General features: G+C 46.3%; 2 protein-coding genes, 3 long non-coding RNA genes and 1 other non-coding gene across 29 annotated transcripts; 2 read left to right on the top strand and 4 right to left on the bottom strand.

Moving 5' to 3' along the window:
- Window positions 1-6,703: 6,703 nt before the first annotated feature.
- On the bottom strand, window positions 6,704-6,844 carry LOC123568555 (U4 spliceosomal RNA). The gene has a single exon (XR_006691918.2). It is a non-coding gene; the product is annotated as a U4 spliceosomal RNA (small nuclear RNA).
- Window positions 6,845-14,567: 7,723 nt separating this feature from the next.
- Window positions 14,568-23,634, bottom strand: LOC102115386 (uncharacterized). Its single transcript, XR_283574.5, has 3 exons — window positions 23,559-23,634; window positions 16,969-17,117; window positions 14,568-14,971 (listed from the first exon to the last, which is right to left on the bottom strand). It is a non-coding gene; the product is annotated as an uncharacterized lncRNA (long non-coding RNA).
- A 17,066-nt stretch (window positions 23,635-40,700) lies between these two features.
- On the bottom strand, window positions 40,701-46,054 carry LOC135966883 (uncharacterized). The gene is made up of 2 exons (XR_010580589.2): window positions 45,476-46,054; window positions 40,701-41,254 (listed from the first exon to the last, which is right to left on the bottom strand). It is a non-coding gene; the product is annotated as an uncharacterized lncRNA (long non-coding RNA).
- Window positions 46,055-73,533: 27,479 nt separating this feature from the next.
- Window positions 73,534-111,218, bottom strand: LOC107127174 (uncharacterized). Of its 11 annotated transcripts, XR_012422687.1 has the most exons (6): window positions 110,791-111,218; window positions 110,172-110,275; window positions 105,340-105,461; window positions 90,436-90,562; window positions 81,546-81,810; window positions 80,863-80,930 (listed from the first exon to the last, which is right to left on the bottom strand). It is a non-coding gene; the product is annotated as an uncharacterized lncRNA (long non-coding RNA). The 11 variants fall into 11 exon arrangements; XR_010580586.2 differs by lacking the exons at window positions 80,863-80,930; window positions 81,546-81,810 and adding an exon at window positions 73,534-73,837; XR_010580587.2 differs by lacking the exon at window positions 105,340-105,461.
- TAF1B (TATA-box binding protein associated factor, RNA polymerase I subunit B) lies at window positions 110,982-194,746 on the top strand. 6 transcript variants are annotated; one of them, XM_045369814.2, is made up of 15 exons: window positions 110,982-111,106; window positions 112,787-112,885; window positions 116,903-116,990; window positions 119,080-119,177; window positions 122,179-122,274; window positions 127,879-128,032; window positions 135,937-136,090; window positions 143,462-143,561; window positions 166,574-166,721; window positions 172,931-173,108; window positions 173,709-173,755; window positions 175,796-175,886; window positions 181,369-181,439; window positions 181,921-182,143; window positions 194,296-194,746. In XM_045369814.2, exons 1-15 carry the CDS (start codon window positions 111,089-111,091, stop codon window positions 194,495-194,497), a joined length of 1,767 nt encoding a protein of 588 aa, XP_045225749.2. In that variant the 5' UTR covers window positions 110,982-111,088; the 3' UTR covers window positions 194,498-194,746. The 6 variants fall into 6 exon arrangements, with proteins under 6 accessions (XP_045225749.2, XP_065383512.1, XP_073868476.1 ...); XM_065527441.2 differs by having other exon boundaries at window positions 111,042-111,191; XM_065527442.2 differs by having other exon boundaries at window positions 111,042-111,286.
- Window positions 194,747-213,084: 18,338 nt separating this feature from the next.
- GRHL1 (grainyhead like transcription factor 1) lies at window positions 213,085-260,126 on the top strand. Of its 9 annotated transcripts, none has more exons than XM_005576580.3 (16): window positions 213,085-213,242; window positions 216,282-216,468; window positions 220,214-220,284; window positions 222,469-222,859; window positions 223,894-223,970; window positions 225,335-225,491; window positions 225,684-225,795; window positions 227,055-227,149; window positions 244,326-244,484; window positions 248,799-248,850; window positions 250,421-250,560; window positions 251,634-251,671; window positions 254,385-254,476; window positions 254,820-254,905; window positions 256,834-256,898; window positions 258,441-260,126. In XM_005576580.3, the coding sequence occupies exons 1-16, from the start codon at window positions 213,223-213,225 to the stop codon at window positions 258,553-258,555; spliced, it is 1,857 nt and encodes a 618-aa protein (XP_005576637.3). In that variant the 5' UTR covers window positions 213,085-213,222; the 3' UTR covers window positions 258,556-260,126. The 9 variants fall into 9 exon arrangements, with proteins under 9 accessions (XP_005576637.3, XP_005576636.3, XP_045225745.2 ...); XM_005576579.4 differs by having other exon boundaries at window positions 248,799-248,886; XM_045369810.2 differs by having other exon boundaries at window positions 214,288-216,468; window positions 248,799-248,886.
- Window positions 260,127-285,777: the final 25,651 nt, after the last annotated feature.

The raw sequence follows: 285,777 nt of genomic DNA, 5'->3' as shown, positions 1-285,777 counted from the left end.
AAGAAAAAAATTGCCATTATTCACATATTACATAATTGTCTTCAAAGAAAATTCAAAATATACTACAAACCTACTCACATGGTAAAAATTTAAATGAGTATTGAGTGAAAATTAACTTCCCTGTTATCCCGGTCACCAGCTCTCCTTCCCAGCAGCAACTACTGTTACTGATTTTCTAGAGTACCCTTTCAAAGATATTCTATCTACCTATCTTCAGACTTAATGATTTTACTCCAAGACCCCCTGTGTGATTCTTTTACAATCACACCCCCAGCAGCATTCTCAAAGGGCTTGTCTCCCATATTGTGTGTCTGGGGGAGCTGCATTCAATGTGTCGGCAAGGTTTCACTGAGCACCCACTATGTACCAGGTACTGTGCTGGGGACTAAAAGATGAAGAAAACATTATCCTTCCCTGAAGGTTCTCAGGATCAAGTGAGGAGAGACAGGGAACCAACTAAGCCTCATATGGCAGATCAAATGATAGATGTCAGATGTCATAATGGAGGTAGAGAGAGGTAAAGAAAGCCTGGGGAAGCCCAGAGGAGAGAGGAATGGACTTGGCATCAAAACAGGACTACAGAGGAGGAACTTGAAGAACAAGTAGGGTTTTCAGGTGTAAAGAAGGTGGGGAAAAGCACTCTAAGCTAAAGGAATAATGTGATGAAGTGCAGAGACACAGAAGAGCTTAGTGTGTTTCCCAAAGTGGGGAAGTGATCTGATGGGGCTTTGTGGTTTGGGGCAGGGTGGTGCTGGAATGGAGAGGCCAAAACGAGTCAGATGGTGAAGAACCTCAAATGCTAGGCCAAGGGTTTATGACTCAGGCACAGGCACAGGGGAGAGAAGAGAGGGGGGATGTGAGCAGGTCCATGTTTCCAGAAGCTTACTCTGCCTTGTTTAGGGGCCCCACATCCCTGTCCATTCCCTCTTCCTAGGCCTCCCCTCCACCAAGGTGGTCTTTGTTTTCTGGGTGCACTGGCAAGTAGTGTGGGATGGATTTGCTCTAATGCTGAGCAGTTCCCTGCAATTTCAGAAACACCTATCATCAAGCTTGAGGGGCAAAACTGCAGGAGAAGTTTAGGGGAAGAAGCCTGACCCCTATATAGGGGATGTTGTATCATAATTTTATCCCACGTGACTGTCATATTTCAAGGCCTTGGGCAAATGGCACCTCTTCCAAGAAACTACAATGTCACTATTATCTTTTCTGGAGAAACTTTCTTTACCTTCCTTATGCTCATCTAGCACGTCCCCTACTGACTTTATTGGAACACTTGCTGGGCCAGCCCTTGTATGAATTTAGTTGGATTATATGAATCCATCAAGTAACTGCAGAGGTCCACCCATGCCAGGACCTGAACCCAGCTCTGAGGATGTAGAAATGAAAACATTGAGTCCTTGTCTTCAAGGAAGGAAGCTCACCCCAGAGATCACCTGGGGATCTTTATCTGCGTAGTAAAACAACATTTGTTCCTGTGCAGCTCTGCCTCTCACCTTCCTGTAACTTGTCCCATCTAGCGCTGAAAGAGAATCAATTACCAACCATCGTCTGAGCATCGGGCCTAGTCATTTCCCCACACCCCTCTCTGTTATGAAGAGGGCATTAAGCCTCAACCATCTGGTCCCTCTTTGAGTTCATGTTTTGTAAACACTGTTGCACATGTGTGCACATAATACCTTTGTTAAGATTTTCTCTTGTTAACCTGTTTTTTGTCATAGGGGTGTTGGCTGTGACCCTTTATGATGGGGAGAAAGGGGATCACCCCTTTCTGTCCCTACATTTTCAAGGTTTATTTACATTCTAGCATGTGTCAGAATTCCATGCCTTTTTATGGCTGAATAATATTCCATCACGTGAATATGCCACATTTCGTGTATCCATTCATCTGTTGAAGGATGTTCGGGTTGTTTTGCTATGGTCAATAATGCTGCTATGAACGTGAGTGTACAAGTACCTGTGTGGGTCCCCGATGTTTTGGGTAGATACTTGGGAGTGGAATTGCTAGGTCACACAGCAGTTACTGTGCTGAACTGTGTGAGGAGATTCCTCCCTCTCAGCAGTTCTTATGCTCACCTTCCTTTCTGTGTCTACTGCTGCCTTCTGCCTTCAGAAGCCCCCTCCTTCTTTCTGCACCTGGGCTAAGACAGCAGCTTCCTATTTGGTGTCTACTTCCCACACCCACCTCCAGAGCTCATCCCAAAGAGTGATGGTGCTGTGGACCAAACTGTCTCCCAAATGCACGCATCGAAGATCTTACCCAGCTGTGACTGTATTTGGAGATAGGGCCTTTGTGGAGGTAACAAAGGTTAATGGAGATTATAAGGGTGACCTCAGTTACCTAATCCAATAGGACTGGTTTGGAAATAGATTTCTGTTGTCTAAGCTCCCAGCCTGTGGTATTGTATCATGGCAGCCCGAGCACATGAACGCAGGTGGTGAGCTGCTCTTCCCCTGAGCCACACTGCCAAGGCTGCCCTGCTGGAAATCTTTGGTGTTGCTGCCCTGCAAGACAGAATCCTAACGCTTCATCATTCGAGGCCGGCCATTCGCAGCCTTGCCTGCACTTCTGGGACTGTCTCTCCTTGCTCTTCCACCCCCAAGCTCTTCTTCAGCTGAGTCAGTGTATTGGCTCTTTCTGGAATAGGTGTTATGCATTCAGCCTCTGTCCAAATGTCCCCCTACTCCCCCGAGTGCCCTACTCTCCCTAGTACCCCCTACTTCCTCTAGTACCCCCCACTCGCCCGATGCCCTACTCCCTTTAGTACTCCCCACTCCTTCTAGTAATCCCCACTCCCCCAGTACCCCTCACTTCCTCTAGTACCCCTGACTCCCCCAGTATCCCCCACTCCCCCTAGTGCTCTACTCACTCTAGTCCCCCTGCTTCCTCTAGTACTCCCCACTCCCCCTAGTGCCCCCAAGTCCCTCTAGTACCCCCACTCCTCCTAGTACCCCCACTCCCTCTAGTACCCCCAACTCCTCCTAGTACCCCCACTCCCCCTAGTGCCCCCATTCCTCCTAGTGCCCCCCACTTCCTCTAGTACCCCCACTCCCTCTAGTGCCCCCCACTCCCTCTAGTACCCCTGACTCCCCCAGTACCCCCCACTCCCCCTAGTGCCCCCCACTTCCTCTAGTACCCCCCCAGTACCCCTCACTCCCCCGTTACATCCCACTCCCCCAAACCCCCCACTTCCTCTAGTACCCCCTACTTCCCCAGTACCTCCCACTCTCCCAGTGCCCCCACCCCATCTAGTACCCCCCACACTCCCACTCCCTCTAGTACGCCCCACACCCCCTAGTCCCCCCCAGTCACTTTGGAATGCCTTCTCCTGCTTTCTGCTTATTCCCCTCCTACAGGAGCTGCCCTTGGGGGTGGGGTGCAGGAGTGCAGTGATGTCCACTCGAGAAGCTCCTTGGGACATTTGCATTAGTGCCATCTCTGTGCACATACAGTGGCGCACACAGTCGTTCAGCCCAGAAACTTGTGAACACACAGCTACTACTGACCGAGCACCTTCCATGCAGACTTTAAGAGGATACTTTGAGATATAAATAAGAGAAAAAGCTCAAAATGGCTTGTAATAGTCATAGCTGACCCTTACATAATACAACATGCCAGATGCGATTTGAATACTTTCTACACATTAACCCCTTCAATCCTCACGATGATCTCATAAACCAGATACAGTTATTATCACCATCCCCATTTCACAGATGAGGAAACTGAGAAGAGAGAGCAAATAAACAAGCCAAAAGTCCTTGGTGGTAGTGGTGGTGGATTGGGCCGTCAAGCTCCATAGTCTTTGCCCCTGGCCCCCACTATCCCATGTCTCTGACCTTGGGACAGCTTTCTCTCACTTAATGAGATGTCTCAAGGTGGGGACAGCCCATGGGAAATTAATTCAACCGCTCAAGGCTGTCACCAAGGGCTTGGCTTCTTTTCATCTCGACACTCTGCCGCCGTTAGCCTCTTGGCTTTTATGTTGGTTATTATCCCTTTATGTCACAATATGGCTGCAGCAGTTCTGAGTATCATGTTCTCACCCAGCCACACCCAAAGGTCAGAAAGAGAGAAAGCCCCTTCTTTCTGGCTCTTTTTTTAAGAGTAAGGGAAACTTTCCCCAAATTCACCCAGAGATTTCCCCTCGTGTCCTGTTAGTCAGAATGAAGTTACACGCCTGTTCATAAACTAATCACCGGGTCACACTGACTGACTTAGACCAATCAAGACACTCTACTAGGCTCCCAGGGAGTCCTGCTTCTCCTGAAGCATGTGGCTGCCCGAAAACCTGAATAAAACAGGTGTCTGGCTTGCTGGTGAAGGAGAGGAACTGGAAGGGTTGCAGGCCTGTCACACACCATCGCTATTTCTGGCTGTCACATCAGCCTTGTGAGATCAGGACTTTTATCGTTTTATAAATAAGGAAACCAAGAATCAGAGACAAGGAGGTGCTTGGCCAAGGTCAGCGGCTGGTGAGTGAGAGAGTCCGCATGCTCAGCCCATCCCCAGGAGTCTGGCAAGGCTGGAAATTGGTCTTTCTTTTCCCATCCTAGACTGATTGCGTTGGAAAGATTCATGCTCTGTCAGCTGGCTCTTGCTGTCCCTTCCTGACGGCTGTGACTCTGAGAACAGTTTAATTTCAGAAACCCTCACAGGGTGGCTCCTCTCCCTGCCAGGCATCAGGAGGCCCCAGAGGAGCAGCAGAGACAACACTCGCTGTCCAGACTCCCTTCTGGAGGGACTGCGGTCAGGGAGCCCAGGCTGACCCTCGTGTTCTCATGCCTCGGTCCTGTTGATAAGACGGAAGTCTGTGCTGGGTTCCTATCCACAAAGCCCTTGCGGGGAGTGGGTCCCACGCGCTGCTTCTGCAGACCCAGCTCGTCCTGTTTCCGGTTTCTTTTTCTTTTTTTTGAGACGGAGTCTCGCTCTGTTGCGATCCGACCCCCTCAGCCTCCGGAGGTGCTGGGATTACAGGCGTGAGCTACCGCGCCCGGCCCTGTTTCTGGTTTCTAATTCTCTTAGGACGTCATTGCCTTTGATCCTCTGAGCCCCCGGAAGGGCTCATCCCTCTCACATCTGCCTTCCTCCTAGAGGTGTGGCGCCTGCTCTTCCGCCGCGCAAGGGAGGGGAGTGACTGGGCGCCCAAGTCCTGTTGCCCGTCCCCTCTCCCTTGCCTGTGCTCGGAGCCAGGGACTCTGCTATTTGTAGGCCCTGCAGGCTCTGTCTGGGGTCTTTCCCCAGGTGAGGCTGTGCGTCCGGGAAGCAGAGGCAGCCTGGAGTTCCTTCTGGATGCCGGCCAGGGCTGCGCTGTTTGCCTGGAGAGGCCATCGGCACCACTGAGAAGGTCCCTGGGACTCGCTGCTCAGACACAAATGTGGCAGCCAGTCAGGAGCTACGTTCTTCTTTGCTGGAAACAAGCAAGGATAGACTGTGATTTTCCTCTCCCTCTGTTGTGTATTTTTCACTCCTGTCTCTCCACCCACCCATCCATCCGTCCATCCACTCATCCATGCACCCACCCACCCACCCATCCATCCATCCATCCATCCACTCATCCATCCACCCACCCACCCATCTATCCACCCATCCATCCACCCATCCATCCATCCATCCACCCATCCACCCATCCACCCACCCATCGAACCATCCACCCACCCATTGAACCATCCACACACCCATTGAACCATCCATCCACCCACCCACCCATCTATCCACCCATCCATCCACCCATCCATCCATCTATCCATCCACCCACCCATCCATCCATCCATCCATTCATCCATCCACCCATCCATCCATCCATCCACCCATCCACCCATCCACCCATCCACCCACCCATCGAACCATCCACCCACCCATCAAACCATCCACCCACCCACCCATCCATCCATCCATCCACCCACCCACCCATTGAACCATCCACCCACCCACCCATCCATCCACCCATCCATCCATCCATTCACCCACCCACCCATCCACCCACCCATCGAACCATCCACCCACCCATTGAACCATCCACCCACCCATTGAACCATCCATCCACCCACCCACCCATCTATCCACCCATCCATCCACCCATCCATCCATCTATCCATCCACCCACCCATCCATCCATCCATCCATTCATCCATCCACCCATCCATCCATCCATCCACCCATCCACCCATCCACCCATCCACCCACCCATCGAACCATCCACCCACCCATCAAACCATCCACCCACCCACCCATCCATCCATCCATCCACCCACCCACCCATTGAACCATCCACCCACCCACCCATCCATCCACCCATCCATCCATCCATTCACCCACCCACCCATCCACCCATCCACCCATCTATCCACCTACCCACCCATTGAACCATCCACCCACCCACCCATCCATCCACCCATCCATCCATCCATTCACCCACCCACCCATCCACCCATCCACCCATCTATCCATCCACCCACCTGTCACATAGCATAGCAAATACAACAAAGACTCACGTATGGTTCCTGCCCCTACACCCTCAACACTCACATCCTGGTGGGGAACTCCTACAACCAACGAATGCAGAAGGTTTTAGCTCCCTGATGGGCATTTGTATTTGAAGTTGGGGGTGGGGAGCTGCACAAATGTGCACAACTTAATAGAGGTCTCTGGCATTGTGCCAAAGTGAAGCTGAGAAGGAGTTAAATTTTTGTTTTTTTGGTTGTTCAGCCTCTGTAGAGAGTCTCAAAAATTCTCGATGCCAACTATATTTCAAGTTGTCATGGCAAGGTATTGGGAAAAGTTTTCAATTAGCAATAATCACGCCTCAGGCAAACCTCATTGGCTATGGTACCGCCACTGCAGAAAGCTGAGGAGTTATTTTTAAGCAAGGGCGCTGCCTTCCCAGCATGTCTTAAATTTCTCCAGGGTGAGTCAGATCACCCCTGTTCTTGGGGACCTCTTACACTGGCTTCTGGTCACCAGGTCTAGGGGAGGTTAGTGACCTTAGCCCTGGAAGGGGAGCCTCAAAGTCACTGGTGAGCCTCAAAAGAGGCTGGCAGGGCTGCCTGCCCAGACCCATCTGCTACAGTTACAATGGGGAGTGTCCTTGGGTAATGAACTGCTATGTAGAGCTCATGATTAAGCACTAATTAATTATTAATGCACTGTGTCATAATTTTGCCTGGCCCTTTCTATGCCAAAGAATTGTATCCCGCAGTTCCATTTCTGATCCCACATTTTCTGATTTGTGGCCATGGTGGCCCCTTTTCAAGCTCACCTGTCTCTGCAGTGGCCGGATGGAGCATTGATGGTACCTGCGCCACGAGGTCATTGTCCACTGGTAGTAGGTGGCATGAATGATGACTCGTGGGTGTAACGTGTGTAAACAACAACAGATACACCAGCTGGGGTCAGCCACACCTGGAATTCTGGCTGTAATGCTGCTGTGGTTTGGATATTTGTCTCCTGAAACCTCATGTTGAAATTTGATCCCAGATGTTGGAGGTGGGGGCTTATGGGAGGTGTTTGCATCATGGGGACAAATCCCTCATGAAGGTCTTGGTACTGTCCTTGTCCTTGTTATAATGAGTAGCTTCTCACTCTATTAGTTCCCTCAAAAGCTGGTTGTTTAAAGAGCCTGGCATATCCCCCTCCTCTCTCTGGCTTTCCCTCTCCGCATGTGATCCTTACACATACCAGCTTCCCTTTGCCTTCTGCTGTGAGTGGAAGCAGCCTGAAGCCCTCACCAGAGGCAGATGCTGGCACCGTGCTTGTTGTACAGTCTGCAGAACCATGAGCCAAAGAAACCTCTTTTGTTTGTAAGTTACCCAGTCTCAGGTATATCCTTTATGGCAATGCAAATGGACTAAGGCAAATGTACTCACCTTGGTGTTACCTCAATCATGTTACTTAACCCTTTGAGCCCTTCTCATCCATACAGGAAGGAGAAGAGTAGCACCTGCCTCACATGTTTTACCAGAAAGAGGACCTCAGGCTCCAGTGATGGATTGGGACATGTCTTGTCCTGAGGTTTCCTTTGCTGTACTTCACTTGGGGCCATCTCAGGAACCTCTGAGACACCACTTGGAGGAGGCACTCAGCTCTGCCTCTGGCCTGCACCTGTCCTTGGTTTATGGGTGGGGTCAGTTGTTGGGACTATTTTAGTTACAGGTTCCAGAAATCCATCTTCAAGCTGCAAAGGGGAATTCTTGTAAGGATTTGGGGGTATCTCCCAGAATCTGAGGGTAAGAACTGAGCTGGTTTTCAGGAGCGATGGGAAATCGTGGTTCGGCTCCACCTATGTCTCGTCCTGGCTCCTCTTTGTGAATATGCATTTTTCTTTTCCTGGAGATGAGATTTTCCTCCTTCTCTGTCTATGTGGCATGACATGTAGTCACAAATGCTCCCAAAATTTAGCTTCTCGTAATCCCAATGCTTTGGGAGGCTGAGGCGGGTGGATCACCTGACTTCAGGAGTTCAAGACCAGCCTGGCCAACATGGTGAAACCCTGTCTCTACTAAAAACACAAAAAATTAGCCGGGCCTGGTGGCAGGCGCCTGTAGTCCCAGCTGCTCGGGAGGCTGAGGCAGGGGAATCACCTGAATGTGGGAGGTGGAGCTTGCAGTGAGCCGAGATCTCACCACTGCACTCCAGTCTGGGTGACTAGAGCAAAGCTCTGTCTCAAAAAAAAAAAAAAAAGAAAAGAAAAGAAAAGAAATGCAGCTTCTCTACTCAAGTTATTAGTTAAGACTGAGCTGACATGTCTTGGTCCTAAGTTCCAGATGTCCAGCTGGGGCCAGGGGTCTGTGACTGGCACATCACCTGCAGCCACAGATGGGGTCTGAGAGACCGTCGTTCGCTGGCAACACGCGAACAGTGAGAAAGCCGGGCCAGCAGTCCTCAATGAGGTGGGGTGGTGTTGGGACGAGCAGGGTCCCAGGAAAAGGGGTTGTGGAAACTGCTCTACTACCACCTGCCTGGGGCTGCTTACTGAGAGGACACAGTTTCCTGGAGTGTCATCATTCCCCCATGATGGCTTCCAAGAGGCTGAGTGAGCATGCACTTAGGGCCCCAGCAAGGCCAGCAACAACACTGAAAACATTTTTTTTTTCCTGGTAAAAATTGTTTGGGTTTTTTTTTAGATGGAGTTCTGTCACCTAGACTGGAGTGTATTTGCTAGATCCCGGCTCACTGCATCCTCTGCCTCCTGGGTTCAAGGGATTGTCCTGTCTCAGCCTCCCAAGTAGCTGGTTCACACCAGCTACAGGTTCACACCACCATGCCCAGCTATTTTTTCTATTTTCAGTAGAGACATGGTTTTGCCATGTTGCCCCAGCTAGTCTCAAACTCCTGGCCTCAAATGATCCTCCTGCCTCAGCCTCCCAAATGCTGAGATTACAGGCATGAACCACCGCACCCAGCCAAAAATTGTTTTTAAAAATCAAAGTCATCATAAGAAAAAAATTAGAAGCCTTCTGGACTTTTCTTACGCTTCTTATAAAGTTGATGATTGTTTTTATCTTGAATGATATTATTGGGTGCATTGGATTGCAGAGTGTCCCCCCAAAATTCATGTTCTTCCCAGAAGCTCAGAGTGTGACCTTATTTGGAAATAGGGTCATTGCAGATGTGATTACTTAAGATGGAGTCATACTGGAGTAGAGCAGGCCCTAACTCCAAAAAAGATTGATGTCATATGAAGAGGAGAAGAGACAGAGACAACACACACAGGGAGAGAGCCACACAGGGAGGCAGGGACTGGAGGGAGGCACCTGCAAGCCAGGGAACGCCATGGCTGCTGATGACACCAGAAGTTACAAAAGTCAGGAAGGGTCCTCCCCTGGAGCCTTCAGCAGGATCACAGCCGTGTGGACGTTTGTATGTCAGGTTTCTAGCCTCCAGTGTGTGAGGGGACACGTTTGTGTTGCTCTGAGCCACTCAGTTTGTGGTTCTTCCTCACAGCAGCCACGGGTTGGGTTGGGGAGGTTTATGCTTTTCAATACTTGCAGCATAAAACGCCCCAAAGTTCTTAGTTTATTCCTGGATAGAGGTGAACAGCACAGGCTGGAGAGTTATCTGTGTCTGAATAAGAACCTTATCTCTGCTATTTACTAGTTATATTGCCTTGGCAGGTAATGTAACCTCTTTGTGCCTCAGTTTCCACATTGGTAAAATGAGGTGAATAATCCTACCCAGGTAACGGAGGTGTAAATCAGCTACTGCATGCAAAGGCTTGAAAAGGTGCCTGGCATGTGACAAGGCCTCAGTGTAAAACACGTGTTCTCATCACATCCCTCAGCAGGTCAGATGATGGCGGGGGTGGCCAGTCCAGGGGCTGTGGGCTCCCTTTCTAGGTGTGCAGGCTGAGAGGGGTCATCTGCAGGGACCTGGCTTTGTTGGGGGCCACCTGGGAACCATGAACTTCCTGCAGGAAGAGCTCTTTTCCTGGGGCAGGCTGCTGTAGGAGGGGTCCTCTGGCACCGGGACAGGAACTGAAGCTGGTCTGGATCTGCTCAGGGACTCAGCAGAGCTGCCGCCCCGAGCCGCCTGGCTGCTGGTCTAGTGGGGGACGTGTTTACCACCAGACCCTTTGCCCCGTGATTCTCTGCCCGACGGAGAATTGGCCCCATCCAAGCCTTGCCCTGTACTTATGACCATTTTAAACACATCTGCAGATGCTGTCATATTCAATAAAATATATCCTTGGAAAGGCAATGTGAAATTTATAGTGGCTTTTCATTCTTGCACATTTTCTCAATTACGGATACTAAAAGCCTAATCATGATCGTGTGAGGCTTTGTAATAAAATGGTTTCATAAAATCTTGAGAAAGTGTCTGAAAAACGTTGGAAGCCTGTCCCACTGGAGGGTGACCCCTCCGCAATCCCGACAGGAGGTTGTGCAAGCTGGAGTCCACACCCGCCACAGGAACTCCTGCCTCCAGGGGAGCCTGTCTACAGGCAGCTCTGATTTTCAGAAAGCTGACAGCTACGCTGCCTGTGACCCTGCCTTTAAGCCGGCGACTACGCTGCCTGCAACCCTGCCTTCCTGTCACTGCACCCCACGGTCCTGTTATCCCTCCTGGAGCACCTGAGAACAAGGGTCCCTCTTTTCCCCACCACAGTCCTCCCCATCCCCCGCTTCTGCTGACTGCCATCTTCAAGGTCACTCCCTGGGCCACCTCACCAGGGCCTTTAGCCCAGCTCAGCCCCTTCTGCAGGCAGCACCATTGGCGCTGGTGGCTGCCCTGACTCTCGGTCCCCTGTGAGTGTCCTGTCTTTATTTGGCAGCAGAAGGGGAAGGATCCAAGGAGAAAGCCAATAGGTGTCCTCACAAATCCAGAAACGTCTCTCCCTTCCCACCACCTTGGAGAAGTGGTGCCTCCCCCTGCTACTGCCATCCCCTTTCCTCCCCACACACACTGCGGGAAGCAGCACGGTGCCATGGAAAGGCCTAGAACTGGGAATCAGGGCACGTTGGGTGTGCATTCCTTTTGTACCACTCACTAGCTTTGCAACCCAGGCAACTTCCTTGACCTCTGCCTTCAGTTTCTTCATCCAAAAATGAGATTGGCAATTCCACCTCCCAGGGCTTTTATAAGGATTAGGTGCATGGTACTTAGTAGGTGCTTTGTAAATATTAGATAAGCCTCGACCTCCTGGGCTCAAGCAATCCTCCCACCTCAGCCTCCAGAGTAGCTGGGATTATAGGTGCACACCATCACACCCACCTAATTTTAAAATTTTTTATAGTGACAGGGTCTCGTTCAAGTGATCCTGCCACCTTGGCCTTCCAAAATGTTGAGATTACAGGCATGAGCCAAAATTCTTGAACAGGGGCCACAGGATCATATTACAACTTCATAAGATTTACTTGGAGAGAATTAAACTGATAAGTGGATATAACAGGTGTCAGATTCATCTTTTCCCTGGCCAGAGCATCTCAAGAAGAAAAGAGTGATCCCAATCACCATTACTGAAGCAAATCCTATCCTCTGGTTCTATCTTCACCTGGAGGCCTCTAGCATCCTTCAAAGATGCTTCTCCGCAATTCCTTCCGGAAGTCTCTGCAGATGCTTGCCTGTGCTTGGCCATGCTGGAGTGACCACGTGGATCATGTCCTGGCTCTTCTTCTAGGTGCTCAGGACCGCTGGGGGTGGGGGTGGGGAAGTGAGAAATTGGAGGTTGATGCATTACCTATGGATCCTTAATAAGTACCCCAAAACCTAGCAGCTTACAACAGCTTTATGATCTTACACAGTTTCCGAGGGTTGGAAGCCCAGCTTAGCTGGGTGCCTCTGGCTCGGGGCCTCCTGGGAGGCTGTAGCCAAGTTGTTGGCTAGATCTGCATCACTGAAATCCCGGAAGGCTGGAGGATCCATTTCTAAAATGGGGAACTCCCATGGCTGGTGGCTGGTGTCCTCAGTTCCAGGATGGCTGTTGTCTGGGGCCCCCAGGGAACCCCCAGCCACCTCCAGACTCCATAGAGCTGTCTCCAGGGCAGTTGACTCCACAGAGTAAGTGATTTGGGAGTAGCAAGTGACAGTGCCACCAAAGCAGAAGCTGCAGTGTCCTTTATAACCTAACCTCAGAAGTGACATGCCCTCCCTGTGGCTGTGTTTACTGAGTTGAGTCCACACTCCAGGAGCAGGCTGTGAGGGCCAGGAAATGGGATCACTGGGCGCCCCCCTGGAGCCTGGCTCCCATGGCTGCTAAGCATAGCATCCAAGCAGAGAGGCCTGGGCACTCTTAAGTGACATTTCCCTCAGTCTGGGCAGCCTGAGGAGTTGTCGTCTACTCTGAGCCGGGGTGGGGGAGCCATCTGCTCCCAAGCTTTTCCCGGGGCAGTGCCAGATAATCCAGGCAACCCCCCTTTTCTATAATGTTTTTCCTACGAGCCATTACATTCCTCCTCTTTGATCTAGAAATCACCTTACTGTTGCCCTTACCATGAGCTTTCCAAACCAACAACCTCAAATTAATAATCAGCACAGCTCTCGTACTAATTACCATTTTAGTCCTAGTCCTAGTCCTAGGTCCTTGGTGCGGAACTCCCACCTGGGGAGGCTCAGCCAGTGACCCAAAGGACCCGTCCTCATGCTAATCTGCCCCCCCCCCCGTCTCAGGGGTTCCAGAAGGCAGAGCGTTCCTCGTGTGACCCACAGGGCAAACCTCCTGTCATGGCATCAGGACCAGGCTACATAGTTTGGGACGCCCAGTGCCAAATGAAATGTGTGGACCCTTGTTCAAAAATTATTAGGAATTTTGGCAGGGCTCAGTGGCTCATGCCTGTAATCTCAGTGCTTTGGGAGGCTAAGGTGGGAGGATCACTTGAGTCCAGGAGTTTGAGACCAGCCTGGGCAATGTAGTGAGTGAGACTCCATTTCTACAAAAAATTTAAAAATTAGCTGGGTGTGTTGGCATGCACTTGTAGTCCCAGCTACCTGGGAGGCTGAGAAGGGAGGGTTGCTTGAGCTGGGAAGGTAGAGGCTGCAGTGAGCCATGATTGCACCTCTGCACTCCAGCCTGGGCAACAGCGAGATCCCATCTCAAAAAAAAAAATAAATAAATGTTTTAACATGATGACAACATCAAAGCAATTGCAGGAACCTTGTAAGTGCGGGGCTCTGTGCACCTCTGTGGGTCACATGGCCATGAATAGCATGCAGCAGGTCTGTTGGAGTGAAAGGTGTCACAGTGGGTTTGTGTCTCTGTCCCAGGGCCTGGCACTGGGATGTACTCCCTTGGCCAAGGCTGCTTATGTCCCTAGCCCTGGTGAAGATGTGGCTAATGGTCACAGCATCTTCACAGACCCCTCCCCTACCCCCACAGAGTCAATTCACTTCACTTCAAGGGTCATGGGAGTCTGAAATATTTATGAAGCTGCCTGTTAATTCCTCCTTAGTTTTAAATGTGGCCCCTTTTTCTACAACTCAGATAGAAGTCACATCAGGCTTGAGGATAAACCCTGCCTACTTAATTTCAATTCTCTCAGACTCCTCAGCGTTTCAGAAATATATTTTATATATGTATGTATGTATGTACGGAGATAGGGTCTCACTTTGTTTTCAGCTGGAGTGCAGTGTGATCACAGCTCACTGCAACCTTGAATTCCTGGGATTAAGTGATCCTCCCGCCTCAGGTTCCCAAAGTGCTGGGATTAAGGGCATGAGCCACTGTCTTTCAATATATAGTAGCTGGTTTATTTCATAATTGCTATGTTTTGAATGTGTCCCCCAGAAGTTAGGGCTTTAGAAACCTAATCCCTTTGCCCTCTTGAATGGATTAATGGATTCATGAGGGCTTTACCTTTACGAATGGGTCAATGTCACTATCACAGGAGTAGTTTCATTATCACAGGAGTGATTTTGTTATAACATGGAGCTCTCTCTGGCTCTCTCGCTCTTGCTCTCTCACCATGTCCCATGCTGGGATGCATCATCATGCAGCACAAAGGCCCTCGCCAGAGGCTGGTGCCATGCTCTTGGACTTCTCAGCCTCCAGAACTGTGAGCTAAATAACCTTTCTTTAAAAAAATAAATTACCCAGTCTGTGATATTCTGTTATAGCAACGGAAAACAGATTAAGACAGTAATTCTATGTATTATTTTATTTGATTTGTTATTGGCAGTCACCAAACTACCAAAGGGGTTCATGGCACAAAAAGGGTAAGACTGTTAGGAGCAGATGACCTGGCAAATGCAGATGTGGAAAAGGAATAGGCTTGGAGCAAATGCAAGGTTTAATCGTTCTTTCAGGGTTTTATGCTCCTTGCCTCTATTAATTTAGTAAATGGCTTTGTCACGGGTGTGTTATTGTTTGCTTTTCTTTGATGGCATCCCTCATGTCTGAGGGATGTGCAGGTGAGCAGTCTGAGGCTGAGCAGGTGACTAAGCACTTGGGACTTGATGGGCTGAAGATGGGACATCCCCAGGCTCTCTGTTCTTGGAGAAACAGCTGCAGCAGGTTCCTTGAATATGTGTCAGGATCTAATTTTCCTAGGAGGAAAAAAAACCCCCTGTGAAACTATATATGCAAATGTGAAAGAACAGAGGGGAGGTTATCTCCCTTGGGCATTCCCTTCTCCTCCTAGTCATTTGTTGAGCATTTACATGCATCGCCCCCATTTAATTCTCATAGAGCCTGGGAAGTAGTTTTCTATTTCTACCTAACAGAAGAGGAAACGTTACAGGAGATATTTCAAGACTTACTCCAGGTAAAGCTGTTTGCAAGTGACAGAGCTAGAACTTGGTGGTCTCAAAGCCTGTGTCACACTGTTCTCACTGCCTCTGTGCCCAGCCTATGCAGGGCAGGGAGAAGAGCACCAGGGTGGCCTTAGGCAACTCATGGGTATCTGGGGAATCAAACAAGGCAGCATATACCTGATGAAAGGAGCCTCAGAAATTCAAAGCAAGTGATTGCTTTCATCTAGGGTGGTCCGAGAAGTCTTTCTTGAGCTGGATCATAACAGATTCAGACATGGAGAGGTGGAGAGAAAGCTGTGGGGCTGATCGTGGGGGGCAGAGGCAGCAAGGGGATGGGTAAGCACACATCAAAGGAGGTGCAGGGGATCAGTAAGAGAGGAGGCTGGTGGCCTGGGATGGATGAATGCAAGCCTGATTCCCAAGTTGAGCAGTTTATACTTACTTCAGCAGGATATTGGGGAGCCACCAAAGGTTCTTGAGAGGGGAAGTCATACAATAAAGCTTCATTTTAAGAAATGAATTGGGAGTTGGAAGATGGTTTAGGGGGTGGCAGGCCTGGAGACTGTGAAACTGGTTAGGAAGTTATTGCAACTGCTTGGGTGAGAAATGCTGAGGACCTGAAATAAGGTGATGGAGGGGAGACAGGAAGGTCAGCAGGAGCTGGATGCCTGATTGCATGGCAGGGCACGGGTGGCTGGGAGGACCCAGTGGGGCATGTGGACAAGAGAGAAGTCAAGGGAGGCTGAGAGGACCAGCCATATGGCTCTTAGCATTGGAGTGACCGTGGGGAGTTTTAGCTCATTCATCCTGCAGTATCCCATAGGTCCTGCAAGGGAAGTCCAATTGGCCTGTGATAGAGACCTGTCTGGAGCCCAGGCTCTCCAAGCTGTCTCCTGGTTTTCAGGAGAGATCAGCCCTTGCCCCAGGCCTGCTACATTGGCTTTCACTTTTCCCACAATTTAGCCCCAGAAGTGGTGGGAGCAGAAGCTTTGACCACAAACTGGAGCCATGAAGCCAGTTGTGGTGGCATGAAATGAACGGCCTCAGACCTGCGGAAGTATTGCACCTGTTCATAGATGATCAAAGGAGCGGCAGGTGCATTTCCTTCCTCCTTTGCAAATGGCCAATTGCCCTGAGTTTTCCATGAAAGAAGGGCCATGGAGAGTAATAGTGCAGCTCTCAGACTCTGGAGCCCAACTATTACAGGTGGGCCCAAATCCCAGCTCTGCCGGGTACTTGCCGTGAGACTTTGGGCCAGTTACTTAATCTCTCTGTCCATCAGTTGCTTCATCTGTAAAATGGGAATAATATTGGTATGCCCCTCCATGGACTACGGAAGATAAGTGAGTTAAAACACATAATGCTAATCGTGCCTGGTATGTAGTTGGTGCTTAATAAATAAATGTTGAATGAATTCGTTTTTTAGAATGAAACATCCCACGGAGAAGAATCAGAGGTGATTTTTTTTTTCCCCTTTTGCATGTGAAATGGAAAAATCTAGATAAGAAAGGGCCTAGCTTTGTTCTGGCCACTTCACAATAGTCCACTTGAGTTGGGGGAGAGGAGAGTTACTGGAGGGAGTACGCTAAAAACTCATGAAAAATGATTTCCTTTCTCTGCTTGTTGAAATTCTGCCTTCAAGGCCCAGTTTAAGTGTCACCTCCTCAGAGGAGCCCTCCTTGGTTTCCACCCTTCCTCACCCCTGTCAGACTCGTGGCTTCCTTCTCTATTCTCCCCAGTGTTCAGCATGTAGGTTGATGGTAGCACTCACTAATTCTGCTTTGTTTTACCTGTACTCAAGTTCATGGCTGTCTCCTCTCTGTGGCGGAGCTTTGCGTTGGATGGGTCTGGGAAGTCCCACCTACAGCTGACAAGCTGGGCTGGGCTCCAGGCCATCACAGGTCCTCCATCAGCAGCTCTGTCCACCCTGGCCTTGTTCCTTCAGACAAATGTGGCCAATGCGTTGAATTAACAGCACTTTTAGGATCAAATCACAAAGCAACTCCCGATTTAGTCGGTGGAATCACCTCTTCCCTGGCCACTGCTGCAAACTCAGGCAATCCTATAACTTTTCTGGTTGCTCTTAGTTAATAAAAACTGTCTCACTGCAGGAAGGTGAAATGTCCCGTCCAGAATCTGAGTTAAAATGAAGGCTTCTTGCCTCTGCCGTCCTGAGCTTGCTGCAGGTAGGAAGCCTGCAGCTGGGAAGGGGCTTAGCTTTTCCCTCCTTCCTCACCCAGCTCACTGTCCACATGCTACTCAGACTTCCCGGCATTTGACCCAGCGGACGGCTCCTGCAGGTGTCTCCCCTGGCTCCTGTGAGGCCCACTGGCCTTGGTTCCGCTCTTTCTGAGGCTGTGACATTGGAGTTGTCTCTTTGGCTCTTCTCTGTCCACACTCTGTCCCTGGAAAGCCGCACCCCAGCAACATTCCCATCTCTCCCTTCAACCCAGACCCTCCCTGAGCTCCAGACTCTGGTTTCCAGTACTGGATTCCAGCGTTCAACCTGACAACAGCCGCTGGCGCCAAGGCTTCCTGAACTCAGTAACTGCCCCCGCTTAATTGCTGAGATGAGAAACCCCTGGCAGTGCTTGTTTTCTCCCTTTCACTCCAAATCCATGCACAATCTAGCCCTAAGTTCTGCAGGCTCTGCAGCAATGGTTCTCAGCCCAGAGTGACTGTGGCCCCCAGGGGACATTTGGCAATGTCTGAAGACATGTTTTATTGTCTTAACTGGGGGTGGGTGGTGCTATGGGTGTCTAGTGGACTCAGGCCAGGGATGCTTCTAAACACCCTACAGTGCACAGGCCAGATCCCACAGTGAAGTGTCTTCCAGTCCAAAATGTCAGTAGCAGCACCCCAAGAAACCCGCTCTGCAGCCAGAATGCATCCTGCACCCCACGCTCCTCCCGCCTCCACTGCCGTGGCCCGGCCAGAGCAACATCTCGTCTGGCCTGACTGACTGCAATGGCCTCTTCCACTCTTGCCCTCCCGCAGACTGGTTTCCACTGCACAGCCAGCAGTGCCTTTCTTTCTTTCTTTTTTTTTTTTTTGTTTTGAGACGGAGTTTTGCTCTGTCACCCAGGCTGGAGTGTAGTGGTGTGATCTCAGCTCACTGTAACCTCTGCCTCCTGGGTTCAAGCAATTCTCGTGCCTCAGCCTCTTGAGTAGCTGGGATTACAGGCACGTGCCACCACACCCAGCTAATTTTTTGGGTATTTTTAGTAGAGATGGGTTTTCACCATGTTGGTGAGGCTGGTCTCGAACTCCTAACCTCCTCGGCCTCCCAAAGTGCTGGGATTACAGGCATGAGCCACGGCGCTTGGCCAGCAGTGCCGTTCTAAAACAGGAAGATCCTGCCCTTCCCCAGCCTAAAACCTTCCGGTGGTTTTCCGTGGCTCTTAGAACCAAACTCATCTCTGGTCAGCAAAGCTCTGGACAGTCCCTGCTGCCCATCATCCTCCAGGCTCAGTCTCAGGCATGGCTGCCCTGGCCTGTCTCTTGTCCCTTGTTGTCCCTTGCTGGGGGACTTTGCTCTTGCCATCCCACGGGCTTAGCATGCTCCTCCCAGACCTCAGTGCCCCTCCTCATCTCTCAGGTCTCTGCTCCCACGAGCCAATCTCAGGAAGCTGGGGGGGCGGTGGGCGGGCTGTGGCCCAGGGCAGGTTTGGGGCTGTGCTTTGTGACTCAGCGCCAGTTCACTCCTCTGCACTGGGGTGTGGTGGGGGTGATGCTGCTTTGAGTCAAGGCAGCTACAAAACTCCGAGCGCAAGTCAGCTGTTTTCTACATCTGGAAGCGGGCCGGGCTCCTTCTCAGATTTATCGAAGGCAGGCAGCCGCTGACCCCTCCCTTTGCTGTTGGAGGTGAGGAGAAGGAAGGGGACACAGGCCCTGGGAACTCGCCTCTGCTGAGTTAGTCTACCTTTGGCAGCCTGAAGTTCGGGCTCCTGGCCCAGCATTGCAGGTCCCCCGCTGTCGGGATGGACCCCAGGCTCAGAACCCTCATCTGGTCAGGGCTCTCCCCCTGCCTGGAACCAACCCACAGACCTTCCATTCCCTCCCTTGACTCAGGACTCAGGCCAGGGCAAAAGTAAGGGGCACAAGTGGGGAGAAAACCTGTGGAGGTGCCTGCTTGGTGCAAGTTCAGGCAGAGGCGCTTGACGTGACACTTCCCCTTTAACTGACTCATCACTCCCAGCGTCCAGGCTGCGTCATGGCCGTTATGCAGTGAAGTCAACCAAAGCGCAGAGAGTTCATTGACGGGACAGAGCCTTGCAGGGGAACAGATTCAATCGCAGAACTCAGGCCCAAATGACTCCGCACCATGCGTGCAAGTGCAGACACACACACACACACACAGCCTGCCTGTGCTGCTGAGGGTGCAATAAGGACCAAGACCAAGAGAAAGAGTAGCCAAGGGAAGAGGGACAGGCCTTTGTTGGGACAGTCCTGGTGGCAAAGGGCATTTTGGCTGAGAAACCCCTAAAGTTAGATTTGACCCCATGACTGGGGTGGGGGGCACAAGCTTATCTCAGAGCTGTCAACTCCCCTGCTCTGGGGTCTGGTTGATCCGTGCAGGGACACAGCCCTGTGTGCTGAGAGGAAAGCTGGCCCTGTGGGGGGGGCGGGACAGGCACCCAAGGGCCCCGTGGCCCTCCCTTTTCTTCCCCAGGTGGCTGCCCCGCCCCAGAGGCGCTCCTGCCACTCGCCCCTGAGGGGGATGCCTCCAGCCACTTGTCCCAGCCTCGGGAGTCTCCACAGCAGAGACAGAGGTGGGAGGGTGAGTTCTGAGGAGATTCGGAGTTCTGAGGAGATTGGGATCCTCTCCAGAGATGAGGGAGCCGGGCTAGAGGGGCTCGTGGGGAGCAGGGGGCCTCTGCTCCTTCTGATAGAAGAGGAGCGCGCTGTGGGCATCTAGTGAACTGAGGCTGATGGAAAAGAAGGGGCCCCTGGCCAGGCTCCGTGCTGAGGGCCAGGCGCCTTTGTTGCTTTTGAAGAGAGAGAGTCTTGGGGGAGCAAGCCCGCGGCTGCCTCTTCCTCCCTCAGATGATCCCTTTGCCCTAATTGGACACCCGGTGGGGCTCAGAGTTGATGGGGTCACAGGGGATCTGCCAGCTCAGGAAAGAAGAAGGTGAGCAACAGGGACAACTTCGGTTCTCCCATTCAGGGATGGGGTGGCCTCGGGCAGGTTACCCCATGGATCTGCTCCTAAGCCTCCTCCCTGGGAAACTGGGCCAACACCTCCTACCTCACGGGCAGGCCGTGAGAACCAAACCTTGGGGTCATTCGCCACCAGGAAATGCAAACGAAAGCCACAGTGAGATGCCACCACACGCCCACGGCTACAGTGACCATCAGTAATGGCGGTGGGGGGGTGGGGGGCGGGGGGCAGACGCCCCCCCACCTCCCCACTCCTCTCTGGCGGGAACAGAAAACAGCCTAGCCCCCTTGGAAAACAGTTTGACCATTTCTTAGAAAGTTCCACATCACCTCCTTATACTAGATGGAAGAAGAGTGTGTGCTGCATGATTCCATTCAGATAAGTTTCTAGAAAATGCACACTCGTCACAGTGACAGAGGCAGATCACAGTCTGCCTGGAGAGGGAGGGTACGCAGGGGCAGGAGGGACAGGCGACAGAGGGGCACATGGCTTCTGGAGGCGGTTTCACAGGTGTAGACATGTCAAACTCATCAAATTGTACTGCTTCATTAAATATCAGTTACACCTGGGTAAAGCTGTAGAAAATAGCTTTTTGGAGGCAATAAAGGGCGGATTTATGCTGCAAAAAAATGGCAAGGCAAGTGAGGCGCCTGGCACAGGACTGTTTAGTCAATGCCGGCCGCTGGACATGTGAGCCCAGACTAGTTTCTCACAACTTCCATTCATTCTTTCCTCCCCGAACACAGAAACGGAGCAAGGGGAGGGATGGGAGCTCCGAGCCCTGCCTGCAGGAGCGCTCAGAGACACGCACCACAGAACTGGGTCACGGTGCTGGGGATCCAGGACAGGAGGGCCTCACAGACGCCCGGAAGGTTCGGAGGAAGCGGCTGGAGAGCAGGCAGAGAAGAGGGTGAAGGAAGATTGCAGAGAGGAAATGGCATATGGGGTTGTGAGGGACTCTCCTCGAGGCCACTGCTTAGGGCTGTCTGGGCTGGTGAGTGGGGCCTAAGGGATCCTCTCCTCCACGTGGTGGGGTATGGAACACGGGACATGGGACAGGAGAGCTCAGTCCAGGAGTGGTCCCAGAGCCCCTGGGAGCAGAGCAGCCACAAGCAGATGAGGGGCCCGGAAGCAAGAGGGGCTGAAGGGCCAAGTCTTTGGTGGGGTATCAGTTTCCCAGGGCTCCGTAACGACCAGGTCAGGAAAGGCACCGGGTGGCACTGCTTTGGGAGAAAGAGCCTCCCGTGCCCCTAATCCCTAACCCTTACCCGGGGGCAGGGAAGCCACTGGGATTCCGGGACGAGGCCTTCGCAGGCTTCTTTCGGGAAGTGGCTCCCGTTTGAGAATGAGGGTGGAACACAGGGAGATGGAGGCGGCACAGCGTGGAGCACCGGCTCCAGGGTCTGATGAAGTAGCTTCGTATTTGCCTTTGCCACATCCTAGCAGGGTGACTTTGGGCGCAGTACTTTGCCTTTCTGGCCCTCTGCGTGATTGGTTGTTACTTTTATTTTGTTCTGAACTCTCGGCAACATCTAGCATGTATATGAGCCTGACTAATGGTTCACTTCGTTCGTTCATTCAGACACTCATTGATCAAATCTGACCAGCTCACACTCTCCTGGGTTAGCCGTTAAATCCCAGCACCTGTAGCCAGGTGGACGTCATTCCCCACAGCTGGGCCCTGCTGGGGACTCATCTCCCTGTGCTCTTGCCACACACCTACCTGCAGTTTCCAGAATGTGCCAGGCTCCCTGGTGCTGCTGAGCCTCTGCAAGTGTGGCTCCCCTGCCTGAAACGCCCCCACCCGCCCCCACCCTCCTGCTGGTCTGGCTGCCTCCCAGTCAGCCTTGTCCAGTTACATTTTCCTGCCTCACTTCCCCGCTGAGTGAGTGTGGCCCCTCTCAGCTCTCCCAGCCCCTTACCCTTGGGCCTCTAGTTTGGCAGCTGTCACACAAGCTACAGTCACAACTGGTCTGCCACCCATTGCAGACGGGGCTCCTGGAAGGGTGATGCTACGGCTCCCCCCACCTCTAGCACGGTGCCCAGCACAGAATGGGAGCTGAGGAAATGTTTGTAGCAAGAGGTAAAACTGCTTCACAGTGTGTGTTATGAGTTGAACTGTTTCCCCCAAAAAGGTATGTTGAAGTCTTATGACCTGAATTGTGTTTCTCCAAAATCCATATGTTGAAGCCCTAACCCCTGTACCTCAGAATGTGACTGCATTTGGAGAAAGGGCCTTTAAAAAGTAGTGTAATTAAGTTAAAATGAGGTCATGTGGGTGGGCTGTAATCCCATCTGCCTGGAGTGCTTACGAGAAGGGAAGATATGGACATAGCCACACCTGGAGGAAAGGCCAGGTGAAGACACGGGGAGGAGACGTTCCTCTGCAAGCCAAGGAGAGAAACCTTGGAAGAAACCAGCCCTGCGAACCCCTTGGTCATGGACTTCCAGCCTCCAGAACTGGGAGAAATCCATTTCTATTGTTTAAGCCCCTGGGTCTGCAGTACTTTGTTATGGCAGTCCCAGCAAACAAATACAAAGTCCTAAGCCCCGGTGCCTCCAAAGGACCCTTATTTGGAATTAGGGTGATTGCAGATGTGATAAGTTAAGATGATGTCATACTGGAGTAGGGTGGGCCCTGATCCAATATGAATGTATCCTGATAAAAAGGGGAAATGTGGACACAGACACGCACACAGGGAGACTGCCATGTAGACACGAAGGCAGAGATTGAGGTGACACATGTAGAAGCCCAGGAATGCCAAAGGTGGCCAGAAAACCATCCAGAGCTGGGGAGGCCTGGAATAGAGTCTCCGTCACAGCCCCAGCAGGACCCATCCCTGCTCGCACCTCGATCAGAGACTTTTGGCCTGCAGAACTGCAAGGCAGTGAATTTCTATTGCTTCAAGCCACCTAGTTTGTGGTACTTTGTTAGGGCAGCTCTGGCAAACTAACAGAATATGGGAGATTAAAATATCACCCCACTACAAGTTCATCCAAACAAGGGGTTCTGCTGGCAGCAGCACAAAGCTACCATGAAAACACCTAATTATGAGAAATGAGCTCCCAGACCCTCCTGCCCGTCACTCCCTGATCTTATCAACTTCTGCCCCCTCCACTCACACAGACAACTGTTTACATGTCTGTGTTGCCCCCAAGCCAGCCACCCCCAGAACCATGCTCTGCCCATTGCTGGGCTCAGTAAATACTCTCACTTACGGCTAGGTCACTCATCCAGAGTCGTCCTCTGCTCCCTGAAATCCCATCTCCAGGAAATCCAGACCCAGGCAGCACTGAGCCCTCCCACGTGGGTACAAGAGCACATGTAGACCAAATTTCAGTCGGTCCAGGGAGGCCCTGGATGCCAAACTTTTGCACCTTCTGGTGCTTCCCGACATGCCACCCGTGGCTGACTTGCGTTCTACCTTGGCTGCTGCCTGTCCACCTGCACACCTGTCCACACCCCAGCTCCAAATAAGGAGAGGAACTAAACCCAGCACTGCCCCATGGCAAGCTGTGGAGAAGGAATGGGAGTGGGTGGAGATGTACCTCCCTGCTCCGTGGACGTGTGGTTAGGAAACGCCATTCCTGGCTAGGAGCAGAAGCTGAACTGGGGTGAGCCGAAATCTCGGCCAAGACTCGACCTTCAGGGAGTGCCTGAGACGCTGCACAGCCAACAAACTGCGGGGCCAAGGACACTTGCAGAATGAGGATTGGCCTACTTTAGCCCCCTGCCCAAGGCTTCAATCCCCTCTGCAGTCTCCCTGCTGAGGGGACACCGCTGTTTGAACACCTCAGCTGACGTGGGACAGCTGGCATCTTTCCTGCCTAGACCTGAGAATGGCTGGCCGAGGCTGAGGCTTGGGGGGACTCATTCCCTTCCAAACTTGCTCATATCCGTGCAGTGGGCCACAGTTCCTGTCTGGGAGCCCCCCACTCCTACAGGTCTTCCTCAACAGCCTTCCCCATGGCTCCATGTAAAATTTCACCCCCATTTTTCCTGCCATGTTTCTCTTCTTGTCACTTTCCACCCTCTAAATCCTGTTTGTGTATTTAACTGATTGCTTTTGGTCACTGTCTGTCTCCTCCCCGTAGAGAGAGGCCGCCTGGGAGGGAGGGTTTATTTGAGGGCTTGGGGTTGCTATGGCAGGCACAAAGTCTGCAGCTGTGGCCTGCCCGAATAGAAGAGAGGCTGGAGCGCTAAGTGGGAGACATTTCTGCAGTGGGTCCACAGCCATGCAGGGCTGGCTGGAGGGGGCTAGGCGGGGGTCCCACAGGGAGGCAATGGGTCCTAGTAGCTGCTCCGGGTCTCCTGCAGAAGAGGTTGCAATTTCAGATCCGTGAGCTTCTCCTCATTCCAAACACTGGCTTCCTCCACTTCTTTTTCCTCTCCTGGGAATAATTGGAAAAATGATTCCTAAGCTGTCAGGAGAAAATAAAGAAACCATAGCGACCGATTTGCAGCCTCTCCTAAACCAGCCAAATGAGAAATGGATTTGGAACCACCTCTGGAGGGGGCGGCTAACATCTCCAGGAAGGCGATAACCATAGGTTGTGTTTCAGCAGGCGAGGAGGGGCAGGGCTGGGGTGGAGCTGCCGAAAGCCTCCCTCAGCCACCCCCTGCGCTTCTAGTCCCTTCCCTGGCTCAGGGCTGGCCAGAAAGACAGCGACGTTTCATGCAGGGCTCCGCAGACGGCAGGCGTTCCACACCCATTCCCTCCCTTCTCTGGAAATAGCCCTGGGAAGTAGGCAGTGTTACTGACTCCAGGTCACAGACCAGGACACACAGACCTGCCTGTGGCCGCAGAGCTGGTTCATGGGAGGAGGCTGGAGCCACTGCTCATGCTGACATTGGCCTGGTCCCCACAACTGTGCCTTTTCTGTCGTGTCCCCAGAATTTTAACATTCTCCAGCCAGACACAGGCCAAGACCAACAACGCTTCACTTGGTGAAGACCATTTCGTGTTCCTCCAGCAGCCTCTGTGACCTCGGGTGAGCCATTCTGTCAAGTAATCCTGAATTTACCTCCCAGTGACATTGTGTCTCTGGGTCATCATCAGACTTCTCAGGGCAGACCCACGGGACTGTGGAGAAAAGGGCTTGAAGGAAGGAGGAGATTTGTGCCAGAGCCCCTGGTGCTGTCAAAGTCAAATAAAATATACAGACGAATCTCTAAGTTTAAAATGTTTTATTTGGGAAGCAAGAATTTCAGTTTGGGACATACACACAGACTGGGCGGTCTTCAGTATGTCCAAAGAGCAAAGAGAAGGTTGGAGGTTTCATAAAAATGAGAAATGTTAACGGATCGTTAGGAAAGCAAGTTCGTTAGCGCTGGAAACGTTTTGGGGATCCAGCAAGCTCTGATTGGTGGGTGGGTGAAACTGGTCTTAGATTTCCGCAGGTCGTTTCAGTAGCTATTAGATCAAACTGGTTTCAGGTTGCAACACTTGTTCCAGCAGCCAGGGTTGGAGACAGTTATATTCTTGGAGCAATGTTACATGCTTTTTCCCCTGGTCTCCTAACTCTGCTGGCCTATGACAACAGTGACCTTTGTATGATCAGCTTTCACAGTGGCAACAGGAGGAACCAGATCTGAGCCCACACCCATGCCTTCTGGCCGGCTTTCTCTCTCTTGCTCCTAGCAGGGAAATGCAGGGTGAGTGACAGAAGTGGACTCAGCTGCAGGCAACAATGAGTGATCTAGGTTCCAGGTTCAGCACTTTGACCATTGTCTTATCAACATAAAGAATTGGTGCTTTGAAATTTTGTCAAGTTCAGGTTTGAGCAGCCTGATGCAGAAGTTCCCAGGTCAGGGACTCCAGGGCAGGGAGTTGGAGGGGTGAGCTGGCTGCAAAGTCTCTGGTCAATGTAGGTTCTGGAAAGAAAGAAAGAAGGAAGGGAGTCTCCTCACTTTACCTCTCTGGTCTCTGAAACAGTGTCCGCCGTTCTGAGTCCTCAGCTGCCTGTAGCTCTTTACAGAACAGACCCTACCCTGCTGTCCTTACAAAAGGCCAACTTACTATCCAGCATCTCAGATGTTGCCACAAGGGGCAACACCAGAGGTTGGGTGACTCCCTAGCCAGAACTCCAAGGCTACACACAGCTATTTAGACAAAAGAAGTGTGCTTGTTTATTTGCTTTAGAATGCAATTTCATGAGTGACATTTAGCATTTGTTGAGCCCCTATGTTTACAAAGTGCTTCCACCCACATGGTCTCACCGGACCACCTGTGAGGGAGCACAATGTGATCTCCACCTTAAGGACTGAGGATGGGACTCAGCCAGGAGCCCAGGACTGTCCACCTCCTATTCTAGGGGGTTCTTTACATCCACAGAGGTTTCGAAACCAAGGAGCGTGCCTTACGGAGCATTTCAATTGCATTTGATGTTTAATGACTCTTATTTACTTATCACAAATACGATTTTTTTTTTTCTGGAGACAGAGTTTTGCTCTTTTCGCCCAGGCTGGAGTGCAGTGGCACGATCTCGGCTCACTGCAAGCTCCACCTCCCAGGTTCATGCCATTCTCCTGCCTCAGCCTCTTGAGTAGCTGGGACTACAGGTGCCCACCACCACACCCAGCTAATTTTTTTTCTTTGTATTTTTTAGTAGAGACGGGGTTTCACTATGTTAACCAGGATGGTCTCGATCTCCTGACCTCGTGATCCACCCGCCTCAGCCTCCCACAAATACGATTTTTAGTGATATGAGAGCCAAGTCGCAAAGACGAGATTAAACATGTCCTCTCTTCTGTTGCACTGGCTTCTCTACATCATGGTAACGGGTTGTCAGGTTCAACTGCAGCATTGCTGTTAGAGGCAAAGGTAGTCAGGAAGCTCATTCTTGCAATCTCTGGAACTTTAGTAAAAACTCAAGGATATCTATTTTTTCCTTTCCCTAAAATTTTCTCAGCATTCTCACTAACCAGATAATGTTAGCTTTATTTTGCATCCATTCATTTACTGAAGCCTACATGTGTTTCAGTAACTATGCTAAAAGATTCTGTTTGTCCCTATTTGAGGGCATTCTCAGTTCAGTGGGAGTTGGTGGCAGTGGCAGATATGTACAGTTACAAGGTGATGCAATGACAGTGGCAGGCAGAGGGAGGTCTGGGAGCACAGAGGGGAGGCACCTAATCCAGACTGGTAATATCAGGGAGGGCTTCTTGGAGGAGGTGACATCTGAGTTTCCCAAAGGAGAAGGTAGCCAAGGGAAGGAAAAGAAGTTGCAGGAAGTAGAGAGGGGCTGTTGAAGGAACTGGGGCACGGGAGCATTGGGTACTCAAACAAGGAGTGGTCTGGGGAGACGGACCTTAGGGAACACAGTGGAAGTGGGAAAAGCTCAGCCCAGCCCTCTGCCATGGGTTTTGTATGCTGAGTCACTGGGAGACTTAAAACAAAGAAGACCTTTCTTAAAGAGCAGTTTTAGGTTCACAGCAAAACTGAGCAAAAGGTACAGAGAGTTCCCACAGAGCCCCTGCCCCCAGCAGAGTTGTACGTTTGTTACAATAAGAAGCCTGCATCAACACATCATTATCATCCCACTGGAAGATTCTGAGCGGGGGAAAACATTTTCACATTACCTTTTACAAAGTCTTCTTCCTGGCACTGAGTCACAGTCGTTTTTAAAGAATTAATGGTGTAGGTTGTTACTTAGCATTTCCCCGGAGCAAATGTTTCTATGATCCCCAAAAGCCAGAGGCTACGATGTCTTCTTGTCCCACGCTGTAGATCTGTAAACCTAGAACAATGCCTGATCTAGCAGATGCTTAGAAAGTAGAGGAGGGTAGAGGCGGGAGGAAAGCAGGGGTAGAGGGAGGGAGGGAGGGAGGGAGGAAAGGGAGGGAGGGAGGAAGATAGTAACAAGGTCTGTTGTGTATTTCCGAAACATCATTCTGGCAGCAAATAGAGGAAAGACGGCAGAGGGTGTGGCTTGTGGTCAGGGACAGTTAGGAGGCTACTGTCATGTTCCAGGTGCAAAGGGCAAGTGGTCTGAGTAGGTAGCTGTGGTGGAGAGGAGGGGACATTGAAAAGGTGGGCTCTACCCCATCAGGTGCCTGAGGACGTGAGTGCAGTAGAAAACCACCAGGAAGCTTTCGAGACCCAGGCCCAGCTCTCAGTCTTCTCTGAACCATCGAAGTAGAGGGAGAGTTTGTAAGGACTCCAAAGGGAAAGAGAACACGGGAGGGAAGGCGGGTTGGGGAGGGTCAGGTAGGGTACTTAAGTTGGATTGAGTTTGAAATATACAAACTAAGGAAAATGTCAGATGGTTCTTGTTTATTGTCTAAAGAGTAGAGGGGAGAAGAACAGAAAACAGACGTTTACGTTGGTTGGGTGTTAGATAAAAGGCCCCGAGTCCTCTGCTTCTGAGTGAGAATGACGATGCGCCATGGGATGATAGGGCCCTTTGGAGGTTCTGTCTGCAAGGTAATGTGTTTGCAGATGAGCTCAGGCACGGGGAAGGTGCATGGTGTGAGTGTGGCTTGCTGAACTCACAGCGAGCCATTTCAGGGATGCTGGGACGGAAGCCGCCCTCCCTTTCCTGCCTCTGCTTCCAAGTTCTTTCTCTGCAGCCCTGTCAACGCGCTGCCTTTGCTTCATAGCACATTTCCTAATGGGCTCTGGCGGCACTGAGGCAGCCTTCATATTCCATTTGTTCCTTGGATAATAAGCTTAGCCTCGAAGCCAAAAAGAGAAAGCTCTGATGATTGTTAAATACACATGCACGGGGCTGACTGCTCCCCAAAACCTCCAGTCAGACATTGCACCAGCTCAGCAAGGCCATTTGCATCCGGGCAAATGGCCCTCAATGACTAATAGAAATCCAACTCTATCTTGGCAAGGAAGGCCTTCAGTATTCAGCATTAATTTGGTTTGCACAGTGGAATGGAACACATCTTTAGTTCCTTTTAGGGAACCTGACTTACGCTTTCTCCAAAGGGTGCTTCCTGGGGGCTCCCAGGCATTGGAAATGCCGGCTGTAACTCATCTCAGGGGCTCCCTAGTCCCAAGCACAATCTGCCTTATTTTTTTTCCAGTTTTATAGCTCAGAGAGGATTGCGATGACGAGGTCACCTGAATCCTAATCACGCTTCGAGTCATCATCAGGACTTGATGCATTTGTTCTGGCACGGACAGCACCGCTGCAGCTCATAGCCAGAATGATTCTGTCTGGCTTCCCACTCCACACCAGAAGTCTGGAAATGCAGGCTGTTCTTTTCCATTTGGAGTCCTGGGATCTGGGTTATTATTGCCAAAGGCAAAGGAATGAGTTTCTAGAATTATCACTTGGAGGAGCAATGCACCAGGAGTAAACCTAGGAAGTTTCCAGAAAACTAGAACGTGATGATCTCCACAGTATACTCTGAATGTGAAAACCCAACTAATAGAACATTCGGAGGTCAGTGCAGGACTCCTCAGCCTGTCTCCACCAGGCCTTTTAGTCAATCTAGGAGGGTGAGAAAAATCACTTCGATTTTAGGCTCTTACTGTGCTCTCAGGGCAAAAATAAGCCTGTGGCCTTCAGGGGTCTCCAAGACACCTGCTCAGTAAGGAAGTTTAGTCTCAACCTCCAGAATGAACTAGGCTCAATTCAAACAAAATTGGTGAGGACCCACTAGTGCCAGGTGGGAGGTGACTAAGGTGGGCATAGGGGAAGGGATACCCTCAGTCCTGTGGTCACAGACTTGCTAGCTGGGCCCTCACCCCAGAGAGCAGCCGCCCAAGGGCTGCAGCAACAGAAAGCCTTCCCCACTGTTAAAGCCTAAGGCCTTGGCCAGGGAAGACTAAGGCCTGGAGGAAATTACCTGGGGAAGAACTGGGACTAAAGGGCTGTGCTTTGTGCCAGGATCAGGCATACGGTTGTGCGTGTTGTCCACTGTGCAAGGACATCCAGCTGAAAGGTGAGCAAGGGCTAGATTCCAGCATGCCTGCCACACACCACACTGTGTGCCCATGGTGTTGCATCTGTCCAGAAGGGGCATCCTTCTCTAAGTCACACAGACAGACCCTGTGGGCTCACTAGGGCCCTGGACATGAGGAGAATGAAACAGCTTCGGGAAGGGGTCAGTGAAATTTGGCCGAGCAGCACAGGGCTGCAGACAGGACGGAAAATACTCCCTTTACCACACTGGCTGCCTTGCCTTTGGTGCTTTGGAAGGGAATTGAGGAATTAACAACCAAACTCACTCTATTCCATTCCTAGCACCTTGTACACATCCATGGCCATGTTAACTCTACCTATGCCTCCTCCTGGACTTGCGAGCAGTTATTCCCAGCAAATCCCTGCAGGTGCTGTACGAGACAGATCTCTGCATGGGCAGCTCATCCTGCCAGCTGGAGTCAAGGTTATCTCATCCAGGCTGGCTGAAACCCGTAAGCAGTCCTCTTTCGGAATTCTGCCTGCTGTGCTAACCAAATGTAGTTCATGTTACCTGTCTTTTAAAAATATTTCTAGCCTTTTTTCCCCTGTATATTCATAATTTAATTTTGTATGCCACTTTTGTCAGTTGCTACACGCTAAGCATTTTCCATAGTGCCACGTCATTTCCACACTGCCATGTGTCAGTATGGCCGTATTATCGCCAGTTAAGCAGGGCTCTGTAGTCTGACTAATCATTATCAAATGGTTTACTTAGCAAACACATGTGCCCCTGGCAGGAAACATTGAGTGGTGGGTAGAAGATCTCTCCTCAACTCTGTTCTGTTCAACATTTTTGCTGATAGCCAAGATGAAGGTGTAGCATGCAGACCACTCAACAAATTGGCAAAAGACACAACTAGAAAGGGTGATACATTGTTTGGACAAGGTAGTCAAGATTCAAGATTGCCCAGCAATGCTTCCCTGGAAACTTTTTCTTACCTACCCCTGTCTGCATAGGGTTTTGTCAGAAAACATTTTAAATGGTCCATTTTCAAGGCATGATAAATCTAAGCACTGGCAGCCAGCCTGTGAATGTAACAAACAGCACAGCTCACGCTCCTAGAAGGTCACGATACACGAACAGAATGTAGAAGAGGGGTCAGCCCATAAAAGGGAAGAAACTTCCATTATTGGGAAATTGAAACTTAAGAGGGGGAAGAGGACAGGGTATAACCTTATAAGGGGGATAATGACACTTAGGCAACGTCCAGGAAGATTGTCACCCCACAGTACTCAGCCATGAGGAACTGGGGGAGGGACTTGCATGCTGGGAGATAAATTACCTGCTGTAGCTGCCCCAGGTGTGCCTACCAGCCACCCAATCTGGCAAGACCTCTATTAAAAGTCTCACTTTCGCTATTCTTTGTGCCTGAGTCCGTTTCTTTGGGTCTGGACAGGTGAGCGTGTTTCTCACAGTTTTGCTCAGCAGCCGCAACCACAGCAGGTGGCTCATCGGTGCAAGGTGGGCGAGAGACCCGAACTGGGCCAGAGAAACTTCCTGATGATTTTGGAATTGGGGCTTACAGATTCCAGGCGTCTCCAGGTGGCTTGAGCATAGCACATCAGCTAGGGAGACACTGTGGCTGTGTTTTGTCTTGTGGCCCCGAAGCGGAGGAGGCTGGTTGGGAGAGAGACTCAGCGAGAAGGTGCAGAGAGAAGCAAGAGAAAAGAGAGGCAACTAGAACCCTGCTTCATTCGTTCTTGAAGCCCAGTCACATTTCTGCCCCCTTATTCAGAGAGTCCATATCATGAGAATACAATCCCCTCGGCCTGGGTTGGCATCTATGTTCATTGCAGCTGAGAAGGTCCCAGTGAAGCCAGCCGGCAGATCTGCAGTCTTGGTCTCCAGTTGACAAAGTTCAACAGAGTCAATAGGCTGCAGAAGAATCAAGCCCCAAACTAGGGGGAAGACCACATTTGGAGGGTGACAGTTTTGGTGTGACCTTGGCAAACAGTAGGATGCCTAAGGAAGTCCCCTGGACAGTGAAATCAGGCTCTACACTCAATGGCTGAAAGAATCAGAGACATTTTGGCAGAGGAAGGGAAGAAGATTTGGCAGAAAAACACATTTGTCATATGGGGTGTGGAGAACCAAGGTCAGAACTAGGACAAACAAATGAAAGATGCCTGAATGCAAATTTTGGCAAGCTTTTTCTAGCAGGTATCTGCTAGTGGGCGGGGTTTCCTGGGAAGAGGCAGCCAATGGGCGGGAGTTTTAGCAGAGGCTGGACGACCGCATTGTGGGTAGGTGAACTTCCTGAACAGAGGTGGTTGGACGCATCCTTCCAGCCCATGGTTCTGGGGTTGGCGTGAAGTGGGCATTTTCCCTATCCCCTGTAGACTGAGGAGTGACCCTCTACAGATGTTTCATAAGTCCCAGGAGTAGAACGTTTGGCTTGAACTCCTCCTCCCAAGCAGTCCCTCATTTAGGAAATCATTCGAGGGACTGGGGAGGTCCTGGGCGGTGAAGGACCTCACCCCAATGGAAGCAGCAAAAGAAGCATTCTCTGAGTGAAGGACAGTGCCCACAGTGGCCCGCCAAGAGTACGTGGCCCTCCCTGACTGTCCCTACCTCTGTTGGGAACCTAGAGGGGGCAGGAGGACATATGAGTAAGTGCACCCCCTGAAGAAGGACACGGGGGCTGTTGCCTTGCAGAGGGTCGCATGCTGGGCTTGTCTGGTGAACTGGAATCTCTCAATTCGAAGTCCACAGGCAGACGGGGAAGTAATTTCCTAGAAATTAAGTCTGAACACTCCACAGCCTCTCCTCAAAGAGTGAATATGGGCTGGCAGCTGGGGCGCACGGGGGCCTTGTGTGTGCACGTGTAAGGGTGTGTACTGTTATGTGTGTGCACATCCTCACACACATACACACCCTCACACATGTACATCTACACACATGTACCTGCCTCTACACACCCACATGTGCACACGCTCACACACCTGCCTCTACACACCCACATGTGCACACGCTCACACACCAGTGCACATCAGGGGAAGCTTTCTTCTCTCTTGAGGAAGTCCAGGAAGCTCCTGGCAGGAGAGTTGAGCTGGACCAACCTGAGGCCTGCAGGCCAAGGAGGCTGAGGACTGGGAAATGGTGCAGGGCCCAGCATAGCTGCAGAAATCTGACCCCAGGCTGAGCATGTCAGCACAGTGACCATGAAGCAGCAGCCCAGCAGGTGGGGGCTCCCTCCCCAGCGCAGAAGGTTCGCTATAGGGTGCAGAGCGGCCGGCCAGCCTCAGGCCCACTCCAGTTAGAGCTGAGCTGGCAGCGTCTGTCCTCCACCAGCCCTGCCCCAGTGGCCCAGGCTTGCCGTTTCCTCCTGCTCCTGCAGCAGGGCCCTGACTCATTCATACCTCTCAGGCCTGTCCCCCATCTCCCACTCGGTTCCCAGCACTGCCCACAGTCATTCTTTTAAAGGAGACTTTGCTTGCCTCACTCCCCTCCTTAAAACTCAACAGTGACCCATTCCTCAGCAAAAAAGCAGGCATTTTTCAGCCTAGCATTGCCTAGCGTTTTAGAATAATAACACACTTCTCAAGCCCGATCTGAGTGCTTTTACATACACAATTGACCCTTGAACAATACGGGTCCACTTATGCACAGATTTTTCTCCATCAAAGTTATACCATATGCCCGCCCTTCCTGCCTCCCCTCCCACCTCCTCTACCTCTTCTGCCTCTGCACCCCTGAGACAGCAAGACCAACCCCTCCTCTTCCTCCCCAGCCTACTCAATATGAAGACAACAAAGATGAATGTACTTCCCCTTAATGAAGGGTGAGCATGTTTTCTCTTCCTGATGTTCTTAATAACATTTTCTCCTCTCCAGCTTACTGTATTGTTAGAATATGGTGTGTATAATATATATATACTGTATAAAATATGTATTAATCAACTGTTTATGTTATCAGTAAGGCTTATAGTCAACAGTAGGCTATTAGTAGTTAACTTTGGGGGGAGCCTAAGGTTATATATGTATTTTCTTTTTTTTTTTTTTTTGAGACAGGGTCTCCCTCTGTCACCTAGGCTGTAGTGCAGTAGCATAATCATGGCCCCCTGTAGCCTCAACCTCCCAGGCTCAAGCAATTCTCTCACCTCGACCTCCTGAGAAGCTGGAACTCCAGGCGCAGGCCACCATACCAGAGTGGTTTTATTCTAATGTTTGTAGAGACAGGTCTTCCTGTGTTGCCCAGGCTGGCCTTCAACTCCTGGGCTCAAGTGATCCTCTCACCTTGGCCATCCAAAGTGCTGGGATTACAGGTGTGAGCCACTGCACCGGCCTTTACATGGATATTCAACTCCATGGTGGGGGGGCAGTGTCCCCTAACCCCCCTGTTGTTCAAAGGTCAACCGTATTTGCCTCTTCGTCCTCACAATCACCCCCTTGAAGGAGGCATTATTATGACGATTATCCCCATATTATAAGTGAGGGAAATCAGGCAGGGGGAGGAGCTCATCACTTGCCCACTAGCACAGACAATAGGGGACAGATCCAAGTTCAAACTCAGTCTGACATCTCAGCCCACACCCTTGCAGCTCAAAGTGTGGTCCCTGGACCAGTGCATCAGCATCACCCGAGAGCTTGTTAGAAATGCAGAGGCTCAGGCCCCCAAACCTGCTGAGTCAAGAAGGTCCCTGAGATCTGAGAAGCTCTGCTTGGGCTTCAGAGCCAGGTCCCCTCTCACCCACCTGACTCAGCCCTGTCAGCCCCATGCCTTTGCTTGTGCCGTCCTTCAGCCTGGAGCTCTCTGCCCTGGTGTGGGGACCCTCCAGGCCCCCCACCACATCCACAAGTAGCTCGCGTGCTCCCTCCTCTTCTGACCTCCCTGGTCCATGGCTCCTCCATCCCCTAGGGAAGGATCGGTCCCTCCCACCTTGAGCTCTTGATGTGAGGTCGTGCCTCAGTTATTGTTCTGACATTGCAGAGGGTATTTGTGAGTGAGTTGGACTTGGACGAATTCCCCTTTTTGTGTGTACACATGCATGAGTGCACACATCTCGTGTTCCTCGTGGAACCGGACAGCTGGCCTCTGAACCCCAGTCCCTGTACCTGTCAGCCGGGGCTTCCCTCCTCTTTCCCTCCTCCTTGAATCCAGCTCTGAGGACCTTGATCCTCCATGCCTGGCCTGATCCCTAGTGAAGCCCTTGATCTCAGAACTCAGTGCATCATTCCCCACCAGCCAGGAGGAGCCGGACAGCTTTGCCTGCCTTTTGCCTTTCCCTTCTGATACTTTCCTCCTTGATCTCGAGCCCTGTCGGTAGCAAAGGGCAAGGAGGGGCCTCCCAGCAGAGCAGCTGGTGCCCTTCGCCACGGGTCACACCTCCCTGCCCCAACACCTGGCCTTGGTGGCTAAGGGCGATTGGGAGGGGTTGGCTGGGCAGTGGCAGCCAGCACAGAGGGCCCAATCTGGCCCGAGAGCCAGGTGGGCAGAGTGTTGGAGGGAGCAGGCAGGAGAAGAGCAAAGGCTTGGGAGCTGAATCCTGTCTCCACAGCATCTGCTGCGGCCTCACTCCTCAGCACTTCGGCTCCCTCCTTCTCAGCTGGGGAGAATGAGACAGCCCACGAGGCTGAGGCATTATGAAGATGAGAGGAAGCGCCTCGTGTCAAGAGAACTGAGTATTTAGCCAGTTGCCATTTGATGGACTTCTGGACAGTCAGAACTGGAGTTCATAAGGAATCACTACCAGGCAGGGAAGCTGTGTCCTGCGCAAGGGGGCACGGCCAGCTGTTAACAGAATGAGACGACGCTTCCCCCATCCTGGCGTCCTGCCCGTGGCCCTCTGTGGCTCCCCTTCGTTGATTAGGAAAATGGAATCAGGGTGGCGCCTCGGGAGAAAATGCTGTGGATCCCAGGGTCAAAGCTCATTGTGCCCTTGGTGAGCTGTTTGCCCTGAGAAGAACCCAGCGAAGATGGCTCCTGCGTTGTCTCCCTTGACCACTGCTGGGTCTGGACGTCCCTAGAGAGTGGGCTGAAGCCAGGTCATGTTCCCGTCACTGGAGAAGTGGAAAAAAAGGGGCTGCCATCCCGCCTCTCTGACAAACACAGGGAGGTGCCCCTGCGCCTCTGCCACTCTGCCAGGGATACAGACACTCAGGCAGCACCACAGGCCCCAAGAGGCACAGGCACACCGACAGAAGCAAACCCATACCAGGGACACAGACACCACACACATTTAGTCATTGCTGGCGGTCCCCAGGTCCCAGAGACCCTCACAGAAGCTCAAGGACTCGAATGAGGTGTTGGTATGTTCAACACCCAGGCCCCCCACACACACCTGTGTACGCCCACATGCTGCCACGCTGACCTGTGGGTGGGGGCAGGCACATGAGTGGGCACTGAGCCTTGGCCTGAGCAGGTGCGTGGGTGTCCCCCCACACTCAAATGGGCAGCTGGAAAGCAGGGTCAGGCCTCAGGTGCAGAGCACAGCGGCCATGAGTGGGGGTGGTGGGCGTTGCCATGGAGATGAGAGCCGGAGAGGCAGCACTGCAGGCGAGCTCCGTGTGGGCGGGTGAGCCCGCAGATCCACAGATCAGCTCCGTGTGGGCGGGTGAGCCCGCAGATCCACAGATCTCGGGAGGGACTGGGCAGTGCTGGAGGCTCCGGGACGGGAGGAGGCTCTTGAGGTGGGGGTGGGGCTGAGGGGCTCTGGAATGACGGGAGCAGCTGCTTGTGTTGCAGGCCTGGGTGCGGGGTCATGAACTTGTGGTCTTGGCTGGGAGCAGGGACAGACTATGGGGCCTCTGCCTCCCCCAATCAGTGCCACTCACTCCCACTCCTGTCCCCCACCGGCAACTGTGCCGAGCTCACAGCCAAGGCAAAGCTATCAGGGAGGGCGAGCAGAGGCGGGGAGCTAAGGATCACGGCTGGTTTGGGGAAAACAGCTGAGGAGGGTCTGGGTGATTCTCCCCACCTCCTGGCATCACCTGACCTGCTCTTTCTTTTCCACTGTCCCTCCTTTGCAGTCTAGTGGAATGGGAATCACACAGGATTGGGAGTTAAACAGTAAATCAGGATGCCGGTCCCTGTCGACCACCTCTGGGACGGTGAGCAACCTGCCCAGTGAATGTCAACCTGGGTCTTCACATCTGTAAAATGGGATGAGGAACCCTGATCAACCTACCTCCAGAGCTGCTAAGAAGGTCCAGTGACTCTCAGGAAATTCAACTAGACAGACATGGACAGACGCCTACTATGCACCAGCACGCTGCGGCGCTCCAGGGACGGAGAGGAGCACACTCTCGCAGAGCTCACCAGCGAGTGGGTGGGAGAGGAGTGCGTACAAACAGGACAGCTCGGACAAGCGCCAGGACTCAGCCTGTTGCCGCAGCTCCTGGGAGTGCCTGCTGAGGGCCAAGTACTGGGGTACAAGGAGGCAAGAGTGGCGGCAGAGGAGCCCAGGGACTGCGTGGGAGTCAAATCACAGAAGAGCGGCGGCTTCCCCCAGAGCGGCCTCACGTGCATCCGACTCGTTCATCCTCATAACCCGCCAGGTGGAGCCACTGAATGCTCTCCCCATTTTACACGTGAGAAAGCTGTGATCAGAAAGAATAAACAGCTGTCCCAAGTGCAAATCCCAGGTGTGGAGCTGGGATTTGACCCCCATCTGGCAGGTCCCAGAGTCCCTGCTTTGGGCCACTGAGCTCAGCTGCTTCTCCTGGCCTCACCCTTCCATGTGCCTATGGCCTCTGGGAAGAGTTGCCCGGTGTCAAAGGCCCTCCCCTGCTCCCTGCCCCGACCCTGGCCTGGGCTGCGGTTCCACCAGCCACTCACCCCTCCGCCTGCCCCGTTCCCTTCTCCTTGCCTGCCTTCAATAAGACAGTCCAGGGGCGCGGACAGATAGCACAGTGTCACAGAGCCCGACAGCACTGACATCGGCGTCCTGCGCCACCACTTGCGAGCTGTGGCAAGGCCATGGAGGCTCTCTGAGTGCTGTTCCCGCACTGCAGTCCACACACGGGCAGTGCGGGGCATGAGCCAGGCCCTCAACACCTTCAGTGCTCACGAGGCACTCTGCACCCCCCTGTGCTTCCAGAAGAAGGGGCCATCTGTCCCCTGTTTCCAGGCAGTGGAAGGTGGAGTCTAGCCTGGCAGGACAGGAGGCAGACGCTGGGCCTTGTCTCCAGAGAAACCTGCCTCCTCCCTCACTCGCTGTGTGTCCTGGGGAAAATCACAAGGCCTCTCTGAGTTTTGTTCCTGGGGCCTTCCACCCCAGGGTCCCAGACGGGATCCAGCAGGACCCGAGGGCCATGGGTCTGAGCTGGCAGGATCTGAGCTTGGAGATCTTGCCCCTCTCCAGAGGACCAGCACCTCTCCCAGCTCCTCCAAGTGGCCCCCTGGTAGCCTCCCTGGGCCCTGTGAATGGGAGAGGGGGAAGAAGCAGCTGTCACCTGGGTTGGAGGGGGCACTGGCGGATGGCAGAGGAAGCCTGCCTGGGCTGGTAGTGGGCACCCTACGGCTCCCCTCTCTGGGCCTGGCTCCCCCACCGCTGACAGCCTGGGCTGTGAACAGGCCTGTGGGAGGGCCTGCACGTGGGGATGCCCCCACCTCCCCAGGGAGGATGTGAGGCCGAGGCTGACCCCGGTCTCAGGCACAGCCTTACAGTGGGCAGCTTTGAGAAACCCTGTGAGAAGGGCCAGCTCTGGGCTCAGAGGCCAGGGAGGGTGTGGGAGAAAGAGGCAGTGCCCCCGCACTGGCTGGCATCTCTTGAGGTTTCTGTAGAAATGTTTGCTCTGGCAGGAAAAAAAAATCTGTTGCCATGGTAACCTATGTCTTCTCTCCCCAGCTGAGTCCTCAGAGGGCAAATCGTCTCAGAATTACCAGGGATGCATGGCCGGCTACACTTAGGGGAAGCTTCCCGAACCCAGGCCTCCCTGCAGGGTGAAGGAGCCACATTCGCTCAAACACTGGAGCCTCATTCATTCATTCATTCAACAATCACTGAGACTGTATGCGCCACCCTGTGCTGGCCCTGCGGATGTGGAAATTCATCCAATTCAGTCCCAGAACTCAAGGAGCTCGGAGTCTGGTGGGAAGATGGGTGTGTAAACGTGAATCCACGGAGGTGGTGAGATCTTTGACAGGGGATGGCGGAATGCTGCAGAAGCACAAAGGGAAGGTGGGAGGGCTTCCTGGAGGAGGCCTGCTTTGGCTGGGTCTTTGGGCTGCTCTAGACCCTGGAAGCCCTTAGAGCCCGACCCCCTGCCTGGTGCTGCACCCATTTTACAGAGGAGAGCACTGAGGTCCAGATAGGGTGAATGACTTGCCAGGGTCATAAAAGGAAAGGCAGCTTCGTATCCGACCTGAATAAATAATGTATTCTGGATTTTAATTATTTAAAAAGCTTCCATTTCACTGAGTCTCATCAAAAATAGAAACTCTCTTCCTTTCACTCTAGATTTCTCTTGAAGGTGGCAGGTGGGCGCAGAGGCGGGGCCCGGGCCTCTGAAGTGTCCTGCTTGTGGCAGCGGCTGTGATGCAGAGGCCACGAGCCCCCAGCCTCTGCCGGAGAAATGACAAGTGACCATCATCCTGGAGCCTCCCCCTTGCCTTAGGCCACTCCATACCTGGTCCTCAGATGGGTGGTCAGCGCCCCGCTGTTCCCGCAGGACTTGGGTGGTCCCCCAAGTCCACCAGCCTCTCTTTCCTCCCGGGCACACGGGGGTCATGACAGCACCTCTTGGAGATGTTGAAAGAATCTTGCGTTGGGTGTCTGTGGGGGGAGGGGGTCCCATCTCTGTCCCCAGACCTGACACACCGTAGACCCCCAACCTATGGACATTTCCATCCTTCAAGGACAGGCCTTAGAGAAAGGAAGAAAACCAAATCGCCAAGAGGTGTGAGAAGAAAGGGCTGGGGAGGGAAAGCGAGGACACACCGGCCTACTGTTGGCCATTGGGGTGATCTTGTGGCTTTGAAAATCCAGATCAGTTCCCCAAAACTCAGCCAGTCAGGGGCTCCCGCTCGCCACTGTGCTCTGTAGCATTCCCGCCCCTTGTTCCTCGGTATCTTACCAAGCCCACATCACACAGATCAGCTTCTTTTCCATGGGAAGCAGCCAACGACAGCTCCAACCCAGCACCAGACAGACTCTCACTGAGGCTTCCAAGCGCCACCACCCCCATCTGTCTTCCTTGTCGTGTGCCCCTGGGGCTTAGCTCTGAACACAGACATCACCCAAACAGGGTAGGCCACCACAAGTCAAGGTCTCACTTCCAAACCAGAGCACACTCAACTCCAGTCCACCTCTCCCTGCTTCGCTGTCCCCAGACCCCATCTGTAACATTTGCATCTCTGTTGGAGAAGGTCGAAGGCCAACCACCAAACCCCAAGCCCCCTCCAGCTCCTGCCCCCGCCACACTGCCCTTGACATTCCTCCCTCACGCTGGGACCCTCCGCTGGGCTCTGTGATGAACAAGCACTGCAAAACTCTGGGGGGCACTGCAGCTCTCCAGGTGATTTCTATTGAATAAACACTGCCAGGTCCCTAACCGTCTGGGAGGTAAATACTATTACTAAGTAACGGGCAAGTGGTCATGAGCTTTGGCGTGGCAGAAGCAGGGCAGAAATGGAGGTCAGCGTCTCTGCCTCCAATTCCCGCCCTTCCCCTCTCTCCAGCCTTCTTTATCTCATTTGATCTGGACAGCTGTGGAGAGCTACCACTCCCCACTTTACAGGCTAGGGAGCCTCAAAAAGCAAAGCGACTTGCCCAGAGCTCTGGAACAAATCCCTCAACCTCCACAGGGGCTGCATGAATGTCGCTGGTGGCTTAAACCACCAAAACGTGTTGTCTCCCAGTTCTGGAGGCCAGAAGTCCAACAGCAACGTGCAAGCAGGGTTGGTTCCTGCTGGGGCTGTAAGGGAGACTGCTCCAGGCCTCTCCCTCCGTGTCTGGCGGTTTGCTGGCCATCTTCCACGTTCCTTGGCTTCTAGATGCATCTCCCAGTCTCTGCCTTCGTGCTCACATGGCCTGTGTCTGTGTCCAAATGTCCTATAAAAATAAGGACACTGGTCATCGTGGGTTAGGGCCCACCCTACTCCAGAGTGGCCTCATCTTCACAAATCACATCTGCAATGACCCTGTTTCCAAATACAGTCACATTCTGAGTTCCGTGGGGTTAATGTCAATGTGGGAATTGGGAGACACAATTCAGCCGTAAGGGAGGCTCAGGGGTCATCCCCGGAGGTCATCCCCAAAGGCAGGGTGTGCTCATCCCATCCTGACCCACAGAAGCCACTGTGCTCATCCCATCCCTACCCGCAGAAGCCACTGCAGAGGCAACTGGCCTGGCCCCAAGAAAGCTTCTCGAGGACCCCGACTTCTACCAAAAGGCTGAGGAGCACTTGGAGCGGGAAGGAAGGAGCTCATGTGGAGGCCGTCCCACTTCCCCCGGGAGTCCCACTTCCATCCTGAGAGCCTGGACCTGGACTGAGGGCAGAGTCTGCAGTTCCAGTCCCCGAGATCCACTCTCCTGCCTGTGACTCCGGTCCCAGGGCTCATCTCTGTGGTCCTTAAAGGCAGTGGCTGCAGCAGCAGGAGTGGGGATGGCAGAAGGACGTCTACACAGGACTGCTTGGGATCCCAGTTCCCACGTGTTAGCTGTGTATCTTCAGATAACTGACTTTTCCCTTCTGAACTTGAGTTTTCTCCTCCAGGAAAAATGAGGCTTTGCAGGGTTGCTGTGGGGACAGCGCCTGAGCTCACCTAGGCAGGGACAGCAAGTTCCCACCTGGCCCCCGAAGAGACCAAGCTTGCTTTTCTAGTGTCCAAAAAGCCCCCAAACCAAGATGCCAACCCCACACCCAGCATGCCCCCATACCTGGCTCCAGGCACAATCTTCTTCACTGGGTTAAAAAGAAAAATCTCTTGGGACCCCAAGGCAGATGGATTGCCTGAGCTCAGGAGTTCAAGACCAGCCTGGCCAAGATGGTGAAACCCAGTCTCTACTAAAATACAAAAACATTAGCCGGGTGTGGTGGCATGCGCCTGTAGTCCCAGCTACTTGGGAAGCTGAGGCAGGAGGATTGCAGTGAGCCGAGTGAGCAGAGGTTGCAGTGAGGCGAGATTGCACCACGGTACTCCAGCTTGGGTGACAGGGCAAGACTCTGTCTCAAAAAAAAAAAGGAAAAAAAGAAAAGTGTCTCCCGAAAATGAGGTCAGATTGTAAGTCACGCTCCGTGTTCTTCCCCAGTGCCAGACAGAGTGGACCTGAGGGCTGGCTTCAGCCACTTCTGCCCAGAAGCCTTCAGACTGCCTCTGAGTGAGTTGGCCCAACCAGGAAGGTGGGGTTTAGATAAGAGAAAGGGGGATATTTCCAATGTATTCTGGGGGTGTCCTTTTTCCTTTCTCTTCCTTGGCCAGAATGAGTCCCTCTGGGAGGGGGGCACAAGAGGACCTCAGAGATTGGCCCTGGTCGGGGACTCAGGAAACAGAACATGTCGCCATTCTGCCTGCTCTCCGCTGTGGGACGAGTCCTCACTGCCATGGGACAAGTGAGGGTTCCAGACAGGGACCTGCCACGGACCAACCCAGCCACTTGGGGCAATGACTTTCTCTCCCTCAAACCTCCGTTTCCTCACCTGAGGTAGGGAGCTCTCTAACCTCACCCAGCCCCTTTCACGGAGCCATTGAGGCGATCAGAGGACCGGTGTCAAATGTGAAAAATGCCTCGGATGCTGTGAAATGCCACAGAGGTGTGAGCTTTGGGCGGGGCCACTAGAGTTCTCTGGCAACAAAGGGCTGCAGAAGCCATGCCAATGATGCACAGGGACTCTGAGCTCCAGGGAGAGAAGGGGGAAAGTTCAGTCTACATGGCAGGTAGGATAGAGCAAGCGGGGAGCCCAGACCTGCCGACCCCCAGGCCTGGCTGAACCAGCCCTTCCTCTGGGCCTGCGGGGGGGGGGGCTCCCCTTTCACAGTAGAGGTGTTCCTGGGCGCAGCAGCCTGGCATAAAGCATTTTAAGCCCAGGGTGTTTGGGGACAGGTCTTACTGTTGGTTATTTTCACAGGGACAAGTCAGAGTCTGCATAACAGTGGGGACTGAGGAAGCTCCTGGCTGGCAGGGCTTGGCTGGATCTTGCACTGCCTCCCACCTCCCTCCTGGAGGCCAGGTACACCATCCTGCCCCAGAGGCCTTGGCCAGAGATGTCCCCTCAGCCTGGCTGTCCTTCCCACTCCTTCCCAGCTGGGGAGCAGCACCCTTCAACCACCTGCCCATGGCCCCTGCGCCGGGAAGCCCCCCTCACAGCCAGCCGGAGGTGACTCTGCCTTCCCAGCCCTGGCCATGAAGTGTGGAGCGGTGGAAAGGGTGAGGCCCGGCTCTGGAAACCTGGCTTTTCCTCCCACTGCACCATGACTGTGAGACGTGAGCAAGCACTTTGCCTCTCCGAGCCTGGTTCGTTATCTATAATTGAGTCTAATTCCCAGGAGTGCTGGGGGGAGGAGGGTTAAATTTGTACATGGAAGAAATACTTTTGAGCATCTATTAAATACCAGGCTTAAAAATGCACACTTATGTGTTAGTCATAAAAAAAAAAAGCCAGGCCTGACTTTAGGCATTTATCAAAAAAGACAAAGCCTGTATGAGTGAATATTCTAATGGGGGACACAGTGGACAGATGAACCACGACTCAAACAAGAATAACAGAGCAGGGCAAGGGTGTAGAGTCATCCACGGAGGGTGCTGTGCTGTCTATAGACACCACAGGCATTAATAAATGCTGAATGCATGGATGGATGGATGGATGGATGGATGGATGGATGGATCGATGGAGGCTGCCTCATACCCCCACCTCTCATAACCAACAATCGTCATGGTTGTCACCCACAGTATCTCCTTCTCAGAAGAGCTTGCCAAAGCCCCAAGTTGGGCCAAGGAGCAGCCAGAAGGGGGCTCTGAGTGGAGGTGGGCCTGGCGCCCCTCCCACACTGCCTCCTCCTCTCCTAGGACCATCTCGGAAGTAGCCTCCCCTTGCAAGGAGGCTGGCAGGGCAGAGAGGGTCACCCAAGGCCTGGAAAGAGCCCCAGCAGCTGACAGCAAGTGTCCCAGGCACAGGGCGAAGGCTCTGCCTGTTTCCTGTCTGGACGTCACAATGCCCTGGTGCAGCAGGCCTTCCTCCCAGGAGCTGGTGCTGAGAGGGTGGTGGAGGAGAGGAGGAAATCCCACCTCGGGGGATCGGGGGCCAGAAGAGTCAGCAGGGCCTTCAGAAGTCCCCTGATTCAGCTTTCTCAATTCTGGGTGGGGACATGGAGCCCGACAGAGGGTGAGGACTGCCAGAGGTAACACAGAGTCAGGGATGGGGCAGAATTAAGCCAGGTCTACCTGAGTCCCTTTACAATTCACCTTCAAAAGCCCCCAGGTGCTGCTGAATGTTTCCTCCCCTTTTAAATGCACGCTGCCCTTGGTCTTGTCCTTGATTAGGCCCTTGGTCCTGTCCTTGGCTTTGCCTTTGGTCCTGTCCCTGCCCTTGGCTCTGTCCCTGCCCTTGACTATGTCCTTGGCTCTGCCCTTGGCCCTGTCCTTGGCCTTGCCTTTGGCCCTGTCCCTGCCCTCGGCTCTGTCCTTAGTGGCCCTGCTCCCTGGCATGCCCCCTCCCTCACCCACCGCTCCCTGTCTTACTAATCCAAGGCCACCCTGCTTGCCTCTCATGTCCCTCAGGCCTTTTGTCAACTGTGGAGATGATGACACTCAGTGAGTAACTATGGCTTATGGCTTGTGGCTTAAGGAAAGGCACTCCAAGTTTCCACCCCACGTGCTCGGTCTCTAGCGGGTCCTAATGTGAGACCACAGTCTCAGGCAAACCATTCCAGGGCATGAGGCTGAAGAAGTGGCTGACAGCCCCAGGCCAGGCAGCACTGCCAGCTCGTCTCCTCAAGGTGGAGCTCTCCTCTCCGCCTCCGCAGGAGTCAGCAGTTCACTCAGCACGCGGGTGCACAGGCACATGTGGGCACACATGGGCACACACAGGCACATGTGGGCACATGCAGGCACACACAGGCTCACATGGGCACACACACAGGAATACACAGGCACACATGGGCACACTCGGGGCACACACAGGCTCACGTGGGCACAACATGGGCATACACAGGCACATGTGGGCACATTCGGGGCACACATGGGCCCATGCAAGCACACATGGACACGCACAGGTGCACATGGACACACACGGTCACCCACACGGGCAAACACTCCCAGTTACTCCAACCTACCTCCAGACCTTCCCGACCTGGATCCTCCCCATCTGGGCATCCTGGGTGGAAGGCAGGGCTCCCCCAACACCTGCCTGACTGAATAGAAAAAGAAAATAAATAAAAATGGAGCCTTTCCTCAGCTTCTTGGGGAAGTCGTGGGCCGGCCAGGGGTTGGCAGGAACCAAATGGGCTGGTTCAGCACCACATGAATCAGGGGATTTGAGAATTGCTGGGCGAGAGGTTCTGCAAATCACCAGATCACAGCACTGTGGAGACATGGTGTTTAACTTCACAGAATTTAGAATTGCAGACTCTCGGGAACACGCACAGCTGTCCCCAGCCTCCTCCCTACAGACGTCTCCAAATCCCGGGCAGCACCCCCTGAAGCCCCTGCTGGCTTCCCTGCTGCTGTCGGCTTCACTCCCTTCCTGTCCACACAGCCTACCCTCCCCAGCGACCTTCTGCCCAGCCACAGCCATTAGCTTCCTGCTGCTCAGAAGCCATAGCAGGCTCATTTTAGTGAGGAGGACAGAGTTCATTAGCTTACCCTCTGCCGACTCCCTCACTACCAAGCTTCTTTCCCTTCCAGTCTCCCCTAGAGAGGCCACATGATGCATGCACAGGAAAAAACGTCCGGGCACGAGCCCTGATACACATCTATTGTGTGTTTGAAAATGATGTCCCTGACAGTGCAAGATGACTGGCCTCCTCCTGGGGTGGCTCAGGGCTCCCAGAGAGCATGAGAGGGGCTAGTGGAAGCTGCTGGCCTCCCGAGGCCCAGCCCGGCCACCACCCACCTTCCTTGGCTGCCTCTCACTGACCAGAGCGACCAGAGAATTTGGCCGGATTCGGGAAGTGGCATGGGGTAGGGTGGGGTGGGGGGGTGACGATGGCTCTAAGAAACAGCTTTGAAGATGCAGGGAGGGCCATGAGCTAAGGACCAGGGCAACCTCAGGAGTGGGAAAAGGCAAGGAACCAGCTTCCCCACAGAGTCTCCGGAAGGAAGATGGCCTGCTGATGCCCCCATTGCTGCCCAGGGAGACCTGCTACAGACTTCTGACCTCCAGAACTATAAGATAGTCAATGTGTCTTGCAAAATCACAAATTGGTGGCTTAAAACCACGAAATTTGTGGTAACTTGTGACAGCAGCAATAGGAAATTGATACAAGTATGTATCCAACTGTTATTGTATGTGTTAGTGTTGTCAGAGTGGCGAGAAACAGACATCAGCTTTAGCTACCTTTAGCAAAAAAAGCCCACAAAAAACCCAGAAAATGTATGAGAAGATACTGTCCCAGCTCACAGGGCCAAAGTGCTGAGCAGCGACTCACAGGAAGCAGGAAACACAGAGGCTCTGTGTGGATCAGCAGAGCAAGAACTTCCTGCCCTTCTCTCAAGGCACCCGCCTGGTGGGGGCTCCACGCAAGTTCCAGGCTCCATGAACCTGGATCCCAACTTCACTGGAAGGGGAAATCCAGACCCAGCCTGCCTCCACCTATGATGGCTAGGAGGGGGAACTGCTGGGCCAGGAAGCCACCCCCATGGGTACCTGCTGGAGCCCAAAGCCCCATTCTAGTTAGTAAGCTGCAGCGGGTGCAGAACTTAAACCTGCATCCCCAAGGCCACGCCTCTCTCCAGGCTACAGTTGCTCTCAAAGGCAGGCCGGTCAGGCGGCTTGTGTGGCCTGAGCAGGATGCTAGACAGCCGGGGAAGGGGAGGCAGGAAGAGGCATTGGCTCCAGCTGGCAGAACCCTGGGGTCAGGAGGAGAAGACGGAGAAGCTCACGAAGTCCAGAGTCCACATGCTAGAGACTTGCGAGCCGCATTTGGCCACAGACAGTTTTATTCAGCTTGCGTGGTTTTTGTTTGCCTGTCTGTATAATGGCTACAATATACTCAAGACATTAACAAGATGGATTTGCAATTTCCTTTCAAATCACGTTTCTTTGCAGCCTCCCATCTCCAAAGTGAGGAATGAGTTTATGGCTTCAGAGAAGGAGCTGAGGTTTCTACCCAGTGCCAAATAAAAAGTCTTCACTTTGAGACTGAAAGTTCACTTTTTAGAGCACAGAGAATTTTTAGCACATGTTTCTGCTGAGGGCTGAGTAGGAAATCTTTTAGGTCAGTGGGTTTGTGGTTGGCAGGTTTGTGGTCTCGGTTGCAGTTCCTCAACGCTGCTGTTGAAACACGAAAGTGAGCGGACATGGCAGTGATTCAATAAAACTTTATCGGTCGCAGACATGGCAGTGATTCAATAAAACTTTATCGGTCCTGGAATTTACACTTCATATAATTTTCACATGTTATGAAACATTATACTTGTTTTGAATTTTTTCAACTATTTAAAAATGTAGCAACCATTTTTAGGCAGCTGGCTATACAAAAGACATGGCAGGCTGGCTTTTGGTCCCTGAACTACTGTTTACATGTCTTTATTCTAAGACTAGAGTTAGAGTGACCACTTATCCAGGCTTGCCTGGGACCTTCTGCTTTAGCATGAGAGTGCTCTGCTCTGTTGGTGACTAGATGGAGGGATGACCCAGGTTTGTCCGCCTCGGGTCTTCCCTGACTCCCAGGTGACCCCACCTGCAGTTAGGAGGTTCTGAGGGGACAGGGGCTATGCCCTTGTAACAGAGGCTGCTGGACAGATGGACCAGGCCCAGGATGGGTTGGGAGGCACAGCCAGACCTCAGGGGGTTCCTATAGCACTGGTGAAAGTGAAGGAGGTTCCTGTAAGAAGGAAGGACCTCGAACCTGACGGGCTAAGAGACAGTAGATCTCAAACCTCAGACCTCTAGCCTCAGGCATCGCACAGGCTAAGCAAGGACAGGCAGACATGGGGCATGGGCCTAGTGGCTAGAGGAACGAGCTCGACAGTCCCCAGCCAGTCCATGTCACTTGGTTTTGTCCCCTGCCTGACCCCTGCAGACTCCAGATTTCCAACACCTGGTAGGCGGCTGGGAGGTGTGGAAAGTGAGTACTGGGCACCAGGAAAATGGGGTTCCCGGAAGATGACTCAGGCAGCCCCAGAATATGTCTCCATCACTAATAAAGTCCAGAAGCAAGCCTGTGCCCATCCACTGCGATGATGGTTTCTATGTGATGTTACTGTCATGAAGCCAAACCTGCAGTAACACCAACCCCTAAAGGCAACCAGGACTTCAGCCAAGTCCAAGTCCTGCATTCCGTGGACTTTGAGCAAGTCAGTTCTCCTCTCTAAGTTTTACTATCCTTGTCCATATGATGAGGTGGGGTGGGTTTCCCACTGGATCTGAACATCTGTTTGTTTGTTTTTTTCTTTTCTTTTCCTTTTTTGAGACAGAGTCTCGCTCTGTTGCACAGGCTGGAGTGCAGTGGCGCGATCTTGGCTCACTGCAACCTCCAGCTCCCGGGTTCAAGCGATTCTCCTGCCTCAGCCTCTGGAGTAGCTGGGACTACAGGCATGTGACACCATGCCTAGCTAATTTTTGTATTTTTAGTAGAGACGAGGTTTCACCATGTTGGCCAGGCTGGTGTCCTGACCTCAGGTGATCCACCTGCCTTGGCCTCCCAAAGTGCTGGGATTATAGGCATGAGCCACCTCACCCGGCCAACATCTCAGTTTTAAAATCTCAAGCTAGTACTGACTGGTAAGAAAGAAAAGCAACCTCTTCAAATGGCAAAAGCCTCTCTACTAACCCCTGTAGAATATAAAAAGAAAATCAGCTAGGTGAGCACGGAAATCCTGTTTTTAGGGCAAATTTCCTTTGGGTTATAAATAAGTGGTTCTTAGCGGAAGGTCCCCCACACTGGACCTGGGAGGCCCACACCACTTTACCCTTGACCCAGGCACGCTGATGTTGGCAATAAAGGATGTGACATGCCAGAGGGAGCTGAGGCTCCTGGTGACAGCTGTTGCCAAGGTAACAGCAGGCCAGTCTGCAAACAGGTAGAAACAACGGGCTCTTCTCACCTTGGAAATTGCCAGGAGGCTGATTAAGTGTTTTAGAATCACAGATGGGAGCCGAGAAGCCTTCTTCTCTGGAAACTCACAGCGCAGAGCCACCCTTGCGGGGCTGGGAGTAAGAAGCCTGGGTTCTCAGTCTGTGCCGCGATCACAGGCACTCCTTACTTTGTTGGACCTCGGATACTGTGCAGTTTTTACAAACTGAAGGTGTGTGGCAATGCTGTGTCAAGCAGGCCTATCGGTACCATCCTTCCAACAGCACCTGCTAACCCTGTGTCTCGTGCCACATTTTGGTAATTCTCGCAATATTTCAAACTTTTCCCTTATTATTCTATCTGCTATGTTGATCTGTGATCAGCAACCTTTGCTGTTATTTGGTGTTACTACTGTAATTGTTTTGGGGCACCATGAACCGTGCCCACGTAAGATGGTGAATTTAATCAATAAATGGCATGTGTTCTCACTGCTCCACTGACCAGCCATTCCCGTCTCTCTCTCCCTCTTCTCTTTCTCCCTCTCCTCGGTTCTTCTTATTCCCTCAGATACGACAAATATTGAAATTAGGCAAATTAACAACCTTACAATGGCCTCTGAGTGTTCAAGTGAAAGGAAAAGTCAGTCTCTCACTTTACTTCAACAGCTAGACGTGATGAAGCTAGTGAGGAAGGCATACTGAAAGCTGAGAATGGCTGGAAGTTTGGCCTCTTATGCCATCCAGCCCAGTTGTGAAGGCAGAGGAAAAGAAGTTCTTGAAGGAATTTAAAAGTGTTACTCCAGTGAACACATGAATAATAAGAAAGCAAAGCAGACTTATTGCCAAAAGGGAGCAAGTTTTAGTAGCCTGGATAGAAGCTCAAACCAGCCGCAACCTTCCCTTAAGCCACAGCCTAATCCAGAGCAAGGTCCTAACTCTCTATGAAGGCTGAGAGGGGTGAGGAAGCTGCAGAAGAAAAGCTTGAAGCTAGTAGAGGTTGGTTCATAAGGTTTGTATTAGTCCGTTTTCACACTACTGTAAAGAACTACCTGAGGCAGGGTAATTTATGAAGAAAAGAGGTTTGATTGACTCACAGTTCCACAGGATTAACAGAGAGCATGGCTGGGAGGCCTCAGGAAACTGACAATCATGGCAGAAAGCGAACTGGAAACAAGGGCCTTCTTCACATGGTGACAGGAGAGAGAGAGCCGGGGGGAAGTGCCACACACTTTTAAACCATCAGGTCTCATGAGAACTCACTATCATGAGAACAGCAGGGGGAAAATCTGCCCCCATGATCCAATCACCTCCCACCAGGCCCCTCCTCCAATTCGACCTGAGATTTGAGTGGGGACACAAATCCACACCCTATCAAGGTTGAAGGAAAGAAGCCAGAACATGAAAGTGCAAGGGGAAGCCGCAAGTGCTGGTGAAGAAGCTGCAGCAAGTCATCCAGAAGATCCAGCTAACATCCTTGATGAAGGCGGCTCCACCAAACAACAGGTTTTCTTTTTTTTTTTTTTTTTTGAGACGGAGTCTTGCTCTGTCTCCCAGGCTGGACTGCAGTGGCCGGATCTCAGCTCACTGCAAGCTCCGCCTCCCAGGTTTACGCCATTCTCCTGCCTCAGCCTCCCGAGTAGCTGGGACTACAAGCGCCCGCCACCGCGCCTGGCTAGGTTTTTTTTTTGTATTTTTTAGTAGAGACGGGGTTTCACCGTGTTAGCCAGGATGGTCTCGATCTCCTGACCTTGTGATCCGCCCGTCTCAGCCTCCCAAAGTGTTGGGATTACAGGCTTGAGCCACTGGGCCCGGCCCAAAAAACAGGTTTTCAATGTAAATGAAACAGCCTTCTATTAGAAGAAGATACCATCTAGGACTTTCATAGCGAAAAAGGGCAAGTCAATGCCTGGCTGCAAAACTTTGGAGGACAGGCTGCCTGCCTTGTTAGGGGATAATGCAGCTGGTAACTTTAAGTTGAAGCCAGCGTTCGTTTACCATTCCAAAAATGCTAGGGTCGTTAAGAAGTGTGCTGAATCTACTCATCTGTGCTCTGTGAATGAAACACTCAAGCCTGGATGACAGCACCTCTCTTTACAGCATAGTTTATTAACTATTTTAAGTCCACTGTTAAGACCTACTGCTCAGAAAAAAAGATTCCTTTCAAAACATTACTGCTCATTGACAATGTACCTAGTCTTTGATGGAAATGCTCCAAGAGCTTTGATGGAGATGTACAGGAGATTAGTGTTGTTTTCCTATCTGCTAACACAACATCCATTCTACAGCCCAAGATCAAGGAGTAATTTCAACTTTCAAGTGGAATTATTTAAGAAATCTTTTTCATAGACTGTAGTTGTCATAGCTGCCATAGATAGTGAATTCTCTGATGGATCTGGGCAAAATACATTGGAAACCTTCTGGAAAGGATTCACCATTCTAGATGCTATTAGGAACATTCATGATTTATGGGAGGAGGTCAAAATATCAACATTAACAAGAGTTTGGAAAAAGTTAATTCCTCCTCTCATGGATGACTGTGAGGGACTCAGTGGATGAAGTAACTGCAGATGTGGTGGAAACAGCAAGAGAACTAGATCCTAAGCAAATAAATGTGGGAACAGAAAACCGAATACCGCACGTTCTCACTTACAAGTGGGAGCTAACTGTCGGGTACTCATGGACATAAAGATAGTAATGGACACTGGGAACTACTAGACGGGGAAAAGAGGGAAGGGGACAAGGGTTGAAAAATGTTGGGTACTATGCTCAGTGCCAGGGTGACAGGATCAGTCATGCCCCAAACCTCAGCATCATGCAACGTACCCAAGTAGCAAACCTGCACATGTGGCCCCTAAATCTAAAATAAAAGTTGAAAAAGATAAAAAGAGAGAGAACTAGAATGAGAATTGGAGCCTAAAGCCATGAGTGATCTCATGATAAAACTTGAATGGATGAGGCGTTGCTTCTTACGGATGAGCAGAGAAAGTGGTTTCTTGAGACAAAATCTCCCCCTGGTGAAAACGCCATGGACATTGTTGAAATGACAACAAAGGATTTGGAATATTCCATAAACTTAGCTGATAAAGCAGTGGCAGGGTTTGAGAGGAGTGACTGTACATTTGAAAGCAGTTCTACCATGGGTAAAATGCTACCAAACGGCACGGCATACTACAGGGAAACCTTCCATGAAAGGAAGCACCAATCGATGCAGCAAGCCTCACTGCTGTCTTACTTTAAACATTGCCACAGCCTCCCCAACCTTCAGCAGTCACCACCCTGATCAGTCAGCAGCCATCAGCATCAAGGCAAGACCCTCCACCAGTAAGATTAGGACTCACTGAAGGCTCAGATGATCATTAGCATTTTTTAGCAATAACGTATTTTTATTTTTTGTTTTGAGACAGAGTCTTGCTCTGTCACCCAGGTTGGAGTTCAGTGGCACGATCTCAGCTCACTGCAACCTCCGCCTGCTGGGTTCAAGCGATTCTCCTGCTTCAGCCTCCCAAGTAGCTGGGACTACAGGCGTACACCACCACACCTTGTTAATTTTTGTATTTTTAGTAGAGATGGGGTTTCATCATGTTGGCCAGGCTAGTCTCCATCTCCTGACCTCAGCGATCTGCCTACCTCGGCCTCCCAAAGTGTTGGGATTATAGGCATGAACCATTGCGCCCAGCCACATATGTTTAAATTAATGTACATTAGATTTTTTAGACACAATGTGATCAATACTCTTGTACACTTAATAGACTATGATACACTGTAAACATAACTATTCTATGCATTGGGAAACTAAAAACATTGTGTGCCTTGCTTTAGTGCTGTAGTCTGGAACTGAATCTGGAATATATCCAAGGTATGCTTGTATTTGCTATGTTGCTCCAGGAAATTACTTTTTCTCTGTTTCTCCAACTGGAAGGATTATATTAAACCTGGGGAAAGGCCCTTGAAGAATTTCATGGCACCCTCGGGGACACTGTGGGCCTGAAAATGATATTGATTTATTTTTTTCAAGGGAATTCTTTTATTTTTATTGTATAAAATTTTGAAGCATTTAAGTGACAAAGAATACTATAAGCAGAATAATTTTTTTTAAAAAAAAATGTAAAACAAGAAAGTAATGGTAGGAAAATGTTAAGTCCTTTAGCCTATGAATTTGTTGCAAAATGAATAAAACTACTGATAGGTTCAGTTAGGAGTATCTTTTGGGGTTTTTTGGTAGGGTTTGCAAAACTCTTTTGAGGTAAGTATTAGGGTGCTTTTGTGTAGTTCTGATAACAGTGCATAGCGTATAGAAATGTTCTTTGTGGTTTCTCCTGTCTCCATCTGGGCATGTCAAAGTTCAATTATGGTTTAAGTCATAGAGGACTTTTTATCACTCCTCGGCCTTTTGGCTAAGATTAAGTATAACAGTGGATCTTTTGTCTCAATCAAATTACCATACTTGCGTATCTCATTCGAGGGCCAATGAAAAAAAAGAATGTATTTACAAGGATTATATTAAAATCATCAAGTACATGGGCCAGGCGCAGTGGCTCATGACTGTAATCCCAGCACTTTGGGATTCTGAGGCAGCCAGAAGGATTGCTTGCGCACAGGAGTTCGAAACCAGCCTGGGCAACATAACAAGACCCTGTCTCTATAAAAAATAAAAAAAAAAATTAGCTGGGTATGGTGGCACATGCCTGCAGTTCCAGATACTCAGGAGGCTAAGGCGAGAGGTTCGCTTGAGCCCAGGAGTTTGAGGTTACAGTGAGCTATGATGGCACCACTGCACTTCAGCCTAAGCGACAGTCAGACCTCCTCTCTTTTTCAAAAAGTTATCAAATATATAAAGAACACTATTTTAGGAAATAAGTTTTGTTTTTTTGAGACAGAGTCTTGCTCTGTCACCCAGGCTGGAGTGCAGTAGTGCGATCTTGCCTTGCTGCAACCTCTGACTCCCAGGTTCAAACGATTCTTGTGCCTCGGCTTCCCAAGTAGCTGGGATTACAGGTGCCCGCCACCATGGCCAGCTAATTTTTGTATTTTTAGTAGAAATGGAGTTTCACCATGTTGACCAGACTGGTCTCGAACTCCTGACCTCAGGTGATCTGCCCGCCTCGGCCTCCCAAAGTGCTGGGATTACAGGCGTGAACCACCGCGCCTGGCTCAAAATTACTTTAAAGAGAAAAAACAGGCAAACATCCTCTGCCGTGGGGCCAGCTGCTGTAAGCGCTGAGTTATGCCTGCATGTGGCTCTGGGTCTGAGAACCCCCATAGCTTGACCCACCTCCTCCCTGGGGACCTGATGACACCCAGATCCCCGGTGATCCAGGGCTGTGCAGGGACAAAGGGCCCTTCAGGAAATGCTAGAATTTAAACTCTGCTTCCCCCAACTTCTCTCTGCTGTCGTCACTTTCATTTCTTAGTTTAATGAGCTTTCTCTCCATGGAAAGAGCTGCCAGCCACCTTTCTTGAGTGGTTTGCGTAGGAGGAGGGGTTCCCTCCAGGTCCTTCCCAAGGTCTTGGGCATCTTCCTGCAGAATTGCGCTTCTCGGGTGTGTGGCTGAAGCTTTCAGGCGCACTGGAAAATGTCTTCTCCATTTCTTAGCAGTAAATTTCTTCCTCGATGACTTTTCTGCGAGTTTCTCCTGATGTTCTTATTGTAGGGCAGGCAGGATGGGGAGTTTCGCCTGAAGCCTCTGAGTCTCACTTGCAAGCTGTGGCCTTGCAGACTGCAAAGATGCTGGCTCAATTGGCAGACTCTTCATTTCAGCTGGAAGCGCTTCATTTGTTTGATTTTCTTCACGTGGCTTTTATCTGGCTTTTCTCCCTCAAGTCTCCTTAAAGAATCGTCTAAGCTAACAGCATTGATTGTTTCTTCAAATCATTTTCTGACAGATTGTCTTGGTCTCCATTTTCCAGTGCCCTCTTTCTGTCTGCTTCCAAGCTGCAATCTTCTCTAAAGCGAGCACGAAAGCTTATCTCCAGCATGGTTCAGTCAGAGGTCTCTGCGGGCTGTCACCACATCCTGTCCCACGCACATGTTCTGGTTTCCAAGACTTCTCTCCATGCCTTCGTTCCTTCGTTCCTGCCCTCTCCCCTTCTGTGCCATAGGTGCTGGGGAGAGCAGTTGGTATGATCTGGATGTTTTATGGTGTTTTTTTGTTTTGTTTTGATATGGAATTTTGCTCTGTCACCCAGGCTGGAGTGCAGTGGCGTGATCTCGGCTCACTGCAACCTCTGCCTCCTGGGTTCAAGTGATTCTCCTGCCTCAGCCTCCTGAGTAGCTGGGATTACAGGCGCCAGCTACCACACCCGGCTAGTTTTTGTGTTTTCAGTAGAGACAGGGCTTCACCATGTTGGCCAGGCTGGTCTTGAACTCCCAACCTCAGGTGATCCACCCACCTCAGCCTCCCAAAATACTGGGATTACAGGTGTGAGCCACCGTGCCCAGCCTGATCTGGATGTTTGCTCCCCGCACATCTCATGTTGAAATGTGATCCCCGGTGTTAAAGGTGGGCCTGGAGGGAGGGGTTCGGGTCTTGGAGGCGGATCCCTCATGAATGGCTCGGTGCTGTCCTTGCAGTAATGAGTGAGTTCTCACTCCATGAGTTCATGCCAGATCTGATTGTTTTTGTTTTTGTTTTTGTTTTTGAGACGGAGTCTCGCTCTGTCGCCCAGGCTGGAGCGCAGTGGCCGGATCTCAGCTCACTGCAAGCTCCGCCTCCCAGGTTTACGCTATTCTCCTGCCTCAGCCTCCCGAGTAGCTGGGACTACAGGCGCCCGCCACCTCACCCGGCTAGTTTTTTGTATTTTTTAGTAGAGACGGGGTTTCACTGTGTTAGCCAGGATGGTCTCGATCTCCTGATCTAGTGATCCGCCCGTCTCGCCCTCCCAAAGTGCTGGGATTACAGGCTTGAGCCACCGCGCCCGGCCTAGATCTGATTGTTTAAAAGAGCCTGACCTCTCCCCTCTCTCTCTCGCGTCTGCTCTTGCCATGTGACATGCTAGCTCCTTCTTCACCTTCCGCCATGACTGAAAACTTCCTGAAGCCTCACCGGCAGCAGATGCTGGCATTGTGCTTCCTGTTCAGCCTGCAGAACTGTCAGCCAAATAAACCTCTTTTCTTTTTTTTTTTTTTGACAGAGTCCTGCTCTGTCACCCAGGCTGGAGTGCAGTGGTGAGATGGCGGCTTACTGCAACCTCTGCCTCCCAGTTCAAGCCTCAGCCTCCCAACTAGCTGAGATTACAGGTGCCTGCCACCATGCCTGGCTAATTTTTTTTTTGTTTTCTTTTTTCAGTACAGACAGGGTTTCACCATGTTGGCCAGGCTGGTCTCAAAATCCTGACCTCATGATCCGCCTGCTTCAGCCTCCCAACCTCTTTTCTTTATAAATTACCCAACCTCAGGTATTCCTTTATAGCAATGCAAAATGGGCTAATTCAGCAGTTTCAGGTTTTCCTGAAGAAGAGTGAAGATGAAGGTTTTTAGCCAAACCATCGGTATCTCCTCTAGAAGTCATTCCGTATTATTCGGAGATGCTTTCAGGATGTGTCTGGCATCAGTCACTTGGGATTGGTGGGATTCTGATGCATCATTCAGGGGCCCTGTCTGTGCACCAAGGTGAGTCCACGTCACCACATGGAATGAAGGTTTGGGGGTTGTTATCTATTTTTTTTCTAAAGGGTCTCCCTCATCGTCAAGTGAAGAGGCAGACCCGCCACATCTTCATCAAGTGCTGCCAGCTGGTTGTATCTTCAGGGGCCTGACCTCCACAGCAGGGCATCGTGGGCTCCCCACCTGTGGCATCACTCCAAGCTGCTCCCTGACGTGACTCTTCAACTCAGGCGGAAAGTCTCTTGGCTAGTTCTTTTTCTCTTTTTAAAGGATGTCGGGTCTTTACATAAAGTCAATGATAGCAGCATTTACCAGAATCTTCCAAGCAAACCTAGAGCCTTGGGTCTTGTCTTTCAGACCACGCCAGCAGAACACAGTGCAGCTGCCCCAGGCCCAGCTGGAAGGACACACGCTGGCCATCAGCAGGTCCTCCTCAGCAACGAGGGGCCCCGCAGTTCTGCCCGTGTTTGCCAGTGTCCTGTTGACTACAACTGACCACACGGAAGCCCAAACAAGTGCCCAGCCACCAGGGCAGCCCGCCATGGGCTGGAGAGCAGAGGCCAGGCTCCTTCTGGTCGCTGCTCTGGCCACTGCTCAAATGGACTGTGATCCCATGTCCAGCACACTGGGGAAGTGGGAAAGGCCGAGGCAGCACAGGCCCTCCAGGAAACCTAAAGGAACAAAGCAGGGCCCAGCCAGGACCCCTTGTGTGCTCAAAAGCTCATGAGGGCACATGGAGGGTGCGGAGGCCGCCTAGGGGACTTGAGTGCCATGTCCCCAGGTGAGGCTCCACCTTCTCATCTTAGCCGTCTCCTGCAGCTGGAAGCCTAACCTGCCTACAAGGTCACAGGGCCCTCTTTAAAGTCCCCTCTCTCCCTGCCCCCTCTCCTTGTTCCTGAAGGCCCCTCCCTCATTTGTGTCTGCTTATCTGCTGGGCAGGGGCCAAGGACCAAAGGGCTTCATGAAAGGCCTACTTTTCACTCATGAGAAACAGGGAGAAATTCATGGAACAGGCCATGTCTTAAGGTTTTACGGGTGTTCAGTGGCACTGCTTTGTCCCCATTCAATCTAAGCATTCCTGGAAGGGGAGAGGAAATTCTCCTGGGTGTAACCACAACCAGACCCCACCAGGTTTTGAGCATGCAGTCCCCCGGTTGCCTGGGGTCCACAAGGGCGCCAAGTCTTCAGAAGTGTGCTCTGTGGAGTGGCTGTCCCAGCAGTGGGGCCTTCCTTCCACTGAACTTGTCACCTCGTCTGTCTTTCTTTTGTCCTTTCTCTTTCTTTCCTTTCTTTTGTTTATTTCTTTTTTTCCTTCTTTCTTTCCTTTCTTTGAGACAGAGTCTCACACTGTCACCCAGCCTGGAGTACAGTGGCATGATCTCAGCTCACTGCAACTTCCACCTCCTGGGTTCCAGCGATTCTCGTGCCGCAGCCTCCCAACTAGCTGGGATTACAGGCACGCACCACCACACCCAGCTAATTTTTGTATTTTTAGTAAAGACGGTGTTTTGCCATGTTGACCAGGCTGATCTCCAACTCCTGACCTCAGTGTTCCACCTACCTCGGCCTCCCAAAGTGCTGGGATTACAGGTGTGAGCCCGGCCCACCTCTTATTTCTTTAAACAACATCTCCCTCTCTAGGCCTCTCTGGCAGACTCAGATCAGAACCCCCTTGCCGATCACCCGCCCATCTGCAGTGATTTCCTCTTGGGTCTGGGGGACCGGATAGGCACCTAGAAGCAGGACACAGGTCCCCTGGGATGTCGGGGACTGGCCTGGAGGGGAAGAATGAGGGCACCAAATGCCTGATGAGGAGCCAAGAGGTCTCGGAAGCCGGGTGAGGGCTGCAGGGAGGACAGCCCACAGCCCCCGCTCCCTGCACCTGCACTCTGCAGCCCTGCTGCCAGCCTCTGGTGGAGGAGCTGGCCTTTGCTCCGGCTGTGGTTCCAGGGCTGGCAGTATGGTGCTCAGTTTTATATCAGGCTTCTGCTCAAGATTTCATCTGAACAAACGTTTCCTCAGCTACAAAAATCAGTCACCACTGAACAGGACACTTGTAAACGGTTAAACTGGTAAATCCTGTGTGTGTGTGTGTGTGTGTCTGTGTATATATATACACACACACACACATATATATATACACACATACATATATATATAAATACACACACATATATTTTCCCACAATAAAAAAAATCAATCAATCAAACATCAGACGTCATCTCTAAGACTCTAAGGTACTCAGATTCTACACTGTAAAGTCTAAGATGTCACCTTTGGCCAAGCACAGTGGCTCACGACTGTGATCCTCCACTTTGGGAGGCCGAGGAGGGAGGATTACTTGAGGTCAGGAGTTTGAGACCAGCCTTGCCAACATGGCGAAACTCCATCTCTACTAAGAAAAATACAAAATTTAGCTGGGAGTGGTGGCAGGCGCCTCCCAGTTACTCAGGAGGCTGAGGCAGGAGGATCACTTGAACCTGGGAAATGGAGGTTGCAGTGAGCAGAAATGGCACCACTGCACTTCAGCCTGGGTGACAGAGTGAGACTGTCTCAAAAAAAAAAAAAAAATCCATAAACAGAGGTGGGAGAGACATTTTGGCAACAGCAGCCAAAAATCAGAGAACAGCCCTTATCTTATGTTTTGTTGTCTCCAAATGCAGTCTCCCAAATAGGATGAGAAGTCAAAGGACTAAATATATACAAAGGTGAAATCCAAGTACTTATATAACAAGGTGAGAAGGATTTTTTAAAAAACATCTCTTTAGCAATTGGCACCAGATTTCCTCTTGGCGAGGGGCAGAGGACTGTCTTTGTCCAGAAAATACTATGAGTGGCGCCTGGTGTGGGTGACAGGCCAAGGCTCTGGGCCTCCAGGAGGGTGGGGGCTGTTCTGCATAAGACCAAGGGGACAATCTGCTATTTTTGTTCCTAAGCAGGGCAGGGGTAGAGGAGGCCCCTGAGATGGGGGAGGAGGGGTAAGAGGGGGAGACGGAGCACCGGATGATGGAGAAGGCTGGCAGTGTGGAGGAGCAGCAACCTCAGTGCTGGGAACCGTGCCCACTGCACAGTGTGGAGGGGGTCAGTGCTGCCCAGGGAGGTCTTCTCGTCAGGATAGAGGCACTGAGAGGGGCTGAAATTTCCACCTGGGCAGAATTCCTGAGAGAACAAAGCCCAGAGGCTGCAGCAGTCCTGGGAACTTGGCAAACTTGGGCAAGACCTTGAACCTCCTCCAGCCATGGAGCGCAGAGGGTGGAGTGGACACGACCCAGGTTTCCAGGGTCCAGGTATCTGAGTGACACCTAAAGAAGGTAGGGACAGCCCAGGCACAGTGGCTCACGCCTGTAAACCCAACACTCTGGGAGGCTGAGGCGGGTGGATCACTTGAGGTCAGGAGTTCGAGGCCAGCCTGACCAACATGGTGAAACCCATCTCTAATAAAATACAAAAATTAGTTGAGTGTGGGGGCAGGCGCCTGTAGTCCTAGCTACACGGGAGGCTGAGGCAGGAGAATCACTTGAACCCAGGAGGCAGAGGTTGCAGTGAACCGAGATTGTGCCACTGCACTCCAGGCTGCGTGACAGAGCGAGACTCCGTGGCAAAAAAAAAAAAAAAAGGAGGTGGTGGGGACACAGCACCCTGGCATTCCCGTGGAAGATGATCTTCCTCTGCCTAAGCAGCCCCCAGACAGACCTGTGAACCTGGCTTCAGGATATACAAACCCTTGGGGGAAGTGAGGGCCCCTCCCCAAGAGGGGAAATCCTGCCTCACCTTGACCACACTCAGATGACTTTGTTGTTTCCACAGTGGAGAAGGGGGGACCCTCTGGACATAGGGGGTTTCCCAGGCCTTTCCGTACTGAGGACTTGCTTCCTCCTCAAAAACATCCGGTCAGCCCAGTACAGCCACAGCTGTGCTCAAAATAACCTCACAGCAAGGGCTGATGGAGCCTCCTCAGTTAAAAATAACCTGCAGTGGCCGGGCGCGGTGGCTCACGCCTGTAATCCCAGCACTTTGGGAGGCCAAGGTGGGCAGATCACGAGGTCAGGAGATTGAGACCATCCTAGCTAACACGATGAAACCCTGTCTCCACTAAAAATACAAAAACTTAGCCAGATGTGGTGGCACGCACCTGTAGTCCCAGCTACTCAGGAGGCTGAGGCAGGAGAATTGCTTGAACTGGGAGGTGGAGGCTGCAGTGAGCCAAGATGGTGCCACTGCACTTCAGCCTGGGTGACAGAGCGAGACTCTGTCTCAAAAAATAAATAAGTAACCTGCAGCTGCTGCATCCGGACAGAGCTCGGGGCTCCCACGGGACTCACACTCTCCATGAGGGAAAGGCCTCCCCATCCCCTGAGGCTAAGGGACAGATAGCACACGCGGGGCTTCCTAGGTGCCAGCTGCTGCTCTCCATTAAACTCCGCATCAGCCCTGTGAGGTGGGCACTGGCCTGGCTTGGCTCTATGTCCTCACCCAAACCTCATCTTGAATTGTAATCCCCACGTGGGGAGGTTGGGGGATGATTGGATCATGGGGACGGTTTCCCCCTGCTGTTCTCGTGATAGCAAGTGAGTTCTCACGAGACTTGATGGTTTTATAGGGCAGTTTTCCCTGTTCTTGCTTACTGTCCCTCTCTCCTGCTGCCCTGTGAAGAAGGTGTTGGTTCCTCCTTCCACCAAGGTTCTATGTTTCCTGAGGCCTCCCCAGCCATGCAGAACTCTGAGTCAATTAAACCTCTTTCCTTTACTGGTCTCGGTTATTTCTTTATCGCAGTATGAGAAGAGACCGACACAGGCACCACTGTCATCATTGCACAAAAGAGGACGCATATGCACAGAGATGTTAATGAACCAGCCCAAAGTGCCACCGCTCCGGAGTGGCAGAGCCAGGCTCAAGCCCAGCAGTGTGGCCAAGTCTGTGGCCCTGTGTGTTGCCTGTTTCTCCTTCTTTTTTTTTTTTTTTTTTGAGACGGAGTCTCACTCTGCCGCCCAGGCTGGAGTGCAGTGGCGCGATCTCGGCTCACTGCAAGCTCCGCCTCCCAAGTAGCTGGGACTACAGGCGCCCGCCACCGCGCCCGGCTAGTTTTTTTGCATTTTTTAGTAGAGATGGGGTTTCACTGTGTTAGCCAGGATGATCTCGATCTCCTGACCTCGTGATCCGCCCGTCTCGGCCTCCCAGAGTGCTGGGATTACAGGCTTGAGCCACCGCGACCGACCGCCTGTTCCTCCTCCTGAGCCAGGAAATAGTGAGGGGCTGAGCCTACTCCCTCTACTTGAGTAAGTCTCTGCCCCTCAGCCTTACTCTCCTCACAGGCAAAGTCAGGTAAGCAGCCCATTCACAGCTGGGGATGTGAGGTCAGGTGCAGCCAACAAGGAGACCTGGTCCAGGCGGGGTGCCTCTGAGCGGTAGCCACGCCAGTTCCAGAGATGGGAACGCTGAGGTCCACAGGGAGGGGTGGGGTGCGTCTGAGCAGAGAACCAGCTCCCCGGACCCCCAGCCCGCACCCTCCACTGACATCTGTCCCTCATACCACTCACATCTTATATTTGTATTCTGTTTTGTACTTTTCAAAGCAATTTCTCATCTACCTTCTGAATTGACCTTGATCACCCACAGGACAGTCAGGAGCACAAACCTACCCTGGTCGCCCCTGGCCTAAAGCTCTTCAATGGCTTCTTGTTTTCCCTAAGCTCAAGGCCCAAGCCCTCACCAGGGCACCCCCCTCCCCACCCACCGCACTGCTGGGCCCTCTGCTCTGCCTGCCACCCTCCCCCACATCTCGGATCTCCCCTCTGTGTGTGTTGGACTGGTCACCAGTCTTCCTCCATCCCTCACTGCGTTTGAGCTCCCTCTTCCCCTGGCCTAGGACACTCTCTGCCCTCTACCCAGTAGCCCTGCTCCCCTTTCTCAGCTCAGCCCAGCCCACCCTGACACCCTCACCCCCGCAGCCGCAGGTTGAGGCCCCTGTGATGGACTCACAGCCCACAGATTGCCCTTCCTTCCCAACCTTCTCAGAGCTGCCAATGGTGGCGTTATTTGCATTTTGTCTACTTCTTAAAAAACTTGTGTTTTAGGTTTAGGAGTACGTGTTCAGGTTTGTTCTATAGGCAAATTGCATGTCATGGGGGCTTGGTGTATGGATTATTTTGCCACCCAGGTAATAAGCACAGTAGGTGGTTTTCTTATTCTTGCCGCCCCCCCTCCCTCCACCCTCGAGTAGGCCCCAGTGTCTTGCTGTCTTCTTTGGCGTCTCCATGTGTACTTACATTTTACCTGTTTAACCTCAGTCCATCTCACACGGCCATAAGCTCTAGGGGGAGGGTTTGCATCTGTTTTTCTCCAAGCTCTGGCCCCCCAGTGCCCTGGGCCTAGCTCAGTGCCCACCATGCCGTCAGCCTCTGTGATATTAACGTGGACAGGCCTTCCCCACTAATAGACAGGGGCTGAACCCAGAACAATGAGGAGAGACTTGCCAGAGGTGGAGCTGGGCCCGGGGTGCCTGTCTATCCAGCCGTGGCCACAACAGCCAGCTGCGGAGTTGGGGACACAACCCTAGCGCCTCCCACCAGGCAGGAGGGGAGCCTGCAAGTGCCCAGAGGACAAAGGTCAACACTCCTGTCTGTGGTTTCTGATGTGTGAGATGATCTGTGTGATCACAGACCATCACAGACGTCACAGTTCCCTCCAGTCACGTAACACATGGCCCTGTTCTATTCAGTCTCACGACGTTGTGGGTTAGGAATTCAGTGGGGCTGGACTGAGCAATTTTCTGCTCCTTGTGGCATTGACTGGGGTCACTAAGTGGTGTGCAGCTGGTGGAGGGGCTGGCCTGAAAGGTCTCAGACAGCGGCCCTCATGCTGGGCACTCAGCAGGGCGAGGAAATGACCGGGTCCTTGTCCCTCTCCATGGACTCTCAGGGCCTCTCCACACCTGGGGGTTGAGCTTGCTTCAAGAGACCAAGGTGGAAACCACCAATCCTTGTAAAGTCCAGGCCCAGTCTAGGCTGGCACAGTCACCTCTGCTGTACCCTACACAGGCCAGCCTAGGCTCAGAGGACCAGACCTCACCTCTCAAGGCAGATGTTATTGTCTCTGTCTTACAGATAGGTAGGTTGAGGCTCAGAGACGTGAAGTATCCAAGGTCACAGAACTTACCTGGGACTCACACCTGGAGATTCACACGTGGGACTGCAGCCTGGAGTGTAAGCCTAAAGTCCGGGCTCTGGGCTGGGCACAGTGGCTGATGCCTGTAATCCCAGTGCTTTGGGAGGCCAAGGCGGGAGCATCACTTGAGGCCAGGAGTTTGAGACCAACCTGGGAAACAGCAAGACCCTGTCTCTACAAAAATGAAAAATAAAATTAGCCAGGAGCGGTAGTGCATGCTTGTGGTCCCAGCACCTTGAAAGGTTGAGGCAGGAGGATTGCCTGATCCCAGGAGCCTGAGGCTGCAGTGAGCCGTGACTGAGCCACTGCCCTCCAGCCTGAGCGACAGAAACCTAGACTCTAAACAGATAAAGCCTGAACTCCCCTCCCAGGCCGCCCTCCCTTCCTCAATGCTTGCTACAGTGGCGTGGGTGGGTCAGAACTGACTGAGCCAACGCCCACATCTCACCTGTGGTTCCCAGCCTGGCTGCTCACTTAGCTAAACAACTTGTATCATCACAGGTCCCTTGGCCCTGCCTGTAGGGGGTTGACTTGAATTGGTCTGAGGTGGAGTCTGGACATTGGTATTTTTTGAAGTGCTCAGGTGATTTCCATTAAAGCCGAGGCTGAGAACTCCTGGTTACAACCAGAGGCTCCCCTCCCTTGCCTGCTCCTGCCTGGAGGGCCCCCCTGAGCATCCAGCCGCTCCCTCCAATCGTTGGGGAAGGGAGACTGGGACCTACTCAGCAGTCGTCTCTGGTGGAGAGGGACACATATAGCAGGGGCTAGAACCAGTGACCCTCACCAAAGCCAGGCCGGGCCCGGCTCTGCCAGGGAGCTGAGGATGAGGGCTCCAGTCCCAGCACTGCCACTTGCTAGTTGAGGTTTCTTAACCTCTCTGACCTTCTACATATTGTGGTTAATAATGACCGCCATGCTGCCTTCACAGAGGGTTTTCAAGATGCAAAAGGGGGAACAAACATAAAAACGCTTAGCAAAACAATGCAAGGCTTTTACATGGAAATTACAAAACCTCATTGAAAGAAATTAAAGAACTAAATAAATGGAAAGACACCCTATGTCTGTGGTTTGCAAGATTTAACACGGGGAAGATTTTTAATTGTTCCTATTATTAATACTACCCAAATTGATGTACAGATTCAATGAAACATTAGGTTTAAACAAATTCTTTTGGTCAGAGAACCAGAAGGCTTTCAGACAGCAACTAGAGCACATGTGTCTCTAAATTGTGTCTTATAATTGAGGGTGTGTCACACTTTAAGTGTCACAGAGCCTCTTCAGCTGGGGTCCTCTCATGAGGTCAAGGGGTACGCCCTCCCAGAGCCCATGCTCCTCCCCGCATTTCCAGGGCCTTCTTGAACTTCTTTCCAGGGTCTGCCCTCCTGAGGCTGACCTGGTTTGCACAGGGCAGCTGTTCGTGGGACAAGGGGGTGTGGACGATGGCAGGCTGGGACACCGCACGTATGCATGAATGTGTGCATATTTGGGGTACAGAGCAGAAGGGGGCAGATGGGGCTGGTCCACCCCACACCATCGCGTTGTAGTGCCGAACTCCCAGGAGTCCAAAAATACTCAATTTAAAGCTGGCCTTCTAGATCCTTGTGAAGGCATATTTATAAGAGGCTGGAGTACATTTTATTTAATAGTTTGTCAGCTATATGACTTTTAAATATTTAGACTCAGAGTAGGTGGGCCTCCAATTCTACCTGTGCCTCAGTGCCTAGAAGTATTAGGGTAAAGTCTGCAAAGTACCCAATTCTCTAAAAACACCCAGCTCAGGCATTGGTACAAGCAGCCCCCTTTCTAGAGGCCCTCCCCCACGTCTGCCTGGCTGATCTGGTTCTTCCCTCAAGTTTCAGCCCAGATTCTCACTCTCCTGAGCAGACAGGCCCCCATGGCCTTTGTTCCTTCCCTCCCAGCACTCTCTGGCCAGCTTGTGCGGTTGCATGAAGACCTACTAACAGCAGGAGCTGGGGACTCCTTGAAGACTCTGACCTTGGGCGACTCCCCCAAGAATTCTCAGACCCTGGCATGCATGCCAGCACAAGTGTTGCCCAGGGCAGGTTCGGTGGACACATCTACAGTTCATTCGCCCACTTTAGTCCATTTGCTTAAGATACCCTTCCCTGGCAATCTGTAAGGGGCACACATACTGCCTGGGGCTCTCAAACTGCAGATTCCAGTTCTGTAGGTCTGGGAGGGGCCTAAGATTTCTGCGGTTCTAACCAGCTCCCAGGTGAGGCCAATGCTGCCGGCTCAGGGACCACACTTTGCGTAGTGAGGCTTTAGAGCTCATTATCTTCCAGAAAGACAAATGCAACACAGGTGTTGCCTGTAGCCAATCCTTCAGCAAATGCTATGGATGCTGCGACTCTGAAATCGGGCTGCACCTGTGCAGCAGTCCCGTGAGAGAGTCTATTAATAAGTAGCAAAGTGGACTCCTCACTGAGGAGGGCAATTCAGGGACTTAGGAAGTCAGGGATGCCCAGAAGGTACACAAGGGGGCTGGGAATCCAGGCTGCCACCTCTGGGCCCAGAGGCCCGGGTGCCAGGCTCAACACAATTGCTGCTCGCCCAGTGACCTCGCGTGAGACACCTCCTCTCTCTGGGCCTCTGCACCTCGCGGGTACTATCTGCCATGAGAGTGAGATGGGAAACTCTTCCAAAGAAAGGAGGGCTGAACGCTGGTGAGCTGGCATTACTGGCAAGAGCAGGTGTGATCAGCTCTGACCACGAGCCAAACACCATTCTGCCCACTTTCTCTGTATCCTTGTCTTTAACCCTCAGGGCGACCCCCAGAGGTGGGAACTGTTCTTATTACCTTTTCACCAGGAGAAAACTGAAGCCCAGAGAACGCAATTGCTGTTAAGACCCCAGGCCGTCTGGCTCCCAGCCCTCTACTGAACCCTCTTGTCACTCTGCCTCTCCAGCCGGAAGCTGTGGAACCGTAATAGGTTCATTGCCTGACATGGGCAGGAAGTCAACACGCGAGATGCCGCATTGCAACAGAGACAGGTTTAATCAGTGTAGGGCCACCAAGTGAGGAGATGGGAGGAAACCCCCAATCCATCATCTGCCCAAGCAGTTCGGGGCTCGAATTTTTAAGGGTTTTGAAGTGGGTCAAAGTGTGGAGGTTCTTGATTGGTGGAAGAGTGCAGTTACAGGACAGGGAGATGAAGAAACAGTACTCTCACGCGGATTCCGTTCCTCTGTGGGGGTCTTCAGGCTGGTTGGCATCGGCTATTCTGATGGAATTCAGGATCTGCTTAAGCAACTCTTAAACAAAATTCCTATGATTCTAAGGTCAGAGATCCTATCAATTGGAACCATGGGGATGTGAACTGTCCGTACCTAGGGCTACGTGACGTTAGGTTACAAGGAAGTAGGTCAAAGCACAGCCCGATGAATGCTTAATTATAGCTACATGACTGTCCACAATTCTTGTTAACCCTGTGAGAATGGCTTCAGCTGGGGCTGCACTAGGTTAAAGAGAGAAGAAGGGTGGGGACCTCAGCCCTTCCTTCCTGCCCAGACCACAGCCTGCAAACCTCCTCGGGTCCCCTCTGTCCAGGGCTCTGGCTGCAGACAGATCAGAAAGGACCCGGGGTCTGTCCCACCCCAGCCAGGCAGCCTAGAGCCCTCAGAGCAGGTGCTGCCCAAATGTTCCTGGACGTGGTGGGACCTTCTGCTAGGCAGGCTCTTACTCATAGATTTGGGGGCTGCTTGTTTTAAAACACCCTGTTAGGTTTAAAACAACCTGAGCTTCCCCCAGCCAGGTCCCTATCTCATTGTGTTGTCTGTTTGCTTGTCTGTCTTGTCCTCTAAACTTTGCACTCTCAGAAACGGCGCGGTGTTCCCTCCTCCCTAGGTCTCCAGCTCAGCGTCCGGCACACAGTGGGTACTGAACTGACTTGCTCCTAGTTTCCCCTTTAGAAGTGCTGGGATGCAGTGACAACGCGCTTCCGGATTTTGCCACCAGAGGGCAGGCGCGCACAGCAGCCGAGTGTGAGCAGCGCGGAAGAGAGCAGGTGGGGCTGGGAGGGTCCCTGGACATCCAGCAGGCAGGGCAGGGAAGGGCCAGGCGCAGAGGGTAAATGAGGACAGGGCCTTAGGGGAGTCTCTTCAATTCTCGTGCCGATTCCAGAGACTCCTTTTCTCTTCCTTCCCCTCCATTCCCCTGCCATCTCTTTTCCACTCCCTCCCTCCCCTTCAATGTTGACCAGGGTCCAGTTTTGACTTTGTGTGACTCTGGGCCAGAAATCTCTGCTAAGTTGTAGTTTCCTCATCTGTAAAATGAGGAAGTAGTGCTAATACCCAATTCGGTGCATTTCCCTATCTTTCCTTCCTCGGGCTTTGGGACCCTTTGTAGGGCCACGTTTCTCAGCTCTCCGTGGGGAGCTCCAAGACTGTGACCCAGGCAAAGCCAGGGGCCCTTTGGAGTGAGCTGCCTCCTCCTTAAGTCTCCTCTGCCCCCCGCCTGGGAGAGGACACCTGCAGGCCCGGCCCGGTGGGGCTGAGTGGGGCTGGCAGGGTGGATGGGCTGGGAGCTGTGACAGCCATGCTGGGTACACGCAGGACATCAGCTGGGCCTGTTCCACTCAAGCATAAATGAGCAGGCAGGCATGAATGAATGAATGAATGAATGAGAGAAACTCTGGCTTCAGAGTACTTGTAGCAAAGGGATTTTCATACCCACTGCCAGTGGAACCCGGAAACCTCCTAAGCCTCTTGGAGCTCAGCTCGAGTGGAGTCCACTGAGGGCTTGTCCTCTTTTTGAAGCCTCGTGTCCCTTTTGGACTCCTCACCGGCAAAGGCCTGAGAGGACCCTTGGTCTAAGCTTTCTGGGGGTGAGGGGAGGAGTCTGCTAACTGGGAGGGTTTACCCAACGTCATGTATTTATTCCTCATCAAACAAACACAACCTAGCCACCCCTCCGGGACTGTGCTGTGTCTGGGCTGTGAGCATCCCGAGGGACTGTGCAGCGGGAGGGGGTGGAGGAGCCGGAGTGCTCTGAGGGGAGCCGGGGAAGGCCTCTCCGAGGAGGGGGCTTTTGAGCAGGAGGCCTGTGCTTTGAGCAGAGATCCCACAGAGGGTCCCAGGTCAGCTGGACCGGCACTTCGGAGAAGTCACTGACCAAGGAATCAGAGGCAGGGGGCCTCATGAGCTGAGCCAGTCCCGGCCCTAGGGAATGAGGGCAAAGCGGCAGCCTGTGGTCGGACAGCAGTGCTGGGTCCAGGGGCTTCTAGCTCCCACGCCCACTCACAGCGCACTGTCTCCAGGGGAAGGGTTTCTGGGCGGGCCCAGGAAATGGGGATGTGTCATCGAGTGGGTGCTCAGTCCCCAGCAGAGCTCACGGCTGACAGCCAGGCCCAGTCTCTCCTGTCACTGGATCCCACCTGCAGGGACTTGCCCGGAGCTGACCTAAATTTCCCGGCCACTCTGTCGACACCTCCAGGGCGGGGCAAGGCATGGCTTCGCAGAAGCCCAAACAGAATTCGTGACCAACAGCGCAGAGACTCAACCACCACCTGGCCTGGGGAGCCCAGCTCCACCTGGGGCTCAAAGGGCTGCTGCGGTGGCTTCCTGGGCCCTGCCTGACCCTGACCTCTCCCGGAAGCTGGCCTCGCAGTGGGTGGGGGCAGACGGCACCGGGGAGGATTTAGAAACGTGGCGGGCGTGGGGATCCAGGGCAGGGGGCACCGTGTGTGTTCCAGGCTCGCTTCCTCTTTGTGAGTCTTCCAGTTTGCTTTTCAGGGAAGTAGACTCATTTCAGACCCAGGAGAAACGGTGGGCTTCGGCAGGGCCGCCCCGGGCCCACCTCCCGGAGTCTCGCTCCCTGCTCCATCCAGGCTCCCGGCTCTCCGGCTGCTCTGGGGAAGTCAGAGCCTCCCATCTTGGCAGCAGCGCCCACCCCCAACCTCCGCACACTCAGTTCTCTTGCCACACAGCCTAGAAAATTCTCCCTCTGGCTTGGGGCTCCATTTGCTGAGCCAAGATGAGGCATGAATCACAGGGTTGCGAACTGCCTGAGGCTGTCTGGAACCTGCAGACCTCAGAGCCTGCAGAACTGCAGCCCCTTCCCCCACCGCGTCCCTGGGCCCTGTCGTCGCTGGCTTCTCAGCTCTTCTCTCACTGAGCCTGCCGTAGTTAAAACAGTTCCAACCTCGAGGCAGGTCAGGTCTTGGGAGCCCAGACGGCTCCTGGGCACAGGGGTTTGTCGGCCTGATCAGAATAAGCAAATAGTATTCTTTTTAGATTCTTTTTTCTTGGATTACAAACTCACAATTAAGTCTTTCTAGGCTGGGCGCGGTGACTCATGCCTGTAATCCCAGCACTTTGGGAGGCCAAGGCGGGCGGATCACTTGGGGTCAGGAGTTGGAAAGCAGCCTGGCCAACATAGTGAAACCCTGTCTCACTGAAAATACAAAAATTAGCTGGGCATGCCTCTAATCCCAGCTACTCGGGAGGCTGAGGCAGGAGAATTACATGAATCCAGGAGGCAGAGGTTGCAGTGAGCCGAGATCACACCACTGCACTCCAGGCTGGGTGACAGAGCGACTTCGTCTCAAAAAAAAAAAGGCTTTCTAAATAATTCTGGACTCCCAAATGCCCCCCAAACAGATCCAGGGCGACTCCAGTTTGAGCCCTGTTGAGAGAACAGGGAGTTGGTGTGGGATCAGCCTGGGGCTGGCTGTGCAGCATTTGAGGGGCCACCTTCTCTGAGCCAGCTATCTGAGGAGCTGCCTTCTCTGAGCCTTGGTTCTGAATCCAAGGCTCCTCATGCTCTGGCATCCTTGCCTCTGATTTCTCGGAAATGCCCTGGGCCCTGTGGCTGGTCAGACGCTGGGCTCCAGGCAAGGCTGTGGCTGAGTCCAGAGGGGCTGTGGGCCCGCCTCTTGGCATTGGTAGTTCAGCAGCCCAGGAAAGCTCCGTGTTGCCCATCAGGGAGGGGACAGGGGTCTGGGCAGCACAGGGTGCTGTCCCTAGGAGGAATGCCAGCCACCTCCTCTAGGGCCCTGGGAGAGAAATCCTGAGAGCCCAGTACTTCCTCCTCCATGGCCCACCTGAAACCTGGCCTCAGTTCTTCTCCTGAAGCTAGGAAAGGGTGCTGCCTTAGTTTCTTACAAGAGGATTGGGAAAAAGAAATGTGAGAGCTGGAGAAACGGCTCCAGGGACCAAGCCCAGAGCTTTCTCTGCACACACAGCCACTGTAGACATTTGTACCGGAAGGTCTTCAGCGCACACTTGGCCGATTGCTCCACATAAGAGGGCGGGCCCAGGTTCAAGGTGCACTGTCAGGGACACCTGGGCTTCTTGGCTCCCAGCCAGACGTTGGGCAACAGCTCCAATACCTGTGTGCCTCAGCATCCACATCTGCTGGTGCTCTCGGAGAATTAGGCCATGGAATCAACACCTAAGCATCCAGGCAGAGGTGGGAGAGTCGCTTGAGAAGCAGGGCTGGCCACATTGGCTACCTGCCTCCATTTCCTCTTCCTAACAGTATCCCAGGGTGCAAAATTGGAATGACCTCTTCCACACAGGAGAACATCTGGTGGGACCAGCATTCAAGGCCCTCCGTCCCCACCTGCCCACTGCCCCTGCCGCCCTCTTGCAGGTAAGGGACAGGCTCCTGCACAGCCTGGTCAGTCACTGCTCCCTTCTGCAGTCTGGCTCTTGAAAAGAGGGACAAAGAAACTGGCTGGGGTGCCTCACTCCTCTTGAGGGGCTAAGAGATAGCTGCCTGCCCTGATTGCTGGGCTCTGAGTCAGAGGTGGTGATTCCTGCTCCAAAGCCTCTGGAAATGTCCTGGGTGTTGGCCATGCCCAAGCCTGAGTTCCACCCTCCTCTGAACTTGGTTTCTGTTATTATTTGAATTATGTTCCGTTATGGTTTTTTGTTTTTTGTTTTTTGTTTTTTTTGAGATGGAGTTTCGCTCTTTTTGTCCAGGCTGGAGTGCAATGGCGTGATCTCAGCTCACTGCAAACTCTGCCTCCTGGGTTCAAGTGATTCTTCTGCCTCAGCCTTCTGAGTAGCTGGGATTACAGGTGCGCACCACCACACCCAGCTAATTTTTTTTTTTTTTTAGACGGAGTTTTGCTCTTGTCATCCAGGCTGGAGTGCAATGGTGCGATCTCGGCTCACTGCAACCTCCACCTCCCGAGTTCAAGCAATTCTCCTGTCTCAGCCTCCCAAGTAGCTGGGATGACAGGCGCCTGCCACTATGCCCAGATACTTTTTGTATTTTTAGTAGAGACAGAGTTTCACCATATTGGCCCGGCTGGTCCCGAACTCCTGATCTCTGATGATCTGCCTGCCTTGGTCTCCCAAAGTGCAGGGTTACAGGCGTGAACCACCACACCTGGGCCCGTTATGGTTTAATTTGTCTTGCTGTGCTCTGAATGTTTATGTCCCCCCAAAATTAATATGTTGAAATCTTATCCTCCAATGTGATGGTATTAGGGGGTGGGGCCTTCAGGAGGTGATTAGGTCAAGAGGGTGGAGCCCTTGTGAATGGGGTTAGTGCCCTTATCAAAGAGGGCCAAGGGAGCTCCTCCATGCCCCCTTCCGCTAAGTGTGGACACAGGTAGAAGGTGCCACGTATGAGCCAGAAAGCAGACCCTCACCAGCCATATCCGCCAGCACCTTGTTCTTGGACTTCCCAGCCTCCGGAACTGCAAGAAATAATTGTCTGCTATTTATAAGCTACTCAATTTATGATGTCTTATTATAGCAGCCTGAACAAACTAAGATGGTTCCCTCGAAACTCATATGTGGAAGTTCTAACCCCAGTACCTCAGAATGTGACCTTGTTTAGAACTAGGATCATTGCAGATGTAATTAGTTAACAGTAAGTGGGCTCCTGATCCAATATGGCCGGTGTTCTTATAGAAAGGGGAAATGTGGACACACGCACATATACAGGGAAAATGCCACATAAAGGTGAAGATTGCCGTCTGCAAGCCAAGGAGAGGGGGCCTGGAACAGACCCTTCCCTCAGAGCCCTTGGAAGGAACCAACCCTGTTGACACCTTGATTTCAGACTTCCAGCCTCCAGGACTTAAATTGGAGAGGAAATAGATAAATCGAAGAAGGAATTCTTGAAACTGCAACACAGAAGTCCTGCCTGAGTTTCCAACCTGCCGTCCTGTGGAGTTTGGACTCAAGCTGCAACATCAGCTCGCCTGAATGTTCAGCCTGCTGGCCAAATTTCAGACTTGCCAGCCCCCACAATTGTGTGAGATCATTGTTAAAGTTGGTCTCTCTCTCTGCCTCAGTCTCTGTTTCTCTTGAGAACCCTAGTACAATCTCCCACATATCCTTCCAATAAATTATTTTTTGCTTAAGTTCATTTAAGTTTTATTGGTTTGCAATTAAAAAGAACCCCGATATGACAGAATGAGAGATTCTTCTATTTTAATTGAACTTATTAACACAGCTTTTAAAAATGCTAATCAGAACAGCCAAGTGCTTATTTAAGCTTGGAAATAGAAAAAGGAGACCCACAAGGCTGGAGCTGGCAAGCTCCCTCCCACACAGAGCAAGGAGCTCGGTCAGCAACACTTCACACATCTGTCCAGTTGGCAGAGCCCCTCTGTCCAGGAGTATCAGCTACACCGGTCTGACGCCATTGAATATCCCAGTGGCCCAATTCCCAGGTTCCGATTCCAAGTTTACCAAGCAAACTTCTGCTTCCTAGAAAGAAAAATGCTCTGATCACGCCTATGCAAAAAGTCAGTTATTCTAACATTCATGCCTCAGCATAAATTGTCTACATTACTCACAAACGCTTATTCTGTGTGGGCCTCTCCCAAGAGACAGACAGATTCATCTTGGCAAGCTGACAATTCTGGTTCTGAGCCTGAAAGACTCTGAGCATCTGGAGGCTGTGTTGGGTAAACCTTTTAAGGTTCAGAGTGCTGAGCCCTGCAGCAGCCTTTCTGGGAGGGAGCGTGCCATCCGTTCCCCGCTGGGCATAGCCCCTCCCTGACCTGCCTGTGTTGGCCCCAAGCTGGGCGCTCCTTCCCACCATAGGCTATGGTTAAGAATGGCCACGCAATTAGGCGGGCGCGGTGGTGGGCGCTGGTAATCCCAGCTACTCTGGAGGCTGAGGCAGAAGAATCACTTGAATTCGGGAGGTGGAGGTTGCAGTGAGCTGAGATTGCACTACTGCGCTCCAGCCTGAGCGACAGAGTGAGACCCTGTCTCAAAAATAAAAATAAAGAACGGGGCATGATATGTTTGAATGGCTCCCCTCCGACATTCAGGTGTGGCCAATGTGATGGCTTGAAGAGCATGGCCTCTAACAGGTGATTAGGCCAAAAGGGTCTCTCCCTTGTTAATGAGATCAATCAAGGCCCTAGTAGAAGTGACTTCACATGGCCTCTGGCTCATTTGCCTCCCAGCCTCCCACTCTCCACCAAATGAGGACACAGTGCTCCTCCACTCTGGAGGGTGCAGCCCTCTCTGGATGACTGAGCCTACTGGAGCCTTGATTTTGGACTTCCCAACCCCCAGCACTGTGAGAAGTAAATTTCTCTTCTTTATAAGTCACCCAGCATCAGGTATTCTAAATGGCAGCATGAAACAGACTAAGGCCATGATGTTGCCCTTGAGTGCTTTGTAAAGGGTAAAGCATCATCCAGGCACGGGCTGTGCCTTCACCCCCGTGGGGCAGTCACAGGTGAATTTTTATTTTTAATTTTTTTTTTTTTAGACAGAGTCTTGCCCTGTTGCCCAGGCTGGAGAGTAATGGCACGATCTCGGCTCACTGCAACCTCCACCTCCTCGATTCAAGCGATTCTCCTGCCTCAGCCTCCCGAGTAGCTGGGATTACAGGCACGTGCTACCACACCCAGCTAACTTTTTGTATCTTTAGCAGAAACAGGGTTTCACCATGTTGGCCAGGCTGGTCTCAAACTCCTGACCTTGTGATCAGCCCGTCTCGGGCTCCAAAGTGCTGAGATTACAGGCATGAGCCACTGCACCCGGCCCAGAGATGATATTAATGGAAGTCTGAATACATCAGCTCTCCTCCTCTGAGAGCCTCCCACAAGTGGCAGAGCCCCCTTGTCTCTGGGCTTCCCCAGGAAAGGCTACCATGTTATTACTCCATTTACCATTGAGTGGCTTCCTTCAGAGTGACACTCAAGTCCTTGCAGTGTCTGTCTTCGTTTTTCTCTCATTCTGTGACTCTGCCCACAGGCCTTGCCTCCCCACAGGCCTCAGTGCTAATGGCCCACCTTGACCTGGTGCCATGATGGAAGGCCCAGGACAAACCAGCTCTGCTTGAAAGCAGAGTTCACCCTCAGCCCCAATCACAGGAGGTGCTGCTTCTAAACACCTGCTCACTGGCCTTCCCTGACCACCAGGTCCTGCACACCTCCCTCTCCTATCTTCTCTGCCTCCCAGCATTTAGCTCCTGGGCTGCTGGCTCTTCACAGTTTACCATCTCCCTCAGCCTCCTTAGGGCCCACCCACCTCGGACACCTGCTGGTGCTGCAGTCAAGTTCTTGCCTTTGAGGCCAGCCTGGACTGGTCACCCTGCCCTTGTCAAAGCCCCAGCCTCTGTGCACTCCACTCTGGACAGCCTGACACACCCACTTCTGAGGTGAGCCTGGCAGAGACCTGGAGCCTCTGCCCTCCACCTTGACTTATTCTCCCAATCCCTGTCTCTGCGTGAGTCAGAACCCAACTCCAGTCCTGCCTCTGACCCCGGAGCTGACCTCAGTCCTAGGCAGGCAGATGGGAAAACAGAAAGAGCATTGGTTTCAGTGGAGATGGCAGACTGGCTTATGTGTTTATTACCTATGGTTTCCCAAGCCCTGCAGGAGGACAGGGCACAGAGACGAGGAGACAAGAGTGGGTGAGAGTTCACCCACTCTGCAAGACGGGAAACCAAGGGAACCACGGCAGCCCATTCAGCAGCACATGGTCAGGGCCAGCTTTGCCCTGCAGAACCACTGAGATTCCCAAAGCACCTGCAGCAGAGGGGACCCCAGAAGCCTGGCATGGAAAAGAGAGGTGTGGTGGCAAGTCTTTAAGAGAGAGCCCATCCCTCGGTCGGCATCCCATTCCAGGCAGCAGGAAGGCTGTCCTGTCCCCACCCTATGGGAGGCCATCGGTAGTCTCTAGCGAAACTGAACCCAAAAGGCTTTAGGCATGGTGACAGGCTCAGAAATGGGATAAAGTCAGCGTGGGAGTAAGCCGAAGTCTCCACATCCACTGGAAGGCCCTCGGCGCCTGCCTCAGCTTTGCCCCCTGGAGTAGACGCTGTCCAGGCTCCACCCAGATGGCCTTGGATCCCTGGACTCTCTTGGGGTGCCCGTCCCTCAGCGTCTGCCTCTGGGGCTTCCCACGGCTTGCCCCTCAGCTCACCCTGGAAACTGGCCGTGGGCCCTGCATCCACTTGGCCTGCACTAGCTCCACCCCCTAGGGTGGTCCTCAGACAATGACTGGGGGTTGTGCCGCCTTCGTTATCCATCTAGAAGCTTCCATTTGAGCAACCTACCTGGAGCGAGTGCAGTGCTGTCACTGCAGCTTGGATCTCACCATGCTGGTGTGGCTGCCTTCTCCCCACTAGTTTAAGAGCTGTGGCCACCAAGGCCATTGTCCCTGCCCTCACATCCCTACCTCTTTATAAATGTCGTTTCCTTTTCTAAGAAGTTCACCTTCTTTTTAAAACTTTGGTTGTTTACAACTGCAGCCAGAGCCTAGCACCAGGTTATCTGTGCCCCCTGCCCCAGCAAAGCCGTCTCCACCCCTTCTGGTGCTGGGGACTCTTCTCATCTCCTCCCTCCGCATGTCCAGAGGGCACTTCTTCTTCGCTCTGCCTATTCTGGAAAGCCCGGAGTGGATGCCCCTGTGCCTTCCTTTGCCCCAGCCTGGGCTCCCCAGCAAGAGGGGCCTAGAGACAAGCTGGTGGTGCTTGGCCAAGCAGCTGTTCCGGAAACGGGTGTCAGGTGCACAGATAGGTGGATGTCTGGAGGAAACGGGTGTCAGGTGCACAGATAGGTGGATGTCTGGAGGAAATGGGTGTCAGGTGCACAGATAGGTGGATGTCTGGAGATACATCTGAGGTTCTGTGAGAGCCACATCTTGTGCTCAGTGCCCTCACAGCCATTGCCCAGGTCAGGGCTGAGGTGGCACAGTCACTAAGGTCGCTCTGATGGCAAACCTCCCCAGGGCCACCCAAGGGACCACTAGGGTCCCTCTCTCCACGTGGGCCAGCTCCATGTACTCCTCTCCCCCCATAGCCCCTTCCTTCTCCTCTACTCTCACTCATAAGGGACGGCTCAGCCCCCTTTTGGGGTTTTGGTTGTTAGGACGGAGTGACTGGGGGAGTGGCAGCTCCATGCAAGGGGACCCACATCTATTTCTGGCCTGGCACTGCCACCCCTCACTGCTGCCTCCAGTACAACCTCCTCCCCATACAGATAATTGCATTTCAAAGCACAAGTTTCCAATCACACAGCAACCTTCTAGACAGCCAGTGGTGCTACTGAAAAGCCTTGGAGCCCAGGAGGAAGGCTCTAGCTCTCCCCACCCACCCGGAACTCTCTGGGCCTCGGTTCCTGCATGCCCAGTGCTGGACACAGCCGCCGCATGAAGGGGTCCTTGGGAGTGGCCATGGGTATTCATGGTGCTACGTCTGCTTGCCATGAAGAGATGCCATGATCTTGCAGGGACCTTCCTGGATGTGGACAACCAACCCCAGGCTTGGCATGCCAGGGTATCTCCTTTTCTGCAGCCCTCTCATCACCCTGTGTCCACTTCAACATCACCTCTTTCCCTTCGGTGTGACCCTGGGCAATTCCGGGTGTCCTTGGGGCCTCGGTTTCTCCTCTGGAACATGGAGGATGTAGTAGTGAGGACACCAAGACGCCCTGAGACACTGTTTACACCCCGCACAGGCCTGGCCACCGTGGGGGTCTCTGTTCTGCCGGTGCTGGAGGGCAATGGGTAGACTTCCCTAGGACACAGGCAGAGTGAGTGATGCAGCCCCCCTGTCCCCCACCGGGAAGACACCCAGGTCGAACAGGTTCGGGCGCCCGGCAAGACAGCGGGAGAGTTTCAGGCCTGTGGCCCTCCAGTTTCCTCCTGGCCTTTCTCACCGACACAGCACTGGCTGATTCCAGGAGACCCCTCTGCCCTTCGTGCTGAGACCCTCTCCCAGACAGGGACTGAAAGGCCGAGATTGACGAGAGACCACTGGGTGCAGCCCGCAGCCCTGCTCCACTTCAGCCTGGCTGTGTGATGCTGGCCAAGAAACTCAACCTGTGCGCGAGAAAACAGGCAAATCCTGCCAGGCCCTTCCCGCTGAGAGGATGCACTCTCGTGTCTGTGATGAGCCCACACGGTGCAGAGCACAGAGATGCCCCGACAGAGTGGCCGACGTGCCCTCCCCCTCAGAGAGGGCCGAGCTGAATGCCTAAAGCCTCCCAAGCAGACCTGGGATTCACTCTCGTCCAACCAACATGGGTGTTAGGCGCCCTAATTGTCTCTTTCCTCTGCCTTGAGAACCCTTGGAATCTGTGGGTGAAAACCAGCGGGCCTCACATAGCCCCCAAGCGGGACGCACCCAGCCCCCAAGCGGGATGCACCCAGCCTCTGGAGCAAACAGAGATACAGGCTGCCTGGGCCCAGCCCAGCTAAGGGAGATGGGACTCGCTGCCCTGACCCCTGGGGCAGGGGCTAGGGGGTCTCGGGTGTCCCAATACGATGTTCCTGAGTCATGGCCTGGATTACCCCAGGGGGTGGGCTTGGAACATGCACAGGACACGGCGCAGCAACCAGGCAGGTGCTCGCAGCTGGCAACAGGTGTCCTGGCTTCACCCAGCCCGGGAGGGGGGTCACAGGGCGTGGCCAGGTGACAGGCGAAACTCTGAGCAGACAGGTGGGGCTGATGGGCGGGTGTATGTGCTTACACCCGCTTGCACTCTCAGTCTCTGTCTCTCTCGCACACACACACACGCTGCACACCCACACAAGCAAACACACACGCAAACACACAGACATGCACCCAAGAACATGCATGCACGCTGTGGACAGGGCGGTTTCCGCAGCCTTCCCTTGTTCTCCAAGTGTTCTCTAGGACCCAGGTCATCTGCTGTGGCCACTGCTTCTCCCTGTATGAGCTTCTGATGGGCAGTGACCGTCTCCTGGCACAGGTGCCCAGTAAGGTCTGCAGTAAGGATGGGTGGATGGGTGAAAAGATGATGTGGGGGTGGATGAAGGCAGTCATGGGTGCCCCTCTCCTTAGTCCTCATGATTTCATTTAGGTGGGCTCATAGCAGTGGCTGGAAACAACTGTTAACAACAACAACAAAAAAACCCACTTAAATGACCTTTAAAATAACTTCCAAATAACAAGCAGAACTAAAATGTAAAAGTGCTTCCTTCCCTTCTGCATGGAAGCACTGAAGGGCATTTCTGACACGGGCGTGTGGGTAGACAGACAGCACTTGAGTATGGTTAGCCTGAGTGGGTTTACGTTACCACTCCGTGGGAAACTGTCCAACTGTGTTTTTATTTCAGAATTCCCATCCCTGCTTTTCACAACAGGCATACAAATCTCTCTCCCAGGCTAGGGGGTGGTCACAATACTCTCTCTCTCCCCCCGTTTTCTCATCTCCCTCATCATGCACTTAAGGTAAAAAACAAAACAGGCGGGGCGCGGTGGCTCACGCCTGTAATCCCAGCACTTTGGGAGGCCAAGGCGGGCAAATCACAAGGTCAGGAGACCATCCTGGCCAACATGATGAAACCCCGTCTCTACTAAAAATACAAAAATTAGCTGTGCGTGGTGGCGGGCGCCTGTAATCCCAGCTACTCGGGAGGCTGAGGCAGGAGAATCGCTTGAACCCAGAAGACGGGGGTTGCAGTGAGTTGAGATTGTGCCACTGCATTCCAGCCTCGGCGACAGAGCAAGACTCCGTCAAAAAATAATAAATAAATAAATAAATACCTAAACTGACCAAGAAGCCGAAAAAGAACTGAATTCTTACCTGGACCTCTCTACTATACCTATGAGGTATGACCTTAGCAGATTAACCCCTCAGTTTCCTCTTCTGTTAACTATGCATACCTCCCTGGGTTGTTCTGTTTGTGTTTGTTTGTTTGTTTTTATGAGATGGGGTCTCAGTCTGTTGCAGTGGTCTCCGCTGGGGTTTCACTGTGTTGACCAAGCTGCTCTGGAACTCCTGACCTCAGGTGATCCGCCCGCCTCAGCCTCCCAAAGTGCTAGGATTACAGGCCTGGCCTCCCTAATCCCATCCTGTCCAGGCTCTGCTAAGAGGCAGCCAGGGAGGCTCACGGGTGAATGTGCGGCTATGAGCAGGTGTTGTGCATGCAGACAGCCCTGCTTGGTGACGCTGAGCATTTTAACAGGAGCCCTTGGCAATCAATCTCTTAGTCAAGGGAGTGACCCCTAGTGACATTTCAAGCTTTGGGGGTGACCAAATCTGGAAGTCTTCTGAAGTCCCTGAAATCAGAGAAATGGGATCATTCTAATAACCAGAAAAATCAGCTTCCTTTGACCCTAGGCGTCTTCTCGGGTCCCCAAGGACCTCTCCTGCTTAATGCACATGACATCATGTTGACCCTCTGGCCCAGGGTTAGCCTTCAGCTCTGCCCCACCCTGGATCCCTACTGTAGCTGGAAGGTGGCAACCATTTGAACCTGGGGCAAGGGACCATTTCTCCCCAGCAAGATGAAGTCACTTACTCAAGCCTTTGTGACAAGTCTGCATCAGAGCCAGCCCAGAGCTGCATCTCTTCCAGCGCTAAGACTGATGAGATAGATAGAGAGATATTTGCCTTCAGAAAAGGAAGCCTTTTTGTTAATGACTTGCCATAATAGTTTCAGGGAGAGGAGCAGAGGAGCTCAGTCCAGTATGATTGGCATTTGGTGAAACCTAGTGGCGCAAGTGTTCTGACTGGGATGTAACTAACACTCAGCCATCTAACCCCTCTCATGTAATCCAGAGGCAATGCACCGTCTCGAGTCTCCCTCTGTCTTCAACACCCCACCTACCTCGCGTCAATATGGAAATACCTTCATTAAGGATAATTACCGAAGGAACAAGTGCCCTGAAGAGTACAACCATGAGGATAACATGCAAAAAGGAAAGCTTAAAACTCTCTATGAAAATTTACTAAGCTAAGGCAACAGAACCTTCTAACGGGTCCAGGTGCGGGCACCATGAGGTCTGTATGAGGAAGTCTGGTGACCCCTAAAAAGGGCAGCTGTGGAAGAGGCTCAGGCAGGAATGGCGGATCCACTCTCAGCCTTGCCCAGGAATCCGTTTTCATCTTGTCCCTTCTCATGAAGCTGTCTGTTGCCAGGCTGGCTGTGGGGCTGCCTTATCCACACAGGAAGCTCACTTTTTGAGAAGGCAACTGACCTCCTGAGCCACGTGATGTCAGACGCAGCAGGGACTTCTGTTTTTCAGTGTCAACCGCCTGGGAGCCAAAGCTGTTTCCACAACCACAAGAACCGGTTGAGATATTTAACTTGGATCTCTGGGTATTGCACACATCTGCGTTCCAGCAAGTGACCTCCATGCATGGAGGCAGCAGAGAGGGAGGGAGTCGGCTCCAGGAACCACAAAGCTCAGCACATTGACCACGACACAGCCAGCTAATGACTCTAACGCCAAGAAGGGAACTCTAGAAGGGAGGAGATCGTGGTTTATGACTCTCTGTGTCCTCCACACAGACAGCAAAGCACCAACAAAGCCTAAAAAACAAAAACACCAAAGAGGCCGGGCGTGGTAGCTCACGCCTGTAATACCAGCACTTTGGGAGGCCAAGGCTAACATGGTGAAACCCTGTCTCTACTAAAAATACCAAAAAAAATGAGCCAGGCGTGGTGGCGGGCACCTGTAGTCCCAGCTACTTGGGAGGCTGAGGCAGGAGAATGGCATGAATCCGGGAGGCGGAGCTTGCAGTGAGCCAAGATCGAGCCACTGCACTCCAGCCTGGGTGACAGAGTGAGACTCTGTCTCACAAAAAAAAAAAAAAAAAAAAGAAAGAAAGAAAAGAAAAATATAACATTGATGAATTACAACTCCTTAACATACTCTGTATCCTGTGAGAGAAGTTAGTATTCTCCCATTCTCACCGATGAAAATCAGAGGCAGGAGGAGGCCCGGAGGTTTAACCACCCTGGAATGTTTTTGTGTATGTGTATGTGTGTGAGACAGAGTCTCGCTCTGTCACTCGGCTCACTGCAACCTCTGCCTCCTGGGTTCAAGCAATTCTCCTGCCTCAGCCTCTCAAGTACCTGGGATTACAGGCATATGCCACCATACCTGGCTATTTTTTTTTTTTTTTTTTTGCATTTTTAGTAGAGATGGGGTTTCACCATGTTGGCCAGGCTGGTCTCCAACTCCTGACCTCAAGTGATGTGCTTACCTCGGCCGCCCAAAGTGCTGGGATTACAGGCCTGAGTCACCGTGCCTGGCCAGATGTTTCTTAAGGACAGCTTGCTGATGTCCAATCTGCAGGGGCCTACAGTCCCGCACACTAGTCTGGACTATTCCGAAAATCCACCAGGCACTTTCTGGCCTGCAGATCTTGCCCGTGGACTCCCTCTCCCCGGCATTTCTTTTCCTTTTCTCCCCCAGTACAGTCCTGGTCCTGATCATTGTTTATAGGTTTTTATTTTTATTTTTGAAACGGGGTCTCACTCTGTTGCCCAGGCTGCAATGCAGTGGCGCAGTCACAACTCACTGTACCTCCTGGACTCAAGCAATCCTCCCACCTCAGCCTCCCAAGTAGCTAGGACTACAGGCAAACGTCGTCGTGCCTGGCTAATTTTTAAATGTTTTATGTAGCTGGGGATCTCACTAGGTTGCCCAGGCTGGTCTTGAACTCCTGACCTGAAGTGATTCTCTTGCCTCGGCCTCCCAAAGTGCTGGGATTATAAGCATGAGCCACTGTGCCTGGCCTATGTATGGTCTTTTTAAGGGCACCTTCTCAAGAACCTTCTGTAATTCCTCTGGTCAGAGTTAAAAAAAATGATAGCCAAGCATGGTGGTTCACGCCTGTAATCCCAGCACTTTGGGAGGCCGAGGTAGGCAGATCACCTGAGGTCAGGAGTTCGAGACCAGCCTGGCCAACATGGTGAAACCCCATCTCTACTAAAAAATCAAAAACATTAGCCAGGCATAGTGGTGGGCGCCTGTAATCCCAGCTACTCAGGAGGCTGAGAAAGGAGAATTGCTTGAACCTGGGAGGCAGAGGTTGCAGTGAGGCGAGATTGTGCCATTACACTCTAGCCTGGGCAACAAGATCAAAACTCCGTCTCAAAAAAAAAAAAAAGATTGGCAGTGTCTACTAAATTGAATATCTGCATACCCTATGAGCCAGCAAGTCCAATTCTAGGTTTATAGCCAACAGAAATGCATGCAGATATGCCAAGAAACAAGTACAGTACTCAGCAGCCATTGCTCTTCCTATATGTCCATCAACAAGAGAATAGATAAATATATGTTTATAAAATGGAGTGCTATATGACCAGGAAGGGAAGCAAACTATTAATACCACTATGCACAATGACATGAACCTGGAGTCCAAGAAACCAGACCCGAGTGTGTATAAACTGTGACGACATTTATATAAAGTTCAAATGCAAACAAAACTAATGTATGGTAGTCAGGAGACTGGCTACCTTCAGCAGGTAAGGACTGGATGATGATAATATTATAATGTGCTGTTACTTAACATGGGTAGTGATTTACATGATGCATTCACTTTGTTAAAGTTTAACAAGTTATATACTTATGACTTGTGCACTTTTTTTATTTTTATTTATTTATTTTTTTTTCGAGACAGAGTGTGGCTCTGTCGCCCAGGCTGGAGTGCAGTGGTGCTATCTCGGCTCACTGCAAGCTCCGCCTCCGGGGTTTACGCCATTCTCCTGCCTCAGCCTCCCGAGTAGCTGGGACTACAGGCGCCCACCACATCGCCCGGCTAGTTTTTTATATTTTTTTTGAGTAGAGATGGGGTTTCAACGTGTTAGCCAGGATGGTCTCGATCTCCTGACCTCGTGATCCGCCCATCTCGGCCTCCCAAAGTGCTGGGATTACAGGCTTGAGCCACCGCGCCCGGCCGACTTGTGCACTTTTTGTATATGATTTGTACACTTTGACTTTTTTAGCTAGAAAGTAAGGTGTGAGTGTGCTTTCTTCACAAACCCTCTTCTCCCAGCTGCTTGCAGATGATGATGAGACCATAGGGGATGGTGGAGCAAGAGGCTGGGAGAACTTCAATCCTTGAGTCACTCGGTGGAGGGAAGCTGCCCATACCCAGGAATAGCCACCTTGACCAAGACCTGGCAAGTAGTAGACTTCTATCTACTATGTGTGTTTAAGCTAGAAAAAAAAAGGAAGGAAAGGAAAGGAAGGGAAAGGAAGGGAAAGGAAGGGAAAGGAAGGGAAAGGAAGGGAAAGGAAAGGAAAGGAAAGGAAAGGAGGGAAAGAGACAGTGCTTAATATTTCAATAACAATGATTAGGAAAAGAAGAACATTAGGGTTTTGTTGTTACAAAGGTGGCAAACTCGCACTGACTTTCTGCCTCCATTACCCTAAAGCAACCCTAGTGAATTAAGAAGGCAGCTGAAAAAGGAATAAGAGCTCTATAAATTGTTATGGAATTATTTTCAGAATATGTTAGTAGGTAGAAAAAGTAAAATCCACATGTGGTACATTACTTTTTGTGTAAGAAAGAGAAATACACAAATCTGTTTATTTTTCAAAAACACAAGAAAGGTAAACTAGACACTAATGAAATTAATTAGTTTACAGAGGTGGGAAGGAATGGAGTAGAAGAGAAAAGGGGAAAGAAGGATATTTCTCTCACTATACCTTTTTTGCATAGTTTCAACAAACTTTTGTAACATTGTTAACATGTTACATATTCAATAAATAAAATTCAGTCAGATGGTATGGGGAGGGGTGATCCCTAAAACAGAGTAAAACCAAAACAAAGAAACTGAACTAAACATCAACCATAGGGGAAAAAAGAAAGCATCCCCTGCATCTGTGTTTATCTTCACATGGCATTTTCCTGTGTGTTTCTATGTCCAAATTGCATGCCCCCCACCCCTGATTTTTTTTTTTTTTTAAAGAGACAAGGTCTCACTCTGGCACCCAGGCTGGAGTGCAGTGGTGTGATTATAGCTCACTGCAGCCTCGATCTCCTGGGTTCAAGCTGTCTACCTGCCTTAGCCTCCCAAGTGTGAGAAATATTGAAAAGGGCTTCCTGGAGGTGGGGAAAGAGGATGTTTGCCTTTCAGGACCCGAGGCCCCTAGGTGGTTCCTGCCTTCAGAGAACTCCCTGCTCGGAGTCCCTGTTCCACAGGAACCATCCTGGGAGCTGCCATACTCGGCAATGTGTCATCCGTTGGGTGGCTGGGGCACAGAGCCAGGGAATTGAGTGATGTCAGAACCAGGCTTGACCATACCTCGGTGCAGCCATGGGTCCCCAGGCCTCCTCTGCAGCAACGCTGGGCCCACTAAAGATCCCAGGGTCCCTCCAGCGTTCTCGGCTCAAGCGTTTGGCATTCATGGTGAGGAGACATTAATGCTCTGCTGGTATGTGCGGATCTGGGGTTGTATATGCTTCTAGAACACAGGCCTGTGGGTTCCCAAGGGCCTGCTTGACACAGGGCCAACCTGGAGCCTGCTCTTCACACAGGGTTTGGTCTCAGGGAGACCCACAAACCCACACAGGAGCCCTGGATATCAACCTGCCAGGTGTCAGCAGCCATCGTGGGCCTCTCTTCTCCCTTCATACACCAGGAACCAACCCAGTGAGATTAAAGGACTTGCCCAAGGTCATGCAGAGGAGAGCCGGTTGGTGCCAAGTGGTTAGGAGAGAAAGGGTGAGATCATGAGAGCAAACCTAAGAGGGCTGCTACCGACTCCCAGGATGAAATCACAGATGAAGTCACAGAACAGGAATGCTGGCTTTGGGAGAGACCGCCCTGCTCCTTCAGGAAGCTGGGGGTGGAGGTGGGGGTGGGGAGCAGGTGCAGGGGAAGGGCTAAGAGCTCAGACTCTGGACTTAGAAGGATCCGATTAATGATTCCAGATCCCAGTGGCTTCATGAATATGGTTGAGTTACACAACTTCTCTGTCTCTTGGTTTTCTCCTTAGTAAAACAGCCCATGCCCCGTGGAGGTGCCGTAAAGACCGAATGACTCTGCAGACAGCGTTAAGCACGATGCCAGGCACCTTAGAGGTGCACAGTAAATACGGTTCATGGCATTTCAGGGAGAGGCCGGGCCAGTTGCTGCCACCCCGCCCGATGACTATGTCTGAGGTGGGATCTGGAAACCTCTCTGAGCCTCCATCTCCCCCACTGTCCCCTCGGGGTGGGGGAGCCCACTCTATAAGGAGACGATGCGTGTGGAAGCACCTTGGAAAGTGCGCATGGGCCGGGACCTAGGGCAGTGGCCCTCCTTATCCATGGATTCAACGAACTGCAGATGGAAAACATTTGAAAAAGATGTTTGAAAATAAAAAAATAACAATTTATTAACTTTTCTTTTTTCTTTTTTTTTTTTGAGATGGAGTTTCGCTCTTGTTGCCTAGGTTGGAGTGCAATGGTGCGATCTTGGCTCAGTGCAACCTCTGCCTCCCGGGTTCAAGGGATTCTCCTGCCTCAGCCTCCCGAGTAGCTGGGATTACAGGTGCCCCACCACCATGCCCGGCTAATTTTTTGTATTTTTAGTAGAGACAGGGTTTCACCATGTTGGCCATGCTGGTCTCAAACTCCTGACTTCAGGTAATCCACCTGCCTCAGCCTCCCAAAGGGCTAGGATTGCAGGTGTGAGCCACCGCACAATTTAACAATTAAAAAAAATATATAAATGGCTGAGTGCGGTGGCTCAGGCCTGTAATCCCAGCTTTTTGGGAGGCCGAGGTGGGCGGATCACTTGAGGCCAAGAGGATAGCACGAGACCAGCCTGGCCAACATGGCAAAACCCCATCTCTATTTAAAATACAAAAAATTAGCCAGAAGTGGGGCATGTGCCCATAATCCCAGCTTTTTGGGGTGAGGTCCAAGAATCGCTTGAACCCAGGAGGCAGAGGTTGCAGTGAGCCGAGATCAAGCCAATGCAATCCTGCCTGGGTGACAGAAGGAGACTCTATCTCAAAACGAACAAACAACCCAAAAAGACATGGATACAGGATAACAGCAATTTACACAGCGCTTACATTGTACTAGGTATCATAAGTCATCTTGAGAAGATTTAAAGTATACAGAAGACATGAGTAGGTTGTATGCAAATGCTACACCATTTCCTATTGGTGACTTGAGCATCCTTGGATGTTGGTATCCACAGAAGGTCCTGGGACCAATCCCCCGTGGACAGTGAGGAATGACTTTTCGGTGATTACTCCTATGGGTGATCTGGTTCTAAGTACAGACCTGGGTGGCTGTGATTTGTACGTTTGTCCCTTCTGAAACTCATGTTGAAACTTAATCCCCATTGTTAACGTATTAAGAGGTGGGGCCTTTAAGAGGTGATTGAGTGAGGGATCCGCCCTCCTGAGTGGGTGAAAGGATTAATGGATTATCCCGGGAGTGGGTTGGTTACCTGGAGAGCGAGCTCTCTCGTGCGTCCTTGCCCTGTGATGCCTCCTGCTGTGTTAGGAGGCAGCACGAGGCCCTCACCAGCAGCCCATCTGTCTGACTTTAATCTGAGAAGTCAATTCTAGCCCAAGGCAGCCCATGTCTGCACTGAGCCCCCACCCCAACTCCTTCAAAGAGTCCCATCACTGGGTCACCTGTGCTTGGGGACAAGGCAGAGGCCTTGGCTGTGATGTGACAGCACCAGCTCATGAGGGCCTGGCTGCCGTGCCAGCCGTCCGTGCAGGCAGAGCCCAGGGCAGGGCACAGGCCGGGCACTGTGAAGAAGCTGAGCTGGTGTGAGTCAGGGCGTGGAAGATTCCAGGCCTTCAGGTTCCTTTCTCTCCTGCCTGCCAGAAATGCCGGAATGGGACCCCGGAGGAGCCCATCTGCATCTGCTGCGTTGGCCCTTTTTAAACAGGGCTGACATGGAGGCTAACATCTGAGAACTTTGGAGCTGGAAGGAGGCTGGTTCAACCGTGTATATTCTTGATGAGAAACTGAGGCCCAGAGAGAGAAGAAAGAACTTACTCTGAGACACATGGCCCTGTGGTGGCAACACTGCGTTCTCTCTCTTCCACATGGTGTCCTTTGTATGAAAATTCTGATATGTGGAGACTGCAATGTGGATGTGGTTCATTCTGAACTCACAAATGCTTATCCCCCCAAAATAGTCTTGTTTTTGTTTTTGTTTTTTTGAGATGGAGTCTCTGGGCTCTGTCACCTAGGCTGGATGGAGTGCAGTGGCGCGATCTTGGTTCATTGCAAACTCCGCTTCCCGGGTTCAAGCGAGTCTCCTGCCTCAGCCTCTCGAGTAGCTGGGATTACAGGCACACGCCCCCATGCCAGGCTAATTTTTGTACTTTTAGTAGAGACAGGGTTTCACCATGTTGGCCAGGCTGGTCTTGAACTCCTGACCTCAAGTGATCCGCCCATCTCGGCCTCCGGAAGCTCTGGGATTATAGGCTTAAGCCACGGCACCCAGCCAGGGTTGTGGATCTTTTTTTTTTTTTGAGACGGAGTCTCGCTCTGTCGCCCAGGCTGGAGTGCTGTGGCCGGATCTCAGCTCACTGCAAGCTCCGTCTCCCGGGTTCCCGCCATTCTCCTGCCTCAGCCTCCCGAGTAGCTGGGACTACAGGCGCCCGCCACCTCGCCTGGCTAGTTTTTTGTATTTTTTAGTAGAGACGGGGTTTCACCGTGTTAGCCAGGATGGTCTCGATCTCCTGACCTCGTGATCCACCCGTCTCGGCCTCCCAAAGTGCTGGGATTACAGGCTTGAGCCACCGTGCCCGGCCTTTTTTTTTTTAATTTATTTATTTTTTTTGAGACAGAGTCTCGCTCTGTCACCCAGGCTGGAGTGCAGTGGCGCGATCTCGGCTCACTGCAAGCTCCGCCTCCCGAGTTCACGCCATTCTCCTGCCTCAGCCTCCTGAGTAGCTGGGACTACAGGCACCCACCACCGCGCCTGGCTAATTTTTTGTATTTTTAGTAGAGACGGGGTTTCACCGTGGTCTCGATCTCCTGACCTTGTGATCCGCCCGCCTCGGCCTCCCAAAGTGCTGGGATTACAGGCGTGAGCCACCGCGCCCGGCCGGGTTGTGGATCTTAAACCCAGAATCATCTAAACTTAGTGGTTTAAAGATATTACATATTGACATTATTATTTGTATATTAACACTCGGTACATTATTTTACAGTTTCCCCTACATCACCTTGTTTAACCCTCCCAACAGCCCTACAGGGTAGATATTATGGTTTTTGTCTTGCAAATGAGGAGCCTGAGGCTTACGCAGATGAAGCGGGTCCCTCTGTCGGCAGCAATCATTCCCCCACACCCCAGAGGTTTTGCCTCAGTAGTTGGGTGTCAAGAGCCTAGACTCGGCTGCCATCAGTCAGACGGATGTCCATCCTGGAGGTGGCAGACTACTGGACACCATGGTCAGACTTATTTTATTTGGCCTCATACTGTTCTAAAGCATCCTGAAACAGCATGTAAAAGTCCAAGGATGGCTGGGTGCAGTGGCTCACACCTGTAATCCCAGAACCTTGGGAGGCCGAGGCAGGCGGATCACCTGAGGTCAGGAGTTCAAGAACAACCTGGCCAATATGATGAAATCCTGTCTCTACTAAAAATACAAAAATTAGCCAGGCGTGGTGGTGGGTGCCTGTAATCCCAGCTATTCAGGAGGCTTAGGCAGGAGAATCACTTGAACCTGGGAGGCAAAGGTTGCAGTGAGCCGAGATTATGCCGTTGCACTCCAGCCTGGGCAACAGAGTAAGACTCCTTCTCAAAAAAAAGAAGTCCAAGGATGTCTTCAAAAGTAAGGACTTCTGTCTTTAAAAGCCTACCCGGGGCCAGGTGGGGTGACTCACACCTGTAATCCCAACAAGGCAGGTGGATCACCTGAGGTCAGGAGTTCGAGAGCAACCTGGCTAATATGATGAAATCCTGTCTCTACTAAAAATACAAAAATTAGCCAGGTGTGGCGGTGGGCCCCTGTAATCCCAGCTACTCAGGAGGCTGAAGCAAGAGAATTGCTTGAACCCCAGAAGGGGAGGTTGCAGTGAGCCGAGATCGCGCCACTGCACTCCAGCCTGGGCGACAAGAGCGAAACTCCGTCTCAAAAAAGATAAGATAAAATAAAAACCAACCTGGGAGCTCCGGCCACGTGGAGTCCAGCCCGGGCTTTCCCTCCCTCTGCTGGGCAGAGTCGTCCTTGTCCTTCAGTCCATCTGCTTTGCTTGATCTCACCGTCGTGATTTTCACTGTTGCTTCTACCTGTAATAGACCATGGTAGCCAATGTTTGTAAATCACTTCATGGCTTACTGAGCCCCACTGCTGGATAGGCAGTGGGGTCTTTCTTAGCCTGGAAAGAATCTCTTCTGGGGGCAGTAGTTGGGTGTCAAGGAAAGTGACATGCTGATGTCTCCTCATGCACAGTTGTGTCCAGCAAAGATTCAGGGGGACCAGCTGTGGTGCTGAGGGTATCAAGCAGAATGGAATCCCTGCTTCCCTAAAGCAATCTCAGCTGAAATGAACAACACTTGGGTAGGCTCTGGTTCCAGTGCCAGTTAGCTGCACTAATTAGCATATGCATTTGGTAAGCTGCTTCCCCACTTGTGGCTTCAGTGCCCCCTCTGAGGAATGGGAGGTGGTGGCCGGCCATCCTCTCGGTGCTCCTGGAGTCTGTTCAGTTGATGAGGGTCATGGGCAGGTGGACTTGCACACAGGTTGTTCTGGGCATCATCTTGCTTAGAGAGGTGGGGAGTGAGTGACTCTGCCCGGGGCTCCAGAGCCATCTTCAGTATACGTGTTTCTCTGGCCTAGAGTTTTCTTTTTTTTTTTTTTTTGAGACTGAGTCTGGCTCTGTCGCCCAGGCTGGAGTGCAGTGGCCGGATCTCAGCTCACTGCAAGCTCCGCCTCCCGGGTTTACGCCATTCTCCTGCCTCAGCCTCCCGAGTAGCTGGGACCACAGGCGCCCGCCACTTCGCCCGGCTAGTTAGAGTTTTCTATCTTTAATAAGACTGAAGTGCACCCCTGGGCTGTACCAGAGCCCATGGATTACTGGCCTGGGGACTGGATGGCTTATGAAGGCCACAAGTCCTGGGAACAGCAGAGGCAAATCCAATCTTGATGAAAATCCTAGGTCCTCTGGAACACAGACCTTTGTGAAATCCCAGGTCTACCGTGAACATTTCAGGAGGCAAAGGGATTTTTGCTCTATTTTCAGAATTGGTGTAAGATTCAAATCAGCAGCCATGGTTGAGTGGGGCATCGTAGACAATGTGGGGTGACAGAGCCTCAGCCTCAAAGGGGACAGCTTCACACAGCTCACATTTCAAACGTGCAGCTCACATTCCAACATCCTTTTACAGTTTACAGAGCACATTCATGTTCTCTCATTTAATCCTGCAAGGAATCAAAAACTCAGAGGGTAAAGTGATTTACCAAGCCAGATAAATAACCAGAAACCTTATAATCCCAGTATGCAGGGGCCACCACTATACATTATTTACAGCGCTCCTTCCAGTTTTCTCTTTGCATTTTTTTCTTTAACTGGTTAAAGCTATACTCTCTGTGTAGTATACTTGAATATTGTTTACTGCTTTAACTTATTTTATTATATATATTTTGAATGGTTGAATTCCTATAGGAAGTGGTAGTGCGTGATTAGGGAATTCTGGACTAAGAACACAGCCCTTGAAAAGGTGTGGACCAGGGAACACAGGGTGTATTCAGGAAACAGTGAGTAATTCTTTGAGGCCAGAACTCGTGACCCTGATGAATTGAGGCTTAGCAAACTACTCAGCTACTCAGGTCTAGAAAGTCTAGAAAGACATTTTATGTCAGATGATGGAGAGTTTGAGTAACATACTAAGGAATTTTAATTTATTCTGTTTTCATTAGAGAATAATAATACATGCTACATTATACATATTTGGAAAAATACAAATGAGGGCAAACATCTAGAAATAATCCATAAGCCAATTGCACAGAAATAATTGTTATAAATATTTTGATATATGTGTAGCCTTCTGATTGTTTTCTTTTCTTTTTCTTCCTTTTTTTTTTATTTTTTATTTTTTTATTTGAGACGGAGTCTTGCTCTGTCACCCAGGCTGAAGTGCAGTGGCGCGATCTTGGCTCACTGCAACCTCCGCCTCCCAGATTCAAGTGATTCTCCTGCCTCAGCCTCCCGAGTAGCTGGGACTACAGGTACCCACCACCACGCCTAGCTAATTTTTGTATTTTTAGTAGAGATGAGGTTTCACCATATTGGCCAGGCTGGTCTCGAACTCCTGACCTCGTGATCCACCCGCCTCGGCCTCCCAAAGTGCTGGGATTACAGGCGTGAGCCACTGGGCCCAGCCCTGATTGTTTTCTGTACACATATTTCTTCTTTTTTTCCCCCAAAAGGGACATAAAACACATTCTTTTGTAATCTGCTTATAATTCTATTATCATCTTTCTCAGTCATTAAAAATTCTTTTTCAATAATGATCTTTAAAAATTTTCTTCATTGGCGCTCTGTTTGAAATAACATTTTACTAGGGACCTCAAAAGCCAAAATGGGTAAAACTAGAGCTCCTGGGATCAGGGCAGATGCAGGAGCCGTGACGCCTGCCTGACCCGGTGAGACACCCTGACTCCATCTGAAAATCATTGTTGCATAACGTGATTTGTATGACTGCACTGCAAGAATAGAGCATTGCTTAGTTAATCAGCCCGTTCAGTTGTTTCCAATTAGTCCCTTTGTAAATTGATTTTTCCCATTAAAGGTTTTTGAACATGGGGTGTGATATAATTTGAAGGTATTATTGTGAGTACCAAATATGGTAAAATCTTACCTAACTGGAATTCAGCTAACAGCAATCCTTAATTAACCAATTTTCTTTTGCTCAACTTTCAGAACATAAAGGAACCTCTCTCTCTCTCTCTCACACACACACACACACACACACACACACACAGAGTTATGAAATAGGAATAAATTTAACAAATATGTGTAATAGGTATACTCTGAAAACTATGAAACATTACTGAGAGAAATGAAGGAAGGTGAGTGTAAATGGTTATATCACACTCATGGATTGAAAGACTCAATATTCTTTAAATGCCAGGTCTCCCTAAAATTGATTCTCTAGATTCAATACAATAGTATGCAAAATCATATCAGGTCTTAAAAAAAAAAAATTTAGTAAGCAGACCAGGTGTGGTGGCTCACACTTGTAATCCCAGCAACTTTAAGAGGCCAAGATGGAAGGTTGCTTGAGCCCAGAGGTTTGGGACCAGCCTGGCCAACGCAGCAAGACCCCATCTCAATTTTAATAAAAGAAAGAAAGAAATTTAATAAGCAATTTAAAAATTTTTATGCATAGAATAGGCCGGACTTGGTGGCTCACACCTGTAATCCCAGCACTTTGGGAGGCCGAGGTGGGTGGATCACGAGGTCAGGAGATTGAGACCATCCTGGCTAACAAGGTGAAACCCCAACTCTACAAAAAATACAAAAAATTAACCGGGTGTGGTGGCGGGCGCCTGTAGTTCCAGCTACTCTGGAGGCTGAGGCAGGAGAATGGCGTGAACCCGGGAGGCGGCGGAGCTTGCAGCGAGCCAAAATTATGCCACTGCACTCCAGCCTGGGCAACAGAGCGAGACTCCGTCTCAAAAAAAAAAAAAAAAATTTACACATAGAATAGCCAAAACAATTGTGAAGAGGAACAAAATTGGAGGACTTATGCTCTCTGGTTTCAAAACTTACTATGAAGCTAATAGTAATCAAGATAGTTTGGTATTCAAGTAAACTTTGACATACAGATCAATAAAACAGAATAGAAAGTTCAGAAATAGACCTACACATATGGTCAACTGATTTTCAGCAAAGGTGTCAAGACAATTAAATGGGGGGAAGGACAATCTTTTCAATAAAAGATAATGAAATAGTTGGTTGACTCCGTGTACAAAAATGAATCTTAACCTTACGTCATACCAATTCAAAAATTAACTTGAAGTGGATCATAAACTGTATGTAAGAGCTAAAAATTATAAATCTTCTTTAAAAGAAAAACAGAAGAAAATGTTAGTGATCCCGGGCAAGGCAAATATTTTAAAAATAGGCCACAAAAAGCAAAAACTACAAAAGAATACAAAACTACATCAAATTTGGACTTCATCAAAAATTAAAATGTCTGCTCTTTGAAAGCACCATTAGGAAAATGAAAAGGCGAGTCTCATTGGCTTGTACCAGACTATATACATGACTCGTACCAGAACATATAAAGAATTCTCATGGCTGGGCGCGGTGGCTCACACCCATAATCCCAGCACTTTGGGAGGCTGAGGCGGGCAGATCACCTGCGGTTAGGAGTTTGAGACCAGCCTAGCCAACATGGTGAAACCCCGTCTCTACTAAAAATACAAAAATTAGCTGGGTGTGGTGGTGCGTGCCTGTAGTCCCAGCTATTTGAGAGGCTGAGGCGGGAGAATCACTTGAACCCAGGAGGCAGAGGTTGCAGTGAGCCAAGATCACACCACTGCACTCCAGCCTAGGCAACAAAGTGACACTGTCTCAAAAAAAAAAAAAAAAAAAAAAAGAATTCTCACAACGCAGTAATGATAAAAGACAATTAAAATTGTGTAGAAGATTTGAGCAGATATTTTATTTAAAAAACCACAGATGTCAAATAAGCACATGAAAAAGATGCTGAACATCATTAGTCATTAGGGAAATATAAATTTAAACCAAAAGGAGATACCACTACATACACACTGAAATGGATAAAATTTAAAAGATTGATAATGCCAAGCATTAGAATGGAACAACTTGAACTCTCATACACTGCTGAAGAAAACTGTACAATCATTTTAGAAAGCAGTTTAGCCTAGGCTGGCACAAGGCTCATGCCTAAAATCTCAGCATTTGGGAGGCTGAGGCAGGAGGATCGCTTGAGCCCAGGAGTTCAAGACCAGCATAGGCAACATAGGGAGACCCTGTCTCTACAAAAAAAAGTTAAAAAATTAGCTGGGCATGATGGCACATGCCTGTAGTCTTAGCTACTCAGGAGGCTGAGGTAGGAGGATTGCTTGAGGCCAGGAGGTCTAGGCTGCAATGAGCCGTGATTGCACCACTGCACTCCAGCCTGGGTGGACAGAGTGAGACCCTGTCTCAAAAAAAAAAAAAAAAAAGAAAGAAAAAAAAAGAAGAAAAAGAAAAGGAAAGGAGCGGAGGGGAGGGGAGGGGAAGGGAGAGGGGAGGTGAAGTGAGAGGGGAGGGGAGGGGAGGGGGGAGGGGAAGGGAGGGGAGGGGAAGGGAGGAGAGGAGAGAAGTTTAACATTCACTTATAAACTTAACTATTCACTTACCGTATGACTTAGAAATTCTATTCTTAAATATTTGCTCAAGTGTAGTGAAAACATGTCTACACAAAGATTTGTGCCTGAGTTTTCAGAGCAGCTTTGTTCAGAGTAGCCGCTGGAAGTGATCCAAATGTCCATCAGTTGGTAAATAGATAAAGAAAAGTTACTAAATGGAATACTACTCAGCAATTAATATGTATGAGCTGACACATGCAGCAAAATAGATGAATTGCAAAGCATTACTAAGGCAAAAAAGGCAACTCCCTGTATGCACCCCTATATGAAGTTCTAGAAAAGGCAAACCTATAGTGATAGCAGATCAGTAATTGCTAGCAGTGAGGGGATTTGGGATAGAATTTAAAATTACATTTTTGGTACTGGTTGCACTGCTGTATACAGATGTCAAAACTCATCATTGTACACTTAACATCGGTCAATGTTGTTGTGTATAAATTCTTCTGCTGACATTTGAATTCCTCTTTGTCTACTTTTTTGTCATTCTTCTAGCCACTTAGTCGCTTCACATTTAATGGTTCAGGACTGCCATGTCTGCTGTTTCAAGGATAGAGTTTGTGTTTCTGTTTAGCTACTTTTCTTATTTTGGGGTAATTTTTCAGAGAAAAAATAAGTGGGAAGTTTTTTCCCTCACCATCTCAAACTTGGAAGTCCTATAGATGTCAGTTAAAGTCATGGGGCTGGAGTTATCCCTATTCCTTTGTGTATTAATGTACATTTTGAGACACTACGAACGAGTTCCCAAAATGATGAATAAGGTCTCCAATCTCCCATATCTCCCCACTTCCTCTGCACCATCCCCCCAATATAGTTATAAAACAGTGTTAGTTATATCAGTAGTTAGGATATACTTTATTATGACTGTGCAAATGTCATTCACTAGAAAACCAGTAACTTAATGCCCATGACACTTTTTTTTTCAGTTCTTCATTTTTACTAGAGTTGTTCATTCCCCACCTTTTTTTTCGTTTGTCTGATTTTCTACACACCCACCACTAATTTTTCCTAATGCCCCAACAAGTCAGCCTCAACTCCATTGGTAATGTTTTCCGTAATCTCAAACATCGCATATTCCTCTAATTCCTGGAGACCTCTTTCTCAGAATCAGCCTTCCTTCCATGGATTCCGTTGAGACTGGATGCTGGGTGGATGTCATCCTGGTTTCTAGTCCCCATCATCCTGAGGGTTCACATTGCCTTGTACATTTTGGATCCCTTGCTTCCTGATATCTTGTTCCATGTGTTCTTTTCTTGGTTACTCCCTTGTTTTTGGTTTGCTTTTTGTTTCATTTGTTTGTTTGTTTGTTTGAGATGGAGTCGTGCTCTGTTACCAGACTGGAGTACAGAGGCGCGATCTTGGCTCACTGCACCCTCCGCCTCCTAGGTTCAAGCAATTCTCCTGCCTCAGCCTCCTGAGTAGCTGGGACTACAGGCATGCACCACCACGCCCAGCTAATTTTTTTGTATTTTTAGTAGAGATGGGGTTTCACCATGTTGGCCAGGATGATCTCGATCTCTTGACCTCATGATCCGCCCACCTCAGCCTCCCAAAGTGCTGTGATTACAGGCGTGAGCCACCACACCCTGCCAGTTACTCCCTTGTTTTGTTGGATCATTACCTCCAGTAGGTCACTAGGTAAGGGAACAAGAGAAGTAGATTATTTCAATTATTGCATGCCTGAAAATACCTTATGCTACCTGATTGGACTGATGGCTTGGCTAAATATAAAAGTGTAGCATGTAAATTAGAGTATTGAAGGAATTGGTCCCTTATCTACTAGATTCCAGGGTTGTTAAGAGGCCTGTTGACTTCTGATTTTCTTCTTTTCTCTCTGCAAATTTATAGCCTCTTTTCTGTATCTTGGATATTTTAAAATTTCCCAGTGGTGTACCTGACACTGGATCTTTTTCATTCCCTGTGCTAACCCTTTTGATTTGGAAAATCATGCTTTAGTTCTGGGAAATTTCCTTTGCTCTCCTTCTAGCTTTTTAGTTGTTGGCTTTCAACTTTCCAGACTTACCCTCTTGCTTTACTTTATCTCTTTGCTGCTATTTTTCATCTTTTGGTCTTTTTGCTCTGTCTTCTGGAAGTTTCTCTGGATTAATTTTTTATACTAAGTTTTAATTTTGGTTCTTATATCTTTAACTGTGTAGAAATTTCCCTTGTTTTTAGGATTGTTTTTAAGCTTTCTGGTTCTTGTTTCATGGATACAATATCATCTCTACCCGTTTTGTGGAAATTATTAGTTTGAAGTCGTTTCCGGTTTCTCCTGATTATTTTCCGTATTCTTTTGTTTGTTGTGTTTTCTGTCTTTCAAGTCAGAAGCTCTTCCTGGGTATCTGCAGGTGCTCAGCCATCTGCTCTCATTTTTTACTTGAGCCTAGAAGCTCTTTGCACGTCGCCAGTCTTGGGCCCTAGTGGGCTTTAGCCTCATAGGAAGAAGGAGCTTCAAACAGGCTTGTCATTGTGAAGAATCCCAAATGGCAGTCTCTGCCATCTACTTTAGAGAAGAGTAACTTCCTGCCTGGGGGGATGTAAAACTTGCTACAGGGATTCTAGAAAGGTAGATGGGGCAGCATTCAGATTTCCACTCAATTCCCATTTTCAATCCGGGGTGTCTCCTTCAGCACCTGCTGCCACTGCAAACTCCTCTACGATGACCATGCCTCCTCTTCCATTGTTTTGGTCCTTGTGGACATAATCCTCCTTATTTTACTGCTATTTTAGTGGGGGTGGGGAGAAAAAAAGAAAGAATGCATCTATCCAGCCTGGCCTCCCCTGTTTCTGTCATAAGGAGCTTGAATGGGATTCAGAGAAGGTTGGCTTCTCCAGGACTCCCCCCCTACTCCTAAGTCACCACTTCAATCTGGGTCTCGATTTCCTCATCCATAAAATGGAAGAATAGTGCCGCAAACACACTTCAGAGATACTGCAGGTTCCTTTCCAGATCACCGCAATAAAATAAATAATGCAATAAATGCGAGTCACACAAATATTTTGGTTTCTCAGCACATACAAAAATTATCTTTACACTATGCTATCGTCTATTATTTGTGCGATAGCATTATGTCTAAAAAATACGTATCTTAATTTTAAAACACTGTACTACTAAAAAATGCCAACGATCCAATCAACAATCCAACCAGCAGGCTCCAATCCTTTTGCTGGTGGAGGGTCTTGCCTCAGTTTTGATGGCTGCCGACTGGTCAGGGTGGTGGCTGCTGAAGGTTGCAGAGGCTGTGGCAATGTCATAAAATAAGACAACAATGAAGCTTGCTGCATTGACTGGTGCTTCCTTTCATGAAAGATTTCCCTGTATATGCCATGCCGTTTGGTAGCATTTTACCCACAGTAGAACGCTTTCGAATTTAGAGTCACTCCTCTCAAACCCTGCCACTGCTTTATCAACTAAGCTTACGGAATATTCCAAATCCTTTGTTGTCATTTCAACAATGTTCACGGCACCTTCACTAGGAGCAGGCTCCATCTCAAGAAACCACTTTCTCTGCTCATCCATAAGAAGCAACGCCTCATCCATTTACCATGAGATTACAGCAAATCAGTCACATCTGCAGGCTCCACTTCTAATTCTAGTTCTCTTGTTGTTGCCATCACATCTGCAGTTACTTCCTCCACTGAGTCGCTGAGTCTTGAACCCCTCAAAGTCATCCATGGGAGGAGGAATCAGTTTCTTCCAAACTCCTGTTAAAATGGATGTTTTGTCCTCCTCCCATGAATCACAAATGTTCTTAATGGCATTTAGAATGGTGACACCCTTCCAGCAAGTTTTCCATTTACTTTGCCCAGATCCATCAGAGGAATCACTATCTATGGCAGCTATAGCTTTACAGAGTGAATTTCTTAAATAATAAGACTTGAAATTTGAAATTACTCCTTGATCCATGGGCTGCAGAATGGATGTTGTATTAATAGGTAGGAAAACAGCACTAATCTTGTACATCTCCATCAGAGCTCTCAGGTGACCAGGTGCTGCATTGTCAATGAGCAGTTATTGTTTGAAAGACATCTTTTTTTTTTTTTTTTTTTTTTCCTGAGCAGTAGATCTCAACAATAGGCCTTAAATATTCAGTAAATCATGGCATAAACAAAGGTGCTGTCATCCAGGCTTGGTCGTTCCATTTAGACAGCCCGGGCAGAATAGATTAAGCCTAATTCTTAAGGACCCTGGGATTTTCAAAATAGCAAATGAACATTGGCTTCAACTTAAAGTCACCAGCTTGTCTTAGCCTATAACAAGAGAGACAGTCTGTCCATTGAAGCTTTAAAACCAGACATTGACTTCTCTTTAACTATGAGAGTCAGAGATGGCATCTTCTTCCAATATAAGGCTGTTTCATCTACATAGAAAATCTGCTGCTGTTTTGTTTTTGTTTTTGAGACAGGTCTCACTCTGTCACCTGGCTGGAGTGCAGTGGTGTGATCTCGGCTCACTGCAAACTCCACCTCCCAGATTCGAGCGATTCTCCCACCTCAGCCTCCCAAGTAGCTGGGACTATAGGTACTCACCACCACGCCCAGCTAATTTTGTGTGTGTGTGTGGTAGAGATGAGGTTTCACCCTGTTGGCCAGGCTCATCTCAAACTCCTGACCTCAAACGATCCACTTGCCTTGACCTCCCAAAGTGCTGGGATTATAGGCGTGCGCCACCATGCCTGATCAACATAGAAAAACTGTTGTTTCGTGTAGCCACCTTCATCCATGATCTTAGCTGGATCTTCTAGACGACTTGCTGCAGCTTCTCCACCAGCACTTGCTGCTTCTCTTTGTACTTTATGTTCTGGAGGTGACTTCTTTCTTTCAACCTCATAAACCAACCTCTGCTAGCTTCAGGCTTTTCTTCTGCAGCTTCCTCACCTCTCTCAGCCTTCATAAAACTGAGAGTTAAAGCCCTGCTCTGGATGAGACTTTAGTTTAAGGGAATGTTGTGGCTGCTCCGATCTATCCAGACCACCAAAAGTTTTCTCCACATCAGCAATAAAACTGTTTTGTTTTCTTAAAATTTGTGTGTTCACTGAAGTAGTACTTTCAATTTCCTTCAAGAACTTTCTCTTTGCATTCATAACTTCTGTGTTTGATGCAAGAGGGCTAGCTTTTGGGTTAGCTCAGCTTTCAACATGCCCTTCTCACTAAGCTTGATCATTTCTAGCTTTTTATTTTATTTATTTTTTAATTTAATTTTTTTTCCTGAGGCGGGGTCTTGCTCTGTTGCCCAGGCTGGAGTGCAGTGGTGCAATCTCAGCTCAATGCCACCTCTGCCTCCCGGATTCAAGCAATTCTCCTGCCTCAGCCTCCCAAGTAGCTGGGATTACAGGTTTGTGCCACCACGCGCAGCTAATTTTTGTATTTTTATTAGAGATGGGGTTTCACCACGTTGGCCAGGCTGGTCTCAAACTTCTGTGATCCACCCACCTCCATCTCCCAAAGTGCTGGGATTACAGGTGTGAGATTTTATGTTCTGGAGGTGGCGTCAGCCCTAGATTTTTATTTAAAATGAGAGACCTGCAACTCTTCCTTTCACTTGAACACTTAAAGGCCATTGTAGGGTTATTAATTGGCTTAATTTCAATATTCTTGTGTCTCAAGAGATAGGGAGGCCTGAGGAGAGGGAGAGACATAAGGGAATAGCCGGCTGGTGGAGCTGTCAGAACATGCATCACATTTATCCATGACGTTTGCCATCTTACATGGGTGGGGTTTGTGGCACCCTCAAAAGTTACAGCAGTGACATCAAAGATCACTGATCACCATAACAGATATAATAACAATGGAAATGGCTGAAATAGTGTGAGAATTATTAACATGTGACACAGACACGGAGCGAGCACGTGTTATCAGGAACGCGGCGCTGGAAAACCTGCTCAGCACGGTCGCCACAAACCTTCGAGTTTTGTTTTTTTTAATGTAGTATCTCTGAAGTTCAATAAAGTGAAGCACAATACAACGAGGTATGTCTATAGATAAATTTTATTTTATTTTATTTTACTATTGTTATTTTTTGACACGGAATCTCACTCTGTCACCCAGGCTGGAGTGCAATGGCAAGATCTCATCTCACTGCAACCTCCGCCCCCAGGTTGAAGCAATTCTCCTGCCTCAGCCTCCTGAGTAGGTGGGACTACAGGTGCCTGCCACCACACCTGGCTAATTTTTGTGTTTTTAGTAGAGATGGGGTTTTGCCATGTTGGCCAGGCTGGTCTCCAACTCCTAGCCTCAAGTTATCCGCCTGCCTCAGCCTCCCAAAGCACTGGGATTACAGGTGTGAGCCACCAGGCCTGGCCGATACATTTTATTTTATTTTATTTTTTAGAGATGAGGGAGGGGGTCTCACTATGCTTTCCAGGCTGGTCTTGAACTCCTGGCTCAAGCAATCTTCCCATCTCAGCCTACTAAATTGTTGGGATTATAGGCGAGAGCCACTGCACCCAGCCAAATTTCAGGAACTCTTTCTATTCTGAAATTGCATGCTTCAGGAAACCAGACCTGGTCTCCATGGGTATTTTATTTGTTTGTCATATTTTTGGTGTTCCCAAAATGTGCCGCCAGCCTCCTTTTCTGGATTTCTTCTACCTTTCTCCAGAATCAATGGATCCTTGAGCAGAGCTGGCTCCATGGGTTTTGTAAAGGCTACAGAGTCCCAGGACCTCGTATTCAGGAGGGCCTCGTGCTTGGTTTAATCTTCCGCTCTCACTGTCTTGAAATTCTTACTAACTTTTGAGCAACGGGCTACATATTTTCATCTTGTGTTGGTTCCCACAAATTAGGTAGCCAGTCCTGGCCACGGGACAGTCACAAGCCAGAAGTCACCTTTCAAAGATCTTAACGCTCATGGCCAGAGACAGAACTTCTGTGGCTCTGTTACCCTGCTTCCTGGAAGGGAGGGAGGAGCAAGACCGGTTTGCCCCAAGCCTATAAATGGATAAACCAGTCCCCAACAGGTTCTGCAACTTGCCTGAGATCTTATCGCTCATGAGTTTGGGAAACTCTTGAGTTATTTAAGCCACACTCTTAGAAGGTTGTTTTGCTTCTGTTTAACTGGTGCTGTGCCTTCTGGCTATTGAGCTCCTATGACAAAGTGATTTTGCATCCAGAGTACTTTATTCATTCATCCATTCATTCACTAAAGAAACCTTTATTAAGCACTTGGTCTGTTAGCAGAAAAAGTAGGCTCTTTGGAACAGGCAGAATGGAGTTAAGTTCCCTCTTGGCCTCTTGCTGGTTGGGTGACCTGATTACACCTCCTGAGCCTCAGTTTCCTTTACTGTTTAATGACAACAGTTAAGAGATCATTTGGGTAATGGGCCTGGTACAATGCCTGACAGAGTCTGTGCCTAGCAAATACCCACTCCTTAGCCTTCCTCAGGGCTATGCAACCTGCAGGTGGTTGCAGTTTTAGTTATGGGCAGACCAGGCTACCAGCAGGCCTTGGAGCTCCTGGAGGAGCCATTCAGAGGGCAAGTGCTGGATACTCTCTTCTCTCTAGCAGGAACATGGAGGGTGGATGAGAAGCAGCAAGGATGATGTTTGCCTTCTGGATCATGCCTGTGTCTTGTGATTAGCATTTAATAGGCTCCCAGAAAGCTTTGAAGATAATCATATGTCTACCCCTCCCTTTTGACTGATGATCTTGACGTGATATACACTTATGTCAGTGAGGAAATTGGGACGCCCTTGCAATGAGCCAAGAGTTGCTCTTTAGCTTTCAAAAACTTAAAGTCTAGTGAAAATTCAGCCCACAATAGAGTGGCACAGGAATTTGTCTTCAGAAATGCCTCCTCCACAAAGCTGTTTTGTGGGATGAATGGGGGACGATATGGTAAAATAAGCTTAATGACAATTTATGGTATTCGTACCTCACTTTTCCGTGTACAAAGTTTTGACAAAGTCCTTGTATATCCATCATCCCATTCGTGCCTTCAAGCCCCATAAGGTGGTCTGATAAAGTTATCACTCCCAGACTGCAGATGAGAAAACTGAGACTCATTGAAGTGATTCGTCCAGGCCATATAGCTAGCAGGGAAGTAGCAGGGCCAGGACTTAAATCTACTACTCTCTTGAGTCCAGAGACCCTCCTCTGTTGCCTCAAGGTAGTATTTAGCGATTGCCACACCTCTTTAGCTAAACTTTTAGCTGACTTGTTCTGAGTTCTAAGCCCTGGGATGTTGGCAGTATCAGGGGGTGAGGAGGAGGCGGTGGGACCAGCTCCAATGGGGCCACACCCTGAATATCAGGGCTGCAGCCCAGTTGAGTTGTGGCCACATTCCTTGAATTCCCATGACCTGGTCACATAAGAATAAAGCAGCCCCTGGGGTGGTCTCATCAGAGCCAGATCTGTCCCTCTCACCACTCAAGGGCTCACTCCTGTAATTCTGCCTCTCTCCTATGTAACCCACGCTTGATTTCCATTAGCATACAAAATGCTGCAGTCCTTCAAATTCTCTTCAACTCCCTTCAGCTCTTGCCCAAGTCTTGCTCCCCCTTTCAGGGAGTTGTCACCACTTGTGTCCCCTTTCCCTCCTCTCATTCTGCCTTAAACCTGCTCCAATTAAACTTTCATCCTTATCACTTTCCTGAAATCACCGTGTCAATGCTGTGTATCTTGCTAAGTCCTATGCTGAACTCACTCAAACTCTTAATAGCATTTGACATTTCTTTCTTCTTGAAACTTGCTTCATGTAGCTTACGGTCACCACACTCCTCTGGTTCTCCTCCTTCTCCATCATCTTTGCTGGATGTTTCTGCTGTCCCTGACTTCTAATGCTATGGTGTCCTGCGACTTAGCCCTGGGCTCTCCTCTCCCACCTGCCATCTACCCTCACTTCCTAGGTGTCTTCACTTTGTCCATGGCTTTATAGCCCCCATAGACACTGATGACTTCCAAATTCATATCTCCAGCCAGAATATCTCCTTGGAATTCCAAACTCATGTGTTGACTTCCTCCTCAATATTTTCTCTTGTATTACCGATAGACATGTCAAATTTTGTCCCAAATCTTGAGTTTTCACCCCAACATCTGCTCACAATCATCTCGTAGTCTCCTCCACTCACTACAGTATGGCATCCTTGATTCCTCTCTTTTGCTCACAACTACATCCAGTCCATTGTTGGCTCCACCTTCAAAACACACCTGTTTCTCATTGCCCTTCTCTAGTGCCCTACACCAGGCACCACATACATCTTTAGGCTGGATTCCTGGTATAGCCTCCCAATTAGTCATCTCCATTGTGCCCTTATCCTTTATAGTCAGCCTGAGTAAGACTTCAAGGCATAAATCAGACTGCATCATTCCTCTGTTCAAAATCCTTCAATGACTTCTCCACTGACTTAGAATTAGATCAAAATACCTAACCATGGTCCCAGACAGAATATTCAAAATACCCATATTTAACATCTGGTAGAGGAATGCATAGTCATATATAAGTTTCTATATAAATCAAACATTTTAAATATATTATCTTCTATTTTCCAAATGAACCAAACTATATTTATCTATATAATAAAACTGCTGGCTGGGTGTGGTGGCTCACACCTGTAATCCCAGCACCGTGGGAAGCCGAGGTGGGAGGATCACTTGAGGTCAGGAGATCAAGGCCAGCCTGGCCAACATGGGGAAACCCCATCTCTACCAAAAATACAAAAATTAACTGGGCATGGTGGCACAAACCTGTAATCCCAGCTACTTGGGAGGCTGAGGCAGAAGAATCGTTGGAACTCAGGAGGCAGAGGTTGCAGCAAGCCGAGATTGTGCCACTGCACTCTAGCATGGGCGACAGAGTGAGACTCCATCTCAAAAAAAAAAAAAAAAAAGCTTAAAAAATGATATTAATATAACACAGAGCATGCATCAAATCAGCCTAATACTCTAAGTCATTTATTGGTTTTCAGAAATAATTGGTGTGAACAGTGAACAATCTGAAAAAGAAATTAAAAAACTAATCCCATTTACAATAGCCAAAGAAAATGAAATACCTAGGAATTAACCAAAGAAGTAAAAGATCTCTATAATGTAAACTACAAAACAGTGATGAAAGGAATTGAAGAGGACACCAAAAAATGGAGAGATATTCTATGTCCATGGATTGGAATAATCAATGTTGTTAAAATGTCCATACTACCCAAAGCAATCTACAGATTCAATGGATTCCCTATCAAAATACCGATGACATTCTTCACAGAAAGGCAAATAACTGCCGTAAAATTTATGTGGAACCACAAAAGACCCCGAATGCCAAAGTTATCCTAAGCAAAAAGAACAAAGCTGGAGGTATCACATTAACTGACTTCAAATTATACTCAGAGCTATAGTAATCAAAATAGTATGCTATTAGCATAAAAACAGACACATAGCCCAACAGAACAGAATAGAGAACACAGAAACAAATCCACACACTTACAGTAAACTAATTTTTGACAAAGGGGCCAAGAACATACACTGAGGAAAAGAGTCTCTTCAATAAATGGTGCTGGGAAAACTAAATATCCATAAGCAAAATACAAAACTAGACCTCTATATCTCACCACATACAAAAATCAAATTGAAATGGATTAAAGACTTAAATCTAAGACCTCAAAATATGAAACTACTAAAAGAAAACATTGGGGAAATTCTCCAGGACATTGGTCTGGGCAAAAATTTCTTGATTAATACCCCACAAGCACAGGCAACCAAAGCAAAAATGGACAAATTAGATCACATCAAATTAAAAAGCTTCTGCACAGCAGAGGAAACAATCAACAAAGTGAAGAGACAACCCGCAGAATGGGAGAAAATATTTGCTAGCTATCCATCTGACAAGTGATTATTAGCCAGAATATATAAGGAGCTCAAACAAGTCTACAGGAAAAAAATTCTAATAATCCAATAAAGAAATCAGCAAAATATTTTAATAGACATTTCTCAAAAGAAGACATACAAATGGCAAACAGGTATATGAAAAGGTGCTCAACATCATCGATCATCAGAGAAATGAAAATCAAAACTACAATCTCGGCTGGGCATGGTGGCTCACACCTGTAATCTCAGCACTTTGGTAGGCCGAGGCAGGTGAATCACGAGGTCAAGAGATAGAGACCATCTTGGCCAACATGGTGAAACCCCGTCTCTACTAAAAAAATACAAAAATTAGCTGGGTGTGGTGGCACGTGCCTATAGTCCCAGCTACTCGGGAGGCTGAGGCATGAGAATCGCTTGAACCTGGGGGGCGGAGGTTGTAGTGAGCTGAGATTGTGTCACTGCGCTCCAGCCTGGGCAAGAGCAAGACTCTGTTTCAAAACAAACAAACAACAACAACAACAACAACAAAACCCTACAATCTCATCCCAGTTAAAATAGTTTATATCCAAAAGACAGGCAATAACAAACACTGGTGAGGATGTAGAGAAATCAGAACCCTCAAACACTGTTGGTGGGGATGCAAATTAGTACAAGCATTAGGGAGAACAGTTTGGAGGTTCCTCAAAAAACTAAAAATAGAGTTACCATATGATCCAGCAATCCCACTGCTGGATATATACTCAAAGGAAAGGAAATCAATATATTGAAGAGATACCTGCACTCCCATGTTTATTGCAGCACTGTTTACAATAGCCAAGGTTCAGAAGCCACCTAAGTGTCTGTCACAAGATGAATGGATAAAGAAAGTGTGGTACATATTCACAATGGAGTACTATTCAGCCATGCAAAAGAGTGAAATCCTGTCATTTGTAATAACATGAATGGAACTGGAAGTCATTATGTTAAGTGAAGTAAGCCAGGCACAGAAAGACAAACGTCACATGTTCTCACTTATTTGTGGGATCTAAAAATCAAAACAATTCACTTTATGGAGATAGAGAGTAGAAGATTGGTTATCAAGAGGCTGGGCCAGGTAGTTGGTCAGGGGCAGGGAATGGTGAAGAGGGAGGTGGGGATGGTTAATGAATACAAAAGTAATAGAAAGAATGAATAAGACCTAGTATTTGCTAGCACAACAGGGCGACTATAGTCAATAATAATTTACTTGTGCTTTTAAAAATAACTAAGAGCGTATATGGCCAGGCGCGGTGGCTCACACCTGTAATCTCAGCACTTTGGGAGGCCGAGGCGGGCAGATCATGAGGTCAGGAGATTGAGACCATCCTGGCTAACACGGTGAAACCCCATCTCTACTAAAAATACAAAAAAAGTTAGCCAGGCATGGTGGCGGGCGCCTGTAGTCCCAGCTACTTGGGAAGCTGAGGCAGGAGAATGGCATGAATCCAGGAGCGGAGGTTGCAGTGAGCCAAGATCTTGCCACTGCACTCCAGCCTCGATTACTGTATGATTTATTTTTTCTCTTTTATTTATTTTTTAAATCTTTATTCTTTTTTCTCTACTTTTTCTTTTAACATTTTTTAATTTTGAGAAAAGGTCTTGCTTTGTCACCTAGGCTAGAATGCAGTGGCATGACCACAGCTCACTGCAGCCTTAACCGATCCTCCCACCTCAGTCTCCCTAGTACCTGAGAGTATGGGACTGTGCCACCACACCCAGCTAATTTTTTTAATTTTTTGCAGAAATGAGGTCTCATTATATTGCCCAGGCTGATCTCAAACTCCTGGGCTTAAGTGTTCTGTCCACCATGGCCTCCCAAAATGCTGAGATTACAGGCTTGATGTTAAACTAACCTTGCATTCCTAGAATAAACCTAACTTGGCTATGATTTATTATCCTATTTATATATTGCTGAATACAACAGGATGTACATTCAATTTACTGATGTTTTGTTTGGAACTTTTGCATGTATGTTTATAAGAGGAATTGATCTTTAATTTTGACTTTTCTTGAAATATCCTTGTCAAGTTTTGGTGTCAACGTCATGCTTGTCTCCTAAAATGTGTTGGTAAATGCTCCTCTTTTTTCATTATTTGGAAGCATCTGTATAAGATGGGTGTTCTTTCTTTCTTTTTACAATTATTATTATTATTGAGACAGAGTCTCACTCTGTCAACCAGGCTGGAGTGCAATGGCACGATCTTGGCCCACTGCAACCTCCGCCTCCCAGGTTCAAGCAATTCTTGTGCCTCAGCCTCCCAAGTAGCTGGGATTACAGGCATGCAACACCACGCCCGGATAATTTTTGTACTTTTAATACAGATGAGGTTTTGTCATGTTGGTCAGGTTGGTCTCGAACTCCTGGCCTCAAATGTTCTCCTGCCCCAGCCTCCTAAAGTTCTAGATTACAGGCACGAGCCACCATGACTGGCCTATTTCTTTCTTAAAAATTTGGTAGAATTTGGCCAGGCGTGGTGGCTCATGCCTGCCAGTACTTTGGGAGGCCGAGGTGGGCAGATCACAAGGTCAGGAGTTCGAGATCAGCCTGGCCAGTATGGTGAAACTCCATCTCTACTAAAAATACAAAAATTAGCCAGGCATGGTGGCAGGTGCCTGTAGTCCCAGCTATTCAGGAGGCTGAGGCAGGAGAATTGCTTGAATCCGGGAAGCAGAGGTTGCAGTGAGCTGAGACTGCACCACTGCACTCCAGCCTGGGCAAATGAGCGAGACTCTGTCTTTAAAAAAAAAAAAAAATTGGTTGAATTTTCACATTTATTGGCCTAGAGTTGTTCAGAATATCCCCTTATGATCTTTTTAATGTCTGTGGTATTTGTAGTGATGCCCCTACATATTGGTTAGTGATGCCACCGTTATCAGTTACTTTGATTTTCTTTGCTCCATTGCTCAGACTGAAGCACAGTGGCCTGATTATAGCTCACGGCAGCCTTGAGCTCCTGGGCTCAAGCAAACCTCCTGTCTCATCCTCCCAAGTAGCTAGGACTGCAGGTGTGCACCACCAAGCTGGGCTCTTCTTTTCTTTTCGATCAATCTTTCCAGAGTTTATCGAATGTATTAGTCTTTTCAAAGAGTTAATGTTAGTTTGTCGAGACTCTTTTCTTAAAAAATATCTTTTAAGCTGGGCGCGGTGGCTCACGCCTGTAATCCTAGCACTTCGGAAGGCCGAGGCGGGCAGATCACTTGAGGTGAGGAGTTCGATATCAGCCTGGACAACATGGTGAAACCCCGTCTCTACTAAAAATACAAAAATTAGCTGGGCGTGGTGGCACGTGCCTGTAATCCCAGGTACTTGGGATGCTGAGGCAGAAAAGAGAATTGCTTGAACCTGGGAGGTGGAGGTTGCAGTGAGCTGAGTTGGTGCCATTGAACTCCAGCCTATAGAGATGAGGACTCAATATGTTGGGCAGGCTGGTCTCCAACTCCTGCCCTCCAGCAATCCTCTGGCCTTCACCTCCCAAAGTGATGGGATTACAGGCACCAGCCACCACAGCCTCTGTGGAGCCTCTCTATCGAAGCTTGCTTTCTCTTTTTTAAACATTTCCTTCATCCCATTATTTTTCAGTTTAACCTTTTTTCTAACTTCTTGAGATATATGATTATATCAAAAGATCTTTCTTGAACATCCCATTTCAGACTGAAACCACTCTCCTCTTTTTCTCCTTGGCACTCACCACCATTTAACATACCACATATTTTCCTCATTTATTTTTGTCTCTCCCCATCAGAATGGAATCTCCACGAAGGCAAGGACTTTTGTTTACTGCTGAATCCCCCGGACCGAAACCAGTTCCTGTTTAATAAATAAAACAAGGAATGAATGTGTTAAATGAAGAAACAATAAGAGCTAAATTTATTGAGCAGTTACTGAGACTCAATTATATTCACTCATGCATTTATTTATTCAGTTATTTACTTATTTAGAGAAGGGGTCTCGCTTTGTTGCCCAACTCCTGGCCTCAAGCAATCCTCCCAGCTCAGCCTCCCCAGGATTACAGGCGTGAACCACCACGCCTGGCGGAGACTCAATTATAAGGGGCTCACAGATAACATCTAATTCTTACAGAGGAGGAAACTGAGGCACAAGTAAGCAGGAGAGCCGTGATTGGAAACCTAGGTCTAACTCACGGCCCGTGAGCTTTCCTCCAAGTCCCGAGGCTTCCCCTTAAAAAAGCCAGCGAGGGATGAGACCCGGAGGGCAGAACCCACAGAGGGCGGAGCCCACGGAGGACAGAAACCGCGCTCGCGAGCTCGGCCTTGCGCGGCCCCTAGCAGCCAGACGAGCAAGCCGGCCTTGGAATGAATGACCTTCGGAACGGAGCTTGATCGAATCACTCAGCAGTAGGCGTCGCCCACTTTCTTATTGGTTGGTTTTGGTTCTCAAGAGTAGGAAACGAAGATAGTCCGCGAGGGGGCTGCGGACTTCGCGGAGCCTCGCCCCCGGGCGCGCTGGTTCCCGGGGGCGCTGGTTCCCTGCCGCGCAGGCGCACGGAATCCTCGGCTCGGATCTCGCGTTTCCGGCCGTAGGGCTTCTCCCGCCTCTCCCGGAAGCTGCGCTCGCTACCCGGGTAACGGGTCCCGGCTGTGAAGCTTCCGCGGCGCCCCGATGGACCTCGAGGAGGCGGTAAGGAGGCGGTGCGCCTGGCGGGCCCCTACTGCCGGGGCCGGAGGGGAGAAAAGCTGAGGAGGAGCGGCGGAGAACGCCTCGGGTTGGGGCGGCCACCGGTTGGAGGAAGGCGGGGCGGAGGGCTGCGGGGCGGGGTGACGACTGGGCGCTGGCCGGCCGCATGCGCGGGCGGCGTTGGTAAAGAGGCTGGAGTTTCTGGCTCGGCGAGGTTGTGGGCGAGGGAGGGTGTGGGGTTTGTCGTTATGGATGTTTGTGTTTAAGGATGAAGTTGTGGGTTTTGTGGGGTGGCCACCCACAGGGCTCATCCTCTAGACTGGACCACCCACAAGTTCCCTTTAATGCTGGGGTGGGTGAAGGGGGAGCAGGGTTTGGAACCTGAGATGCCCCCGGGTAACCCCTGTCGGTCTCTCCGGGAATCCTCGCCGCTGTCTCCTGCAGGGATTCTGAATTCGGGTTTGGGAACTCCCCCAATTTTCCAGCTGTCATTTATCGTAGTGTTAGTACGGGGTCATTGAACACTTTACCAAGTTGCCAAAATTAATTTGGCATGCACTTTTTTTTTGTTTTAGGTGCTACGTAAAATGGCACATTTTTGTTTTTTTCTTTTTGAGACAAGGTCTCACTTTGTCCCCCAGGCTGGAATGCAGTGGCACATCACGATCACGGTTCACTGCAGCCTCGACCTCCTGGGCTCGAGAGATCCTCCCGCCTCAGCCTTCCAATTAGCTAGTACTGCAGAGGTGCGCCACCACTCCCGGCTAATTTTTTTTTTTTTTTTTTTTTGGTAGGGGCAGGGGTCTCGCTATGTTGTCCAGACTGGTATTGAACTCCTGGGCTCAGGCGATCTTCCTGCCTCAGCCTTTGCAAAGTGCTGGGATTACAGGGATGAGCCCCCGCACCCGGCCAAATGGCAAATGGCACACACTTTGATGGTATTAAATGGTACTTGATAATTAGATCAACGCTAACAACAAGTCAAACTCCAAAGAGTTGGGAATCAGAGAATTAGGCCTGTATATACGGAAGCAGTACGGCCTTATAATACGGGCTTAAAAAATGTTTATTGAATGATGGTTGGCTAACTTCTGTAGATGCTAGGCTGATGAAATTAATCATTGTAACTCACCATTAGCTAGTGTATCCCCAGACTAGGGACCATGTCTGGTCTGTTCTGCTCACCATTGAATCCCCAGCACTTAGTAAAAAGCCTAGTACACCCAGAGTTGATACTCTTTATGCTCCCCAGTGGATAAATCGAAACTGGAAACCAGTACAAATCTAGTTCCTCTGTGGTATGCGCTTTTAGTGTCCTGGAGGAGTTCCAAATGGTATTTGCATTTTTAAAGTCTTCTCTATACTTATTTGTCATCTTCTTTCTCACAGAATTTTCAAGGAGCTTTGTTTACTCATCTTTGGTTCCAGTTTACCCCTACTACCTCCTTTTCTTTATTTTTCCTCTCACATTGCATATTTCAATAAATTTTCTCCAGCAGTTTAATTCGATTTCATACCGCTCCTCTCCTTGTTTGCAGATAATCTCTCTGATATATTTTCTATTGTGTATGATTTTTTGTTTATAAAGTTGCAAGGAACACACTAAGTAGAACTGCAGGGTTTAGGTACGATGTATTGAATGTGGCTTGATGGGAACACCTTTTCTGTCCTCTTCTCCCATAGGAAGAGTTTAAAGAACGCTGCAGTCAGTGTGCTGCTGTCTCATGGGGCCTTACTGATGAAGGCAAATATTATTGCACTTCTTGCCACAATGTTACAGAGGTAAGTAACAAATACCATTTATGAGTTTGCTTATGTTTTAAAAATTACTATTTCAACCTGCTATGTAGTCTAAGTCCCAAAGAATTTGGTTAATTTTTGTCACTCGTGCAATGCCAACATTCCAAGGATGTGAGTGGTCTTGGGTACTTACACATAGGTTAAGGGATTTGTGAATTAGATTGAGGATGAGTTTTTGAAATTATGTTGGGCCACATTTATAAATGATTTCTTATTCAGAGTATATGGTTGAGGGAAATAATTAAAATTGTACTTAGAAGATGATGCATTTCTTTTTATTAGTACTTATTTACATTTTTAAAATGTGTCATGGTGGCTTAGAGGTTTGGAAGATGGAATGTTAGAAAACTTGAGGACTGGGCTGGGCGCGGTGGCTTATGCCTATAATCCCAGCACTTTGGGAGGCTGAGGCAGGTGGATCACCTGAGGTCAGGAGTTCGAGACCAGCCTGGCCAACATGGGAAAACCCCGTCTCCACTAAAAATACAAAAATTAGTCGGGCGTGGTAGCATGCGCCTGTAGTCCCAGCTACTCAGGAGGCTGAGGCAGGAGAATTGCTTGAACCTGGGGGCAGAGGTTGCAGTGAGATGAGATCACGCCACTGTACTTCAGCCTGGGCAACAGAGCAAGACTCCATCTAAAAAAAAAAAAGCTTAAGGACTGTTGGGAATGTTGGAACTACACTTCATTATCCTTTTATCTTTGTATAGTACCGTACAGATTACAAAGTGTTTTTGGATTCATTATCTCATTTCCTCCTCATCACCAATGTGAGAGCCTATTGATAGGGCTCACAATTTGAGTGAGTTTGCCAAAGTTACCCAAGTTCCAGGACTTGAATATGAGTCTTCTGACTTCAGCGTTCATTTTACCCATCTTGTCATACTGTCCTGTGTAACCTTGGTAAAGGAGGCTACCTTCACGTTGTGAGGGCTAGGTCCTATTGTGGTGAACACACCTGCAGGCCAGCATCACCAAAATAATCAAGGGTGTAGAGAGTCTGCTAGTAGACGGGCTAAATGTGGCCAGGACTCTCCTCTGTGGAAAAGGATTTCCTCAAATCTACAGAGCCAGGAAGGGACAAATGTTACCTTCACCGTACGGGCTTAAGAAAGGCAAATTTGGGACGATAAAAGTAACTGTAGACTTCTGCTTCTGGCTGAGATGGAGTAGCAGAGACCAGACTTAACTTTGTCCGCTAAACAACGAAAAACCTGGACAAAATATATGAAACGAGTAAAAGGAAAAAAATTTTCCCTTGAAAAAACTGGTGAATTGAGCTTGCAAGTCTGTCACACAAGTGCTTTTCCTTGAGACAGTGTTCTTGAGTCTGCAGCTGGAATGCTTATCTCTGCTTCCTATTTAGTCACACAGAATATTAAAAAGATATGTGCTCACTTGATGAAATTGTTGGGGTGATGGAGATATTTATTATCTTGATTATAGTGATGGTTTCGTGGAGATATATTTTGTGTGTGTGTCTGTATGTCAGATTGTGCACCTGACAGATATGCACTTTGGTCCTCACCCTCAGTGTGTATTAAGGAGCTAGCAGTTTTACTTACTGTTGCTTTTGTACTATAGTGCAGGTGTAAACACAGTGAAGAAAGATTGTGTCTAATGGAGTATTTGCCGTTAGTAGATGAAGTCCACATACTATTTTTATAGGAGTTGAACTACATTAACTAATTGCTTTTCTATTTCTGGTTTTGATAGTTTCCGTTTGATTCTGTTTGATCAAATCTGCTGCAGTCATTTTTTAGTTTGAAAGATCCTAATACCACTACCTAGCTCCACATTTGAAAGACTGTCAACTCCTGTGAAGTAATTTGTCAAGAATGTAGAGTTCATGAAGATGGACAACATCTTTATAAAGACCAAAAACCTAGCTCAGTGCCTTCCTTTCAGACAACAGGCTTAAAGGAAAAAAAAGTTATGCGTTGCACAACTTCAGTAGTTATTCTCGGCTTTATGGTGATCCAGGCATGTTCTTCACATGGACTGTGAGAATATGATGTGGTTGGGGCTCCCTGGAGCTGAGCAGTGTGGTGATGGTGATGCTGAAATACAGTGGGCGGAGAATGACGAGTGAGACAGTTACAGCTAGAAGAATGGAAGTCATGGTGCAACTTGCCTTATTTTTCTGCCCCTTTTACTGCCCCCTCTTCCTCAGCATGTAACTCTCAAGTTCCAGACACGCTCTGCAATCTGGGAAAGGACTTCCGAATTGATAAAGGAACCAAAATGTTATCCTGATATATTTTATCCAGGAAAAAAAATATATAAGGTCATAAATCTGTTCAATTTAGACAATAGATATTTTTGCAAGAGTTTCACGGATATTTAAAAAGATATAGGCTAGACTTGTGTGAGTTTAATAGATTTTTATGATTATAAGAGCAATGCATGTTTACTATAGAAAATTTGGAAATTATGAAGATGAAAGCTAAAATCACCAGTAATCTCTACATTTGTCTCTTTTTTCCTGTGTATGAAATGGAGAAAGGGATGTGTGAGTACTGTTCAATCTGTTGCCATAACAATTTGGAAAACTACTTTATCTAAACATTTGCAGACATTTTTTATAGACTGTAAATATTCTGTAATAGCCATTTGGTAATTTAATTAATTATAGCTCTAGTTTTGGATGTTTTACTTTTTCACGTTTTTTGCTCCTTCACATTTTGTCTAGTACAGATTTTAAGTCTTTTTTTCCTGGCTACCCTTCGTAAGTTTTATTGTCTTTGCTAGATAATGGCTTTTGTATTTATTTTGACGTGTCTTACGTTCTCAGTGTGGCCAACCCAGTATACCAAAATTGCTTTGAATATGGTTTCTGTGATTAGAGAGGTTACAATTCAGAACTCCTGTTGATAGAGACATATCTTTTATTCTTATGGAGAGTTAAAGATAAATTTCATTCCAAATCTCTACATTTAGAAAAGCAGTATTGTCCTCTGTTGGTTAAAAATCCTCACCTTTCTTCTGGCATTAAGACTCAATAATGGGGGCTGGGCACGGTGGCTCACTCCTATAAGCCCAGCACTTTGGGAGACCGATGTGGGTGGATCACCTGAGGTCGGGAGTTTGAGACCAGCCTGACCAACATGGAGAAACCCCGTCTCTACTAAAAATACAAAATTAGCCAGGCATGGTGGCGCATGCCTGTGATCCCAGCTACTCGGGAGGCTGAGGCAGGAGAATTGCTTGAACCTGGGAGGCAGAGGTTGCAGTGAGCTGAGATAGTGTCATTGCACTCCAGCCTGGGCGACAAGAGCGAAATTCCCTCTCAAAAAAAAAAAAAACAAAAAAACCTCTATAATGGGAACATTTATTCTACTTTATGGAATAAAGTGTGGCCTCATTTTAAAAAAAAGACTCAACACTTTATTTTTAGTTGTGGGAGAGCCAGAATCTTTGATACTTGCCCTTGAGAGCAGTTAGGATTGAAGACTCTGGTATGAATTATACCAACCATTTTAGTCATTCTAAAATTCTGTAAGTTTGATTAAAAATAAAAGGTAATATGTACTTTTATAATTTCAGAAATGAAAGCAGTTTTAGAGTATTATTCAAAGACATGGAAAAGTAGGCCAGAAGTAATCTGTCTGTAGTTTAGGCATTACCACTTACAATAAATACATAAACTGTTTTAATACCAAAGTGTATTTTGCGTGGAGAAAAAAGTGAGTAAATTTAACTTTTGGTTTGGCTTGGTTTGTAAAAGTTAAAAAGTGATTTAAAATAAAAGTTTATTCATTTTACAAACACTTTATGGTTGCTGTATTCCAGGCACTGTTTTAGTTACTGAGAAATTTTGAATGAAAAAACAACATCAACATTAACTAGAATGTTAAATGTTTATAATTTTCCCAAGATTTTACCATCCTTCATCCTGGTACTCACAATTTGGTTCATTATACATTCCAGAAAATACCTGGAAATATGCTTGGGGGGATGTAAAACTATCTTTTTAATGGTCTTTTTCTGTTCCTGCAGAGATCTCAGGAAGTTATAAACACTGATCTTATTCCTAATACCCAAATAAAAGCCCTCAACCGGGGGCTTAAAAAAAAAAACAACTCTGGTAAGTTCTTTCTTCACATGTGCTTAACATTCTTTATTCACATCTTCACCTTCATGGTGAGGACATGGAATGGAATTTTAAGTAGATTCTAGAGAAAATGCCAGATTTTATCTACTGGCATACGTTCTTCTGGCCTATGTTTGTTATTCATTGTGGTGAATATGATTTCCTGTACTTTTATAGAAAAAATGCTTATTTTCTGAAATAATTCAACCGTGGAATTGTTAGGTGAGTTAAATATAATATTCAACTTCTAGAAATCCATTTCTCGTATTGAATTTTGAACACATCCTTTTAAAAGTTGGGAAAATTATTTTCCCTTAAAATGGCCTCAGCATGAGTGTGCTTTGAAAGGTAAAGTCTTTCATTAATCCAGTGAGTACATATAATTAACCATTATTGAGAAGGATCGTAGGTAAAGTCTAACTGATGGTTTTTATTTTTGACTAAGTACCGAGGACCAAATCCCCAAGTTTGAAACCCGGGTAATGATAATGGGGACTCTTCTACATGAGATAGCTTTAAGGATACACACACATTTTAAAAAATGTGTATATTTATTTGTGTGTGTGTGTTTATGAAATATATGAAATACGTTAACATTCTTAGATGAATAACAGTGAATGCCTAAATGCTATCTCATGTTTCTGTTTAGCCTTTAGTAGTGACTTTTTATTAGGCTAAAACCTGATTAACTTTTGTTAAATTTTATTGGAGTGAAACCCGATTAATTTTGCCTTGACCTACTTAAATAGTTAAAATGTGTAGTTTAAACATGCATTTCTTAAGGAACTTCAGGTGCTTTATATTAGGTGTTAGGTGTCTTATAATCAACCTTGTCACCCTTAGTTTCTTCATTGGTAAAATGAGAATAAAATGCCATCTGTTATGGAAAACAGGAACACAGACTGAAAATTTAAAATACAACTTTATCAGTTTCTAAGAACAGTATGCAAGAAGAAGAGGGAGTATATATGCATGTAGCTTGAAGAGTTTAAACTTCCTCAGCTTATGGACCATTCAGAATTATTGGGTTTTCTGTTTTACTCTTACAACTTGAGACCCTTTCTGGGAAGGAATTGGGTTAGTCAGCAGAGGTGGGGAGACTTTGTGACATTTAGGTAAAGGAGAAGAGTTGAAGTCGTCTGGCATTCTGCGGAGAAGAGATCTTGAAGTCAGTAACTGACCTCAAGCTCTGTGTAAAAAGTACGGATAACAAGCTTTTGGAAGAGTTACAGTATTTGTCCAGCGGTGAGGGGCAAAACGTAAGGGTCTTCATAGACTTTTCCTTCAGCTCGTAGTTGTCATTAAACACGTAGCTCTGTCTATTGTGGTGGCAGATTTCTTCACAGTCTCTTAGGGTGGTTTTGAGTATTCAAGAAAATAACCCACTTAAAATACCCAGCACACACTTGGCACCTAGGTTGAAATCAGTATTAGTACCTTGCTTTCATTTTCTCCCTATAACCTAGAACCATTTCAGGAAAAGCAGAATGCCATTGAGCATTTTATTTTCTTTGAATGTTCTTACTGCCCTTTTCTGTACTCCTGTATCACAAGATCTTGACATTCGTCTATTCATTCACTAGAAGTTCACCGTTCCCTTGTGAGTTGGAACAGAAAAGCGGTGGAAGCGGTAACTTAGTACTTTCATTTAGGATTCCGCTGGGCATCGTTGGTCATTTAGGATTCTGCCGGGCATCGTTCGGGAAAACAGACATTTTAAAAACTTGTTTCACTTTTTTTTTTAACGTGGTGACTATTCATTTTTCTGCCTCTTAGGTTAGTATTTTCAGAAAAATACAGATAATGGAAAACATTTGAAATCTGAAATTATACAAAATATTTGGTTTCAGCATTTGTATACACATTTGCCAGGTTGGAAACAAGAATATAAGAATGGAAACCCTCTTCAGTGGTACAAAAACATTCAAGTTGCTAAGCTGCTAAGTTCTGGGTTAATTTAAAAAAAAAAAAAAAAAAAAGAAAACTTCAAGTCGCAATATGTAAAACACAAATTGTAACCGTAGTAGCATTAAAGTTTGTAAATTAGAAATGTAAATGCTAAAACATGCTATTTGTCATTTAGAAAAAGGCTGGGATTGGTATGTGTGTGAAGGTTTCCAGAACATTCTTTGTCAACAAGCAGAAGCCTTAAAGAACCTTGGAATAGGCCCAGAGTTAAAGGTGAGTACATTTGTGACTAGATGTTAGCTTTACATATTGTTGTTTAAAGAACAGTAAGACTTAAGAGTGGAACTAAGGAGAAATCAGTAATAACACTAGGGCTACTGGAAGAATAATTTTTCTGATGTTTTTGCTTTAACCTTTTAGTAGGTTAGCAGTTCTGGAAGTGTATTCTACAGGATGTAAATAAGCAATACATCCAAAAGAAAAATTTAAAGGTTTTAGTCTTCAGATACTTTGGAAACAACAGGTTAAACAAAGTAAAACTCAAGTAACTTTGGGAGTTTATTAGTACCATTTATGTGTTAATGTGCTTGTTTAATTTCCAGGGAATGTCCTGTGTGGTATTCACAATTTGAGAACAGAGTCATTTGGTGTATGTACATAACGTCTTTCAGGACTTGAGTTCCACAGAATGCATTTTGGACAGTGATATGCTCAACCAGTCGTTCACCTGAGTGTGCATCAGAATCACCTGGAGGGCTTGATAAAACACCAATCACCGGACCTTAACCCCTGAATTTCTGAGTTAGTATGTCTGAGTAGGGCCCAAGAATGTGCATTTCTAACAAGTTCTTATGGGACACCGATGCTTCTGGTCCGGGGACCACACTTTGACTTTCCTGCCTTCCTGGAGCAACGTAGTATTTCTGCAATTATTTGAATTTCACATTCGTTCATCTAGTAAAAGCCATTTAAAGAATCCTTTAAAAAGCCAGTTATGGCTGGGCACGGTGGCTCAAGCCTGTAATCCCAGCACTTTGGGAGGCCGAGACAGGCGGATCACAAGGTCAGGAGATCGAGACCATCCTGGCGAACACGGTGAAACCCCGTCTCTAAAAAAATACAAAAAACTAGCCGGGCGAGGTGGCGGGCGCCTGTAGTCCCAGCTACTCGTGAGGCTGAGGCAGGAGAATGGTGTAAACCCGGGAGGCAGAGCTTGCAGTGAGCTGAGATCTGGCCACTGCACTCCAGCCTGGGCAACAGAGCGAGACTCCATCTCAAAAAAAAAAAAAAAGCGAGTTATTTAGCAACAAGTTGTTCCCTTGCTTCATATGCTTCATTGGAAACCAAGTGTTGAGAGGTCCAGCCTAGTTGGGGAGAGGCATTTGGGCGTATGTGAAATGAATAGACATGAATTTATATGGTGATATACTCATAAGGGAATTTTTTTTTTTTTTAAGAGAGGTAGTCTTGCTCTCGTTGCCTAGGCTGGAGTGCAGTGGCACAATCTTGGCTCGCTGCAACCTCCACCTCCCGTGTTCAAGCAATTCTCCTGTCTCAGCCTCCCGAGTAGTTGGGACTACGGGCGCACGCTGCTACACCTGGCTAATTTTTTATGTTTTAGTAGGGATGGGGTTTCACCATGTTGCGCAGGGTGGGCTCAAACTCCTGAGCTCAGGCAATCCACCCACCTCGGCCTGTCAAAGTGCTAGGATTACAGGCGTGAGCCACTGCACCTGACCCTCATAAGTGATATTAAAGGCAAAAAGAGAACAGATAAAGATCAACGTGGGCTGCAGTCACCAAGGAAAGATTTGTAGAGGAGCCTTTGCTGTTCAAACTGGTGGCTGGGGCAAGCCCAAACAGAACAACTACACTTCCAATGCATGGCCTAAATGGATGCTGGGCCTACCCTGAAAGGCGTTAAGTATTAAAAATTCAGAAGCATGAAGCAACAGAGGCTTACCCATAATAGTGTTTGCATTAGGTATGATAGCTGATAGTGGGGGTTTGTGATCTGGTTTCTGCTCACGTAGTCATTCTGTGTATACATGTTTAGAAACAATTTTATATAATTACACTGTATAGCTGTAGCAGGGTTTATTCCTATGTAACTTTATGCTCAACCTCATTAGGGGTTAATTCTGAAAACAATTTTTCTGAAATTAGCCAATGAGCATAACTGTTCAGACCTCATCAGTTGAGTGGCATTATGCCATGTACGCAGGCTCCAGAATCAAAACTGACTCCACATCCTATTGATAGTTTTTCTACTTACCGGCTGGGTAATCTTGGACAAGTTACTCATTTTCTTCAATGGTAAAATGAAGCTAATAGCTGTCTTACAGTATTGTGTTGGAGCTAAGGGATGCCTGGTACCTAGTAGATGATGAATAAATGGAAGAGTCTTTTTGTTTGTTTTTTTTTTCTTTGTGAGACAGGGTCTTGCTCTGTTGCCCAGACTGGAGTGCAGTGACCTGATCATGGGTCACTGCAGCCCCAACCTCCCAGACTCGAGTGATCCTCCCACCTCAGCCTCCCAAGTAGCTGGGACTACAGGTGTGTGCCACCATACCTGGCTAACTTTTTGATTTTTTGTAGCGATGAGGTCTCACCATGTTGCCCAGGCTGGTTTTGAACTCCTGGGCTCAAGCAGTTTCTCCTGCCTCAGCCTCCCAAAGTCTGGGGATTACAGTAGTGAGCCACTGCCCGGCCGGAAAAGTTTTTTGTTTAGTTTTACTTTCACCTGGGACTGGTTAGTAAACCTGGTAACAACTTTGCCCCTAACTAAAAGTGTAGTCATGTATCAGTTGCTTTCCTACTCTGATCCTTAATTTACTAATATGCAAAAGAAAAGGACTCAACTAGGTTATTTTAATGTCTTTCTCTAAAATCTAAAATTAAGAAGGATTTTTTCAACATTTCTCATGTACCTGATACTATGATGATATTATAATTCTTTTTAAGGAAAAGCAGGTAAGAATACGTGTAGATGGAAGACTTAACCAGCCCTCCAGGTGATTCTGATGCACACTTAAGCTTGAGAACCACTGGTTCAACATATTAATCCCCAATGTGCATTTTGTGGAACTCATGTTCTGATAGATGCTACATACAGACACCAAAGATTTTGTTCTCAAATTGTGAATACCACGTAAAACATATACTGGAAATTTATATGTAATATGTAAAATACAAGAGAGCTGTGGTATAGATGTGCCTGTACATTTGTCGTCATAACCTGAATCACCCCCCACTCATTTCCCTTCCTCCTTAGAATGACGTTTTACATAATTTTTGGAAGCGCTACCTTCAGAAGAGCAAGCAGGCATATTGTAAGAACCCAGTTTATACCACTGGAAGGAAACCTACAGTAAGTCACAAGTCTGAAAGTTGGATTAAAAAACATGTCTGTTGAGATGTAGAGATGAAGATGGGTTCCTGACCAGTTTGAGTATCTGAGATTATGATGCTTGTCAGAGGATTTTCAGTTAAGAGGCTTCTGTTACAGTCCAGAAGGACAGGGTCACTGACATATAAATATTTTGGGGTTAACTTAAGATTTTTTTTAAAAAAGGTTTTGCTAGAGTTGAGTAATTTCTTGTGTAAAGCAATATTAGCATCTCGCTAAAATCTTAGTGAATAAGTAAGCAATAAGTAAAATATTAAGCTGATACGTGAATTGGTAAGATAATTTCTACTTCAATTTTGAAAGGAAATGGGAACAATTACTTTTAATTAGAAGCATAGTTTTCTCAGGTATATCCATTAAATATTTCCTTAGTGCTTTGGATATAACTGTTTTGAGAACAGTAAGAGGCCTGCTTCTGAATCCTGGTCCCTACTTTTGAGCTGTATCATCTTTCGTGAGGTAAATTACTGAAAATATGCAGAAGCAGCAAATTAACAAGCAAACATAGAGAGCGGGACAGTGGGGAAGGGTGCTATTTAATAAAAGGTGGTCATGGAGGCTCTTGCTGATGAGGGAGCTGAAGTGATGAAGAAAGTGAGAGAGTAAACCATGGGATATCTAGAGTAAGAAATGCAGAATTTCAGGTCTTACCAAGACCAGTTGAATGCAGGTATGCATTTTAAGAAGTCCCTGGGTGCTTCCTATACACTACACTGAAGTTTGAGAAGCACTGGTGTAGATGAGAAGTGATGGTGGCTGGGACCAGGAGGTAGAACTGGAGGTGTTAAGTGATAGGATTCTATATAAAGTCTGAAGATAGAGCCAACAGAATTTCCTGATGGATTGGATGTGGGGTGTGGGAGAAAGAGAGGAATAGGAGTCAATGATGACTCTAAGGTTTTTGACCTGAGCAGCTGGAAGGAAGGAGTTGCCATCAACTGAAGGGTAAGTGGGCCAGGAACATCAAGGGTTCCGTTTTAGACATGTTAAGTTTGAGACAGCTGTTAGCATCTGTGTTAGTCCATTTTCACACTGCTATAAAAATACTACCTGAGACAGGGCAATTTCTAAACAAAAGAAGTTTAATTGACTCACAGTTCCACATGGTTGGGGAGGCCCTAGAAAACATGTAATCATGGCCCAAGGATAGGGGAAGTAAGGCATGTCTTACATGGCAGCAGGAGAGAGAGAGGGAGAGAGACAGAGAATGCGTGTGTGTGAGAAAGCGCATGCAGAGGGAAACTGCCACTTTTAAAACCATTAGATTGCATGAGAACTCCCTCACTATCATGAGAACAGCATGGGGGAAACCACCCCCGTGATCCAGTCGCCTCTCACCAGGTCCCTCTCACAACATGTGGAGATTACAATTCGAGATGAGAAATTTGGTTGGGGACAGAGCCAAACCATATCATTCCATCCCTGGCCCCTGCCAAATCTCATGTCCTTCTCACATTGCAAAATCAATCTTGCCTTCCCAACAGTCTACCAAAGTCTTAACTTGTTCCAGCATATTAACTCATTAACTCAAAAGTTCAAGTCCAAAGTCTCATCTGAGACAAGGCAAGTCCTTTCCACCTATAAGCCTATAAAATCAAAAACAAGTTAGTTACTTCCAAGATGAAATGAGGTTACAGGCATTGCGTAAATGTTCCCAATCCCCATGGAATAAATTGGCCAAAACAAAGGGACCACAGGCCCCATACAAGTCTGAAACCCAGCAGGGCATTCACTAAACCTTAAAGCTCCAAAATAAGCTTTGACTCCATGTCTCACATCCAGGCATGCTGATGCAAGCAGTGGTCTCACAAGGTCTTGGGCAGCTCTGCTCCTTTGGCTCTGCAGGGGCCACGTGGTCCAGAGTTTCATGGACTAGAGTTGACCGTCTGCGGCTTTCCAAGCGCATGGTGCAAGATGTCAGTGGATCTACCATTCTGGGGTCTGCAGGACGGTGGCCCTCTTCTCACAGCTCCACTAGGCAGAGCCCCAGTGGGGACTCTGTGTTGGGGCTCCAATCCCACATTTCCCTAGAAGAGGTTCCCCATAAGGGCTCTGCCCCTGCAGCAGTCTTCTGCCTGGACATCCAGGCATTTCCCTTCATCCTCTGTAATCTAGGCAGAGGTTCCCAAACCTCAGCTCTTGTCTTCTATGCACCCACAGGCCCATCACCACATGGAAGCTGCCAAAGCCTGAGGCTTGCGCCCTCTGAAGCCATGGCCTGAGCTATACTTTGGTGCCTTTTAGCCATGGCTGGAGCTGGAGTGGCTGGGATGCAGGGTGCCATATCCTGAGGCTACACAAAGTAGCTGCGCCCTGGACCTGGCCTGCAAAACCATTTTTCCCTCTTAGGCCTCTGGGCCTGTGATGGGAGGGGCTGTCTCAAAGATCTCTGACATGTCCTGGAGACATTTTCCCCATTGTCTTGAGTGTTAACATTCACTCCTCATTACTTACGCAAATTTCTATAGCCGGCTTGAATTTTCTCCCCAGAAAATGGGTTTTTCTTTTCTACCTTGTGGTCTGGCTGCAAATATTCCAAACTTTTATGCTCTGCTTCCCTTTTAAATAAAAGTTCCAGTTTCAGATAATCTCTTTGTGAATGCACATGACTGAATGCTTTCAGAATCAGCCAGGTCACCTCTTGAATGCTTTGCTGCTCAGAAATTTCTTCCGCCAGATACCCTGAATCATCTTTCTCAGCTTCAAAGTTCTACAGATCTTTAGGGCAGGGGCAAAATGCCACCAGTCTCTTTGCTAAAGCGTAGCAAGAGTAACCTTTACTCCAGTTCCCAATAAGTTCCTCATCTCCATCTGAAACCACCTCAGCCTGGACTTCATTGTCCATATCACTATCAGCATTTTTTTTTTTTTTTTTTTGAGATGGAGTGTTGCTTTGTTGCCCAGGCTGGAGTGCAGTGGCACCACCTTGGCTCACTGCAACCTCCGCCTTCTGGGTTCAAGTGATTTTTGTGGCTTAGCCTCCTGAGTAGCTGGGACTGCAGACGCATGCCACCATGTCCAGCTACTTTTTTGTGTTTTTAGTAGAGATGGGGTTTCACCATGTTGGTCAGGCTGGTCTTGAACTCCTGACCTCAGGTCAGGCCCACCTCCACCTCTCAAAGTGCTGAGATTACAGGCGTGAGCCATCACACCTGGCCACTAACAGCATTTTGATCACAATCATTCAACAAGTTTCTAGGAAGTTTCAAACCTTCTTTGATCTTCCTGTCTTCTTCTGAGCCCTCCAAACTGTTCCAACCCCTGCTTGTTACCCAGTTCCAAAGTTGCTTCCACATTTTCAAGTATCTTTATGGTGGTATTCCACTTCTGGTACCAATTTCCTGTATTAGTCTGTTTCCACACTCCTATAAAGATACTACCTGAGACTGGGTAATTTATAAACAAAAGAGGTTTAATGGGCTCAGAGTTCTGCATGGCAGGGGCCTCAGGAAACTTTTTAAATCATGGTGGAAAGCAAAGGTGAAGCAAGGCATGTCTTCCAGCAGGGGAGAGAGAGCGTGCAGGGGAAACTGCCACTTTTAAAATGATCAGATCTCATGAGAACTCCCTCACTATCACAAGAACAGCCTGGGGGAACCTTCCCCCATGATCCAGTCACTTCCCTCTAGGTCCCTCCCTCCAGACGTGGGGATTACAATTCAAGAGATTTGGGTGGGAACACAGAGCCAAACCATAGCAGCATCCAAGAGGAAATTTCAAGTATGCAGTTAGATATAAAAGTCTGCAGTTCGGGAGAGAGGTCTGGGCTGGAGACATAAATTTTGAAGCTGTTAGTTTATATTATAATCATGAAATCTTAACATGCCATTGTTTGTAAGATACACCATTATTTTAAGTACTGCTAAGAAAGAAAAGAGTGCTGCAAATTCAGTTGTGACATGCCAGTGATTGTAAGATAAATCTCAATTTCTAGGATGTTAAAATGTGGTATGGGGGGTACATTTTACGATTTGAAGATAGTAGCTAGTATTTAAAACCATAAGACCAGATGACATCACCAAGGTGTGAAGACAGAGAGAGGACCAATAACTTAGCTCTAGGTTATTCTAGGGTTAAGATGTTTGGGATAAAAAAGGAACCGGCAAAAAAATTCTTAGGAACAATGTGAAGTAAGAGGACAGCTGAGAGAATGAGCACTCTGGAGACCAAGGGAACAAAGTGTTTCAAGAAGAGAACAGTGATCCAGCTGTGATAAATGCTGTCACTAGGTCAAGAAGGAAGAGGGCTGCAAAGTGGTTAGTGGAGCAGTGGGATCAAAACCTTAATTGGAATGGAATATAAGGTAGACTGAAAGGAGAGAAATTGGAGACAACAAATCTGGACTTTTTCAAGGCATTTTGCTGCAACAAGTACAAAGAAATTCCATGGTTGCTAGGGTCAAGGGAGAGCTTTTAAAAAGTGGGATAAATGGTAGCATATTTGTGTAGTGATAGGAATGATGCAGGAGAGAAGAAAAATTTGCGATGGAGAGAAAGAGTTGATGTGAATCTTTGAACAGATATCTTTGAATATACAGAGAGGTGGGATCATGTGTGCAAATAGAGAAACTGGCTTTAGACAGGAGTTTGAATCATCCAGAAGAATCAGGCGGAGGCAGAGTATGTGGTAGAGTTGCTGGCAGTAGTTACCTGTGGGAACCTGTGGAAGTTTTCTCAGTGTGTTCATGCTCATCAGCCAGCTTCCTGGTGTAGCCTCCTTCTCATGGGTCTTCCCTGTGGGGAGGGGATATGTTTGCCAGAGGACACAAGCATCTTATTTCATTCTGAGTGTTTTTTTTTTTTTTTTTTTTTTTGCTTCATTGTCTTGTGAGCCTCTTTACCAGGAGTCTTATCTTCCTGTAATAAGATCAAGTTTATTGGCCTGCAGGGTTGAAAATCATGGCTTTTTGACTGCGATCGGTTTACCTAGGTAATGTCAGCTGATGAGGTATTTAGGTAGCTGACCTTTTTAGGGACACTCATTTCAACAGTACATGTGTGAACAGTTAAACAGTAGTATAAGATAGTATATCCTTGTTGATTACATGTTACAAATCATATGTGCTATAGAAGTTCAAGGAAAGGAGAAATCACTGAAGAGTGGGTTGGAAAGATGGCATGATGAGTAAGTAATGAGTTAGAGGGAGGAAAAGGGATGATAGTTCAGGCGGGAGAACCAGAGTTAACAAAGATACCAAGCAAAAATTTCCCAGGTAGGTTTGGTAAAAAGGAGCCAGCCAGCGTGTGTGGAGTCATTGATGTGCAGTGTTTTCAGTGGTGAAGATACTAGTGCTGTAGGAGAGATGTTCATGGAAGAAGGAGACCTGATGGCAGGGCTGGCAGCGGTTTCCTTGCCCATCCTTGTCTGTGACTCTTCTCCAAGAAGCACTGCTGGGAGCTGTCAGGAACATGTTTCAGAAGTAAAGGGACTTGGCAGACAGTTGCACTTCTCTAGGAGTGGTTTCTTTTAGGGTGTTTGTGATAGTCTGGAGTTGTTTTAAGTTCACAGAAATTAACTGTTTAAAACTGTTATGCAATGATTTTATTTATATTATTTTGCAAACAGGTATTAGAAGATAATCTAAGTCATTCAGACTGGGCTAGTGAGCCTGAGCTGCTAAGCGATGTCAGCTGTCCTCCTTTTCTTGAAAGTGGAGCGGAGTCTCAGTCTGACATCCACACTCGAAAACCTTTCCCCGTCAGCAAAGCATCACAATCAGGTAAAAATGAGAACCAAACCATTTAGAATTTTAAAACTGGTATGCTCCTTAAAAATAATTTAGTCTGATCTTCTGATAATCCAAGGAAAGGGAACTTGGTCTAGCAAGGAAGAATGACTTGCTGAATCATGTGGCTAAGACAAACTAAGTGAAATCTTAGTGCAGTTTTTTAAAAGACACATTGTCTCCATGTGAGTTTTTTGTGTGTGACTTTAAAGGGACATAAAGTTCAAGTGGATCCAGAAAGAAAGAGGCTACTTCAAAAAGATCATATATGTGTGGGCTCAGAGTTTTCAAAGAAAAGTTGTAGCAGAAGAATTTTATCATGTATCTGTATAGTAAAATAGACAAAGATGATATGTCCGATTTCTAAGCATAGACTAAAGCAAGCTGAGTAAAATTTACCTTGCTACATGTGTGTTTTACTTTCTGATGTAATCCCATAACTTGAAATAAATAAGGAATATATTTAGGATTAAAATATTAGGCCTTCTTCCTAAAGAATTCATTCATTTTAGTTTTTCCTTCACTACATTTTTTTTTTTAGATGATGGAAAACAGACCAGGCTTTCCAAACCCTCTGGTATTAGGAATTGTTTATTGCTATCTGGGTTAAGTGTAGTTATATAAAATTTTCAACAAACATTCCTTGCCCTTCAAAGATTAAGAATTCCTTTATCAGTTTATCTACATCTCTTGCTGGACTGCACAGTGACATGGATATCAAGTAAGTTACTTTTTGTGTAAAGTGTTAGGATCATCGACTAATTGGGCAACAAGGAATTTCTAGAGTTTTCTTCACCTTTTCAGAGAGGCCTGAGCTCAAATAGTCCCAGAAGACCGTGACTGTAAAACGATCGAACTTTTTTTAAAAAAGATATCATCTCCCTTTAAAGCATCATGATTGTTTTGTTTACCTGTGTTTAACGGTTTTGTTTGCTTATTTGTTTCTGGTTTTGTTTTTGGTTTCTGGAGACAGAGTCTGGTTCTGTCACCCAGGCTGGAGTGCAGTGGTGCAATTTTGACTCACTGCAACCTCCGCCTCCCAGTTTCACGCAATTCTCCTGCCTCAGCCTCCTGAGTAGCTGGGATTACAAGCGTGCGCCACAACACCTGGCTAATTTTTGTATTTTTAGTAGAGACGGGGGTTTCACCATGTTGGTCAGGTTGGTCTCGAGCTCCTGACCTCGTGATCGGCCCACCTCGGCCTCCCAAAGTACTAGGATTACAGGCGTGAGCCACCACGCCTGGCCTGCTTATTTGTTTTTTTGTAAATGATGATCCCTAGAGCTTTCTTTTAGTTTTTACTTTAAAAGTAATCATTGACCAGGCGCGATGGCTCACACCTATAATCCCAGGACTGTGGGAGGCTGAGGTGAGCAGATCACTTGAGGTCAGGAGTTCAAGACCAGCCTGGCCAACATGGTGAAACCCCATCTCTACTAAAAATACAAAAATTAACTAGGCATGGTGGTGCGCACCTGTAGTCCCAGCTTCTTGGGAGGCTGAGGCAGAATTGCTTGAACAGGGAGGCAGAGGTTTTAGTGAGCCAAGATTACACCACTGCACTCCAGTGTAGGCAACAGAGCAAGACTCCATCTCAAAAAAAAAAAAAAGTAATTATTAATGAAACTCAATATAAAACTGTAAAATGCAGATAGTCACAAAGAAAATAAAATCACCAGTTATTGTACCCGCCAGAAATTACTGCTACTGCTATTGTAGATCATTCCAGAAAGTTTTTCTTCATGTATGTATAGGGAGTTTATTTGGTTTTTGTAAAAATTTGATTTCTTCATTCTTTAAATTTTTAAATCAAAATTCTACAAATCATTCTGTAAATCTTGTTATAAAAAATTGCAAAAATAAAAAATTGGTTAAAGTTTTAGTCCACTAGTCATGGCCATGGACTACACCTATCGTAATCCCAGCATTTTGGGAGACCAAAGAGGAAGGATCAGTTGAACCCAGGAGTTCAAGACCAGCCTGGGCAACATAGTGAGACCTCCATCCCTCAAAAAATAAAAAAATTAGCTAGGCATGGTGGTGCATGCCTATGGTCCCAGCTACTCAGGTAGCTGAGGTTGCAGGAGTGCTTGAGCCAGGAGGTCGAGGCTGCAGTGCGCCATGATCATGCCACTGCACTCTAGCCTGGCCAACAGAGCAAGACCCTGTCTTAAAAAATAATAATAAAATTTGTAGTCTACCTTCAGCTAATGTCCTATTCCCAAGAGGCATTCATTTTCAACTCTTTTGTAACTTCCATATTTCTGTATCACACGCTTCTAGTATTACATCTTGATTTCTGGTTTGGGGCATTAGCTATTGGATTCCATTTTAGCTCTTTCACACATTCCTCACTGTCCCTTATCTTCACATAGTCACCAGTACATGAGTGTACATTTCTCATTCTCTCTCTTCCCAATATAATTACTGTAATCTTTTACTAGATCAGTATTTACTGCTTAAATTATTATAAATGTATAAACATTATTTAGACTGAGCCATATAGCTTACTATGATTACTTTTTCTGTATATCCTGTGGTTTTCTTAGAGTTGATCATTGTTATTTACTTAGTTTTCTGTTTATCACTAATCTATAATTTATTACTAATGTATCTCCACACTTCCTCCCAGTTCTTATAATCTCTTAATACCTTATGTATTCTATCAATTTCATCTTCTGGAAGAAGTCTGCCTGGAGCCTCTGATCTGCTCTGATCTAGAGTGATGTCTCTAGACCTGTGGCCTGGCTGACTCAGGATCTCTCTGGTTTTTTTTGTTTTGTATTGTTTTTTTGAGATGACATCTTGCTCTGTTGCCCAGGCTGGAGTGCAGTGGTGTGATCTTGGCTCACTGCAAGCTCCGCCTCCCAGGTTCACACCATTCTCCTATCTCAGCCTCCTGAGTAGCTGGGACTACAGGCACCCACTACCACGCCCAGCTAATTTTTTTTGTATTTTTAGTAGAGACGGGCTTTCACCGTGTTAGTCAGGATGGTCTTGATCTCCGGACCTTGTGATACGCCCGCCTTGGTCTCCCCAAGGGCTGGGATTATAGGCATGAGCTACCGCCGCCCAGCCAGGATCTCTCTTTACCACCATCCTGAGATTCTATCATTTTTCTTTTGTTGGAATTTTTTATTTTCCACATCCCATTTCTTCTTTCCTGGATTACCCTCTCATTTTTGTGGAACATGTTTTATTTCACAGAGAATATTAATGATATTTCACCCCTGACTTGATTGTTTTGGCCTCTGCTTTTTGTGTGAAAGGCTTTAAATGTTTAGTGAGCCTAAGATAGCTATTCTTACTCAACCATGGAGACTAAAAAGTTGATAGAAGGCTTTGTTTCCACGGTGAGACTTGTCAGCTCTGCTCTGTATGCAAGGTTATTTTCTCAGTGAACCCCAGCATTATCATCTTTAAATCTTTTCCCCCCGGAGCTGATCAGATTCCTCAGAGAAATCTCTTTGAGTCTTCTGTTTGGCAGGTTTGTAATCCTGGCTGTCACTGTTCTGGGAACTGGTTAGGAAGAAGAAGGCCTGAGGGGAATGGAGGATTGTTTTAGTATTCAGTATGTAAACTTTCACTTAAGCCTCCTGTTTTCACTTCTCAACGGTGCATGTGACTGGCATGCCTTATTCTAGAGACCCTTCTCTCTGGAGAAGAAATTTCCAGTTTTTGGCCAAGACTAGGGAGGGGCATCACTTGGCTGCATGGGTTTGGGATAAGAATCTGGATGTCTGGCTGGGCGTGGTGGCTCACGCCTATAATCCCAGCACTTTGGGAGGCCGAGGCAGGTGAATCACGAGGGCAGGAGATTGAGACCATCCTGGCCAACATGGTGAAACTCCGTCTCTACTAAAATACAAAAAATTATAGATGGGCATGGTGGCGCCTGCCTGTAGTCCCAGCTACTCAGGAGGCTGAGGCAGGAGAGTGGCTTGAACCCGGGAGTTGGAGGTTGTGGTGAGCTGAGATCACACCACTGCACTCCAGCCTGGGCAACAGCGAGACTCCGTCTAAAAAAAAGAGAGAATCTGGATGTCTTAACTGCTTCTTAATTTGGATTTTAAGCAGTCATCCTGGTGTTAGGCCTGGCTTCATCCAGTTTCTAGGGGTATGAGCGTCTCCAATTCCTGAGCCTTCTTTAGGGGTCCCCAGTGAAAACTGCTTTGTGGCATTCCCTACTGCTGGCTTTGGATCTAGCTTTCTCAGGACTGCTAAGCCAGTAACACCTATCTGTATGCTTTCTGACTTCTAAAATTTTATTGTTCTTGTCACCTTTTTCATGTTGTCCTCAGGTTTACGTGTTTAAAAAATTCTCTTTATAGTTGTTGTAGCGGGAGAGAGCAGAGGCTAACATGTGTTTTCAATTTGCCACCTTAACTGGAAGTCCTTACATATTATAAGGAATATACAAAAAATTGTGTATGTGTACGCACACACATTTGTTTTATGGAAATCTGTGACTTTATATATTCATTTAAAACTGATAGTCCTTAAACTTCAGCATCCATTGGAATCAACGGAAGAGCTTGTTAAACCTCAGTAATTTGCATTTCCATTAGGTTCTCAGGTGATATTAATACTGCTGGTCCAGGAGTATACTTTGAGAACCACTGATCTAAAAGTATTATGGACATTGTTTTGTAGTATACCATTGCATGGAATTATTTAATTAAACTTCTATTCCTGGCATTTAGGTTGTTCTAAATTTTTTTTATATTATAAACAGTGCTGCGACAACATTTCTTGATCCTAAACCTTTGCATGGCTTTCAAATCATTTCACTGGGATGAAATCTTCAAAGTAGAACTGTTGGGCCTATTTGCACATCGGGTTTCTACTCTGTGCTAGAGACTGTTCTGGGCACTGGGACGTAATATGGTGGCAAGACCGTCCGCCTTCAAGGTGTTTAGGAGAAGATAGGCAATAAATGACCAAATAAAGAACATTTTAGTTGCTGATAAGTGCCGTGAAGCAAGGACTTACAGAATTTGGAGAAAGAGGTTTTGAGGAGTGATTTTGAGAGTTTATGTTTAAGAAAGCGTAGATTCTCAGGGTCATTCCTAGTCCTGCTTCTTTATCTACCCTTACACCTTATGTGACTTCACCTAATACCGTAGCTTCAACCAACCACCAACTATATGCTGAAACTAAAATTCGTATCTTTAGTCCCACCTCTCCTCCGAAGTATAGATTCTTACATTCAGCTGCTGACTCAACATTTCTATTGATGTATTTAATAAGATTCATACTTAACACATGTAATTCTTTTTTTTTTGTTTGTTTGTTTGTTTTTTTGTTGTTGAGAGGGAGTCTCGCTCTTTTGCCCAGGCTGGACTGCAGTGGTGCTGTCTCACCTCACTGCAAGCTCCGCCTCTTGGGTTCACGCCGTTCTCCTGCCTCAGCCTCCCAAGTAGCTGGGACTACAGGCACCTGCCACCACGTCTGGCTAATTTTTTATATTTTTAGTAGAGACGGGGTTTCACCGTGTTAGCCAGGATGGTCTCGATCTCCTGACCTCGTGATCTGCCCACCTCGGCCTCCCAAAGTGCTGGGATTACAGGCATAAGCCACCGCGCCTGGCCAGCACATATAATTCTGACATTGTGATTTTGCTCATCAAACCTGATTTTGTTTTTTTGTTTTTTTTGCCATCTTCCTTGTCGTGGTAAATGACAGTGCATGCTACTTGTTGCTCAGGCCAACAACCTCAGAATCATACTTGTTTTCTCCTTTTCTCTCATGCTTCACATCCAATCTAGGAGCAAATCCTTTGACTCAGCCTTTAAAATCTGTCTAGAATCCAACCATTTCTCACTAGCTGCAATGCTACCACTCCAGTCCAAGTACCAGTCATGGGTTTCCTGGAAGAGTGGTCTTGCATTTCTACTCCTGTCCTCCCATAACTCCATTCTTCCCACAGCAGCTAGAATGACCTCATACATAAATGAGGTCCTGTTGCTTCCATGTTTTAAAACTCTCCCGAAATTTCTTATACTTAGAATAAAATCCAAAGTACAAATCATGACCTACAAAATTCTACATAATATAGTTCTTACTCTCTCTTCAGTATCATTCCTGCTACTTTCTCTCAGAAATTTCTGTTCTTATAAAGAAAAAGAGGTTTAATGGACTCACAGTTCCACATGGCTGGGGAAGCCACACAATCGTGGCAGATTTATGTAGAAACTGTATTTTGTAGCATCCCATGATGCTGTCACTACACTGGCCTTTTTCTGTTCCTGCAGTTCACTCCTGCTAATATACTTGGTATTCTTCCCAACATCCTTAAGACTTACTTTCTGAATTAATTCAGGTCTCTCCTCAAATGTCACCTTCTCAATGAGGTTTCTCTGACACCCATGTAAAATAGCACATCTCTCTTCCCTTCCCATCACTTTATATGACTCTACATTGCTATCTTTCTATGTAGCATCACTATCTGTCAATTGTAATTTTTTTTTTTTTTTTTTGAGTTAGGGTCTCTCTGTGTTGCCCAGGCTAGTCTCGCATTCTTGGGCTCAAGTGATCCTCCTGTCTCATCTTCCCTAGTAGCTGGGATTACAGGATTACAGATGCACACCATGGCACTTGGCTCTGCCAGTTTTATTTCTTGTTTGTTTGTTTATTGGTCTGTCTCCCATTACTAGAATATAGGTTCTAAGAGAGATGAGACATGGTTCACTTGTCATTTCCTGAGACATAGAAGAGTGGCACAAAGAATGAGATGAATAAGCATCCGGTGAATGAATGAAGATACCATAATGTCATATGGTAGAGGATACCTGGAGGATGGGGATAGGAGGAGGTGCTGCTCTAGCTAAGTTTTGGAGTTTTGGAGAGGCCTTGTAGAGAAGGGGACATGGGAGTTGAGGCAGTTACACATCTGTTGCTGTGCATTGTAATTGCATATCCTTTCCTTTATTTAAAAAATTGTTTATGTTCACTATTAAAAAGATCAAACAGTTCAAATCCTTTATTTTTTATTTTTTTATTTTTTTTATTTTTGAGACGGGAGTCTCGCTCCGTTACCCAGGCTGGAGTGCAATGGTGCGATCTCGACTCACTGCAACCTCCACCTCCCGGATTCAAGCGGTTCTCCTGTCTCAGCCTCCTGAGTAGCTGGGATTATAGGCATCCACCACCACACCCGGCTAATTTTTTGTATTTTTAGTAGAGACGAGGTTTCATCATGTTGACCAGGCTGGTTTCGAACTCCTGACCTCAAGTGATCTGCCCACCTTGGCCTCCCAAAGTGCCAGGATTACAGGTGTGAGCCACTGTGCCTGGCTCAAATCCCTCTTTAGAATCCTGTCCCATCCCACTCCCACAGATATCCCATGATTACATTTTTGGCTGATTTTATTCTAGTCCTTCATTACTCTTTATTGCCAAATTGCTCTTTGTAAAGGTTTTATAACTAGTTTTAAGATATTTGTATTACTCTGTTTTCTTACTGCTATGAAGAAATACCCGAGACTGGGTCGTTTATACAGAAAAATAAGTTTAACGGACTCACAGTTCCACATGACTGGAGGTGCCTCACAATCATGGTAGAAGGTGAAGAAGGAGCAAAGGCACATCTTACATGGTGGCAGGAAAGATGAGCGTGTGCAGGGGAACTACCCTGTATAAAACTATCAGATTTCGTGAGATTTATTCACTCTGATGAGAACAGCGTGGAAAAAACCCGCCCCCGTGATTCAGTTACTTCCCACCGGGTCCCTCCCATGACGTGGGAATTATGAGGACTACAGTTCAAGATGAGATTTGGGTGGGGACACAGCCAAACCATGTCAATATTTAAAATGTCTGTTTAGATTTTTTGTTGTTTTTCTTTTGTTATCCAAATAGTTACGTGGATTTTTTAAAATCTCCATTTATCTCCTAAGAAACGTCTGTCTGCTCTGGATCTCTGGATGGAGTTGAATACTCACAACGAAAGGAGAAAGGAATTGTGAAGATGACCGTGCCACAGACACTCGCCTTCTGTTACTTGTCCTTACTTTGGCAGAGAGAAGCAATAACACTTTCAGATCTTTTGAGGTTAGCTAGACCTCTTGTGTGATAATATTTTTGCTGGTTACTACATGAACTAAGTACACAAACTTTGGATATTTTGATTTTTATAAGAAGGCCTAACTTGAGGAAGGAACTGGAAAGGTGGAGTAGCCTGAATTCTAATTTGGAAGTGTAATCCCCCCGGGCTAGTAATTCATCTTCTTGATTTTCTTATTTATGTAGTAGAAATTATAGTACTTATAACACATGGGCTATTGAAAAATTAAGTATCTAATCTTTTGAAGAGAAAAGTGACATTTAAGTACTTGAGTAATATTAGTCAATATTTTTCATTTCTAAGAAAAGATAAACAGGTGATCTTTACATTAGCAAAATGGTTATTCATAGTTACACAAAACCATATGTTGGCGTTAAGAGCTAAAATATAGGTGGTCTGTGTTTATAAGGAAAAGTTGAAGACAAAACTGTTGAAAGGATGTGTTATCCAGATAGTAAGCGTTTATATTTTTCAGGGTAATCTACAGAGTGTTTTGGTTAATGTAAGAATTTCTTATGTAATAGATGTGCCAAACTTGTTAATGTGCTGATTTTTTTCCTCCTTGCTTTATATGTGTTCTGAATAGTAACATTTGGGTTTAATCAACGTGTAGAGTGCCTTTAAGAGCACAAATTATGAACCGAACTGCTGGGTTTGAATCCTGGCTCTGCCACTTATTTATTATATGACCTTGAGTAAGTCATTTAATTTCTCTCTGCTTTTGTTTCCTCATTGATAAAATGGGGCTAATAATAATAACTACCTCATAGGGTTGTAACTACTTTCAATAATTAGTGCTACATGGAAAGCACTTAGAGCAGTGTCTGGCACATAATAAGAGCTCAATGCTAGTCATTATTGTTTTTGTTTTCATCATCATCACCATCATCATGATTATTGGCACAACCCCTTTGATTAAATATAATGCCTCCAGTAAATGATGATAGTGCCTTTGAATTTGGCCACATCAACCAAATAAAAATGCTTTCCTCAGGTCTGATTAACTCTGCAAGCAGATAGCCCATGATTCAGTGAATTTTACTATTAATTTAAAAACCTGGTCTTGCTTTGTATGCCCCCATTGGGTGATCTCATCTTTTCCCAAGGCTTTAATTACCACTATATGCTGATGACTCTCAAATTTATATCTCTAGCCCAGACTTGTCTACTGAGGGCCAGACCCGTAGATTCATATATACAGCTGCCTGCTGGACATGGCTACTTAGATGTCTTTATGGTATCTCAGAATCAGCATGACTAGAGGTTCATCATCTGTCTCCTTGATCCAGCTCCTTCTCCAGTGTTCTCTTTCTTAGTAAATGCCATCCACCCTGTTGCATCCTATCCAGAAGCCTAGGGATCATCCTTGACTCTTTCCCTTCTATGTACACTGTTGGTCTTTATGTCCACTCAATTATACGTCCAAAAACTCAAAAAACCATTCTTCTCTGCATTCCCTCTCTCTCTGTCCTCTCTACCCTCATTTGGATTGCTTAACAGTCTGCCAGCTGAGCTCTGTGTCTGTAATCTTGTGTCATTTCTATCCATTTTCCTCCTGATAACCAGAAGGATCTTACAAAAACATAAATCTAATGATGTCATTAGAGCTGGATAAAGGGGCTAGCCATCCTACCCAGGACAATCTGTAAGGGGCTAACAGAACTCTCCTAGAAATCTAACAAGATGGAGAAAGTCATATTTACCTGGAATTCTTCTCAGGGAGAATATTATATGTGGTTGAAAGAATAGGGGTAAGATGCTACCCACCCGTCTTCTCTCCCTCCCTCTTTTCTCTTCTCTCTCTCTTTCCATCTCCTCCCTCACCAGGGGGAATTCTGAAATGCCTTCAAGGAGATTAAATCTAGTTAGCTTGAGGGCTTTTGTTTTGCCCTGTGGAATATACAAGTTTGGGAACAGAGCTTAGTTGCTTGGGGCAATAGGAGAAGAGACTGTCACCATATTCTTTCTTTGCTTTTCTCCCAGAAAGAGCTCTAAGTCATAAGGTCTCAAAATGTGGCCTTCTGACTTACAGCTTCAGTATCATCTGGGAACTGGTTAGAAATGTGAATTCTTAGACCTATCCTACACCTTCTGAATCAGGAACCCTGGGGTAGGACCTGGTTATCTCTGCTTTAAAATAAGCCCTTCAGAGGATTTTTTTTTAATTGTTTATTTTTATTTTTTTGTAGAGATGGGGTTTTGTGATGTTGCCCAAGTTGGTCTCGAACTTCTGGCCTCAAGCAAGCCTCCTACCTTGGCCTCCCAAAATGTTGGGATTGTGGCGTGAGCCACCGTGCCTGGCCCAGGGGATTCTTATGGATGGTAAAGTTTAAGAACCACTGCCAAACTTTGAAAAAATATTTAAAGAACACTGGTTTTAAGGGAGTACATTATTAGCCTGGCCAAAATACCCACATACCTTAACACTGTGCTTGTCACTCCTTTTTTAAGTACTCTAGCAGCATCCATAGTCCTTAGCATAAATTCATTACCCTGCAAATAGCCTGTAAAGGACCCTGCCTACCTAGCAATAATGGCATTAATAAATAAAAATAGCCAGCATTTATTCATTCTGTGAATTTGTGTTGAATATCTACTATATGCAGGTGGTTTTCTGGCATCTAGACCCTTGTGATACAGTTGTGAATCATGTAGGTCCAGTCCTTGCTCTCATGAATTTCAAGACCAGAGGAGGACACAGATAAACAAACACATAAGTATGGTTGGTGCAAAGATCATTGAGGTTAATGGCAAAAACCACAATTGCTTTTGCATCAACCTGATAAGTAAGAAAAGGATCAGACAGGGAAAGGCTATTCAGGAAATTGAAATAGGATGGTATGATAGAAAATGACTAGATGGCTACTCTAGATTGGTCATTTGGGAAGGCCTCACCAAGAAGGTGGCATTTACTCTGCACCTTAAATGAAAATAGAGCCAGTGTGAATATCAAGAGTACGATAGACCTCACTTACCACAGAGGATATATTCCAAGACATTGGATGCCTGAGAATGTAGATAGCACGGAACCCTATATACACTGTGTTTTTTCCTGTGCATACATTCCTGTGATAAAGTTTAATTTGTAAGTTAGGCATAGTAAGAGATTAATAATAAAATAGAATAATTATTACGGTGTACTGGTACTCCTACTCTTGAGCTTTGAGTCTGTTATTAAGTAAAATATAAGGGGTACTTGAACACAAGCACTGCAACACTCTGACAGTAGATCTGAGAATGAGCCAACAAACTACGAGTAACTCATGGCTGGGTGGCGCCTACAGCTTGGCTGTGCTGAACAAAGAGAAGATTCGCGTCTCACACGGGTCAGAGAGAGATGGCGTGATATTTCATCATGCTCTTTAGAATGGCGTACAGTTTAACACTTATGAAACCATGCAGCACAAAAAAGAGGATGAGTGGGGACTGCTGTACTGGCATTCCAGGTAGAGGGAGGTTGCTTTTGCCAAGCCCTAAAGCAAGAGCTGTGTGATGAAGGAGCAGAGGAGAGCTAGTGTGACTGGAGTCAGAATTATAAGGCAGAGTAGGAGGATGAGAGTGAACAGATCATCAGGGGCAGATATCTGTCTTTGTAAAACAAGTTAGGAATTTAGATTTTTAAAAATTGAGGCATCATTTATATATAATAAAATTCACTGTTTAACAATATACAGTTCAGGCCGGGCACGGTGGCTCACGCCTGTAATCCCAGCACTTTCGGAGGCCGAGGCGGGCGGATCACGAGGTCAGGAGATCGAGACCATCCTGGCAAACACGGTGAAACCCCATCTCTACTAAAAATACAAAAAAAAAATTAGCCGGGCGTGGTGGTGGGCGCCTGTAGTCCCAGCTTCTCGGGAGGCTGAGGCAGGAGAATGGCGTGAACCCAGGAGGCGAAGCTTGCAGTGAGTGGATCGCGCCACTGCACTCCAGCCTGGGCAACAGAGCGAGACTCCGTCTCAAAAAAATATATATATATATATATATACACACACACACAATTCAGTGGTTTTCAATACGTTTTCAAAGTTTACAAAGCTGTGCAGTCTGCTGTTTTCAGGACACATCACTCCGGAAGGAAACCTCATAACCAGGTGGACTCCGGGTTTTAAGTGTGAGAGTAAGCCCCTGGAAGGTTGCAGCAGGAGAGATACAATCCGATTGATGTTTTTTAAAGATCATTCAGGCAGCTGTGGAAAATGAGTACTAGGAAGGGAAGAGTGGAAGCATGGAGACCAGGTGGTCTTTTGCTATCCTCCAGGCAAGAGATGGTAACTTGGATTATGGCAGTGATAATGGTGACTGGGTTCAGGATCTGTTTTACAGGTAGACACGACTTAACTCTAATTCAGTGCTTTTTCAGTGATCTTAGATGAAGAATGAGTTTATTAAATTTCTAACCCTTCATAGGTTGAAACTTGGGAAAATTACATAATTATAAGTAAGGACAGTGTTTCCAGGGGACAGGGCTAAAGTCTGTTCGTCAGGAGAGGCATATGAGATGCTTTTAGTCTATGCCAATTTTTCTATCAACTTCCTGGACTGATCTAGAGAACCAGTTGTTAACACCTAGGAAGGGAAATAGATTGTTCAGAACTTTGAGTAAGCAGCTTTTTTTTGTTTTGTTTTTGTTTTTGTTTTTGTTTGGGGGGGAGGGAAATAAATACTTTTCTAAAAGGAAATTCAAAGTTAAAAAGAAAAAAAACTTTGAATGAGGCTAAGAGCAGAACTGTTTATAAATGGTGAAAAAAACTGTTAGAACTCCAGATGCCAAAGACCTGCTCTTTGTGGACATTTCTGCTTCCCCTAGGCAGGTCTCATTTCTTCTGCTCCTATGGATCTGACTGTTCCTCTGTTGTGCTGCTTGAGACAGTACCTCTGCTGACTCATGTGCAGGCTGTTTGTCCGACCTATTAGGGTGGGAGTGCGGAGGACCCTTCATCTCTTACTTCTCTCTGCAGACTCCTAACACTCCACACAGTCCTGGCATGTGTTATCACATAGTGAAGACTACATAAATAATGAGCACATTAACATAGTAGAGTACTAGGTAGTTTAAAAAGTGACAGGTACACATTACATCTTGTATATAAAATGATATTAAACCAAAAATATAATTGCAAAATAATACAAATACTGATTACTGCACATAAATACTTTTATATAAACTGAATATACTAATAAAAACTTACCTGGGGAAGCTTTAACACCATTTTTATATAAATATTTAATTCTCAACTTTCAGTAGACTAAAAATTAAAGCACATTTTTAATTTGAAATTAAAGTTGAGGCTGGGACTGGTGGCCCACTTCTGTAATTCCAGCACTATGGGAGGCTTATCAGGCAGATCACCAACCTGGTGAAACCATGTCTCTACTAAAAATACAAAAATTAGCCAGGCATGGTGGTGGGTGCCTATAACTAATTCTAGCTAATCGAGAGGATGAGGCAGGAAAATCACTTGAACCCGGGAGGTGGAGGCTGCAGTGAGCTGAGATCATGCCACCGCATTCCAGCCTGGGCGACAGAGTGAGACTCCGTCTTAAAAAAAAAAAAAAAAAAAGTTGAGTCAGTTTTATCCTTTAAGTGCTACAAAGCTGAAAGCCAAATGTCAGCCCAGCTCTAGCAACAGCAAAGTCCTCAAGGCAATGCAGTTTGTATACTTATTCCTGTCTTTAGCTCACTTTCCTTAATTTTCTTATTTTAAATATCTTGTATATAGATATATGTATATATTTGACATGGTCGCAAGACCCCCATTTCTCATTCTCAGTTCTCCTTGTTTTTCTCCTTAACATTTCACTCTACCTAACATACTATAGATTTTACTTATCTGTTTTGTATCTTTCTTTTCTCACTAGAATGTAAACTCCATAGGAACAAGAATGTTTTTCTGTTTTGTTCACTGCCATTTCTCTGCAGTCTAGAATAGTACTGGATATGTAGTATTCAATAAATTGTTGTTAAATTAATGAATTGTAAATAAATATATTTGTGTATTTATGTATATGTGTTATTTTCTTCAAACTCAATAATCGACTCAAAATACTTGATCCACTGTGTACCAGGCATTGGGGTGGAGTGGTGAGCAAACAGGCAAGGTCCCTACGCTTAATGGTTCTTTCAGCAACAAACATCTAACATGCACTATTGTAGGTATTGGAGACAGAAGGGTAGACAAGGGAGGTAGGCTTTCACAGAAAATGGGGATCAAGGTAAACCTCCTTGCAGGAGTGATTTATGAGTAGGAGCCTGTCATGTGAGGGGAGCTAGGGATACACGGAATGCCATGTTGGAAAGCCTGGTGGTGAACTAACAAGTAGGATACACACTTCTTGCACACTTTTTTTATTTTGAGACTGAGTCTCGCTCTGTCACCCAGGCTGGAGTCCAGTAGTGTTATCTTAGCTCACTGCAACCTCCGCCTCCCGGTTTCAAGCGATTCTTCTGCCTCAGCCTCCGGAGTAGCTGGGACTACAGGCATACGCCACCACACCTAGCTAATTTTTGTATTTTTAATAGAGACGAGGTTTCACCATATTGGCCAGGCTGGTCTTGAACTCCTGACTTTGTGATCCACCTGCCTTGGCCTCCCAAAGTGCTGGGATTACAGGCATGAGCCACTGCGCCTGGCCGGACACTTTTTTTTTTTAATTTTTTTTTTTTTTGAGACGGAGTCTCGCTCTATCACCCAGGCTGGAGTGCTGTGGCCCGACCTCAGCTCACTGCAATCTCCGCCTCCCGGGTTTAAGCCATTCTCCTGCCTCAGCCTCCCGAGTAGCTGGGACTACAGACGCCCGCCACCTCACCCGGCTAATTTTTTGTATTTTTTAGTAGAGACGGGGTTTCACTGGGTTAGCCAGGATGGTCTCGATCTCCTGACGTCGTGATCCGCCCGTCTCGGCCTCCCAAAGTGCTGGGATTACAGGCTTGAGCCACCGCGCCCGGCCCTTTTTTTAAAATTTTTAACACAGGATCTCACTCTTGCCCAGGCTGGAGTGCGGTGGTGTGATCATGGCTCACTGTAGCCTCAAACTCCAGGGCTCAAGCAGTCTTACTGCTACCCCTCCCAAATAGCTGGGGGTAGAAGCATGTGCCACTGTGCCCAGTCCTTCTTAGACATATTTATTTAGTCAGGAACTTAAGAGAATCATTCAGTAATTGGCTGAATAGGCCAACATATGGGTAAAGAGAATAATAGATATGATCAGATTTATTATCCTTAAAAACGTGGGAAATAGAATATGCTTAACTAATTCTTACCATGTCTGTGAATTTTAAGAGATTTTCTTAAAGCATTTACTTTGCTATATCAGTATGTAGCTCTCGTTAAACCTTTTTCTTTTTAAAAATACAGATTTGTTGAAGAAGACCATATTCCTTACATAAATGCTTTTCAGCATTTTCCAGAACAGATGAAATTGTATGGGCGTGACAGAGGAATCTTTGGTATAGAGGTAAGTTATTTCCTTTTTGACTTTCTAGTCTGTGATAAAGACAAAAGAGTGATATGATAATTTCTATTTCTTGCTTGACTTGTTATTTGTTGTTCTGTGTTCTATCCAAATATGGAACATAAGTCATAATTTAATGAAGAGTAGAGTTTTTATTTTTTATTTTGCTTATGTGGATTCCTCTAATCCTTTAGGTTATCCTCAAAATATAGCTGTAATGTGATGTGTGTGCATGGCAGATAGGTATATTGTTGAGACTAAACTTGAGAACTTTTATCTAGAGACCTTCAGGTAATTTCAATTTTTTTTTTAAATAAAAGATGTGTTTTGTTGTTGTTATTTGCACACTATATTGCTGTGGAGGAAAGAGAAGAAAGTTATTGTCATGTTTCTAAAGGTACTATTTTAAGTTCTTCACTTACGTTAGTTTATCTTTTTCTAGATCTGTTTTCAGATGTCTCCAATGGAAGGGTTTCTGTCCTTTGATTATGAGTTTGTGTCACTATTGGTGGTACTCAAAGGTTATTTCCCCTTGGTTCTCATCAGAAGTTTTTTTTGGTGTACTAAATGTTAAATATTTTCCTCCATTCACCTATTTAAGGAATTATTTTCATAGAACTTCATGAGCCTGACATTGTTGGCGGTGTAAGAGTCATTTGTTGAGTGCTGTTTAATAGTGGCCTGACTTTGATGCAAGGTAACCTCTTTTCAGATATCCTTTGATGTTCAACTTAATGTTGAGGTTTATCCCCTTCCAGCCTGTCAGTGTTAATATAATGCAGACATAAAGTGAAATTGCAAATTTTATGGAAGTTTCAGCATTTCATGTTATCTTTGAAATTAATGCAGGAGAATTGCTAGCAAATCGGTTGACAAACACAGAGCTGACAGAATTAGATAATTTAAAATTGAAAAAGAGAAAATCAATAATGAGGATGGCACGATAGTGCTTCCAAAGGGAAAATTCGAATGTCAAAGGATTAAGAATACTCCTGGCAAAGCTGATAGAGCCCCTGAATATTTTGTAAAATAATTCTCTTTGTAGTTATGCTATAATATCAAAGGCAATAGGAAGGATGTCATATTGTTGCAGGATCTTTGGGGTGCCGTTTTTCTGGCTGGAAACCTTTGTGGCCAGTGGCATCTTTGCCTGAGTTTTGCACTAGGCTTATTTCACCCACTCCACTTGGCAGACTGTGCTTGGCTCACGCTACTGGCCTGGGTCTCATGCCAGCCAAGGGCAAGTCGGGCATGGAATGGTGATGGGTGTGTGAGCAAGCATGGGGTCTGGCCACTGCACACAGTCAGATATGCCACCTGCTGCAGCGGGGCAGACAGCTCCAGGTGCCAGCATGATTGCCAGCTCTCTGCAAGGCTGCAGCCGGACCAGTCACGCTGCAAGCAGTTTCCACAGCTGGCACTGGGGAACATGGTGGTGCCTGGGAGCTTGGAGATGCCAGGAGCCACAGGGCCTCAAAGAGGGAGTCACAGCCCTGGCTCGGGGAGCTCCCACATCTGGACTCCCCGAAGGGCTTCGGCTCTTCTTTCCTTCTCTTTGCCCACAACATGGCGAGCAAGGGGCATGTCTCAACCCTGTTTATGTTACGGATGTTTTAGCCTTGCCATTCTGTGGGTCCTGAGTTCATGGCCTGCAACCAGGAAGAATGGGGTACACAGATAAGTGGAGGGTGAGCGAGATGAAGAGGAGCTTTATCGAGTGATGGAATAGCTCAGTCTCCCACAGCGGGCGGCTCCTTTCCGCAGCCAGGGTGTCCTGATGAGTGTTCAGCTCCTAGCAGAAAGGAGACTCTGGAATGGGAAGCGCCTTTCTGCAGGCAGGTCGTCCTATTATCTCTGCAGCTCTCCCAGCAGAGAGGAGGCCCTGAGTGGGTTATTCCCCTCTACATCCCATCGTCTTCCCAGCTCCCAGCAGAGAGGAGGCCCTGAGTGGGTTATTCCCCTCTACATCCCATCGTCTTCCCAGCTCTCAGCAGAGAGGAGGCCCTGAGTGGGTTATTCCCCTCTACATCCCATCGTCTTCCCAGCTCTCAGCAGAGAGGAGGCCCTGAGTGGGTTATTCCCCTCTACATCCCATCGTCTTCCCAGCTCCCAGCAGAGAGGAGGCCCTGAGTGGGTTATTCCCCTCTACATCCCATCGTCTTCCCAGCTCCCAGCAGAGAGGAGGCCCTGAGTGGGTTATTCCCCTCTACATCCCATCGTCTTCCCAGCTCTCAGCAGAGAGGAGGCCCTGAGTGGGTTATTCCCCTCTACATCCCATCGTCTTCCCAGCTCTCAGCAGAGAGGAGGCCCTGGAGTGGGTTGCTTCTCTCTAAGGTTGGTCATCCCTTCTCAGTTGAGGTGGGCGCTCCCTGGGTGCTGCTGCAGCCACCCAAGCCACAGCTATGGACCTGCGCTTCCTTGTGCTCTCAGGACGACCTGCCCACAGAGGAGCTTCCCACTCTGAATCACTCATAATGACCCACATTCTAACTCAATGCAAATTCTGCCAATATTTAATAACCTGAGATATAAAATGGTATGGTGTGTTCCATGCATATTCAGCTGTATTTCTAGTCATCCATTTCCTTCTGGCTCAATGCTCCAGAATTAGTACTTTATAGAAGTATAGTGTAACAAATCCTTACTATATCTTCATAGAACCTGTTTAAGTGTTTTGAAGAACAAGGATAGTGACAAGGACAGAAAAGTAGGCAAACAGGCTGAAAGATGGTACAATGAATAAAAAGCCTAAATACTGTAGTTCCAAGTCAGACTACCATCTGTGTGACCTTGGCGAGGCATTCTGTCTTTCCGAGATGTCTGCTTTGTATGTAAAATTGGGATATCAGCTGAACTATTTATCTTACAGAGGTTTAGCAGGGATCACATGAGATCACAGGTGTGAAAGAACTTTGTAAACTATACATGACACAAATAGAAGGTGACACTGGTATAGAAAGAATAATTGATCCTCCACATGAAAAACATTATATAAATGTAATTAATTCATGGTTTATTTTGAATGTGGGTCATTATGAGTGATTTGCAGAAACATTAGATTTTTAAAGCAAAACTGGTTTCACCCTTAGAACAACTTGAGTGGGAGCAATTCCAATAGATTTGGAGAGCAGAAAGCAAGCTTGGGCGTTTGGGTCCCTCATTCTAGGTGTGTATCTTTATGTCTTCATAGTTCCTCAGTTTTCCTAGAGTGACGAGTGGAACTAAGTTATTACTTTTGCATTAGCTATAAGCTTTGTCTTGGTGAATAAAAATGTCTGCTGTATGTCTCCCTTCTTTCTCCCCACCCTCCTTCCTTCCCTCCACTTTCTCCTTCTCTCCCTTAATCTCCAACAATTCTCAGAGCTATTCACTACTCAAGTTATATTGATAGTTTTTGCTTAGTTAAGGTTATTTGAATGTTTTGCTAGTGCCTGAAATCATCATGTTGTTATCTTTAACTCACTAACCAAATTATAAGCTTCTCAGGAACAGACACCAGAATATTTTATGTAGAATCATGGATTATTAAAGCTGGAGGGAAATTTGGAAATCATTTAGTCCACTTTTCTTATTTTTCCAATAAGGAAACAAACCTAAGAAGAAATATGACTTGGGAATAAGTAAACCTATTCTTCATTAGGATTTTTCATGAGGATTATTTGAGACAGTATATTCAAAATGCAGACATATTGCAGATATTCAAATGGCAGTAGGCTCCCTTCCAGACTGGAAAAACTTTTCTCCCAAGATAGGGATTAAGAGGGTAATTAAGCTGTTTGGATAAAAAAATATATATATACCATTTTGGAAAATAACGTTTCCATTTTAAGATTCTGTTAATTTTTTACTGTGTTCATTTCTAGGTTTTCTCTTGATCTGCCGTCCAATGCTCTACTTCTGAGCTATACCCCCTCCTTCATTTCTAGGTTTTCTCAAATTAGGTTCCAGGAAGCCCATGGATATGGGAAAGGATAATGTATCTTGTTTCTCATGATGGTATTTTATAATTTCAGTTACCATATATTCAACTTTTTGCAGAGGATATTGCTTCCTGTGCTGAGTTTGTATGCTTGGAAATGGTATCTAACCAGGAATTTCCTTTTTAAGAAGTTTAGTTTCATTTTAAATATACTCACATAGACACTCAAATTTCACTATTTAAAAGTAATTATTTTCAAAAATTTATTCTATGTGTTCTTTCAAATAGTAATAGATCCCATTATTACTAAATGTTTAGGGGACTGTGAGAGAGAGATATAATACACCAAATTAAGAGACTGTTTCTGTGATAGCCATCGTGGCTTACATTTCCCAGAAGCCTAGCTCACGCCTTTAGTTAAGATTTACATTGCCGGCCAGGCGCAGTGGCTTATGCCTGTAATCCCAGCACTTTGGGAGGCTGAGGCATATCACGAGGTCAGGAGATCGAGACCATCCTTGCCAACATAGTGAAACCCTGTCTCTACTTAAAGTACAAAAATTAGCTGGGTATGGTGGCGCACACCTTTAGTCCCAGCTACTGGGGAGGCTGAGGCAGGAGAATCGCTTGAACCTGGGAGGCGGAGGTTGCAGTGAGCCGAGATCGTGCCACTGCACTCCAACCAGGCAACAAAAAAAAAGATTTACATTGCCCACCTATGGGCACTGTGGTCAGAAGTACCTACAACTGTAATAGCTGCACTTATTTCTGACAGCAATTCACAGTTTCAACCTAAAATATTGTTTTCTCAGTATTGTATCACATCTAAACTGTTTCCTTCCTCTTCTAAGTTTTAACAATTTGCAACAAGTTTTGTAAATTAAGAGGTTAAATGAGTTATGTTTACTTGCTGTTTGATCTGAAACCATTCAAATACTAATTTTTACTCATCTGTTACTGAGAGAAGAGTTTTGAAATCTCCAACTATGATTGCACCTTTTTTTTCACATCCTATCAGTTTTTGCTTCTGTTACTGGAACTCTGTTACTAGGTGTGTAACATTTGTAGTATTTTGTCTTCTAGATGAATTGACTCCTTTATCATTATCTAATGTCATTTTTTTCTCCTGGTGCTATTTCTACTTGTCTGATATTAATATAGCCACTCCAGGTTTTTTTTAATTGATGTTTGCACAGCATATCTTTTTCCAATCTTTTATTTTTGACCTATCTGTGTCTTTATATTTAAAGTGGTTTTCTGTAGTTAGTATGTCATTGGGTGTTGATTTTTAAACATCTAAGTGATAATCTCTGCCTTTTAATTTGTGTGTTTAAGCCATTTACATTTGATGAAATTATCAATATAGTTGGGTTTGAATCCACCATTTTGCTATTACTTGTCTCATCTCTTTTTTTCTTTTTTTCTTCTTTTCCTGCCTTTTTTTGGATTAAGAATTTTTTTGTTTTGTTTTTTGTTTTATGTTTTGTTTTTTTTTTTTTTTTTTTTAAGGGATAGGGTCTTATTCTGTCACCCAGGCTGGAGTACAGTGGCATGATCATAGCTTACTGTAACCTCAAACTCCTGGGCTTAAGCAGTCCTTTTGCCTCAGCCTCCCTAGTAGCTAGGACTACAAGCACATACCACCATGGCCAACTAATTAAAAAAAATTTTTTTAGAGACATGGTCTTGCAATGATGCCCAGGCTTAATTAAGAATTTTTTTAATAATTTCATTTTATCTCCACTGTTAATGTATTAACTATACCTCTTTTTTTTTTTTTTTTTTTTAATGTGGTTGCTCTAGGGTTACAGTGTTCATCTTTACCTTTTCTCAGTCTACCTCAACTAATAACATACCATTACTTGTATAGGGTAAGACCTTACAACAGAATACTTCCACTTCCCTCCTCCCGTCCTTGAGTGTCAAACATTTCACTTCTACCTTACTGTAAGTCCCATAATGCATTGGGATTTTTTTTTTTTTTTTCTGTAAGCAATCATTTATCTTTTCAAGAGATTTAAAATGAGAAAAATTGTTTTATGTTTACCTGTGTATTTGCCATTTCTGGTAATCTTTTTATTTAGATTCCAATTTCTGTCTAAAAAACATCGTTTAACATTTCTTGAGTACAAGTCTGCTGGCAGTGAATTATTGTGGCTTTTCTTGTTCTAAAAAAGTCCTAACTTTGCCTTAATTTTTGAAAGACATTTTCAGTAGGTATAGATCTGGTCTCATACCTTTTTTTCAGTACTTTAAAGATATCATTCCATTATCTTCAGACCTGCCTAATTTCTTATGTCAATCTGCTATAATTCTTATCTTTACTGTTCTCTATATAATGTGCCTTTTATCCTTTAGCTGCTTTTTAAGATTTTCTCTTTATCATTGGATTTCACCAATTGGATTATTATGTCCCTTGTCACAGTTTTCTTTATTTTATGTTTCTTCTGCTTGGGTTTGTTTTTTTATTTTTTTATTTTTTTTAAGACAGAGTTTTGCTCTTGTCACCCAGGCTGGAGTGCAGTGGCATGATCTCGGCTCACTGCAACCTTCGCCTCCTGGGTTCAAGTGATTCTCTTACCTCAGCCTCCCGAGTACCTGGGATTACAGGCATGCGCCACCACACCCGGCTAATTTGGTATTGTTAGTAGAGATGGGGTTTCACCATGTGGGCCAGGCTGGTCTTGAACTCCTGACCTCAGGTGATCCTGAGGGATTACAGGTGGGAGCCACTGCACCCAGCCTTCTGCTTGGGTTTTATTTACCTTAGATTTATGGGTGTGCAGTTTTCATCAAACTTGGATGTTTTTCATCCATTATTTGTTTAAATTTTTTGGCCTCCACTTGCATTTTTCTGGGACACTAATTACATGCTAGACCACTTGATATGGTACCATAGCTCCCTGAGCTTTTCCTTCTTTTTATTTTTCCAGCCTTTCTGCTTAGTATGTTTTGTTTTGATAATTTCTATTGTTATGTCTCCAAATTCAGTGATCTTTACTTGAGTATCTTCTAATGTGTCGTTAAACCCATTCAATATGTTTTTCATTTCAGATACTACATTTTTCATTTCTGGAACTTCCATTTTAGTCTTATTTCTTCTCTTTCTCTTCTCATTATGTTGTTTTCTTTTATATTCTTGACTATATTGACAATATTTGTAATAGATGTTTTAAAACCCTTGTCTACCAATTCCATTGTCTTTGTTATGTCTGGGTCTGTTTTTTTGTTTGTTTTTTTTTTGAGATGGAGTCTCACTCTGTTGCCCAGGCTAGAGTGCAGTGGTGCGATCTCTGCTCACTGCAAGCTCCGCCTCCTGGGTTCACGCCATTCTCCTGGCTCAGCCTCCCAAGTAGCTGGGACTACAGGTGCCCACCACCACACCTGGCTAATTTTTTGTATTTTTAATAGAGACGGGGTTTCACCGTGTTTTGCCAGGATGGTCCTGACCTCGTGATCCGCCCGCCTCAGCCTCCCAAAGTGCTGGGATTACAGGCATGAGCCACTGCGCCCGGCCTGTTTTTATTGATTGGTTATGTATCATATTTTCCTGCCTCTTTGCATGACTGGTAATTTTTTATTAGATGCAGTCATTGTAATTTTTACGTTGTTGAGTGCTAGATTTTTTTGTTCTGGTATATAATTAAGTAACCTGAAGAACAGTTTAATCCTTTAGAAGCTTGTTTTTAAGTTTTTTGTGGTTTGTTATTAATAGTCCCTTTTTTCTGGGACTATTTTAGCCTTACTACTAAGGTATATCCATACTAAAGACTCTACCCAGTGCCCCTGATATTACGAGGTCTCTGCAGTTTGACTGTTTGCCTTCTGTGAGCTTTGGAAATTGTTTGCTCTACTGCTTTTCTGTTATTTTTTTTGCTGGCCTCAGATATTTTCTCATACATGCACATATTGATACCCAGCCAAACATGTGAGAGGGCTCCTTTGCAGGTCTCTGGATCTCTGTCTATGCAATTTTGTCCTTTCTGGTACTAAGCTTGCAAATTTTAGCCACCTCAGCTTCCAGAAACTCCAGTCTCTGTCTCCTCAGCCCATCAAGACCACCTAGCTCTGTTTCACTTCCCACCCTTGCACTGCACTGCAGTTTGGAAACTGCCTCCAGGCAGTAAGCTGGGGCCATTTGTTTCTCTTCTCTTAGGATTAGTGTCCCATGCTGTCTGTTGTCCAATGCTTGAACCTGTTCTTTCATATATATTTTCCAGTTCTCTGTTGGATACGGTGGAAGGTCAATTCCCATAGTCGGTAATCCTTCATGGGCAGAAACAGAAGTGTTCCAAATACTGATTTTTAGACATTTAGAAATAGAGTCAGTATTCAGATGCTTTTTAGGTATTACCCAAACAGTTCTTTCTCAAATGCCTAAAAGCATCTTGTTGCTCATTCATTCTTAGATTTTTTTAAATTGTAGTCTCTATTCATGAATATTGTCACTAATCTGATCTTTACTTAAATCTTTTCCTCTAAATATCTGCCCTAGTAATAATCCCTTTTGTTGATCTATTTTTTTCTTTTTTGAAGTAATATTGTTTTTAATTGACAAATTATAATTATATACATGTACGGGGTACAGTGATATTTTGAGATATATATACCATGTGAAACGATTACATCAAGCTAATTAACATATCTGTCACCTCACCTATCATTTTTATGGTGACACGTTTGAAATTTACTCTCTTATTTTATTTTTTATTTTATTTTTTTTCGAGATGGAGTTTTACTCTTGTTGCCCAGGCTGGAGTGCAATGGCACGATCTGTGTTCACCACAACCTCCACCTCCCAGGTTCAAGCGTTATCTCCTGCCTCAGCCTCCTGAGTACCTGGGATTACAGGCATGCACCACCACGGCGGACTAATTTTTTGTAGTTTTAGTAGAGACAGGGTTTCTCCATGTTGGTCAGGCTGGTCTCGAACTCCCAACCTCAGGTGATCCGCCCACCTCGGCCTCCCCAGGTGCTGGGATTACAAGCGTGAGCTACTGCACCTGGCCTACTCTCTTACTTTAAATTATACAATACAGTCATGTGCTGTATAACTGTTTCAGTCAACAATGGATCACATATACAGCGGTGCGATCTACAATCTAATAAGATTGTAATGGAGCTGAAAAATTCCTGTCACCTAATGATGTTGTAGACTTCATAACGTCTTAGCACAACACATTACTTGTGTGTTTGTGGTGATGCTGCTATAAACAGACCTATACTGCCAGTGGTAGAAAAGTATAGCATATATAATTATGTATGATACAGAATACCTTTTTAAAATTACTGTCCTGTTTCTTTTATTCCCCAACTTTCTTTCCTTCTAAGGTGTAAGAATTTTTTTTGGTATGCTTAATTTTCTTAATTAAAGATTAAAAATGATGCCTGGGCCGGGCGCGGTGGCTCAAGCCTGTAATCCCAGCACTTTGGGAGGCCGAGATGGGTGGATCACGAGGTCAGGAGATCGAGACCATCCTGGCTAACACGGTGAAACCCCGTCTCTACTAAAAAAAATACAAAAAAATAGCCGGGCGAGGTGGTGGGCGCCTGTAGTCCCAGCTACTCGGGAGGCTGAGGCAGGAGAATGGCGTGAACCCGGGAGGCGGAGCTTGCAGTGAGCTGAGATCCGGCCACTGCACTCCAGCCTGGGCGACAGAGCGAGACTCCGTCTCAAAAAAAAAAAAAAAAAATGATGCCTGATGTATCTCCCTGTTTCTGCGGTACATGTGATAATTTAATACATTTATATAATTTGGAGTACATAATACTTGATAATAACTGTGTTACTGTTACTGGTTTATGTATTTACTGTACTTGTAATCATTACTTTAGAGTGTACTACTTCTACTTATTAAAAAAAAAGTTAACAGCCTCAGGCAGGTTCCTTAGGAGATATTCCAGAAGAAGGCATTGTTACCACAGGAGATGACAGCTCCATGCGTGTTACTGCCCCTAACCCCATATAGGCCTGGGCTCATGTGTGTGTTTGTGTTTTAGTTTTTAACAAAAAAGTTTAAAGAGTAAAAAATAAAAATAAAAATTTTTTAAATAGAAAAAAGTTTATTACGGAATAAGGATATAAAGAAAAAAACATTTTTGTATAGCTGTACAGGATGTCTGTGTTTTAAACTAAGTTTTATTACAAGAGTCAAAAAGTTAAACTTTTTTTTAAGTTTATATGGAAAAGATACAGTAAGCTAAGATTCATTTATTACTGAAGAAAGAAGCATATTTTTTATAAATTTTGTGTAGCCTAAGTATACAGCATTTATGTAGTGTGCAATAATATTGTAAGTCTTCACATTCACTCACCACTCACTCTCTGGCTCACCCAGAGCAACTTTCAGTCTTAAAGGCTTCATTCGTGGTTAGTGCCCTGTAGAAGTGTACAGTTTGTTTATGCTGTATTTTTACTGTACCTTTTCTATGTGTAGATACATAAATACTTACCATTGTGTTACAGTTTCCTACAGCATTCAGCAGTATATAACATGCAATACATGTTTGTAGCCTGGGAGTAATAGGCTATCTCATATAGCCTAGGTGTATAGTGGGCTGTACCATAAGCACACTCTTCACACAATGAAATTGCCAATGATGCATTTCTCAGAAAGTATCTCTGTCATTAAGCTACGCATGACTATACATTATTATTGACTGTAGTCACTCTGCTGTGCAGTAGATCTCAAAACTTGTTCCTTCTGTCTTCTGAAACTTTGTACCCTTTGACCAGCAACTCCCCATTCCCTCCCTCCTCAGCTTCACCCAGGCCTGGATTCTTCATATAAGTGAGATCGTGCGGTATTTGCCTTTCTATGCCTGGCTAATTTTACTTATGGGCCTTCCAGGTTCACCCATGTTGTCGCAAATGACAGAATTTCCCTCTGAATTTAAGGCTGAATAGTTTCCCATTCAATATCAGTACTATGTTTTCTTACATTCATCCATCGATGGACACTTAGGTTGAGTCCATATCTTGGCTTTTGTTAATTATGCTGCAGTGAACCCCTTCAACATACTGATTTTGATTTTTTTGGATATATATCCAGCAGTAGGATTGCTGGGTCATATGGTGGTTCTGTTTTACGTTTTTCCGTGATGGCTACAGTAATTTACATTCCCACCAACAACGTACAAGAGTTCTCTTTTCTTCGCATCCTTACCAGCGGTTACCTTTCATCTTCTTAAATTCATTTTGAGTGAAGGGACAGGGTAAAAAGGTAGAGAGACTTCTTAGAGATTTTGGTGGAAGATACAAGCAAAGAAAATAATACGAGATTATGTGTTGGTAGCAACCATTGCACTTTGCTTTTTTCCGCTTACATCTTGGAGAGCACTTTAAAAACATTATTTTGGAATAATTTTAGATTTATAGAAAAGTTGCAAAACTAAGAATAGTACAAAGAATACCCATGTATCCTGTACCCAGATTTAACTGTTGTTAGCATTTTATACCATTGTTTGATCATTTGTGCCATTTTCCCTGTCTACTTACCTACGTGTGTACCTGTGTAATTTTATTTCTGAATCATTGATTATAAGTTATATCCATCCTGACCTGATTATAAGTTATAATCATTGATTATGTTATATTACTCCTGAGTACTTTAAAAGACTAAAACAAGGTAGCTAAGTAATGAAAAAATAAGCCAAACCAGAAACAATCTTAATGTCTATCAACAGGAAAATGGATAAAATGTGATATAGTCATATAATGATACATTAAACCACTATGAAAATTAATGAACTGCAACTACAAGCAAAGTGAATGAACCTAAGAAACATTATATAGAGTGTGAAAGGCAAAGCTCAGGCTGGACGTGGTGGCTCTCCCTGTTGTCTCAGCTACTAGGGAGGCTGAAGTGGGAAGATTGGTTGAGCCTTGGGAGGTCAAGGCTGCAGTGAGCTATGATCATGCCACTGCACTCCAGCCTGGACGACAGAGCAAGACCCTGTCTCAAATAATAATCATAACTTAAAAAAAAAGGCAAAGCTCAGAAAACTACATACTATGGTATAATACTGTCTTTTTAAAAGGCAAGTTAACAATGAGCAAAATTCAGTAAAGTAGTTACCTCTGGAGGGGGAGACAGAGGGATGGGACAGGGAAGAAGTACGCTGATAGATACAACAATATTGATAATGTTTTAGTTCTTAAGTTGGGTAGTGGATTCATAGGCGTTTATTATTATCATGCTTCGTAGCTTACAGATATTGTGTATGTATTATTTTGCATTTTTCAAAATTTCAAAGGCAGCAAAGGATGTTGTCTAAATAGAATTTATAAAAGAGAGGAGTAAAAGAGAGCATGTCATGCATGGTTTGATTGTGTATGTCTTACATCCCTAACTAAAAGTGTAAATTAATTGAGCATAAAGACCATATTTAATGCTTCTATTTTATTATCGATATTATAGATTCTATAAAACCTGTAATTCCGTCTACAAAATAAGGATAGTCTGTGTTTATTGATTACGTGATTTGAAATAGCTATAAAACAGTAAGTTTAAACACTTTATTTTCAGTAAAATTCACATTGTTCTGTTGGGGAGTTTTTCTCACACAGGTAGGAAATTTCCAAACTGCTTCTGATGTATTTATTACACAATATATCAGAAGGCCACTAAATAGTAGCATTTGGTTAAGAAAAATTTAAAGAAAAAACATTCTGTTAAATTTTAGTAGTAAATATATAAGGGATATAACTTCTGCTTGTAAGCAAGGACATTTAAAAATAAGAGTTATGGGTGTGTCAGTATCATTCATATGAAAAAGTTACCAGTTCAGATTCTTACCGATATGCTGAAACTAATAGTGAGTTACTCAGGCTAGAAAATATATCTGAGACTACATTTATATTTCTTTTAGAATCATACCTCATTGTTTGCTAAGTGAAGCTGATGATTTTGTATGGATTACCTGTGATTTTGTTTCATCCTGGGCCAGTATGCCCCAGTACCCAGTATGCCTGGGGTGCCCTCACCTCTCCCTCCCAGGAGGAGAGAATGGGAACTTGGTTTCACACTAGCCTAAACTAAACCGAGTAATGGCAGAGGTAAATCTGCTGCAACAGTAATCATATAACCCTTCCAAAATCAAATAGAAATTATTTTGAGATTATCTACTCTTCTTGATACCATCTTTTAAACTTCATTGCTACAGATATGTGAAATTGGAACATGGCTGTGCAACAATCAGCAGAGTGTTTGGAGAACAGACACATATTAAGGAGGACTCCAGTAGGTTTTTACCAGCTCTGATCCTGGGGCCAAAACAAATTATTATCTCCTGTTCAGTTGGCAAATCCTCATTGGTCAGCAGTTCATAATTTTGTATTTGTTTATAAGGTTTGTGTTTGCCTGTGCAAGTTGACAACACGTTTCTAAAAAGGCCTCGTCCTCAGGGCCAAGACTATATTTCACATAAAGCAATATGTTCACCACAAATCCCCAGAAGACTAGATTTTGAACATAAAAAAAATATTTTTTGTGGTTGGGCATGGTGGCTTACGCCTGTAATCCCAGCACTTTGGGAGGGTGAGGTGGGAGTATCCGTTAAGCCCTGGAGTTTGAGACCAGCCTGGGCAACATGGTGAAACCCTGGCTCTACAAAAAATACAAACATTAGCTGGATGTGGCGGCACCTGCCTGTGGTCCCAGCTACTCAGGAGGCTGAGGTGAGAGGATCACCTGAGCCCAGAAAGTGGAGGCTGCAGTGAGCTGTGATTGTGCCACTGCACTACAGCCTAGGCAACAGAGTGAGACCCTGTCTCAAAAAAAAAAAAAAAAAAAACGTATTTTTTTCTACTACATAGTAGGTTTACTGTCCTTAAGAAAAGTCTAGCAGATTAAAAATGCAGGGTGAACTATTTATGCATCATGATACATGTGGAATTCATTTTATTCTTTTTCCATAAATATAGTGCTTTGTCATTACTTCTGGTAGTTTTATTCCTCGTTAATTTTCCTTTGTTATGGAGAGTCTTGATATCTGTTTGGATTAACAGGTGCACTTAGCATTAGCTTTTTCTCTGCTGAATCTTTGCCTCAAAACAACAATAAGAGTAAGTAAGGGTGAGGCACTGCACTCTTTTTTTTTTTTTTTTTTTTAAATAGCTGAGCAGGAAGTTTGCCTCTGACAGGGTATTGTAATCAGGTTTATCACAGGAGCCTGCTGTTGTGTAACAGAAACTCTAGCCTGTCCTTACCTGTCTTAAAGTATTGCTTCATGAAGGAAAATAAACTCGCTGTAAATTTGTGAAATTCAATAAAATGCTTTCCCAAGCACTCTGTTTTTAATGCGTGCTGGAACAATTTATTGTAGCTTTGTGGTCTTTTAAAAAAAGTATTAAACTTGTAATTTCTTACTATTGTAATGAAATGGACCTGTATCACTCTAGAAGCCCTGTATGTCACATTTATTATACCTTTTAGACACATCCTCAGCCAAGTGTAGTAAATGTCCACACTCCCTCCCTTCTTCCCTCCCTTCGTTCCCTCTTTTTTCAAGAAGAGGTGGTTTGTGTTGCCTTCAGATGACTGTTGATTTAATTGACAGGCAGCTTTTCTTCATTGTGTGCTTTTTGCTTTTGCTCACAAAAGTGCATTCACTATTCTATAGTATGTTGAAACTTTTAAATGGAAACGGCTTTTCATTAACAAAGGACGCCTTTTCTTCCCTGCTTCCATGCCTTAGCTTTCTCCACTAAGTCTTGGCTTCTTCAGCAGCTGTACCTCCACCAGAAATGACAAAAGGTGCAATTGTGCTAGGAGATGGCGATGAAGATATGCCAGTGGAGTTTTGTGTGTGGGCTGCTGGGGACTGTTTTCCTTCTGTGTTTGGTTTTGTTTTATTTTTGTTATTCCAGAAAGTTGAGAGCACATCTAAAAACCAAAAAAAAAAAAAAAACAACAAAAAACAAAAAAACCCTTTTCAAACCTTTATCCCAGGTGAGCTGTTTCTTTCCATTAAGTTGTTGTGTTAGTATTTCAGTGGCCCCTCTGTCTTAATTACAACAAAATCTGGCAAACCTCACTTAAAGCAGAGGGACATGGCATACAGAGAGAGTTGATGTGGTTTGTTTTCTTTTTCCAAGCAGCGTGAGAGTCTCAGTCTTCCTGCCATTACCCTGACTTAGGAGCAGAGCTCAGGAGAGGTGTGCAAATTAAATTTTAGTCTTTCCAGCCATCTCCTTTTTCTTAGTTGTGATTCGTGAGCCCAGGTAGATAGCCAGTTCATTTCATTTACTTAAATTAATTTGGAGATAACCCTCTTCTCCTTTTTCTGCCTCTGCCTCTTCTGCTGCTCCATTTGTGACTCAACTTTCTGGAGTGTGGTGCTGACTTGAAGCCCTATTTACTTCTAGCAAAAATCTTTCAGTTTACCTCGTAGAATAAACTGAAAATCTAGTTATCTTTCAGGGGCACCATCTCTTCACAGCATACCAAATAATCAGATCATTGATTGAACCGAAGTATTTGGTCTAGACATACTTGTCTGTATTAGATACAATTTATTCTGTCAGTGACTTACAATAGGTCTACTTCTATCTTTTCAGCCTTGATTTTCTTTATATATTTTAAACCTACAGATGAGTTTAAAAATAGATAATATGTAACATAGATACTGTTCTACCACAGTCCTTGGCAGTGTTTCTCAATCCTCTCAAGAGTTAGTCATTTCATCATCCCTCGCTAGACTCAGCAAGAAGGGATAAAGAGGAAACTGGAAATTTATTCTGAAGTACATCTCCAATATTTTGAATGTTGATCAACAGCATTCTGATCTTCTCCCTGAATGAGTAAAAAGAAAAGATGTAATACTGGGTCAGCCAAACCCACTGCGTGGCACTTAGCCAGGATGATTCATTTTGCCTTGGAGCAATCTTACACCCTTTGTGAAACTGGGTTTCTTTTGGTGGAAGGAAGAAAAAGTCTCCTCCAGAGCTGTCAGTCACTTCTTAAGCACCTTCAAATGAAGGCCTTATTGGATTGTTTTGATCTGCCCGGAGTCTTCAAACCTGACTCTGGATTTATTCACCTTCTTACTCTGCAGGCCACATGTAGTGCTTGGGATTGTTTGTGCAATCTTTATTAGCATAATAATCTGACAGGTTTCAAGTCTACTTGAGGGAAATTGAGGTGAGCATGATGATCGGGTTCCCTCATTTCTACTCTTCCCTCCCAGACAGCATGAGGGAGACAAGCCAGCTGGTGTTTTCTTGTGTTCCTGGCCCACTTCCCCGTGCCCCCGCCCCCCACCCCCCTGCCGCCCCTGGCTACCATCATCTCGGCCTCACTGGAATGTGTATATGTGCCTCTCTTTCCAAACTTGGAGAGTTAAACTAGCTGAGCACTCCCTCCTGTCTACAAGAAAAATAGCCTCTGCATTTTATTTTTTGTTTCCTGAAACTGGCATATTCTGTTTTCTGGGGATCCATAGCAATTTCATTAATCTCTGGACGCTCTCAGGCTTTAGTGTGCTTAAGAATATCCTGGAGAGCTTGTTTAAACTGCAGATTCTTAGACCCAGTGTCAGAAATGGATTCAGTAAGTATAGTGTGGGCTCTAAGAAGATGTTTTTTGGAAGCATCTTGCAAGGGATTCTGATGGAGATTGTGCTTTGAGCAGTGCACATAAGCCTTATCTGTATCTCTGTCTGTCTTTTGTTATTTCACCTTGTCCCACAGAAGAGTTGAGGTAGAATTAGCAGATAACCAACGGGTCAGTATAAAACAAAATGCTGTTATACCTTATTAAGTATGTGTTGTTTTAAACAGGATTCTGTTTAAAACTGTTTGGGAACTATGTCTATGTAGAGACTGGTCTATGAGTTTAACATATATGAAAATAGTGAAAATCAAGGCTAAAAAGATAGCAGTATCCCTACTCTCTGTGTAAGTCATTGACAGAGTACATTGTATCTGATGGATAAGATTCTGGCAGGCTTCTTATTCTGGGAAATGCAGACACATCTCTTGGTGTTACATTTTTAATAATTATAGTTTAATAACTCCGTATTTCCCCCAAAGGTATATTTCTATTTCTAAGAGGTTTTGTGTAAGATAAAAGTAGATATTAGCAAATGGTATAAATTTTGAATGTCTGTATATTTCATATATGCTGAATTTTTAAAATTTTTCAGCTTTATTACACTTCTAATTATGACCTCTTTAACATGTTGTGTGTGTGTGTTTTTCCTTTAGACAGACATTACTTAGATTCCTTTTTTCTTTTTTTTTCTCCTGCCACCTTGTCTGAGAACTTAGGTTCCATTTTATACTTTTTTTGGTGGCAATATATACGTAAAAGTTACCATTTTAGCCATTTGTAAGTGTGCAGCTCAGTGGTATTGAGTGTATTTACATTTTTGTGCATCCATCACCACCATCCATCTCTAGAATTTTTTCATCTTCCCACATTGAAACTCATAGGCATTAGACACCAACTTCCCATTCCCCACTTGTTCCATCCTCTGGTAACCCCCGTTCTGCTTTCTGTTTCTAGGAATTTGACTTCTTTAGGTATCTCATAAATGTGGACTCATACAACATTTGTCCGTTTGTGTCTGGCGTCTGGCTTATTTCACTTAGCATAATATCTTTAAGGATCACCTATAGTGTAGCTCGTGTTGGAATTTCATTCCTTTTCAGGCTGGATAATATTCTGTGATATATATAAAACATTCAAAATCTATACTACTTGCTAATATCCAGCTTTATCTTATATAAAATATATATACATTTATGTACATACATACCACATTTTGTTCATCCATTCATTGGTGTACATTTGGGTCATTTCTACCTTTTGGCTATTGTGAGCAATGCCAACAGGAACATTGGTATACAAATATTTGTTCGCGTCCCTGCTTTCAATTCCAGAAGTGCTATTATTGGATCATATAGTAAGGCTATGTTTAATTTTTTAGACAACCATAATATATTTTTGAATGTTATTTTTTTCTTATTATAAAAGTAATGTATTCAGAATTAGAAGAAATGTAGAAAATAATGAGAAGTATAAAGAAGGAGATGAAAATTACAGTCTGATTTCTCATGAATGCCATTAACATTTGCTATTTTTGATTGTCTTATTTAATGTGCATAAACATATTTGCAAAATTAGGATTGAAGCGTATATACAAATTTGTCTCCTGCATTTTAAAAATTGAGTATTGTACTATGAATATTTTCCTAAGTCATGAAACAGCCTATCAAAGCACGTTTTCTTAGCTGCTTAATATGATGCATGATATGTATATCTAACATAAATATCCAGTAATAAGGAAATGATGGATTCATAAAGAAGAATATTTTACAGTCACTCAAAATGATGTTCTCACAGGTTATCTCGTGGCATTAGAAAATTCTCACAAAACATAATGTTAGGTCATAATTCAGGAGATGAAACTATATTCTTAATCTAGTTTGTACAAAAGCTCTCAAACAGGCAGGAGCTTGGCCTAAGAGCAATGTAAACTATTAGAGGGATTTTAGTATGGGAAAGACATACCCGATTTTCATTTTATAATCTTACCCTGGGCTGGGTGCAGTGGCTCATGCCTGTAATCCCAACACTTTGGGAGGCCAAGGCAGGCGGATTGCATGACCCTAGGAGTTCAAGACCAGCCTGGGCAACATGACAAAACTCCATCTCTACAAAAAATAGAAAAAAATTAGCTGGGTGTGGTGGCGCATGCCTGTAGTCGCAGCCTACCCAGATGGCTGAGGCAGGAGGATCACTTGAGCCCAGGAGGTCAAGGCTGTAGTGAGTGTGATCATGCCACAGCACTCCAGCCTGGGCAATAGAGTGAGACCCTGTCTCAAAAAAATAAAATAATAAAATAAAATAAAATCTTACCTTGGCTCCCAATTGCAAAGAGGTAGAAGCAGATATAGGGCTGTCAGGAGGTTTTTGATAGTTTGGGTCTGGGGTAGAGTTGTGATGAGAAGGACTATCACTGAAGACCAAGCTTGCAGGTGGAGTGAAGTCTGTGGAATGGAATGAATGTGGTGTGTGAGGGAAGGGAGGTGTCAAGGATGTTCCTAAATGTTTGCTTTTTGTGACTGGGTAAGGAACACTGCTGGAGGGATTAAAATTTAGGGATGTGGAAGATGTTGGGATATATAAGTTTGACATACTAGAGAGATAATCCAAGTAGAGATGTCAAATAGGCTGTTGAATTTAAATCCCAATGTTATAAATATGGATGTGCCCAAATGAACTGAGAGGAAAGTCCACCCAGATCCTAACAGAGGGTTTCTCCAAGTTGTCAGAGATTTTTATTATCTTTTAGTATAGAATTTTATATTTCCTAAATTTTCTATAATGTTGATGTGTTATTTTTATAATCAAATTTAAATGTTGCTAACATACATTCATCATGGCTTTATTTATACTGGTTTAAAAATGGGAAATAACCTAAATGCATAACAATGAGACAAGATTGGTTAAAAGAAAATGGGATGGGATTGAAAACCCTTTAGCCACCTTTAAAAAAATATTTTCAGTGTTACTCAAAAAGGAAAAGTTAGTTCTGTTTAAAAATAAAAGAAATTTTTAAAAATGAAATCTATAATACTGAATTGAGACTAGTAGAATGTGGAATCTAATCTATAGGATAAATAGATAAGCACACTTGATAATTATTTTCTCCTCAATTCATATTGGAAAGAATAGTGGCCTCTTTGTCACCAGATGTTGAGTTTGATGTATCAGCTTTTAGTGTGGAAGTTCTGAAAATATGCTAAATCCTTTTAACCTACCAGGTTGCTTTTCATTAATGACCTTACACATACTTGTCATGAATTTATCATCCATTAAATCATTTTTTAGATGATTTTTTTTCTAAGGGGAACATTTACCGCTCTAGTGTTTTGTTTGCAGATAAAAGTACTTAATTGCATCTCTTACCTGCATTATTTAAAAGGATTAAGATTGCCATAAATCTTATTAGTAATGTTAAATTGTCTCAGCTTGAAAAGATGTTTCAAATTCTGTGCAGAATGAACCAGAGGTCTAAATTAATTAATTTTATAAATAAAAAAGAGGTCACGTTCTTTTCAAAGGTCACTGAGAACTTATTTTTCTTTTCTCTTTTTAAAATTCACAGATTAAAATACAATCAATAGTATTTTAGTGTACAAGTAGATTAACTGTATCCCAACGTTAAAGAAAATCTTAAAATGCCACATTGCTACTTTGGATTAACAGAAAATTACTCTGTATTCTTTAGCTACAGATCAATCATATGTTGATAATATAACATAAACTGAAGGCATTTTTCCTAAGGAAATGTAAGAGTTTAGCTATTGAAGTAGTTGTACCAAAATAAATATAATACAGAGAAGATTTTAACTTCAGACAAAGGGAAATCACGCATAGTTATAAATTCTAAAAACTCACAGTATGCTTGTTTCTGTATAAGCACATACCCCTGCACCATTAAGGTCTTTCCACCTTTGTATTTGAACGATGATTTCTCCCACAAAGGTGATGCATGAAGCTTTTTTTTTTTTTTTTTTACTTTTTATTGAGGTAAAATAGACACATAGGAAAGTCTACACATCATAAATGTATATACAGTGTGATGAATTTTCACAACCTGAACACAGTCACATCCCCAGCACCCAGCTTCATGGAGAAGCATTACTAGCACCCCAGGAGCTCTGCTGCGTGCTCCCTTCCAGTCCTGTCCTACCCACCCTTAGAGTAATCAGATCCTGACTTCTAACAGTACAGAAGCTGGGGACAGAGTTACTGAGTTTTATACTTTATATAAATGGAATTGTTCTCTTTTGCATCTGGCTTTTTTCTTTGAACATTATGTTTTGAAGATTGACTCATTGTTGCATGTAGCACATTCACTTACTGAATACTGTTCCATTGTGAGATTATATCACAATTTACTGATCTATTGTAGATAAGTAATTTACGGACATTTGAGTAATTTCCAGCCTAGAATTGTCACAAATAGTGTTGTTATGAACATCCTAGTACATGTCTTTTATGGTCATGCATACACATTTCTGCTGGGTATACATAGCTAGGAGTAGAATTCCCTTGACTTAGGGGGTACATATGCTCAACTTTAATAGATACTGCAAAATGGATTTTCAAAATTTTTATATTAGACTCAATTTTAATAGTGTTCTACCATATCAGAAATGTTAGTTTTTTGAAATCTCGCAAGCACATGTGTGTTATAACCCGATAATTTCTATTTTGTACTATAGTTATTTATCCAAGCCTTATCTCCTTTCTCGATTGTCAACTCTTTAAAGAAATTGTCTTATTCATCTTTTTATTTCTGATATTATCTTATTCATGTTTTTATTTCCCAAAGTACTTTGCACAATTCCTTGCATATAATAGGCTCTAAACTAATTTTTTTTTTTTTTTTTTTTTTTTTTTTTTGAGACAGAGTCTCGCTCTGTGCCCAGGCTGGAGTGCAGTGGTACAATCTCGGCGTACTGCAAGCTCCGCCTCCCGGGTTTACGACATTCTCCTGCCTCAGCCTCCCGAGTAACTAGGACTACAGGTGCCCGCCACCACACCTGGCTAATTTTTTGTATTTTTAGTAGAGATGGGGTTTCACCGTGTTAGCCGGGATGGTCTTGATCTCTGACCTCGTGATCCACCCACCTCGGCCTCCCAAAGTGCTGGGATTACAGGCATGAGCCACCACGCCCAGCTGCTCTAAACTAAATTTTTTATGAGAATAGATGAGTAAATGAAAAATTACATGCAGTATTAATATTAGGAATGTTTATAAATTGCAAAAATACAAATGGTATATGCAAAAAACTGAGTTCTTAAAGTAAGTGCTAGACAGAATTAATATATTAATATTTGTTCATAGCTTTCCTGAACTTTTATATACTTTTTATATGCTTTTATGTGGGCCAGTTTAGTATAAAGTTGAATTGTGGATTTTTAACTACTAGACTTAAAGCCTGGCGTTACTCCCATATAGAAAAGCACGTGAATATTATGTAACAGTGATCTGCATTTGTTAGCTCTGAATTTGAAGAGCAATGAGAGAGTGCAGGTGAGAAAGGTGAGAGGGAAGTTGTGTATCAGAGCAGTCATGAAAACATTTTAACTGTGATCGGGTTGTATGAGCCAAATGGAATTTTAGTGGCTTTTAACATTTAGTATGTATCATTTAAAATTGCTGAGTTAAAATATTAAGGATTTATGGGGGTTTTCTCCCTTCATACTTTTCTCCAAATTCCAGATTTTTTTCCGTGAATGCATGTTAGTTTTATCTGTTCCTTTTTCTTTTCTTAAGCATTCTAAATACTCTGGCTTGGAACATATTACTTGCTAAATCAGAAAATTTTTTTTTTCTTTCTGACTTTGAGTTTAGGTTCAAGGGGCACATGTGCAGGTTTGTTACATGGGTAAATTGCATGTCCTGGGGGTTTGATGTATAGATTATTTTGTCACCCAGGTAATAAGCGCAGTAAAGGTAGTTTTTTGATCCTCACCCTCCACCCTCAAGTAGGCCCTTGTGTCTGCTGTTCCCTTCTTTGTGTCCATGTGTACTCAATGTTTAGCTCCCACTTATAAGTGAGAAATGCAGTATTTGGGTTTTTGTTACTGAATTAATTTGCTTAGGATAATGGCCTCCAGCTCCATCCATGTCGCTGCAAAGGACATGATCTTGTTCTTAGGGCTGTGTAGTATTCCATGGTGTATGTGGATCATAATTTCTTCATCTGGTCTGCTGTTGGTAGGCATTTAGGTTGATATTATGTCTTTGCTATTGTAAATAGTGCTGTGATGAACACACATGTGCATATATCAATGACTTATATTCCTTTGGGTATATATCCAGTAATGGGATTGCTAGCTTGAATAGCAGGTCTGTTTTAAGTTCTTTGAGAAATCTCCAAATTGCTTTCTACAGTGGCTGAACTAATTCACATTCCCACCAACAGTGCATAAGTGTTCCTTTTTATGCACAACTTCACCAGCATCTGTTATTTTTTGACTTTTTAATAATAGCCATTCTAAATCAGAACATATTTTTTAAAATAATTTTTGTTGCAAAAATTGCGACTATGATGATCTCTCTTTTATTTCAGTCTTGGCCTGACTACGAGGATATCTATAAAAAAACAATTGAAGTTGGCACATTTTTAGATTTGCCTCGTTTTCCAGACATAACTGAAGACTGCTATCTTCATCCCAACATACTGTGTATGAAATACTTGATGGAAGTCAACCTCCCTGGTAAGTGTGTGGCATATATTGTGGGGACACTTTAACTATTCGAGTTACGGTAAGCAGACTTTTCAAATCACAGAGTATTAGAACCACCTGAAAAGGTCCATGGTAACATGAAACTTAATTTCAAAATTCTTACTTAAAATAATTCAGACCCTTTAAAATCGTTAAAGGGACAATATTCAGAAATAGAGTTTTCAGAAATAGAGTTTTGTTTTGGTGTGAGGGATTTATGCTTGAAAGAAGATGTTTGATTTTTATAGTAAGTTTGCTAAGTGCAAGTAAAGTACCAAATGTTTCAGTGTATGTTTTTAATGACCTGTCCCCCATCCCAAAATGGTACTTTTTAATTTGCATGAAGCATTATTATTACGTAATGAATTCTAATTTTTAAAAAATCCTAGAAGCTAATCTCTGTAACATTTTTATTGTTTGATAATATATTCAGTCCATAAAACAAATGGAGATCAAAGTCTGGTCAGATCATATTGAGCTCTTTAAGGCAGTGAAACATAAAATGTAAAAAGAGCCTCACTATACCTGGTTCATAGTATACCAACACACAGGTAACCTCAATGGAATCTGCTGGTGGAATCCAGTCCTGAATTTCTTGTTAGACTAGAAATATGAGAAATTTTGGACTTATATTCTTAAGAGAAAATAAACATGGTGTGACTATACCATTGCTGAAGCAATGTAAAAAATGTAATTGAATGTGTTGTTAATAGGAGAGTAAAATACGTGTGTTATGTGGAAAAAGCAATATACAAAATTGTATGCACAGTAACTATAAATATGAATATAAATATGTAGTAACATGTATATAAATGTAAGTATTGTAATAATTTAAAATTTTTTTAAAAACAGGAGCAAAAATAATTTAAATTTTTCAAATGTAACATTTCTAAAGCTGAGGAATATGGCTCTTATTGACATTCCAGAAATCAGTAATTATTTAAGATTCTAGAATTTAGAAGATTTTATTTCTGCATTTGGACATGTTGTATATCAGAATTACTATTTTGGATTTTTTTTTTCTTTCTGCTGCTTTGATGGGTCTCTCAAGTACGGAAAGTTCTTGTATGCTGTCTTATATTCTAAATCCTGAGTTTATAGAGCGAATACTGGTCTATGGAAGGAACACCAGGGATTATCAAAATATAACTGATGCAGCCTGGTTAATAGCAAACAAGCATCTATCTCAAGTGTTTGTTGTTGGACAGAGAGGGGATGGTAGGTTTTCTGGCTGATATCTATAGTTTAACTATTTTTCTTGCCTAACGTTTCCTGTAAGGAGTAGAAATAAATCCATTATAATATGCAGAGAGACGTTATTGTCATTTGATATTTATTAAGTGACTTTTTGGAGGCAGTATTATAAAAAATGGAGGTAGAAAAATTTCACTTCTCACAGTCTGTTCAATAGAAATAATTTGAAATATAGAAAAAAATTACACATAAATGTTATTAGTCTCTTTATAATATTGAAAAATCAGAAACAACTTAAATATCCAAAAGAAAGGGAAGGGTTATGTAAACAGTGGTGTGTGCATTCAGTGGAACATTAGGTATGTAGCTTTTAAAATAATGTTTATGAAGAGTTCATAAAAGCATGGAAAATGTTTATGTTATAATAAAAAGTCAAGCCAAATTACAAAATTAATGTATAACATAACCACAGCTACATAAAATGAAGACATTCATGAAAAGATTAGAAGTAAATATACCAAAATGTTAAAGTGGCTGTTTCTAAGTTAGGGTAACACATGTTATTTTTTTTTCTCCTACCTTTTTGTGTCTTATAAATATCCTATATTGAGTTGTATTACTTATTAGTGGGCACGGGGAGTGCAATAAGCTTTTTCTTTTTTTTTAAAGACAAAGTCTTTCTCGGTTGACCAGGCTGAAGTGCAGTGGCGTGATGGTAGCTTATTACAACCTTGAACTCCTGGGCTCCAGTGATCCTCCCACCTCAGCCTCCCGAGTAGCTGAGACTACAGGCACGCACCACCATACCTGGCTAGCTTTTTTTGTTATTATTTTTAGTAGAGACGAGGTCTTGCCATGTTCCCCAGGCTGGTCTTGAACCTCCAGGCTCAAGCCATCTTGCTGCCTTGACCTCCCGAAGTGCTGGGATTACAGGCATACGCCACCAAGCCTGGCCTATTTTTTTTTAAACAAAAAATAGATCTACAAATTAAGTTATGATACTCCCTATATCTTAGGATTTAGATTCTAAAATGTTTACAGTTGGTATGCAAACCACCCATACATAAGATTATAAGAGTATTGGCCGGGCGCGGTTGCTCAAGCCTGTAATCCCAGCACTTTGGGAGGCTGAGATGGGTGGATCACGAGGTCAGGAGATCGAGACCATCCTGGCGAACGTGGTGAAACCCCGTCTCTACTAAAAAATACAAAAAACTAGCCAGGCGATGTGGCGGGCACCTGTAGTCCCAGCTACTCGGGAGGCTGAGGCAGGAGAATGGCGTAAACCCGGGAGGTGGAGCTTGCAGTGAGCTGAGATCCAGCCACTGCACTCCAGCCTGGGCGACAGAGCCAGACTCTGTCTCAAAAAAAAAAAAAAAAATTATAAGAGTATTTCCAGAATGTGCCATTTGTAATTACAAATATTGCTCTCGGTAATGCCATCAGTTGTGCGGTGCCATTGATCAAAAAGAAAAGATCTGTGTATGTGGTACTTTTACAAAGATAGGGTTTAGTGTTCCCAGAAAGCTAAAAGTGGTTTTAAACATGCTGGGGCAATAGCCGCCTCTCCTCAATGCCTTTAAAGGTGACCAGGTAGCCTCTGGGGCTCGGGGAAAGGTTTCGGCAAGTATGTCACACACGCCCTGCCTGAGTAAGCGCTACCCCTTTGATGGCCATCAGTGAGCTCAGATGCACTCTCCACCCTCTGGTATAGTTCCTCCCATTGTCACCCACAAGCCTGCTGGAGAGAGTTTCTGACGGTGTTCGTGATCATTTATGTAATTTCTGTTTCACGTATGTAATTTCTGAAGTTTCCAAAGTGCCCATGTATAAATTCTCTCCTTTGTGAAGGTGGGAAGGGAGGACAGGCAGGCTTCCCCTTGACAGATGAGCCTTAGGGCGGTTCAGGGACACCCAGCTGGTAGATGGCAGAGTAGATTCCTACAACCCAGTCTTACCCTTCCAAGGCCTGTGCTCTTCCCATGCTCTGCTCCCTTCCAAGACCCTATACTGTCCTTGCTACCATTCTCATCATTTCTTCCAGTTGCTTTTTAGTTAGTCTGTACTTTTGGCATAAGGGGAGCAGTTCAAGATCTTAATTCTTTTTTTTTTTTTTTTGAGACAAAGTCTCACTCTGTCACCCAGGCTGGGGTGCAGTGGCATGATCTCGACTCACTGCAACCTCCACCTCCCGGGTTCAAGTGATTCTCCTGCCTTAGCCTCCCAAGTAGCTGGAATTACAGGTGCCCATCACCATGCCCACCTAATTTTTGTAATTTTTTTTTTTTTTCTGGGACGGAGTCTTGCTCTATCGCCTAGGCTGGAGTGCAGTGGCATGATGTCCACTCACTGCATGCTCTGCCTCCCGGTTCATGCCATTTTCCTGCCTCAGCCTCCCGAGTAGCTGGGACTACAGGCGCCCGCCGCCACACTCAGCTAATTTTTTGTGTCTTTAGTAGAGACGGGGTTTCACTGTGTTAGCCAGGATGGTCTCGATCTCCTGACCTTAGGTGATCTGCCCACCTTGGCCTCCCAAAGTGCTGGGATTACAGGCGTGAGCCACCACACCTGGCCAAGATATTAATTTTAAAAGAAGAGAAATATTTCAAGAAATGTCATTTTTTAGAATAACAATACTAATATGGTTTTGATTTTTAAATTATCTGAGAAGAGACTATAGCTTCTACAACCCAATATAAATAATGTTTAAAATTTTAGTACATGTATTTTAAAATTAATTCTTTCCCATGTTTGAAGTGTGCATGTTTGAGTGTAAGAGTCCTGTCTATCACTCATTTCTCTAATTTCCTTCATTATATTAATGCACAGTGTCTTGTACCTAGTAGACACTCAGTAAATGCTTGTTGAATTGAGCTTTATTTTCTACCTCCTCATCTTTTTGCATCTGAATGAAGCCCGGGAGTAAATTCAGGTGAAGCCTGTAAATTGAAATTATCTTGATAGTATAATAGTCCAAATTCTCTGCCTCACAAAGACCTGTACTGTCTGGCCCTGCCAACCTCTTCACATTCAGTACTAAAGCCTTGTTGGACTGTTCGCATTTCCTGAAAGCACCTTCCCATCTTTGTCATAGCCTGTACCGTACTGCATTCTCATTAGGAAAAGGACTTGAGGAAAAGGACTGTGTCTGTATCTTAAGTACCCAGAACACAGTAGTTGCTCAGTAAATGGTTGCTGGAAGAATAAAAGCCAAGTGAAAACTTTAGCCAAGCTATCAGAATCTGGTAGACATAAAAATTCTTTGATGCTGTATTTTGAATTATCATTGTTATATGTGTTCTGTTTCTATGTTAACAAAGCATTTTTTAATCAGCAAAAATTGTTTTTACTTAAATGTTTCAAGAAAGAAATTAATTTTGTGTTTTATTTATTCTTTATCATAAACATGTAATTAGTACCAATTATGTGTGGGTCGTAGCAGTTAGGAAGACAAATAAAACAAGATTGAGTCACCCTCAAGTTTAAGAGGGAAACAGAAAGATAAACCCTTAACTGAGTGCAGTAGAAGGGTACATGCCAGGAGATCTGCTTTAGCACTCAGAAGAGGGCCAGTCACAGGAGGCTGTGGTATCATGTCTGTTCTTAGAGGAAGTCACTGGTATAACCAAGTTCTCTAAGATGAGTGAGCTTCAGCCAGGCAAAGCCTGAGATGAGGAATGCGGGGAAAGAAACTGGCTTTCTAGGCAACGGGGCAAAAGTGGCTGTGCAAAGCCGAGAGGCAAGTGACAATATGGCTTGTTTGGGGGAACTATGGAGATTAGGCTGGGAGCTAAAGGCTTTAGTGAGTTCATGAGAGCAGGGGAATACGATCTTTGGGCCACAGGAGAGTAAGACTAGAGAAAGGGAGAGCAGTTCTAAGGGTGGTCCAAGGAGCAACAGTGAAGGGAAGAAAGGGGATGGATTGGAAAGCAGTCAGCACTGATCCAAGTGCCTTAGGTGTATTCATTAATTCAGTCTTCACAATCGTTATGAATCACATACTATTCTTATTCCTATTTTAGATAGATTGTTTAAAAACTGAGGCACAGAAAGGTTATATAACATGTCCAAGGTCACAGAGCTAGTAAGTGATGGAGCAGGGACTCTAGTCCAGGCAGTTTGGTTCCATAGTCTCTTCTCAACCATGGTACTGTATGCCACCTTGAGAGAATGGAATTAACAGGACATGGTGGCTGAATGCATGTAGGAGATTTAGTTCAGTTCCATACAAGCTCATTATCTCTTATAAATAATGGCTATCATACTTGAAATTGATTAGAGTAGGCTGTGGTCACATCTTACATACTTAGATTGGGAAGTACAGAAATTCTTTGTTTAGTAACTTTGTTTTCAAAGTCTATTCGCTTGAGCATAACTTCAATTTATTCTCATTATAACCCATTTTAGAAGTGAAGAAACTGATGCTAAGTGACTCTGATCCAAGAGTCACAAAGCTAATGATTGGAAAGCTTAAATATAGGTCCTAGGTTTTCTGGTTCCAAGTCCCATGTTATTCAGTCTTGAGTAATAGGTGTAGTCTATGCTTAAGATATAATTTCTTTAGGAAAGTAATATATCTAGTTAAACACTTGTTGAGGGCTTCCAGTGTGCCAGCCAGGATGCCAGCCAGTGCACATACATTGCTAGAGAAGCTTTTGATCTTATAAGGGAGTGGAGTTAGTTTTAGGTGAGCACACACTGCTGTAGAAACACAGACAAGAGATGTGGATGAAACAACTGGTATGTGGCTGCCAGATGCCAGGATGTGTCCTAGAAATAGTAGATGTTTTAGGAAGTCGGAATAGGGAATGATACGCCATTTTAAGATTCTACCATTCATTTTTCTATACGGATGCCATGTTTTGTTGTTTTATTCACAGAATGTGTGTCTCTGAGTTCTTGTATAGTGTTGTGTTTTAAGATAAAGGGTTTTTTATGGATATATACATTGGGGATGATCTAGTTGCCAGATAATTTAATTTACATTTTACTGTTTTGTTCTTCAGATGAAATGCATAACTTAACTTGCCACGTGGTGAAAATGACTGGAATGGGAGAAGTGGATTTTCTGACATTTGATCCTATAGCTAAAATGGCAAAAACTGTTAAGTACGATGTACAAGCTGTAGCTATCATTGTGGTGGTATTGAAACTGCTTTTTCTGTTGGATGATAATTTAGAGTGGTAAGTGTATGTCAATTTTATGACAAGTAACGTTTTATGGTGCTGATCTTAGTTTTTTAAGAAAGCTTTAAATGTCATGAAAACACTTTAAAAAAAGAGATAAAGAAAAAATGTGTACTGTATTTACCTAATTATATGTTATCTCAAAAAATGGAGACTCTCAATTGTTATAGAACATTGACTAGTAGTCACAATTACTTCTTACCCAGTACTTTGACTCAGCTGGTTGTCAGTTGTTTGATCATGTTTTATACCTGTTATTCTTTAGGTAGCAATGTTCCTCATTGCTCCACTGATTTCCTAGTTTTAAAGTATCTTCATAAATCTCTGTCTGTATCCCTTTAGGCTCCTGGCAATATGTGTTCTCAAAGATTATTTTAGAAAGTAAAGGAATCTTAATATGTCGCCCCTCCCAAATGCCAACAAAGAGTGACAGTATAATTTATAGTGTCTCCTTCTCTGTTTCAGTGATAGCTTCTCCATGAAAACTTGGTATCAGTTTCAAATACTATTCTATACTTTTCTCTCAGAAGAATTCAGAATGTATCTTTCCAAATACATGACTTCTAAATAAATTGATTTGTTTATTGTTATCTCCAGGTCCTTGTCTAATCTTGCTGAAAAACATAATGAAAAGAACAAAAAAGGTATTTTAATTTTTTATCATTCAAATTCAAAGTGGTCATAGATGATAGATTAAAAGATGGAATAACTGTAGGCAAACAACTTTGAAAAATATACACATACACATGCACATACACATGTATACAAACTAAATATTGTACCAGTATTGTTTTTTCATATAATTACCTACTTGTATCTCTAGGGTACTAAAAAATACCAGTGAGTCCCTATTATATGTAAGACCAGCCAGCTTTGTATTCCCAACTTCTACTCACCAGCCATGCTAGATCATGAATTTACAGGTAGCTTTGTGACCATCCTGTCTATTCTGATGCTTTCAGCCTTTGCTCTTGTTGGTCCCTCTATCTGAAATGTTCTTTCCTTCTTACCCCAACTCCTGTTCAGTCCCTGGCAAATCCTCCTTTATGCTTCAAGATGCAGCATAAACACCACTCTTCTGTCTCGTCTTCACACCTATCCACTTCACAATGCTTCACCTCTTCCCAAATCAGAACTAATAACCCCTGCCACAGTCACTCTTGTTCAGACTTCTGCTAGATGTTTAGTACCTTGAGGTCTAACTAATGGCCTAAGTACATCTGTCCCTATTAGATTGCCAATATTTGTAAAGTGCTTAGAAGAGCATCTGGCATCTAATAAGTACTTTATAAGTGATAGACAGACAAGTGAAGTGTGAGCTTCTGGAAGGAGGGATCATATCTTTTTTTTCTTTTTTTCTTTTAATGTATTTTTAGTGCCTAACATAGTGACTAGCCTAAGAGCAGCTCAGTGAAGTATGGTGAATATGTGAATTATTAAATTCAATTCCAGTTTCTTAATGTTCTCATTAGGATTTATGTTCATTGGTTTTAGAGGCTTGAATTTATTGGTAGCAATCAGTTTGTGTGTTCTTTCCAGAATATGTGCAAAATAAAATACTACTTTCTGTACGTTGCTCATGTTGGCTTCTATGTAGAGTGAAAGGTTGAACTAGCTGTCTTCTAATATCCCCGCTAATGCTAAAAGGTGGTAATTTACTATGTAGACATATAGAATAAACAGAGTACTTTGACCTGTCTCCCTTGTAAGCCTCAAAATAAATCCATGCTGTCAGCAGGGCGAAGATCACTGTCATTTCTCTCTGCTCTTCCTGCTAATTACCATCCCCTGCCCCTAGCATTGTTGATGGGGAGACTGAGATTTAGAAAAGTTGTGACTTACTCCAGGTCAAAGAACCATGAGTTCTATTGATTACTATAGTTTTCCTCTATTCTTATAATTCTTTTGGTAGTTTTCTCTCCTCTGTGGCTGTATGATCTACAAGATCATATTGGATTAAACAATTATTATATTGGCGAGTTGAAAAGATTTTTAGTTAGACATGGAAAGAGACTACCTTCCCAGAGAATAATGGAAAATAGTCCCTATATGGAGTGAAAGAGTGAGGAGTGAGTTTTTATACTTTACTACATTCAGTTCTGTTGTCTCTCTGACGTCTACATCTTAATCACACACTCACACCAACTGTCTGATGCAGTCCACTTTCTTACATGTCTCTAGATTCTTTGAATTAAAATTAGGAGGAATGGGAATAGGAGCTGATGAAACTGGAAGTCTGGGTTCAGCTACTATAGTATCATTTTACACATTTATCAGTAATTTTTTCCATAATACACATATTCATCATATTGGAACACCATTGTGTGCCAGGCACTGTGCTAGGTGTTGGCTCTCAGGGGAGGAGCAGGCCTTCTTTGTAGTGGCAAACAAAATATGTGTTCTGTTCTCAAGGAGGTAATAGTCAAGTCTAGGAGAAGCAGACATGTAAGAAGATGATTTCAGTATAATTTAATTGGGGCTACAATATAGGTAGGAACTTAGAGGAGGGAGTGACAGATTTCTCAGGAGAGTCCTGTTAGAGGAGAGAGACAATGACTCCATCCGTAGATTCCAAGAGCTAGTATATAAATGTTTAGCTATGTCAATGAATGAAAACTCAAATGAACAGTGTATATTATAGTGTGATTTATTTGGTTAATAATCTTGGATTTTATTTCTTTCAGATAAACCATGGTTTGATTTCAGAAAGTGGTACCAAATTATGAAGAAAGCTTTTGATGAGAAAAAACAAAAGTGGGAAGAAGCAAGGGCCAAGTATGTTCTCTTTCCTGGTTTAGATGCACCTGCTTTACTTCTGTGTCTGTTACTTTACATTTGAAAGCTGAAGCTTCATCAGTATACACTGATCTGCATTGTGACTTTTTTTTCTGGAAATATTAGCCTTACACTCTTAACTTTTCTCTTTTTTATATTACTATTAACCAAACTTTAGATTTGATGTGAATTTCACCAGTGTTTTTATTAATGTCCTCTTTCTGTTCCATGATCCAATGCAGGATACCACAGTATACTTTTTATAATTTAACTTTTTGTAACTTACGTGAGACTTGCCTATATTTCTAATACTCCTCCCTCTTCCCCTTTCTCAAATATTTAGTCGTTTCTCGTCTATGCTTCCCAATATTAAAAAGATTACAAATGTTACCTTGCAACACGTGTAATTGGAATGTTCCCCCAAAATAAAGACCCCTGTGAAAGTTAAAACAAAGCAGACAGCAAGTCCATTTGATTCAGCCAGTGTCACTGCCTTTCTTTGAACTGTCATTCTGATGTGGGCTCGTTGTGGTAGAGTAGAGAGAGCATAAGCAGTGCTAGGTTTGAATCCTGTCTGCATTACAAGCTAGCTGTGTGCCCATGGGCGTTACTTAACCTTTTGTTGAGTCTGAGTCTCTATGAGGCTTTGAAGAAAAAGGTAACATCTCTGTATTTAATGTAAATTTACAGTAATACTAATTCGACTCAGTAATTTTATATCCTTTGAGAAAAATCAAGGTTCCCCAAATTAGTTGAAATGAGAATTCGTTCAGCTCCTATTTCTTCAGTAAAAAAAACATAATAATGCCCACTTATATACCATAATTAAGACTCAATTTTCCAGGATGAGAGTAGAACTAGATTATTTTTCCTCTGAATTCCAGAGGGCTTTTAAATAGAAAAACAGACTCTTGGAATGGAAAAGGCACTGTGGAGATGATCCTTTCCAAAGCAGGGAAGTGTGACAGGTTCCCTGTTAGTAGGCAGGATCGATGCACAATGAAGAAGAGGGGTGGAGGTGAATTTATCCCAACAGCCCATGGATTTCCAGGAAACCGGGCCCCCTCCTCCTCATCAGAGGAGTGGCTCTTCAGTCAGTGGCTCTCAGTGGGCACAAGAATAGCAGCAGGAATGAGAGTTTGTTATGTGTCTTAGGTCATTTTGGAGAATCGGCCTTCCTTTCTGTGGTGCTAGCTGGGGTTAGTCCTGACAGATCCTGAGGACTGGGTGTTTAGGGGCCATTCCACCCTGGTGTCTCAGTGGTGACAGGGCTTTCCTTACCCCAAGCCAGACACCAGCCTACACTTTAAAACATAGCTCTTGGAGGCCCAGTTCATTATTGCAGTGTTATATCAGTTGCACATTTAAGACTTCCTGGCTTTTAGCTACTTTAGGGAATAATTTATCGGCCAAAGAAAGTAAGTCTGGTTATAAAATGGCACTTTCCAGGGAGGTACCAGGCCCCACGGTGGAGGCTGTCGAGGGGACCCCTTTCCAAGGTCCTTCTTCCTAGAGTATGTGCTGAAGGCTGACACACACGTGCAGTGTAAGTTACTGCTGAGTAACATGTGAAGCACTACCAACTGCTGCTCAGGCACAGAGCTCTGGTGCATGATGGTCACCTGTCAGTTTCACCCTTCCCCACCCCCATGTTGACATAAATTTCCAATTTTTCTCTGTTTCTCTGAATATTATCATTCATATTGTCAGATGAAAATTATTAAAACATTTTCTATATCTAAGCATGGGTTCCTATGCATGACATTATGAAAAACACTAATAAACAATAGTTGAAAGCCTGAAACAGCATAAGAGGCTGCTTTGATGACTTCTAGCTGTTATAGAAGATGTTGAGAAGAACATGGAGAAAAATTAAGCCTGTGCAGAAAATCTCTATGCCCTAATTGGTGTATAGTGATATCTCATTGTGGTTTTAATTTACATTCACCTGCTAATTTTTGCCTTACCTTTTGGATTAGGCAGAAATTTCTTAGATGTGACACCAAAAGCATGATCTATAAAAGAAAAAAAAATTGGTAAATTGGACTTCATCAGAAGTAAGAACCCCTGCTCCACAAAAGACACTTAAAAGAATAAGAAGCTACAGACCAGGAGAAATTAAATGTAAATCACATATCCAATAAAATATTTGTATCTAGAGTATGTAAAGAATTATTAGGCAATAAGAAAAAAACTCCATTTTTTTAAATGGGCAAAATATTTGAAAAGACGTTTTACCAAAGATGATATCAAGATGACATGTGAAAAGATGTTTAACATCATTAATAGGGAAATGCAAATTAAAATGACAATGATATATCATTATATACCAATTAGAATGGTTCAAAACAAAACAAAAACAAAAACTGATCATTCCAAGTGTGGGAATTCAAAATGGTACAGCTATTTTGAAAAGTTGGCAGTTTCTCAGAGTTAAACATACATTTATTATGTTATCCAGTGTTTTTCACTCCTAGGTATTTACCCTAGTGAAATGAAAACAAGCTCACACAAAAATCTGCGTAGGAATGTTTCTAATGGTTTCGTTCATAATTGCCAAAAACTGGCAACAAACCACGTGTTCTTCAACTGGTGACTGGATAAACTGTGTTCTATCCATACAGTGGAATACCATTTAGCAGTACAGACTTCTGATGCATCCAGCAATATGAGTGAATCTTAAATGCATTATGCTACGTGAAAGACTCAAAAGGTTACTTATGCTGATTCCATTTATATAACATTCTGGAAAAGGCTAAACTATAGGGACAGAAAAACAGACCAGTAGTTGCCTGAGATCAAGGATTGACTGTCAAGGGATGTGGGAGGTATTTTGGAGTGATGGAATTGTTCTGCATAGTAATTGTAGCGAATACACACGTGCAACTGTATGTGTTTGTCAATGCTAGCAGAACTACACTGAAAAGAGTAAATTTTACTGAATGTAAATTATACCTTAATTTTTAAAAATGAGGAAACATGACATGCAGACAGATGAGAGAAGTATATGGATAACATCTAGCTGGAAAACATGGTTTGTGGTGTGTCTCTTTTTGTAGTTTTATGTAATGAGAAAAGGCAGGCAAGGTAAAGTCAATTTTGGAAGAAGCTTTCATTTCAGGTCTCTAAACACTTAGCGTAGTTTTATTTTAGATCACCCTTCCCATTCTTGGAGCATGCCCTCCAAGGACATAATAGTGCTCTCTTGATTTACGGCATGATTGCCACTTGTATAGGCATTTACTGTAAACACATGAGAAACTTCTATTTAGATTAGGTATTCACAAGGAATGTTTAGCAGTGAGTGTGCCCAGGGATTGGGATTAGACTGTTTAGGGAAATTCTTTATCCTTTGAGATTTTATTATTTAAGAAAATTAATAGCAAAAAATATATTTTAAAGATTCGCTGACTCATTTACCATAACGTTAAATGACAAACTCTCTGATATATTTTAAATGTGGTGTGGTTCACTAAAGTTTAATTTCACATAATTTTCAGGAAACCATCTCCTGTATAACATTAATTACATCTCTACTGCTACCTAATGATTAGAAAAATTACCTTTCTGTCCTTTTTTTTTTTTTTTTTTTTTTTTTGTGAGACGGAGTTTCACTCTTACTCTTGTTGCCCAGTCTGGAGTGCAATGACACGATCTCAGCTCACCGCAACCTCCGCCTCCCGGGTTCAAGCGATTCTTCTGCCTCAGCCTCCCAAGTAGCTGAGATTACAGGCATGCGCCACCACACCCTGCTAATTTTGTATTTACTACAGAGATGGGGTTTCTCCATGTTGGACAGGCTGCTCTCAAACTCTCAACCTCAGGCGATCCTCCCGCCTCAGCCTGCCAAAGTGCTGGGATTACAGGCATGAACCACCGCACCCGACTCCTTTCTGTTCTTAACATTTAATATCATTGCAGAAATTCAAAATAAAAAGTCAACATCTGTTTTATATATAGTCATGATTTTACTGACTTGATCAAGTATTTTTAAAAATTATTGAAAAAAATCAGTTCTTAAATTGGTTAAAATGATTATTTGCTAAATGATATTACTAAAATATTGTTAAAAATGTGTGCTTTTATATACATATTACTTCCTAGTATTAAAAATAAATGGTGAGAAATTATTACAGATACTACAGATGTTTAAAATATTTGTATTTCTGGCTTCCTATTTTTAATCTTTTTTTCTGGAAAGTTCACAGATATTTCTTGAGTATCTGCTAGCCAGGCACTTTGTCAAGTACTAAATAATAATTCTAATTATTGTATAGGATTTAAAGAACCCATATATACATTATCTTATTCCTCAGAATAACCCTGTGAAAGTAGAGGATGAGTTTAGAGATGCTAAATTCATTTCTTTGTTCATTTATTCATCCAGTTATTCTTCAACAAATGTTTAAATGAGTTCCTACTATCTGCCATTCCCTGACAACGCTAGGGGCATAAGGATGGCTGAGACAGTCTCTGCCTTTGAGAGCCTCCATAATTTGTCGTTCAGATTATGCTAGCTCTACCACTAGAAAGTGGTGGGCCAGGTCTTCTGATTCAGTACTCTTTCTTGTTGCCACAGTGTCTTTCAAAATAAGAAAATGGCCTGGGATCAAGAAGAAGGTGGATTTTTTTTTTATTATTATTATAAGTTATGAAAGTCCTCTGCACTAGGGAACACAGAAATAATGAAAATGAGACTAAGAATGAACATTGTTATCTTTGTTGCAGAGCTGCAGTGTCTCCTTGGCAAAGTTTAGCAACAACCACTAGAACCAGAAATAGAACATGTCACTTCCTTTTGGAGTCTAGAACTGATCACCCTAATCTGTAGGAACCTTAGGTGGCTCTTAGTGTTTGTCCTGGAGGGAACCCCAAGAGCCAGAGCAATCCAGGATCCCCATTTTACAGTGGAAACTCCCTGGCTGCCCTTCCCTTGGCAAGAATAGGCTGAGTCAGGACAGGGACTGTTGGGACTGTGTCATCCTGGAATCCAGTCTCTTCCTCTCCTTTACGCCAGGAGTAGAATAGATTTCCTGGCATCAGGTGCCAGAGAGATGCATTTACTGTTCACTCCGTGTAAGTTATTCAAAAGTACTACTAACAACTCTCAGCAAAAAGGCATTGGGGCAAAGGCAATGAGGAACAGTTGTTTCGAGGTGGCTTCACTTTATGAGAACGAGCAGCAAGGGAAATTTATGGTGGAGGAAACTGTTTCTGTGTTTTGTGTGTAATTAATAGCTTCTTCAAGATGTCACGGCATCTGGGCAGCTTTTGAGAGGAGCATACCATTCTCTTGGCCTGGGCTCTCGGTCAGTGCTTCCTTCTAGGGCCTAAGTTCAGTAGACAATATAGACATGTGCCAATAAGCCATTCTAAGCCAGAACTGTAACGAAATATCGGAAATCTCAGATAGTGCTTCAGACAATGTGTTTATGTCCGTTTCATCTCCATCCTGCTCCAGCTGTTTCTTTACCATGTACAGGTACCTGTGGAAAAGTGAAAAGCCACTCTACTACTCGTTTGTCGACAAACCAGTAGCATATAAAAAAAGAGGTGAGTCCAGTTTTGTCTTAATACCAAGTAGCAACACAATTGTAGAAAAATTAAATATCTGGACTTGAAATGTTGAATGCTTAAGTTTTTTACTTTTTTTAAACAAATGTTCCGGGGCACGTATACATCCAAAGGAGCATCATGCTCTGCAAGCAATCTCTGCAGGAATCTACTTCAGGAACATGCCGTTCTTCAAAACAGAGCCTCAGTTCCTGCCAAAATCTAAAATCCTAAATCGTTCTGATTTTGGGAATTCTTTGCTTATAGAATTCTTTTTGGATTGTACATTCTTTTTGAAGTAGTTTTCCACATGCACCTCATCCAGTTTCATTTTCTCTTAAAGTTATCCTGTTACATTACGGTGGTACATTTGCCAAAACTAAGGAACCAATATTGGTACATTCTTATCAAGTAAATTCCAGGCTTTATTTGTGATTTAATATAACTTGTTATTTTGTTTCCTTTTTTTCTCCATTTCCAGAAATGGTGGTGAATCTACAGAAACAATTTAGCACACTGGTTGATTCAACAGCAACTGCTGGAAAAAAAAGCCCTTCAAGTTTTCAGTTCAACTGGACTGAAGAAGACACTGATAGAACATGTTTCCATGGACACAGCCTTCAGGGAGTCCTGAAAGAGAAAGGCCAATCACTGCTAACTAAGAATTCATTATATTGGCTTAGTACACAGAAATTCTGCAGATGGTAATCAATGCTTTTAGAAAAAGTCACATATAATTGAAGCAGTTGCCTATATAAGAGCCAGATAGGTTTTCTGTTGGAATTAGAAGCTGGTGAGCTTAAAGTCACGAAAATCAGAATTATACATTGAGTCTTGTGTAAGAGTTCTAGGAAAGCTGGTAAAAAGAAAGAGGATACAAGGCAATTAGCACAACTGTTGCCTCTAAATTAACCTGCAGTGCAGCAGGCAGGCAATAGAAGTGGCTGTAACTGCTGATCAGGAGAATGCGCTGTATTTTTTAGTACATATCACTTCTCTGAGTCAGTTACCTTTTTCATGTCTTTCTACCTCTTAATACTTCCTTAAGTATTTCCTAAAAATAAGGATATTCTCTTAAGTGACCACCGTACAGTTATCAAACTCAGGAAACTTAATATTGATACGATACTTTTATCTCACCCACAGTCCATATTCCAGTTTTCTCATTAGATCCCCAGTGTCCTTTTATAGCAGGATCAAGTTCAGGAGTAGGTATAGCATTGATTGATTTTATCTCTTCAGTCTCCTTTAATCAGATTGTCCCTCAGCCTTTCTTTGTCTTTCATGACATTGACCTGTATTTTTCAGAAATGTCAGTGGTGTTATACAATATTTCTGAGTATGGTTGTGATGGTTCCTCATATTTAGATTCAGGTTTTGCATCCATGGCAGCTTATGTCGTGATCCGTACCTTTGTGCTTTTTCACAGGGCATGAGGGTGGATTGTGGATGATCTCAGATTTAATACTGCAGTATAACGCAGTGAGTGATACATAGAGCTTAGTATAGTCAGTGATGAAAATGCTGAGATTTTTTTCTCTGAATGAAGTATAAAACTAAATTCTGATTGTATGAAGTTTCAGTGATACCATGACTTTAGACACCAAACTTATCTGTCAACCTTCCCTGTTCTAGACCAGAGCCTAGAACTGCAGAGCAAGCAAAAAAGGCTTCAGCTGGGCAGTAAAAATGCCACAGAGACCGTAACTAAAACTCAGCCTCTTTCCTTAGAGAGCCCCTTAGCCCCTCGCTCAGAGCCCCTGACTCTGCCCTTAGGCTGAGTTGTCTGATTTCCAAACTCCTCATCGTCAAAGAAACAAAACCAGAGGTCCGAGAAGCACTCTGCTGATAGACATCTTGACGGTAAACATAAATGACACCCTTTGACAACGATAGGGGAGCCAGCCTCAGAATCCAAAGCAGACAGAGCTCCAGTCGCAGAGCCTGAAGTTCATGGCTCCGTGCCACTAAATAAGGGGACCACATCCCTGCTTCAGCACAGCGCATGTCCCAAGATGCTGTGTGCCTTCGTGGTGGGTTTTAATAGCATGTTTTCTACTGTTTCTACAATAAAAACAGGCAACTGTAAAGGCTAAAATATGCTAAATATGCTCTAAGACAACCATCAAAAATGGTTACAATGAAAAGCGATGCTTTTGAGAGCAGATATTTAGCTATGTAGAGAATTTCATTAGGCAGAAGGACTCATTTCTGAGGGTTCAGAAGAAACAAAACATTTGCTGTAAAATTGTGAAAACACTCAGAGCTTGGGAACTAAGCAGAGAAAGGCCACAAGAGTACTTCAGGTATGGGAGGCTGTTGATTCTTCCTAGCTGAGGCAGAGTTAACAATTTCAATGAATTGAAATGCCCTTTCTATTCCCAGTTGTTATAATAGTTGGCTGGGTCAGAAGACCTGACTTCTTGTAGGTGGCCATGACCTCCCTGGGAGTTCCATAGATGAGGCAGAGCAGTGGTCTTTAGTTGTATTCCACAGGAAATGGAGGTGCTTTGGCTGCCCCACAAAAATTTGATTTGAATTTGTAAAATATTATTTTTAACTATTTTTTTAAACTACAGTGAAAAAACAGTACTCAGGCCGGGCAGGGTGGCTCATATCTGTAATCCTGGTGCTTTGGGAGGCCGAGGCAGGCGGATCACGAAGTCAGGAGATTGAGACCATCCTGGCCAACATGGTGAAACCCCGTCTCTACTAAAATACAAAAAATTAGTCGGGCGTGGTGGTGCATGCCTGTAGTCCCAGCTACTCAGAAGGCTGAGGCAGGGTAATCACTTGAACTCGGGAGTTGGAGGTTGCCATGGGCCAAGACTGTACCACTGCACTCCAGCCTGGTGACAGAGCGAGACTTAGTCTCAAAAAAAAAAGTACTCAAATATGTCATATGCTTAGCTTAGGCAGGTGTGGTGGCACATGTCTGTAGTCCTGGCGACTTGAAAGGCTGAGGTGGGACAATCACTTGAGGCCAGGAGTTTGAGGCTGTGATGTGCAATGATTGTGACTGTGTGTAGCCACTGCACTCCAGCCTGGGCATAGTGAGACCCTGTCTCTTAAAAATATATATCTCTAAGCCGGGTGTGGTGGGTGGCTCATGCCTGTAATCCCAGCACTTTGAGAGGCCAATGCAGGTGGATCGGAATTCAAGACCAGCCTGGCCAACATGGTGAATCACCATCTCTACTAAAAATACAAAAATCAGCCAGGTATGGAGGGGCACGCCTGTAATCCCAGCTACTTGGGAGACTGAGGCATAAGAATCGCTTGAACCTGGGAGATGGAAGTTGCAGTGAGCTGAGATCTCACCACTGCACTCCAGCCTGGGTGACAGAGTGAGACTCCATCTCGAAAAAAAAAAAAAAAAATATATATATATATATATATATATAAAAAGCAAGAGGCCAACATTTTTGTGAGAATTACTATAAATGGCTTATGTTTTATCTTTATTAAACCAATCAATGAACAAACATTTGAGGCCTTTATATTTCCTACTAGTAATAAAGCATTTGGTTTACTGTATAGTATTAAAATAGCCTTAAGATTCTGAGTAAATACAAAAAAAATTAATTTTAAAGGACTGTAGAGGAAGTGAACATTTTTGAGCCCTTGCTGTGTGCCAAGAATTGGGTTAAGTGTTTAATATACATTCTTATTTAATCTTGTCTACTCTGTCAAGTGTAAGTACTGTTGGCCGGGCGCAATGGCTTACACCTGTAATCCCAGCACTTTGGAAAGCCGAGGCAGGCAGATTACGAGGTCAGGAGATCGAGACCATCCTGGCTAACATGGTGAAACCCCGTCTCTACTAAAAATACAAAATATTAGCCGGGCATAGTAGCGGGCGCCTGTAGTCCCAGCTACTCGGGAGGCTGAAGCAGGAGAATGGCGTGAACCCAGGAGGCAGAGCTTGCAGTGAGCCGAGATTGTGCCACTGCACTCCAGCCTGGGTGACAGAGTGAGACTCCGTCTCAAAAAAAAAAAAAAAAAAGTATAAGTACTGTTATTTTTTTCCTGTTTTACAGATGAGAGAACCAAGAGTAGTTATCCATAGTCACAGCTGATGGGTGGCAGAGGGTTTTGTTTGGTTGGTTGATTGGTTTTGGGGTTTTTTTGTTTTGGGGTGTTTGTTTTTTTGAGACAGAAGCTTGTTCTGTCACCCATGCTGGAGTGCAGTGACACAGTCTTGGCTCACTGCAGCCTCCCCGGTTCAAACAATTCTTGTGCCTCAGCCTCCCAACTGCCTGCTACTACAGACATGCGCTACCACCCTGGCTAATTTTTGTATTTTTAGTAGAGACGGGTTTCATCATGTTGGTCAGACTGGTCTCAAACTCCTGATCTTGTGATCTGCCCACCTTGGCCTTCCAACGTGCTGGGATTACAGGCATGAGCCACTGTTCCTAGACAAGTGGCAGAGTTTTGCAGTGCAAACACAGACATTAAGGAATTTAGGGCCATATATGTTATGTAAGTCATAATATCTCAATGTTTATAGCTTCTATATGTTATTTCTTTACTTGCTTTTTAAAGTTGATAGTGGGGAATTTCTGGTATACTCAGAAGTAGAGTAGTATAAAGAACCCCCGTCTCTGTCACCCAGCCTCAGCAACTGTGACATGGCAAGACTTGCTTCACCCAGGCTCCAGCTTACTCTACCCCTCTGCCCCCCATTATTTGGAAGCAGATCTCAAACATCATATTTTTTAAAGTAAAACCGTAATACCATCAATCAGATATAAAAAATTAATAGTAATTTCTTAATATTATCCACCATGCAGTCAGTGGTTAGATTTTCCTAATTGTCATATAATTTTTTAAATGAGTTTAACTCAGAATCCAAACCAGGCCCATATATTGCAAGTGGTTGACATGGCTTGTAAGTGTTTCAGTTCTTCAGAACCCCCCTCTTTATCTCTCTTTTTTCTTCTTACAATGTACTTATTGAGTAATCCTGGTCATGTGTCCCATACAATTTCTCATAGTCCGAATTTTGCATATAGACAGTGCCATGTGATGCCATTTAGCCTCTTCCTCTGTCCCTGGATAGCCTATATGTTGGTGTAGTTAGAGTTTGAGATTGGCAGTTATGGCCGGGTGCGGTGGTTCATGCCTGTGATCTCAACACTTTGGGAGGCCAAGGTGGGTAGATCACCTGAGGTCAGGAGTTTGAGACCAGACTGGCCAACATGGTGAAACCCCGTTTCTACTAAAAATACAAAAATTAGCCAGGCATGGTGGTGCATGCCTATAGTCCCAGCTACTTGGGAGGCTGAGGCAGGAGAATCGCTTGAATCCGGAAGGCAGAGGTTGCAGTCAGCAGGGTGAGACTCTGTCTCAAAAAAAAAAAAAGAGATTGGCAATTAGCATTAGTTAGAGATTTGATCAGATTCGGGTTTAACTTTTTTTTTTTTAATACTTTAAGTTTTAGGGTACATGTGCACAATGTACAGGTTTGTTACATAGGTATCCGTGTGCCATGTTGGTTTGCTGCACCCATCAACTGGTCATTTACATTAGGTATTTCTCCTAATGTTATCCCTCCCTCTGCGCCCCACCCCATGACAGGCCCTAGTGTGTGATGTTCCCCGCCCTGTGTCCATGTGTTCTCATTGTTCAATTCCCGCTTATGAGTGAGAACATGTGGTGTATGGTTTTCTGTCCTTGTGGTAGTTTGCTGTTTCAGCTTCATCCATGTCCCTACAAAGGACATGAACTCATCCTTTTTTATGGCTGCATAGTATTCCATGGTGTATATGTGCCACATTTTCTTAATCCAGTCTAACATTGGAGGACATTTGGGTTGGTTCCAAGTTTTTGCTATTGTGAATAGTGCCACAGCAAACATATGTGTGCATGTGTCTTTATAGTAGCATGATTTATAATCCTTTGGGTATATTCCCAGTAATGGGATCACTAGCTCAAATGGTATTTCTAGTTCTAGATCCTTGAGGAATTGCCACATTGTTTTCCACAATGGTTGAACTAGTTTACACTCCCACCAACAGTGTAAAAGCGTTCCTGTTTCTCCACATCCTCTCCAGCATCTGTTGTTTCCTGACTTTAATGATCGCCATTCTAGCTGGTGTGAGATGGTATCTCATTGTGGTTTTGATTTGCATTTCTCTGATGACCAGTGAGTTTCTTGTGTCTGTTGGCTGCATAAATGTCTTCTTTTGAGAAGTGTCTGTTCATATCATTTGCTCACTTTTTGATGGGGTTGTTTGTTTTTTTTCTTGTAAATTTGTTTAAGTTCTTTGTAGATTCAAGATATTAGCACTTTGTCAGATGGGTAGATTGAAAACAGTTTCTCCCATTATGCAGGTTGTTCATTCTGATGGTAGTTTCTTTTGCTGTGTAGAAGCCCTTTAGTTTAATTAGATCCTATTTGTCTATTGGCTTTTGTTGCCATTGCTTTTGGTGTTTTAGACATGAAGTCCTTGCCCGTGCCTATGTCCTGAATGGTATTGCCTAGGTTTTCTTCTAGGGTTTTTATGGTTTTAGGTCTAACATTTAAGTTTTTAACCCATCTTGAAATAATTTTTGTGTAAGGTGTAAGCAAGGAATCTAGTTTCAGCTTTCTACATATGGCTATCCAGTTTTCCCAGCACCGTTTATTAAATAGGGAATCTTTTCCCCATTTCTTGTTTTTGTCAGTTTTGTCAAAGATGAGATGGTTAGGCCGGGCGCGGTGGCTCAAGCCTGTAATCCCAGCACTTTGGGAGGCCGAGACGGGCGGATCACGAGGTCAGGAGATGGAGACCATCCTGGCTAACACAATGAAACCCCGTCTCCACTAAAAATACAAAAAAATTAGCCGGGCGTGGTGGCGGCGCCTGTAGTCCCAGCTACTCGGGAGGCTGAGGCAGGAGAATGGCGGGAACCCGGGAGGCGGAGCTTGCAGTGAGCCGAGATCGCGCCACTGCACTCCAGCCTGGGCGACAGAGCGAGACTCCGCCTCAAAAAAAAAAAAAGATGAGATGGTTGTAGATGTGTGGTATTATTTCTGAGGCCTCTGTTCTGTTCCATTGGTCTATATCTCTGTTTTGGCACCAGTACCATGTTGTTTTGGTTATTGTAGCCTTGTAGTATAGTTTGAAGTCAGGTAGCGTAATGCCCCCAGCTTTGTTCTTTTTGCTTAGGATTGTTTTGGCACTGCAGGCTCTTTTTTGATTCCATATGAACTTCAGTTTTTTCCAATTCTGTGAAGAAAATCATTGGTAGCTTGATGGGGATGGCATTGAATCTATAAATTACCTTAAGCAGTATGGCCATTTTCACGATACTGATTCTTCCTATCCATGAGTGTGGAATGTTCTTCTGTTTGTTTGTGTCCTCTTTTATTTCGTTGAGCAGTGGTTTGTAGTTCTCCTTGAAGAGGTCCTTCACATCCTTCACATCCCTTGTAAGTTGGATTTCTAGGTATTTTATTCTTTTTGTAGCAATTGTGAATGGGAGTTCACTCATGATTTGGCTGTTTGTATGTTATTGGTGTATAGGAATGCTTGTGATTTTTGCCCATTGATTTTGTATCCTGAGACTTTGCTGAAGTTGCTTATCAGCTTAAGGAGATTTTGGGCTGAGACGATGGGGTTTTCTGAGTATACAATCATGTCATCTGCAAACAGGGATAATATGACTTCCTCTTTTCCTAATTGAATACCTTTTATTGCTTTCTCTTGCCTGATTGCCCTGGCCAGAACTTCCAACACTATGTTGAATAGGAGTGGTGAGAGAGGGCATCCCTGTCTTGTGCCAGTTTTCAAAGGGAATGCTTCCAGTTTTTGCCCATTCAATATTATATTGGCTGTGGGTTTCTCATAAATAGCTCTTACTGTTTTGAGATACATTCCATCAGTACCTAGTTTACTGAGAGTTTTTTGCATGAAGAGCTGTTGAATTTTGTTGAAGGCCTTTTCCGCATCTGTTGAGATAATCATATGGTTTTGTCGTTGGTTCTGTTTATGTGATGGATTACGTTTATTGATTTGCGTATGTTGAACCAGCCTTGCATCCCAGGCATGAAGCCAACTTGAACGCGGCAGATAAGCTTTTTGATGTGCTGCTGGATTCAGTTTTCCAGTATTTTATTGAGGATTTTTGCATCGATGTTAATCAAGGATATTGATCTAAAATTCTCTTTTTTTTGTTGTGTCTCTGCCAGGCTTTGGTATCATGATGATGCTGGCCTCATAAAATGAGTTAGGAAGGATTCCCTCTTTTTTCTATTGATTGGAATAGTTTCAGAAGGAATGGTACCAGCTCCTCTTTGTACCTCTGGTAGAATTCAGCTGTAAATCCATCTGGTCCTGGACTTTTTTTGGTTGGTAGCCTATTAATTATTGCCTCAGTTTCAGAGCCTGTTATTGGTCTATTCAGAGATTCAACTTCTTCCTGGTTTAGTCTTGGAAGGGTGTATGTGTCCGGGAATTTATCCATTTCTTCTAGATGTTCTAGTTTATCTGCATAAAGGTGTTTATATTATTCTCTGATGGTAGTTTGTATTTCTGTGGAATAGGTGGTGATACCCCTTTATCATTGCATCTGTTTTATTCTTTTCTCTTTTCTTATTTATTAGTCTTGCTAGTGGTCTATCAATTTTGGTGATCTTTTCAAAAAACCAGCTCCTGGATTCATTGATTTTTTTTTTTAAGGGTGTTTTGGTTTTTGTGTCTCTATCTCCTTCAGTTCTGCTCTGATCTTAGTTATCTTCTGCCAGCTTTTGAATGTGTTTTCTCGTGCTTCTCTAGTTCTTTTAATTGTGATGTTAGGGTGTCAATTTTAGATCTCTCCTGCTTCCTCTTGTGGGCATTTAGTGCTATAAATTTCCCTCTACACACTGCTTTAAATGTGTCCCAGAGATTCTGGTACGTTGTGTCTTTGTTCTCATTGGTTTTAAAGAACATCTTTATTTCTGCCTTCATTTCGTTATTTACCCAGTAGTAACTCAGGAGCAGGTTGTTCAATTTCCAAGTAGTTGTGCGGTTTTGAGTGAGTTTCTTAATCCTGAGTTCTAATTTGATTGCACTGTGGTCTGAGAGACAGTTTGTTGTGATTTCTGTTCTTTTACATTTGCTGAGGAGTGCTTTACTTCCAACTATGTGGTCAATTTTGGAGTAAGTGCAATGTGGTGCTGAGAAGAATGTATATTCTGTTAATTTGCGGTGGAGAGTTGTGTAGATGTCTATTAGGTCCACTTGGTGCAGAGCTGAGTTCAAGTCCTGGATATCCTTGTCAACTTTCTGTCTCGTTGATCTGTCTAATATTGACAGTGGAGTGTTAAAGTCTCCCATTATTACTGTATGGGAGTCTAAGTCTCTTTGTAGGTCTCTAAGGACTTGCTTTATAAATCTGGGTGCTCCTGTATTGGGTGCATATATATTTAGGATAGTTAGCTCTTCTTGTTGAATCTGTCCCTTTACCGTTATGTAATGGCCTTCTTTGTCTCTCTTGGTCTTTGTTGTTTTAAAGCCTGTTTTAACAGAGAATAGGATTGCAACCCATGCTATTTTTGCTTTTCATTTGCTTGGTAGATCTTCCTCCATCCGTTTATTTGAGCCTATGTGTGTCTCTGCACATGAGATGGGTCTCCCGAATACAGCACACTGATGGGTCTTGACTCTATCCAATTTGCCAGTCTGTGTCTTTTAATTGGGGCACTTAGTCCATTTACATTTAAGGTTAATATTGTTATGTGTGAATTTGATCCTGTCATTATGATGTTAGCTGGTTATTTTGCCTGTTAGTTGATGCAGTTTCTCCCTAGCATCGATGGTCTTTACATTTTGGCATGTTTTTGCAGTGGCTGGTACCGGTTGTTCCTTTCCGTGTTTAGTGCTTCCTTCAGGAGTTCTTGTAAGGCAGGCCTGGTGGTGACAAAATCTTTCAGCATTTGCTTGTCTGTAAAGGATTTTATTTCTCCTTCACTTGTGAAGCTTAGTTTGGCTGGATATGAAATTCTGGGTTGAAAATTCTTTTCTTTAAGAATGTTGAATATTGGCCCCCACTCTTTTCTGGCTTGTAGAGTTTCTGCTGAGAGATTCGCTGTTAGTCTGATGGGCTTCCCTTTTTGGGTAACCTGACCTTTCTCTCTGGCTGCCCTTAACGTTTTTTCCTTCATTTCAGCCTTGGTGAATCTGACAATTATGTGTCTTGGAGTTGCTCTTCTCAAGGGGTGGTGTTCTCTGTATTTCCTGAATTCTCCCTGTCACTTTCAGGCACACTAATCAAACGTAGACTTTTCACATAGTCCCATATTTCTTGGAGGCTTTGTTTGTTTCTTTTTACTCTTTTTTTCTCTAAACTTCTCTTCTCACTTTATTTCATTAATTTGATCTTCAATCACTGATACTCTTTCTTCCACTTGATCGAATCGGCTACTGAAGCTTGTGCATGCATCACATAGTTCTCGTGCCGTGGTTTTCAGCTCCATCAGGTCTTTTAAGGTCTTCTCTGCACTGTTTATTCTAGTTAACCATTTGTCTAATCTTTTTTCAAGGTTTTTAGCTTCCTTGCGATGGGTTCGAACATCCTCCTTTAGCTCAGAGAAGTTTGTTATTACCGACCTTCTGAAGCCTACTTCTGTCAGCTCGTCAAAGTCATTCTCCATCCAGCTTTGTTCCGTTGCTGGCGAGGAGCTGCAATCCTTTGAAGGAGAGGAGGTGCTCTGGTTTTTAGAATTTTCAGCTTTTCTGCTCTGGTTTCTCCCCATCTTTGTGGTTTTATCTACCTTTGGTCTTTGATGTTGGTGACCTACAGATGGGGTTTTGGTGTGGATGTCCTTTTTGTTGATGTTGATGCTATTCCTTTCTGTTAGTTTTCCTTCTAACAGTCTGGTCCCTCAGCTGCAGGTCTGTTGGATTTTGCTGGAGGTCCTCTCCAGACCCTGTTTGCCTGGGTATCACCAGTGGAGGCTGCAGAACAGCAAATACTGCTGCCTGATCCTTCCTCTGGAAGCTTTGTCCCAGAGGGGCACCCACCTGTATGAGGTGTCAGTTGGCCCCTGCTGGGAGGCGTCTCACAGTTAGGCTACATGGGGGTCAGGGACCCACTTGAGGAGGCAGTCTGTCTGTCCTGAGCTCAAATGCTATGCTGGGAGAACCACTGCTTTCTTCAGAGCTGTCGGACAGGGACGTTTAAGTCTGCAGAAGTTTCTGCTGTCTTTTGTTCAGCTACGCACTGCCCCCAGAGGTGGAGTTTACAGAGGCAGCAAGTCTTGCTGAGCTGCGGTGGGCTCTGCCCAGTTCAAGCTTCCTAGCTGCTTTGTTTACCTACTTAAGCCTCAGCAATAGCAGACGCCCCTCCAGCTGCTAGGCTGCTGCCTCACAGGTTGATCTCAGACTGCTGCACGAGCAGTGAGCAAGGCTCTATGGGCGAGGGACCAGCTGAGCCAGGCTCAGGATATAATCTCCTGGTGTGCTGTTTGGTAAGACCGTTGGAAAAGTGCAGTATTTGGGCGGGAGTGTCCTTATTTTACAGGTGTAGTCTGTCACAGCTTCCCCTGGCTAGGAAAGGGAAATCCCTTCCCAGGTGAGACAATGCCCCACCCTGATTCGGCTTGCCCTCCGTGGGCTGCACCCACTGTCCAACCAGTCCCAATGAGATGAACTAGGTACCTCAGTTGGAAATGCAAATATCACCTGTCTCTGCATCGATCATGCTGGGAGCTGCAGACCAGAGCTGTTCCTATTTGGCCGTTTTGGAATGGAAGGCTTTACTATTTTAAAATAAGGGAAATTGCTTGGTAAACTCTTCTCCTACAGTACATATAGTATTGCAAGCTACATTATAAAGTCTAGTGTCGGCCGGGCGCGGTGGCTCAAGCCTGTAATCCCAGCACTTTGGGAGGCCGAGACGGGCGGATCACGAGGTCAGGAGATCGAGACCATCCTGGTTAACACGGTGAAACCCCGTCTGTACTAAAAAATACAAAAAATTAGCCAGGCGCGGTGGTGGGCGCCTGTAGTCCCAGCTACTCGAGAGGCTGAGGCAGGAGAATGGCGTGAACCCGGGAGGCGGAGCTTGCAGTGAGCTGAGATCCGGCCACTGCACTCCAGCCCAGGCGACAGAGCGAGACTCTGTCTCAAAAAAAAAAAAAAAAAAACAACAACAACAACAAAAAAAGTCTAGTGTCTTATGTTGGGTGGAAGTCGGGGATTATTTGTTTTCTTTAGTTTGTTTTAGAAATATGTTCAGAGCCGGGCGCGGTGGCTCAAGCCTGTAATCCCAGCACTTTGGGAGGCCGAGACGGGCGGATCACGAGGTCAGGAGATCAAGACCATCCTGGCTAACACAGTGAAACCCCATCTCTACTAAAAAATACAAAAAACTAGCCGGGCGAGGTGGCGGGCGCCTGTAGTCCCAGCTACTCGGGAGGCTGAGGCAGGAGAATGGCGTAAACCCGGGAGGCGGAGCTTGCAGTGAGCTGAGATCCGGCCACTGCACTCCAGCCTGGGCAACAGAGCGAAACTCTGTCTCAAAAAAAAAAAAAAAAAAAAAAGAAATATGTTCAGAATATCTCCTTGTATGCTTTTGTTTGCCTTGACCATGGTAAGAAGGTGGAGTGGTGCCCCATCTGGAGTGAAGAAACTTCGAGCAGAGAGTTGAAGGACCAGCTCCTAGCACCACCTGTGGCCCTTGTGTGGTGGCCGTGGACAGTGTGAACATGTTTTCCTTTGTGCAGTTAAGGAGTTACCAAATTCTTCTAGGTTTCCTTCCAGCTCAGGGTCCTGTTTTAAGCCTAACCATATATATTTGTTATTTGGGGAGATGTTCAGGGGTTAGTGTGTGCCTTTCTTGGTTACCATCTAAAGAGAAATTCTTTTTTCTTTTTCCCTTCTAGCTATTGTACACACGTGACAACCTATGAAGAATCAAATTATTCTCTGAGTTATCAGTTTATACTAAATCTCTTCTCCTTCCTGCTCAGAATAAAGACTTCCCTTCTCCATGAAGAAGTGAGCTTAGTTGAGAAGAAACTTTTCGAGAAAAAATATAGTGTAACAAAAAAGAAATCAAGATCCAAGAAAGCGAGACGACATTGAGAAAATGAAATAGAAACTTTCTGGAAAAATATTTTAGTATTGATATAACATCAGATTTTAATATAACATTCCAGAGAATTGTGGAAAATACTGCATATATATGTATATGCTCTGACACATATTTACATATATGTCAAGTGTGCTTAGAAAATTGTATATTATAAAGCAGGTGAGCTTTGTTTGATTTTATTTTTCAGAGTATGAATATTCTAAGAGAAAGTTAAAACAACAGTAAATTATATGATTGTATTTATTTATTTATTTATTTATTTATTTATTTTTTTGAGACAGAGTCTTGCTCTGTTGCCCAGGCTGGAGTACAGTGACACGATCTTGGCTTACTGCAAGCTCCACTTCCCAGGTTCATGCCATTCTCCTGCCTTAGCCTCCCAAGTAGCTGGGACTACAGGTGCCCGCCACCACGCTAATTTTTTTGTTTGTTTTTAGTAGAGATGGGGTTTCACCATGTTAGCCAGGATGGTCTTGATTTCCTGACCTCGTGATCCATCCACCTCGGCCTCCCAAAGTGCTGGGATTATAGGTGTGAGCCACCGTGCCCAGCCAGTAAATTGTATAGTTGTATCCAGAAATGTATACTCGTTGTATTTTAAAGCTAAATTTATTTTTTAAAGTAGATCTCTTCCTTATTCTTTACACCCCAGAGTAAATCCCAGATGGATCAAAGATCTAAACGTAATCTTTCATATTTAAAAATATAAAAGTATTAGTAGAAAACAAATATGAATGTTTTGCTCTTGGAATGGCATAGTCAATTTTTGCAGCATATGATGGACAAAGGAATAATTTCTTTAATGTGTCAATAGCTCTTGCAAAGCAAAAGGAAAAAGCAAACTGAATAAGGGATATGAAAAATTAGTTTTCTGAAGGTCAAGCCAAAAAACATGATAGGATACTCTACCTCACTCATACTCAAGAAATACAAATTGAAGCGAATACTGTTTCCCACATATTGGATTGGCAAAGATTATAAAGATGTATAAAACCTGGTAAGGACATTGGAAAATCAGGCATTCTTGTTCTGAGTTCATTTATGCATGCAACAGATAGCAACTCCTGTGTTCCAGACACGTTCTAAGCACTGGGAATACAGCACTGAACGAGACCCCCACCTTTAAAGATCGTAGGTTCCAACTGGGTGGAGGCTGATAGTAAAAAATATATATAATGTTTTGGGGAACTCAGTACAATGAAGAAAAAGCAAGAAAAGAGATAAATGATAAGGTAGGCCATTTTATAAAGGGCGGCTGAGGGAGGATCCTCTGGGGCAGTGGCATTAGAGCAGAGACCAACTTGCATGGAACACAGTAGCGTGAGCAGCCATGCAGCCCATCCAGGGGGAGATCAGCACAGGCAGAGGAAAGATGTGCAGAGGCTGTGAGCAGGGGCATGCTGGGTGCAGTCAAGGACTGGCAAGCTGTCCAGAGTGGCTGCAGCAGTGTGGTCGAAGGGGAGGAGAGCAGATGGGCAGATGGGATGGTAGAGGTTGCTCTGAGGTCATGGGAAGGATGACCTTACCGTGGTTGGCTTTTATCTCAAATGTTACAGGAAACCATTCGAAATTTTTAAACAAAAGAATGATGTGATCCAACCTATATCATAAAAGTATCACTGACTATCTGATGAGTACACTGTAGTGGGGATGTGGGCAGTGGTTAGAGAGTTCATTTTGAATTGAATATATTTTGTTACTCTCTACCTGTTTCACTTATTGTAAGGTTTTCTTTTTTCTTTTTTTTTTTTTGAGACAGGGTCTTGCTGTGTCACCCAGGCTGGAGTGCAGTGGTGTGACCTTGGCTCACTGCAGCTTTGACTCCCCGGCTCAAATGCTCCTCCTGAGCCTGAGTAGCTGAGACCACAGGCATGTGCCACGACATCCAGCTAAATTTTTTGTTTTTCGTAGAGACAGAAGTCTCACTATGTTGCCTAGGCTAGTCTTGAACTTCTCGGCTCAAGTGATCCTCCTGCCTCAGCCTCCCAAAGTGCTGGGATTACAGGTGTGAGCCACCACACCTGGCTGACTACAACTTTTAATATTTTTTAATTTTTGCAACTTTTTTTTTTTTTTTAAATGGAGTCTCGCCCTGTCGCCCAGCGTACAGTGCAGTGGCGCGATCTCAGCTCACTGCAAGTTCCATCTCCTGGCTTCACGCCATTCTCCTGCCTCAGCCTCCCGAGTAGCTGGGACTACAGGCACCTGCCACCACCCCTGGCTAATTTTTGAATTTTTAGTAGAGACGGGGTTTCACTGCGTTAGCCAGGATGGTCTCCATCTTCTGACCTCGTGATCCACCCGCCTCAGCCTCCCAAAGTGCTGGAATTACAGGCGTGAACCACCACACCCAGCCTAATTTTTGCAACTTTTTATAGTGAGACTTATACAGTGATTTAAATTATATACAGGGTGCTCAGCCAGCACAAAGCTGTGGTGAGATTTGGATCCAGGTCTCAGGCTCCAGATTCCAAACCACATTTAAAAAAAAAAAAAAAATCACCTGCAGACTGCCTGTAGCTTTAACAGTCTCTGTCTCCCCTTCATTCACATCCTTCGGGTGGAGAAAGGTTTGTGAATATTTTAGTAAATTTGATTCAATAGACATTTCTTGATTATCACATTGATTCTCAAAGTGTGGTCCCTGGACCAGGGACATCAGCATTACCTGGGCACTCATTAGAAATGCGCATGTAGAATTTTGATTTAAGGCCGGGCGCGGTGGCTCAAGCCTGTAATCCCAGCACTTTGGGAGGCCGAGACGGGCGGATCACGAGGTCAGGAGATCGAGACCATCCTGGCTAACACGGTGAAACCCCGTCTCTAATAAAAAATAAAAAAAAAAAACTAGCCGGGCGAGGTGGCGGGTGCCTGTAGTCCCAGCTACTCGGGAGGCTGAGGCAGGAGAATGGCGTGAACCCGGGAGGCGGAGCTTGCAGTGAGCCGAGATCTGGCCATTGCACTCCAGCCTGGGTGACACAGCAAGACTCCGTCTCAAAAAAAAAAAAAAAAAAAAGAATTTTGATTTAAAGAATTAATAAATAGTTCAAGTTTTTACAAAAAATAATAAAACTCTTTCCCTTTATATATACATGAAAAAAACTTTCTGGAGTGGTATAGCAATAGTGGTAATTTCTGGTTGGTACGATAACTATAGTGATTTTATTTTCTTGGTGACTCTCTGCATTTTATAGTTGTGTATTAAGAGTTGTATTAATTTTTTTTTTTTTTTGAGGTCTTTTTCGCTCAGTCTGGAGAGCAATGGTGCATTTATGGCTTGCTGCAACCTCCACCTCCTGGGCTCAAGTAATCCTCCTACCTCAGCCTCCAGAGTAGCTGGGACTGCAGGCCCATGCCACCATGCCTGGCTAATTGTTTATTTTTTTGTAAAGCTGATGGGGTCTCGCTATGCTGCTCAGGCTGGTCTTGAACTCCTGACCTCAAGCGATCCTCCCGCCTCTGTCTCCCAAAGTGCTGGAATTACAGATGTGAGCCACTGTGCCTAGCCTGGTTTGGTAGTTTCTTAAAAGTGAAAATTAGACCTAGCATGTGATGCAGCCATTCCACTACTGGGTATCTACCCAAGAAAAATAAAAGCATGCTTCCACACGAAGACTTGTATACAAATATTCATAGCAGCTTTATTTGGAATAGCAAAAAAAAGGAAAACAACCCAAACAGCCCTCACCGGGTGAATGGATAAACACATGGTTGATACATCCATACAGTGAAACACTCAGCTGTGAAAAAGGAACAAACTATTGAAACAACAATAGCCCTGCTCAGGAGCAGGATTTGGAGGAGAATATAAGAAGCATATCTTTTGTAATTTAAAAACTTGCTTTCTAAGATTAGAACTGAAAGATCTTTTCTGAAGATGAGTGTCATGGAATTGACATGATTTGAAGTGTTACGGCACTTCATTTGAATAAAAAATCGAAGTTGATAACAAGTTCCATGTACTTAAAAATATTGGGACAGAGAGTTCAAAGCTATGAAAACTTTTGGGCCACCCATGAATATGAAATAAGATTAATAAGAGAGGAGAAGATTAATAAGAGAGGAGAAGTCAGTGAAAAATCTGGCTTTCCATGCATTTCAAATTTTATGAATTACCATTGAAGGCTAGTGATGAAATGTTGCACTCTAGGCATCAGTGTTTTCACATCTAACATAGTATCAGTCATAGAAAAAGCTTATCTGTCTACTGCCAAAAAGGGAAGAGGGTAATAGCACGTATCGAGCACCTACTATATATTCAGATGAGGTCCTGCCATACGAAATTCAGTCTCCGCTGCTCTGAGGGCCATGCAGTCAGTCATCCTTGGATAATAGGCATGGAGCTAGGGGTTGCGCTGTGAAGTAGCCATCCTTCCCAGGGTGCTCAGCCAGCACAAAGCTGTGGCAAGATTTGGGTCCAGGCCTCGGACTCCAGATTCCAAACCACATTTTTTAAAAAAAATCACCACCTGCAGACTGGCCTATAGCTTTAACAGTCTCTATGTCTCCCTTTCATTTGCATCCTTCGGGTGGAGAAAGGTTTGTGAATATTTTAGTACATTTGATTCAAAAGACATTTCTTGATTATTTATCACATTGGTTCTCAAAGTGTGGTCCCTGGACCAGCGACATCAGCATTACCTGGGCACTCGTTAGAAATGCACATTCTCAGGCCTACTCCTGACTCCCAATCGGGAAACGCAGTGTGGGTCCAACAATCTGTTTTAACAAGTCCTTCGTTCGCTCCAGGCTCCAAGGTGGGACAGTCACTGGTGCTGCTTCTGGCTGGGACAACAGGGCCCCACTGTGGAACTTGCAGCCCTTGATCCCCTCCTAACGGCTCTCTCAGTTCCCATGGTCCCAAAAGTCCTCCATCCCCTGCAGGGCTGCCCCACAGTGGCCTTCCACATCCTCCTGGGAGCAGAGGTCCCCGCCACCCCCAGGGCCGCCTCTGCAGCTGCGCTGCAGCTTCTCTGCCCAGGCACCTGCACTGGCACGGAGCACCCTGTAGGTTGTCTGCTTGAGGCCTCTACGTAAATGCTTGCCTCAGCTGTTTCTAAACTACAAAAGCACACAATCATGAAATGAGGCAGAGGTGGGCTGGGTGCCACAATGGATGCCAAGAGGAAGAGAAATGGACATGGTGCTGGGAGGCTCTCGGAGGGAGGCACTCAGTTCCCAGGCTCCCCCGGCTGGGAGAGGAGTCGAGTCTTAATCTCCTTTCAGGGGACATAATAAATAAACTACTTTGCCACTAGAGTGATTTGTGTGTTGATTTGGGTGGAATCTGTTTCATGAACAAATTTTATGTTTTAAAAAAAAAAAAGATTATTCCTTGGCCAGGTGTGGGCACAAGGTGGCTCACGCCTGTAATCCCAGCACTTTGAGAGGCCAAGGTGGGTGCATCACTTGAGGTCAGGAGTTCAAGATCAGCCTGGCCAACATGGTGAAACCCCATCTCTACTAAAAATACAAAAATTAGCTGGGTGTTGTGGCAGGTGCCTGTAATTCCAGCTACTTGGGAGGCTAAGGCAGGAGAATCGCTTGAACCCGGGAGGCAGAGGTTGCAGTGAGCCAAGATCACGCCACTGCACTCTATCCTGGGCAACAGAATGAGACTCTATCTCATAAATAAATAAATAAATTAGATTTCTTACCCCTACAGTGAAGCATAATTTTATGATTTAGGCAACTACCCTAAAGGGAAATAAAACCAAGTGAGATTGCACATGGTCTCAGATTTAGTAACTACTGTAATATCTGTAGTTCAAAACCAAATGCTTATAGTGAGTGAAACAAAATGCAGCCCAAAGCTGTGGAAAAGAGTGCTTCAATTGTCTTAGGTCTATGACCAGCCTAAGCTTACAGCCATACAAATATATATATACACCATACATGTGCTGAAACTAAGTTAAATTTCTTGTTTTTAATTGTCTTAAGTATCAAGCTTGGATCCTCAGAACATGTTGGAAAAACACGGCTCTGAAACCCACTTATTAAGTGCTTGTGCTGTATCGAACATTTTACATTTGTTCATTTAACATACCTAGATAAATCTATGTATTTATAGCTATAGTGGTCCAAGATTTGGTCACAGCAGATTAAAACAAAACCTTTAAGTTAAAAATAATGTTAAAATCAGTGAGTATTTTAATACTATGCGAGTCTTTGCCTATGAGAATACAGAACGTTGGCCCAAATATTTCATTAATCTACAGGGTTATATACATTTGGAGCACAGTGTTGTTGTTTGTGTGTTTGTTTGTTTTTAATCCTCTTCCCAAAAATGGGTTTCTTCAGGCAGCTGGAGACTCCTGTGTTAGACTTAAGAGGAAAAGGAGTGGGTGCCTCTCACCTGGAACCAGTGGACATTATTAGGGGAATATACCAATGGTGGCAGGTTGATGACCTTATCTCCCTGCTGGGTGGCATTTCTCTCTGGGCTCTCAGCAGGTCTGCCTGTCACTGTCACCCAGAAGTGGAGCCACCTTCTGAAGCCCAAACTGAGGAGGGAGAGCCCAGGGTCCTCAGGCACCTCGCAGCAGGAGGCCGGGAGTTCACCCGCAGTGGCTAGTTCTTTGTTATCTTTTATTTTGCCGTCTATTGGCGCAAAGCCACCTAGAAAAAAAAAAGGAGTATTAATTCATCCCTCTATTCACACGAAAAGACAAATTGTTTAAATAAGAAAGGAGCATGATTTCCCAAATCTTCAGCAAGACCTTGAATAGAGTTTCCAAAGTATGGCTGCCGTAAAAGTTCTGTGTATTATTATAAAACTGCAGATAGTTAAGAATGTGTGTTTTTATCTTGAGTATATAGCTGGTGACTTTTTAAAAAATTTAAAATGCCTTTTGTTCCTGAAAGCTGAGTAAATTCACACAGTATTAAGTCTCTCACAAAACGAATTCAAGAAGCTCTAAGTGTATGTTCCCTTGTTTTGTGCCCTTGTGAAGTATTTAAGCATAAAGGGCTTTAGTGCCAGACTTACTTGATAATATGCTATGACTTCAGAAGAGCTTACAAAAGAGTGCTTTTATTGACTTTATAAATTAAGAACCTGGTATTTCAGCTCACTTGGCCTTCTGCCCTTCTGAAACAATCATTCCCTTCTGGGACAATTAGTACATGTTTTATGGATATTTGCGTTGAACTGGGTGACTTGCAGACACTCCCAAAGGAATTTTTAGTTAGAATAACGCTTCAACGCAGTTGCCTTTTGTCACCATTGTTGTCCACATTAATTTAAATTAAGTAAGTTAAACATTACCTACAATGAAGAAGGTGGTCTCTGAATTTTAAAACTCCCCCCAAGGTTTAAAGTAGGAAAAAAAAATATGTTCTTTGCCATGTTCGAGGATAAGAAAATGTTGTAAAACATGATTACTTATTTTTACCTTTCTCTCCTTAGCAATTGACACCAGAATAAAAATCTCCCTGGAAAGATTCCTCCGGTCCCAAGCAGTCACCCTGCTCAGGCCGCAGAGCCCCCGGGGGTAGGGAGGTGGGCTCTGTGCCTCTCCCCTCCACGTCCATCCTGCCACAGCAGTTTGCAGGGTCAGCTGCTCCACTCCAAAACTGGTTTTGTTTTTTGTTGTTGTTTTGTTTTGTTGCAATTGCCCCATGGTCTCTTAAGTGCAGCCCACGGCGCTCATGTGGAATGGGAATCAGGTAGTAAAGTCAGGAATGTTGGTTTCACCTGCCCCTCCTCACCACAGCCCAAGGGTCAGAGCTGTGGGATGGCCTGTAAGAACCCAGCTCTATCACACCCTCCTATCTCCCGCTGCTGCCCAGGAAGGGTAGGGACCCAGGCTCCTGCACCCCTTGGATCATTCTGTCTCCACTCACTTTCTTCAATTCCTCCGTACCTACAGCACAGCCTATTTTTTACATTATCATAGCCTGCTTATGTGTGTCCTGGTTTACTAACTAGACAGGCTTTCATGAGACATGGCTTCTACAGAACCCTAAATCCAACAGATGTTGAGTAAATGCCTTGATGAAAGTAGTGATGAGAAAGGGGAAAATTACAAAAAGCTTCCCACTTTCTGATTAGCTACTGCTGTGCTGTTTTCATTTTTCAGTGATTTCACCATTCCGTGAATGGGCTCAGTTGTCTGCCTACAAATGTTGGTTTTGAGTCAAACTGAAGTTATTTTAAGACAGAAGGAGGAAATGGGCCTAAGTTTCGCCCCTGGCGTTCCTGTGGCCATATCAAATATTTATATAGTGCTTAGAGTGGGCCAGGCACTTCACATGTATGGACACTTTTATCCATACTTTCAGCAGCCCTACGGTCCTGTAATATTGTACAAAGGAGGACGTGGAGACACAGAGAGGTTCAATGACATGCCCAGGGCTGTGTTGGTAAGCATGGAGCCGGGCTCTGATTCCAGGCTGTTGACTGAAGTCTGTGGGCTTGACCAGCCTACCGCGCTGCCTCACCAAGACTCAACCTCGGTGATGTCAGTTTGGAATCTAAGGAGCCCAAAAGCTGCTCAGAAGAAAACTAGAGCATTTACAACTAGCATATATCCTCACCACCCCTCCTCCATACCTCCACCCCAAACCTGTTCTTCCTCTGCCTTCCCTGACTCTCAGTGACAGCCCCATCCACCTAATTGCACCAAGTCATAAATCTCCAGCCCCTCCCTCCCTGTCACCTCCAAATCTCATCCTCACTTCGCTGACTTTCTACCAGCAAGCACCTGTGGACTCCACCCTCCTTCGGCAGTCACTGCCTAGCTCTGATGCTCCGCGTGTTCTCCCTGGGGCTGCACAGCTCACTGCCCTCCAACACACATTGCCCCTCTGCCAGTCTTCCCAAATCGGGTCTAAAACCCCTCAAGATGCAGCATCCTCCCACGGCTGCTGTTGCCTAGAAGCCAGACAGTGTGTTGTGGTTAAGCCATCAGAGCGTGGCCCCAACACTTTTCCCGTCCCCTGCCGTGCCTTGCGCCCTTGATCTCAGGCAAGCCAGGGTCCCTCCCACCCCGAGGCCTTTGCCTGTGCTGTCTGCTCTCTCAGAAATGTCCTTCTCTCTCTTCTTCCTTTAGGACCCTTGCTCAATGCCATCTCCATTCAACCTTCCCCACCTCAGCTCCCCAAGCAGAGTTCATGGTTTCCAAGCACAGAGCTCAGACCTCCGTAAGGGCATGAACCATCTGTGTCACGTGCCCAGGTCTGTAGATGGGGCCTCCTCGTGCTGGCCCATGAGCTTGCTGTGCATACAGACGCCAGTACCGCCAGGGCAGGCAGGCACTCAGGTTAGCGCTCCCTCCCCAACCTGATGGCTTGGTAGATTTTAAGATTAAGAAACTTGAGATCTTACAGGAAAAACATCACAACGATAATAGAGGCCACATGCCAAAGAAGCATATCTAGGAAATGTTACACATCTAGTTTGTAATTACGAGTTTTTTGTTTTGTTTTGTTTTGTTTTTTTTGACACGGAGTCTCGCTCTGTCGCCCAGGCTGGAGTGCAGTGGCCGGATCTTGGCTCACTGCAAGCTCCGCCTCCCGGGTTTACGCCATTCTCCTGCCTCAGCCTCCCCAGTAGCTGGGACTACAGGCACCCGCCACCTCGCCTGGCTAGTTTTTTTGTATTTTTTAGTAGAGAGGGGGTTTCACCGGGTTAGCCAGGATGGTCTCGATCTCCTGACCTCGTGATCCGCCTGTCTTGGCCTCCCAAAGTGCTGGGATTACAGGCTTGAGCCACCGCGCCCGGCCAATTACGAGTTTTATACAATTAATTTCCACTTACCAGATCATCAGAAACTTCAGGTTTGCTCTTCTCTGCATTTTCAATGCAATGACTACATTTATTTAGGTTTATTAAGAATCCTATGCATACTAAGATTTGGCTTTTGTATTTTGGTCCTCCATCTACATGAACAGCCCTCTAATTTCATGTCAGAGTTAGTGCCTGCCGTCTGCTGATCCCCATAATGGCCCCAGAGCAGAGTAACTTGAGGTTTTATGATGCCTTGAGGAACTTTTATTAAAAGGACCACAATACCTAAGTAAATAATGCTCCAGGAGCTCCCCAGTTCCAAACCAGGAAAGCATGGTTGTGCCCATGATAATTTCAGGCCAAACACGCACATGTCTCTGCCACTCCTGAAGAGCAATCCCAAGACTCCAAGACCTGCTTCGCTTCTTGTCCCTCACCTGATGCTTCTCACAAAATTCTCCTGATTTGCCTTGGCACAGTGGTTCACACTTGTAATCCCAGCAACTTTGGGAGGTCAAGGCCGGCGGAACACCTGAGGTCAGGAGTTCAAAGAGCCTGGCCAACACAGTGAAACCCCGTCTCTACTAAAAATAAAAAATTAGATGGGCATGGCAGCAGGCTCCTGTACTCCCAGCTACTCGGGAGGCTGAGGCAGGAGAACTGCTTGAACCCAGGAGGCGAGTTGCAGTGATCCAAGATTGTGCCACTGTCCTCCAGCCTGGGCGACAGAGCTAGACTCCATTTCGGGGTGAAAAAAAAATTCTCCTGATTTTTCCTTTACCTTTTTTCAACCTCTAGCTCTTCCTTTTTCTAATCATCACCAACAGTGATGCCCACTTATTTGAAAGCTCCTGTGCTGTATTGAACGTTTTACATTTGTTCATTTAACATACTAGATAAATCTACTTATTTACAGCTATCGTGATTCAAGATATGGTCACAGCAGATTAAAACAAAACCTTTAAGTTAAAATTAATGTTAAAATCAGTGACTATGTTAATACTATGAGAATCGACTCAAAAGTACAGATATTGAAATCCTGTACATGATATTGTAGTATCATGGTTTAGAAAAGACATATCAATGTGGGTTCCAAAAGGCTCAGACTTCAAGTAAGGGAGCTGGCAGCTGGGGATGGATTACTGTAAAAACACAGTTAATAAAATGTCAATTTTGGCCGGATGAATTAATCCCTCTTTGCTTTTTCCCTACCTATAAAGCAAAGATAAATCTCTCTTGTACTAAAATGTGGTGAGATGCTCCAACAATTTTTTTTTTAAGATGGAGTTTCACTCTTGTCACCTGGGCTGGAGCGCAATGGTGTGATCTTGGCTCACTGCAACCTCTGCTTCCCAGGTTCAAGTAATTTTCCTGCCTCAGCCTCCCAAGTAGCTGGGATTACAGGCATGCACCACCACGCCCGGCTAATTTTTGTATTTTTGGTAGACATGGGGTTTCACTATGTTGTTCAGGCTGGATGGTCTTGAACTCCTGAGCTCGAGTGATCCACCCGCCTTGGCTTCCCTAAGTACTGGGATTACAGACCTGAGCCACCACACCCAGCCGCTCCAACAATTTTAAATGGACACTATTTTATAATAGAGATGTTTGATTACGAATAACCCTTTCTTCAAAGAGTGAAATATGCACCTGTGAGCCAGCAAGCCTCACCACGACCTCTCAGCTCCCCTGTCTGGGGTGTTTGCTTGAAATGGCATTGAGCCTAATGGTTCTGCCCTGCTCGGTGTCAGTCAGAGGCAAGAGAGGTTCACTGGAGGTTAAGGCCAGGGCCCTTGAGCCCAGGGCTTTTTGGTAACTGTGTTGCAACTATTGAGCCTTCCTTGGAACGATCAATCTACAGTGAAGCCACAGGAGAAGAATGTGAGAGACCGAGGTTCTTCTAGCTGCCAACAAGTGGGTGACACTCAACATAACATAGCTGCTTCTGGCTATATTCTGAAACGGGGACAGCTGGCTGCTGGCTTCTTGGCGACTGGGTCTGGGTCAAGTCCCAAGTATTTGACAAGACTCACCTTAGACTCCAGTCATCCTGGCAGTGGCAGGCAGGTATGGTGGGGACAGGCGTCAAACCTTCATAAGCAAGCACGCTCAGGACAGCGTCACAGAAGACACAGGAAAACAGAGCCTGTGGATACCAAACAACCGAGAGCTAATCCGCAGAGCCAGTGTGTTCTCCAAGAATCAACTTAGGGAGTGATCAAATGCCATCTTCCAAGCCAGACACTGTCACTAGCACCTGCCATGGCTGCCACATGCATCCAGGTGCTCTATAATGAGTGCTGTGGGCTGAACCCAAACTCCCATGCAGAAACACCCACTCACTGGCAGTGCCACCACTAGAAGGAAAATACGGGGTTTGGAAACAAGATATCTGGGTTCTAGTCCCAAACTTATTGACTACGAGACTTACATGCATTATTTGATCTCTCTGGACCTTGTTTCTCCATCTACAAGTTGGGTAGAACTCTGCCTACTTTCAAAGGGTTGTTTTAAGAATCAAATGAGCTCAGGTATATGATCACATTGAACACTGAATTCTGCCAGAAGAAGGTACATGTCATCATCCTGAATAACAACAGTGATTGTTGATCATCTACCATGTGCTTGTGTCTATGCCAGATGATGAGGGCGTTTTAAAAATATGAGATATAGTTTTTGTTCCTTAAGCAGCTTATGCTACAGTGAGGGAAAATGGGGAAATGGAAAGTTTCATACTGATTGAGTTCCTAAAATGTGCCTGGCATTGTCTGAGATACTTTTCTTAAACCAAAACAAACACAACCTTTGGTGATAGGAATGATTATCCCAATCCCACAGCTGAGGAAAGTGAGGCTCAGAGGGTAAGAAAGTCTCCTTGTCACAGAGCTGGTGGTGAGGGTGGAGATTTTACACTCCCTGCCTCCCACACCAGTTTCTCCAGAGCAGAAAGACTTTCATCTCGCACTGGCACGACCATGAGACCCCGGGTTCTGGTGAACTGGGGGGACAGGTGCTTGGATGTCAGGATGAAGGCTCTGCCATCATCTTTCAGCCCCCTGAGATGTCCCTTCTCAATATGGGCTGTTTCATCAGGGAATCCCACAAATGGATTAGGTAACATGTCCAACCAACAAGGATGTGGAGGAATTGGACAGGGTTCCTGCCGCCTAGTCTTTAAAGAAGATGAACGCTATCTGCCAGTGTCTCTCTGCCAGGCATTGTGTGAGTCTTTAAGTACTGTATTCATAGTTAACTCCACATCTCTTGATGTATTTTCCATGTTTTCCAGATAAGAAAAGCAAGGGCTGGCGGTGAAGTAGACTAAAGATAAAAATCAGAGGCAGCCCTGGCATGCGAATCTGTATCTGCCTCAGTTCCCTCCGAATCGTGCAGAACCGAGTCAAGTAAAGGCAGAGCCACTTGTGATAAGTGGCTTCATGAAGGACAGCGGGGAGGTGCTCGGGGAGTCCTCCTACCGGGATGAGAAGGGTTCCTAGAAGAGCTGGCATTTGAAGTTGGTCACTAAAGATGTAACTTGGGTAGCAAGGGAGAGAAGAAAAGCACAAGTAATGCCAGGGGCCTGAGATTCAGGACGTGCTCAGAGAACTCTGTGACAGGGGCACAGTGACTCTACTGAGATCACCCTGCTGGTCAACAGAAGAACCTGAACTAGAACCCAGGTCTTGTAACTCTAAATCTACTATCCACCTCCCGACACCATTCAATGCACCCATGAGCCTGTTAGTACTGTACCATATGGTCTCCAATGGGAGTGGGGGTCCCAAATTAGTTCTCTACTCTGAAACTCATGACTTGGGAAGGTACCTTCAAAGATCCTCTTTCTTTGAAAAAACACTAGCTTGGAGCTTAAAAAGTTTATTGCCAAACAAATAAAAAGATGGAAAAGCCTCACTCATACCTTTAAAAAAAGCAAATCAAAACAATGAGATCCCATTTTTCAACTAATAGGCTAGCCAAGCAAACTTCGATGGTTCCCATGGTTGTCTAGGGTGTGGCATGGTAGGCAGTCTGATACTCTGTGGTAGGAGTCTAAATGAGAGCAGCCTTTTGGAAAACAATCTGGCAAGAACCAGTAAAGTGGCAGCTGTAGGCCAGGCGCGGTGGCAGTGGCTCATGCCTGTAATCCCAGCACTTTGGGAGGCTGAGATGGGTGGATCACCTGAGGTCAGGAGTGCAAGACCAGCCTGGCTAACATAGCAAAACCCCATCTCTACTAATAATACAAAAATTAGCTGGGTGTGGTGGCAGGTGCCTGTAATCCCAGCTATTCTGGAGACTGAGGCCTGAGAATCACTTGAACCCAGGGTGTGGAGGTTGCAGTAAGCCAAGATCGCACCACCGCATTCTAGCCTGGGCAACAAGAGACAAACTCCATCTCAAAAAACAAACAAACAAAAAACCAAATGGCAGCCGTGCATTCCCTTTTCTCAGTAACTCCGATTCTAGGAATTTATCCTATGGCAATACCTGATCAAGTGTGCAAAAATGTAGTTAGAGGAATGTGTTATTGTGAATGTTTGTAATTAACAAAAGCTAGGGGAAAAAATCCTAATTGTTCACCAATACATTCTAGTTATTATATGGCCATTCAAAGAAACACTAGACAGCCATTTTTTAAAAGTGTACTGGATTTCTATGTGCTGATGTGGAAAATGTTAAACCATAGAAAGGAAAAACAAGCAAGCTGTGGAAGATTGTGCAGTCCGAATCCCATTTGTCTAAGAAAATAAAGCATGTGAGTGCTTGTGCAGACAGAAGATATCTGGAAAGATAAACACAAATTGTTCATAGTGGTTATCTCGAGGACGAGGAGCTAGGGATGGGGGAGGCCAGGGACTGTATTCTGTATCTTTCTGCAGGGCTTCAATTTCTTCCTTTCTCCCTTTCTTTGTCCCTTTCCTAATCCCTTTCTATCTTTTTTTCTTTTTGAGATGGGGTCTTATTCTGTCGCCTAGGCTGGAGTGCAATGGCACGATCTTGGCTCACTGCAACCTCTGCCTCCTGGGTTCAAGTGATTCTCCTGCCTCAGCCTCTCGAGTAGCTGGGAATACAGGTCCCCACCACCATGCCCAGCTAAGTTTTGTATTTTTGTTAGAGATAGGGTTTCACCATGTTGGCCAGGCTGGTCTCAAACCCCTGACCTCAGGTGATCCACCTGCATCAGCCTCCCAAAGCTCTGGGATTACAGGCATGAGCCACCACACCTGGCCTTTTTTTTTTTTTTTTCCTTAAAAAACTATATGCACATATTGCTTTTATAATTTAAACAAATAGTAAAGAAATTAAAAATGAAGAGGATAGGCCAGGTGTGATGGCTCACACCTATAATCCCAGCACTTTGGGAGGCTGAGGTGGGAGGATCGTTTGAGCCCAGGAGTTCGAGACCAGCCAGGGCAATATGGTGAGACCCTGTCTCTACAAAACACACACAAACACACACACACACACTAGCCGGGTGTGGTGTGCACGTGTAGCCCCAGCTACTCAGGAGGCTGAGGTGGGAGAATCACTTGAGCCTGGGAATTCAAGGCTGCAGCGAGCTGTGATGGTGCCACTGTACTCCAGCCTAGGCAACAGAGCAAGACCCTGTCTCAGATAAAATAAAATGAAATAAACAGGGTTAATGGCAACAGGTCATAGATAGAGACTTGCATTTCTGTTTTAGAGAGCTATTAGAGACAAACTAAACAATCCCATATTCAAATTGACAAAATAGACCCAATGTTTTTAATTACTACAGCTATGGTTTAATAACCTCAGGCCTTTCCTGTTCTTGTTTTTGGCTTTATGATTTGAAATTTCTTCATTCATCCCCTATTTATTTTGTGCCTACCATGTATTAGGCTCAAGGGCTTTCATCTTCTGCAACGGGAGGGTCATTTAAAAGAGCCCCAGCTACACTACAGAAGGGAGGAGACTGAGGGCAGAATGCATGCCTGCAGAGGACTGGATCCATTTAGTAGACGTTTGCTGGTTATTTTCTATGTATATACCAGGCATCAGGAACATAAAATGAAGGTGGTGCAATCCCTGCCCTCTCTGGAAAAGCTCACACTTGGTGGAGACAGACACAAACAGGAAAGACAAACATGGTGATGGGTAATGCAGAAGGCGCTGTGGATCCCACAGGACACTTTGCCCAGCCTAGAGAGTTGGGAAGGCCACCTGGAGGAAATGAGCCAGTCTGAAAGTTGAGTGGAGTGGGCTAAGCATGGAGGAGAGGAGCAGGGAATGGGGGGACAGTGCTTGGGAGTGAGCAGTAAGGGAAGTGTTGGACCGCCAAGGGGAGGCTGAGCTCAGGAGTGTGGACTTTATGGTGAGTATAACTGAGTGACAAGAAATCTGTGTTTTATAAAGGTCACTCCAGCGGCAGTGTGGAGCCGGATCAGAGGAAAAAGTGGAAAGGCAGGTGGAAGGACACTGTTCCCAAGTCAGTTACTTTGGCACCACCCTGATGATTCGTACACTATTTGGGACCACCTATGCTGTTATTGAGTAGTAGTTTTCTTAAATTAGCTTGCTTAGAAAATATAATGATTTGGCGGGCGCGGTGGCTCATGCTTGTAATCCCAGCACTTTGAGAGGCCAAGGCGGGCAGATCGCCTGAGGTCAGGCGTTCAAGACCTGCCTGAGAGAGAGAGAGAGAGAGAGCGAGGAAGAAGAAGAAGAAGAAGAAGGAAGAAGGAAGAAGGAAGAAGAAGGAGAAGGAGAAAGAGAAGGAGAAGGAGGAGAAGGAGAAGGAGAAGAAGAAAGGAGGAGGAGGAGGAGGAGGAGAAGAAGAAGATAATTGATTTAAACAGGAAACTAGTGATAAGAGCAAAGAACAGGCTGCATGGATCCAGTGCTGGGACCAGGGTCAGAGGACAGAAACTGCGAAGGGTGGCCTCAAATGAGGCTGCCCATTCGGGTCCCTGAAGGCCTAGGACCAGGGCACAGAGGAGGGGGCTGCTGGCTGCAGGAGGGCCCTATGACCTCATGCTGCTCCTCACCTCACCTCCTTCCCTTGGCTTCCATGCTTCCATTGCTTCTGACCTCGGTGTCCCTGTCTTCTGTCTCCTCCACTGGCTCTTCTTCCCAGCCTTTCTGTGTCGGAGGCTCCTGGATCCAGCATGGGTCCCATCCTCTTTCCTCCCTGCCTTCTCATGGCTTTAAATGGCCTCTAGATGTGGGCGGCGCCCAGACGTGAGCTTCAGCCCAGACTTCTCCCCTGCACTCCAGCCTCGTACTCAGGAGCCCACCTGATACATGGATTTGGATCTCCCATACATCTTGAGCTTAGCACGTCCAAAATGGACTCTTGTTCTTCCCCAAATCTTCTATGCCCTAGGTCTTCCGTATCCCAGGGGATGACAAATCATTCCTCCAGTTGCCCAGCTGGAAACCCTGTAATCATCCTCGATTCCCTCCTCCTCTCACACCCCATATCCAATTTTCAGACAATCCTGTTGGTCCCACCTTCAAAGCATATCCAGAATTCGGCCACTTCCCACCACCTCACTCTATCATGGCAGTGGCCTCCTACCTGGTCCCCACCACGCAGCAGCAAAGAACTATTTTAAAATGTGAGATCCTGTCACTTCCCCGCTCCAAGCCCCTCCAATGCGTCCCCACCTCGCCCAGAGAAAAGCCACAGTCCTTACGGAAGCCGGCAAGGCCCTGCTCAATCCGCTCCCCTGCGACCACTATCTCTGACCGCAGCTCCCGGCTCCCTGTGTCCCTCCAGCCACCTGGGTCCCTTCACGGGTCACTGAACACACCAGGGTCCCTGCCTCAGGCACAGTCCCACCTTCGTGGCCCCTCATCTCCTTCAAGCCTGGCTCCTCCCCGCCTCCCCAGGGCCTGCCTGCTTTACCTTTCAACCAGCCACACCATTTACTTATTTTTGCATTGCCCGTTACCCCAACTAGGAAGGCGAGGAGTTGTGTCTGTTCTATTGACTGCCCTGTCTCCGGCGTCTGGGGCCGCGCCTGCCCTAGTGTCAGGTCCGACGCTGGGCATGTGGGGACTCGGTGGGCAGACCCTGGGAAAGACGGCAGCTCGGGAAGGACAAGTGGGGGCTGTCGCAGTGGAGTGGTACCCGGGGCCGGCCCGGGGCGCGCGGCTGTACGGGCAGCGTGGGGCGGCCGCGCGGGGAAGTGGCGCCCGGGAGGCTGCGGGGCGGAGACATCGCGGAGCCCCAGGGCCTGCCGCCGAGGGGACCGCGGGAGCCGCGAGGGCAAGAAATGCTAAAAGCGCGCGGCCGCGGTGGGGGGGACCCGGGTGTGACCCGGGACCCGGGTGTGACAGCCTGCGAGAACCGAGAGGTGAGACGCGCGACCGGGGAGCGCGGAGACCGGCAGAGGCGCCTCGGCAGGGCGAGCGCAGTGGCAGCGCGGGGCGCTGGGGCTGGAACAGCGGGCAACGTGGGCACGGGGTGCGGAGGCCTGAGTGAGCGAAGAAGGAGGCGGCTCCACGGCCCAGGCTCGTCGCGGAGGGGATGGCCGGGGACGCCGGGGGCGGCGGCCCGGCGCGAGCGGGAGCGCTCTAGGTGCGTGCGGAGGTCGGCGGGTGCGCGCCACAGCCGCCGCGCTCCCTCTCCAGTCAGGGCAGGCGCGTAAGACCGCGAGCCGGGCGCGCAGTCCCGGGCGCAACCTCGCGGAACGCGCGGCCCTTGCCCCCAGCCCGCGCCGCTCGACCCCGTCAGCCCCGCCCCAGCGCCCCCTCTCTGACCAATCAGGAGGCGCGGCCGGCCTCCCAGCCCCGAGGCCCCACCCCCAGCCGGCGCATCGCCAGCCAATGAGCGGCCGAGCCCGGCGCCCAGTGCGCGCAGCCCGCGCGGAGCCGCTCAGAGCGAGAAAAGCGAACCCAACCCGTCGGGGCCGCCGCTCCGGACCCGCAGCCACCGCCGCCTCCTCCCCCCGGATCGGGTGTACTGTCCCAACCCGAAAGTCCAGTTCTGCGGCCCGGCAGCGGCGAGCGGGCGCGATGACACAGGAGTACGACAAGTGAGTGAGGCGCGGGAGTCCGGCCGCCGCGGGGGGGCCGCGCTGAGGGGCCGCACCTGCAGCGAGCGAGCCGGGCGCAGACCCGAGGCCTCGCGGGCGGGCGGGCGCCAGGCACGGGCCGGGGGCCGGGGGCCGCTGTCCACTCCACGCCGCCACGGCCTCTGCCCCTTAGCCCTGCCCGGCTCTTTGTTCGGTCGGAGCGTCGGGAGGAGAGACCCCGTCCTCGGGGAAACTCGACACCGGAGGGGCCGCCCTCCTCGCCTCCTCCCCGGCCAGGTGGGGCCCACTCGGGCGCGCACCTTGGGCTCGGGGTCCCCGGTGCGGTCAGGTGCGGCGCGAGGTCGGGGCGCCGCCAACGCCCCCGGGCCTCTCCACCCCAGTCTCCTGCCCGGTCGGCCTCGGGAGCCCGGTGGGGAGCTCGCCGCGTCGGGACAGGTGGACTTCTCCAGGTAATCTGTGGTCTCAGGCTCGTCACTCGGCGACCTGCTGGAACTTCCAAAACAGAAATGTAGGGGAAGGTTGAAGTGCCCCGATGTCCAGGCGTTTACTTTTCACTGGCTGGCGGTATGAGTGGGAAAACGGCTGTAGGAGTTTGCCACTTGCATCATTGATGGTAATTACAGATTACCGTGTTTTTAGTGCTCGAGAGAATCAGGAGGATGAAACTTTGAAATCCGGGTGTTAAACGAGAAAGTACTGTACAAGCTAATATGCCTTTTAGGGTTTGTGATTTAAAAGCATATTTTGACAAATATAAGGTGGTAATGTAATAAAGCATGGGGGATTAACTGGGCGAGGGATATTTCTGTATTTGCAGCTTTTCTGAAAATATAAAGTTGTTCTAAAATTTTTAAAAACTTACTAAAGGAAAAAAAAAGGGAAATCGCACCAAGTCAGTCAGTATATTTCAGACCAGTAAGTTTAAGGCAGATAAGTCTGCCAGTTTCTTAGTTGTGAAGGATCGGTTTTTGTCAGTGTGTTCTTTTTCTGGATGAGATAGATATTTTGTATGCAGTATCTTAAATGGATTACTCTTGTGTTGTAGAATATGCGGTTAAATGATTGCCTGAAACATATTTCAGAAGTCTGAGAGATCGCTGACGCAAGGTTTAAGGCTCACCTGAAAGTAATGATGAGCCTTCAGCGACTGAAGCCTCCTTCTTGACTGTCATGAGGAAGTAGACAAAGGCAACTGGTTTTGTGTTTATTTCTTGACGTATAGTTTAGATAAGGCAAAATTTCCAAAGCTAACATTTTGGCCTTAGGCAGGCTTTGGAAATATGAAACAGCTTCAGGGCGATTCCAAACATAAAGCCATTTCTCTATTTTCTGTTGCTTGTACAAATTTGGGATGTGGGTGGGAGAAGGAGGAAGTTGAAAACTAGCATTAAGGGAATTGAACAGCCAAGTGCTGTCATAGTCTTCTGGAGGTAGCTATTACGCTATTAATTATAGCTTAGCAATACACCAGTAAATCAGTCCATGGCACCACCCGTTCAGTAGCTGTTGTACTCTGGTACTGATGGCTCAGGGAATGCCACTTTGTATATTTCTTTATTTTCTTAAAAGTTGAGATTTGCGTAAGCAATCTCCGTTTTTAGACAAATGATCTGCTCGCTTTGAATAGCCTTTTAGGTTTGTTTTGTGTTAAAATAGTATACCACCTCAAGACTTCCTTACCAAATGTAAGATTTATGCCATGAGTGAGTAAAAACATTGGCTTTCAAATAACACTTCATTTTAACTGAGGACACTTTGTTGGATTTTTCCCCCTTTTTTGAAGGTGTTCTCCTTTTTCTAAATCTATCTGTTTTTAAAGGCCTTGGGTGATTCCCAAACCCTAACCTTTGTTGATTACTTGAAAAGATAATCAGTCTTTCTACATTCACATTTAAAATAGGTAGGTCACCTTTAGGCCATTTACATATTTCATTTGTGTGTTGCAATGAGAGCCAGTCCTTCAATTTGCTTGTTAGAATAGTAATAATTCAGAGAAGTTCCAAACATTTAAAATTTATTTTTCTCCTTGAAAATAAACTGCTTTGTTTTGCTAGAGTCAGTGTTCCATTTTTTCTCTTTATTGACTTATTAAATAGTACCAACTGAACAGTTGTTGAGACTGTTTACATTTCAGGTTTTTGGAATTAGTAATGTTTGCTTTAATCTTTTAAATTAAATCTTCTATAAGGTTTCACTAAGATCGCCATTGATTTTCTTGGATTTTTCCCACCAAACTACAGTGTTAAAATGAAACAGTTCTTGTGCAGTGTGTAAAACTAGTAAAGACTTTTTAAAAGCCAGATTTTCCCACCTATTTTTTTTTAAATCTTTTTGTTCAGTGGCTTCATTTATTGTTGGAGATTCTTAAGTGTTTATCTCTAAGATAAACAGTTAACTCCCATGCCAGAAAATTATGCCTCTTTATTGATTTACAGTCCCCTTTGGCCACATTCCATGCTCAATCTGCTGGTAATCAGTAGAATATTCTGGCTTTCTCATATACCCCCGAGGATTGCGTGAAGTATCCCTTTTTCTTTCTGCTGCTTCTCCCCTCCCCACTGTGTTCAGGTAGGAATTTTTAAGGCATGGCAGCCACAGTAGAAAGAGGAATAACGTAGCAGTGTGATGAACGGCACACGCTCTTCTCAAGAGGGGACCGTCCTGATTGTTGTTGGAAGAGAACAGATATTCTCTTTTCCTTATTGTGTCCTCCTGTTTGTTTATGGAAAGTATTTGAATAGCGTGGCATTTTCTCAGGGATGGTTTTGTTTTGCTTTTTTGCCAAATTGTGTATCCTGGGTTCCATGTGTAAGTGAACTGCCAGTTCTCTGGCTGCCTAGACACTTTATGTCTTACTGTGGGACCCACTGGTCTGCACTTAGGTGGTTTGTCTTCTGGTCTTGTCTTAATTTAACTTCCTAGGGTCGTTGATGAAACAATAGGCTGTTTTATAGGAATGTCAAGGAATTGGTAGCTTATGATGCCTTGCAGTAGAAAAGTATGTGTTTTTTTGTTTTTGTTTTTTTAATTTCTCTGAAGCAAACGGCCAGTGTTGGTTCTTCAGAATGAAGCACTTTATCCACAGCGGCGGTCCTACACTAGTGAGGATGAGGCCTGGAAATCCTTCCTGGAAAACCCTCTCACTGCAGCCACCAAAGCGATGATGAGCATCAATGGAGACGAAGACAGCGCTGCTGCGCTGGGCCTGCTCTATGACTACTACAAGGTGAGTTTGCCTGCCTTTAAAACCCTTAACAGCAGTCTCCAATGCACTTGATTCAGCAGCATATAAAACAGTCATTTGCTGGTAGAATGCCATGCAAGTTGCTTCTGTAGTGACTATAAATAGTTTAATGAGTACTTTGACTTACTGTGGTTCAAAGCTAAAAATCTGTGATTGTAGAATCAAAGGGTTGTTTTTAAAACATGCAAAGCAGTCAGCTGCTGTGGCTGTATCCAGAAGGTGAAACCACCATAAAAGAGGATGCTAGATGTGCCTTCTTGGGTTTGAGCATCTCACTGAAGGTGGTTCTTAGTGCCATGGAAAGTGGGCAGGGCTCATTTACCTTTCACCTTTATTCCTGTGTAGTCAAGATGATTTCCTTTCCCGAAATGATACTACAGAGCCTTTGAAACCATATTCTCTAGTCTAGGACTGTCTAGTTCCAAGATCAGGATATGTTTTGTTGCCTGTTTCTAGAGATTTGGAGTAGTCTTAATTCAATATAATCTATACTCTGCATGGAATTTTACATGGTTTTCATTATCTGGAAATGACACTACTGATCTGTGTCATCATCATCATTGCCCTGATAACACTAGCTGTCACTGTTACGCTAGACATGTTACCAGCCTGTGTGCGACTTCACACTCAGAGGTCATAGCTAGGATGTGTGTATCTGGGGCCCTAGTCTGGTTCATGGCCGAGGCCACTGTCTTTCTAATGCAGGGTGCATACCGCTTTTCTTCTGGATTCACCTCTCCATTCTTCCTTCTGACCAGGAACACACATTTGGGGGTGGCTACGTCTTTAGGGTGCTACTTAAAACAGCAGACTACGTTGAAGCACAGCTTTGCCATGGGGCCTTTGTCTCATTGTCACTCTGTGTGACTAACTTGTGTAATCATTGTGTTGTCATCAGTACCTGTATGAAAACAGGATCTGTTTGGGATTACCAGAAGTTTCTGAATGACAAGCGTCTTCTCATGAATATAGTGTATATTTTTTACAGTTTATTTTTGCTATATTTTTGTTTTAAAAACTTTCAAACCTACATAAAACTTAAGAGGATAATTAATTCTCGAATACCTTTACCCAGAATTGCCAGTTGCTGGCCATTGGCTACATTCTGGCACTGTATTCTTTCCTTAATATAAGAAATACAGAGGTGAAAGAAGCCTAGGAGATAGTTTTATTATTAAAATTAGGGTGATTAGCCTGAGCAACATGACGAGACCCTGTCTCTACTCAAAAATAAATAAATACATACATACAGAAATTCGCTGGTTAATACACGCATGCCTGTAGTCTCAGCTACTTAGGAGACTGAGGTGGGAGGATCACTTAAGCCTGGGAGTTGGAGGCTACAGTGAGCTGAGATCATGCCATACCCCTACACTCCAGACTGGGTGACAGAGACAGACCCTATCTCAAAAAAAAAAAAAAAAAAAAAAAAAATTAGGGTGATTATTTCCTAGTATGGGGCCATGTGTCTAACTAAGTTGGAGCTAGGGATTGAGATAAGCTCTTTTTTCTTTGAATATGAACAGAAACTTGTGTAATAACTAATGATGCTAGAAGAAACCCTTACCAGGGAAACATAGCCATGAAGAGTTCCTTTGAAGTGGAAATTATTATATATCTGTTCTTATAGCTTGTTTTATTGACTTACAATAAATTACGTTTCTAAAACATTTATTATGAAGTTACACATTTTTAACTGAAACTTTTGAGAATGGGAGAAACTTGTTGGTACAAGTTTCGTGCCAGAAAGACCAGTGTAATAACACTAGGTATACTACTCCTGTGTCTCATAAGCAAATAAATCCTCACATCTGTCTGTGAAGGGTGACAATTTTAGTGGTCTTATTTGTCAGACTTCTTGTGATAGGTGTAAATTTATTTTCTCTTCTTCTTCTTCTTCTTTTTAATTTTTCATTTAGTAGTAGTATTATTTTTAGCAGCAGAGTCTCACTCTTACCCAGGCTGGAGTGTAATGGTGCAGTCATAGCTTGCTGCAACCTCAACCTCCTGAGGTTGAGTGATTCTCCTGCCTCAGCTTCTTGAGTAACTAGGACTACAGGTCATGCCTGGCTAATTTTAAAATTTTTTGTAGAGACGGAGTCTCACTATTTTGCCCAGGCTGGTCTCAAATTCCTGGCCTCAGGTAATCTTCCTGCCTTAGCCTCCCAAAGTGTTAGGATTACAGACGTAAGCCACTGTGCCTGGCCTATTTTCTTTTTTAAATAAACTAAATTGTTTGTTTCAGGTCTTTGGTTGTAAGCATCAGTCATTATTACATAATAATTTTGATAAAGTTTGAAAAGCATATTGTTAATACATGAAGCAGTGGTTTTTTTGTTTGTTTGTTTGTTTTTGGTTTTTTTGTTTTTTATGTGGAGTCTCGCTCTGTTGCCCAGGCTGAAGTACAGTGGCACAATCTCAACTCACTGCAACCTCCGCCTCCTGGGTTCAAGCGATTCTCTTGCCTCAACCTCCTGCCTACAGGAGGCTGTAGCTGGGACTACAGGCATGCACCACCATGCCCAGCTAATTTTTTGTATTTTTAATAGAGACGGGGTTTCACCGTGTTGGCCAGGATGGTCTTGATCTCTTGACCTCGTGATCCGCCCGCCTCGGCCTCCCAAAGTGCTGGGATTACATGTGTGAGCCACCGCGCCCGGCCAGCAGTATTTTGTCTTTAATGGTGAAAACAAGAATGCAGGAATAGAATTTTCATGCTGAAAGCCATTTTTAAGCACCTTAGCCATTTTGGAGCGTGCAGTGGTGTAAAATCTCAGTTGAGTTATTTCTACAGGACACTAACGTTTGCCTGCTTTTCACTTCCCTTGCAAAGAAAAGAACCAAAAAAGGAACAGAACACTGAGTTAGACTTGTCCTTTGGGTGATGGATGTATGAATCCCAGCATATCTGAAGACAGTGATCATATGAAGCCCTCATTTGGATCTTAGAAGAAATGAACGGTTAACATGGCTGTTCCTTCTGCTTTTGCATTTGATCTGAATGGAGAGTAGTAGGAAAGAGCACTGAGAAAGTTGGAAGAGCTCTGTTGTGTTTTCAGTAGCTTCTTCTCTAATGTTGTGTAGATAAACCAGTAAAACCAGGGCGGAAGTATTTCTTTTTTTCTTTTTGTTTTTGAGTCAGGAAGGGTCTTGCTCTGTCGCCCAGGCCGGAGTGCAGTGGCACAATCTGCTCTCTGTAACCTCTGCCTCCGGGCTGAAGCGATCTCCTCACCACAGTCTCTCTTGTGTAGCTGAGACTCTAGGCACATGCCACCACGCCCGGCTAATTTTTAATTTTTTTTTTTGTAGAAATGAGTTTCACTATATTACCCAGGCTGGTCTCAAACTCCTGGGCTCAAACAGTCCTCCCACCTTGGCCTCCCGAAGTGGCTGGGATTACAGATATGAGCCACCAGCTTCGGCCAGTGGAGGTATTTCTTTTAAGAGATGAGACCCAAACTCCATGACAGAATAAATGTATCATGCCCTGAGTTTATTTGGCAACTCAATAACAGTTACTTTTTACATATCAACCAGTGACTAGATTTTAAGCTCATTGAGGGCAGATACTGTCTTTTTCTTCGTGTGTCCCCATAGCCTGGTGTTTGTTAGGCAACCAGTAGGTAAATGAATGATTGAATTGACTGAAAAATAAAAGGCTGTATCTTTGGGTAAACTGCACTTCACTGAATAAGAGCCAAATTATTTTCATGTGTGCTAATATCAGGTTCCAAGAGAGAGAAGGTCATCAACAGCAAAGCCAGAGGTGGAGCACCCCGAACCAGATCACAGCAAAAGGTAACGTTCAGTGCATAACAGCGTAAAGAGTGCAGGGGAAAATGCCACGTTTCTGTAACAGCAAAATGGGAGTTTGTTTAAATGAACAACAACTAGTGGAAGAGATAGGTAAGCTGGACTCTTACTATCTAAATTCAGATTTCATCACTGATTTGCCTCTGTTGCTCTGAAAAGTTCCTTTTTTCTTTGGGCACAGTAGTTGCCTTTTCTAGGATGAAAGCACTAACTTTCTCCTCCTCCAAAGGGATAGTTTTAGTAATAACAAGTATTTGCTTATTTGTTTTTGAGGTTTTCTTTAGGAGATGTGGCAGTGGTCCATTAAAAAAATTAAGTATCAATTGACTCTTGAACAGCTGCCTAAGTAAAATTGAATAAAGCAAGTTAAATTGTATTCAAATTCCTGTTGAAATTATTTGTGAAATATTTTAGATTAAAACTTTCAGAAAATTTAATTAATGTTTGTCTTTGTAGCCATGAAAAACTTTAAAAAGACACCTTTTAAATTGCCTGTGTTTTATTATCAGTCAAGGAATAAAACATATTTAAAGGAAGAATGATCATCACCCAGTATCCCATTATCCTGATGATTGCTTTATTCTTTGTTTTGGTGTGCATGCAAATTTTATGTAGCGGTGGTTTTGTTCACAGATAGGATTTGGTGGTATACTTTCTTCTTCTTAGTTTGTTTCATAAACATTTTCTCTGTGTTTTAATCTTCATAATTATCCTTTGGAAGAGGACTTGTGACTTTTTTACTTTTCATTATGGGCATTTTCAAACATAATAAAAATAGAGAAATAGTATAAGCCCACATGTATCCATTACCAGCTTCAACAGTTATCAACACAATTCTTCGTTTGATGTATTCTTCCCGCTTCTTCAACTTTGAGATTAATTCATGTTTTTATTTTATTTATTTTTGCTGGAACATTCTGAAGCAAACTCTAAATATCCTTATAATTGCCGCTAAACCTAGTTTTCACTATTTTGAAGCCTTAAGGAGCAACTTTCTAGATTTTTTTCCATTTTAGGATAAATTCCTGGGAGTGAATTTATGGTTCAGGGTTCAAACAGTTTTGTTGATCTTGAAATGTACAGAATTCCCCATTTGCCTGTTTCTTAAAGCTTCAGCCTGTAAGATTTCTGGGGGCTTTGAAAATTCATTCATTTTACCCACTGGAAATCATCTTGTATTGCTCAAATTATTTATCAAACCAAAATTTAATTTTATAAAAAGCAGATGTGTCTACTGATATAATGTAACAATAGGTTTTCTTGGGTGAAAGAGAAAGCCAGGCCGGGTGCGGTGGCTCACGCCTATAATCCCAGCATTTTGGGAGGCTGAGGCAGGTGGATCACCTTAGGTCAGGAGTTCGAGACCAGCCTGGCAAACATGGTGAAACCTAGTCTCTACTAAAAATACAAAAATGAGCCGAATGTGGTGGTACGTGCCTGTAATCCCAGCTACTTGCGAGGCTGAGGCAGAAGAACCGCTTGAACCCGGGAGGTGGAGGTTGTAGTGAGCCAAAATCATGCCATTGCACACCAGCCTGGGCCACAAGGGCAAGACTCTGTCTCAAAAAGAAAGAAAAAAAAATAAGGAGAAAGCCAAATATCATAGGTGGTTGGAAAAGTGGTGACCAAGTAATAATGGCTCATACTTCTTGAAGACTGTATGTCAGGCCTTATTATACGCATTTTAGTGTATCATCTCATCTCAACCTGATGAGAATGCACGCCATTATTGTCCCCATTTTACAGATGAGGATTCAGTTACTAAAAGATGAAGTAACTTGCTCAGGTGACACAGAACTTGAACCCAGGCAATTTGACCCTGGCGTCTATGCTGTAACCCCAGTTGATCAGATCACATAGCTTCAGATTTCTAGTAAAACATAGTAATTTTTTTTTAGGATTATGGAAAGTAAAGCTTGTTAGAGGAGAGCTCTGAATACTTAGTATTTCAAATGAAATTTTACTTAATATGTTGGATTTTATTTGACCGATAACCAGAAAGCCTTTTCCCCTTTATCTAGTAATGGGTAGTTTTGATGTTTTCTGTTTATTCCCTGTCAAGTGTATTGTTATTGCACAGGACCCAGCAGCTCAGTGCCATTAGGAAAATAAAAATTGTCAAAGAACTACATCAACATCGAGTTTGAAAGCAGTTTTCTTTTCTTAAAGAAACAGCATACCAATTGTGACAGAGCAGCCCCTCATTTCTGCTGGAGAAAACAGAGTGCAAGTACTGAAAAATGTGCCGTTTAACATTGTCCTTCCCCATGGCAACCAGCTGGGCATTGATAAGAGAGGCCATCTGACAGCTCCAGATACAACAGTCACTGTCTCCATAGCAACGATGCCTACCCACTCCATCAAGACAGAAACCCAGCCGCATGGCTTTGCTGTGGGAATCCCCCCAGCGGTGTATCATCCTGAGCCCACTGAGCGGGTGGTGGTTTTCGATCGGAATCTCAGTACTGACCAGTTCAGCTCTGGTGCTCAAGCCCCAAATGCTCAAAGGCGAACTCCAGACTCGACCTTCTCAGAGACCTTCAAGGAAGGCGTTCAGGAGGTACAGGAAACAAACATCTTCCTAAGACGCCTGTGTGTTTGTATAAGTATTGGGTTCCACCTTTTCCTTGTTATGTAAGCGTGAAACTCGGCCTGAAATGAATGGATTAGGAATAAAAGATTTTTTTTTTTTTTTTAAGAGAAAAGGCCGATGGGTATAATTTGGAAGCTAAACCTATAAAACCAGAAGTTGTTGTCAAGGGTGCATGGCTAATCTTACCAGCAGCTGAGTTAACAATTATGATTTCAGCTAAGTGATTTGCTGGAGAAAGAGAAAGAGAACCCCATACATAATCTTCTGTTGACCATAGGTAGATTCTCATAGTCTGTTTTCAGCACTTCTCCCAGTGCCAAACAAGCTCCCTGGAACTGGTCTTAATATAAAATGAGTTATTCTGTCTTTGCTTGATGTTTCTTGGTTGGTAATGTAGTCAGGGAGAGCACAAATGCATTGTGTGAAGTTTACAGATTAATTCCAAATAGTTCTGGGGGTTCTATGGTGATGAATACCTCACTCAGCTAAAAGTTAGGGACTGAAGGTGTTAGAAACCATACTTAATGACTCGGTGAGGTAAAGAGCATCCATCTCTGTATGTGGAGTTGGGGCAGAATGTTAGCCTTTCCCAAGAAAATGCACCACGTCTCTTCAGCTGTGGTGTGAACTTGATGCTGTGTCTTAACTTGATATAATGATAGGGTGACTCTTTAAAGTCATGACATTTTGGTTGCAGATCCTAGTGTTTGAACAGAGTTGGGATGTGTGTGAAAGACAGAAAAGGGGGTCGTGAGTCAGAAGCACTTAGTGGGGATACCTACACGGCTTGTTGTCATTTACTTGAGTGGCATATAAAAGTGGATATTTTCTCTGTTTTAATTTTTTTAATATTTGTAGCTTCAAAATTTTTATTCAAAAATAAATATGGAAAGGATAGTGGGTTGCTGTAAGCCACATACTTTTATGCGGTACCAGAGCTTGGTCTTTAGTAACCATGATAACCAGTTAAATAGTTGTGGCTTATCACATTGATATTTCAGGTTTTCTTCCCCTCGGATCTCAGTCTGCGGATGCCTGGCATGAATTCAGAGGACTATGTTTTTGACAGTGTTTCTGGGTAATAGATGTCTTTTAATTTGATTTTTAATTTGCAGCTTTTATAACTTACTCCTTTCACATTAACTTGATAAATCAAAGGTGGCTTTAGCAGGCTTTCCCCTTATCTTACTACTTTTACTGTGGTATAGTCTTGGGTAGAGGACATCTGCTTCAGTGCTTTTAATTTTGAACTCTTTAAACTATGTTTCAAGTTTCCTTAATTCTTGGTGTTGGTGCTTTTTCTTTCTTTTGGTTTCTTTATGTGATGGTAGTAGAATGGAATCTAATAGGAGAGATGACGGGATTAAATTAGGTCTCTGAGGTCCTTTCTGTTGCCAAAAATATATAATTAGATGAGAATTTAGGAAGAATATCAAGTGATAAAAAAGTGATAAAAGCTTGTTTTTTTTTTTATCAGCCTCACTAACGATAAAATAAATGAAGTCAACTTTTTTCTGAGCTGACAACTTTCTGTTGACCTCACAAAATCGTATCTCTGGCAATATGAATATTTTCCAAGTTAATTAGGAACTCATATTTTGTTTTATGTGTTTTTTACATGTGTTATATTTTATGGTTTTAAAAGTGTCTAAGATTTTATGGGAATTGAGACTTCCCTTAGAGATCTGCCTCAAGATGCAGGAGTCACAAACGGAAATGCCTTTAGGGTTTGGGATAGGGGTCAGCTAACTTTTTCTGTAAAGAGTCAGAGAGTAAATATTTCAGGCTTTGTGGGCCATACAACCTCTGTATGTTTTCGCAACTACCCTGGTCTGCTGCTGTGCAAAAGCAGCCATAGGTAATATGTAAACAAATGATGTGGCTATGTGCTAATAAAACTTTATTTACAAAAATAGGTGTAATCTGCTGAGCCGTGGCCTGGGAAGGTTCTTAAATAACTTTAGGGGCACATATAAGTGGTAGTGTTAGGTAATAGGTAATGTCGAGAATTGGGGAGTGCCTGCTATTAAAGACATTTAAATTACAAGTAGAAACAACAAAACAGTGCTATATAGGCCAAAAGGAATGTAGTCAAAGGAACACCAGCCACCTGTCTGAAACCTCTGCTGGAGAAATACCAGATTGGCAGCGTGTCTTGTGAGAAGTTCCTTCCAAAGTCCTTTCCACCTATTAGTATCTTTAATATCTCGAGCCCTCGAACTCAGGATGTCCGATTGCTAACATCCATCACATCATAGAATTTTTAATCGGCAACAATTTGTACTTCCACATCTGAGAGACTTGAGAATTTTCAGCTGCTGAGTACTTTTGTTTCAGATTTTCTTTATCATGAAAAAGATAGCAAACGTTATTTGTAATATGATGTATAGCAAACTTCCACGAGAGTAGATTTAGAGACCTGTGACTTTTTTTGTCCTTTAGGAACAACTTTGAATATACCCTAGAAGCTTCAAAATCACTTCGACAGAAGCCGGGAGATAGTACCATGACATACCTGAACAAAGGCCAGTTCTATCCTATCACCTTAAAGGAGGTGAGCAGCAATGAAGGAATCCATCATCCCATCAGCAAAGTTCGAGTAAGTTCTGATCTTAGTCCTGTTCTCTAGGAAAGCTAGTCAGAGTCTAACATTTCCAGGTCTGAAGCAGCTCTGAATGACTGCCTGAAATTGCAGCTTTAAGCCTTCACTGTAAAATATAATATTAAATGCGTTTTCCAAGACATACTCATCCTTCAGTATCTTTATGTTGTAATGCATTCTCTTTCACAGAGTGTGATCATGGTGGTTTTTGCTGAAGACAAAAGCAGAGAAGATCAGTTAAGGCATTGGAAGTACTGGCACTCCCGGCAGCACACTGCTAAACAAAGATGCATTGACATAGGTAAGCAGCTCAAGAGCCCGCTCTTATTCCCAGAGGTACAGCCATCCAGTTTCTAAATCCAGTTATTTTTGGCAGTGATCAGCTTCCTGCCGAAAGCATTTGAATTTTTATGCCAGCTACTGATCTGTTCCAAACACTGTCCTCGGCCTCCTGGAACCAGTGCACTCACCATTCCTCCCATGCAGTAATGGGACATGTGCCCACGTGGTGGCTTTCCACAGGACACTAGGGCCAGAAGCCATGTAGCTGGCTAACCTGAGAATGTCCCCACTTTTCTGTCTGCAATTGCTTTAAGGGGTAATATCTTCTTTAATAGATTCTGATTATTATTTGGACATGATGGAGATAGAGGAAAAAAACAAGTAAAAGAAAATAAGTAAAAAAAGATACTGCTGCTGTGCGGTTGCCTAACAGTCTTCCCTAGATATGCTAAACTGTGTAACTAACCTCTCTGTGAGCTGTAGTGGCAAACCTGTGCAAGTTCGTATTTACTGAAGTAGCGTTACACAGACCTCTATCCTTGCCATGTATGTTATTTTCATGTAAAACCATTGTCTGTATCACAGATGGCTGTTAATATTAGTGTTACTTTTTTCCTTTACCTTTTGTAATGCTCTTGTTGCCTTTTCAGGAGAATGAGAACTCAGTTCTAATCTTGGTTCTACAGAGTAGTTTTGTGACCTTGGGACTGTTATTTAAACTTTTTAGACCTAAATTTCCTAATTGTGACATAATGAGATTGAATTAAATATGTCTAAGCTTGCCTCTATTACAAAAACTCTGTGATGCTTTTTCTTCATATTTTCAACTTCTTCTAACCAAACAAAATGTTAAGTTGTCCATAGGTGATAATGTTAAAAAATAGATCTTGGCCAGGCGCGGTGGCTCAAGCCTGTAATCCCAGCACTTTGGGAGGCCGAGACGGGTGGATCACGAGGTCAAGAGATCGAGACCATCCTGGCAAACACGGTGAAACCCCGTCTCTACTAAAAAATACCAAAACAACTAGCTGGGCGAGGTGGCGGGCGCCTGTAGTCCCAGCTACTCGGGAGGCTGAGGCAGGAGAATGGCCTAAACCCGGTAGACGGAGCTTGCAGTGAGCCGAGATCTGGCCACTGCACTCCAGCCTGGGCAACAGAGCAAGACTCCGTCTCAAAAAAAAAAAAAAAAAAAAAAAAGATCTTATTTTGAACTGCTGGGATCCCATGTTGAAACTGAAACTCATGAGTTTTCATTTTCTCTTCCCCTGCTTCCTATAGCTGACTATAAAGAAAGCTTCAACACTATCAGTAACATCGAGGAGATTGCATATAACGCCATTTCCTTCACGTGGGACATCAACGATGAAGCAAAGGTGGGTGGTGAGGTCTGGGCGCCTTATGTCCAGCCATTTGAGAATGGGAGGAGTTTAATGATTTGACAACTGATTTTTTTTTTTTCCCACAGTTTTATGTGTTTTCATTCTCAGGTGTTATGAAACTATCCTCTCCCCTTTCTATTCTCCCCTCCTCCAAAACAGATCATTTTTGTTGCCATCCTTTGCGTGGAGTCCACTGTGTGAAACATTGCGATTAAGTTGCAGTCTGCCACTCCTGCCTGTTCAGCCTTGAGTCTGACTCCCCATTCACTTTGCCTCATTTCCTCATTTGCACAGTGGAGGTGCTTTCTGTCTCCTCCCTCTATTCAAGGAAGTGTAAGGAGTAATGAAACAATGCCCATCAAACTGTTGGAGTGTCTTTGAGAAAGGCTCTTAAATATAAGTGATTATTAGTAGTACTCTGTTTCATATCATCACCTTGTAAATATGATTCTGTGTTAAGATTCTTCTGTCTTGTGCTATTCCCATTGAAGAATTGCCTCCAATTCAGATGGAGTAACTCTAATTGGCTAGAGTTACTCCATCTGGGTGACTCTAATGAGACTTTTTGTGCCCTTTAAGAAAAATTCATCATATTCTTAAGTCCCTTCTGCCTTTCCTCTGCCTTCTTCCCTGTGAGTGTGATCCTTCTCTTCACTCAATTATTAGAGTTCCTGTATTTCTTTCTTTGGATTACTTTAAAAACTGGGAACTCAAGAAACTGAATAGAGGCCAGAAGTGGTGGTTCACACCTGTAATCCCAGCACTTTGGGAGGCTGCGGCGGGTAGATCACTTGAGGCCAAGAATTTGGTGAAACTGGCCAACATGGTGAAACCCTGTCTCTACTAAAACTACAAAAAGTTGCCAGGCATGGTGGCATACGCCTCTAATCCCAGCTACTCTGGAGATTGAGGCAGGAGAATCTTGACCCGGGAGGCGGGGGTTACAGTGAGCTGAGATCACTCCACTGCTCTCCAGCCTAGGCAACAGAGTGAGACCCTGTCCCAAAAAAAAAAGAAAAAGAGAAAAAAAAAAAAACAAAACTCAATAGAAACATAGGTTATTTTTCAGACAGTTGTTAACAGAAGGCTGATCTTTAGTTTTCGTTACAATATTAGGTATAGCATTCTCTCAGAGACCTGGTAGAAAGAAGTTATGTTCATCTTCTTGTCCTTTTTAACTCTGTTTTTTACTTTTTATGTATTCAATGAGAATTTTAGTAACTTTAAGAATATGATACTGTATTAGGCGCTGACTATTAGGGTTTCATTTTATCCTGCCCAAGAATGCTTTCGAAAATCACGTGACTGGGTCTTGAGAGTCACGTTAAGCTTGTATTATAATTGCTTTTCTTTCTTATCATTGTCATCATGTCCAAGACAGACACGTGCCTTTCAGACTGCAGACTCTAGACAGTTGGGCCCACCAGGCAGTAAGGAAGCTTAGGTAATTGTAGCTTTAGATGGGTTTTCCTGCCAACCACCTCAGTCACATACAATTGTCAGGTGGCTGCATAGTCCAGAGTTTGTTGCTTGGCCAAGCAATAAATAGATAAACTTTCCATTTTATATAATTGTTGTTACGGTTGTTTTGAAATTAAATATCATAATAGGACTTAGTCCACTGGCTACTAAGAACAGCCTATAAAAAGTGTTGGCCTTGTGCCCCAGGATGCTTTTATTCTTAAAGCAAACTGGAGTGTTACTTGCTATTTGCCATTGGGGCCTCACTGAGAAATTGTGGAGGAGGTGATAAAGAGCCCGTAAGTCCTGAGTTCCCTTTTCCAACTTATCCATGACCTTGGGTTAGTCCCTCAGTTCACTACTTCAGTCCTTTCCCCTTGATCCCCCAGGAGAGTCACAAGGTTAGAGTGGCCAACTCTTCTTTATTGGGTGTTGTCAGGATTAATAAGCGCTTGTCAGAGGCGTGGAGATCTTGGCCGAAAAGCCCAGTGCATGGGCAGGGTGCTTTGTTTGTTTGATGTGTCACTCTTTGGGGTGGGAGTAATGAAAGCCAAGATGACGGGTAGGGATAATGGCTTGTTTTATTCTGAAGGCCTGCAGCGTATTTGTATTAAAAATATTGTTGGAGGAGTGGCTTAAGTAGCCTTAATAGCATTGCTAATTGATGTAGGTAAACTCAGTTTCATTTCCCCTTTCAGACCCCCAGCACTGACGTGATTTGAAGCCTTTGCCTGCCGCCAGAAGGGTATTGTGCCATTTCTTAATGAGGCTACCGGCTTTTGAAGCTAATATCAGGCAGCAACTTCAAGCGCGTGTTCTAATTAAGTATCGAGGTTTTTTGCTTTCCCTGGCCAACTTGGTGTTTTCTGTTTTTGTTCTTAAAGTAATTAATGCCTCAGGGCAGCAAGAGTGAACAAGTATACATGCAGAATCCTGTATAGTTGGGTTATTTTTGTTGTTGTTTTTACTATTTTCTGAAAATACTTTCTTGTTCTCATTTAGGATACATTTGTTGATTTTTTTAATTTTAAGATTTATACTTGGCACATAATAATTGTACGTATTTATGTGGTATTTGTTAATGTGACTTCCAGTTCTTTCTTCCTCACAAACATAAGGGTTTATTGGAGCTATGTGGCATTTCCTCCCCTCCCCTTTTAGTGATTTCTAATGTACTGTTTTGGCCATGCCAGGATGAGTAAAACTGAAAATCTGGCCCAGTGTCAACATCTGAATCTTACCTGTAGCTTCTGCTTCTCCATTTGGAAATGATGATAGTTTGAGGATGTTTTGGGTTGAATCGTGAATGCTTTGGTTTACATTCCACTTTGGGAAAAAACTGACGAAGCTAGGACCCATCTACACTGGCCCTGTGTGCACTCTGTTCATCACCATAAACACATGTCTACCATTGTCATGGAAACTTTTGGAAGTTTTGGAACTTGTGAAAATTTGTTCCTTTTCGAAGTGGTGGAAGAGAAGGAAGTTGCTTTTTGAGAAGCAGAAATGTCTCAGAAACAGGCCCTTAGTGGGATCTGTCTGTCGCGTAGGTGTATCTCATTCCTTCCATGGTCCTCCCTCAAAATTAGATTTGTTTGGGCAGTTAAGAGTCAGAGGTCTCTGGACAGGTTAAAGGCCATCAGGCATTCACATTTCATTGTGAAATAATCAGTTTTCTTCCTGATGCACAGCTGAGATTAGCTGCTCGAGGTAATTTTTGCAGGGAGAAAAAGCAATTGCCTTTGAAGCATTAAAAGATGGAGCTCTGGTAAGATGCTGAAGTTTGGGATTTGTAGGACAAGGTGAGGGCACTGGTCTCCTGCAGAAGAGAGGCCTATGAGCTGAGGGCAGGGGTGCATACAGCGAGGTGGGAGAAAGATATATACAAACTCAGCTGGATCAACATTTTCTCTGGAGCCAGCCGTGCACCTTTGCAGGAATTCAGAACTGAGCCCAGCACTTATCCCAGAGCCTGCCGTGGACAAGGCGTGGGCTGGATCTAGGCTCCTGCCACTAGTTCCACCAGCCAGGTAGATAGTGGCATAAGTTTGTGGGGACAGCTCGAGATCTTATATATGACATCATGTTTTCTTAGGAAAAATGTGTACGCCACTTTAAAAATGAACTTTGGGAATGCGGTTTATAAATTGGGGCTGTTTGTTCTGCAACAATTTCAGTATTTTCTAAACCAAGCGAGTTTAGAATAGGCTGAACTGGCCGGGCGTGGTGGCTCAAGCCTGTAATCCCAGCACTTTGGGAGGCCGAGACGGGCGGATCACGAGGTCAGGAGATCGAGACCATCCTGGCTAACACGGTGAAACCCCGTCTCTACTAAAATACAAAAAAAATTAGCTGGGCGAGGTGGCGGGCGCCTGTACTCCCAGCTACTCGGGAGGCTGAGGCAGGAGAATGGCGTGAACCCGGGAGGCGGGGCTTGCAGTGAGCTGAGATCCGGCCACTGCACTCCAGCCTGGGCAACAGAGCCAGACTCCGTCTCAAAAAAAGAAAAAAAAAAAGAATAGGCTGAACTGAATGGGCTGTGCATCTTGGCCTAGAGTGTAATTTCTTGCCTGAGTTGTAAATCTTAAGAGTCTACAACAGCATTGAGATTTGCTGAATGATAAGAAGCAAGGGCCTCTCAAAGCCTGAAGATCTAAAATAAACAGAGGAAAAAGAAGTTAGGGAAAGAGCATTAACTTCTTTGAGTGCCTGTTATATGCTAGGTGCTGTGCTAAGCTGCCTCACCTGTGTTCATAGTTAGTGGGGCATGGCTGCCTGCCCAGCACCCATAAAAAGCACTCAGTACTCCATGCAATTATGTGCTTGGTGCTTGGTCATCCAAATGAGGTCTTCTGAGGAAGCTAAACTCTAGACCTTGAAATGAATAGAAAACGTTATTGGCAGGGAAGATTACTTAAAAATGTAGGTATTATTATTAATAGAGCAACTTTATGGACTCACTAATATAAATGAGAGCACCTTTGCTCGTAAGAAATAATTTATGTTGGATTATATTATAACGTTTAAGTTGGATGAGTAACATTTAAACACGGAAGATAAATTATAAACTAAAAAGCTGCTGTATTGGAATCCAGTGAAAACTGGGCCAGCCAGCTCTGAGGGAGACCTGTGAGCCAGCAGGCACTAAAGAAGGGGATGTCTGGGGGTGGTGTAGGGACACCTTTGGTAGAGTCAGCTACCCAGTGTGGCAGATGGGAAAACAGCTGCGGTCAAAGGAAATTGCAGGATTTCTTTGATCATCTGTGCATAGGTATGATCTTCATGAATAGTAAGCACAGTTTTAAAGGATGTAATGAATCCTGGGAATACAAAAGAAGAGGTTTTTCCAGTGGTAACACCTAAATCCTTACACTGTAAAGTGAATTATGTTGTAGTTTTCATTCACACATTTAATTTTAAAAATAGTAACAGCAAGAACTTTCTGCCAGACGTGCGCCAAGCTCCCGCTGGAGTAAGTAGCGTCAGAGAAGTAGATAGATGTAGAGTCTGACTTGGTTTTACTGTGTTGTGCGTTCCGTGGTAAAACACGCTGAAGATTTGGGCATTTCTCCTGAAGTGCTGTGTTTGGAACCTGGTTGCTTTGGAAAGTCTTTATCAAACCTTTGGAAGGAAGCTCTTTGTCCCAGTTTGTGAGCAGGTTGCTCGCCGACAGATGGAACTGCGTCTTTTTCTTGATGGCGTGATCTTATCTCTGGGTGTGCCAGAGCCAATTTCAACATACTTTTGTCTCTTCCCAGTTCAGTCCCTGTCCATTTTTTCCCTTCAGTGTGGTGTCTCAGCCTGTGGAGAAGAAGGGGCAGTCAGAGACAGGACAAAATCAGAGAGCCTTGTTTCCTGGGGGAAGAAAACCCTGTCAAATCAGAGGACGCTGTGCTTTTGCTTTTAATTATGATCTATCAGCTCTAAGAAGGAACTCTGAGGCCTTTGGAAGGGTTGTCCTTCAGAGTCCAATGGTTTATGTCATGGAAAGACTCATGTTACAAAGGAAAGAGGATTAAAGTAGAATTTGGAGCCCAGCTAAGTACCAAGAAGCTTTTCTGTGGGGGAGTCTGTGTTTGGATGGGAAATCAGTATCTCTCTGTTTTGTCTCCTTGTCTCGGCAAAAGCCGATAGAGTTCTTGGTGAGGGATTATTGAGGCTTGTAGAGTCCATTCTGTAAAAGGGGGGTGTAACCATCCTGGTAACCTGAACGAAAGTCTTTCTGCTTCTGGGATGCAGGTTTATGAGTTTAATAAGTTTGTTGTTTTGTCTAAGCCTAATATTTGGAATTCATTGTGAGAGTAATTTTTAGTTTGTTTGGACTGAACATATTGCTTGCATTTAGAAGGATTCCATTCTAGTGAAGCACCCATCAAGTGTGCCATTAAAATAAGGTGTTGCCACGTTTGGTTCCATTAGGCAGGGACAGGTTTGGTTTGTTTCACAACTTTAAATTTCCAGTGTGATGGGAGGAAGGAGGGGGGAGAGAAGTGAGTCAAACATCCTACTTGCAATTGCAATTAAATGAAGACAGGAGATTTAAAACTAAAGGTATACTCCCTGGCCTAAGTAGAAAAAGATGTCAGGAAGCACTGTTACTTTTAAAATGCAGGAGAAGAGGCTTTTAGTGTCTAGGCAGATCACGAAGCTGACTAGACTGAGCTGGATTATTCATGCATTTCTATCCTTAAACCCCAAGGAAAACCCAAGGTATAGCCGTGGAGGCTTCTGAATTGAGATTTGTTTGATCCCAGGGGTTTTCTCTTACGCAGTTTAACAATACATATCTGTTAAAAGAAAAAATGAAATGTTTTGTACCAGAGTCGAGATAGTCACATTCCTTTATACGGAATGAGTAGTTTTTAGAGTTGTAGCTTGATCAGTATTGGAAATAACAAGAAAACTTCCTCGATTGGAAGTTTGTAGAGAATGCCTTTAATTAGCTGATATAGAATAAAGTCTTTATTTAGCAATTGGACATTTTTCTTTGACGAAGCTGCTGTTTTCGGGGTGATTGTGAGGATGATTTCTCCTAGAAACTTCTCGTTTTTTTTAAAGCTAAGTCTGTTGGACTTTGGCTTGAAGACATGTTCCATGCAGATGTAAAATAAAGTCCATCGAACCACGGTAGAACTTGGAATCCACAGGTAACGAAGCGTACATTTGTCATCGCGCAGGCCGGGGGGTAAGGGCCAAGCGGAAGCTGTCTCTGGACCAGGGAGGGACTTGGCAGCTGAAGAAAGCTGTAGTTAGGTAGTGAAACTTGCGTCTTGTGAAACGGATTTCAAGCACCCATGTCTGTGTAGCCTGCATCTGGGCTGCTACTTGAATTCCTTTTTCTTTTTTTTTTGGTTGAATTTTCCCCCTTCCTCCACCCTGCCACTGTCAAGAAACAATTGACTCCTCTATAAAACTTTCTTTTTTGATAGCTTGTCACCTTAACCCTCCTTCTCCTAGGTCCTTCCTGGAAATTCTATCTGTGGTAGCTTTCTCAAGCTGTCTTTTCAACCAGTTTTGCTACTTGGAAACTAAAGCAGAGAGCCTGACTGTGACCTGACATCATTAGTAGTGACTGAACTTACCCAGCACAGCAGTTTCAAGGCAGCATGGGGCCTTGGAGTTCAGATTTCTTTTATGTGGAGCTCTTCTGCACGCAAGACCCTCAATCCTTTAGTAAATACAGGGCACTCCCTACGTTAACTTAGGGATTTTGTTTTTAGCTTTTCCTTGTAAATGAAAGAGAACTTCTGATTGGAAGGCAGCCTGCCCGCCAGCTCTTCCTTTCTGGCCCATGGGCTTGCCTGCCCTGTTCCGTGCCTGGTGAGGATGGAATGTGGCCTGTGTGCCTTGTGTCACACCTGCATCCAGTTCTGCATATTTCAGAACAAACATTGTACTTACTTGGGACAACAGGTGCCAAATCACTGTATATGCCAAGTGTCCTTAGGTTCACCAGGTCCTGCTTACAGGACCGTGACACGGGAGAAGAGTGTGCAGGTACCTCCACAGTGGTGGTGTGTTTTTTTTGGGTTTTTTTTTTTTGTCTCTCTTTTTATCTCTGTGACTTTTTCCCTGGCTCCCTACACTCCACAGAAACCAAGCCCATATGTGGGCGGTGTGGGAAGGTGGTGCTGAGGCAACAGCCAGGCTGCTGACTCGTTCTTGTTTTTCTTCAGGGAAACGCCCCACATAGATGTGGGAAGATTTCAAGTTAGTGCCTCTTTATTCCCACATCCCTGTCCTCCCTGCCCGCCTCCTGCCAATTCTTTTTCTTTTTCCTTGATGGTGATTGGATAGTCTGAGAAATAACACAAATGCTGGCTGCCACTGGAAGTCTTTTATTTCTTGGGGGTAGCATTCTTCCCTGGGATAGGCTGGTCTCCTCCCACCATCAGAGCAGGCATGCTGGGGTTCTCTGAGTGGGACTGGGTTCTGCTTCTGAGTCTGTGACTCAGTCCCCAATATCTTCTTGGGCCACATGAATTAATGGAGCCCACACAGATGGAGGACTAGCAGGGGACCACAAGGCCCAGAGAGAAGGAAGGTCATCAGTGTTTGTTTGTTTATTTTGGGTTGGGGAAGGAATGCTATCATGATTATGTGTCTGCCATATCATACTTAGTAAAATGTTCCTGAACAATCTGACTTTGATTTGTTAAACTATTTCCCACTCTCCTGGCTTCAGTTGAATTGTATAACTGTATATAAATGTCTTAGAAAATGGTGATTTCATTCTCTTTTAGTGCTGTTGGATTTGGGGTTAGAATAACTACATTATGGACCTCACATTTTAATTTTGGTTGTTAGGTTTCTATTAACTCTCTTAGAGCAATCTTTTTCACTGATTTAGAGAATTAAAGTAGAAATTTCCCTAGGGTTTCTACATTCAATTTAGTAGATTGATTACTTTCTGAAATGATATTTTGCGGCGTTTGACTAAATTGAATTTATTTATTTATTTTTTTTTTTTTGAGACGGAGTCTGGCTCTGTCGCCCGGGCTGGAGTGCAGTGGCCGGATCTCAGCTCACTGCAAGCTCCACCCCCCGGGTTTACGCCATTCTCCTGCCTCAGCCTCCCGAGTAGCTGGGACTACAGGCGCCCGCCGCCTCGCCCGGCTAGTTTTTTTTTGTATTTTTTAGTAGAGACGGGGTTTCACCGTGTTCGCCAGGATGGTCTCGATCTCCTGACCTAGTGATCCGCCTGTCTCGGCCTCCCAAAGTGCTGGGATTACAGGCTTGAGCCACCGCGCCCAGCCCTAAATTGAATTTAAATACTAGGATGGGTTAAAGTGATAAAGACTCCCAGAGGCAACTGGGCCTGTGTCCACGACCGCTGCTGCTGTCTCATGGAGCCACATCACCAGCTAGACTCATGACTTATGTGAAGTCAAATAGGAAGTTTGAAACAGCCTAGCTCTGTGGTTCGAAATGCAGAGACCTTTAATTTCATGCCTCGTGACCAAAAAGCAACCTGCTCAGAACCATTCGGGGTTCGCCCTTTTCTCTACGTTCGTCTACTTCACCAAACAATTTTTCCACAAGGTACTTCTCTGGCTTTCTATTTGTCACTGTCGCAGTGTGGTTTTGAGAAAAGAGCCTTGAGGTTGGAATCAGGAGACTTGGGTCCTGGCCTTGGCTTTGTCACCTGTTTAACTGTGTGTCTTTTGCCATCTATATCTTCAAAGCCTGAGGCTCAGTCACAGCTTGACACCGTCTCTTTTGAGTTTAAAGATACTGATAGCCAGAGACTGTGCGCTGTGTGATATTCTTGTGAAAGGTGAATGTTTTTAGGGTAGGCAGTGAGGATAAGTGCATTTCTCTCCACAAATTAAATTCACTTGTTAAAGTTCACATTCCTGACTACTCTCTTTAGACTACACAGTTAGCATGCTTTATTGGAATTGTGTCTTGGTTTGTAGTGTTGATGATAAAGCTCAAAAGGAGTGGGTGAGTTGGGGATTTTATAAAACTGATTCTCAGTTACTTTCCTTATACCTGCTGTGAAATGAACCTCTGATGGTGATCTCTGTTTTGAGCACAGTGGGTTTTTTTGTTTGTTTGTTTTGTTTTGTTTTGTCTTTTTCCTCCTTGTTTTCTCTTTGAGGACTAACTTGGCGGAAGCAGCCAAGTGTGAACAGCGCTGATGTGGCTGCCGCAGTGCTTCCTGGAGGAATCATTATAAATTCAAGATCTGATTTCTTGTTGGTTTCCGTGCTTGAGAGCATTTAGAATAAAAGTCTGTATCAGTTAATCCTTTGATCATTTAAATCATCTTATTTTGTTTTCCTCTCATTTTCAAACTGAGGTTTGAAAACAAAATTAAATACTTTGAAACATTCTAAGGGCATAAATTATTGGTCAGGAATGAGGAACTGTCCTTAGAAAAATGGGCTAGACGTTTTAAAAGGAATCTTGTAGAGCACCTTGGATTGTTTAGCAGTTTATGTTTGTGGTTAGTTTTTTTCTCTTCCAATAATTTGGGTGGGAATAATATTAGTTGCTCATCTTTTGACATTAATGTTCTAATTATTTGAATACAAATGTTTTCTCTCAAAATAAGTGGGAAGCATGAAAACAGAAAAGGTCATCTTTTGAGTTCTTAAAGTTTTATGTCAGAGATCTTCACATCTTTCTAGAGAAGGAAGGTTGTAAATCTTCAGCCTACTCCGATTCTGAAATGGGGCTTTTTAAGCGTGTGTGTGTGTATACATGCACTCCCATATGTTTTATAAAGGAGGAGTTGGATGTGTCCTCATTCATCGTACTTTTTACCTCTTTCCCATCCTCTGTAAAGATAGTGGAGTGTTTTCTGTAATCACATTGATACTATTTGTCTGCAGGATAGGAACAGTCCGAGCCTGGTTTTACCTGGATTTGGGTGAATAGCCCTGTGCTCTTGCTCACTCGGGGCTCCCCATTAGGTAGAATCCATGCAAAGTGTTAAAACTGAGGAACAAAGTGTGCCCATCTTGTTGCTCCCACTGGACCCAAGGGAGAGCTCTGGCTTGTGTTTCTACACTCGCCTTATATGTATGCCAGCAGGTTTTTAACATTAAACAAAACTGTTTAGTTGCAGACTAAAGAAGGCCGCCTCCTGACCATGAAGCTCCCCAGAAGCTGCACTTCTCCCTCAGAACTTGCCTGGTCCCTCCATGAGCGTGGGCTGTGCTGATAGGGACAGTGTGTTTCCACAGGGGAGCGATGCATGGGCACAGCACACACTGGATGTCTTGCCAGGAAGTCACTTATGCGGAAAGTGGAAATACTCAATTACAAACAGAGAAATACACCTCCTCCCTGTTTACTCCATCATGGTGATGTAAGGATAAATTAATGTCCAAGCAACTTAGAGGATGGTTTAGATCAGTGGTCAGCAGATGACACCTCTGAGGCTGGGCCAGCTAGCTGCCTGTTTATATAAATCAAGTTTTATCAAAACACCACCACACTCATATCCGTGGCTACTTTTATACTATTACTGCAGAGTTGGGTAGTTGCATGTGGCCCACGGATGTGAAAATACTATCGGGCCCTTTACAGAAAAATAGTTGCTTCTGGTTTAGATAAGGGGATAAAAAATATTTTATATATCTACTTTGTACTTATTCTTAGGCATACTTATTCAATACCCAGTATGTATTTTCCTCCTTTTATTAAAAGCATATGTTAAGCATATGTTATGATCCAGGCATGAGACATAGAGATGATTATTAAGACAGGGTCGGCCGGGCGCGGTGGCTCACGCCTGTAATCCCAGCACTTTGGGAGGCCGAGACGGGCGGATCACGAGGTCAGGAGATCGAGACCATCCTGGCTAACACGGTGAAACCCCGTCTCTACTAAAAATACAAGAAAATTAGCCAGGCGAGGTGGCGGGCGCCTGTAGTCCCAGCTACTCGGGAGGCTGAGGCGGGAGAATGGCGTGAACCTGGCGGGGCGGAGCTTGCAGTGAGCCGAGATCGCGCCACCACACTCCAGCCTGGGGCACAGAGCCAGACTCCGTCTCAAAAAAAAAAAAAAAAAAAAAAAAAAGACAGGGTCATCTCAAGGAGGTTGCCATTTAGTGAGGAAGGCAACACATCATGCTTTGTCCTGTGGTTCAGAGTTACAACCTCAGCCTTCAGCTGAACACACAAGTTCACCACAAATGCCAATGCCTATGAAATCAAACATAACATGAGTAATAAAAATAAGCGGGAGAGTTTAATATGTGTGTAATTGGTTTTTTTTTTTTCCTGGTTAATATCTTAAGAACTTTTGAGTATATGAGGATTTGCATGATCTTATTGAATAGCAGGGTTGAACAAAATGGCTTTAATCTAGATCTTTCTGTATGTGTGTGCCACTTTTGCCTATATATCTAGATCTAGGTATTCTTTAAGTTAAATTACATGAATATTCTTATTTGATAGGGCTATGCCTCTGTAAAAATTTTGTTTAATATTAAAAACCTGCTGGCATACATATAAATACATAAAAAAATATCTTCACTCTTTAAGGAAAGGAAGCCATGTATTGGAACTTGCTTTAATAATCTCAGAGTTTTAGAGCCAAGGGAGACCTTTTGTGGATCCTAGTGTGTAAGCAGCTAGAAGACTAATCACTTCACTGCAGTGGTTTCTATCTTGGCCAATCACTCAAATTACTCGAATTTGGTGCAGAGCACCAAAAAAAAAAAAAACAAAAAAAACAGTCCCAGCATCTTGAACCCACCCCAGGACAATGAAATCAGAATCTCTGGGGTGTGGCCAGGATATCCGACATCTGTATGTTTTTAAGTCCTGCCAGGCACAACTAATTCAGTCAGGGTTGTGAGGCACTGTTGTACAGACAGGATTCTGAAACTTTAGTGTGAATTAAATTTGGAATTAACTGGAGAGCTTGTTAACCTCCCCTTCCACTCTCCCTGAGTTTTTGGATTCAGTGAGTCTGGGGTGGGCACCAGGATCTTCATTTCCAACAAGTTCCCTCATGCTGATGCTCCTGGCATCACACTTTGAGAGCCATTGCTGTATGAGATTCTTAAGTTTTACATAAGTAGTTATTGTGATGACTTTAACTGGCAACTTATGTGGTATTTTTAAACTAATATGACTTATAAAAAGTTGATAGATAAATGTATTACACGAAACTATTGTCACCAGTAAAAACAGTATAGATATAGGATTCATCCTTTGTCAATGTAAATATATAATCATGGAAGTCCAGAGGTAGTCATCCAGAGATCCACGAATTCACCCTGCCCTTTGACAGGTAGGGACCCTTGCACTGGGTCGCAGCGCTAGTTAGGGGCCAGCTCAGATGCTTTGATGTTTAGACCTAAGCTGCTTCTGTTGGGAATGTGGCTCTGCTTGTAGACTTTGGTTGAGGGTTAAACCCAGCACACATGTCCCCTCTGCACCAGCATGTCCCCTTGATCGTCTGTGTTCTTACCTTGGATCCTTTCTTAAGAGCAGGGGCATCGCGACCACCGGCCCCATCTTCTGTCTGGCATCTTCAGCCCACAGTTCCTGTCTCTCATGTTCGTGGCCTGCAGTGCTTACGTTTCATAGCTTTGTCATCTTCTCCTGGGATGTTTGTGTATTTATCTAGGCAAGGTAGCATTTTTTTTTAATGTTGAATTAGGACCATTGTAAACTTTCTTTAATACATTTAGAAAACTGCCAAGTTTGGAAATAACTGATTTTTTAAAATAAGAGAGAAATGTATATCAGTAAGAGACCACAGATCATCACAAATGCACACCAGCATGGGCAAAGCTGTGCCGAAGCTCTGTGTTTGCCCTGATCCTGGGATTTGGCCCCTGCTCATTTCTTTTTTGAATAGAAACTTGAAACCGAGAAGCAAGGGGAGGTTAGGTTTTGGGTTGGATTACTGTGAAATCCTCTTGTAAAGGTAGTATCACTTTGGGTCGAAGACTTCCTGGAATCGTGAGGGTAAAGTTGAACTTTCCCAGGCAGCTAGCTGTTTTTGAACTAGGAATTGAGCCACATGGCCTAGAATGACAGAAAAAATTCGGATTTTCCATTTGGTTGTAAATTGAAAAATATATGGTGGTTTGGTTACTTTGCTTAGTTGTTTGCATGGACTTTTTTAAAAACCTGAATGCATTCCGCAGACTCTCCATACCTCTGATTTGTGGATTTAGGGATTGTACTTGAAGTGTTTTTTAAAAAAACGTGGCTGGCAGCAGTTACTCACACCTGTAATCTCAGCACTTTGGGAGGCCGAGGCGGGCGGATCATGAGGTCAGGAGTTCGAGACCAGCCTGGCCAATATAGTGAAACCCCATCTCTACTAAAAATACAAAATTAGCCAGGTGTGGTGGTGCAAGCCTGTAATCCCAGCTACTCGGGAGGCTGAGGCAGGAGAATCGCTTGAACCCGGGAGGCAGAGGTTGCGGTGAGCCGAGATAGCTCCACTGCACTCCAGCCTGGGCGAAAAGAGCGAAACTGAATCTCAAAAATAAATAAATAAATAAAAGATATAAAGTCAAAGCACATATTTTCTGTAATGTATGTGCCACTTTTGCCTATATATCTAGATCTAGGTATTCTTTAAGTTAAAGCAATTTATTTATTTACTGGAAATAAGTTTAAGTGGAAAGAAAAATTATAGCAGGCAGGATAAGGTACTGTGCTCGGTGTTAGAAGGGACAAAGCGTAGAATTACGGACCCGGCCTGCTAAATATTTACAGTCTAGTCAGGGAGATAAACCATGCACATATCAAAAGGCAAACCATCCCAGGTAGGAGATCAGAGCCAGCTATTTGTGGAAGATGTTGGTTTGGGAGTCGTAGTGGGGTGTGAAGGGGAAAGCCCTCCAATGAACCCCAGCGCATCGCTTTCTACCTTGGGACAACTTTAAACAGCGTTGTGGGCTTCATCTGTGCAAGAAGGATGATAGTCCCTTTCCCTGTGGGTGATTCGGTGAGACCGTGCTTGACATGCCCAGCACAGGTCCTGACGCCAGGTGCACAGTGTGTGGTCCCTCTGCTGTGTGGCCAGCCCGTGCTGCCATCTGCGTGCTTGTGACCGTGTGTGGGGTGGGACTTGCCCGGCCTTACAGATGGAGACAGACGGGGGGAGCCGTGCAGGCGGGCCTGCCTGGGAAGTCATGAGCAAGAAGCCTGGAGTAGGAAGCGGACGAGGACTGAGGTGAGGTGGGAATGGATGTGCAGATTGTGTTCGGGGATGGTGAGGAGACCAGCTGGGGTGGAGGGCTTGTGAAGGGACAAGATCAGAAATGACTTTTAAATCTGTTAACTTGGACAAGTCCTTCCTCTTTTTAGGATGTGTTGGTCTTTTCCTGCTGAGAAACAGTGTGTAGCCTAGAGTGAGGGTAAAATCCCGACCTCAGCTTTTGCATTTTGCATGCCTTCTGGGGAGCCATCTTTGTCACCATGATCCTGACTTTCCTCTTCTCCCTCCCTTCCTTCTCTTTCATCTTAAAGTTCTTATAGCTGGGCCGGGCGTGGTGACTCACGCCTGTAATCGCAGCACTTTGGGAGGCCAAGGCGGGCCGATCACTTGAAGTCAGGAGTTTGAGACCAGCCTGGCCAAAATGGTGAAACCCCCCCTCTACTAAAAATACAAAAATTAGCCAGGCGTAGTGGTGAGTGCCTGTAATCCCAGCTACTCAGAGGCTGAGGCAGGAGAAGGACTTGAACCCAGGAGGCGGAGGTTGCAGGATTGCGGTGAGCCGAGATTGCACCATTGCACTCCAGCCTGGGCAACAAGAGCAAAACTCCATCTCAAAAAAAAAAGTTATTATAGCTGTCCCCCACCCCCGTTATAACTTAAATTTCTCCCCATCTGCCCTGGTTCAGCCAGTGACACCCAGTGCTGCTCCTGGTGGACCCATTCTTGGTTGTTGACCCAGGGGCTAGAAGGAATCTTCCCCTGTCAGCTCTTGGGTCTGAAATGGGCCAGTCTTAGTTTTAAAAACTGTTAATTCCAATAATGTCCACTATGTGGTACACATGCATCAGAAATAAATTCTAAAACTAGTTGAAAGGGAGCTCAAAAACATTTTAAAAATCCAGAATGATAAAAATAGCTGGGAAATGGCACATGTTTATTTGCTGTGCACTGGGTTCCTCTTAAGTAGCAGCTTCCAGTGTCATATTCATAATGTGACTCAGTTTATTTTAACTTTTGAGAAAGTGTGCTGGGAGATAACTGATTTGGAGCCCAGGAGAGGAGAGAAGGGTATGACATCTTCTGCCTTCCATTTCGATGGTGGGGGATCCCCCTGGATGGCTTCTCGCCGGCTTAGTGCATAGCTCAGGCACACGCTAACAGCTGGAGTGAGTGTACCTGGTACTAACCTACTGCACTTGGAAGTCATCTTTAAATATTGTTCTTGTGGGCTGGGTGTAGTAGCTCCTGCCTGTAATCCCAGCACTTTGGGAGGCCAAGATGGTAGGATCACTTGAGCTCAGGAGTTCAAGACCAGCCTGGGCAACATAATGGAACCCTGTCTCTACAAAAAAAATACAAAAATTAGCTGGGCGTGGTGGCACACACCTGTGATCCCAGCTACTTGGGAGGCCGAGGTGGGAGCATGGCTTGAGCCCAGAAGGCAGAGATTGCAGTGAGCTGAGATCACACCACCACACTCCAGCCCGAGCGACAGAGCCAGACTGTCTTAAAAAAAAAAAATTGCTCCCATGGGAAGTGGTGGCTTGGGCCACCACTAGGAAAGCAGACTTTTGAAACTGTGGGTTGAGAAGCTCAAAGTCTGGTTTCTCTAAAGTCTAGTTTCTCTAAAGTAATTTCATGATTGAATAGTAGAACTGTGGCTTAAGGAATTGGATTCTTCTTTTCTCTCATGGAAATAGACCCACCAGCATAACATCTTCCCAGGTTATTCTAGGAAGTTTTGACCGCATCTGTGTGGAACGTCTTGAACGAGGAACACATTCCTGAGTGTTTAGTGATCGTTAAGTTCTCAGTCTATTAACAAACTTCACCACTTTTGTTTTAGGTTTAATCTGAGCATGTAAAGAATCCAGTTATGTTTAAATAAAAGACCCTTGCACTGATATTTCCGTACCTAGAAAGGAGTGTGGAAATAATTGTAAATTACAAATTATTCCTTGAAGACTGGGCCCAATGTGATTTGTTAACCAAAAGATTAATAAGAACAAAGTGGAAAGAAATGAGGACTGTTTAGTCTGGATGGGCAGAGATTGAGAGAGAACTTCATTAGAATCTTATAAAAATTGTGGATTAGAGGAACACCGATTTCATAAGTTCTAAAATATGAGGACATAGAGTACTACAGGTTATCCTAAGAGGTGGTGTCAACGTAAACATAGGTGGATTCCCAGGAAGTTTTTACTAAGTTACAGAACAACTGCAGAGGGAGCTATGCTATTGGTAAGTTTGGAAAATGGCATCGGGAAAGCTAATCAGCCTCTTCCCCTGTCCTAGCTGATATTAGGGATTCTGGAAGGAAACATGAGCAGAGGTTCAGAGCTGCCAACTCTTCCTCCTCTTTAAGGTCTGCTATTTCTATGACCAAAAGCAGTTTTAAAATAAACCCCTGATCACCTCTTTTTAAAAACCCTTTTTTAAAAAATGAGAAACTGAACTTCTCATTTAAAATAGACTTGAGTAATTTCAGTGATGTTAATATTTTCATGAGCTGTGCTAGGTTTGACTTGGTGCCTGTTGCTTATGGAACCTTCTCTTCCCTTTGCAGGTTTTCATCTCTGTGAACTGCTTAAGCACAGACTTCTCTTCCCAGAAGGGAGTGAAGGGGTTGCCTCTTAACATTCAAATTGATACCTATAGTTACAACAACCGCAGCAACAAGCCTGTGCACCGGGCCTACTGCCAGATCAAGGTCTTCTGTGACAAGGTAAGGTCGGCAGGGATGCTTGGAACAAGTGTTTGAGACACACTCACGGAAAAGGACCAGGGTCTCTTTAATATTTAATGTCAAAATGAGAATATAGCTGCTAATATAGAATAACTTTTAAAATTATTTTATTTATTTATTTATTTATTTATTTTATTTTGTTTTTGAGACAGTCTCGCTCTGTCGCCCAGGCTGGAGTGCAATGGTGCAATCTCAGCTCACTGCAACCTCTGCCTCCTGGGTTCAAGCAATTCTCCTGCCTCAGCCTCCCCAGTAGTTGGGATTACAGGTGCACACCACCATGCCCGGCTAGTTTTTTATATTTTTAGTAGAGATGGGGTTCCGCCATATTGCCCAGGCTGGTCTCCAACTCCTGAGCTCAAGTAATCTGCCCACCTCGGCCTCCCAGAGTGCTAGGATTACAGGTGTGAGCCACCGCACCCAGCCTTTATCAGAGATGAGGTCTCACTCTGTCATCTAGGCTGGAATTCCGTGGTGCAATTACTGCTTACTGTAGCCTCAACCTCCTGGGCTCAAGCGATCCCCCGAACTCAGTCTCCTAAGTGGTTGGGACTACGGCACATCCCATCACACCCAGCTAATTTTTTAATTTTTTTGTGGAGAAGGGTTCCCGCCATGTTGCCCAGGCTGGTCTTGAACTCCTGGCCTCAAGTGATCCTCCCACCTTGGCTTCCGAAAGTGTAAAACAGCTTTTTTTTTTTGAGACAGAGTCTGGCTCTGTTGCCCATGCTGGAGTGCAGTGGCGAAATCTCAGCTCACTGCAGCCTCTGCCTCCCGGGTTCAAACGACTCTTGTGCCTCAGTCTCTCCAGTAGCTGGGATTACAGATGTGCACCCACCACACCTAGCTAATTTTTGTATTTTTAATAGAGACAGGGTTTTGCCAGGTTGGCCAGGCTGGTCTTCAACTCCTGGCCTCATGTGATCTGCCCACCTTGGCTTCCCAGAGTGCTGGGATTACAGGTGTGAGCCACTGTGCCTGGCCTAAAATAGCTTAATTATTGTTTTGGCCTTGCAAAGACACATTATAGAGAGATTTTTAAAATTAGTTTTTAACTGAAAGATTAGAAGGATTGATGAGTACATTTTGTTGGGCATGTCTGATAAGTAAAGGAGGTGCGCACAGGCCCCTCTGAGCCCAGCTGCTGGAGGTGTAGGCAGTCAACCCTGCACGGAGGCTCTTCTTCAGCTGTGTCTGATTGGATGAATCACAAAGGGCTGTGCCTTCACAGTGCAAGGCCCAGAGGGATCTCTGCATGACCTGTTTTCCCTGGTGTGGCTCCTTTTTATCTGGAGAAGAGAGGCTTACTTTTGCCCAGTGCAGAGCCAGGGGCTGAGCTGAATTCGATGCAGGGAGAGTCTGGAAGGTGCGTCGAGTCTTGAGGGGAAAGTTTGTGCTGGCTCGGAACTGGGGAGCAACTGCAGATGAGTGGACGGTCCATTGAACTAAGACAGCAAGATCTTGACTTTTTCCAACTCAAAAATGTTGGACCTATTTTCGGCGGGGGAGGGGGGCAGTTCTTTTCATCCTGTTAAGGGAGCTTGTCTTTTATTGAGATTTTTAGAAGGGGCTAGGTAACTGGAAGTATGTTTGCTGTCAGAGTCCTGGTCTTTCACCCTGGCTTTTGCATCAGGTATACAAAGCACAGTGGCTGAGCACAGTAAATGAGTCTGAGGCCTTTTTCGGGTTTTTTGGATCGTGTTTACTCTTTGTGTGGCATTCGGTGATTTTCACCTTCCTGGGTGCTCGACATTTTTATATTATTGTGAATCTCCTTGAATTTTGTCCTGAAATCTGGTTAAGTTGCTTGGAAACCATTTGATCTTTCAGATCTTATGTCTATGATTTGATAGGCGGATCTGGAGCTGTGCTCAATGTAAGGCTAATCATTCTGTGCTCCTGAGCAGGATTTTCCTGAATATTCTACCAAGTGTCCTGCTCATTACAAGTTTTTCCAGTCATATTGTTTCCTTGTAATAATCCTCATTACAAGGATTTCCAGTCCACCCCATATGGTGGGAACAGGTACTGTTTCTGGCTCTGTGTGAGTTTCGGGAACTGTTTCTCTAATCTTTTCAGATGTCAGTTCCCAACCCTGACCCCCAGCCTTGGGCAACTTCCTGGTACCTCTGTACCTGTTGGTGCCTGGCCACCCTAAAGATCTCGGAGCTTTTTCCTCTTTGGTACTTTGTCCTGCTGCCCTGATCTCTGTGGACTTCCAGCTCTGTCTCCTCAACCCTGGGCACCTGGACTGAGAATACATGGGCTCCCCCTCCCATGCCACAGCCTGGGAACTCTGAAGGCAGCAGCCAGCATGGTTTTAGGACTTGCCACGCGTTCTTGTTCTCCCTGTTGTTTAGTTGCCTACTGGTCAGGGCCTCGCATTCTTGTTTTATGCATTTTGTCTGGTTTTTGTTGTTGTTTCAGGGTGGAGGGTAAATGTGATCTGTGTTACTCCATGTTATGTAGAAGCAGAAATGCCTTATTCTTTATAGATACACAGGTAAATAAGGAGGGACAGTCCTGTTTTGTAATACGGGACTGCACCCTCCACCTTTTGGAGGAGGGTGGTGTTTATCATCAGAATGAAGTTATGGTTAGACTATTAGAACGGACAGGGAGACCCAGACCAACTTCATACAATAATGGCTAGGAGATTGGGGTATTTACCTGTTTTTCTGTGTCAAGGAGGGACTGTTATGTCAATGTTACATAGCAATTTTTATAAGCAGGTTGTATATTTACTATGTTAATATGCTACCACCTTCTAGAAAAGGCAGAAGGTGGTTTTCTGTTTTTAAAGTGTTTTATTGTATAATAATGCTATGATCAGTGGGATTTTTATTGCCTCTCTTTGCTATCCGCAAATTTATTTAACAGAAAAATAAGCTACCAGTTCATCCTTAACTGGATAACTATGTAAAGAAATCTGTACCATCCAGAAATTCCAGTAAGTCAAGCAAAATGATTAAATGTAATGTTTTTAAATATGCTTAATTGCTTGCCTTTAGGTCGTGTTTATTACTAATATGATTCTTTTGAAAATTGTTGTGGGTTCAGTTGCGTGGTACTATCAGTCTTTGCGCGGTTAGTATACAGAGTACATGAGTGTCCTTTTTCTGGGACTCTGAGTACACTTTTTCTCTTTTTTCTTTGAGGGAGTCTCACTCTGTCACCCAGACTGGAGTACAGTGGTGCGATCCCAGCTCACTGCAATCTCTGCCTCCCGGGTTCAAGTGATTCTCGTGCCTCAGCCTCCTGAGTAGCTGGGATTACAGGCATGCACCACCACGCCCAGCTGATTTTTTTGTATTTTTAGTGGAGACAGGGTTTCACCATGTTGGCCAGGCTGGTCTTGAACTCCTGGCCTCAGGTGATCTACCCACCGCGGCCTCCCAAAGTGCTGGGATTACAAGCGTGAGCCCCCGTGCCCGGCCCACTTTTTCTCTTTTAAGTGATTATGCAGATTTCTAGTTCCATCTTCACTTTGTGAATTCAGCTTGGTCAGATCTGCTACATGGTTGATGCCAGGCCCTTGGACTGAATTACAGCTTTCAGTGATAACCTTGGCCATATAGGAGAGTATACTCAACAGTAGGGCCAACTTAGTTTTTTTCTTTCATTTCCTTTTCCTACTGGACAAAGGGAAGATACGCTTGTGTCTTTGCAGGCGTGTGGTATACTCAGATTTTCTCAGCTTTCATTTAACATGACCACATCCGTTATAAGGAGGAATTTTGCTTTTTTTTTTTTTTTTTTTTTTGAGACTAGTTTCGCTTTGTCACCCAGGCTGGAGTGCAGTGGTGTGATCTCGGCTCACTGCAACCTCCACCTCTCAGGGGTTCAAGCGATTCTCCTGCCTCAGCCTCCCAAGTAGCTGGGACTACAGGTGCCCGCTACCACGCTTGGCTAATTTTTGTATTTTTAGTAGAGGTGGAGTTTCACCATGTTGGCCAGGCTAGTCTCAAACTCCAGACCTCAAATGATCCACCCACCTCAGCCTCCCAAAGTGCTCGGATTACAGGCGTGAGCAACCGCTCCCGGCCGGAATTTTGCTTTATTTGTTTTTCAAATAAATGTTGTTCCCTGTGATTTCATCGAATTAAATATAATTTTTAAGACTAATCTTTTTAGAAGAAACTACTATGGTAAGCCTCATGAATATAGTAAGTAATGGAGTTCCTGTCCAGAGAAGGGAGAAGGGCTTTTTCTAAACTCCATTGGTCAGGATAAGAGTTAAATATTTTAAAGATCAGAAAACAGAATCATATCTTGTCTTCTCTTGACCTACAGGGAGCTGAGCGGAAAATCAGGGATGAAGAACGAAAGCAAAGCAAAAGAAAAGGCAAGTGTCCTGACCCCAGCTCCCAGTTGAATGCCTGTAAGTAGAAATGTTCCCGGCAAGCTTCAGACCTTTTCTGTTCAGAATGGTGGCTGGAGTTTGCACACAGAAGACAGTGGGTGTTCTTCCTGTCTGCAGTGTGGTGCTGCCTCTTCCTCAGATCAGCAGCAGATGCCGCTCAGCGGGGGGTTTTCCTGGGGACCACAGGGTAGATCCCCGGGTTTTCCCGACCTCAGCGTTTTTGGCTGTCAGTTCTAGTTCAGACTCCTGCTTCCAGTCTTGAAAAATGACAACACGTTCTGCATGAATCACTGTTAAAATTGGGACTTGTCTAGATTTTTTAAAGTTATAATAACGGTCTTGAGAATTCAAGATGCCTTGACTCCAAGTAGGATCATATTTTGTATCTTAAGTATAGTATTTTAATATTTGCAGAATCTATAGGGCTGCTGTTTGGACATTTCACCAGGAAAGCTTTGTTTTCTTGTTTTCTTTTTTTTTTTAACTGTGACCAGTATTCATATTCACAAAACCTTGTCTCTACAATGAAGAAGGGGCTGCTCGTGCCTGTAGGGTTCCATCCGTAGTACGTGGGCTTCTGGCACGCTCTTTTGAATGGTCTGTCTGGCTCAGCAGACATTTGCCCTGCAACACCTTAGTCAGGATTCTCCCACTGGTATCAAAGTGCAAACTCCCAGTGACACTTCAGAGAGCAGCTGACGAACTAGGAGACCTCATTACTGAGTACTTCAGGGCCAGATTATTGGGGAAGATGAAGTCTATAATTTACTAAATTAAAAATTGGATGGACATGCTTACACTTCACCTTATTGTTGAGTTTCTTGGTATGTTCTGAAGTCAGTGGGTCCGTGAGTGTTGGAATGTAAATTATTTAATGAGGACAGCTGAGGTGAAATTTCTCCCAAATTATGTTTATATAATTATAAATTTTAGCCTTTCCAATGAAAACTAAATACGCTCCGCCTCTGTCACAAATCTTCTGTGGATATGTGTCTGTGTGTGTTTGAAGATACCTTTTCCCTTTTGATTTGATAAAACATTCAGTTGATTGGCTGGGTGCGGTGGCTCAAGCCTGTAATCCCAGCACTTTGGGAGGCTGAGACGGGCGGATCACGAGGTCAGGAGATCGAGACCATCCTGGCTAACACGGTGAAACCCCGTCTCTACTAAAAAATACAAAAAACTAGCTGGGCGAGGTGGCGGGTGCCTGTAGTCCCAGCTACACAGGAGGCTGAGGCAGGAGAATGGCGTAAACCTGGGAGGCAGAGCTTGCAGTGAGCTGAGATCCGGCCACTGCACTCCAGCCTGGGCGACAGTGCAAGACTCCGTCTCCAAAAAAAAAAAAAAAAAAAAAATTCAGTTGATTTTAGTGGAAATACATACAGCAAATTCCTTTACATAAACTGGGATTCTTAGGCAGCGTGCCCTGTTGTATCTTACAGAGTGCTACACTTGGAGTGTCTTACACAGAGGCGACGGCTCTGTGGCCTGCATCCAGTCTGTATGTAATCCTTTGACCTTGGCTTCCTCTTTGTTAATTTTTTTTTTCCAGTTTCTGATGTTAAAGTACCACTGCTTCCCTCTCACAAGCGACTGGATATCACGGTTTTCAAACCCTTCGTTGATCTCGATACTCAGCCTGTCCTCTTCATTCCTGATGTGCACTTTGCCAACTTGCAGCGGGGCACTCATGTAGGTAACCAGGATCCCAGGGGAGGCTACCAGGAAGGGAGGCATGGCAAAAGGAAATTCTTTGGCATTATTCATGGGAAATAGAAGCCAAAATTGAGTGAGGTTTGACCAGTTAGTCAGCTGTTTGGCATATTCTGCTGGGGTGACATGATGCCCGTGCAATAAAAATGGTAAGCATCATTGATTGGAAGGTGCAGTGCAGCCTGTCAGCTTTATTCTGTTTGTATTCATTCATTCGTTCATTCTTCGTACCTACATATCCTAACTCATTTAAAAGATTCTAGAATAGTCACATAATTTGGAGTTTGAGCCTGTGATCTTTTTGGATTTAACTTGGGGGAATACCTAGGTTAAGGAGCTCTCATAACATAAGAACATTCGAAGGCTCTTCTTACGGTTCCAGTTACTGAGCCATCCTTGCCACATGTAGTTACCAATGGCCATGTCTTGGCATGTCTTAGCTTTAAAATTTAAAGCTAAATTTTAAAAAATAGTCACTCCCTGTTTTGTGGCAAAGGCTTACAAGAGATAGGAGCTTCAGTAGAATGAAGCATGGTTTTATGCTGAGTGCAAATAAATATCAAAAAGACAGTCTTTCATGCACTTTGTGGACAGATTCGTAAGGACTAAAGATTTGTCAGAGTTCTTGGAGCCGTGGCCAGTACGTTTAGTTTCTAATGGGAAGCTGGAGGTGAGCAGGGGTTCGCAGACTGTTTTTGCGAAGGGCTAGGCAGTAAAGGTTTTCGGCTTTTGGGACCCCGCGGTCTCCACTGTGCCGCTCAGCTCTGCCGCGCTAGTGTACACGTGGCCATAAGCAGCATGTGAATAAATGAGCATGGCTTTGTTTCAGTAAAGACTCTATTTACATAAACTGGCTTTAGACCAGATTTGGCGCAACCACTGAGTTAGGGGAGTTCAAGACGTCTGTAAGAATCTGGTTATTGAAAAATAAGGTTTAAGGATTTTATATTAGATTGATCAGATTCAAAATTATTTCCATTTTAGGAATAATTCATTTATGGTCAAACATTTTGAGCATACATTTGAAAAGCAATCTATTTCTTTGGTCTTAGGTCCTTCCCATTGCCTCCGAAGAATTGGAGGGTGAAGGGTAAGATTTATGTTTTGTTTTGTTTTAATAATGGAAAAAATATTAAACTTGTAGAAAAACTGCAAGTAGAGTACAAAGAACTCATTTTTCCCTGAGCCATTGAGGGTAAGTTGCCAACCTGATGGCCCATCACTCCTGAATATCGTGGGGTATATATCCTAATATCCTAGCAACAAGGACATCCTGCTGTGTCACAGTCAAGACCAGAGTATTCACATTGCTACATTTGCACCAATAATGTCCTTTATAGCAAAAAAGGATCCGGTTCAGGATCACATGTTGTAGTTAGTTGTCATGTTTGTTAATCTTCTACAGTCTAGAACTAAACACTCCTTAACTTTTCTGACCAAATATTTTTGAAGATTGCAACCAGCTGTTTTGTAGACTCTTCTCAGTTTGCCTGTGTCTGCTGTTTTCTCATAGTTAGATTCCAGGCCTGGCAGGGATGTCACAGAGGTGAGACTGGGTTCTCCGTGCGTCCTAGCAGATGGCGCTTGATGTCGGTTTATCTGTTACTAATGGTGTTCTTTGGTCACTTGATTAAGGTGGTATCTGCCAGCTTCTCCACTGCAGAGTGGCTCCTTTGATAATAAGTGTTGCCTGGGGAGGTGCATTGTAGCTTTGTAAATATCTCATTCCCCATCCAACTTTCAGTTTACTCGTTCATTTATGGTTATCAGTATGAACTCATAGTTTCCTGTTTTATTCAATAAGTTGTGATTCATTAGTCATTTACTTTGATGTGCAGGTTGTCCCAGAATTGGGCTCTGCCTTCCTGTGCCGGGCAGCCCCCTACTCAGACACTCTGCCTAGTGGAGGGGGCTGACACTATCCCTCTTTGGGCCATCAGAACCTTCTTGATGGCTCTGGGACTTTTTCAACAAGGCAAAGATTATTTTTGTTTTTGTTTCATTTTACTTTTAGAGACAGGGTCTTGCTCTGAGGCCTATGTAGGATTGCAGGGGTGCAATCATAGCTCACTGCAGCCTTGAGCTCCTGGGCTCAAGTGATCCTCCTGCCTCAGCCTCCCGAGTAGGCGGGACTACATGCACATGCCACCACACCCATCTAATTATTGTTGTTGTTGTATTATTATTATTATTATTATTATTATTATTATTATTATTGTAGAAATCCTGGTCTCAGGCAATCCTCCCGCCTCAGCCTCCCTCTTTCTGTTATCTACCCTCAGAAAGGTGCATTCTGATGGAAAGAGCCAAGGTTTCCATGGGAAGTTCATTCCTCAGCATCCTTCTTCCCTCATGTTCCATTCATTCCCAGGGGTTAAACCATCATACTGGGGACATTCATGCCCCACACGTTACCCACCGTGCCTCTCTCTGAAGGCGAGTCCTGCACTGCCCCTTTGATTCTTAGTGTTTCAGGCTTGAGTCCTGCAGGCACCTTCACTAGATGGCTGCTGTGTGCTAGGAACGGAGATGGCAGAGTCTCAGAGGCTTAGCCCCAGCTCCTGAAGTGGCCATTCTGCTCCAAATCCAGCACTCCCTCCCTTCACTTTCAGTTATTTACCTCTTCTCTTGCTCGCCATGACAGCGCCTGCTGGACCCTCCATGCCAGGTGCCCCTGGTAGTCAGGTGCTCGATCTGAGCTTTTCTCTCCTCAGACTCTCCTTGGTCTGTTCTCCCCTTCTGGCTTCCATGATACCACCGTATTTTAAACCCGTGGAACCCTGTGCCCGGATCGCACCAGCCTCTCCTTCCCCTGGTTTCATGACACCACCGTATTTTAAATGCGTGGAGTCCTGTGCTCGGATCGCACCAGCCTCTCCTTCCCCTGCTTTTTCTGCTTGAAGGTCCTGGGGTCCCCTCCAGTCTTGACCACGCTTTGGGGACCACACTCTGTCTCACAGAACTTTCAAATATTCCCTCTTCCCTGCCATGTAAAATTTAATTCCTTAGAACTGAACAATCAGGACATTCACGGTAGAGTCGGCTTCCCAAAATTTCTAGATATGGCTTCTTGTGGGCCATTCTGTTTGAGCCAGGCTGGCCCTACGTTTTCCTGCTCACACTTCCTAAGTGTTTTGAAACATCATCTCCTTTGTCACTGCCTGTACAAGGTTATCTCAGATCCTACCTCCGCCATAGTGTTTCCTGAAAAGAAGCACCCAATAGCCAGGCACGGTGGCTCACGCCTATAATTCCAGCACTTTGGGAGGCCAAAGTAGGAAGATCGCTTGAGCCCAGGAATTTGAGAACATCCTGGGCAACATAGGGAGAACCCATCTCTACAAAATTAAAACAATTAGTTGGGCGTGGTGGTGTGCGCCACCTGGGAGGCTGAGGTGGAAGGATTGCTTGGGCCTGGGTGGTTGAGGCTGCAGTGAGCCATGATCCATGATTGCACCACTGCACTCCAGCCTGAGCAACAGAATGAGGCCCTGTCTCAAAAAAAGAAAAAAAGAAAAAGAAAAAAACCAAAGCGCCTCATCTTCGAGAAGGCAACTTTATCTAATGAGAGTGCAGATAGCTGCAGGGAGCCTGAGTGTGGTCCCATGTCTGCCTGTGAATATCCATGAGCCCCGGAGTCAGGATTTTCCTTCAGCCCGATTTTTCATCCACAGATAAGGAAGCTGGACCAGATAAAGAATGAAAGTCACTTTAAATCTAGTTCCATGATAGGCTCTAAAACACCTTTTGTTGATGCAGCTGGTTAAGTTGAATCGCTAACGGCATATTTTGGATCACTGCAGCTCTGTCTTGAAAAGGGGGCCGTACGGCACAGAAGATGACTTTGCTGTCCCTCCTTCTACCAAGCTGGCCCGGATAGAAGAACCAAAGAGAGGTGTGTTGGTTTCCGTGTCTCAGTGGGAATTTTAAATCAGAAATGGGTTCGGAGTCTATCAAAAGCATAAAGGGTTCAAGCACATTTTTTCCAGTTTCACTTGCTTGGGAATTCTTCCATCAGACTGACATCTAGCTTGAGCTAGGACTTACAGCAAAGTTCAGAGAAGCTGAAACCCATGTTCTTAAAACAGAATTGAGACCGGCTAATGCTCGCCATCCTTGATGTGAATGTGGTTTTTATTTTAGCTGGTACCGTGGTCTGTTTTCCTCTTTTGCTCATGTGAACTGTATCCTTTTTTTCTCTCTCTTCCCTTCGCCATTCCTGGTTGGGGATTGATTAGTGCTGCTCTACGTTCGAAAGGAGTCAGAAGAAGTCTTTGATGCCCTGATGCTCAAAACCCCATCTTTGAAGGGCTTGATGGAAGCTGTAAGTAGGATCAACTCTGTAATCCCCTGTACAAAATGAAAGGACACATACATAGGATTTCACTGAAACACTTTATCAGATGATCCAAATCCTTTGTCAGACCTTCTGGAATCCTTGACACCTTTCTTGAATCATTGTGCGTCCCACATTTTATCCTCACCCAGGGATCTTAACTCACATAGTCACTCAGTCATACCTGTTCCACTGAAGTGAATGCATTTGTGATGGCCTATGAAATCGTTTAATTTTTATATACGTGGTTAAAGGGAGATTGCCATTTAGCAAGCCACTTAGAAGCTAACAAAAATGATTTTTAATCAGGTACAATCTTAAAAACTTCATACATAATAAAAACAGTGGCTCCTCAGTCTACCTTTGAAACTCCCAATCCTAGGAAATTACTGAACTTGTATCAATACCTCACCACAGCCTATTGCAGAGAAAGTAGACGTGTAACCAGTGATGGCCATATGTCCATCTTACAAGGATCTCAGCATGAGGCTGGAATAAACTGACCCCATGCTCCCTGTGGGGCTATCAGTAAGAGAGGAAACGTGGAAAGCTGCTATGTTAATTTCCTGTTCCGGCTGTGCCCTGGAAAAACGCATGTTAGCAGCCCTGAGTGCAGGTATTTACCAACCTGTCTCCTATAGACTGTAGAGATCTTTAAGCTCAAAGTGTGTCCATAATTGGGCTAAAAGCATCTCCCCTAGCTCCCTCTGATTACTGTAGTATGTTGAATTCATTTAACACATCTTTTAAAGGGCTCGCTTCATACCAGGCACTGTGGCGGGCACTGGAGTTACGAGCGTCAGTGACAGTGCTGAATGGAGTTTATGTTCTAGTTAGGAAGACAGAGACACCAAAATGAGCAAAGAAGTTGAGGTCATTTTTCAGGTACTGATAAGTGCAATGAAGACGATAAAGCGGGGAGATGGGGCGTGGGTTTGGGGAGCTGCTGTGCGGTCTCTCAGCCAGGCGGCCCAAGTCCACGGGTGTCATTCAGTGCATCCCTGCCTGCCCACAGCACAGGCAGTGCCGTTCCCACTGTCACTTCCTGCCTCCTGGGATGTCCCCTGAGTTTCTCTTTTCTTGCCTTTTGATGACCCTTCATCATGTTTTAAGAATCATGCAAACTGGCCAGGTGGGTGGCTGTAATCCCAGCTACTCGGGAGGCTGAGGCAGGAGAATCGCTTGAACCAGGGAGGTGGAGGTTGCAGTGAGCTGAGATCCTGCCACTGCACTCCAGCCTGGCATAGCAAGACTCCGACTCAAAAAAAAAAAAAAAAAAAAAAAAAGAATTGTGCCTACTCTGATTACAGGGAGAGAGGAGAGTGAAGAGGATGCAGAGTTACTGGGCGAGCATAACTGTTCATGGCTCACAGGGAACTCATGACAGGTCTTACATATCAGAACACAAAGTATTATCCACTGGTACAGAAAAGAAAAAGGGTTTGTGTGGTGAGAACTCGGAGCTAGGGTCTGGTCTGAAACACATGTGTTTGGAAGGTTGGCGGGATCTACAAGTTCGCCACCTGAGGCTCCGTTTCTCAGCACCACCTTGAGCTTTGCTCTGTGGCTTGAGGTTAAGCTGGTGATGCCAACCTGAGGATGGTCTGGATGACAAGTGCAATGTTTGATCTAGAGTGAATCAGCTGTTTGCCCATTCTCTTTTAAAATATTAAAAATCGCCTCTATGCCCTGAAAGGAAGACAGCCGGAGTTTACACAGAGAAGCTCATTACAGCAAGGGCAGCCGGGCTGAGGAGAGGGGAGGCCCCCAGCACGCGAGCTGGGGCTTTTCCATGTCTTTGTGTCTGCGTTTTGGAAAAACAAAGTCGAGTGACTATGCACATGTGTATGTATTTGTTGTTTGGTTTCTAAAGCCTTGATACAGAGTTTTGTAATTATTTTTCTTTCCTCTTTTAGATCTCAGACAAATACGATGTTCCCCATGACAAGATTGGGAAAATATTCAAGAAGTGTAAAAAGGGGTAAGCAGCCACTGTGTCCTGTCTGAAGGGCTGAGCGAGGAAAGTGCCGATGCCCCCCGCAGTGCCAGTGAGACGCACCCCCCAGTGCTGTTGACACCCCCAGCACCAGTGTAACACACCGCGCACGCTAGTGACACACCCTCTGTGCCAGTGCGCCTTGTGTCCAGTCCAGAAGCAGCCAAAGAAACCTGGGTGCTAGAATGTGGCTTTTCTAAATTATATACGAAATTACTTAGATAAAATTGATCTGCCTTGAGGAGATCTTTGTGTATTGTTTCTCCAAGTCACCTTCTTTGCCCTCCACATGCCTGGCAGCAGTGCCATGGCTCCACACTCCAGGGTGTGTGACCAGCGACACTGAGGATGGCCAGGGCAGCACCTTCGTGCGTCAAGCCCGTTGGAGCCACGCACTGGGTTGGGCACGTCCCACGGTGCTGTGCTGGGTCTTCACGTCTTCTTTCTCAGCTCGTCTTAGGGCTTGTTCATAGTTTATAGACAGTCGGCTAAGGCTCAGAGCTCGAGAGGCTTGTAGGAGCCACGGTTGGTATCTGCTCCCTCTGCAGCCCATGCCCTGCTCTACCCTCCTGCCCAGGATCCTATTTCCAAGTTATATCATATTGCTGCTTTGTCCAGGAATTAGTATTTTTAGTTCTTTTTTGTCTGTCTATGATGTTTGGCATGGATAAGCAGTGGCTAGCATAAGAATTTTTTGGCTTAGTTTTAAAACAAATTCTAATGGGAAATTTCTAGATGGTTCTAGTGGAAAGAGTTGGACTTAATAGTAGTTAATTTGTTTTTGTTTGTTTTCTTGTTTTTTTGTTTATTTTTTGTTTGATAATAGTAGTTCATTTAAACTTGGAGGCTAACTTGCTAGAGTGTGCAATATGTCAGGGGGCTGTGGCTTCACATCGTGTAAGTTAGTGTTATTGATGTGCTTTTGCTTTATTCGTTTAGAGATGGTTTCACTCTGTCGCCCAGGCTGGAGTCCAGTGGTGCAATCGTAGCTCACTGTACCCTTGAACTCCTGGGCTCAGGCAGTCCTTTCACCTCAGCTTCCCAAGTAGCAGGGACTACAGGCATATACCACCATGTCCAGCTAGTTTTTAAAATTTTTCTGTAGAAATGGGATCTTGCTGTATTATCCAGGCTGGTCTCAAACTCTTGGGCTCAAGTGATTCTCCTGCCTCAGTGTCCCAAAGTGCTGGGATCACAGGTATGAGCCAAGTACCATTTAGCAAGTGACTACTATTAAATACATGCTGGAGATAGTAATCATAAATAAGCTAGTATATTTCATTTTCCAAATGCTGTGATAGAAATGTATCACCTAATTTCCTCCTAACTCAGTTCTCTCAACAATCCTGTAAGATGGGTACTACTATTATCCCCATTTTATAGATGAGGAAGTTGAGGCTTAAGGAGATTTAAATAATTTGCCTCACATACCGCAGCTAGTAAGTGGGAGAGCTAACAGTTAAATCTAGGTCTGACTTCAGAACCGAGTGGGAGTGAAGTTGGCTTGTCTTGTCCCCCTCTATCCAGGATCCTGGTGAACATGGACGACAACATTGTGAAGCATTACTCCAATGAGGACACCTTCCAGCTGCAGATTGAAGAAGCTGGGGGGTCGTACAAGCTCACCCTGACTGAGATCTAAAGGCCCGCAGGCCACAGCTCCCCAGGAGTTCAGTGCAGGTGTTTCTAGATCTTATGGTTTGGCAAGTGCAGGTAACCCCAGTCAGCCATGTCGCCAGCACAGCTCTATGTCAAGGGAAGGGGTTCCTTGCAGGTTGGAGGCGGGGCTGCATCTGGCTTGGTGGTAGCATTTAATCTATTGCATTGGCGTTTTTCAGATGAAAGAGAAATCCATATACCATTATGTTTGAATGTCCTGATATATACAGGATTTAAAGTGAAAACTTTATTCCAAGAGTTAACAGAGTCTCTGGGAAGCTTTAGGACATCTGCTACGTTATTTATCAAAATATTGGGATATCTGCCTTGTGCCTACAATGTCGTGGGCCTGCTCGCTAGCGGAAGTCAGAAAAGGCGATAGGCTTGGCTTTAAGATTTCGTGCCCTTGCCTGAATTCAGTACAACTCCACTGCCTCAGGTTAGTGGGAGCGCACCTGAAGAGTACAGGGGTGAGCCCTCTCTCCCTTAACCTCTCACTCTCCACCAGATGTTTACTAAACAGGGCATGTTACTGAAATCTTCCTTTGCGACTTTCTTGGACATATCAACTGCCTTTCTCATGAAGAATGTTAATGGGTTACAGTATGGATTCAGTTCAGATAAAGCTGCATTGTATATAAGTGCAATATATTTTTGAAGGTCTGTAAATGTGTACATACATGTCTTATATAAATATATAATATATAAATATGGTGTCTGTGTACATATAGTGAAGATATGCAGTAAGAGCTACCTTAAAGACTTGCCCTAAACAAAGGTTAAGTTATTTTTGATGATGTATACCAAGCAGATAGAATACTGTGCTTAGTGAAACCCACTAAAAACCTTTTTCTCTGTTTTTCTAAACACAGTCATTCTGTAGCATAGCAAAACCTTCTCAAATGACAGAGATTCTGTTTGCTATTGAGAATGTTGTTAATTGGATTTCTGCACTGTTTAACAAATGAAGTGAAAGAAAAACACTACTGCAATCACGTCTTTTGTTATGCTAGTATCAGTCAGATGCACTTAGAGTGAAGAAACACTGTAATTACAGCACACAGATTGCAAGTATTGTGTACCAAGTGATACAACTCGAAATGGGGTTCTCATCTTCCTGTTTTGAGAAATGATTGTTTTTTCACACATCAGAGCCTTCGTGCTTTGATTATCTTGTATGTTAACAATTCTAGAAAACATTCATGAATTTATAAAAATACGTTACTGTGGCAGGGGAACATTTTGTACACATTTAAATATATAAAAATACTAAAATTTGGAATTTTATAACAAAGTCACGGGTATCTTTAGGTTCAGGGAACTAGGCTAGGTCATTCGTGTAAATGGACTGGTAGTAACAGTCTTAGGTTAAAGTATTCTAATGACGTATGGGAACTCAATTGCTGGTTTTCTAAGATAAGGTATGGGATATGGGTCATATAACTATTTTATATTTTTTATGAAATTGATTTTGTCTTGTGTGTTATTTTTAATTGTATCATTGAAGATGTATTTTAAACCAAAGGGATTAAATTTTATATGTCTATTTCGTAATATGTCATTTCCTGTTTTTCAGTTTGACTTTGCACTGCTCAGTAAAACATGAGAGCGGAAAAGCATCTCATTGCTAGCACTTTCTCCTTATTTCTTAATGTGTGTGCTTAGGTCGTTTCCTTCGTGTTAACTTTTCCTTACTGATGCCTGAAATGATCCACATAATTGTTAAGTCAGGATCCCTGAATGATTTTCCAATTCTTACCAAAATTTAACCACCAAGGCTGAATGCTTTCGTACCTAAAATCTTAGTATTCTTAGTTTTTAAAAGCCTAACAGAAAATATTTAGTTAAAAAATTTACCAATATTTAAATCATCAGAATCTCTAAAACAGGCATCCTGAATGTATTCCAGGGTAATCCAAGGCCTAAATATGGTAGACACTAGAATGTATTTTAAATGGATACATGGTCAGATTAATGAAGCAAGCTCCCTGGTAGAGCTCCTGGGACATCAGCACTTTTCACAGTAACCCTCGGGCCAAAGTGAAGACTCTCCTGCAGCCTGGGTTCCCGTTCACTCAGCGGTTCCGGCGCATCCTCTCCGTGGGAGCCCTGCCTCGCTCCATGGGTTTCCTTCACCCCCTGCCTTCCCAGGACTTACCTTTGCCTCAAAACTCGCCTTTTCCCGGGCCTCACCAGGGACATTACCCCTGGTTCCTCAGCCAGCACCCTCTCCCTGCTCTCACGGCTCCCAGTACTGACAGACACCTGCTGGCTGTCTCCACAGCCTCTGGTTTCCTGGAGAGCAGGTTCTGGTGTCTGTCAGCTTTGGATCCCTGGCACCCAACCCAATGCTGGTTACGTAGTCGATGCTCAGTGAATGATTCTGTAATGATAAAGTGACTAGTTTATCAGCAAAGCATCAGCAGGGAGCGTTTTTAGACATTACAAGCCCAGAAGTCAGTCAGGGCTGGACTTGGACCAGTAGGCCACAGAGTAGGACCAGTAGGTGGAACTGTCTGGGGGTCAGGCGTGTGCCACTGTGCCTGGATTTCTGGCCTGGATCTTTGCAGTAACCCAACTGCACTCATTGTTTCCACCACCCCGGGCCCCTTTGTTTTATTCCTAATCTGGGAGCCATGATGATTCTTCTAAAATAGAAATTACGACTCTGCTCAGAACCCTGCAGTAGCTCTCTGCCTCACTCATAATGTGGACGGGATCTGTCCTCCAGCCACTGACCTCAAATTCCACCACAGCTGAAGGTCCTGCAGAGTTAGGCCTGCTGAGGTTATGCCATGTTGAGAGCAAATGTAGGCATTCAGGTAATAAATGCCTTTGACTCTTAGTTTCTGTTGCTCAAAGCCACGTTGGAGACGTTTGCCCAATCTTGGTCATGTTTCCAGGAAGAAAGACTCGTTTTATGAGCCTCATGGGATATTGGTGGTATTAGTAACAAGATGAGTTGAAGTCTGAGTGTTAAGATTGCCATTCTTAGCAAATACTTCTTTCTCCCTATTAAAATTCATCAGAAGCAGTTCACTTGCGGCTGGCAGGGCCAACGATACACCTTCAGTGTCCCCCTCGGCTCTCCTGGATTCCTTAGCCCAGCATTCACTGTGTGAGGGGGTCTGGTCTGCAGCGACTGTGGTCACCTTTCCAGCCCACAGGGCATCAGTCAGCCCATCCCATTGCTGAGAGTGCAGGAAAGACCTGGAGAGCAGGGGGTAACATCTTCCCCAGACAGTGTTAGGAGGTTACGGGAATGTCAAAGGGCAGAAAACAATCCCTGCAAAAATGCAGGGGCTGCCTCAGTAGCATTCCAGGGGCCCAGCAATCTGGGGCATGTAACAGACCCCTCCAGGGTGAAGCACAAATGCTCAGCGACAATCTAGTCACAGCCCCTCATCAGTTTACGGACTTGAGCTAGTTTACAGAGCCAGGACCTCTTGAATAAGGGGAGCCCAAGACCCCTCAAGGAAGGACCTTAGTACATTACCAAAAATTGATACTGTCAATCTCTCTCCCAGCCTTCCCCGAAGGGAACCACCCTGGCCAGAGAAACTGTGTACTGGGGAAAAGGAAACAGACCTTTTGTTGACTATTGGACACTGGCTTTATCTAAACTGATACTGGTTCCAGGAGACTCAAAGCGGCACTGGCCTTCTAGTCACAGTGAGAGCTTATGGAGGTCAGGTGATCAATGGAGTATTCGCTCAGGTCCATCTCAAAGTGAGGCTGGCGGGGCCCTGACCCCCGGTTCCAGATGTGTAATTGAAGCAGACATACTCAGCAGCTGGCAGGACCCCCACACTGGTTCCAGGACCTGTGGAGTGAGGACTGTTATGGCTGGAAAGGCCAAATGGAAGCCACTAGAACCGCCTCTACCCAGGAAAATAGAAAATCAAAAGCAATATTGCATCCCTGGAGGGACTGCAGAGATCAGTGCCACCATCGAGGACTTGAAAGATGCAGAGATGTTTAATGGGTGTGGCACACCAACGTGGCACATGTATACATATGTAACAAACCTGCACGTTGGGCACATGCACCCTAGAACTTAAAGTATAATAAAAAAAATTTTTTTAATGTAGAAAACAACAATAATAATAATAATAAAAGAAAGATGCAGAGATGGTGATTCCCAACACATCCTCACTCGGTTCTATTTGGCCTGTGCAGAAGACAAATCGATCGTGAAGAATGACAGTGGATTATCATAAGCTTAACTCAGTGGTGGCTGCAGCTGCAGCAGCTGTACCAGGTGTGGTTTTATTGCTTAAGTAAATTACCACATTTCCCAGTACCTGGTACTGTACGCAGCTATTGATCTGGCAAATGCCTTTTTCTTCGTACTTGTCCCCCAGGCCCACGAGAAGCAGTTTGCTTTCGGCTGACAAGGCCAGCAGCCCCCCTTCTCTGCTAGGGGCACATCCGCTCTCCAGCCCCACATCGCACTTTAGCGCACAGGGATCTTGATCTCTCCCTCCCACAAGATGTCACATGGGTCTAATACATTGATGACATCATGCTGACTGGACCTGGTAAGCATGAAGTAGCAACCCCTCTTGACTTACTGGAAACATATTTGCGTATCAGATGGTGGGAAATAAATCCAACTAAAATTCAGGGGCCGTTTCCTCAGTGAAACGTCTAGGAGCTCGGTGGTGTGGGGTATGTCAAGGTAACGCTTCTCAAGGAGAAGTTGCATCTGGCCCTTCCTACAACCAAGAAAGAGGCACAATATCTAGTGGGCATCTTTGGATTTTGGAGGCAATACAAATCTTCATTGGGGTGTGTTACTCCAGCCTGTTTACCAAGTGACCCCAAAAGCTGCTAGTTTGGAGTGGAGCCCATAGCTAAGGCAGGCTCTGCAGCAGGGCCAGGCTGCTGTGCAAGCTGCTCTGCCACTTGGACTATATGATCCAGCAGATCAATGGGGCTCCAAGTGTCAGCGGCAGATAGGGACGCTATCTGGTGGCCACCATTGGTGAACCCCAGTGCAAGCCTTTAGGATTTTGGAGCAAGGCCCTGCTGTCATCTGCAGATGGTTACTCTCCTTTCAAGAGACAGCTTTTGGCCTGCTACTGGGCCTTAGTAAAAACTAAATGCTTGACCAGGGGCCACAAAGCTACCATGCGACCCAAGCTGCCCATCGTGACCCGGGTGTGATCTGAACCTCCAGGCCATAAAGTTGGGTGTGCACAGTAACACTGTCATGAAATGGAAGTGGTGACTACAGGACCGGGCCCCAGCAGGCCCTGAAGGCACAAGCAAGTTACGTGAAGAAGTGGCCCAGATGCTCCTGGTCCTCACCCCTGCTGCCCCGCCTTCTGTCTCCCAGCCTGCACCTATGGCCTCGTGGGGAGTGCCCTGCATTCAGTTGACAGAGGAAGAGAAGACTCTGGCTGCTTTGCAGATGGTTCTGCATCATATACGGACACCACCTGAGGGTGGACAGTGGCAGCATCCCAGCCCTTCTCTGGGACATCCTCCCAGTGGGCAGAACTCCAAGCAGTGCAACTGCCCATTCACTTTGTGTGGGAGGAGAAATGGCCAGATGTGGGTTATATTCATGGCAATGGTTTGGCTACATAGGAACTTGGAAGGAGCTTGATTAGAAAATTGATGACAAAGAAATTTGGGGAAGAGGTAAAACCTCTCCAAATGAGCAAAAATGTGAAGATATTTTTCTCCCATGTAAATGCTCAACAAAGAGTGACCTCAGAAGAGGAGGACTTTAATCAGCAGGTGGAGAAGATGACCTGTTCTGTGGATGGGCTCATGAACAAAGCAGCCGTGGCGGCAGGGATGGAGGCTGTGCGTGGGCTCAGCAACATGGACCTCCACTCACCAAGCCCGATCTGGCTACAGCCACCGCTGAGTGCCCCATCTTCCAGCAACAGAGGCCAACAAGGAGCCCTGATAGGTCATCGTTCCCCAGGGTGATCAGCCAGCTACCTTGGGGCAGGTTGATTACATTGGACCATTTCTATCATGGAAGGGGCTGTGTTTTGTCCTTCCTGGAGACACTTGCTCTGAATATGGATTTGCCTTCCCTGAACACAATGCCTCTGCCCAAACTGCCATCTGTGCACTTACAGAATGCCTCATTCTCACCTTCATGCTACTCCACAAAGCATTGCTTCTGACTAAGGAACTCACTTCATAGCCAGAGAGGTTTGGCAGTGGGCCCATGCTCATGGGACTTGCTGGCCTTACCATGTTCCCCATCATCCTGAAGCAGCTGGCTTGATAGGACAGTGGAATGGCCTTCTGAAGCCACAGTTACAGCACCAGCTAGGTGGCAATACCTGCAGGGCTGGGGCAAGGTTCTCTGGAAGGCTGTGCCTGCTCCAAATCCACATCCAATGGATGATGCTGTTTGTCCCATAGCCAGGATTCGTGCATCCAGGAATCAAGGGTTGGGAATGGGAGTGGCATCACTCACCATTACCCCTAGTGACCTGCTAGCAACATATTTGCTTCTCGTTCCCACAACTTCATGCTCTGCTGGCCTAGTGGTCTTAATTCTTGAGGGAGAAATGCTTTTACCAAGACACACAACAACGATTCCATGAAACTGTAAGTTAAGACTGCCACCGCGTACTTTGGGGTCCTCATTCCTCTGAGTCAACAGGCAAAGGAAGAGAGCTGTGGGTGATAGAGCCAGACTACAAGGGGAAATTGGACATTCCAGCACAAAGGAGGTGAGAAAGAGGATGTCTGGAATGCTAGCAATCTCTGAGGGCGCCTCTTAATATTCCCGTGCTCTGTGATTACTGTCGATGGGAAATTGCAACAACTGAATCCAGGCAGGATTACCAAAGCCCCAGACCCTTCACAGGAATAAAGGTGGGGTCATCCCACCAGGTATAGCGAGTTGCAGCCAGCTGAGGGGCTTCCTGAAGGCGAAGGCAGTGCAGGATGGAGAGTGGCAAAAGGCAGGAATAAAGCCCAGCTCCGACCCCACACAGAAATGGGACCGCCATTGTCATGAGTGTTTCCTCCTTAGCTTTGAGTACATTCATGGTATACATATAGTACTCAAATAGCTTTGTTTCCATTCTTCTCTGATCCCCTTAGCATGTAACATACACGTGTTGGCTTTCTGTCAGTGGTTAAGTATGGTTAATTTCACATCATAATATTTAGAGTATGGGATACCAGGAGAAGAGTGAACATCCAAGGGCTCTATGATGACCTCGTTATTGCCTTCATTTGGAGATTAAGTGAGGTTTAAGGACATGCAAATGGGTGCTAAGTTGACAAGGGGTGGGCGAGGGGCTGAGGGATGCCCAGGTCGCTAGTGAAACCTCATTTCTGAGCATCTGTGAGGATGTTTCCGAAGAAACCGGCATCTGAATGAGTAGACTGAGGAGCAGTCACCTCCACCCATGTGGGCGGATGGCCCTCAATCCTCTGAGGACCTGAATAGCACAAAGAGGCCAAGGAAGGGTGAATTCACTTTCTTCTTGAGCCAGAAAACTCTTCTTCTCCTGCCTTAGACACCGGTGCTGTTGGTTCTCAGGCCTTCTGAATGGGACCAGGATTTGTCCCACCCTCCCCTCCCTGCCCACCTCCATCCCCAAGTTCTCAGTCTCAGACTCAGAGTGAATGAGCTCCCCTGGTTCTACAGTTTGCAGATGGGAGGTCATGGTAAACCAACTTCTATCATCTCTCTCTCTCTTTCAGATAGATGGGTGATAGATAGACAGACAGATAGATAGATAGATAAATAGATAGATGAGGGATAGATAGATGGATGAGGGATAGATAGATGAGATAGATGATAGATAGATAGATAGATAGATAGATAGATAGATAGGGGATAGATGAGATAGATGATAGATTGATAGATGAGGGATAGATGAGATAGATGATAGATAGATGATAGATAAGGGATAGATGAGATAGATGATAGATTGATAGATAGATGATAGATGATAGAGAGATAGAGGATTAATGAGGGGAGTTGGGCCCCACATTTATGGAGGCTGAGAAGTCCCACGACAGGCCGACTGCAGGCTGGAGCCCTGGGATACTGACAGCTTGGCCCTGTCCAAGTGTGAAAGTCGAAGAACCAGGGAAGCCGATGGTGTAACTTTCAGTCCAAGGCCAAAAGCGTGAGAGCCCGGGCACCACAGGCATAGGTCCAAAGCAGAAGGATCCTGGAGTTCTCCAAGGACAGGAAGGGTGTGTGCCTCAGCTCCTGCAGAGTGGCCCCCCGCAGAGTGGATGCCGCCCGCCCACGCTGAGGGCAGGTCTTCCCCACCCAGCCCACTCAGACTCACACGCCAGTCTCTGGAAACACCCTCACAGACACACCCGAAAACAAGGCTTTACCAAGTTTCCAGGTATTCCGTAATACAGCAAGTTGACACCTAAAATTAATATCACTGCAGCCAAGGTCAAAGAATGCTCATTTCGGGGGTGGACAGACTGCCTTCCCCACTCTGTATCCCTGGGTAGTGTCTAGGGGTGGTCCTGCTCCCAGGGTGGGCGCTGGGAGTGGTCTGTTTGCCCAGAGCTTGGTCTCAGTCATGGGGTAAGGAGGGTACCTGGGCAGAGGCCCTGCCTCCCACAGCCTCCCAGGGCCTGTGGCAGCCTCTCTGCAGCTGCTCCCCACCCCTAGCTGGCTAGGTTTCCCCCGGCCTCCCCCTCCCTTGTCTTCGTCCCGTTGGGCCTGTGTGGGTTGGTGGACTCCCTCCCCTGTCACTGCAGACAGAGCACAGGGAAAGCATGGCAGCCAGCAGGGTGACCCAGTTGCCAGGCGCCCACACGAAGCACTTGGCTCTGTGCACAGGGCTGGTCTTGATAAGAGTAAGGAAACATCCTGCAAGCCGTGCAGGCTGGGGGTGAGGCTGCCAGGGTGCCCCTGAGACCAATAGCCCCTCTGGAAGCAGCCCCTGAGAGAGACCAAAGGAGAGGAGAACCCCACCCTCAGGCCGCTCTGGCACCTTAAGGCAGACAGGGCAGAGCTGACCAGGCAGGATGGTCATCCCCAAGGCTGTGGGCAGTGACTCGTCACAGCAGCAGACACAGCGGCAATCTCTTGACTGTCCCCAGAACCCTGCACGGTGTACAAAGGCTGTGCCCTTTCCAGTTTCCGTCCCACACCCGATACCCATCTCCTTTTTTTTTTTTTTTTTTTTTCCTTGACAAGGTCTCGCTCTGTCACCCAGGCTGGAATACAGTGGCGTGGTCATAGCTCACTGTGGCCTCGAACTCCTGGGCTCAGGAGATCTCCCGCCTCGGCCTCCCAAGTAGCTAGGACTATAGGGGCAAGCCTAGCTTATTATTATTATTATTATTATTATTATTATTATTATTTTGGAGAGACAGGGTCTCACTATGTTGCTCAGGCTGATCTCGAACTCCTAGCCTCAAGCAATCCTCCTGCCTCGGCCTTCTGAGCGGCTGGGATTACAAATGTGAGCCACTGTGCCAGGCTCTTTGTCATTTTTGTTCTTTTGGATCCAGCCTCAAAGCAGGGTGTGCCCAGCTCAACAGTGCCTGAGGACTGCCCCCTCCGCCTGCAGCCACCACCTCCTCGGAGGCCAGGCTGGCTGCGGCTTTCATTCCAGCTCCCTTGGACTTGAGGGGGCTCCTAGTGCCTCCCCAGCCCGATTTCTAATCTGGTAGCTGTTTGCAGGCAACTTTTGGAGGGCGGGGTGGCTCTGGCCTGCAGACGGCACCTCAGAGGTGCTATGCAGTGAGATCATCGTCCTCATATTTTCTTTTCATTCTTTAGACATGCTTTCTTTTATTTTCTTTAGCATATTTTAAAAAACAGATTTAATGTCTCTGTCTAATAAATCCAGTCTCTGGGATATTTCAGGAAGTTTCTGTTGATTTCTCCCCTGTACATGGGCCGTACTTTTTTGTTTATTTGCATGTCTGGTGAGTTTTTGTTAATAACTGGACATTTTAGGTAACGTAATGTGGCTACCGTGGAAATCAGATTCTCCCTTTCCCCAGGTTTTGTGGCTGCAGTTTTGTTTGATTAGTGACTTCTCTGGACTAATTCCGGAGTCTACTTTCTGTGTTGTGTGGACCCTGCAACCTCCACTCAGCAGTGCGGTGGGTGGCTAATGATTGGACAGAGATGGCCTTCGACACCAAAGCTTCCTTAGTCCTTGCCAAGAGCTCTGTGTGGTGTTGGGGTACCTTCAACACTGAGCCAGGCCAGCGGCATCTCTGCCTTAGCCTGCACTTCCTGCTGCTCAGAGCCTCAAGATCACCCAGAGATGAGATCTCAGCCGCTCCAGGTCCTTCCTGAGCATGTCCACAGCCCAGGAATGTGCACGGCCTCCCGGGTGCCTGGGAGTGTGCACGGCCTCCTAGGAGCCGGGAACATGTTGGAGCCTCTGAACGCACCTCTGCACCTTTCACTGCCCGGTTTTTCCTCCTAAGCCTTTTGGTGAGCCCAGTGTCTACTCCAGCTGCCATGTGCCTCCTCAGCCGTGAAATTAGGCAATTTCTTCCAAATCGTTTTTGACAAATCCCCTTGGGAAAAAGGCTTTTCTTACTGGGGGAGCTGCCCAGCAGGTCAAATGAGGGCAGCCTTGCAAGCAGGGTTTTCCAGGGAACCACCAGACGGCAAAATAATGACAGTTCTCCGGATTAAGCCTTCGAAGGAGCTCCCACCCCGATGTGCCACTTCTGGGGCTTCCAGGCTGCTGGCTGTTGCTGTGATTGTGGATTTGGTTTTCAAGGCTCCCGCAGGAGCTGAAGAATACAATGGACGCCACTCAGTGAGAGGAACAAACCACTGACCACACAGAAACATGAATCTCAAAATAACTGCGGAACTCAAGAAGCCAGACAAAAAGAACACGTTCCCCCAATCATCTACAACTCTAGAAAACGCAAACTGATCTGTGGTGACAGAAAGACGGGAGGCTGCCTGGGCTGGGGGCGGGGCGGGAGAGTGGGAGTGAAATGGGGCTCAAGAGGACATCACCCTCTGTGAGGGTGATGGAGATGCTCGGTATCTGATGTGAGGAGAGTTTCAGGAGTGCATACGTGAAAACTTACCAAATGGTATACTTTTTTTTTTTTTTTTTTTTTTTTTTTGAGACGGAGTCTCGCTCTGTCGCCCAGGCTGGAGTGCAGTGGCGCGATCTCGGCTCACTGCAAGCTCTGCCTTCTGGGTTCACGCCATTCTCCCGCCTCAGCCTCCCGAGTAGCTGGGACTACAGGCGCCCGCCACCGCGCCCGGCTAATTTTTTGTATTTTTAGTAGAGACGGGGTTTCACTGTGTTAGCCAGGATGGTCTCGATCTCCTGACCTCGTGATCCACCCGTCTCGGCCTCCCAAAGTGCTGGGATTACAGGCTTGAGCCACCGCGCCCGGCCCCAAATGGTATACTTTAAGTAGGTGCAGTTCATTGTATATGAATTATATCTCAACGAAGCTGGGTTTTTTTCGTGAAAAGATGACCTGGATCTCTGTCTACCTGAAAACAGCTGTCTCCTTCTCCCGGCTTCCCCCAACTCCAGTCTGCCTGCATCCGGAGTTGGCAGGACCACATCTCTGTGTGACAGCAACTCCCTCCCCGTGGGTCCCTGTGGACACAGCTCTGCCCTTGCCCACCTCTGCCTGCACAGCTCCCTGGGGAGAGTGCCCCCTCACCCTTGCCCTGGTGAACACCTACGGACTGCCAGCCAAGCCCATGCCCGCAGCCCCTCCTGCTCTCCCTGTCCAGGGCTTGCCTCTGGTTGTTCTGGAATCCTCTGTGTATGCAACTGCTTCTGTCCACAGCAGGCGGTTTTGGAAGGGCACTAGGACGCGGTGGCAGGAGCCGGGCTTCCGCATCTGCTGTTGAAACAAACTCAGCAGCAATCTGGAAACAACCTAGCAGCTCAGCACCCTGGGCCTGGCGGAGCGCCCGGCACCTGCGCTGGGTGGGGGCTGTGCAGTCCTGGCCGTGGTCTGGAGGGGACAGGCCTAGCTGAGGGACAAGCACGGTTCGCTGCTCTCCTTCCTGCCTCTGCCTCTCTCCTCCACGAGCCCCTGCCCATGGGTGAGGAGGGCCGGATGGTTAGCAGGGGCCCCATCGGGGGGCCCCACAGCCACCAGACCCCTGTCCAGCCAACTCCTCCCCTCCAGCCATCACACCCTGGCATGGCCCCAGAATGCCCTCCTGTTGGGACAGCAAGGGCTGGGGCCTGGAGGAGCCTTTCCAAGCAGGAAGAGGGAGGTGCTGCCATGGGGCCTCCTCTTTCCACGGCCCACAGCCCTCCCTCCCCACGCTGGCCTGCACCTGCCCTGGAGACCAGAAGCCAGCCAGCCTGTCTGCAGGTCTGTGTAGCCGGCCCTGGTGGCTGGCAGCCAGGCCAGGACTGGCCTGTGGGTGTCTGGCCCAGCTGGCCACCGGCCACCTTTCTCCCACTGGCCTTGGCCACAGCCCCACAGCTGGCGTGATGCTGCGACCTTTCCCCCACTTCCAGCTCTGGCTTCCAGATGATTCCAGGCCCCTGAAGTTTCCACGAGTCACATGTTGCTGGCAGGCTCCCACCCCGTTCCCTCTCCTTGCTCTGGGTTTAAAGGGCCACTCTGGAGAGCAGGCACGGGGCCTTGTGCCCCTGAGCAGGGCCAGGTGTGGGACCAGAGTCTCTGTTGCGCCCAAGGCCCTCAGGCCTCAGAAGCCCCTGCCCCACACCGCGCCGGTGCTCCCAGCTTTCCCTGAATGTCATTTGTCATGAGGGCTGAGGTTCAGTGACCCACTTACTCTGGTGGCCGACAGGATGGTGTCCATGGGCCACACCCCTCCCAAAAGAGACTCTGACCTCTGCCCCTGATTAGTGCCCACAACCACCACCCCAGCCACTTCTCTGCTCCTTGCAGCATGGCACAGACTCCCAGGCACCCCCTCCTGCACGCCTGTCCCCAACACAAGAGTGACAGGTGGGCCCCTCATCTGCCCTGAGGAAGCCTGAGGCCCAAGCGATCTTCCCAGAGACCCGCAGCAGGGGCACAGGGCTGTCCGCCTTCAGAGCAGGGGCTGCACCACATGGGCCAGATGGAGAAACTGAGGCCCAGAGAGGGAAGGCTTCCTGAAAGCAGGGCCAGATACATGAGGCCCTGGTGACCCGCAGCCCCTCGCTCTGCCTTGATCAATACCTGCGGACCCAGGGGCACAGAGCCGAGGGTGGGAGGTGTAGGGGGAGCTGATGACTCGCACACCTCTCACACCTGCCTGAGGGTGTGGGGCAGGAATGTGGGGAGGTCATCTTGGCCCTCCCCCGGCCTTAGGGGAGGGAAGCAGGGTCCTGGGCAGAAACTACTGCCTGCCATGGAAGCCTCCAGACACCACCCGCCTCTGCCTGGCTTCTGCATTCTGAGACCTTCCCTGTCTCCAGCCTGATGCTTTGTAGCCCTTGGGCAGGGGGTTCCCCCGATTGCATGTTGATTGCAGGGTAAACGGCACCAAAGTCGGTTCTCGGCTTCTACCCACTCTCCCCTCCCTTCTGGCAATTCTTGTTCTTCAGGTCTGGGACAGGACTCAGTAAGCAAACTTAGGAAGTGGCATCCACCAGGCCACCCCAAAGAGCCTCCTGTCTGCGCCAGGTCCCTTGGGTCTGTGCCCTTCCCAGGCTGAGGCTCCTCGGCCTCCCAGCAGGCAGTGGTCCACCTGCCCCTGCCCAGCTCCTGGAATGGGCTCGCACTACTTTCCCGTCCCCCAGGGAGATCCCCCATGGGCACACAGGTTGCAAGAGGTCACTGCAGTCCCTAAGAGGAACCTTCTCATCTAAAACTTGCAAGGACCACCACACCTGTGTGAGGAGACCCCAGAGCTCAAGGGCCTGGGACAAGTAAGAAAGGGAATCTAACTGTATTTCTAGAGGTATTCCAAGCCTGCAGAAACAGGCAGGGAGGTGGCCCGTCTGCCTGCTGCACTTAGGCTGTGACAGGTGACTCACTGCACCCCTTCTGAGCTTCCATTTCTGCAGTTTGAAAATGGGAGCAGTGATGAAACTGACTCATGGGCTAGCGTGGAGACAGAGATGGCGCACAGAGCTCGTGGAGCACGTGGTGGGTGTTCGGTGCAGCTGAATGAGGGTTGCTATGGCAGCGCTTCTGAGCGCAAAGCACTGGCCTCCGGCTCCTATCCAGAAATACCATCGGCTCCACACGGGGACTCATGCCTGAAATCCCAGCTCTTTGGGAGGCCAAGATGGGAGGATCACTTGAGGCCAGGAGTTCGAGACCAGCCTGGGCAACACAGTGAGACATCTCTACTAAAGATTTTTTAAAAATTAGCTGGGCATGGTGGTGTGTGTCTGTAGTCTCAGCTACTCGGGAGGCTGAGGTGGGAGGATCGCTTGAGCCGGGGAGTTTGAGTTTGCAGTGAGCCATGATTGCATCACCGCACTCCAGCCTCGGCGACAGAGCGAGACGCTGTCTCAAAAATAAAAGAGTGGGCATGCGTGTGTGTGTGCGCGTGTGTGCACCCACGTTGCTGTTGTGAGTGTGTGTGGCTGCTCTCTCAGGGGCAGGGGGACACTCTGATGAGAATAATCACCCTGGTGCCCAAGTCTTGGCTTCTAAGTGTCGTTTTTCACTAAAAGAAACCAAACCTCCTTGGAAAAATGGCTGACTCCAGGGACAGGCCTGGGAAAGGGGCAGGTGGGCCTGGAGTATCTTGTTGAGCCAGAGCAAGGACTTGCTGGAAGAATGATGGGACATGTCAAAAGGCGACAAGAGCCAGGGTGGAGGGGCTCTGTCTTAGTCTGTGCGCACCTCCATGACAAAATCCCATAACTTGCTGGCCTCTCCATAATAGGAACGTATCTCGCGCAGTCTGGAGGCTGGGGAGTCTGCGGTCCGGGCCCGCATGGCTGGCTCTGCTGTGGGCTGTCTTCAGAGTTGCCAACGGCTGATTTCTCACGGTGTCCTCCTGTGATGGAAATAAAGGAACTAGCTTTCTGGCCTCTTCCACCCCCATGACCTAATCACCTCCCAAAGGCCCAGCCTCCTAATGCCATCACCCTGGGCTGAAGGCTCAGCCTCCTAATGCCATCACCCTGGGGAATGAGGGACTTTGACACTGGAATGTGGGGAGGGTACAGATGTTCAGACCACGAGGGCTCCCACCAGCCAAATCTAGGAGAGTTTTGAGCATCTAAGTAAATAAATAATTATAACACATCTGAACAAAACAGAATATCACCCCTCCACACGGATATAAACTAATACATAAATAAATTGAAATGTTAACGAGAAATAGATATTTACATAATTTCAGTGTTTACTAATTTACAAAATAAAAAAGAGTAACTTTACGCGGAGATGCCTGGCAGACGGCACTTCATCAAAAGACCACGGTGAACGCTGTTGGTAACAGGAGAAATCAATCCTGTTAGGCACCGTGAGCTGCAGTGAGAAGAGCATAGCCTGGCTTGGGAGATTTCCTGCCAAAGATGCAAACTCTGAACCAATCATAGGGAAACATCGCACAAACCCAAATGCAGACCCGCCGAGGGCATTTTCCCTCGCGGGACACCACAGAGAACCCTCTGGCCTGAGAGCGTCCTAAAGCACAGTCCACTGCTGTCTCTCCCGGGGCACAACCACCTCTGCCTCACCTTGCCGGTGCAGACAGGGGTGTCCGTGCACAGGGTCTCTCTTATGGATGTCGTGCCTGAAGGGCTGCATGAGAAAGAGGGGAGGAGTTGGACCCCGAGGAGTAGAGGGGAACTGAGGAAAGACAAGGAGAGAGATCGGGCTTTGTGTAGTCAGGGAACCCAACCGAAAGTGGCCCGTCACTGGGGGAGCCCCAGCAAAGCAGCCCCACAGCACCCCTGCTGTTGTGTGCTGATGGGGGCTGCCCTGGGAGGGGCAGAGTCTCATGTGGCAGCCAAGGACTTATGCGGACAAGGAGGGGCAGTGAAAGGTGCATGCATGTGTGTGTGCCCCTGTGCACACAGCCTGTGTGTATAATTGCATGCATGCATGTGTGTGTGTGTGTGTTGGGGGGTGGGTTCCCTTGGCTGGTGCCGGTAGCTTAACTGCTAACTTTGCGAAGGGAGGCCATGTGGAAGGGTGGGCCCAGGGCTTCTCAAGAATCCCTGTGTCATGGGACATTTTTAGCTGTTCTGTTTCTTCCCGAGGGCAATTTTCCATCAGGTGGGGCCTGTCAGCCTGGAGAAAGAGGGATACCTTCCCAAGGAAAAGAGGAAGAGGAAGGAGCTCACCTTCCTGGGCTGTCACCTGGTTCTGGGCCTTGCACTGGGTGCTGGGGATTCAGCTAATTCACACTGATGTCAGTCAGCGCTCTTGGTCGCAAGCAACAGCAAACTCTCCAGCTAACGTGGGCAGAAAGGCAATTCTAAAAATCTATAGGAAGGCTGGAAAAACAGACAGGAACACGGCGGAGGCCTCGGCCCAGGAACTGTCCAGGACACAGCCCGCTGTACTGAGAGAGGCAAAACTGCAGGACAAGGGTTTCCTGGAGACAGGAAGGGAGGGGTGAGGGCACCCATGAGTGACACAAGTCCCTAGGCTACCCCGGGTCTCTCTAAAGGGGGAAGGTGGCAGTAGAGCACCTGGAATGGCAGGAACCGGGCAGGGAATCCCAAGGTAGTCTTGGGGACCTTCACAGAAGTGGTGACGTGGTGGCAAAGGCTGGGCCAGAGGTGGGAGGAGAGCGTGGAGAAGGGCACTCTGGGGCTGGGGCAGGTGGGGTGGGAGCCTGGCCTGCCTCAGAGTGGCACAGCTGTGATGTGAGGGCTCCGGGCGGGCTGCAGAACTCGGGAGAGGAATGCAATGAAACTGTTTGCCTCTTCCCTCTTCGAGGGTCTCCTGTCACAGGAAAGGGGGTGGGCACCTGTGCAGCTCCTCAGGCTGGAGTCTCCTCCTCCGACCTCTCTCAGTTGATGCAGGCCCCTCCCCGTCATTCCCTGGAACACCCGCATCATCTCCAACGAGAAACAGCAGGGCCGGGGCCCACATCCAGGCCTGGGACTCTGCATTCCTCACTGCTGCTGAATGTGTTTGGAATTGGTCCAGAGGGAAGGGGGGAGCAGAGAGGGGTTTGAGCAGGAGAGTTCCAGAGCCGCTGGGCTGTGGAGAGCTGATTTGGCTACAGCTGGACAATGGACAGGAGACAGTGAGGCAGGAGGCAGAGCTCCCGGCACAGACGAAATGAAGGCAGGGACACGGAGCAAGCGTGGGCTTGGCAAGAGTGTGGAAAGAGGAGAAACTGGTCCAGCTTGGTGACTGACTGGATGTGGAGGGTGAAGAGGAAGTGGCTTGACCAGAATAAGCCTTCTTGTCTAAGGGAAGGCACTGTGGTTTTCAGGCCCCCTGAGCCTGCGGCCCCTCTGGCCTGGCCTGGCCCCCGTGGAGACATCTCCTCCCCACAGCAGGGCCCTGGGCAGCAGGCGCAGAGCCATGGGGTTTTCTGGAAAGGCCTGATTTCCTGGAAGGCCCAGACAACAAACACACAGCATATCTCTGCACTTGTGACTGTGCCAGGGCCTTGACTTGGGGAGATGAGGCCGTGTGCACAGCAATCACATGCAGAGGGCTCACCTCGGCTCCCCGGAAGCTGGTGGGAGATAGGGGGAGACAGGGAAGAAGTCTGAGGGCACAAATGCCCAGGAGATACAGTGCCCTCCTCATGGGGCTGTATCTGAGACAGGGGTCCCAGCTAGAGGCCCGAGTACGCCAGGCTGTGAAGCTCTGCCAAGTACTTGGGAATCTATGTGCATGCGGGGCACCGTCTGAAACCGCGTGAGTCAAGTGGGGAGGCGTTCGTATGAGCCTGTGTATGGGCGAGTCAGGTGGGCAGGCATATGTATGGGCAAGTCAGGTGGACAGGATTGCGTATGGGCGGGTCAGGTGGACAGGTGTACGTATGGGCATGCGTATGAATGAGTCAGGTGGACAGACGTGCATATGGATGAGTCAGGTGGACAGGCCTACGTATGGGCAGGTCAGGTGGACAGATGTTCGTATGATCGGGTCAGGTGGACAGGCGTACGTATGGGCGTGCGTTTGGGAGAGTCAGGTGGACAGGCGTGCATATGGGCAAGTCAGGTGGACAGGATTGCGTATGGGCAAGTTAGGTGGGCAGGCGTGCATATGCATGAGTCAGGTGGGCAGGCGTGGGTGTGGGCAGGCATGTGTTTGGGTGGCTCAGGTGGGCAGGTGTGTGCGTGGGCGGGTCAGGTGGGCAGGCGTGCACGTGGGCGGGTCAGGTGGACAGGCGTGCACGTGGGCGAATAAGGTGGACAGGCGTGCACGTGGGCGAGTCAGGTGGACAGGTGTGCCTGTGGGCGGGTCAGGTGGACAGGCGTGCGTGTGGGCGGGTCAGGTGGACAGGCGTGCCTGTGGGCGGGTCAGGTGGGCAGGCGTGTGTATGGGCGAGTCAGGTGGCCAGGAGTGCACGTGGGCGGGTCAGGTGGCCAGGCGTGCGTATGGGCGGGTCAGGTGGACACGAGTGCACGTGGGCGGGTCAGGTGGGCAGGCGTTCATATGGGCAGGTCAGGTGGACAGGCGTGCGTATGGGCGAGTCAGGTGGACAGGAGTGCACGTGGGCGGGTCAGGTGGACAGGCGTGCATGTGGGCGGGTCAGGTGGACAGGAGTGCACATGGGCGGATCAGGTGGGCAGGCGTGCGTGTGAGCGGGTCAGGTGGGCAGGCGGCGCGTGGGCGGGTCAGGTGGGCAAGTGAGCGTACGGACCGGTCAGGTGGACAGGCGTGTGTACGAGCAGGTCAGGTGGACAGGCTTGTGTATGGCCGGGTCAGGTGGACAGGCGTGCGTATGGGCGAGTCAGGTGGACAGGAGTGCACGTGGGCGGGTCAGGTGGACAGGCGTGCCTGTGGGCGGGTCAGGTGGACAGGAGTGCACGTGGGCGGGTAAGGTGGACAGGCGTGCGTGTGGGCGGGTCAGGTGGACAGGAGTGCACGTGGGCGGGTCAGGTGGACAGGCGAGCATGTGGGCGAGTCAGGTGGACAGGCGTGCACGTGGGCAGGTCAGGTGGACAGACGTGCATATGGGCAAGTCAGGTGGACAGGAGTGCACGTGGGCGGGTCAGGTGGACAGGCGTGCACGTGGGCGTGTCAGGTGGACAAGAGTGCACGTGGGCCGGTCAGGTGGACAGGCGTGCGCGTGGGCGGGTCAGGTGGGCAGGCGTGCGCGTGGGCGGGTCAGGTGGGCAGGCGTGCACGTGGGCGGCTCAGGTGGACAGGAGTGCGTATGGGCGGGTCAGGTGGACAGGCATACGTATGAGCGAGTCAGGTGGACAGGAGTGCACATGGGCGGGTCAGGTGGACAGGCGGGCATATGGGTGTGCCTATGGGAGAGTCAGGCAGACAGGCGTGCGTGTGGGTGGGTCAGGCGGACAGGCATGCGCAGGGGCGGGTCAGGCGGACAGGCATGCGCAGGGGCAGGTCAGGCGGACAGGTGTGCGTATGGGTGGGTCAGGTGGGCAGGCGTGTGTATGGGTGTGCCTATGGGAGAGTCAGGTGGACAGGCGTGCGTACGGACCGGTCAGGTGGACAGGCGTGTGTACGAGCAGGTCAGGTGGACAGGCTTGTGTATGGCCGGGTCAGGTGGACAGGCGTGCGTATGGGCGAGTCAGGTGGACAGGAGTGCACGTGGGCAGGTAAGGTGGACAGGTGTGCGTATGAGCGAGTCAGGTGGACAGGAGTGCACGTGGGCGGGTCAGGTGGACAGGCGTGTGTGTGGGCGGGTCAGGTGGGCAGGCGTGCGTATGGGCGGGTCATGTGGACAGGCGTGCACGTGGGCGGGTCAGGTGGACAGGCGTGAATATGGGCGGGTCAGGTGGACAGGCGTGCACGTGGGCGGGTCAGGTGGACAGGCATGCGTATGGGCGGGTCAGGTGGACAGGAGTGCACGTGGGCGGGTCAGGTGGACAGGCGTGCACGTGGGCGGCTCAGGTGGACAGGCATGCGTATGGGCGGGTCATGTGGACAGGCGTGCATGTGGGCGGGTCAGGTGGACAGGCGTGAATATGGGCGGGTCAGGTGGACAGGCATGCACGTGGGCGGGTCAGGTGGACAGGCGTGCGTATGGGCGGGTCAGGTGGACAGGAGTGCACGTGGGCGGGTCAGGTGGACAGGCGTGCACGTGGGCGGCTCAGGTGGACAGGCATGCGTATGGGCGGGTCAGGTGGACAGGCGTGCACGTGGGCGGGTCAGGTGGACAGGCGTGCGTGTGGGCGGTCAGGTGGACAGACGTGCATGTGGGCAAGTCAGGTGGACAGGAGTGCACGTGGGCGGGTCAGGTGGACAGGCGTGCACGTGGGCGGGCCAGGTGGACAAGAGTGCACGAGGGCTGGTCAGGTGGGCAGGTGTGCGCGTGGGCGGGTCAGGTGGGCAAGCGTGCGTGTGGGTGGGTCAGGTGGGCAGGCGTGGGTGTGGGCGAGTCAGATGGACAGGAGTTCACGTGGGCCTATCAGGTGGACAGGCATGCGTATGAGCGAGTCAGGTGGACAGGAGTGCACGTGGGCGGGTCAGGTGGACAGGCGGGCATATGGGTGTGCCTATGGGAGAGTCAGGCAGACAGGCATGCATGTGGGTGGGTCAGGCGGACAGGCGTGCGCAGGGGCGGGTCAGGCGGACAGGCATGCGCAGGGGCGGGTCAGGCGGACAGGCGTGCGTACGGGTGGGTCAGGTGGGCAGGCGTGGGTATGGGTGTGCCTATGGGAGAGTCAGGTGGACAGGCGTGCGTACGGACCGGTCAGGTGGACAGGCGTGTGTACGAGCAGGTCAGGTGGACAGGCTTGTGTATGGCCGGGTCAGGTGGACAGGCGTGTGTATGGGCGAGTCAGGTGGAGAGGAGTGCACGTGGGCAGGTCAGGTGGACAGGCGTGCGTGTGGGCGGGTCTGGTGGACAGGCGTGAGTATGGGCGGGTCAGGTGGACAGGCGTGCACGTGGGCGGGTCAGGTGGGCAGGCGTGCGTATGGGCGGGTCAGGTGGACTGGCGGGCGTATGGGCGGGTCACGTGGGCAGGCGTGCATGTGGGCTGGTCAGGTGGACAGGCGTGCATATGGGCGGGTCAGGTGGGCAGGCGTGCGTATGGGTGTGCCTGTGGGAGAGTCAGGCAGACAGGCGTGCGTGTGGGTGGGTCCGGCGGACAGGCGTGGGCAGGGGCGGGTCCGGCGGACAGGCGTGCGTACGGGCGGGTCAGGCGGACAGGCATGAGCAGGGGCGGGTCAGGCGGACAGGCGTGCTTACGGGCGGGTCAGGTGGGCAGGCGTGTGTATGGGTGTGCCTATGGGAGAGTCAGGTGGACAGGCATGCGTACGGACCGGTCAGGTGGACAGGCGCGTGTACGAGCAGGTCAGGTGGACAGGCTGGTGTATGGCCGGGTCAGGTGGACAGGCGTGCGTATGAGCGAGTCAGGTGGACAGGAGTGCACGTGGGCGGGTCAGGTGGACAGGCGTGCCTGTGGGCGGGTCAGGTGGACAGGCGTGAGTATGGGCGGGTCAGGTGGACAGGCGTGCACGTGGGCGGGTCAGGTGGACAGGCGTGAGTATGGGCGGGTCAGGTGGACAGGCGTGCACGTGGGCGGGTCAGGTGGACAGGCGTGAGTATGGGCGGGTCAGGTGGACAGGCGTGCACCTGGGCGGGTCAGGTGGACAGGCGTGAGTATGGGCGGGTCAGGTGGACAGGCGTGCACGTGGGCGGGTCAGGTGGACAGGCGTGAGTATGGGCGGGTCAGGTGGACAGGCGTGCACGTGGGCGGGTCAGGTGGACAGGCGTGAGTATGGGCGGGTCAGGTGGACAGGCGTGCCTGTGGGCGGGTCAGGTGGACAGGCATGCGTATGGGCGGGTCAGGTGGACTGGAGTGCACGTGGGCGGGTCAGGTGGACAGGCGTGCGTATGGGCGAGTCAGGTGGACAGACGTGCACGTGGGCGGGTCAGGTGGACAGGCGTGCACGTGGGCGGGTCAGGTGGGCATGCGTGCGTGTGGGCGGGTCAGGTGGGCAGGCGTGCGTATGGGTGTGCCAATGGGAGAGTCAGGCAGACAGGCATGCATGTGGGTGGTGGGTCAGGCGGACCAGCGTGCTTACAGGCGGGTCAGGCGGACAGGCGTGCTTACGGGCGGGTCAGGTGGGTAGGCGTGTGTATGGGTGTGCCTATGGGAGAGTCAGGTGGACAGGCGTGCGTACGTACCGGTCAGGTGGACAGGCGTGTGTACGAGCAAGTCAGGTGGACAGGCTTGTGTATGGCCGGGTCAGGTGGACAGGCGTGCGTATGGGCGAGTCAGGTGGACAGGAGTGCACGTGGGCAGGTCAGGTGGACAGGAGTGCGTATAAGCGAGTCAGGTCGACAGGCGTGCATGTGGGCGGGTCAGGTGGACAGGCGTGCGTGTGGGCGGGTCAGGTGGGCAGGCGTGCGTATGGGCGGGTCAGGTGGACAGGCGTGCACGTGGGCGGGTCAGGTGGGCAGGCGTGCACGTGGGCGGGTCAGGTGGGCAGGCGTGGGTATGGGTGTGCCTATGGGAGAGTGAGGCAGACAGGCGTGCGTGTGGGTGGGTCAGGCGGACAGGCGTGCGCAGGGGCAGGTCAGGCGGACAGGCTTGTGTATGGCCGGGTCAGGTGGACAGGCGTGCGTATGGGCGAGTCAGGTCAACAGGCGTGCATGTGGGCGGGTCAGGTGGACAGGAGTGCGTGTGGGCGGGTCAGGTGGGCAGACGTGCGTATGGGCGGGTCAGGTGGACAGGCGTGCACGTGGGCGGGTCAGGTGGGCAGGCGTGCGTATGGGCGGGTCAGGTGGACAGGAGTGCACGTGGGCGGGTCAGGTGGACTGCGTGCGTATGGGCGAGTCAGGTGGACAGGCGTGCACGTGTGCGGGTCAGGTGGGCAGGCGTGGGTATGGGTGTGCCTATGGGAGAGTGAGGCAGACAGGCGTGCGTGTGGGTGGGTCAGGCGGACAGGCGTGCGCAGGAGCAGGTCAGGCGTACAGGCTTGTGTATGGCCAGGTCAGGTGGACAGGCGTGCGTATGGGCGAGTCAGGTGGACAGGAGTGCACGTGGGCAGGCAGGTGGACAGGCGTGCGTATGAGCGAGTCAGGTGGACAGGAGTGCACGTGGGCGGGTCAGTTGGACAGGAGTGCGTGTGGGCGGGTCAGGTGGGCAGGCGTGCGTATGGGCGGGTCATGTGGACAGGAGTGCACGTGGGCGGGTCAGGTGGACAGGCTTGTGTATGGCCGGATCAGGTGGACAGGCGTGTATATGGGTGCATGTGTGTGCACAGGTGCTACTCTATTTCTTTCTGTGTTCAACACGTGTTCATGGAAGTGCTCCAGGCCCAAGGCGAAGGAATAGGATGTAGTAGGGGCAGGCTCTCTGCCCCACACTGAGTCCTTGGGCTCCGGAGAGACACACAGATAAGTGGTTACGTGGATGCCTGGGAGCCATGAGCACACACAGACCCACCTGGGCCCAGCATAAGGGCCAGGGAAGACTTCCTGGGAGTCCAAGTGGAAGCTGCAGGGTGAGTAGGAGGAGGGAGGGTGGGTGTCAATGTTTTAGGAGTCAGGGGTGCACAGAGTCCAAAGCAGGTACTCTGAGCATGGGATGGATACTCTGGGGATCGCTCAAGCCGCCTGAGCATAGAGCTTATGGAGATGAGCATAGAGCTTATGGGAGGAGTAAAACCAACTTTAAATTCCCACAGCTCTGCTGGGACTACTGGGTCCAACCATAAGACAGTGACAGATAGCAGACTTACCTTTCTGCCATAAACAACTAGAAAACTAGACAAATTATATGAAGCAACTGTTTTTAAGCATAGGTGCCATGGCAGGGCTGTGACTGTAGAGGACACACATGAGGGAGTTCCAGCTTCACCCTGGCTCTCTGCCCAGAGGTCGTTGGGGCGTTTTCTGATCACAGCACAGGGAAGTAGAGCTCGGAGAGTGGTGGCGGCATGGGCCAGAGCAGGCAGAGACTGGAGTTTAGGGCCACCGAGGTGGCTGGAACGTGTGGGGTTCCAGAGAGGAGAGGGTTGAGCAGGGAAGGAACTTTCAGACATTTGCAGAGGAGCTCTGTTGAGTGTTTGAGTGAATACTAAACTGCGGTGCACAGGATGAGACTGCAAAGTCTGGCAGATGAGAGCTGCTGGGAGCTGGGAGCTGAAGCGGGTGCCGGAGGATACACGGGCACAGAGACCTTGGAGTTCTGGGCAGCCAGAGTGAAGAGACCACACCAAACATGCCAGGCATTCAGCTGAGACCTCAGAAAAACCACCCTTTTTAAAAAAGTTAGATTTATTCAGGTACCATTTACATACAGTGAAATTCTCCATTTTTAGGTGTACAACTCTATGACACATGCATACAGTCATGTAATCACCACCACAGGCAAGACAGAAAGCATTTCTACTGCCCAAATGTTCCCTGTGCCCTTTGGTCATCCTTTCCTCCCTCCACTCCAGGCCCCGGTAACCACTGCCCTGATTTCCGTCCTTTTGAAAAGCACATGCCTTAGGTGTCCTACGCTAACCCTGGGGGAAGGGCTGGTCTAGAGTTGTCCTAACAAGCCCACAAACAAGCCTTGAGAGGACAACACATCTACCAACAATTTAGTTGCCAAAACAAAATTCACTAATCTTTGAAAGAAAACAACAAAATCTAGATACCCAACAATGTCATATCATAATGTCCAGCATCCAATAAAAAATTATTAGACATGTAATAAAGCAAGAAAATTTGAGTCATAACTGGAGAAAAACTAGTCCATAAGAAGTCCTGTTGAAGCCGGGCATGGTGGCTCACCCTTGTAATCCCAGCACTTTGGGAGGCCGAGGTGGGTGGATCACCTGATGTTAGGAGTTCGAGAACAGCCTGGCCAACATGGTAAAACCCTATCTCTACTAAAAACACAAAAATTACCCAGGCATGGTGGTGTATGCCTATAATCCCAGCTACTCGGGAGGCTGAGGCATGAGAATCGCTTGAACCAGGGAGGCGGAGGTTGCAGTGAGCTGAGATTGTGCCACTGCACTCCAGCCTGGGAGACAGAGTGACACTCCTTCTCAAAAAAAGAAGCCCTGTTGAATTCATGGGGCAAAGACAAGGTGTCTTTTGTCATTGAGTATTTTCCACTGATAGATGGTAGAGCTACCATGAAAAAATATTAACGTTAAAAGGAGTCTTCAAAAGCAAAAGAGAAGCACGGGTGTAGGAGCCAGCCAGAACCCAAGTGCATCTAGATGGCCAATAGGTGCACAGTGTGGGCAGGCCTGGAGTTAAACACTAGGACCAGACATGTGCACAGTCATATCACTAAAGGGTTCAGCCTGGGTGAAGACACAGACATATGAGCACAGCACAGAGGGTAGATGCCACAAGAGAGACACAAATGTCCCAGGCATCAAAGAGTGACAGATCATTTCTGCCTAGAGGAACTGTAAAAGACTTCATGAAGGAAATTTTTTTTGAGATAGTCTCACTCTGCCACTCAGGCTGGAGTGTAGTGGTGCAATCTTGGCTGGCTACAACCTCCACCTCCCGGGTTCAAGCAATTCTCCTGCTTAGCCTCCCAAGTAGTTGGGACTAAAGGCATGTGCCATCACACCTGACTAATTTTTGTATTTTTAGTAGAGACAAGGTTTTACCATGTTGGCCAAGCTGGTCTCAAACTCCTGACCTCAGGTGATCTGCCTGCCTCGACCTCCCAAAGTGCTGGGATTACAGGCATGAGCCACTGCACCTGGCCAGCAAATTTATTTTGCACTGGGCTTTTAAAGATGATTGAGAAATAAAGAAAATAATTTTAAAATCACCGTTAAAGTCATTTATTACCCAAATGTGATCACTGATGGTGTTCTGGTAAATTCCTTCTGTCTGAATTATCTTATGTTTTCCCAAGTGGAGCTCCATCTCCTTAATTCTGTTTTGCATTTTTCAGTTAACGTTATTTCAAAAAGCATTTTCTGAAAATTCTTTGTAGCAGCTATTTTTAACAGCTGTGAAATATTAACTGTCTGTGACATAATCCAAGTAACTGATTCTCTCTGTTGTTGGGCATTTAGATTATTTTCAAGTTCTAACTAATCCTGCAACAAGCCTCTTGTTCTCCCCTGTTCTGGTTACTCTCTTAAATTGGATTCCCAGAAATGGGATAATTGTTTCCAAACGTATTTGGGAACACCTGGGAAGTTCCTGATCTGTATTGCCAAATGACTTTTCTAGAAAAGTGGAGTGTACAAATTTACACTCCCACTACACGTACTCTCTTATGTTGTAATACATGTTTACATCTTTTTTCCCCACAAATTACGCCCTATCCACCTTCCTGTCCCCGGTGCCTGCACAGGCAGCTGCCCAGCGGCGTCCCGTTCATCACACATACCCATACTTGCACCATACGTGACCGTACTTTCACGGAGAAGGAATATCCAGGGTCAGGGGGAACATCCCTGACAGACACTCCAGGAACCAAGACGTGGACAAGTGTGGATGGACATGTGGGTCTCTGGACTCTTTCTAGAACACCTGGCGTGGAGATGAGATGGCCGTCAGAGACTCGTCTGTTCTGCTTTCTCGCTTGGTGGCTGAGACGCTGAGATCTAGGTGGGGCAAGTGGGTTCCACACGGCACAGTTCGTCCACGTCAGCGCAGTGCCTGCTTCTCGGGGTATAGCCAAGCCGGGGTCTTGCAGCCTCAGCTCCCAGCAGGACCTGCCCAGCCAGGGTCCTTAACCCTAGGCTGACATCTTGGCCTCACTGGAGTCACAGCTCAGCCCTCACCCTGTGACTCTGTGCATGTGAGGGGTGGGAGATAAGAGCTGGAGGCCAGACCTCCTAAGAGGAAGGAAAACAATGTGAATGTCGGGGAGGCAGATAAAAACTCTCACTTTTATTCAGTGAGAGTTTCCTCTTCTCACAATGCAGGGAGGACCTCAATATGGCTGTCTCCCCTTTTAGAGACGCTGTGTCCCAGCGAAGGGGCAGCCAGAGCAGGAATTCTCAACCTTCCAGGACAACAGGTGGCCACTGAGAAGCCGGGAGACCAGGGCCAGTGTCTCAGGCTTTCCTCAGCTGCTCTACCTGCAAACTGGAGCTGGCAGGACCGCCTCTCGAGGCTGCTGTGAGCGTCCAGTTAGACCACGTGGGTGGGCGAGGGGCTTGTGCCTTGCCCCAAGCAGGGAGCTCAATGCACACCTTTATATAGGATATATTCAAGGAGGCCAAGCTCACCAGGCCACACTGCAAGGCCTAT

Source organism: Macaca fascicularis, chromosome 13, assembly GCF_037993035.2.
Source record: "Macaca fascicularis isolate 582-1 chromosome 13, T2T-MFA8v1.1".
In the NCBI taxonomy this organism is placed as follows: Eukaryota; Metazoa; Chordata; class Mammalia; order Primates; family Cercopithecidae; genus Macaca; species Macaca fascicularis.
Note: the sequence above shows the minus strand (reverse complement) of the source record. Positions and strands in the feature narration are given on the sequence as shown.

What these genes read in the sequence shown, in the direction of transcription:
- TAF1B (XM_045369814.2), top strand. An exon ending in CTTGCCACAATGTTACAGAG is followed by an intron (nt 112,886 to 116,902) that starts GTAAGTAACAAA and finishes CTGTTCCTGCAG; the next exon opens with AGATCTCAGGAAGTTATAAA. An exon ending in GATGGAAGTCAACCTCCCTG is followed by an intron (nt 166,722 to 172,930) that starts GTAAGTGTGTGG and finishes TTTGTTCTTCAG; the next exon opens with ATGAAATGCATAACTTAACT.
- GRHL1 (XM_005576579.4), top strand. Translation starts at nt 213,223, where the DNA reads ATGACACAGGAGTACGACAA. An exon ending in ATGACACAGGAGTACGACAA is followed by an intron (nt 213,243 to 216,281) that starts GTGAGTGAGGCG and finishes ATTTCTCTGAAG; the next exon opens with CAAACGGCCAGTGTTGGTTC. An exon ending in GAAGAATTGGAGGGTGAAGG is followed by an intron (nt 251,672 to 254,384) that starts GTAAGATTTATG and finishes GGATCACTGCAG; the next exon opens with CTCTGTCTTGAAAAGGGGGC.